The sequence below is a fragment of the Sturnus vulgaris genome, chromosome 11 (genome assembly GCF_052056855.1).
Source record: "Sturnus vulgaris isolate bStuVul1 chromosome 11, bStuVul1.hap1, whole genome shotgun sequence".
NCBI lineage: Eukaryota > Metazoa > Chordata > Aves > Passeriformes > Sturnidae > Sturnus > Sturnus vulgaris.
This window is the reverse complement of record NC_142253.1, coordinates 1,252,213-1,537,296: the sequence shown is the minus strand read 5'-3', so window position 1 is coordinate 1,537,296 and position 285,084 is coordinate 1,252,213. Positions and strand designations below refer to the sequence as shown.

Sequence of the window (285,084 nt, the reverse complement as noted above, 5' to 3'; positions counted from 1 at the left end):
CAGTTAACTGAGATTTATTCTGAGATCAGACTATTTTGTAATGGGTTAAACCAATGGAATGAAGCAAAATCAGTTATTCTGGAAATCACAGGATCCCAGACTGGTTTGGGATGACCCTAAAAAGCCCATCCTGTTCCACCCCTGCCCTGGGCAGGGACACCTTCCACTATCCCAGGTTGTTCCAAGCCCTGTCCAGCCTGGAATTTGACTTCAGCATCATCCTCAAGAAAGAGCAGCTGAAACAGTTGGAAATAGTTATTGGACCAGCATCCTTCACGTGGAGAAACCTGCAAATATTTTAGATTCTAACAAGTTACAGCTAATTTCAAGATGAAGAAATCATGGAAGAATCTGAAATATTTGTTATTGTTATAACAACGCAGTTAATGAAGCTGAGAAATAGAAGGTTACTTCAGATCAGAGAGGAGCTCTTGAATAAGCAGACAGAAAATATTCAAAGGGTGGAACAATGTGCCATTTCTAAATAAACACAAGTGCAATCCAAGTTTTACTACTGCCTCTCCTTTGTGACAATTAAAATGAGTCGTGGAGGAGCTGAACGGGCTCAGCATTGTACTGGCTGCTTTTATCTCGCTGAGAAGGCACCAAGATTTTATCACAAGCATTTTAATATTTTCATAATTTCAGTATTATCTGCATGAGCAGCCGCTCATGCTCTCCTTGGTGCTCCCTGGGGGCACCTGGAATAATTTCCCATCACACAGAGCTGAACACTGCTCTGTGCAGCAGCACCACAGCTCAGCTCAGTTCAGCTGCTGGCATCTGCCTGGGACTTCTCATTGCTCCACTCAATTGGACTATTAAATAATAACTATTAACTAATAACTATTGAGCTGTTTGTTAGTTACAAAATGTCAGGGGCTGAAAGCCAAATCAGTAGAACCTACAGCAAAAAATATCTTGACAGAGCTCAGTAAGGATTCCCTATGGATTCCCTTTTCATACCTTCCACAGTGTTACAGTGGAGAACTTTTTAAGGTTCATTAAGAATGATCAGAAACATAAACATGGACAAAATTTATTGTGTGATTATAAACTGATTAAAAATATTTTCAGTTCCTGTGTTTGCATTCTATCAATGCACCTTTTTTTTGTACTAGTGCAGATCAATATCCTACCAATCCATATTTTTATACTCAATAATGCATAAATTATATATCAAAATAAACAAAGGAATTCCTATGTCATCCATTTGTATTTTATATTCCACCAAAAGGAGAGGGTTTTACAGCATCTCCAGCACAGAGAAGAGCTAGAATGCCAGGACAGCTGTCTGTCCTCTCTGTTTCACACCACCCTTAAATAGTATTTTATTTGGATACCATATGCTTCAACCTCTCTGTCTGCCACCTTCAGATTTCCCTTTCTGAGCTACAGAAAATAATATGCTAAACAGCAAGAAGAGTGGTGGTAAAACCATGGCAGAATTCTCTTCCCTGGAGTGGAGAGATGTGGATTAAAAGCACACCTGAAAGAGCCCTCATTTTCCAGCCTATAAACCAAACCCTTCCCTCACAGGGGGAACACATCAAGCCTCATTACACTGATGTCCTTCAAAGCAAAACAAAAAAAAAATAAAAAAAGGTCTAAATGCAGCCTGAAAAATAATTACTGATCCTTGGATTTTTCGTGCTGCCAAACAGAGGGCTGGGAGTGTTATGGGAAACTTTATCATGTGGGAATTCATCACGGCAAGGATGGAATAGGCTGAAGTATGAAGTTCTAAAAGAGAAGGAAACGCTGGCTTGGCTCCATGGACATGCTGTGGATAAGCAGCACACCAAGAGCAGAGCAGTCAAACAGGATTTTGGGTTTGCCAGTGCCAGAGGGGAGGGATGGATGGGATATTGGGAAGGAATTGTTCCCTGGGAGGGCGATGAGCCTCTGGCACAGGGTGCCCAGAGAGGCTGTGGCTGCCCCGGATCCCAGTTTTTCCCTCCCCAGTGCTCCCAGAGCTGGGATACTGATCAGAGTCATTCCCTGCTGCTCTGGAGTGGCTGGGATGGCAGCAGCCCTGCCTGCAGGACAGGGAGCACAGCTCCATCACCAGAGCAGTGCCAGCTGCACCAGGGTCCTGCAGAGAGCAGAAATCAAGCAGTTTAAATTTCTGTGTAAGTGGGAAATCACGATTAAACCCAGCACTGCCTCTCCCTCAGCCACAGAGGATAAATCTCTCCACTAAAAGATAACTCCTTTCAAAAGCTTTATCGGAAGGAAAAGGAGTTACCTCGTGTCCAGCTCTCTTACAACTTATCTGCCTCTGGCAAGCACAGATGAGGGGGATGCATGTCCTACACCACATCCAGCTGCAGTGCAGCTGTTTTTGCAGGACTCAGGATCCCTGGGCTGTCACCACACTGCATTACCCCGGTGTAACTCTGCCCCTCAGCACAGTCAAACCCTGCCCCAGCTCAGGCTGGTTTCCCAGTTCTGCAGCCACCACACGCTGGAACCCAGCCAGGAATCCTCCACTCGTGGCATTCCTTGCTGCACCATTGCTGTCACAAACTCACCGAGGCTAGCACAAGGCTTTTGGCCTCATCACCAGAACTGGCACCGAGTTTGGGGCCACGTTCCACCCGCAGAAATAATTCCTGCAGCTCAGGCAGTTCCTTGCTCCCCAGGCTGTTTGGCAGGTGACCAAGTCCTGCTGCCTGATGGATGAGTCAGGAGCTGGTTAATTGGACAGGAAAGCCCTTGAAGCACCAGACTGCTTTGTCAGGCACTGGAAATCTGCAGTTTCACCTGGGATATTACAGGATGAGCTCAGCCCAGCTCCAAGGCACCACGGAGTGAGGGGCTCCCTTCTCCCATCCTTCCAGGACATCCTTCCCAGGGCCTGTGGGGAATCCTGAGCCCCTCTCTGCACTTTTCTTCTATAAAAACAGAGAAAACCTCAGCCTTCTGAGCTGTCTGCAATTTGTCATCCCCACAGTAATTCCCTGCATTTTCACAAGAGCCTGGGATATGAATAGCTTCTCCTTCATATTCCCTGCAAATGAGAAAGACTCTCTTTTTAAATTATTCATGACATTATTATTATTAAAAGTCAAAGCGCCATTTAATGAAATAACATTTTTAAAGTCTGATTGCACTAATGCCAGAATGCCACGGTTTGTAAAACATCAGTGTCCTTTAGCCTGTGCTGAATTACAAGAGAAATGAATCTGAAATCATGCTTGTAGCTCAAGAGAAAACTCTTCTCCAATACACAAATCGATACATGATTTAATTGTGTTTTATTGCTGCTTTTGCTTCGGTCCAGGGTCAGAAAAGAGCCTGAGAACATCTATTTGCTATTTTCCCAAGTTGTACTCCCTCAACGGCACCTGTTTTCTAATTCCTACCTTCAAGCCCTCTCCAGCTGCAGGGGAACAGGGAGACTGATGGAGGGAGTGGGCAATGAGAGCAAGGTCGATATTCCCCCTCTGGCCTGCAGCTCATGGAAAGGTTTTCCTCTAAGATTGGCTGCTGAAGGTGCCAAGGAAACCAGGACAGGAAAGGCAGAGCTAAACTCTTCACTGAGCACAAGACTCTATGAAATTGAGGTGCCTCTGGTACCAACCCATGGTGGTCCCCAAGCCCAACATTATCCTGCACTAGCCAGGGCTCTGGGGCAGCTCAGGAGCTCCTGGAGCATCTCCATACCCAGGAAAGGCTGAGGGAGCTGGGGCTGTGAGCCTGGAGAGGAGCCCTCAGCACTGGGACCCATCCTGGGATTCTGTGATTATTTTAAGGGAAAAACCAAACTCAACTATTTCATCACTACTACACTAATAATATATTGTTTGCCTTTTTAGATCTTCCTTACTCAGCCTTCTTTGAGCTTCATCAAACTTGGTTTCAAGGATCACCAATCATTTTTCTCATGGACCAATAACAGACCCATTTCAAAATACAAGATCCTGCCTGATGTCCAGAGCTGTGTGCACCAATCCCAGTGGATAAATCATGCAGTATCTGTGGATCCTTTTCACCCCACAGATTTTTTTAATAGTAAAAGAATTCCTGAAAATTCCTAGGCATGAGATAAAAATCCAGATTTATGTTCTCTCCATCTGATCCCTGTCTTCTACTCTGCCTTTTCAGCCTCTCTAATACCAACACACAGAGCTGATGGCTCTGTTTGGTAATAAAATAGTAATAATGTGATTAAAATCAGCAAGAATTCGAATCCTGAATCCAACTGAACTCCTGATTTTTACTCTCCACAGGTCTCTAATGAGATGCACAATTTTTAGAGTATTTACTTGAAACTGTCTTTTTTTTAAAGATGAAATGGATTTTTATCCTGGAGGATGGAAATGTACTTTAAAGCTTGACTGAAGGAAATAACAGAAAACCATGTTTTAGCTTGAGGCTATGCATTTATCCAGCCATCTTTTCCCCAAATCTTGTAGGCACAAAGCTGCAAACAGATCCTCACCTCACCACATCCATCTCTGCACCAACACACTGAATGTCTTCCAAGAAAAATCTGCCCAAGATGCACCCAGCTCCTCCTCCTGGGTCTGGAAAAAATAATCACTGATTTGCCATTTCTTCCCATTTTTCACTGCTGGTGATGCAACCCATTGCAGATGTTTACAGGATGCATTAAAAAAAAATATATTTTGGAAAATAGTTAATGATCTCAGAAGATCCCAAACATCTGAAAACAAGGGTTCCTGCAGAATTGTGTGCTGAGATAAATCTACCCAGGAGTGTTTGTTATTCCTTAGTAAACAGACAGCTGGAAGCAAAATTACTGCTTTGTGCAAACAGAGGGTTTGTTTAGCAAGCTCAAAGCAAAACAGACAAATTTGGGTTTTTGTGCAAGTTTACCTGAGTCCTTTGTGAATCCCACACCCTTCACTGCACAGCCAGGAGAACGGGGCTCCTGACAAAGGGCTGAGCTCCTGCAAACCCCATCTCTCCTTGAGCAGAACTGAAGAGCCATCCCCAAAGCACAAAGATTGCACTTGGCACTTTCTTTCCTTGTTTAATGGCCATTTAAAAAAAAAATTTTAAAAAATCCTGCATTTCAAGAAGCATTTTCCTCCATTATGCACTAAGAAAAGCACTAGTTAAAGATCAGATTTACAGCTGGAATTGAAAACCAGGATAAAGAACAATCACTCTGTTCAAGGCATTGCTGCAGAACGAGGAGTTGGATTTTTAGCAAAGCCCCAAATTCCAAAGATGAACTGGCCAGAGAAACTCCCCATTGTGTACATGCAAGGAATCCTGTTCTGAACTAGATGGACTCGAATGCACAGTCCTTGCTCACAGCACAGCCCCTCTGAAAGGCTCAGCTGCCAGTGCTGCACAAATGCCCCAAATAAAACCCACCCCGGGCTCCTGGGGCCCAGAGGAAAAGCAGGAAAGGAGCTCAGAGGCAGAGCTGCTTTCTGAGTTTGGGTTTTCCTTCTGCTGGCACCTGCCTTGCTCCAATTACCTCCCAGTTCCTCGTTTTCCGAGAAAATCTGGAGCTAGAATTTCACTTTGCACTTTCTATGCTCATCAACCGCTACAGATAAATCAAATCTATCCCCTTTTCCCAGCAATATGACAAGCCAAATCCCTCTGGAATCTAATTCTTGTTCCAATACCTATTGTTCCAATATAAATCACCTAGAACTACAATACAAAAAAAAGAATAATCTGTAGTACTGCTAATACTTGCCTTGCTCCATTTTCAACTTTGTGAGTAAGTCAAGGGTATGATAAATCTTTCCAGTGATACTCCTGAATTTATAACCCAGGTGGATCAATAGACTTCCTCTGCCATGCATCCCTGCAGGGACTCTGGACACGATTGCTGCATGATGGGAAGAGCACAGTGACAACCACATTAAGGTTTTCCTGTATCCAGCTCCCCACAAACAAAACCTCCTGCCCTCCTTGTCCTTGTGCTGCCTCCAGGGAAGCTCCTGCTGGATGCTGGGGTGCCCATCCTGCTCTTCAGCAGCATCCCTGGACTCCTGGCATGGGATAAATGAAACTCTCCTAGCAGAGCACTGCCAGGCTGATGACAAATTCCAGAGTGGGAAGCATTAGGAGAGTCCCACAGAGCTGGAGGCTACACAGCAACAGATGAGACAGAGAGAGAGAGAGAGGAAAGCACAGGGTGTAGAATGAGATGGAATGAGAGAATCACATCCAGTGGGCTCATCCATCATGGAATATCAGCAATCACTCCTCTCTGTGCCAGGACTGAGAGGAACGGGAGAAAACAGCAGCACAGCAGAGAGTTCCTGCAGAGCCACACTCCCTGATCCTGGATTCCCTCTCGGGCACTTCCCGAGCCAAAGCCCAGGTCAGGGACAGCAGCACCCCACACCAGCCTGAGCCCTCCCGGGAAAAGCCTTTTCCTGCTGGTTTTTCTTCCAGGGCAGTTGAAGTTCCCAGCCCGGGCACTGCCTACACAGCACAGCAGTGACTTCCCTGTGTGCAAACTCCTTCTGCAGCTCACTGATTCCACCCCAAAGGTCACAGCCCCCAACTCTCAGCACAGTTAACTGAAGAGAAAAGTGACACAGAGGCACCTGAACTGAGGCTGGGGTGGGGTTTGAAGCATCTCCAACTACCTGGATACTCCTCCATGCACAGAACTGCACAAAAAGCTGATTTCCAGTGAACAGAAGGTTTTAGTGCTGCACTTGACAGACATGAAGGGTGTTTTAATAGTTAGTTACTGAGCTCTTCAGCTGTGGTTACAATCTGCTGCCATATTAATCTCACCCCATAATTAGCTGCCTGGGGAAAACGTGTTATTATTCAGAGGAGCCAGGTGAATGGGAAAAACAGCTCCAGAGGTCTGAACCTCATGATTTATTTCCCTTTCAAAACAGAAAGGTGAAGTAAGGCATAACCCTTGCTCCATTATACACACTGGACAATTTTGCTGTGCACTTGGCAAAGTGCAGGAGTGAAAGATGAACAAAAATAGTCCTGCAGAAAATCAAAACTACTTATTTCTGATACAAGAGAACAGCAGGAAAACCCTGCACTTAAAGATCTCCACCAGAGAGCTCTAAAGAGGCTACAAGGTACTCTGCAATATTTATGAGTGCAAGATATATACTATAGATTAATTCATAAATTTTCCATGCATAATTTATAGTCTATTTACAGAGTAAAACAGTCATCACACAGCAACCACCACAAATGCATTTACTTAAACTTAAGGGCATCTGTAATGCCTGCTCAGAAATCAGAGCCCATAATAAACCAGTCACAGGCAATGAAAAGCTGACTAAAATGCCCAGGAAAAAAAGGAAATGCATTTTTAAGGCAGCTGATGTGCTATAAATATTTAATGCCCTATAAAATCTTTCATTTAGTTTTATTTATGTAGTATTAAGTACGTTGTTCCAGTTCAGAGTAAGAAATTAGTCTTAACTCAAGTTTTAGAGAGAACTTAGTTTTTCCTGCCTACAGTTTAACCTCACACTAAAAGCTACAAATTGGGGTTCAATTAATTCATACTAAAGCAACATAATGCCTTCATTTCCTCAAAAATCTTCCCTGAACAGAACTATTTTTTCTATTTAACAATGCAAAGCAATTGTGCATTCACAGAATCCCAGAATGGTTTGGGTTGGAAGGACCTCAAATCCCACCCAGTGCCACCCCTGCCATGGCAGGGACACCTCCCACTGTCCCAAACCCCAATGTCCAGCCTGGCCTTGGGCACTGCCAGGGATCCAGGGGCAGCCACAGCTTCTCTGGGCACCCTGTGCCAGCCCTGCCCACCTTCCCAGGGAGGAATTCCTTCAAATATTCCATCGAACCCTACTCTCTTTTTCAGTTGTCAAAGGCAATAAACGTGCTAAGTGAACACAGGCACAGGTGACACTTCCAGATCTAAGAGAAGACTAAAGTAAGTAACACACTCAGGTGTGTTTGCCACTCGGAAATAAAAGCAGATTTTGCTGCTCTAACAGCCAGGAAGAAGCTCACTGTGACTCCTGCAGTTCTCACACACTGGAGGGAGACAATTCTCTGGCTCCAGCTCAAGGCATCGCTGCTGCACAGCAATTAAAACAATCAGCCCTTGAGTTACACCTCAGTCCACTGGTTTCCCAATAAATTAGCTGTGAGATCACAGCTTTGAAATGCTATTCTATTTATTTACTGAATATATTCTAAATTTCCATCACAGGAATAGGGAGCATCTCAATGTGCATGATGAGCTCCCTCCTTCCATGGTTAATTTAAAAGCTGAAGGATGTTGTTAGGAGACAGCTTTGTTCCCCATTAGGGGAAAAGAAAAAAAAAAAGGCAGGTTAAAAAGCAGTGGTGTTCCCCTGAATCACAAGGCCCAAGATGCACTTTTTGGGTTTACAGTTGAATTTCTGCAGTAGAATGTGCTGCCTGCCTTGGCCCCAAGCCAGCAGATCCCACTCCTTAACCAAGCACTAACCTCCTCTGGATGAGATTTTTTGTTCTTTAAACGTCTTCACGATGTTCTTCTGCATCCATATAAAGATTTTTAATTGCTGTTTAATATTAATGCAGTTTTCAGAATCAGTGAAAAAGCTGGTTTTTAATTTATTTTTTTAAAGTCCACATCAGCTTCAAAGTTGCAGCTATAAATAGGAGTGTTGGAGACAGACATAGCCAGGAGCCATGGCAGGGTGCAGTTTATCCTCCTCACAAGACTGTAAATGACTGAACATCTGAGATGCCCCAGTTTCAGCAGAGACTCCTCAAAAATTGTGACCCCACAAACCCTGGAGAGCTGCTGAGGACACTGCACCTCCTGGGTGAGCTCCATCATTCACAGTTTGTGCTGAGGAATTACAGAGAATGGAGAGGCTAAAAAGTGATTTCACTCAGCTCTGCTTCAATCATCTCACCTGTCACTGTGGCCATGTTTGATAGCAGATCAAGTGCTTGTGTTTAATACAGCATTTGTTGGGATAATAAATCTTCCAGCCAGGCATTCTCCTTTGTCCTGGTGATGTTTTAATTGACTTCTAAGCACAAAGCTGATTTTATGTATTTCAGCTTTAATTGCTGCTCACTTTCCTGGATTTCTTTCACACAATCATATTGAAGCATTAGGTTATTTAAGGAGATTAGTGAGTCTTAGCATTGAGAACCACACTCCCAGTTACAATGGAAATACACTCAGTGGTAGAAATTGGTTGAGCAAACTTTGAAAACTCTTTTTGAACGAGTTCCCTGCATCTGTTTCACACAGTTCCATAGAAGGGAGCCTAAGGATTATGTGAAGGAGCAAATCTGACACTGCTTAATGTCTCCAAAGGACTCGCCTCCACCTCCAAAATCTGTAATTATGTGCGATTTGCATTAATCCTTCGAAAGAAATAGAAATCCCTACACGAAAGGGAAAAAGCAGATTACGAGTAATATTCTGTTGACAGTCCTGCAAATGATTTATGTCAATTAAGATAATTCCCGTGCTCTCATGAAACCACCTCTCAACTCCATCACTTCAGAAGAGGGGGATGCTAACCCAGAGCCACACAATTCCAATTCCCACAAAGGAACAACATGATTTGAAGTTTATCAAGTGAAAAGTGTATTACATTCAACACAAAAAAAAAAAAAAAAAAAAAAAAAAAAAAAAAAAAAAATTAAAAAAAAAAGGCAAAGCTGCAAAGCAATCAAGCAGCAACAAGAGAAAAGTCATTTTTCATCAGAGCCTGGGGATGTGCAGAGATGAAGCCACTGAAGTGCAGGTGTGATGTATGCACAGGGTGAGCTGCTCCCACACCCACCAAAGGTCACAGGTGACCACAGAGGCACAAACTGTGCTGCTTTCTGTTGAGAGAGATGCTGATACATCTCTCATCTAACAGGTGCCTCTTCGGGAATATTTCTGGCGATTGATGAATCATTTTGTAAGTCAAGGCAGAAAAGCCATCGTTAAAAGCACCTTGTTGTTCCTGCTACAAGGCACCTCGTTAAGAAACTCGCTGCAGCTCTCATTTTCCAATTCTTTGTTAGTGCCTCTGCAGATGAACATTTCCCACCTCTCAGAGGCTTTAATTTGCCCCCAGACAGCAGCAAAGGCTGATGCTGATCTACAAAACAGTCTGAGAAGGGATTGCTGTGCCATCCAGCAACAACCTGTGTCTGGGGATGTTGGGATAACTTCTCCAAAAGCAAGAACAGGCTCCCCAAGGCTCTCTGGAAAAACCCCAGCAGGTGAACCAAAGGCATCTCCAGCAGCTGTGGCAGCACTGATGGCAGGCAGGTCATTTACATATATGCAAATGAACACACAGGGTGATGTCTTGGGCCATTTGCAACTTCCTCCGGGAATTTCACCTTTCAAAAAAGGTGTTTCCACCAGCCACAGAATGGCTTGGGGTGGGAGGGACCCTAAATCCCACCCAGGGACACCTCCCACTGTCCCAGGCTGCTCCAAATCCCAGCCTGGCCTGGGACACTGCCAGGGATCCAGGGGCAGCCTCATCCCTGGGGACAAACCAGAAGTGCCCAAAAATGAACTGAGCAGGGTTACCTGGGTACATGTGAAAACTGCTCTGTAATGTTTATGTCAAGGAGAACTAAGAAATCGATAATGAAATGCAAGAATGTTTAATTGGCACATTGTTAGGAGAACATTAATTGTCGACTTTAAAACACTGAATAAATTAGCATATAGTCAACAAGCTGAGGACTTACATGCAATATCACATACCTCACAATGACTTTTAATTATTCAGAAAGCAAATAAATTATTTCCAAACTTGCATTTTCTTCTGTTTCATGTTGTCCTTGTGGCTTTTAAATGCATGTTAACATTTTTTTCCCTTTCTCAGTTCAAGTCTACCAAGCCCTGGTAATTCAGCTTTGTTTTCTCCTTCTATGGAAGTATGGGATGGGAACAGAAATCACTGTGTCACTTGTAAGAGCTGCAAGATTTTAGTCATACTTGTAAAACCTAAAACCCTAAGGCTTCAATGACACAAACAACACCTTTGCAGAGGAGGAAGAAGAACCTGCTGATGTCAGGTTTAGGCACATTGGTGGGTTTAAATATGGTATTTAAATATGATGTTTTTAAAGCTACACAAACAAGGTGTTAATCACATTTCAATCTAAGTACCCACAGTGTGGCTTGGACAAGTTTAAAATGGCCTTTTTTTTGAAAAATCAACATTTTAGACTAATCAGAAGAGGCAGCTTTGTTCTGACACAGGTATCTCCCCACTTCCCAAGCTCATAAATCTTCCTCTCTCCAGTTCCCCCTTTCAGTCCCAGTTACAAACACTATTTTTAGCCAAAGCAAATGTCAGTGTACAAATAAAATTAAAACCGTAATTAACATTACCAGATACAATGAGATGTTTAATTACCCTTGAAACTAGGCCTTGTGAAGAGCCAATAAACTTCCAAGTGCTTTTGTTACCAATCCAATTACCCATCATACAGAACATCACATTGTTGGTATTGCCCTCAAATGAGTGTCCAAAGGTTGGGACAGCAGAGCAAGGAAATTATTCTGACATTAATAGAGGAGAATGTTACAGAAATCTGTTATAAAAAAGCTCAGTCCAAACCCTAAGAAGAGACAAGAACAACTGTAGAATATCTGAAATAATTCTCTAGAGTCTCACGTGGCAAATCCCTGAACTAAAATCCTAAAAGTCCCAAGTGCAGCACAGCAGTGATGCCACCAGACCCAGGATCCATCATCCCCCAGAGCCAAAACCCCAGCTCCCAGCAAAGCTCTGCTGCCAACTGACAGTGGGGAAGAAAAATCTGCATTTCAAACACCCCTGGGCTGTACAGGGTTATCTTCAATGAAAAATCAAGATTTTTACAATAGTGCAAAATGCTTAAACAGTGGGAACTGCAGTTGCCAAATCCACCAAGAGATTTTTATGGATTTCATGTACATTTGGAAAAGAAGATTCAACAGGGGCTGAAGTCCAAATTGTCCTTAAGAAATAACAAAAACATCCACAAAAAAACAGCACCAAAAAAAGCCCAAAACAACCACACAGACGTTTTGCCCAAATACACTGGATGACTTCCCTACATAACAAGTTATTTATGTCATTATTACTTTTTTCTGGACAAAATCAACTCCTAGAAAATGTTGATTAATTTGCAGCTTGATGCATAAAAAGTGAGCTTGTGAAATTACCAGAAGAGGTAAATAAATGATTCATGTGGGTTGGTTTTGCATGAATAAATTATTTGTTCCTTCTCTGTGTTTCATCTGATAGAAGAATGCAAAATTAATGCTATTCTATGCAAATAGAAAGCCTTTTATAAAATTCTGACCTAATTATAGGTGTTTGCTAAGAAACTCACACTTGAGATTTCAGGGAAAAAAAATTCTTTGGTGTCACATTAGTGTCATGGAAGGAAAGATTCAAACAATACAACATGTCACTCAATGATTATGAATAGAAATAGATAATATTTTTGTTTTCTTTAACCATTTTCATCTTGTTGGAGAGGTGTTGGCACCCAAAATGCCCCATCCCTGCAGGTAATGTTGAACACAGCACAGGATTGCAAAGACATCACTGCAGATCATGCAAAGTTGTGTATCCCAGCAGATTTTCATTAATGCCAATAAAAGAGATGGCATTTCAATGATGTGGTAGCCAAGGAAACAGAAGCACCTGACAGATGTTATCCCCCAGCCTTCTCCAGATGAACACTTTGGGCCAATCCTGCAACAGCTGATGACCAAATGCATCATTAAATCATCCTCATTCCCAACACCATGGTGCTGCCTGGAAAGGAGCTTTTAATCAGAATTGTTCACTAAAAAAAAGTGATAAAAAAAGACAAGTTATTTCTTTCCAGCCACCACCTGAAACAACAAAAAACATCTTTCCCAGAGCAGCTGTGTCTGCCCTGGATCCCTGGAGTGTCCCAGGCCAGGTTGGACATTGGGATTTGGGACAGTGGGAGGTGTCCCTGCCATGGCAGGGGTGGCACTGGGTGGGATTTCAACCCAAACCATTCTGGGATTCTGTGATCTTCTTTTGGAGCTTGTATCTGGCAGAGATTTATTTTCTCCCAGATTTTACCATTTTCTGTCTTTAACTGCTAACCCTTAAATTCCATTAACAGGATTTCATCACAGTAACTGTCCAACAATTCTGGAAAAACTAGTCACAACACACCTCAAGGATTTAAACAGAAGTAAAAACCACTAAACTAAAGCCTATTCATCTGTAAATATGAAGATAAAAAAACCATTCAAAATCTAAAGATTACCTTTAAAGTGAGAGGAACCCACACCATTAAGCTGACAAGATGACAGGCAGGAACCAGAATAAGTAAAGAAAATTTGTGCTATCAACCACAATATTTTCTATGGTTCTATCACACACTGTAGTTTCAACATAAAAAGCCCTTCCAAGAATTCACCTAAAATCTTGTTCTATGTAAATCAGAATAAATGAAATTAATCTTTCCTGTCTGACCAGCACTACATTATTTTAGGGACATTGATGCAGTCACTTTGGCCTGCTTGCAGGTATTTTCCCCAAGGCCATTCCACTGCTCTCTCACTAACTCCAAGAAACCTTGTTTGTGTTTATAACAGAGACTGATGGAGTGATTGATTCAATCAGTCTGAGCATTCTAAGTGGGGTTTTGCAGCAGAATCACCCAAGAAGCTCCCATTGACTGACCTGGCTGCTCCTGCCTGGTTCTTGGCTCTGAACTCAGCAAGGCTTTCACTCCTTGCTGGTGACAACACTCAGCATTGGTGATCCTGTGTTTCCGGGTGGTTTAGCTCACTTTATATAATTAATATGTATGCAATAATTCCTCCATCAGTCTGTGGATGGCCAATTTGGCAGCAATAACTCAGCTCAATAGCAGGTGACTGAACCACCCAGACACCATTCCCAACAGAGAATCCTCATGGGCAATCCTCTACACTGAAGGGTGGAATTCCTTCTGAAATGCAAACTGAAGTCAGACTAACAGGAAATCCTTTTAGGAAAGGTCCACAAAGCAATGAGACACTGCTCAAGCTCAAGCCATTATTCCTCAGCAGCAATCCTGCACTTGGGAGCATCCTCAGAGCAACATGTCCCAGACATCTCATCCCTCAGGAGCCAACAGTTAAGGCAGAGCTGGCTTGTTTGGAGATAAATCTGGCAGATTTTCCAAGTACTGTGGATAATTAGTGGCTAGAGGTTAAACAGCCACAGAACCCTGGGACTGCATTCCAAGCCTGAATGCCCTTGATAGAAGTCAGCGAGGTGTCGATTCCAAACATTTCTGTTTCTGTACACAAAGTGGCTGCTCCGATTCAAAACAGACAATTTAGTGGGTGGATCTGTAATTAAATTATTATGGCTCATATCTAATTAAAACAGATTCCAAGGCACATTTCAAGCTGTGGTTGGATGTCAGTTTGAAGCTGCCTCGCACGGCTTGGCAAGCAATCGTGCTGAAGGAGGGCAGGAGCAGCATCCAAGAGTGAGAAAAGGAGGATCTAAAAATAAAAAAAAAAACGTTCTGGAATGCCTGCCTTGGGTTTTGAACCCAGCAGTTGAGTACTGGCACGGTACCACCCCACCCCATGGACATCTCAAAGGGCCTTGAGACTCAGAGAAAGGAGGAACAATTGGAAATGCACAGCCTGCAGTTGTTCCCGGGTTCTGCACAGAGCTGAACAAAAGCCAGCAGAACAGAATCCTTGCTGAGGTATGGGAAACAGGCTCAGAGGGAATATGGAATGACAAGCTGGCCAAGGCAGAAAGGTGCAGCCCAGTGACACACACTACACAGTTTGTTAAGCTGAACATACACCTCGGGCTCAGCACTGACTTCTGAGTGATGGAACAGGAACAGCAGTTCAAAGATCTCATTTCAGAAACCAACAGAAGGGTTTGAAAAAGCAAAGTTTAAAAATGCTGTGAGTTCTTTTTGCTCTTTAATTTTCCTCTGTTCACCCAGTGGGAGTTCATTTCTACATCAATTTAAATAAATGGATGTATTTTCACAAGACCTCAAGGTGCTGAAGTCACCATGGGACTGAAGCCATCAGAGGAAGAAGCAGGAGCTGAAACCCCAGCTCTGGGCTCCTCTGGGATCTCCCTCCCAGCACTCTCATCCTGTGCACTAATTACTTCCCCTCCCTCCTTTTTCCTCTACTTTTCCTTATGTACTTAAACACATTTCAAATGTAATTGCATAAAAGTTTGCCTGGTTCACACAGGAACTAATAAGTCCAAGTAACTGTTATTACAAAACTCAAATCAAAGGCACTGAATATTGCCATTGCAAAGTAATTAAGGCAGTAAAACCATCGGTGACTTGAAGGGCTCTTTCATTAGTAAAAAGAATGCAATTATTTTCCTGCCACGTCTCCTGATTCTATTAGGCTGACATGCAGGAACAGCCACACTAAGCAGGCTGATTTCTCTCCCAGCAGCCTGGAAATCCTCCTCCACACACAGCTGAGCCACTGATGGTCACCACAATCCCTGTGCTGTCAGGACTCAGCCTGGCTACCGAGCTTAAACATGAGCTGAGCAGAGCCTAAAGCCCTTCAGCTCTCACTGAAGAGCAAATATAAAAGTCCAGCAGGTTGAAAGGGAGCACACAGCATGGGAGCTGTCCTTGGTTCACGGCAGGGGAGTGGAATGAGGGGATCTCTAAGGTCCCTTCCAACCCAAACCATTCTGGGATTTTGGGGGGATAACTCAGATGTCCCAGACAACAAGGGATAGGACAAGAGGAAACGGCCTCAGGCTGTGCCTGGAGAGGCTCAGGTTGGACATCAGGAGGAATTTCCCCATGAAAAAGGTGGTGAGGCTTTGGGAAGGGCTGCCCAGGGAGCTCTGGAGTCCCCATCCCTGGAGGTGGCCAAGGATGGGACACTCAGTGCTCTGGGCTGGGGACAAGGTGCAAATTGAGCTTGGACTCCATGGTGTGGGAGGGCTTCTCCAACCTCAGTGATCCTGGTATTCCTTAACCTCAGATCAAAGCAAACTTCTGGAAACTTTTCACAAGTTTTGCTTTCAAAGGACAAGCATCAAGCAGGGTTTTCCTCTAACAAATTCCAGCCATGGTTTGCATTCTGTGTTACAACAGGCTTGATTGTTCCAACTGTTTGAAACCGAGTTAAAACAGCCAGAAGAATAGAGTTACATTAGAATCTGAGCAGGTTAAAAAATAGAAAACAAATATGCTCTGCAAGTACCAACCCTCGCTGTGCACACCAGGGCTCATGAGCATAGATTTATAAATGAGGAGTCACTGCCAAACTCCCAGTGCATCTTAATACCACCAAAATTCAGACTGAATACTGAAAGGGACACAGATCCCTTGAAATTCAGCTCAAGAATGCTCCTACCTGACACACCAAAGGAAAAAGGGCTTAATTTCAGTGGGTGGTACAGTTTTATGACAGAGGGAAATGAATTTGCCTCGGCTATGATTGGCACTTGTGGAAACCGAGTTCGCTTTGTTTCCAATCATCACGTCAAAATCGATTTGGGTGCTCCTATTCAGATCAGCACCATAATCAAAAGACTAGAAAACATCTCCTTCCCACCACACCATTTCAAGTTCTCTCTTCATTTTGCATTAGGGCTCTCCTCATCTTGAGACCCACAACACTGAATAAAATTTCTTTCAAAAGCCAGGGCCTGGTTTCTTCATCAGCTTTAGAATATTTCAGAGAATCAGAAATGGTTTGGGTTGGGAGGGACCTTAAAGCTCATCCCAACACCTTCCACTGAAAGGTCCCTGGGCCACTTGTCACATGATTTCAGATGTGACAAAACTTCTCTTTCCAAATACTGTATTATCTTACAACTATTTCTTATTAAAGAACTCTGTGCTCTCTCAAAAGAACATGCAATTGTTGAACTGATGACTTGCAGGAAGTCATTTCCCACCCTCACAGCCTGTGGAAGCACTGCTGGTTATACCCACACTGAAATCTGGAAAGGGACTGGGAAGGTGCACGAAGGTCACCAGCATGATTTGGCACTAATGTCACTGATTCCCAGGCTGCCAAACCTCTGAGGAAAATTCCCTGTCAAGTTTCAAACAGGTACAAGCAGAGAAGTTCTCTCCTCTCACAAGCACCAGGAAAAGATCCCTTCTTCCACCCTGCCTTAGCCTGAAATCACAATATCTGAGACACCAGTAACACACTGGTTTCTCCTTTTTTCCTTTCAGCAAACACAGTTCTGCTCAGAGGTGCTAACACTGACAAAAGCAGATTTGGAAGTCAAGTGAGGAGGCTGATCCCAGGGGGGAGGAAGGGCAGCAGGACAATATTTGATCCAGAAAGGGAAAGCTGCACCTGGCCAGGCACAGCATGCTGGGCTGGAACCTCATGCCTCAGACTTTGGGCACGATTTGATGTGAGCACACACAGTTCAGGAGCTGCTCAGAAGTTTCACCTCCCTGTTCCAAGGTTTTTGATGTTTATTGTCTATCCAGCTGGCCATTGATCAATATTGATGTGACCCAGCCCTCTGGTTCAAAGGTTTCATTATCAGCAGCAGATTTATGGCTTCTTCAAAACATCTTCAATAATCTGTCATCTAAACTACAATAGGGAATTAATTTCTTCAATCATTTTCCTGGGGTTTAATTAAGCATTCTGAAGATGGCTGCAGTGATTCAGCAGTGAGGGATCAGCTTGGCTGGCCAGCCTCCTGCATGCTCCTGCCCACTTACACTAACAAGACCACAATAAACACATTTTCCTGCCTGAAAGCCATTTATTAAAAAAAAATTTCTTCTAGGAGCCATGGCACAAGGTCAGCAGACAGAAGGTGAGTGACTGCTCATTCACTTTAGGTGGGATTGGTGCTAAACACTCAACTAGCTCACCCAATTAGTGGTTAACTCCAAATATTAAGATGTTTGAATTAAATGTCATTTACTGACAAGGAATAAAAGCAAGATGAGATTGAGGAAAAATGAGATTGAGTGGCACAGGGCCACTGCTGTGAGGGATATTCCTCAGGTGCCAGGAGCTCTGCTCCCCAGTCAGAACCTTCACACTCCACATCCAGGTTTGTCCTGCCAAGGATCATCTGATGGCACAACATGGCAACGTGTGTGCCCAAATCCCTCAGCTGCCAGCACAATTTATTACCTGTGCCTGAGAACCAGGTGCACCTGAGCTGCAATGACACCTGTTTGAGTCCTTTCTGCTACCATAAGTCAATGGCTCCAGTGTCATTTACTGGCAGGGCAGGACAATTCCTTTGTTCACAGCTTTAGGGAGCTGCTGGGACACTTCCAATGTCCTGACACTGCAGTGCCACAGCCATATTAATGTTCTGTGACATCATTTACAGAGGAAACATCCAAGGCCAAGGCCAGGGAAGGTGTTGGGAAGATAAGAGGCAGTCCCAGGAAAACCTGCTGAATTTATACAGTGCCATGGCACAGCCTCACTCCATCAGAACCCTGAGGGGCTGAGGATTTATGAGAACACAAGAGCAGTCAGGTCGAACAGCCCTTCCTGGGTGACACGATTTACAGGGCAGTGTTTGCTCTCCAGGACAGCAATAAAGCAGTTCCTGAGGAGCACAGATTTACAGCAGCTCCTCGAGCTGGGAGTTACTGGCAGGTTGTGGCTGTGCTTTCCAAGAGCTTCCACCGGACCAGCTGCTCAGAGCAAAATTCTCAGCTCCTGTCTGCAAGAATTAAAGTCAAAAACTGGGCTTAAAATTGAGCCAGTGTGTGCATTTCATCAGCTGGCCAGCAAAGGCAAAGAAAACCAGGCTGAGAGATGTGAAAAAACACTCAAGAACAGATTTGATGATGGTAACATATGAAACAGAAATAAATATTTCCTTCAGCCAATTACCACTCAATCCTCACAAGTCAAACAAAAACGTTCAATAAATATTATCTGGCATTTCCACATGGTTCTTTAATCCATCTCATAATCACAAAGAATTTTGAACTACACCATCACTGTGTCCATATGCATGACAAGAAGGTCACTGGAAAACATCTGATACATCCTCAAGCCACTGGAATGTTGGGAAAAGTCTCCCAAGGTGCTCTCCACGAGCCCTGGATTTGTTCTGAATTACATACTTCTAAGCAATAAATACTTTGTTTCTTAAGAAGCTGAGGACACAGTAGGATTTCTGAAGACATGAAATGATGTGCAACTGCAGCAGAATACTTTAAATTATATCAAGATTCAGGATATGTTTAAGAATAAAGGATAATGAGAATAAACGACAATTTTGCCTACACCTAACTGACCTGCTCTAAACGACTAAATAAATTGGGAATAAAGCCAAAAAAATCAGTAGAAATGCAGAAAATTAAAATAATTATTTGACACCATGGAACAACTTATTCTCATTCGAGTGAGAGCAGATGAGGTCATCATCTCCTTTTTGCAGTGGCAAACTGGAAGTGGCCTGAATATCAAAAATATAATTGCAATCAAACAGAGCAAAGCCTGGAATAGTGCAGAGAGCTGCTCCTGTTGTGCTGCATTCTGGAGCACAAGAGCTCCTATCAGCACAGGTTGGCACTAAAATCAGCCATTTCTCTCTGCTTGCTGTGAAAAATAATGATCTGTTGATCTTGGTTTGTCATTCAAACTGTGTAACCCACTAAGTCAGCATCTGTCTCTTGACTGGATCTTCTTCTGTGGTGTTTACCAACTGTCAGAGCTGAACAACAACAGGAACAAAACTTCTAGAAGCACTTGGAAAATAAGACTTGCAAAAGGGTCTGATAATAATGATGAGAGTTCAAAAAAACCTCATCTACTGTGAGTTTATGACCATGTTCTACATTATGAGCTAAGGATTGTGCCCATGTTCTACACACAAGAGAATGAATCCATCCCTTTCCCAAACATGAAAATCCTCCAAGTAATTCCCTGCCAGTGAATATTGTACCTTACCTGACCTAAAATCTTCATCAACACAGTGAACAACACATCTAAATGCTGAAGATGAGAGCCTGAGATTTTAAAGTCGAGCAAATCACTCTAAGATGCATTTTAAATGGAAGGAGCCAAGTTTCCACAGGCAAAGCTAGGGAAGACAAAGCAAAGAACCAAGTGCTGGTGGCTGTGGCTGGACAAGGCAAAAGCTTTGCCTGAGGATTTTACCTGAGCTGTGTGCTTAAATTATTGAAGAGCTCCCTGAAGAGAGGGCCTGAACGTGATTGATTTGTTTCTGGGGTTTCAGTTCTCCTAACTGCACAAAGGGGAATCTGTCAAGTGCCTCTGCACCTCCCAGACCCGTGAAGCCAAGAGGATACCACGTATCAGCAGGAACCAAGTTATCCCAATTTCCCAAAACCAGCCAAAAGGAAGGCTCTAAACTGCAAGATACTTGAAAGCAACAGTTCCTGCAGATTTAAAAGAAAATCCCCTGAATGCATCAGAAGAGAACACCAAAGCATTTCACCTAAGCTGCAAGATGTGCCTGTCAGTGATCTGAAAGGGGATTTTCCCCATTTTCCTGCCATGTGCCTGGGCTCTCTCTAGCAGTGTGATAACAAGTTTTCCACGCTCCAGCTGGAGGGTGGAAGGAGCTGTGCCAGCCCCTCCTGCCTGGCACAAAACACTGTGCACCACAGTAGAGGGCAAGGGTCCCTCTGTGGGCACCCCCAGCTTCCAGCACAGGAGCCCAGGCAGAGGCAGGGAATGGCAGGGCCCTGTGCATCCCCAAACCTGCCCCTGGCCACTGATGAACAGCCCAGGCATCTTCCAGTTAAAGTATCTTGCCTTTATATAAAAAATCTAATTATTGTTTGTCTTGATGTGGTTGTGTGCAATGGTGAAAACCATTCCAGAAAGCATAGACCATTTTGGAGTTAGTGCACAAAACCAAAATTATTCATTAGTATGGTCATCCTCATCCTTGCAGTAACTCTGGGAAGTTTCTCAAGCCCTCCCCTTCCCAATCAATCTCCATCAGATCCAGAGGGAGATGAGGCACGTGCTCATTGATCAGAAAGCCCAGGAGCATTGTTCCCAAGGTTCAGATGGCAAGCCCCAGAGGGCTCCCCAGGGAAAGCTCCCTAAAAGCATCAAAAGTGGGGCATTTGCTCTGTAATTCAACTCCCTAGAAAGATATTTCCAGGGCAGACCAAAAGGCTCCCACGGTGCAGGTGAAGGAGCAGAAAGATGAATTATCCAGCTGCAAACAAGCAGAGCCAGAGGTCTCTGTTCAATCAAAGTAGCAGGGGAGGTTTGGTGTGAGCAGAGGGAAAACCTTAATTTTTTTTTTTATTTCTGGATGGTCTGAAGTCAGGTTCTAGTCCGGAAATTTCCTTTTAAAGAACTCTGCAGTTGTAGGAGCTCAAACCGCGTTTGGGCAAAGACAAATGATGGAGGGGATGAGGCTGCTGCTGACATATCCTTGTGCAGAGCTTTTGGGTCCCCAGAAGAATAAAACAAAATATCTTTGTAGGTCTTATGAAAGATCACATCTCTACTTAGGAACTTCAGGGGAGGCAGTTTTAGGTGCTGAAGTGATGAAATTGGATTGTTTATGTCCCCTCCACACTGGGGGGGCAACCAGAGCAGAGTGGGAGGTGCCCATTTTGTTAGCGAGCTCTTCTCCACAAAGGAACATTTCCTTTTGTTCATCATACAAAAGGGATTGTGCTGGGACATGAGGCAATCCCCAGACCCCCAGCAGTGTCCCCACAAACCCTTCTTGGGGTGACACACCAGCAGTGCTGCACAGCTCAGAGATAAACTGGAGACTGGATGTATAAGCAGGCAGTCAATACCTGCACACTTAAGGTTTTGCAGATAAATTAGTGTATTTTATAGGAATCCTGATGACAGTATCAAGGAGCTTCAGATAGATCCTTAATAACAATTCAGCATCCTCAAAGAGGAGTTCAGGCCATTGGCTTATCAATTACTAAATAACTCAAACTAGCACTGATTGCCAAGAATTGCTTTTTGAAGCACCCAATTTGTTCCTCTCTCAATGTACTGCAGAAATGTGTTTGATGGGCTGCAGCTCTCCTGATCAATTTTATTCCATCTGACCACGGATGCTCAGATAGTTTCAGCAGCAGAGCCCACTCATTAGCAGATAATGCAAGGGGAAAAAAAAAAAAAAAAAAAAAAAAAAAAAAAAAAAAAAGAGATCATCAGCCACTTGGAAATTGTCTCCTTGTGTTTGGAGAGGCAAACAGGAGTGAGCAGACCCAGAGCAGTGGCAGGGGAAAGCACAAGGGTCTGACTTCATCCCTGTCACCACCTCTGGCTTGCCAGCAGCTGGATTAGAGAGCAATGGTGCAGGTGAACACCTGTAAGCACTCCAGAAGGGCACATCAATCATCTCACTACTTTTACTCCATCCAGAGTTCACAAAGAAAATAACCAACCCTTTTGGTAGTGTTCTCCACATTTAGAGAATGAAGTTCAGACCTCAGCGTTTTTAAAAAGCAGCACTACAAATATAACAGCACTGAAAGAGATGAGAGCTCAAAAACTCTGAAGGACACTGCAGGATTCCAAAGGAAAAAAAAAAAAAAAAAAAAAAAGATTTGCCAAGTAAATATGATTATTAGTGTCAAGACTTGGTAATTCACTAAAAGCTGCTGAAAAAAACTGATGTATTAATAATGCAAAGCAAACACACGTACAAACACTCATACAAGCAATATTTCCAAGCAGTGCCGTGTTTGTCAGGAGATGAATTGCCACGTTCCAATCACATAATGCCAGTAACAAAAGATTGTACATCCTTCTCAGAAGCAAAGAATTAGCTGCCAGTGACTGCAGTGGTTACTGATCCCAGAAATCATTATTAACTTGAACAGTATTTGCATACAGAAACAGTCCCTCTAACACTGCTGCAGCCCAGCTTCCAAGTGTTGGGAAGTAGACACTCAGAATTCCAGCTGCTCAAACCACAGACTCCTCCATCCTGCTCATCTGCAGGCAGGAGACTCTTCTCTATTTTCCTCCTAAAATGCTGCTCCATTGCTCCTCTCACTACAGAGAACAAAGGTTCTAGAGAAGCTTAAAAAAAAGGGAGGAGAAATAAAATCCACCCTCACTCCCATAGAAGGCATAACATGACATAAGGAAAAATTTATTTTATCATGTAATTGGTGCAGCTTGTGCACAGACACCAAGTGAGAGAAGCACAGGTGGTTTATTGGGAGTGAAGGGGAATCAGGATGAACATCCTGGAGCCCCTGCCCTCCGTGGCACAGGCAGGGTGCCCAGCAAGCTTTGGAGATGTGGCTTGGCCTGGGTGATGACTGATTTTGACATCCATGCCTTTGCCTCCTGCTCCCATTCCACAAAACACACTCTGCATTTGCAAACAATCCAGCAGCCTCTTGGAAGCCTGCAAGCCTGGCAGACAGCTCCTGCTGGTTTCTGCTCTTGTTTCAAGGGTACTGAAACTGCTTGTACCTCCTAAAAATGGCTAAACTTATTTTAGGTGGAAACACAAGCAATTCCTCAGAACACATGGGCTCCATTGGGAACATCATTATTGAGCTCTCAGATGGATCAGGCTCCTGCTGCCTGTGAACAGAGCACTGCACACCCATTCCTAAACCCACACCAAAAAAATCCCAAACCACATCATCAAGTACCCAGAGATTTTGCTGGTAATGGGAAACACTGAGAGCTCAGATTGTGTGCCCTAAGTGTAGAACACTGGTTAGATTTGACCTGCAAAAGCAGCTCATGCATGGTTTGTAAACCAGGATTCTGTATCAGCACCTCTCTCAAACACCAGTGGAAATTTCAGCTACTTAGTTTGTAACTGCCTGACTGAACCGGGTCTGAAGTTTCCTCACTGAGCAGACAGACATAGATGCAGCAGACTGACCCTGAACCCAAAAGTTGCAGTTCTATGAAGAACTAAAGCAAGTTTATTCACTACATAACACATTGTTCCTTTAATGACAGCACTTGGTGTAACAGGGTGCTGGCCCCCATCAGGATTCTGAGGTGCTACACTTGTAATTAAGTTGAGCTGATTAATACAAAAATCCCCAACAAAAAATCACACTGAAGAGGGGAAAAAAAAGTCTATTAAAGCCATGACTATGGTAGCAAGGAAGTTAATAAATCTGCCAATAAAAGTGGCAACCACACAGAACTCCAAGCCTGCTATTAATTAATTGAACAGAAAATAGTACACTGTTTCTATAGAATTTTAGAAGCTCAGTCTCTGATACAGTTACATATTTGCTCCATAATTAGGTTGGGAGGCCCTGGAGGAAGGGCTCTCTGTTGTCCCATATTCTATTATGTCCTTACAATGCTCTGCTATTGATTTGTCAGCCCCAGTTACCTCCCTCAGACTTTTCCAAAAGGTTATTCACAATCAGCTGCTCCCACGGGCATAAGAGCAGGGAGAGCAGCAGCAGGTTCAGAGTGATCCTGATCCCTGTGAGTGCAAATCATGGATTGGTTTGGGTTGGGAAGGGACCTTAAATCCACCCAGTGCCACCCCTGCCATGGCAGGGACACCTCCCACTGTCCCAAATCCCAATGTCCAACCTGGCCTTGGGCACTGCCAGGGATCCAGGGGCAGCCACAGCTGCTCTGGGAATTCCATCCCAGGGCATCCCCACCCTCCCAGGGGACAATTCCTGCCCAAAATCAGCTCTGACAGGTCCTACCCTTGTGCTCTGGTTCTCACAGAGGCAAAGCACAGCAGCTAAATTACATTCACCACAAATCTCCAAACAAGGAGTCAGCTTTTGTCACCAGCTTTTATTCCACACTGAACTTGCAATTTGTTGAAGTGTCAGTCTGGTGGCTTTGTTGGAAATCAATGAGGTGAGATTATTTGAGCAATTAAAGAACCAGAATGAATCGCTGTGTTTGAGAAACATGCAAGCAAAAAAAAATAACAAAATACAACCCTTCTCATTGTTCAGCGAAAGCTCTGGTTGCAAGTTTTAAACAGTAGTGACAGGTGATCCTTGAGACATGCAGGAAACACATGCAAAGCTTGGCTTAGAATATTTTAAATAGCCATGGAAGCAGTAAAAAGGTGAGGCTGAAGAAAGCAAACCAGGAGCTATGGAACAGACAGAGCTCAGGAAGGAGCACACCACAAACCTCTCTCACATTTCCACCAGCCCTGAAGTTGCTGAAGATGCTCCCAGGGCTCTGCCAGCTCTGGGATGGAAGCTACGAGCAAAAGTTCATCTGCTGGAATTTGGATTTGTGCTTCTTGCCAAGTGAGTGGCCAAGGTCAGCCAGAGTTTCTTTATTCATGAGATCCTGGCTCTCCTCAATGTTTTTCCAGCATCCTCATTCAAGTCCCCCCAAGGCACAGAATAAAATTCTTTAATTAGAGACGACTATTGCAAAAGTGTAGCCCTTGCACAGCCCTGCTCAAGGTCATGTGCTAAGTGGCTGGTGAACAAACAGATCTGCTCACTTTCAGCAGAGTGAGGAATTAAAATCCGATTTCACTTCAGCACCAACCCTGGTATTTGACACTGTCAAAACAATTTTCTGTTTGAAAGCAACAGCAGACTGTGAGTGAGGCAGCAAAAGAAAGCTGGCAGTGAAATTTAAAGTAATTTTGTTCTTAAAATTAGATGATTTTCAAAGAAAAAGGTTTATCAAGAATATTAATTAAGCACAGCAAAGTTCCAAATCCAGTATTTACTGTTCTGCTGGATTTCTAAATTCAAAATAATAATTGAATTTAAGGTTGTCCTTAGACATATTCTTTATATTAAACATACAGTGCCCAAAATTTTTTAAACACTCTAATTTTTTTCCTACTCATTGAACTTGGTCCATAGCAAGGTGCACAGAATATGAAGAGATCAAACAGCATCAGTATTTCTGTAATTTAATTCTTTGCAGCTACTGCTCAATAAAAATTATCACCTGTAACCAGCATCTTGTCCTAAAGATAATTAAGAAATTGTTCGAGGAAATTATTTTTCACATTAAATGATAATTGCTGTTAACACCTTAGTGCTGGTGTGGGAAATGCCGATTATTGGCAGGATTTGGGGTGGAACAGGAGCTCTGCAGCACCACTGCCTTGCCCAGCCTGGGACAGGGAACCCTCACTGCTCCCTTCCTCCAAAGGGCAGCTCTAAGGAACACGGGAAATGGCAGGAAAACAAAGAATTCCTAATTTCAGAAAGATGAAAAGGAGATTAAAGCCACTTTCTGAGCTGCTGCCCTTGTCCAAGGGCTCCTCTTCCAGAGGGACACCTGAATCCCAGCACCAGCTCCTGCTGACCCCTCAGAACATCCCCTGCTTTGAACGGAATTCAAATTATTCCGGTTATCACTTGAAAAATCCTGTTCCTGTAACTTTCTGTGACAGATAAAAATCGGGCAAGTCCTAACAAGGTCTGTGAGCCGATGCAGGTGGCGCTTGGGATAACAGGGGTCCTTTTCCCAGGATATTCTCCACTCCTGCCACAAGGGTGGGGCAGGTAACAGCGAACACAGGTGAGTGACACAGCCCTGGGGACAAATATCCTGTTTAAGGTTTGTGGGACCCCACAAGAGCAGTGCCACTGTTTCCTCCTGAGTGAATTCCCTGCTCTTGTTTTCTTGGCTGTCACAGATTCTCACGAGCCTCACACATTCTGACATGGTCTGAGTGTCCTGAATCCAAAAAAATGGTATTTTTTGTGTTTTGTTTCCTCTCAGAGTCACTTTATTCCCTTTGCCACCTTCCTTCTCCTGGGTTAAGGACAAAGCCATCCCACTCTGTGCACCATGCACAAAAACTTTTGGTGGATGCTCAAATGCAGATAAATGGAGAAAGAACACAACTCGAGGCAAGCAGCACATTCAAAACCCTGGAAATAGTAATTATATGTAATTTAAACCTTTCATTTTGGAGACTAACCACAAATATTAGAAGAGATTTCACAATTCCTCTTTTCCATTAACAACACCAATCCCTGACCTTTATTCAGTGAAGTTATGAGAGAATCTTCCTTCTCTACAGTGAGATGACTTTCTCCACTAAATCATTTACAGCAGGAACCCTTGTCAAAAAATGAAAAAATGACAGACTCCTTTTCAGCAAACTGCCAGGGGAAAAGGAAAATATTAAAACCAAAGGTATGGAGAAGAGTCAAAATAGTTAATATTCCCATGAAACCACTCCAAACCATCTGCATTATAGTTGGCTTAAACCTTCAGGGTTCCCTTTGAGGTTGGAAAAGTTAAAACAGGTGGAAATATGACATTTGTCAATTTTTATAGGCACTTTTGAATCAGTTCCTTAAGTTAGCCAGTTATTTCCATGAAACACGCTGGGGTTGGATGAGGAAACTTTTCAACATGAGAAACAGAAAAAAAAAAAAAAAAAAAAAAGAGTGTTTTTTCTTAAGTAGAGTACTTTGAAGAGAAATTGCACTTCCTTCTGACAAACTCCCCATCCCCAATGGACAATCCTATCACCCTCCATGCACACTCAGGGATCTTCTCTCTGTGTGCCCAGCAAAAGCAACAGAGCCAGAACATTTGAAATCATGGGAGGAGAGATAAAATAAGGCTGCAGTGGTGACAACCTTGTCAGGGAGCTGAAGGACTGCATTTTAAAGCAGGACACTCTCCTTAATGCTGTTTAACACAGAATGAGCTCCACCTTTTCAAAGCCATGTCAGGGAGAACACTGGGTTGTGTTTTTCCTAGAGGAACAAACACGTGAGGTGTTCTCTGCTGGGTTTTTTTTTGGGAACTGGTACAAAGCAAGTCTGTGCTTTGCTGGCTCAGAACAGGCAGGACCAAAGGTTACCACAGTGCTGACAACTCTGCAAACACCCAGAGGGGTGCGAGATCAGACACAGGGATGAGATGGAAAACCTGACACCACGAACAGCCTCCTGAGATCACTGTCCTCCCACTGGGGTAAGCTGGTGTGCCAAAACTCCTGCAGGGTCAGGACTCACAGGTCCTGCAGAAATTCCCATTTGCTGATGGTAAACCAGCAGCTCAGACTTGGCCTTCAAATCCACACCTCCTTTAGAGACTTCTGATAATTAAGCTCTCTAGTTTTTATCCTTCCACACTCTCCTCTCTTGTCTTTGAGTGAAACATGAGTCAAGTCTGTTCCTTTATTAATCATCCACAGAATTTCTCAGCTCTTCTGAACAGGATCTCTACAGACAGGAGAACATTTCCATTTCAGTGTATTAACAAGGGGCAATAAAAACACAGCCTAAAGGGATATGCCTGAACGTTTCCAAGAAATATTGGTCTTGGACTTGTCTTTTGCAAGGAACTTTTCAGACCAAGACACCAAACAGGTAAAGGCAGGAGCATTATTATTATTATTAAGTATTCACAGAGCACTGATAAATCTCCAGTTTCACACAAATCCCAGTACAAACACTGCCAGGATATTGCAGTGATTTAAAAGGTAGAAAATGATGCTCAGCACGCTGCATTTTTAACAAAAACATCTCAACACCATCAGTCCTTCTCCCTGTACCCACAGAGAAGAGAACAGTTCACACCATGAGTAATTACAGCATTAATAACTACAAAACTGGATGTATTATTGAACCGTTGGTCCAGCTCCCTTTCAGCAGGCAGAATGATGAAGCTGCTTGTCACATTCTTCTCTAAATATTTCACATTTATGGTTCTTCCTATACATAAAATCCAGTGGAGCAATTTAAACCTCACTCCATGCCAGGCTGGGGATTTCTAAACCAACCTGGCTGCACTTACAAGTTGCCCTACAGAACATTGGCCTGGAAACGTGACCCAACTTCAGCTTCTCACACAGAACTTTCTGATCTTTCTCTCCTCATGGTTCCACAGGAATTAATTGCTGAATTTTATAATCATCAGTCCCAGCTGCTCACCGAGTTCAGACCCAGCTCTCCAACTTGTCTCTAACCCCTGTTAACAGACAAACCCTCAGGGACAGGGGTTTGTGAAATATTATATACACAGGTGGATGTTTGGAGGGGTTTTCCAATATCAGCCTTTAAATAACTTTGCACCCAGTACAGGCAGCAGCTGCCAATGTGCTGAGAATGCAACAGCAAGTCAACAAGGGGCATGAAAATTGTCATCTTGGTAATTAAATCCACAATGAAACCTCCAGTAACCCCTCAGTGCAAGGAACTGTCTTGATTTTGTATTGCAAAATAAATGTCTTGTTTGTATCTGAAATTATTCTGACAGTAATTCTGCACCTTAAAGTAATATCCCACACATACAATGGAGACATGTGAATTACTGGGAGAAAGGATTATTCCATCCCAGGAAAAAAAAAAAAAAAAATCAGTGCAAACTGATTGAACAAGTTGTTGATGATTGAACAAGTTGTTCCACATCTTGGTTACCCCATCTACCATCTTTTCTTTACAGAACATGAAAATTTAAAAGAGAAAATAACCAAGGATTTATGAATCCAATAGTTCTACTGGAAATATGATGCTATTTATCTGCAGGTTCAATCAGCCTCTGCAAACTTAAAGTAAGTAAATAGTCCCAGGAACAGGCACAGCCTCAGTTCCATTTCCATTTCCCAGGATCAATGAGCACCAAGGCAAACGTTTGCCCACAAGCAGCAGCCCTGCCTGCATTCCCCTGCTCCTGACTAATAGAGACCTGCCATGGGATGGATGGCAGGGAATGAAAACACTGCCACACAGCTCCAGCTCATTTGTTTCCATTTCCAACTAATAATACAAGATCAAATTCTCTATTAGCTTAGCTGCTAGAACAGGTGGCATGAGGAGAAAAACAATTTAAGATGTTATTTGTATGAATATTTGGTCACGTTGTGTAATATTCTTCACTTGGTACGGAGCAAGAGGAGAATTAACAGGTTCTGAACAAACCGTGCTGGGTGATGAGGATTTCCTGAGGCAGCCATGGCCCTGCAGGACACTCTGAGCACCTGGTCACCACAGGCCATGTGTCCCCAGGGCAAGGGGCACCCAGAGCCCTGAAGGTGCCTCATGGTGTCAATTCCTGGCTTGCCAACCCACCCCCCGAGGGCTTTTGCAGAAGCCCCAGCAGGGGCATTGGCAGAGGTGCCCCAACAGCACAACCCCCAGTGCCAGCTCAGGTGGGGCACAACTCGGATGAGCTGCTTTGGACAAAGATTAATTGGGGCAAATTGGGGCTTTTATGTAATTGTCACAGAATCATCAAGGAGACCTTCAGGACCATCCAATCCCACCATCACTGCCCCTAAATCGTGTCCCCAGTGCCACATCTACCTTACACACTCACAGACTCCAGCCCCTCCCCAGGCACCTTGTTCCAGTACCTGACCACTCAGCCCAAGGCTGCCAACAGACACTAATTCACATTCCCTTTTGTTTTCTTCTGTGGTCACAGCTTCTCTTTCCAATTCTAATATTCTGCTGCTTGCAATACAGAGTGAGAGCCCTTTTCTCTTGACCTTGAGTAGCACTGCTGAATTCCAGTTGTTCCATCTCCAACAAGCAGTTGTGGAAGCCACGAGAATTTGGAATGGCTCTGTGTCACAGCCTTGGGAACCAACCCAAACTTCAGGGCAGTGACACCTGGACACCCAGCAGACTGGTGTTTTACCTGATCTTGGTGCAACATAATGCAAAAAAAGAATTCAGGAGTTTGATCTCTGACCCTTTCTATCCCAGTGCCAGGGAAACTCCTTTCTTGCCTCTGAATAGCAGTGATAAGATTTGCAGCAGAGCAGCATGGATTAAACAAGAGAGAACCGAGAACAGGAACAACTTCTGAGCAGATAAGAAATTAAAGCACCTAATTGCTGCAAAGAAATACACAGAAGCAAACTAAGCTCTATAAAAAAATTACATTCTATTCCTAGTGCCACAGGGGACAAGCCAAAGGCTATAGAGATGCCAAACATAAAACAAATTGTGCTCCTAAAATGAGATGAGGGCCGATTCTGTGCATGCACACAGCAACTCAGCATTCAGATGAATTTATGACAAAGAACCCAACACATGCAATCTTTGTCACTGCTCCTCATTTCCTGCTCCCATCTGCTCAGAGGCAGCTGAAAGCTGCTGCTGTGCATCAGACAACCCCTCTGCTCTGGGGCTCTCTGATTCTGCCAGAGAAGGTGAGGAATGAAAAAGCTGATGTTAGATCTGGTGCCAGGATTTGCTACACAAAGAATTCGAGCCATTGTGGCAGGACTGCAGGGGTTGGAGATAAGAGAAATGCCCAAAACAAAACTGAAGCAGAAACCTCTGTTTTCCCAATGTGCTGCTGAGGCTGCTCCGTGCCAGCCTTCAGCAGCAAAACCCACGTGAAATTCACAATTAACTTCACCAGGAGAAATATGGAGCATCACAAGACAGAGGAATGGGCACAGAGTCTGCTGACTTGCTCTGCTTGTTGATAAATGGAAGGTGAATTAGGCTGGAATTTTAATAGCAGCTGCAATTCACCACAAATAATAATTACATCGTTTATTAAAGTGAGAATCCTCCATGTTATCTCTACTCCAAGGGCAGAAAGGATATGGATGAGGTTATCCTATTAGTTTCTTTAATGCTTTTGGATGACCCACACTCTGGAGAATTTCTGGATATTGCAGCCAGGTCTCCCTGTTACCCACATGGAGCTCAATAAAACCCAGCTCTCTAAGTCAGACTGACACTAAAACCTAACTGGGTACAAGAAGTTGTCAGTCACAATCAGAACTAAATTCAAGTTTAGTTTTCACTACTTCCTCTCAACATTGTCACAACCTACTTCTGTCTCCTAGAGTTTATGCTCTTGCCAATTGATTAATATTTTATTATCCAATTTGGCATTATGAAAGTCAACTATTCCATATATAATGACAGGAAACTCTAACCCAAAGTTTAAATAATGAATAACAGCTTACATTATCTAAATAGGTGTTTTCAAACTCTTGATTCTTCATTTCTTTAGTAATTTTTGATCCATACAACGTGGCAGTTTTCCAGTAGAACATAAGCAAAGCAATTATTTCAGCCAGTAAAAGGTAACAGCTTTTGTGACACACAGGTCACACACCATTACCACCACTGCTTTCTATGGTCTTAAAATCATAAATATTTCGTTTCATCAAGGAACAGGTCAGGCTAAAGAGGGGGAAGTTGGCAGCAATAGGACTAAGCTGCAATAGGAAAATTTCTATATACATTTGTGCTGGAGTGTTCTCACCAGAACAGGGATTCATCAACCTCACTGGGTAACAAGGAGACAACAAAAATGTAAATGACAATTCCATGGTAAAGATAATGAAAACTAAATACCAAGAAAATGGATAGAGAATAGCTGGGCTAATGAAAATTACATGATATTTAACTAATCACAAAATATTCTCCCAGCTCTCATCTGTAAGAGCTGTCAAGTCATGTAGCAGCCCTGAAGGTGATCCTGCTGGAATTCTTCCAAGAGATTCCTTAAGAACAAACCTGTTCATAGTAATGAGGGTCTGCAAAGTTACTAAAAATTCTGTACAGATGGCCTTGATCAATACCCAGCCACCTGCACGCAGCAATGGCACATCAATATCCCTGCAAGATTGATTATTAATGGGTTCTGCACCTCTGCCCACATCTGGCTCCATTTCTCCAGGTGCTACAAAAGCCCTGTAGTGCTCTCCAGCACTTCTGTGGCAGGAAAACAATTCCCAGGCCAGATGTTCTCCTGCAGTTTCCTCACTACAAAGTTAATTAGCAGCAAGATATTGGTAAGAAAAAATATTTTCTAAAATATTATGTGTTGTTGCAACACTTCAGAAAACAAGAGCTGGGTAAGAATTTTTGGGGCTGATACCTTTTTTATTATTAAACTTTCATCTGCAGGAATTCTGAATTCCATCACACCTCTCCTGCCCTCCCTGCCAGGCCACAGGCTTTTAAAACATTTCCAACACTGCAAGAGGGAATCTCTCACAACGAGAGTTTTAAGAGTTAAAAGCAGAAAATATCAAAATACCCAAGCCATTCTAGAAGAAACATTTACACATTCTCAGTATTGAAGAGGAACAATAAAATTTTATAAGGTTGCAATAAAAAGAGGTCAGTAGCTAATACTAAAAACTGGCATTTTACCAAGTGCCAAAAGCAGATCAATAAATAACCACCTTAAACTCAAGCAAAAAGGCTGAGTGCTGTGTGATCAGGAGCCTGGCAGCCAGGGGAAGCTCAGGGGGTGGTGGTGATGCTCTGGCAAAAAGAGGAGGATTCTCCACACCCAGGACAAGCAGGGATAAACACAACTGGGACAAGACTGTTCAAAGTGAACCTTAACCTTCACAAATGGGGCAAAACCAGCATGAGCTTCCTGTGCCTGAGAGCACAGAATTCACAAAGGAGAAAGGAAGCTGGAAGATCTGTTCTAGAACAAACCATCCCACAAGAGACGTGCATGGGAATTCTCATTTCAGGAAGCAGTTTGGAAGGATTTCTGATGCACAGGATGATCCCTAAGTTCACACAGCAGCAGGGACACAGACTTGGAGCAAGCTGGACTAGTGAGAGGTGTCCCTGCCATGGCAGGGAGTTGCAATAAATTTGTCTTTAAGATCCCTCCCAAGTCAAACCACTCTGGGATTCATTTCCCAAGCTTTTAACCAGCAGACTTGCAAGGGATTCAGCTAAAAACCAAATCCCAAAATTGGCACCAGCACAGTGCCAGGGAATGCCTGCAGAGCTCAAAACAAGATCCCTTCAGGCCAACACTGACAAACATCCCAAGGACCAAGACACAAAAAGATCCTGACACAAATCAGCCAAGAGCAGGGGAATGGAACAGATTGTGCTGATGGACCAGGTAAGAGCCTGACCACCAAACCTACTCTGTAAAAACTCAACTGTAAACTCAATTTTCCATTTGAATGGCAAAATACAGTAAGTTATGCTTCGAATGTTAATTTTCAAATTATTACTATGTGTTAATTAGAAATGAAAGTGTTTTCATTCCTAAATTGCACTGTCCTAGAAGTAGGAGCACCCCAAACCAAGGACTCAGTCTGGAACTGCCCTGTTGAACACCCAGGGAGGATCAGGAATGTTTCTGGAAGGATCAAAGCCATTGGGCCCAGCAGGGGATGATCCCTTTGCTCTCCTGCACTCCCTGCCAGGCTGACTAATTAGTTTCTTGAATGACCCAAGTGTTTTTGTCCCAGCCACCTAAACTATTCTACTTTTTTTTAAATTATCTGGAACAAAATGAAACAAAAATCAAGTGAATTACCCTGAAATGTACAGTGAAAACAGAATAAATCTGCATACCAAGAGAATAAAGTTGCATATTTTGTAGTTTCCACAAGGTCCTTTGAAAAGTCACCAGCCAGAAAGGAATAAAATGTTGATTAGAATAAGAAATTCTTTTCAACATTCAAAAAAAGGAGATGGATGCTAAGCAGAGAATAAAAAGACTTTAGCAAACAACCTGAGGAAAGGAGGTTTTAGAATAATTTCTTGCTGGAAGACAAAGGAGACCAATGCTGGCTCTGAACCTCTGAGCTCAGATTTCCAGGTGATGCCCCATTTCCCACGTTAGCAGAAGTTGGGACAGTCCCAAGTGTCAACTTCAGTCTCTAATTTCTAACATCACAACTCAAACCAGAAGCCTTGTGAAACTCAAGAGATCTCTAAATGTGACTTAGGGCTGTGTGACTTCAATACAGACAAGTGAAAGAAAGAAACCATCATCCTGTGTCAGAGAGAGGAAGGTCAATATTGCATAATTCATCAGCAAATTGACTCAGAACTGGAACTTGCTGTAATAGTGGCCTTGAAGTGGTTTAATCTTGAGTCCTTCTTTAAAATATAAATACAAAGCCCAGTTCCAAACCCCAGTCATGAACAGCAGACCAGGAGGGTAAAGCAAAGCAGCAATAAAATCTGAATTTTCCTCACACACTGTGTCAGCATCACACTAACGACCTGTCTTCACCAGAAAGTCAAATATCCTTGGCTGAAGCCCTCACAAAATATTCAAGTTGGACTTGGGCTGTAACAGTGTGAAGCAGAGGGAGAAGATGAGCTGACCATGCCCATGGCAGCTGCACCACTGGGCAGAGCAGATTTTAGTCCATGCACATTGTGACAGTCAAAGAGAAACAGGAAAAGCTCATAAAAGGTCACTTGTTCATTAAAAAAAAAAAGTCCCCAAAAGCCCCCACCAAGGGGCAGGAAGGGCCTCCTGTGACACAGCACAGTAAGAAAAGGACATTATAAAGATGGAGCACAAACCACCAACTTTAATTTCATTGCTTTGTGAGTTTTAGTTTAAGGCCCAATGTTATCTTAATGTGCTTCCTGGCTCCCATAATTAAATTCACTAATCCCCAGTCTTAAGGCATCAGCAAGTTAAGCTAATTTAAAGTTAGTACCTGAGCCTACATCCCTTGGTTGATTTCTTTCCCCTTTAGCAAAGCAACAAAATTATCAAACCCTTTCCATGGCAAGGAGGTATTTTTGTCTATGCAATTTTAATGGCTCCATCTCCACAGCCCTCATTCTGTACTTGAAGGGTTACAAACATTGGTATATTCACTCCTGAAGATTTAATATGTCTGGATATTTAACCAAGCACAGAAAATATCTCACACAATATCCCCACTGCAGTGCTGCTTGATTCTCTGAGTATTTGATACTCAGCTATCAGTGTTTGATAGTATTTGCAAACTCACCTGTTCCATCTCTCTCATTGCTTTATTTTGGGGAAGGGGAGTTCCTGAAAGCAACACCTAAAAAAAAAAAATCAGTATGTCAATCACACCTTGAACCTGCCAGAGCTCCCAGGAAAAGCAGGATCAGCTCCCCATCAATCAGCACACTGCAGACAAACACAATTACCAGATAAAAATCTCCTGGAAACATGACTAGCTGAGAAAATAAATTTACCTTGCTATCTGCAAAGAAATCACCCGAGTTTCTCCATCACTTCAAAAGAATGTACCTGGGTCATCTTTTTAATTACACAGAGAACATTTCTCAAGTATTTCCAACTATCCAATCTTCCTCAGGCCTTTTCCATCTGCAGCACTAACCATCCCATGGCCTGCTTTTACCTTTGGCAATTGTTTGTGCTCTACTTTAAATTCCTTTTTGCAGTTCCAATTAGCCCAGTATCATTTGCTTCCTGTCCCAAACTACAGCATCATTCCACATGATTTCCAGAGCCACCAGCTTTTAAATAATGTCCCACTTGCCACATGAATTTCTCCTTGTTAGATGCCACAGTTATCCTTGTCCTGTTCTTTCCCAGATGCTCTTCGACCAGTGCAAATCCAGAATCTATTCAAACAATAGTTACCAGCAATAAATAACATCAAAATATCTAAACTAGAACACCTTCAATGGCATTCCAAGTGAATATTGGAGATGATTAGCAGATCTAGATGAATAGAAAGACTTTCCCCATTTATCCTTGCTGGAAGAGCTCTGGCCCCAGACCAGCCCCTCCTGCTGGTTTTCCTTAGTGCCCAACCCAGAGCTCATGGATGTGTCCAGCTGAACCCAAAGTGATGGATGACAAATTGACACACGAATAGTGTGTGTATATTACAATCAGACCTTCAGTGTGATTTCTATCTTAATTAACATCTTATCTGAGCAGACCCAGTGTGCAGCACTAACTCCAGAGCTCTGCTCCCGTTTCCCTGGAGGAGTGGGAAGGTTGCTTTGGCCAGGATCTCTCCCTCCTTGCTCCATCAGTGTGTTCCTCCTCCAGTGAGGGGGACAAAGCACAGCAGGATCTAAAAGCAGGAACCCATTTTTCCCTGCCACAGCAAACAGCAGCTCAGGGCTGTGTGCAGGCAGTGCTCATCCATCACTCCAAAGGATGGCTCTGCTTGTTCAACTCTGGCTCAGCCCACCACTTCCTCCTTTTTTTTTTTCTTTAGCATTAATTAAGCTTTAAAAAAAGCAGTTAGGATAAGAAATTGCAGAAAAATTATGGCCATTTTATTGTTTGTTCCTTAATCGCACATATAATGAGGCAAATTTAAAGTAGTGCACCTCAGAAGTTGCATTTTAATGACACTGTTACTGTGGTCTGAGTGCTAATGCCCTCGTTTATATCACCAATTGCTGCTCCAGTGACTGCTCAGGAAAAGTCTTGTTAAGAAATGCTTAAAAGGCATCATCATCTATGGTTCCTATTCAGGTTACAGTTAAAGAAGCCAAGAGGATATTTTATGAAAATATACTTCTTGTGTATTACAGTATGCTGGTTACAGTCTCAGTGCTGCACAAGGCACAGAGTCTTGGCAGAACTCCTCGTGAACAAAAAAGCTATTCTGTTTGCCATTGCAATGACAAGTGCTAATTCAACAAAGAGGTGCTTGGCTGTTCTTCCAGCTTGAGATGCATCTGTCTGTCCTGAACACATCAAACACCAGCAGCACTCCTGTCTGTTCTCCAAGCAGGAAGAGCACAGAGTTGAATTCAATACAACTTCAGAATTAGGGCTTAATTACAGCTCTGTCTGCATTTCTAGTTTGGTTTCCACCAGCTGCCAACAGGAACAGGTTCCCAAATCCCCTCTCAGGTTTCCTCCGGGCACTGTGGGACAGTGGAAGGGGTCCCTGCCCATGGCATGGGGTGGGATTGGATGGGTTTTAAGGTTCCTTCCAACACTTAACATTCCACAATTCATTCTGTGATCCTGGAGCTCCTCTGGGCTGCCCCACACAAGAGGGATGTTGTCTTCCTCTGCACACAGGGATGTCTGGAAAAGCAGCACAGCACCAGCACACCCCCCTGAAACAAACACAGAGGCTCTGAGGATAAATAACTGGATTTTGAGATCTGCTTTCAGAGCAGAGAGGAGCCTTGACTGAATGACAGATTTATTAACTTAACAAGTGACAGTGGAAAAAATTAATGGTTCCAATTGAAATTATGAATAAAATTTTCCTTCTTGCATGAAAACTTCGAGTGTCACAAGTTATTTTTTTGAACATCCTTTTCTACCTAACTGCTTCTGCTGTGCTGGACAAATATACATTTAACTTACTAAAATCTATGGAAACTACTCCCATGAAATATTCCCAGAAGCCCTGAAACATTTATAACTAGAGAGAGACTGTAAAAAAAAAAAAATAAAGAGCCATTAATTGTAGGGGGATATTATTCCTGAAGCTGCATCCTGAGCTATTTCCTCAGGCCTCCAGGAACCCCTCATTGGCTCAGGCAGGCACAGATGCTCAGACACCCTCAAATTCTTGGCATTTTGTGTTCTTAGTCCAAACCTGCCTGCAAGGTTTCTCTGCTAAGGACGTTCAGTGGCTGCAAGGAAACGAGAATCCAGTGTTGAATTTGGGTGTTCCTCGAATTGAGCTCCTGCCCCATCCCTGAGCACCCAGGCAGCTCATGGACCATGCTCAGCTACCAAAGCTGAGAGCTCCAAGCAGGAAACCCTGAAATCATAAACAATCATTTACCTCTCCTTCATGCTAAACTTCACTGAGTTATAATTTGGTTTTTTCAATACAAGGTCTCAGCAGGAGACAGCTAATGATTTTTTTTTTCCACCTTAAAATAAGCTGTTCCACACTGTGCTCACTTAGTTTTGTGTGGGAAGCATGAAGTCAGGTAAAATAAGCCTCTTGTACCACAAAACTGGAAAAAAAAATTTCAAGAACTAAAATTAGTCATATGGGTTAACATCCAATTTTTAGCATGTACCATCAGGTTTTTTTTCCCTGCTTAGCCTGCACTGGGAGCATGGCTCCATGAACAAGGATATCAAATTTAGCCCTGAGCAAGCAAGGAAAATAACTCTAATAAAAAAGTGGAATACAAAACGCAACAGCTTGCAGTGATTGTACACAAAATCCATTGCTCCACAGAACACTGCCTTGGCTTTCACACTGCCGAGTTTCCCAAATTCCAAATTTAATTCTATGTATGTACAGAGCTACACTGCTTCAGAGCAGGGGGCCAGGAAATCTGAAAATATTACAGGATTAACTACCAAGTTTTTATTATAGAAAGAAAAGGCCAGATAACTTGCAAAGACCGGGCACATAACTTCAGCTAAAAAAAAAAATATATACTCTGTTTTCTAATTCTTTTAAAGGTGAAAAAGAGGGAAAAAGAAAAGGCATGGAGATCATTTATAACAATAAACTAGAACTGGATGGTAGGATTCAGGGGCTGAAGTGGTCAAGGACAAAAAATAAGTTTCTTTTAATTAAACCAAAGCATGTTTTGGTAACAAATATGAAGAAAGCTAAGGGATATTGCTGATAATCAAGTTTTCACGTTCCTGTTCAACATGCTGCTGAAAACCCAAGGACAAAGCCTGAAAGCCAGAAACCACATCTGTGTGTAGCACAATGAAGTCGTCATCTCCGAGGAGATTTAAACGTTCAAGGACAAACCTTGGACAGATTGCACGAGTTGGGCCAGAGTTACTTAAAGGGAACCGTGGTGATTTTCTGTCCCTGTGCACATTTGGCTGCCAGCCCTGCAGTGAAGCAGTGATTTCCTCCTCCTCCTGCACATTGCTGCTGCTCCATGGGCACAGGAGCTCAGCCCAGAGCATCCCTGACCTCCCAGCACAGCCTGGGAGCCTCCCCTGTGACAGGAGCACAGCCCAGAGCATCCCTGAGCACCCAGCACAGCCTGGGCTGAGGAGCTCCATGCCCACAAAATCCGAGGGAATCCACAGGAGCTCACTTCAGAGTTGTCAGATGTGGCATCCCTTAGGAATTAATTTCAGAATCCCAGGAAGGGACCTTAAAGAGCCACCCAGTGCCACCTCTGGCATGGCAGGGACATCTTCCACTGTCCCAGGCTGCTCCCAAGCCTTGTCCAGCCTGGCCTGGGACACTTCCAGGGATTCCAGAGCTTCTCTGAGAAGCTGTGCCAGGGCCTCCCCACCCTCCCAGGGAAGGATTCCTTCCCAACATCTCATCTCAACCTTCTGCCTTTCAGTTACGAATTCCCACAGCTCCAAACAAAGGTGCCTGAAACTTCCTGAGACAGGTACAGGTCTATTAATAGCACCACAATCCTTCTGTCAACCAGGCTGTTCATTAGAGTGTCAGAAAATATTTAGCCTGCCACACTCAAACGAGGTGTTTTATTCCAGGTGGAGAGCTAAAAATAACTTTTCACGCCTTAACACACAGTTTGTCACAACATTGCCATTTCCAGGGCCAGGAGGTGACAGCAGCACTGCTGATTTTGTGATGGTTACACAGTGCAGGCAGCAGAGCAGTGACCCAGGCAAGGAGCTGTGTATTCCATGTTTTACTGCCCAGCTCTGCTCTGACACCCCCGGTGCTGTTTGTGCAGAATTTTGGGAGAACCAGGTCACTGCTCAGATCTCAGCTGCAGCCTTGTAGCCCTGGCTGGCAGCAGGGACAGCATTGCCCCAGCCCAGAGAACACCCACCACTGTCAGCATGGCACTGCCACCCCTCCCTGCCCTGGGAGAGGGAAAGGGCACAAACAGCACAGCCAGAACCACCAGGTAATTCACTCCCTACTGTGTGAATCCTGGCCCTGAGCCCTGCTCAGTGTGTGTGCCACTCCGAGGTGAAGGAGAAAGCTGGAACAGGAGCAGCTGGGACATGCTTTGCTCCTGCAAAGTACACACTTTCCTTTAATAGAAGCAAATTTCTCATTTGTGTTCTTGCAGCACAGCTGAAAATACTTGGAGTGGTTTGGCTGCTTCAAATCCTTGGTGCTCAAATAAGAAAAATCTTTCTGGAGATGTCTCCACAGGCCAGTGACACTGCAGCAGGTGTGACCACATCTGTCTACTGCACAAATTAAACACACACTTGAGTGTGTTTTCACATTCACACCAGAAATCCAGAGCTGCTCATCCCCTGAAATAGTGGGAAGCAGTTGACCCTCTGCCCACAAACATAATTTTAAAATAGTTTTAAGTTGGCAACTCATTGTGACAGAAAATACACTTTGCCATTCACATCATCTCACCCAAAGACGTTTTCCAAGTATCATCACCATGTCTTAAAATGAACACCTGGGAACTGACAGAGCAGGTAAGGAAAGAAGCTGATCAAGCCACAAATAAAGTGACCAGCACAAATGTAAAAACTGATAGGTCTGACTCATGGAAACCTTCCTCAATTCAAATTCAGACTTTTATTCTTACCTTCCCTTTCCCATCTACTAGCAAGTTACTAATCCACTTGACACTACAAATAAAAGGCTTTTTTTTAAAAGGGATCTTGCTGAAAGTACTGTGAAAAATTAATGTACACATATTGACTAGACCACTCTTATCCACACATCCATTAACTCCTTCAGACAAATCTGATTTGCCAGGCATGAATCCCTTAGAAGATTTTCTTTTCCTACTATTTCATGCTTACATATGTGCCCAATAATCTTTATTCTCTCTCAGTGAGCCACACCTGTGGTTCCCACATCACCTCTCCCATTTCCCATAAAGGATGTCCTTTTTGTCTCTGTAGCACTGAGGCTGATTTAAGTGACAGCTTACTCCACAGTTAATAGCCCACATTTAAAGTTCCTTTTTCACCGAGGATGCTGCCATCTGTTCCCGTCATTTTGTTCCTTTATTGACTGCTTTGACCATCTCCTCCTGACACATCCATTTGTGACAGTTCCTGAGATGATTCCCACAGGAACAGGAGCTGACAGGGAGCCTCCCCAAGCTTCCCGAGGCAAATCCTGCCCTTTGCTTTTCCAGTCTCACGTTCCTTCCCTTGAATGTGACTTGGACGATTGTTTGGTACTTCACCACCCATTACCTGTTAAAGCAGGAGGGCCAGGCTGGTAAAGCCTTGTTTTCAGAGTGTTTTGCCTTTTTTCATTAAAGCTATCAATTCTTCATATTTTTTTCAGCTTTTCTTGTGGTTTTCAATTTAAATGAATCAAAAATGAGTGTTCTTTACATTTCCCTTCTCTTGCCATTCCTTTTCTAGGTATGCTGTTGGTGTCCTTTTCAAATCATTGTGCATGAAAGCATTAGACTCTCAGTTGTTCCTCTAAAATTATGTCTAAACAGCCTCTTAGGTGTTTTTTGAAGTTAAATGCTCCACCGTGCCGGATTTATTGCTTCTCCCAGGAGGTCACATTTGAATAAAATGATGACAAACCTCATTGCAGTATCTTGAATCATGTCCTGTTCGCTGTGCAGGATTAATAAAGATTTGCTTTGCCTTTTCAGATGATGTTATTTATTTTGCTGCAAATACCAGAGGTTTGTAAGATTTAAAATCTTATCTTGAGCCCCAAACCCTGCCAATATACCCATAATTGCAATCTAATTTCTGCTTTGGCAACTTGTCTAATCTCTCTTAGCCTTTCATGGACACTATCAGTATATCACGAGAACAGCTTCTGTCATTGTCTCATTATAATAATCATTGTACACAGATTTTTTTTAATTCATAAAATTTCACAGCTTTTGATGCAATTTAGTAATTTACCCTATTTGACTTATACAGATAGAACTGTCTTGAATGAATATATGTATCACAATTCCTCCATAATATGTCCTGCTCTACCAATTCCATCTAATTTTTACTCTAGAAGAAAAATACTGCTCTAAGTAACTCCCTTTAATTTGGAGAATAAATAGAATTTATTGCTTGATAAACGGGGAATTTCATTATATACAACAATTAATTCACAATTATCATGCACACAACAGTTCAGCCCTGAAAACCCACAGAGATCAGGATATTCCACTTACACATGCCCTGGGCACAGCTTCCAGACCTGGCTGTCTCAGGGGAATAACCAGCATCAAGAAGAGGAAGAAAGGCCCTTTCCTGATGTATTTTAAAATAATCACAGTTTTCATCAACCCCCACAGCTTCAGATGTCAGGAGAAGCAAAAAATGATGGGATCTATCAAGCTCCTGGATTACTGGGAAAACTGGGGAAGGATTTTTTTTCCTCCCTTGCAGCTTACAAGTATTCCACTGTTAAATCACACCAGGTTCCCTTGATTACACACATCAACACAGGGACCGTGGATGCTTGGAGACTATTTGGTATCTGCTGATGATAAAAAACTGCTCTTAAAACCAACTTGTGCTTTGTGAAATTCAGGCTGTGAAGGTCCTGTGAGCAGGACACCAGGCACCAGCCCAGGGAACAAACCCTGCCAGCTCTGGAGCCCCAGCTCCAGCAGGGAGGTGTTAACCTGGCTTGTCTGCAGCCAAATTCCAGCCAATTCCAGCCACAGAAATTCAAATGCACTCCGGCAACCTCATTAACTCCACAGCCAGAAATATGCTGCTGTAACTCTCAGCAGCACAAGGGTGCAAGTGTCTGTCAGGTGTAAAACTCCTCCAGACACTAAAATAAAATACTTCTTCAGCTGAAGTTTCTTTATATCCTCTGGGTCATTCTCTCCGAGTTAATGGTGTCCCGTAAATCTGATTTAACTACAGTGCATAAATCTAACGTTTCAGTGACAAAAGCTTATGTAAACTGATCTCCATTCCCCCACTGGGGGCTGAGGCTAAGTGAGGCACAGATTTAGGGTTTCAGACAAACTGAGAATACTTACAGGCTCTTCTAAATAAAGTCTGGGATTTAAAAAAAAAAAAAAAAAAAAAACCAACCCGTTGTTGCTTTCCCTCGGGCTGCCGTATTTCTGTCTCAGCACAGAAATACTCAGCCATGCTCTGTGCTCCTGCAAACGCTCCCCACACCTCCACAGGCACAGGATTTACAGCTCCTGCAGCTCTGCCTGCTGGGCTTCCCAAGGGGACAGGACACCCAGACAAACACCCAGGGGCATCCTGATCCCTACAGGCTGTGACCTCTGAGCTCAGGTCAGATGGACAAGGTTATTTCGGCTTGCCAAATGTTTTGAAACCTAAATTGAACGACTGCAGATTTTAAAAGGCGATTTGTGTTCCACTGGAATTGTCGTTTGGATGAAATGAGAATTCTTATGCCAAAACACCATTTTGTCCAGAAGCACCTTCACAGGACCACACTCCCATGGAATCGAGGAAACCTGGCTGTGCAGGGAAGCAATGGAGCCACCACTGCTAGAAATGCTCAATAAACCAAATACACGTGGAACTTCACCAGATGGGTGACTGAACAGAGCAGTATTGGGTTAAAAGCTGGACTAGATGATCCTGCAGGTCTTTTCCTAATGATTCTGTGATTCCCTGATCTAGGTGCCCAGGTAAAAACCTCAAAAACAATGCCTGGGGCAATTCTTTGGCCTCCAAAGCACAGCTGTGAGAGGAGACCCCTTCAGCTGGGACAACGATCTTGGGACACCCATCCCCATCCCGGGCTCCTCTTCCTCCTCTCGGGGCACCCATCCCCATCCCGGGCTCCTCCTCGGTTCCCTTGCCCGTTTTCTGCCCCAGGCTCAGCCCAGGGAGGTTTTTGTGCCACCCCTGCTCTCCGGTGTCACACACACAGTCCCTGCCTGGCCACACACCCCAGTGCTCACTCCACTGCTCCTCATTTGCCATCAGCTCAGCATCAAATATAAGCTCCAGAACACTTCAGAGGAAGACTTGGTCTGTTTCTAGTGAATATGTTCATTTTTTTTGCATAAATAAATATTCAGGAGACACACAATTAGAATGCAGGCTCTCTCCATCTCACTTTGTCCATCCCGGGAGTCCTCTACCCCACTGGCTATAATCACTCTTTTCCATCACTTCTCTCTCAAAGACCGAGTTTTCCCTAATAAGTAGAACAACTTCAGTAGAAAAGGTTGAGAATTCACTCTGTAAAATATCCTTTGCACGGTGCTTAGAATATTTATTGGCTATTATAAGAAAATAAAGAATCGAGCACAAATCCCATACTAGAAGAAATTAATGATGTGTATACAGGAATCTTAGCACTGAGCAAACTATTTGTACAAAGCAGTCCCAAAGATACACAGCAAAGGCACCATGCAGAGTGGAGGAGAAGAGGGATTTGTACCCACTACAGTTCCACACACAAATGTATCACTGACGTCTGCTCCCCAAAACACATTTTCCCAAATTCCTGACCATCCCCATGAGACAGAGCAGCACAGGAGGCTGAACCCCATCCCAAATTATTAAATCTTAGTAAATCCAGGCAGGGAGGCACTGCTGAGAGATGGAGCCCATTCGAGCACCTTCCCAATCTACAGCCAAAAAGATCCTGACTTGCCCTGAGAATTGTGACCATTGGCCCACAGCCAAGGGAGCTCAGCTGTGGGGGTCTGAATGCAGCCCCACCTCCCCACACACTCCTCTAGGAACTTCTCTCCTTCAGTGGAGGCAATTAAAGATGCTATCAAAACTACCAGCTACATCTTTTAATCGTCTAAAAGGGAATTATTAAGAGCTAATCGTGATCTCCAAAGGAGCTTCCAGGCAAAGAGAACATCACTGAACAACCCCTCCCTGTAAAACCATTAGGAGCTTCCCAGAACACTGCACCCATCAGTGATGAAGTGTGCTGTCATCCTCCAAACTGTCTGGGGGACTGATGTATTCCCTCCATTTCTGTTTCACTACCTTAGTAGATGGATACATTGATTTTTTTCCCCCTACCAGTTTGTCAGAAAAAAAGAATTCATTACACTGATAAACCTACAATTCTCTTCTGCCACCTTGGAGTTCCTCTTCCAATCCACAGTCCCAGCTAAAACATTTCCAAGTCTTCCTTGGGATATTGTGCTTCTGTCTGTCCTTTCTGGCATTATAACTTCACTAAGAGGTAAAAAGGAGCAGCAAATACTCAGCAGTTCCCAAAACATCACTTATTTTCTGCAATGCCTTAGGTAGCCTCTTGTGCTGAAACAGCATGAAGCCATTTACATTATTTCATGACTTAAAAGCAGAGACAAAGGCAAAAAAATCCAGATGTGCTCATTTATAACTGCTTTTCTTGGTATAGCTCTAAACTCCCCTGCATCTGAGGGCAGTAACAGTTTCCAGAAATCTGTACTGGATTTTCACTGAAGTGCCTCTTGAGGGGGCTGGATTCCTCAGTGAAAACAGAGTGAACCAGTGCTAAAAACACATGGACTTGGTTCAGCTGTGTCAAAGAGCAAGGCCAACAGTCACTGGTGTTTATTCCAAACTGGACCCCTTTGCTACAGCAACATGAAAAGATGACAACAAGGATTCTGTCAAGCACTTTTGTGATTTGCAGCTGGCAGCCCCTCGTGGCACAGCTGCCAGGCACACACAGCACCAAGGGCAGCAGCCAGGAGAAAAGCTGGAACAAACTCAGCAGGTCAGGGAGGGCTGAGCTTCCAACCCAAACCATGCCATGATGCTCTGGAGAGCTGGCACAAGTCAGGTGCCCACATCCCCTGACCTCATTGGCAGCTATTCACCTGTATCCAACACGAGTACACTTCCCCCAGGAACTCTGGCTGGAATGCAATTAGTTTATTAGTTAATTATCTAGAGGACTTGAAAACCCAGGAAGCAGCAACCACAAAATGAAGCTGAGCCTGGAGGAGAAAGCTTTGCATCAGACAGAAATGCAACCATAATAAATCACAGGGATTTCATCCTGGAGAATTATTGTTGTGTTCTGTTATTTGCAACAAGTACCCTCAACAACTCCAGCCAGAGTCACTGCCTTTCATTATTTCCCAGGTGGTCAGAGATAATGAGCCCCATCTGATTAATCCTCCTGCCTTTGGGGGCACCAAGCACAAACCAGCCCAACTTCAGGCCTGACAAAAAAACTGCTGCCCAGTCCCTCTGAGAAAGATGGAAAACAGAAATTTATAATTAGTCTCAGAGTTTGGATTAATAGTCTCCTTACCCAGCAGCAATTAGAACACCATATACCTCGAGAAAGTGCAAAGTGGCAAGGTGAGATTGCTGTGATTATTTTTCATTTGTTAAATGATGCAGTGCAGAAGCCAAGTTCACCCTTAACAGCACACTGTCAGAAGGGCAATAATGAGCCACCAGAAAGGACCTGTTTTTATAAAGACTCCTCCCCTGGCTCTGCCTTTCTTCTTGTGTGCTCAGCTGGAGCAATTAAGAGAATAATCTATAAGAAGCCTACCCCCAAAAGCCTCTCACAGCTTTCGCCAGCTGTTTGCTGCTTTTTGTTGCCAGCAAAGCCAAGCTCTGAAGAGATGATTCACCTCAGCACGACTCCAAACTCTGCATCTGCTCTGGGGGCATAATCTTTGCTGGCTACATGGAAGTGGTCTTTAAACTAATGGAGCCACCAGACTAAGCAAAAAAAATCCTCTTCTCTGAACCCACACATAAAGGGTTTATTTTCCATTTTATTTCTAGATGGGTGTTTTCAAGATTATAATCTTTTTTTAATCATCATAATGCTGCTTTGCAACACATAGTGCTCTTCTAAAAGGACCTTATTGCATTTTATAAATGCAAATTTCCATCATCTTTTCACAGATCCAGACTACCTACAGTGGCTTGTACAGCAACACAGAAAATCCCTGGAAGAAATGGAACTGGCTTTCAGTGACCATAAACTCTCCCAAACCATAATGCTGCCCCAAAAACAACACAGATGCAGAAATATGTTTTATAAACTGATTTGAGCTACCCATTCACCAAGAAAAGAGTGTTCCACCTTAAGGACAAGCAAGTGGTTGGGAAAAAGCTGTGTCTGGAATTCCTGTGAAGTATGGAGTGTCCCTAGCCCAGGGAGAAATCCATCGTGAAACTGAGATGAGGGGAGAAAGATTCCATGGGTGAGGAGGAGAATTCCAGAGCAGTGAAGCTCCTTTGGAGCAACACATGGAAAACCTTGGAGAGGTTTTTTGTGGCTTTCTTGGTGCCTCCATGTAGAAAACATTAAGTAAATTAATATTAAATTATTAACACAGGCTGAAGAAGGCAAAACAAATTACTTTCTCCTATTTATATAGAATGAGTACAGATATTTTCCTCCCATATGTGGAATTTTCTCCAATTCAGTACTTTACTGGGAAAAATAACTCCCAACATTGTCCAGAGAAGCTCCTCCAGTATAAAGCTAAAAGAAACCCACACTGAACTTGATAGTTGATAAATACAATTCTCCCTTTTTAAGAAAGAATACTTATTTTCTGTGAAGCCCAAAGCAGCATAAAGTAGTCATTTTCATCACTCAATGGTTTCCTGGCTAAAAGAATTTCCTATGGATAGCAGAAACTCATCTCACAGATGCTGAACAGGCCCATTTCCAGTCTCTGGAGACCAAAAACTCTCTTTTGAACTCTTGGGATTGGGAATTGTCACTCCTTCCACATTCATTACCCAGCTGCCATCTGCCAGGAACTAATGAAAACAACAGTTACCTCATGCTCCTAAGATAACTAATCTCATCACCTTTGGAGAAGCATTAACAAAGAAGAAATGCAAGCTTAATAATCCCTCCCTTGGGGTTTGGAGTGCTGGGCATGTATTAACATAAATGAAATTTATTTTTCTTGTATATTCCAGAACATGAATTTCCATGTAAGACAGAAAAACTAAAGACCAGGAAACAAAGCCTGGCAAAGTCATGCACTGTGCTTTGCTTGCCCAAGGAGGAGAGCACAAAACATGGCCCAAAGCTCAGGCTGAGGCTTAGCTGTGCACCAGCCTTACTGAAATAATTCAGCACAGAATGGGACACCAAAGCCCCAAAAAGAACATGAAAAGGACTCTGAGATGGTGGTTTTGCTTCTGAAGCATTACAACAGAGCCTGCTCATTGTCACAGCATAAAAAGTTTTTCTCTCAATAATGAATTTGCTGCTCCCACTCTGGTAGAGCACTGATACCAACAAAGAGCTCAGCAGCCTGTTCTCTGAAATCCTTACAACATCTGCTCTGTGCTGGTCATAAAAACATGGCACTAAACAGGCAGCTAAAAAAATCAAATCAGAACCTCCTGGCCAGGGGAGCTGCCAGCCCAGCCAGGCAGGGTCACCCTCCCAAAGCTCCCAACATTCAACCATGAAGTTGATTTTTTCACAGAAGAGACTTCTCAACCCAAACACTGACATAACAGCAACGGGTCACAAGGAGAAAAACTTTCAATCCCAAATTCTGGATGAAATTCACCCAGCTCCAATCCCAGTGCATCAAGGGCAGGCAGAGGAAAACTGTTCCAACAAATTCCACATTCTGTACTGCTAAGGTTATAACCTTGGCCCACAAATCTCACTTCTGCTATGGTCTCTGAATTATCTTTTTTATTAAAATCAACTGATAAAACTGTGGTGGGGTAAAAACCAAACTTGGAAGTGTCTAAACCCTGAAGAAACACCAACTGCTGTACCTGCACACCCAAGAGCTGCTTGGTTATTTGCATCCTTGCTGACAGCATTAATTAACAGTAGTTAGTGCATTGCCCTCATCAAACCAAACTCTACCTTTTGCTCAGTTCATGATCAGATTTGAGGCCCTGCTTGCAGCACAGAGTGAAGGGGAGGGACAGGGACACACAGGCTGGGACAGTGACAGGGACACACTGCAGGCTCTCAGCCCCCTGTGCCAGGGCTCTGCAGCCCCTCTCAGTTGCTCTCTGTGCCAAGTGTCCTTCTCAGGATCAGAATGGCCTCATTTACTGCTCTGTGTTGGCTATTTCTGTTCACATCACAGGGCTTAATTAGGCTCTTGCAACTAAAATTACTTCTTTGGACTAATTTGTATTAGAGAATGCTTTCAAAAAAAGTTACATCTGTTCCCTAATGCAATGTCTCAGCTATACTTGCTTCATATCAGCTGTTCTAGGGAAATCTCCTTAATTCCAAAACTCTTCTTGCCTTTCAGGCTCCATATTTCTTTTTGTCACATCCAGAAAGCTCTGGTCCAAATTATCAGCCAGCTGATAGATTCTTTCCAAATAATTTACATCATAGACTCATTGGTATTGGACAAAGCCACCAAGATCAAGTCCAATGTTGGAGTGAATCCCACCAGGTACATGAAACCACATCCCCAAGTGCCACATGGACTTGGTTTTTGGAATAGGGCATTAGTGAAATACCCACAGCATTTTTCATGCAGATATTGAAGTGAGTTCTCCCCTTTGTCCCCTGAAGTCTCACAGCTCTGGCTCTGCAGCCTTTCCTAACCTGAACTTCCTTTCCAGGTCTCCAACAAATTCCTACCTGAGGCAATCCCAGTTTTCCCAGGTTTTTTTGTCTCCTCCTCACCCTTCAGGCTCTGGCAGCACTCAGCCTTTACATCAGAGCTCAGGAAAAGCTGCCCACAGTGAGAGCCCATTCCAAGCCCCCCTAGTGCTTTGTGTTTCCCCTGTCCAGCTCCAGCAGCACCATCAGCAGAGTTCACTGTAGTTATTTCCATGTGTCTCATCCCACTGGAGCTGCAGGATGAGACATCTCCCTTTGCAGGAAAAGGCTGAGACTGCAATCAGCTACTGAGCCCATGGACTGATGAGGATCGACCCTTCATATTTGGGATTAAATTCAGTATTTTTGTTCCTGTTCAGCAATCTCAGTTCCCTGGAGGTCCCTGCACACCTTCAGTGCAGCAGCAGATCAAGTGTCTCATCCCACAGCAAACGTTTGTTCTTTATGACACCAAGCAGAATGTGAATTCTGAGCTAGAAAATCTTAGATTTTTCACTGAGTAGAAATTAAAGGCAGATGGGAAGCAGGAAGGGGAGTTAGAGAAAACTCATAATTACAGAATATGAATTATTCCCCACAAGTCTCTTAGGTCACCTCTGCTCTGCTGTGGAGCACACAGACTCCTTGCACAAGGCTTATTAAAATACAGACTATGTGACAGAATGGGGCTAGTTCTTACCCAGGCTCAACAAGACCCAGGCATGCTTCTCAGGCACTTAAACTCATCCTAGAAAGCACATTAGCAAAGCATTAAAATTAAGTGAAGCAGCCCAGAGTCCAGTTTTTACCCCATCATCTCCTTTCTGCTGTCCCCAGGGCCACTCTGGCCATCCCCACCATGGCCAAACCAGTGGGACACAGGAACCCCCACGAGAAAAGGCAATGCTTTGCTTTGTGTGCCACAAGGATTCCCGACAAAGAGGCCGGGAAAAGATGGATTTGGGATCTTCTCAGACGCTCCCGGCAGCTGCTCTGCAGGAAATATCAGGTGTGCTCCTGTTCTGTGGCATCAAGGGCTTGGAGCACCCTGGTGTGTGCAAGGTGTCCCTGCCCATGGCAGGGGGCGAATTTAGATGATTTTTAAGGTCCCTTCCAACCCAAACCACACTATGATTATCTGAGAATTTTTTTTTTTTTCAACTAAAAGATCTTTAGCAGATCACATTTAACCGCTGAGTTACAACTTGTGCCTTCCTTTATTTCATGTACATGAACTACTCTCCTCCCTTTCACACACAATCCTACTGAGAAGTGTTCACTTCTCACCTCCTTTTTATCTCCAGAGCCTCTTTCTTCCCCCGGGCATGTTTTTAATGGCCTTACTAACTGGCTGGTAATTAACTTTTACTCTGGTTTAGTTATTGACCGTTTCCCAGGATAAATTATGCAGAAAAAACTTTCACCCATAGCACAGCTCTAGCCAGAGGTAAAACACAATACCTAGAAACAGATAAGGTTTTTTTTCCCCCCCTTTTGGGAGAGTAAGTAACCATGGATGCACAAGAAACAATGCCTGCAGATAAAAAGAAAGCCTCTAGATAATAATGTTTGTCAGAAGAGACTTGCACATTTCTTTGAACTGATATATTTATATCCTGCTAATTATTTGAGAAAAATCTCAGACCTTATCACAAAGACAGTCAATGCCACGGTTATTGTTTTTCCCTTCAGGTCTAGATTTCTTTTAAATGTATCCCTCAAACTTTCAAGTTGGCTTTTCAGAGTTTCCAGTCATTTTAGTAACTCACACCTATAAAAACACCCTTACCCTAGAATGCACCTGTACAATTTATCAGGAAACACCTCCAGATGTGAAGTCCATGGCAATTTTTCCACAAGCAGCCCGGGTCACGTTTTGACTTTACTGTAAATATTCCCTCTCTTGTTCTTACCTCTGCTTTTCCATGAAAAGCACGGGACGCCGCTGTTCCTGCTGCACCAACACCACACAATAACTTGTACAAGCAGGAGCCAAACACAGAGAGGTCACCCGAGGGGTTTTTTTTCCTTTATAGCCTCTGGAATAGCAATTTAGGGAATGTTCTACTTTTCAGCTGCTTTTCCCTCGCTTCTTCAAGGCATAAAAGGGAGGCAGAATATCACAGGGAGGCTTTGAAGCAGCACCACACCCGGACTGGAGGAATGGCCAAGCTCGAGGTCACCTCCCTCCCAAGAGGAAAAGGAATAAAACAGGGTGCAGTCACCTGCAGACCCCCCATTTCACTGCTGCCATCACCTCCAGCAGTTCCCTGCAGCTCAGACATGCTCCATGGAAAACCCCAAACAGCCAGGGGATGGGAGATGGGAATTGGTGCTGGTACCAATTCCCAGCACTTGGAATTATAACAGCATTGCACAGGCTGCCCTCACTTCAGAGACAGAAGAACCTGTTAGAGACAGCAGTTGTCAGACTTGCAGCAGTTCTTACATTTCTCATTTTTTCAGCAGATGAGCTGATGCAAGTTGATTTGGCTTCAAGTTACATCAAACATCCCAATTCTGTACAAGCTGAACTTGTACAACTTGAACTTGGGGAAAAAAAAAAAAATCAGCTCCTCCTTAGTTCAGTACCAAGTGCTGGACGTTTTCTGTCATTTCTATCCCCAGCTCACCCACTGGCACCACAGGGAAATGATTCCATCTACAGAAGCAGCCCTTATTATAAGGATTTTAAAACATCCTAAAGCACAGCTGCTTCTGCAGCAGCAGGGCAGCATTGGCTCAGAGAACTTCAGCCTGCAAATCATGTCACAGGCAATGGCATTATGTTCTCCTGTGCCACTGGAAGCTGACATATTTCAAAAAGAATATGCTTAAAGATGTTCCACACCATCAAATATGCAGAGTAGGCAGAAACTCCAGATGTCTTCATGGAAGCAGATACCTCACACACACAGCAATTCCTTTTTGAAAGCTCAGTGTCTCACTAATTCAATTCCTATTTTGTTTAAATGCTTAACAGTGTTTTGCACATTACAGTACTGAGCACTAAGCTACAAATCTTACTTGATTAAGGTAAAACAGTACTTTATTATTTCACTCAAAATTAAGTGAAACAAAGCCAATGAGTCATGGGAAATCATTCATAAACAAGTTGATATGAACATACTTTAATTCCTGTAATTAAACAGCCAACCTGATGTCCCTTAGTGGCAAATTCTCTGCTGGTGTGAACTGTCACAATTCTCTTGATCTCAGTGAGAAATACTTGGATTATCTGAGATCCATTTCTTTCTACAGAGGCAAATCACAATCAGTGGTGATTAACCAATTAAACTGATCCAACAGCTATTTTCTCATTTGTGAAGAACCCAAGTGCTTGTTAGAAACCAGAAATATCTTACATTTATTATTAACTACAGCTCTTTTCCCCATGCTGTAACAAATAGATGCAGACACTGCCAGCCCAGCAGAGCCTGCCTGCAGTGGGACAGCTCCTGTGCTTCCCTGGGGGAGTCACTGGGAGCCCAGGGACAAAAGCAATCACTCGTCTCCAAACATAGCTGGGACCCATCAAAAAGCCACAGATCCATTTTACAGCTTCTAAGGCCAGAAAGTGCCATAGCTCCTGTGTTCTGGCCTCCCAAAAAACAGAGTTCATCCCATTCTACGTTTTCCTCCCTCAGGAGGAGCTGCATTTGTGACTGATGGTGAAGGATATTGGAACTGAACCTGTCCAAAACTGCTGGGTTTGCACTAAAGGATGTTGGAAATGCAAAACCTCAGGCTGCAGCTCCTGTGAGCAAGGCAGGTTTTATTTCCCTCTCTTTGTTATCTCTCTCCTGCATTAAAACAATTTGAGTGTTTTGTTTATATTGTCAATAGCACTGTGTGCCAATTGTGATAGAAAAATTTACTTATAATTTCATTATGTTTCAGAAGCCCCTGGGAAAACAATGGAAAGTGAGAGTGTGAGAAGACAGGGAAGAGTACAAAGTTCCACACTATTTAAATGTGAATTTTGGATATGAACTAATTAATCAAATTCCTTTACCACATGTACATCCTTCTCAGGTGACTGGAATGAAGAAAAAAAAAAACCACAAGAGCATTTCATGATCCCAAGCCTGGAGTCACTTGGCAATATCCCCTCAGCACAAACCAAGCCTGAACAGCAGCATCCTCCCTCAAAACACCAAGTCCCAAAGCCACTCATTTTCTGTTTGTGATGTGTTTAGTGAGGCAACCCCAGCAGCCAGGTCTCTACTCCAGCTGGTGGCCCAGTGAAACCCAGCACAAACCAGTCTGGCTGCTCTGCATTTACACTTCCACAATAAAGAGAAGGGAACAAACCTGATGGAGGGCAAGGGTAGGGAGAATAAATCCAGCATATAGCTCAAGGCACTGCTCAACTCATTTCCATAGTCAGGAAAGAAAAGGGATTTCAACTCTAACAGAAAACATCCTAATTCTCACTAAGATTATGCGACAGAACCACAGGAAACATGAAGTTCTGAAATGACATAGTGAAGGTAGAAGACAAGAGCAAACTCAGATAAAAGGCCACAAGAAAAAGTAGATCCTATGCAGAAAAAAAAAAGAAAATATTCAGGCTTTGTTACTTTCCATAAAAATCTTGTCAGAGTCTTTTCCCTGGAAGGAAAGCGTCTGTCAGAGCAAGAGGCAGATCTGAGTCAGGGGAACAAAAGCAGAGCAGCAGAGTAGAAAGAAGTCAGCAGCCAGTCCCCAGCAGTGTGGCACACAATAAAACACTCCAGCAATCACAGCTTCGCTGAGAGACAGTGCAGGAGCTGCAGAGGAGATGAACAGATGGAAAGACAAAGCCAATCAGGAATCAAAATGCACACTTCCAGCAAGGAGACTCCCCACCAGTGTACAGTTTGCAGGCTTTAGTTCCATAACTAGGTCAAGTGAATTTTTCTCTTTACCCCTCAACTGCTGCCTGAAGTAAAAAGTCCTGAAATGAGAACGGATCCTAAGAAACCCAAAAAATATTGTGAGCACAAAAAAAGCAATGGATGAATATACAACATAAACAAATCAGATTTTAGCATAAGATTTAACTGGTGTACAGAACAGGGCACTCCATGAAAACATATGGAAGGGGATAAAATAGAAATTGATTTTCAAAATTACTGGAGAGGCTGGGGATATTTTTATATATATGTATACATAATGCTGACAGATGGCAAAAACCCTTGGTAATTGCATTCAGTTTTCTTATCAATAGGAATCAATTTTCCCCCTTAATCTTAAGAGTCTCTCAATACTCAAACTAAATTTGTGATGGTAACAATAATATACTTCATTCATTAGAACTCCAGGACCACAGGTTTAGGAAGGGATCAACTAAAAACTCAGGAGCAACGCCGGGGGTTGTCCAGGAACACTAAATAATCCATCCCTGGCAGCAAACAGCACTGACACCCCCAACAAAAGGCTTTTCTCTCTCTGCCCCCCTGCACTGAAATCATTCAGGCACTGCCCCCCTGGCATATGTGCAGATAATCCCAAAAAAGAAGATTCCAAATGCTGAGCACATTTCATCTGGAACACAGATGGGCCATTGTGTCCCACGGGATGAGACACAGCACCCTCACACTGCCTGCCACAACGTGTGGCCCATCATCCCCAAAAAACAAGAATTTAGGGAATATTTGACCTGACACCCCCATAACAGCACAAAAATGACAAAGGTGTTGGATGCTGAAGATGATGCTCAGTCCTCTGTAAAACCAGGTCTAACCAGAAAGCTGCTGCTGTCAGGGAAAGGCTCCCAGAGCCTTGGCTGGACACAGAGGGGACAGGAAAGGAGAGCCATGGCTGGCTGGACACAGAGGGGACAGGAAAGGAGAGCCATGGCAGCAGCAGCAGCTCTGGGTGCTCCGCTCTGGCTGTGCCACTTTGGCAAGGAGCTCAGGATGCACTCAGAAGACCTGAATCCTCTGCCACATCCTGCTGGGGAATCTTTGATGAGTCATTTGTCCTCTGGCCCTCTCTCCTCCCGTCCTTCACTCATCTCCTTTCTGAAATCCCCCTGATGTGGGCATAAAAGTAAAAAAAGCACAGCACAGTGAGGCTGCACCAGCCTCTGCTGACACAGATCAAGGGCCAGGCCTCTCTGGACTCCTGCTCAGAGTTTGGCTTCCCACTTTTATGTCCTGTTGGCCAAGAACCAATGTTTGGTCTCCTGCCAGCCATCTGCACTAGAGCTGAACACAGACACAAACCCACTGAGAGCATGATTGCAGTCATGGCTTTGGAACACACACCAGGAAGGACACACAAGTTTAGGTTTAGTTCTCAAGTAGTTATACATTTTGTTCTTATTACATAGGTTATTGCTTCATTTTCCTCAAGTGAAGAATGTCTTCAGAATAACTGGAGTGTATATGAAAACTTTCAGAACAATTAAATTCAGGAGTAAATTAAAAAATAGACAAGAAGTCTATATCAGGTAAGAAACCTCACATTTACTCTGAATTAAAATTATGAAAAGCTAAAAAATTGGAATAAGAGCATGAAGTATTTATTATAGTAATGGAGACATTAGCTAACAGAATTGGGTCGTATTAAGACATAGAAAATTTAAACAGAACATGACAAAATTATCCTGATAACGTGCTATGATAAACATCCCATGTGAATGGAGGGAACAGTCTAGTGCCAGTGTTGTGGAAGCAGCCTCAGATTTTAGCTACAAATGGCACCAAGTGAAGAGTTTTTTTCTACTAGTACTTGTGTTCTTGGACAGTGTCCTTCCCCAAACATTTCCAGCCTGACCTGAATCCTTTCCCAAGCAGTAGCAGCCCAGGTGAGCCCCAGGGGACACACCTGGCACAGGGAGGCTCAGGGCAGGGGGTTCTCCTCATTCCTGGGGGGCTTCTCTCCCCAGCCAGCACTCGAGCAGCACATCACCCAGAAATCATAACCCACAGCCTGCCTCTGCCTGACAGCAGGAATTAATGACCCTGGGACATACAGGAAGGTACCAGCACTGCTGACAAACTCTGAGCCTTCACCCACACCTGTCCAACACAGGCACAGCCCCCCAGAAGAGAAGAAAACGTCCTGCAGACAGCCAGGGAAACACAGCAGGACCCCCCTCATCTCCCAGCCACCTCCTCCAACAAACACTTGGGTACTGAGCAGACAAAAAGGGAGTTTTTCAGCATTAACAGCTCTGTCGTGTGCCTGGAACACGGGGCTGTACAACAGCTCAGGAGAAAGGCTCGCACAGCAGACACCTCTAACTCTGACAGATGAGAGGGATTACCTGTCCAGCCTTGCCTCACCTGAGCCCATACAGCACCTCCCAGGAATACCAGGGCATTCACTTGGAGGGAATTATCCTTTTTAACAGAAATCACTGCAGCACCACGGCTGTCAGGGGATGGAAACGATGCCAGCCTCAGAATTGCTTTTGGGTTTGAGTGAAACACAGCACAGAAGCAGCTACCGAGACCAAAATTAACCCTACCCCAGCCAAAGCACACGTTAGAAGTGTATTGGGCATGCAGGATGGAAGTGAAACATCCCAGAGCTGACAGAGCACTGCAAAGCAGACAATCGCCTTAATTCTGGCTATTTTCTCAACCCGCAGCTTGTGGGATGTGAAGTGATAAGTGTTGGTCTGTTCTAGGAAAAGCCACCAAAAACCTGCGATTTTCCCAGGTCTCAGACCTTCCTTCAGCCAGCACATGGAGCAGCCTTGCACCGCCATCTCTTGGCAGATGTTTAGATCACACTGTAACCAGACACGAAATTAACATGAACAAAATATTAGAAGCTATAAACAGACATGTTTCTCTTACAAGCCAAACAAAAATAATTCAAAGTCTAACCGAGGAGTCCATATCCGCTTTACTTTCCTGAATCTCAATACTTGTACTTCATGTTAGACACTGAAAAAAAACAAACAACTGAAAATTTAAGTATCATCTAGCCCACTCCACCTTTAAAAAAAAAATTGTACAAAAGAGAAAAATTAATTTTTAAACCTAGCTTATATAAGCAGCACGTGACCACTATTCTGAATTCAAGATTTTACTTGATTAAAATAGAATCAAGTTACCATCTATTTATGGGCAAAAATATGGCTCAAGTTCTTGGTTCAAGTATATAAGGTGACAAATAACATATCCTCAATAGCAGGGAGTTGTGGGGTTTTTTTTTCTAAAACCTTTGGGAAAGGGATTCTTTATCCAGCTCAGAGCTGTAGAATCTAGTCTAAGAGCAAGTCCCTAAAACAATTTGGGTATTTAATCCTAGTGAAATCCTGTAGCACTTGGGGGGACTCCTACAAATTTTATTAATGATTTCCATCACTATGTGCAAGTCTTTAACTAAAATTTACAACAGAAAGCCTTGGCAGGCCCAACAAAGCTCACACCCCTAAACCAGAGGCTGCAAGCAGTGGTTTTTAGGGAGACAGCAGCCAGAAAAAAAAAAATATCAGTTAAACAACAGCTCCTACAGAGCACAAGCCCAGCACCAGGGTCATTTACCATTATTCCATCCGAGTGAACAGAAACAATTTGCAGCAGATCAACATCGAGCCCATCAAATGTTATAAAAGAACGACACCAGCAAGACCTGGGTGTAAAAAAACATCCAGAATTATGAAGTTGCAAACACTGGGAGATAAACAAGGTCACTGACTACCTCCTCGAGATGCAGCTATATGGATTTGACCTTTGTGTAAAAAGTGGTAATTTCAGTGAAAATAACCTTTCAGTTCCAAGGGAAAGGGGAGTAAGTCATGTCTCCTGCCCTGGCAGTGTATGATGAGACTCCCAGCCCTAATTTAAAGGTCACCAACAATCCTTTGAAAGCAAGATTGCTTTTCATTTTGTCCACGTTTCATGTAATGTGGTCAGAGCTGACGAGCCCATGAGAGGAAAAGCAGAGCTGCCTTCCCTCCCGTGTTCATCTCCCTGCAAAATGACACCAGGACCATCAGCAGGTCAGACTGCTGCCACAAAGGATTATTTTGCTCATCTGTATTACAGGAATTCTGTCACTGTTTTCACTCTGGTAACAGGGAGAGGAACTGAAGGCCTTGCTATGCAAACCTCTTGAAACCCAGCTCATCAGAAATGAGAGCTCCAAATGTTTTCCCAACAGGACCAGCACTCCCTCCCCTGCCTGCTCAGCACCTGGTGATGGGGGCTGGAAGCAAAGGACAGAGGTCAGAGCAGGACTAATGATCTCAGAGAGCTATTCCTAAACTTCCCACCTGGGCACTGCCCAGAAACCTCCCTGGGAGCCTCCCCTTGGTGGTTTCAGGTTTGATTTGGATGTTTAGGAATGGCTGCTGTGAGTGCTGGCACTGGATGAGCCTTGCACATGCCAGGGTACACAGAGCCCACTGCTCCTGGCTCCCACACACCTGCACTGGGAGCATTCCCAAGGCTCAGATCTCCATAGAATTCCAGAGAGGTTCCACCCCTGCCATGGCAGGGACACCTCCCACTGTCCCAAATCCCAGTGTCCAGCCTGGCCTTGGGCACTGCCAGGGATCCAGGGGCAGCCACAGCTGCTCTGGGCACCCTGTGCCAGAATTCCTTCCTAATATCTAACCTAAACCTACTCTCTGTCAGTTTAAAGCCAAACAAAAACAGTGTTGCATAGAACATTAAGATAAAAATTGAGGGGTTACATCAAAATTAATAGCTCTGAAGGGCAATTAACTTGGAAGAAACTGAAATACTACATAAGCTTACTTTGTTTCATTTTCTTCCTAAATTTTCTTTGAGAAGGAACATTTGGCATTTAAGCATCATGCCTTTGAAATAAATTGTTGTTTTGTGCTGTAACCTTTAAATACATCTCTCAGTCCTACACAAGATGGTTTATTAATTGCTCTGGATACACATACACTCATAAATTTGTTTGGGTAATTTGATGAGGGGAATTGATTTACTATCACAGTGAAATACTACATTAAACACACATAATTCATTCTTTATACTGCTCCTCCCCCCTTAAAAGCATCCTGCCTGACTGCAGGCCACACTGAATTATTATTCTGTAATCATTAAGGGATTTATTTAACCACAGCACACACAGTTAACATTAATCTATATTCCTATTCTAATGCCACCTTTATGTTTTCTGTTGTCCTACCAACAAGGAAAAATTATGGATTTCATTTAAACCAAATTACAGTTATGGAGCAGCAAGACAAGATAAAGGACATTTTTATTCTCAAAACTTATCTTTTTTTCAACAATGCAAATGAAAAAAAATGCAACGTGAAATCTTTGTGAAAGCATAAACAGTACAGAATCATCACAGTAAAAAATTCATAATATACTGAACAAATGTTGCTTGTGAGGAAAAAACCAAACTTGAACCCATTTTTATTACTGTTAAATCATTCAATAAAGGAAAGGCTCAGACCAAGATGCTACATGTGATGAGAATTAGAAGAACTTTTTCCATGATCCATCATTCGCTCGAGATAAAAGTGATTATTCCTGACTCCACCTCCTATTTATTCACTAAGCACTACAATTTTCCATCAGCCTTTGCTCCCGTGCTTTTTCAGATGACTTGCATTCCAGTATTTTTTGAGAGACATTAACCAGCAAGATTAAACTCTCACAACTGACAGCAGACCACCAAAAGGAACCACTCCAAGCAGAGCATTGACAGGCAGGAGGCCACACTAGTGATTAAAAAAAAAAAATCAAAACCAGGAAACTGATTTATTTTAAAAATAAGCTTAAAAAAAAGAAGAAATTTTCATTATACCTTGTTTTATGAGGTAGAGAGGTGAGACCTGGGGAAAGAAGAAAACATCTCGATTCTGATAAGACACCTTCAATCAATAGTCCTTTGGGGCAAATTGAGATGCAAACGCTGGATGAAATGTGTATATCCACACCCCAAGAGGGCACTGATACACACAGGAACCCCCAGGCCTTTTGTGTGACCTAATTACTTCCAGCACAGATAAAGTTGTGTCCCAAAGGCAAACAAGGGCTCTGGGGAATGCCCTGAATAATGGAGTGCACACCTTGACAAAACAAAGCAGAACTGCAAACCTCTCCTGCCAGGAATGTGCAGGGAATGTGCAGCGTGCAGGCTGAGGAACACCCCAAAAATCAACATCAACCCCCCCCAGGGCAGCTCTGAGAGCAGAGCACTCCCAGCCTGGCACATCTCACAGGGTGTCACTGTGTCACTGCCAGCTCACAGGGCACTGCAGCGTCACCTCCAGCAGCTGAGAGCCCTGTGCACACACACATTCACAGAGCTGGGGAATCACAGCTTGGGAATTCTCTCCAGGCCTGGATTTCTCCTGACTCTCAGCTCCATTCCCAGGCTGACAAGCTGACTGCAGGTTCAGTTAGGGAGGAGTCTCCCAGGGTGACAACATGGTGACAAACAGAGTGGAATTCATCACCAACATTAACCCCTGGTGTCTTTCCCGTGGGACACATCCTGAGGTGCTGTCCCAAGGATGTTTTTCCCAATTGTCCAAGGAGCTCCTGTCCTGCCCTGGCTGCACTGACACACTTTAAATCCGGGCTGGCTGTACAATAAATTGGCCTTTTTTCCCCAAAGAGCTCCGTGTGTGCTGCTGTCCTTTCTCTCTCTTTGCAGGGCAGTGACCACATTGTCCCACAGTGTCACCAACACAGACCCTGGCACAGCCACAGCCAAGGAAAGCCCTCTCTGGGTACCAACAGAGCTCCAGCTGCTGCAGTCATCACCTGGGGGGCTGAAGGCACTGGAAACACAGCCTTGTAAAAAGGCAAAAGCCACCATGTCACACTAACCACGACCCAGACCCTCCTACAACACATTCTGGGGACAGGCAGGACAGCAAATCCACGGGGATCCTCTCTCAGCTCCCTTTACTCGGGCAGAACGTGCAGTTCTGCCTCTGGCAAGCAGCAGCAGCAGCACAAGTCAAAACCACCAAGCACAGCTTGCAGCACAAGTTTGCTGAGCCTGCTCTATCACTGCTACAGCCACTTAAACACTGCCTGCAATCCCCTGGAACTGCCTGCTACATATGTAGCCCATGAAAGACTTGACTGGTGTGCAAATCCATCTCCCTCACCCGGAGGGAAATGCCAGAGGTCACCGATGTCAGATGAAGTTTGTTCATACAAGGCAGATGGGGAGCACAGAAGGAATTTGATGTGCACTTCAAAGGGAAGAAATTTGTCCAGTGTGGGAGGAAGCTGTGTGTCTCACTTGGTAATGAGTTTCTTTTGAGGAAATACTGTTACACAGAAGTCTGTTTAACTGAAAGGCTGTTCTGTGGCTTTCTCAATTAAGAATAGAATAATACACTCAGGAAAGATCGCCTGCAAAACATCAGCACAGTTTTAGCCAGGAGATGAGTGGTCCATCTAGTCTCTGTAAATGGCTCACTTGCTGCTGTCAGGCCAAAATAGGAGTGAATTTAATTACCTGAAACACATCAAGAAACACCAATTTTCACAAAAATACATTACTATTAATGAGGAATCCATTTGCATGGTGAGAGCTGAGTTGTTCTCGTTGCTCTAATTTTTTGCTTACATCCAGGGATGCGACAAAACATTGAGTTTTAAAACTTTTGCTACTCAGAGTCAAGACTTGGTGAGTGTCTGTGTATTGGCAAAGAGATTTATGGTTCCTATTACCCAATCGATGCTGCAAGAGCAGCACATGGGAAGGGATGAAATGCAGAGCCCTGTGATAACCAAGAGCTCAACCACTGCTTAACTTTTTTTTTTCATGTGCCCCTGCGTCAGTTTTCTTATCAGTACAAGAAAGGAAACAAAGTTCATCTCTCTCTCTGTACAAAAGCACTTGGAGATATTTTGATAAACTGCGTTATTCAAACGCAGCATTTTCCAAGGTCAGCCCTCTCCGCGCAGCTAAGGCACGCTTAAATAAACTGATCTTCAACTTCCCCTCCTCGGCATTTGCAAACATCATTACCAGAGCTCTCAGTGCAGCCTGCATTTCCTTGCGAATATTCCGGCAGCTCATTAGCACGCAGCAGGAGCCCGGGATGAAGGGATGACCCTGGCCAGGGCTGCGGCCACACAGCCCAAACCCCGGCCACAGGGCACTGCAGGGACCGCACAGCACAAAGGGATTGAGCTGTAAAGGGCCCAGCCACAGCCTCCCAGCTGAGCAATTAGCAGCAAGTGTTAATGTGTTTATTACGTTTTCATCAGGGGAGTTGCACCTGGGGTCGGTCAGGTGTTTGTGGCTGGCTCTGAAGCACAAGGAAAACACGGTAAAATATCTGCAGACTGCTCCGAGAGAGTTCAAAAGGGAGAAAGAGGATGTTGGAGTTCCCCATTCTCGGTAACAGACTGCAGTCATCACCTCTACGTGGAAGAGATCTCATACTGACAAAAAACAATGAAATCTCCATAGCTGGTGTCTCCACAATCCCCTCAGCACTTCAGAGCAGGCACTACTATAACACATCAGATCGCTCCTATCTGGCCTAAATGCTCTGCAGAACATTCATATTCTACTGTTTCATGGTAAAAAAAACCCAAACTGCAAGTGTTGTAATAAATCCGAGCAGCTGCTTGCATTAGAAGCACTTTTTAAGATGTGGCTGTTCGCCATGAACACACCTGACCAAAACCCTGCCAGGACATGGTTCTGCCTCACCTGCCCAGCCAGCCCCACCTCAATGTGGGGACACCAATCTGAACTTGTCCAGCCTTAGAACATTGTCACTTTACTCCACTTTACAGGATATTGACTTCCTACATTTCATTCTCTGCAAATCAATACTCGAATAGACACGAGAGAAACTGGCAGAAGGACCCAGAGTACCTGCCCACCAACCTGATGGAGATGATGACCCATAAATGAAGGTCAAATCAAAGGAAAAGTTAAACCTGACATAAAAAGAGCAGCACAAAGAGGAGAGTCTTGAAATAACAGTTGTTTTTTTTTTAAAGCATCTAAGATTAACTACAGGAAGAAGGAGACACAGATAAGACAGTTCAAACTCTCAGCCAGGGAACGACAGACTAAAGTCCTTTTGGAATGTCTGTGCTCAATGCCACGATTTAAGAAACCCTTCAGGTGTCTCCAGTACATCACACAGGAAATGTGCTGCCCTTTAAGGTAAAACAGCAACTCTCAATATCTGAATAGGCTATTCAGAACAAAGATAGAAAACGTGCAATGTAACACACAAGACTTAAAAGAGATTGACTCTTTCAGAGATTCGTTCCATAGGAAAACAGGAAGCCAAAGGGAACCTCCAAACAGGCTCCTGTAGCAAAAGGCTCCTGATCACTGTCCCTGGCAGAGCCCTGAAACCGAGACCCTTTGGGGCCAAAATCAGCCCAAAAAAGCCACAGCTGAGCTAAAGGAGAGCTGGCAACACTCCCAGCTGGAGAAAGGGTTACACCAGGTCCCCAAAAGCACTGATGATTACAGCACAAACACGTGGAATTCCCGTGTTTATCACTCGGGATGCTTCATCTTCCACCACACCCATGTTAGAAAGGGCTGCTTTGATTCCTGAGCCTTTTGCCTACCAGGAAGCCTGGAAGGTTTTCTCTCCCGTTTCCTCCAGCCCAGGATTGTACCGAGGTTTCCGAGCACATCTCCCTTAACTGCAGTTGCTGAGCCACAAGTTCACATTCCCCAGGCTCCACCACCCTGGTACAACACAGCCTCAGCCACCAAAATTCACTGGAGTGAGGTAAAGACACAAACTCACAGTTCAGGCAGAGCCAACCTTCCAAATTCCAATTTTCAGAAGAATAGTAAGTAATCCAAAGGAGTGCAGAAAGGAGTCACAAAATAATTTATAAGCAGAAAGTATTATTTATATGGGGAGAAATCCAACAGCTTAATATATGCAATGTAACAAAAGGGATTTGCAGTCTCATCCCAGAGACTGCAAAACAAATTCCCAGCTGCACCAGGTGCCTCAGATCAGCATCACAAAGCTCACCTCCAATTCACTCTTCCAGCTCCATTTTAAGCTCTCCTTCCACAACAATTTTACATAACAAATCAAAACGAGTTTTCACCCACCCCGACCCTCCCAACACTTGACCCCATTCATAGCTCAGCACAACAGAGCCCTGGTGAGATGAAGAGGAGGAAAGCACTGGCTTTTTCATGACCTTTTGCAGATTCCCAAACCCCTCTCCTGTACATACAAGCAATCTGTTTTTTCTACAACAGAGTAACAACTCGTTTCAAAATGGCAGAGAATTCCACCTGGCACTATGGATCAGCAGCCCAACTGCAGTGTCTTCATCTAAAGGTCGACTTGGCAATAACAGAAAGCCCTAAACTGAACATTTTAATATCACCAATCACTCAGCATTTCTCATAAAGCTGATTTGCCACCTTCCCCTCACTGCAAAGGGCTCCTGGGGTGAAAGCAGCCACCCCAAGGATGCAGGGTTGGAGACACCACGAGCAGTTGTGGCTGGACAAACCCAGAACAACAAGGCTGTGCTTAAACCCTTCCACCGTGCACATTCTGATCAGTAAAGAAGCACTCATGCCACAAGTTTAAATTGATGGAAGTCTTCCCCAAAATGAGACAGGCCAGACATTGGCAAGCACTGACCTGCAAAAGCACCTCTCCCGTACCTCCCCCTCTCTTACAGTGCCAGTGCAATAAACAACACTTGCATTATCCAACAAACAATACTTTTGCTGTCTTCACATCGACTCTGTATCCCCCATAAACACAGATTTCACTGTCCAAACTCACCAGCAACTCTCCCGTTGTTGCTCAGCTCCTTTCCCCAGGCAGGAAGAAGAGGAAGACAAAAAGGTGATGATTCTTTCCACGTCCTGAACGTTGCAGAAAGAGGGAACCAGAAGAGCCACACCAGTAACCATCCTAGGAAAAAGAAGCCACAAGCAAAGTCTTCCCGAAGGAGAACAAAGCACACTCCAAAAACTTCTAACAGCTAGCCCTGAGGGGGAGCTTATTTGTAGGTGTGCTAATTGAGTTGCAATTGGAAACACCTGGGTCAAGCAAAGGGAAAAGGCAGGTGAAACGATGTAAGGGCTTCTTAATCTCAAACTCAAAACACCTGAGCCAGGTAACTACCAAAGCTAACGGAACCCGCAGCATAGGAGCACAAGCCTGGCTTTGTTTTCTCAAGACTTGGGGCAGTTTCCAGCTCAGAAGGAGATCCTTTAGATGAACGCCATGGCACCAGCAGGACTTCCCTGAGCCACGTTCAGATGAGAGATTGAGAATAAATTTTTGTCTGTGAGGGTGGGCAGGGCTGGCCCAGGGTGCCCAGAGCAGCTGTGTCTGCCCCTGGATCCCTGGCAGTGCCCAAGGCCAGGCTGGACATTGGGGTTGGAGCAGCCTGGGACAGTGGGAGGCGTCCCTGCATGGGGTTGAACGTTCCTTCCAACTAAAACCACGACTTGTTTCCATGGATTCGTGTCTCCCATCATGCAGAACACTGATTTGGCCGGGTTATGTCCTGCCAAAAGCCGTGGCCGTGGCTTTTCCCACGCCCAGGACAGGAGCGTGTGGCGCTGCCTCCCCTGCACGAGGGCTCCGAGTCCCATCGCTCATCAGACACATTCACTTGTTCAAAAAAAAAAATAAAAAAAAAAAAAAAAAAATCAAACTCGAACACCGCCAGAATAAACAAGGATTGACAGGCACGTGGGGAATTAGAGTAACTCAGTGCTTTGCGATTAACACTGCCCATCAATCTGTCAATCAACGCCCCGCCCAATCAGCGAGCGGCGGCGGTCCCGCGCAGCCAATGGGCGCGGGGCTGTGGCGCGCGGGGGGCGGAGCGCGGCCATGGCGGAGCTGAGCGGCGGCAGCGAGGCCGTGGCGGTGGCGCTGTGGCCGCCCGGGGAGGCTCCGCCGGCCTTCCAGGTACCGGGGACACCGGGGAGGAGAGCGGGACAGGGACACCTTCCACTGCAGGGACACGTCCCTCTGCAGGGCCACCTTCCACTGCAGGGCCCTCCAGCCGGGCCTCGGACACCGCCAGCGATGCGGCAGCCACAGCTTCTCCGGCCAACCCGTGCCGAGGCCTCCCCATCCTCACAGGGAAGGATTTATTCCTAATATCTAGTCTAAATCTGCTGTCTTTTAGTTTGTATCGGTTCCTACTTGTTCTATCGCTCCAGGATGCCTAGGAATTTGCTTCAGTTGTATTAGAGAGTTTTTACAAACCAGGCTGGAGAAGCTTCTAATAAGCCTTAAGGTGTGATTGCTGTAGACCCAAATCTCCCTGAATTGTGTGGTGTGCTCGTATTTTACTGAAATGGAAAAGGTTGTGGTGGTTGAAGAACACTAAACTTGGTTTTGAGCAAAGCCGGGTGACTGAGAAGCTGATGCTGCTTTAAAAAATAAACTTGTAAATGCACTGTCATCTTTCACAACACGCAGAACTTGCCAGGTACAAGCTGTTGTGAAATGTACTATTTAGTGATAGCACATCCTCCAGGCTTCTAAATAAAGCTGAATGCTGAGAAGGGAGTGAAAATACAGTGGGTGTCCTTATCTCTTGGGTTCCAAACGTAGCAGTTTCTGTCAGGTTGTTTTGCAACATTCCGTGGTTCTATAACTGTTGACCTGCTGGGGGCATCAGTGTAATTTTGGCAACCTGATTTTCTACTGGAATTAGGAGGAAGTGTGAATGCAGAAAGGTGAAGAGAAAAATTGAAAGTATCTTTATTTTTAACATAGCTGTAGATTTAAAATTCTGTGACTTAGAAGAGCTATAGATTAACCTTAGAAGTAACTTACTGTCCATTTTGAAGTGTGGGGACAATTACTTTAACAATACCTTGATAATTCCACAAATAAATACATCCATAAATACCTTTGGTATCTCTAGAAATGAAAATAGTACGTAGTAGAGTAGATCTAATGAACTGATTAAGCATTTTTTGTGACCAGGGGACTGTTTTGAGAAATTCAGGCATTAACAAGACTAGCAGTTGGTTTGTATTATTTTAAACATTTCCGACAAGTTTGAGTTGGGAGTTTACAGCAAAGCGAAGCGTTCACGCTTTGAGTTCTGTGATCACTGACAGACACAAACTTTGTTAGGACTGTGTTTTCGGGCAATGCTGATGCCAAGGCTGTTCTCTCTGCAGTACAGCCCCGACAGCGTGGCCGGAGCAGACGGAGAGATCGACCCCAGCGAGGTGACCTTCCCGGGCTGCTCCTGCCGCAGCAGCTCCTGCGCGGCTCCCGAGTGTCCCTGCGTGTGCCGCGGCCACAGCTCCAGCGGTGTGTGCCTCGGGCTGCCAGAGCAGCAGGAGCAGCCCTTCTCCATCCCCGTGTTCGAGTGTAACAGCCTGTGCCTCTGCGGGGAGGGCTGCCAGAACAGGCTGGTGCAGCGGGGGCTGCAGCTGCGCCTGCAGGTGTTCCGCACGCAGCGCAAGGGCTGGGGAGTGCGGGCGCTGGAGCCCATCCCCAGGGGCAGCTTTGTCTGTGAGTATGCTGGGGAAGTGCTGGGCTTTGCTGAGGCTCAGAGGAGAATCCAGGCTCAGAGTCCACAGGAGCCAAACTACATCATAGCAGTGAGGGAGCACCTGTACGATGGGAGGGTCATGGAGACCTTCGTGGATCCCACCCGCATCGGGAATGTGGGCAGGTTCCTGAACCACTCCTGTGAGCCCAATCTGTTCATGGTGCCCGTGAGAGTTGACTCCATGGTGCCCAAACTCGCACTTTTTGCAGCCACTGATATTTCTGCTGGAGAGGAACTTTCCTATGATTACTCTGGAAGATTCCATAATGGACCAGGAGCTAGCAGAGAACACAAACCTCTGGAGGAAGAGAACAGCCTGAGAAAACCTTGCTACTGTGGTTCCCGCACCTGTGCCTCCTTTTTACCTTGGGACAGCTCCCTCTTCTCCACCCCAGCAAGTTCTACATAGCCTTAAACACACCTAAAAATACTATTTTCTCTAGGAGTTAAATAAAACTCTTTGTGTTCCAACAAGGAAGCTCATATGGGTTTGAGGAGCAGGAGAGAGACATGGTTTTGAGAATTAATTTTGTCCAAAACCCTTTTCAAGGGCTTCTCAAGGTGGATAGTACAAGGGATTACTGAAGCTTTGAGATGTTCCAAAATCAGTGACTAAGCCAGGCCTCGTATTTTTGTCTGCTTTTCCTCGGATAGTTTGATGTATATTAAAGCAGCTCTTTCAGTCTGTATCCTGCAGAAAGAATTTGTACCTTTGCATTTGTATATGGATAGGAAAAGGAATAACAGCACAAGACATCGAGAAATCATGACACTTGCAAGAAAGGCATTAGGTTTCTTCGAACCTATTAAATTATTGTTTTTTAATTACTTGCTGTGATTTTTTTTTTGTTCCACAAAGCATAGTAACTACAAATTATTGATGTAAAAGGAGAGAGTAGCTTTAGTACTTGGTGAGTGCCGTGTAGCTGCATGCCCAAAGCAGCTGTGACTGGCTGGCTGTTTCACTCCCATTTAGCTGTGTGGAAGTGGTGCAGGACAGCAGTCTCTGAGGAGCACAACATCCCATTTTTTTTCATCACCTCAGCCTCGAGGCAGTTCCCATCAGATCTCTGCAATCACAGCAAGCAGCACATCTGTTACTGCCCAGCGCTGTCAGTACATGCTCAGGAAGCAAATCCAGCCCCTGCAGCATGAACAGGATGATGCTGACAGCTGACTGAAAGCAGAAATATAGAAGTGCATCTGAACAAGAACAGATTTGTGTTTTTGTGCTGAACAGATGCACGAGGGTTCTTTCAGCTGCTAACTGATCCGTGTTTTCACTACTCCAGGACCAGGCAGCATTAAGCAAGGCCTGGCCTTTCCCAGCACAGGGAGAAGGTCATTCCATCCTTGTCCAGCTGTAACAGCTGTGCAGGGCTTTTCTAAACACCTCCTTCCACCAGGGATGCACTGCCAGATGGGCACATTCTGTAACTGCACTTTCCTTTCTTTCTGCTAAGAAAAAATTCAGGCAGCTTCACGTTGGCTGGTTTTGATATTTAAGATGGATAAACTGCAATGCAGTTTTTTATTCATGTCACACTGTGCCATCAGCAGCACGAACCCTCAGTTATTTGCTTTGGACAGTTTGATTTTTACCTGTTTCTACACTCTTTGACAGAACACACACAAGGGAGTACATCTCATGGGGATCAGCTGTTCTGCAGGCAATCAGTAACTTCATTTTTAAATTACAACTTTCATTTGGACCTGAAAGATTGGTGCCTCTGAAGGACTGAGCTGTCACTCCCAGCTCAGGGTGCTCTTTCACAAGGAATCCAGGCAAACAGCTAAAAACTGGGAGCTCTCTGTAATCCTGTCTATTCTTTAAGAGCACTAATGATAATATTTCAGTATTCATTGGGAGATTTACTTTCCTATTGGAATATGATCAGAATAATTCAAGGATGCAGCTCTGAACAAACTGAAGGTCCCCTGCTCTGGGGAGGGGGTGTGGAAAGATGAGCTTTAAGGTTCCTTTCAATGCAAACCACTGATTAATCTGATACTGACCTGGGATAAAGCACATTCTGCTATTTACTAAACAAAATCCTACTTGGTGTTTACCTTTGCTTCCTTGATAAGATGCAGTGTTAACCTCTCCCTTTTAAGTGCCTTCCTGTTGCTGTTGGGGTTTACACAAGGCTGTGGGTTTATATTTAGATAAACATTACCACATGATTTCTCTTAGGGTTAATCATTAAGCCTCATTTCTGTCACAGAAACCCCAAAGGATTTCTTTCAGCTGCTTGTCAGAAGTAGTTTACAGGCTGAGTGGATATTAACTTTACTCCTTGCCTCAATGAGTTCTTGCTGCTACAGCAGAGAAGCTCCCTGGATCCTGTACCTTGGAATTCACAGGATTCCAGAGCACAGCCTGGACTGCAAGGTCTCTTGTGTAGAGGAGAGTTTTATCTGGTTTTCTCCCTGAAAAGGCATCATGCCAGCCATGTTCAGACCACAGGGAGCAGATGATCCAATCCACTTCCTCTTTCCCTCCTGAGAAAAGTTTCAAGATTAGCATTATAGCATCTGCACTCTTCGTTTTCAGGATGACAGCACGGTTTGTTACCTTCCTGTTATGAATATGCACTTGGCATGATTTCGAGTAGTTAAGGAAGTGTAGATTAAAAAAAAAATCCAGCCACCTTTAGCAGTATCTGGTCCTTGATCAGAGCCTTAGAGCAGGAGCACAGCTGAGCCCTCAGTCCCTGCAATCCAAGCCCTCAGCCCACGCCAGTGCTGCAGCTCCTGGGAGTGACCTGATCCCAGTTATCTGCTGAGAGCAAACTTCCCAGCACACAACAGGAACAGTGGTGGACTGCTCAAAACAGCCTTGTAAAAAAAAACCAAAATCACTGTTAATAGAGTTCTAAACCATCCTGACAGTTGTTAATGGCTTTTTTCCATACAGCTCCTGCGCTATACTCCACCATGCCTTGGCACTGCAGCTGCCTGGGGGAGTAGACCAAAATCCTGCTAAAAACAAAAATCCCCTTCAAGAAACCAGAAAAGAAATCGTTGTATCCCTTTGTTGTATCTGCTGAATTTCTGTTCACCTTCCCCTTCAGGCTCCTTTGAGCTTCAGAGCCCCAGTCTGCCCTCACAGCTCAGTGTGATCTTCCACAATGAATCCAGTGAAAGAGCTCAAAAGGCTCTGAGCATCCTCCCTCCTCCTCCCTTCCCTGAGAGCAGTATTAATTATCAATATCTCAATATTGTGCCACATCATGCTGTGTCCTGGAATGGATTTCTCTGCTAGCTGGGCTTACCTGGACCCCACTGGAGGCTGGTGTTTGGTGAAAGACTCTCCAAGCATTCTCCTGTGTCATCTTTTCAACTTGAAACCAGTGCAGAAGGAGCTGGCAGGTGATGGATTTGAATTAAACTCAAACCAAATTTTTTACAGCAAAGACAACACTGGCAAGGACCAGCATCAGTGCCAAGGCTCTTGCTAATCCACTGTTACATTCAGATCCCAAAATGAGGTTGCTTTCAATTACTCCCATTTCCCTCCTCGCTTGCTAAAATTCCTCTCCTTTTCAGTGAGGAATTTTATTTTCAACAAAACAGTTTAAAAATTTACCCTATTAGGTCTTAGGACTCTCAGTTCCATCTACCATCACTTCCATGACTTATATTCAAGTGGAATCATTCATTAGCTTCAGTTCCTAATGAGGCCAGGATTGCATTTTCCAAGTCCCTAAAATAAGCCTACACCGCATCCAAGAAATTCGAAGGAAATTGTGTTTTTCCATCAATAAAAGTCTTTGGCATAAACAAATGCTTGATATTTTATTCAAATATATACAAGATTTCTAATCATCATCACCCTGAGGATCATCACCCTTGGCTGCAGAAGGCACTTCCTAACGAGCAGCCCCAGAGGAAGCCCATTTCTGGACATGATCTGTGGAATGTAACAAAGCTGCCTGAGGGGAGAGCTGTCATCTCCCAGCCCTCATTCTTGACTCCTTCATTCTCTCTCGAAGCTGCCTAGAATTTCCTAACTGCCTAGAATTTCTTTTAAAGCTGTCTAGAAGTTTATAAAGTCTTTGCTTATTGCATTTGAGTGTAGAAGCTCTACATAAATAAAATTAATTAATAAAGATCTTGGCTAAGGAGGAGCTGTTGTAGTTGTCACGGTGGTGATCAGTCAAGGATTGGACTCAATAATTCTGGAGGTCTTTTCCAGCCTAAGTAATTCTGGGATTAAGTAATCTTTAAAAACATGATTGGCATCTTTCTGCTCAGTTTTGTTCCTGCTGAATCCAAACCACTCTGGTCAGGATTTAAATCCAGGCCACGTTGCTCATGAACACAAAGGTTCTCCAAGCGCTGTTGAATCGTGCTGCTTTTTCTTCTCTCAGCAGGAACTTCAAGCAAGGTTTTTCCATTGTGTGTCACCAGCAAGGGACACTGCTCACATTTGTTCTCCCTGGGGTGGGATCCAGCCCTTGCTGTGCCCGAGGAACATCCATGTCCCTGTCAGTGTGGCCCTGGGGCAGTGGTGGCAGCGCAGCGGAAGCCCAGGTTGGACGCGGAGCTGTCGGGGGTGTTCTGGCTCCGAGCTGCACAGCGGTACCTGTAGCAGTAGGACTGCACAGCAACACAGAAAGGGAACTTTTTAGCACAGCTGGGGCTCCTCAGGCAACAGCTTGTTAGATTAACAGATTAATTAGTTAGATTAATACAGCAAAACATTGCCATCGCTGTGGGACAGATCAGTGAAGTGATACGGATGGGAATCGCTGCGTGAGAAATGAGGGAATCCTACACTGACACCAGCTGACACAAAAGCTAGACTGGATGGCAAAGTGGCTGATAAAGTGTCAGCCAATAATCCCTCCTGCTCTGGGAAAAAGCCAAAACAACCATTCAGTTTCCCCCCAGAGGCTGAGCTCTGTATCCATGTGCTAATGCCCCCCTGGAATGGACAGGGACTGGCACCTGTCTGGAAACATTTCCCTGAACGAGATGCCAGAATTTGGGATGGGATGTAAAAAGGTGCAACTTCAGCCTCTGCCAGTTCTGAGAGGGAGAAGAGCACCAGCACACAAAGATCAGTCAGAACAGACAGGCACCTCATAAAGAGCCCTTGTACTAACAGTAGTCAGTAATTTTTGTCTTGATACACAGCCTAGTTTTATCACCTACAAAAAAAGACTAGGGCAGACTAGAATCTTCACAAACCTTCAAAATGGGTCATGTTATTCATCACTGAAGAGCCTATTCCAGTGTTAATTTAATCAAAACTACTAATTAACATCTGACATTGATTTCACCTAAGAAGGAAATCAGTGTAGAAAATGGGATCTCACTGTAGAAAATTTAATCTAATTATGAGAGTGATTTGCCAGCCACAGACTTTCAAGAGAAGAAGAGCAGGACAGCTTTAATGAAACAGGAGATGTACAATGAGGGGTTTTAAGCACTGCATGAGCAGAGTTTAAAACACAATTTTGTGTCATGGACAGCCATCACTCTGGTGACATCCTGGCTGTTCTGAAGGATTTTCAGGTATGCCACCAACTCAGCTGAAACACTTCATTTCCCAGCCAGCTCTGCAAACACCTGATATCACTGAACCATGGAATTATAAAAGGATTTGGGACTGAAGGGCCCTTAAAGCTTACCCAGTCCCAACCCCCTGCCCTGGGCAGGAACACCTTTGACTACATCAGGTTACTCAGAACTCCATATCCTTCCTGGATCCAAAGCCATTCTAAAACTTAAAGTCATACTTTCTACTCAAGCTCTATCAGGAAATCAGCATTAGAAGCCTACATCAGTTTTAAGTCCTGCATCTAAAACCCATACTGATTGAAAAAACTTACTTGTTTTACTTCCAAGCTAAGCAAAAAGAGGTCCTTAGGAACATCAGGTGTTGCTCTTCATAAATGCCATGAAACCCCTTGACAAGCATCCAGGCTGCCAGGAAACTCTGTCAGAGGATCATGCTCAAGTGCTTTGAGAGGAAGAGGAAGATGAAAGCAGCACCACGTTACCTTATGGCACATGTAGGATCCACCCTTCTTCACTCTGTCCGTGCCCGAGGCTGGCCCTGTCTGGGGAGGGGAGGACACTGCTCAGTACTCAGGAATAACTGCTAATGCCAGGGACTAAGGACATGGAGAAGGAGCACTCATAAATATTCCAGACACAAATGTCACTGGTGTCTGAACCAGACAGCTTGAAATAATTCTGCCCTACAGGATTTGCAGGTTACAGTAACTGTGTTCCCTCCTCACTGCTGCAAATATTTAACATTATTAAATTTATATTAACACTTGCTGGCAACTGATAATGCCTGGTAACAGGCAGGTCCCTAAAGAGGATTTCAGCAGGAAGGAAATGAGCTCCAGCTTTCCCCAGTGACCAGTCTGGTCACACGTGGCATGGATCCCACTCTCCCACCCTGTCTCCCACCCAGGTCTGCATTACTGGGGTGATGTTCTAGAACAATCTACCCCAAAGGAACATTTGTAACTGAATATAAATCCCAGGGACTGTCAGAAAACCTTGGGAGTTGGTGTTGGTACTCCAGCAGCTCCTGCCTGCATCCCCTGAGTTTGACTGCTTTGGGTGAAAGGTCACCACACAAACTGCAGGAGCTTCATGTTTATTGCCAAAATTTATACATGTGAAATAGAATTTAGCCTTTCACTGCATTTTAATGGCACACAAATACTCAAGGAAAGCCACACCCTGAGGCAGCATCCGCTGGTTCCAAGCCTGGGTGCTCCTCCACAGCCCAGCCCAGCTCCCACTCCAAACCTCTGGAAATTGTCCTCACAACACCTGCAGTGGATGCACAGCCCCTGCTCTGAGATAAGCCTCTAACCAGCACAGCCATCACCCAGCCTGGGAAGCTCATTTTAAGGGAAGCCAGGAGAAAACTGACCTAAAAAAAGTTCCACAGGAACAAGACAAAGCAGAACAATGGGGCTGTGGAGCAGGATTTCCCTTAAATGCTGCAGTGCTGAGCAGCAATCTGTGCTAATGGCTCCAAAGACACTTTTATAAATGAAGAAAACATTTTTGGTTAGGGTTAGAAAGCTCTAAATCTATCATGTGGCAGCAATTTCAAAGGGCTGACCTGTACTGAGCAGTGTATGAACCAAAGGCTCATAAGTGCATCTTTTTATTAACTACTAATCTCTTCCACCAGGCAAAAATTGAGCATCAAAGGTTATTTGGTAATAGCAAAAACAACTTAAACTGACCCCCAGAGCCTCTGAAGGAGGATTACAGCTCTGAAACACTTCACCATCAGCAGAAATCTACTGTAGTGTTCTCCATTAATATATTCTGTTACAAAACATCATTCTCTTAGTTAAAATCACTGAAGGTAAAGTGTTCATCATAAAACAGCTGGCAAAGATGTCAGGAAATCAGAAAACCAACAGACATCCTCAGCATTTGCAGTGTTAATATTTGCTTGTGCACATATCTCACTCAGAGATGAAGGAAACTGCCTTGGCTGTGCTTCCCCTCGCTAAAAGCTAATCACAGCCCAGCAATTAAGGTCACATTTGATTAAAACAAGCAGATCTCTGTTCTATCAAACACCATTGTTTTATGGCCTGAGCTGGAGAAGTGCACCAGCTGGTACTGCAGGGGAAGGACATTGGCTGCCTGGTGTCAAGGGCCAGAGCTGTCCAGACTTTGATCCCACATTTAAACCCCAGAGTTTAGTGTAAATTAGCAGGGTTATTCTGTACTAGAATTCTGCAACTAGTAATTAGCCATATTACAGTCTAATTACATAAGTGCTTGTGCATTCCATTAGCAAAGCTTATAAAAGTAGGATTGTTCTTTTAAAAGTTACTAAAAAAAAAAAACACATAAGCTTTTTTGTTAATGGAAATAAAATTGTATTTCTCTCACTATATCAATCAAATGCTTTCTGATGGTGCATGGTGATTTTCAGTGCACAGCCACATGATAACTCTGTTTTGAGAGAAATCAGTTTTCAAACAGAGAACTGCAGCTCATACAAAAAAAAATCAGAGCCACAAGTCACCATAAAATAACCCCTAAAGGAACTGTGGTTTGATTGACCTCACACACACACTTGGCTCTCTCTGCTAAAGGATCAGGTACATTTTTAGGGAAGGAATTGTTTCCTGGCAGGGTGGGCAGGGCTGGCCCAGGGTGCCCAGAGCAGCTGTGGCTGCCCCTGGATCCCTGGCAGTGCCCAAGGCCAGGCTGGACATTGGGATTTGGGACAGTGGGAGGTGTCCCTGCCATGGCAGGGGTGGCACTGGGTGGGATTTAAGGTCCCTTCCAACCCCAAACCATTCTGGGATTCCGTGACTGCAGTGAGACACCTTCATTACAATTCTTTTTTTGAGTGAGACACTTTGGTGTTGATGGTGCCAAAGCTGCAGCAATTCCCTGCTGGATTAAGGTGATGGTGGGGAACAATTGTCCTGTGAATTTTTTTGCTCTGTTAAACTCCAAGAGTTTGCTGAAGTTTTAAACGCAGACACTTCAGAAAGTATTTAAAAACTAGGTGTTAACAATGAGGATTTTAGGGGTTTTTCAGATGCAAACTGATTGTCAGAATCCAGTGTCTGAAGCAGAGCAGTTCAAAGTGAATTCCAAAGGGTTTTTCTGATTAAATGGGTAAGGAAACTGAATCTCCTCGTGTGAAAAGGTGTCCCAAAATAGCCAGGCTGCAGTTATCTTCTGAGACACTAGAACTGATTAGCACCAGATCTATCAGAGCTCAGCTCTTCAGTCTCTGCAGAGCACAAGGCAGTGTAACCTAAATATAGGATGTGTTCTCTGGGCTGAAAAGACTCTGAATTCTTCCAGAGGGTCAGAGCTCAGGCAAAGTTTTTTAACATATTGAGTTTAACACTCAAAATCTTCAAAGCAGCTTTCTAGCACTGGAGAGATCTGGGCTATGCTGGGGATTGGTTACAAGGAATGGATGGAATTCTGACACAGATTCTTGGGGGGGGTTTCATAATTAATTGTCTTGCCTTCATAAATAATTACCAGGAGTAAAAATAAACTTGCAAGTGCTTTTAAGCTGTCAGCAAATAAAAACCACTGTATTTGGTGGGATTTTGAGTGACAAACTATGTGGCCTTACTTGTCATATTCATAAATCATGGGATTTACTCATCCTGGATAACTGGGAGAGGAGCAGATCTAACACTGGAACTGGAATCTGCTGAGACAGAGCATCAGTGACCCCACACAATCTCACCCTGCAGGACCTGCCACAAAGGAAAAAAAAAAGATTCACCTCTCAGAGCCTGGTGACTTCTTCTAAACCTCAGTTTTACCACATGTTCAGTTTAAAATGAGCTACCAGAAGCCAGAAAAATTCATGGGAGGGGGAAAATAAGTACAGCTTGTAGCAATATAAATGAACTAAAAACCTTCCTTTTTTTTAAAGAAGTCATTCCATAAATTGTTGATTTCTGTAGTATGAGGCCAGTTTGGAAGTATTCAGTCTTAACTAACCAAACAACACAAAATTGCACCAGAGCACTGTAATTCCAGTGGGGATGAGCTGTGCTGGGATGCTCCCAATCCCCCAGCCCAGGAGCACAGAACAGGAAATTTCCAAGCAGCAATCCCAGTCACAGAGGGGATCCTGTACTCCACGTGGAGCCAGCAAACACTTACAGGGTTGTGAAGGTCCTGGGGGGAGTGGTGCACAGCCCACCAGTCTGATGTCCACTCCCAGGCATTGCCCACCATGTTGTAGAGACCAAAACCATTGGGGGGAAAGGCAGAGACCTGCACAGGACAGGGAACACAGCTCTGTCACCACACAAAACAGGGTTTGGATCCTCACACCAGGCTGCTGGAGGTGCACTTTGAGGAGCCCCAAAAGCAGACAGCAGATCAGCAGTGCAGAGCTGGAACATTTGCACATCTTGCATTTAAATCAAGCAGGATGGAAAGCTGTGATCACCTCTGTGTCCCCAGCACCCTATTCCAGTGTGACACAGCATGTCCTTGCTGGTTTTGGAGACTGACCCTCTTCAGAGAGGCACTGTTTGACCAGCAGACACACCTGGCATCAGTGACCTGACCCCACTCACAGATTCCCCTCCCACCAAGGAAAAGCCAGGGTGGCTGCCACCTCCTGCCTGTGCAGATTCCTGTTCTGATGAAACTTTTGGACTTACTTAACTACCATTAAATAATTCATTCACATTCTTGATTGCCTTTAAAATTCCACTCTGGTTGTTATACTAGACAGGCTCAACCTTTCCCCAAAAGGAAAGTTTAATTGCTTTTAAACTGTTGTGTGATTTTTGAGTTCCCAAAACTATGAGGCCAGAAGTGCAGGCAGAAAGTGTTTCAGCTTCTGACTACAAACTGAGTGGGAAGGGGGGAAAAGAGGTCAGTTTGAGAGGAACTAGAAGTTAAAATGAAAGTAATCTTTACTTTTCAATTAGCTTGTAAAAGAGTCCCTTGATAATGCTCAAGCCTGCAGTGAAATTTAATGTAACTTAAAATCTAAAATGAAAGAACATGGACATGGAAAACAGCCATGGCACATCCTCCTGAAGCCAGACCTTAATTTTAGGAAGATTAAGATTATTTTCACATGCTGGATTGTCTTTGAGACACACTTACAGGTGCAGTCCCCTTGTACCCATCCTCTGCTGTGTTATTGGTGGGGAATTCTCCCTGCCAGATATTGGCATAGTGCTTCCCTTTGGGCTGCAATTTGTTGCCCCATGGGAAAAGCCTGGGAAAACACAAACAGAGAGGCTGTCAAACACTTTTAATTAAAAGTCAGTGTTATACAGAATCCCAGAATGGTTTGGGTTGGAAGGATCTTAAATCCCACCCAGTGCCACCCCTGCCATGGCAGGGACACCTCCCACTGTCCCAAATCCCAGTGTCCAGCCTGGCCTTGGGCACTGCCAGGGATCCAGGGGCAGCCACAGCTGCTCTGGGCACCCTGTGCCAGGGCCTCCCCTCCCCTGCAATAAATACCTTTGTCCTAATACTCAATCTAAACCTTCCCTCCTTAAGTTTAAAGCCATTCTCTGTGTCCTGTCCCTCCATCCTTTGTCCCCAGTCCCTCTCCAGCTCTCCTGGAGCCCCTTTAGGCCCTGGAAAGGGCTCTGAGCTCTCCTTGAAGCTTCTCCTCTCCAGGTGAGCACGCCCAGCTCTCCCAGCCTGGCTGCAGAGCAGTTCTGAGGGTAAGAAACCCCTCACAACCCCTGCTGATGTTCCAAACTCCAGCTCCAGCCCCTGGCCAGGGACATTTTGGGTCAGGTACCTGTTCTCAAGGCCCCCTCGACAGCTGTACTCCCACTCAGCCTCGGTTGGCAAACGCTTCCCTGCCCACGTGCAGAAGGCCAGGGCATCATTCCAGGACACATGAAGGACTGGATGGTCCATCCTGGAAACAAAATGAACAGGACAAGCTCCTCAGGGCACCAGGCACACTCACACAGCACAGCACAATGTGACACCCACACAGGACTGAGTTACAGCTGGAGCAGGCACCAGGTGACTTTTACAGCAAGGGCAGCAAAATGCTGCAAGGGAAATGCAGCCATCAGAGGGAAACAAGGAAGAGAAAATAATTAACTTCTGTTGGTCTCATCATGTTCCTACATCCAGCTCTAGACTTCAAGATATTTATGGCTCAGTTAAAGATGTTTATGGTTTGTCCTTTCTCATGTGCAGCACCCAGGAGGCAGCAGAGCCCTGTCCACACCCTGCCCTCTGTGGGAGCCTGGGTGCTGGCAGACCCAAAGGAAAGCACTGAAAACCTGCAGCATCACCAGCCAGAAGCCAGGATTCTCAACAGGAAAATCCACATTGCAATTTCATGGTGATTGTTCTTCAATCCCCTGTGGCTCTTCTCCTGCTCTGGGTCCTGTCCTTGCTGTCAGTTGTGGAGTTTTGAAGAAGTGACATGAGGAAGAGTCTTAGCAACATCAGCTTTAGCAGCACCCTGGCCAGCAAACTGAACTGCAGAAATTTAGCTGAGAAGTGATTTTCCTTGGATGAGCTCCCATCTTTAACGGGGTTTGGTTCCAGGACTGGCATTAAAATCCTTGTCTCCTTTTCCAGAAAAAGACAGAAAGAATGCCCAGGCATTCTTGCAGAAGGATCCTCCACATCCAAGCCTCCAATAGACCAAGATGCTTCCAGAGCTGAAGGTACTGGTCCAGGAGAAGTTTATAGGAAGTTCTTCTTTCTCTTTCCTGCCCCATTTAAGAATCCAACATATCCTTATTAATCCATGGGGCCACTTCCACGTGCCAGGCTCCCAGCAGCTGTGCCAGGCCAGGTCTGCACCACCCTTGCACAAGCCCAGAATTTCATGGCAGGTTTCCAGCTCCTGTCTGCTGGCTCTGACCTCAATTCCTGGCTCCCCCTAACAATGCCTCCAGCTATTATCTCTATTTTTGCCTCAGATAATTCTTTCCTTGCCCTTGGAGAGCAGACAACTCGTTACTGAGTGCTTCAGCCATCAGATGATGGTGCACTAACAAAGTCCTGTCCTTAGAGGACTCAAAAACCTACTAGATCTAGGCTAGAGTCTGATTTGATTTCAAAATGCTGTTAGAAACTTTCACTAGTTGATGAAGTGCCAATTTCCTTGACACCTGCCTAGAGAAGGAGCAGTTGCAATGCAAGAGGTCCCAAATGAAGACAGTAATTTGATTTTCTAGGCCTAAAATTCATCCCACTTCAGAATGGAAAGCAATTGCTTGAAAAAAAGGATCAGCAAGTTTCAGGGTTGGTGCAGGCAAAGCGTGGCACTAACTGTAAGAAAAAGTAGAGTTTTCCAAAGCATTCAGAGGGTCTAGATAGTCACAACTGATTTTCCACAGTCAGAATACAGTAAAAAAAGCTCTTCATTCTGTTGCCAAAGAGGCTTCCAAATCCCATATGGAAGAGTTGACCCCACCCAGACTCCTGGAGTGTGCACACAGTGAGGATTTGTTCCTTCTCTCCAAACCCAGGTGTGCACTGGAGTTTGTGACCTTTGGAAGATCTGCAGGGTTTCACTGCTGGTACAAAAACGTGACCAGCAAACACTGAGGCTCAACCAGCACGGTCCTGACACACCTTTGTGCCCCACACCACTGACCACGGCCATGCAATGCTGCATGCAACACATCACAGGGTGGGAAAACAGCCCCAGAAACAGCAGCAGCAAACAGGTGAGTAAATAAAAGCCCTTTGCTGCAGCTCCAGCCGTGGTGGGAGGCACAGGGACAGGGACAGGCAGCAGCAGTGTGGGTTAGGATGGAATGGGTGCTCATGGCTCACCTGCTGGAGATGCTGGAGCCAGGACCCTCAGGGTGCCTCCAGCTGGCTCCTTTCACAGGCAACCACCAGGGAGCAGCTGCCACCTGAAAAAGGACAAGAGCAGCAGGGAAGGACACTTAAATTCCCAGCCAAGGGATTTTCTGAAAAACCACCAGATCCCTTCCAACCCAAACCAGTCTGTGCCTGTGTGAATTCCACCTCCTGGCTTACTTCAGTTTGATACAATCTGCAGAGAGGAAAAAAAAATTACGATTTTGGCCTAAAGAGCATTTTCACTCTAATTATTTGCTGCCTGGACTCAGTGTTTTGAGATCACTGGAGCAACCCCCTGATGATGCCCTTTAGCTGCAGGTCAAACACACTTCTTGCCACACATTTCCTTTCCAGGTCATTAACCCACTAAGCTGATTTTAAATTATTTGCTCTCAGCTTCCAGAAGGTGGAGACAGAAGAACCACACAAGGGAAGTGAAGCATGAAGCCTTTTTTTTTTTTTTTTTTTTTTCCCCCCAGCTGGTTTGCTGGGAAACATGACCCAGCCAGAATCCTCTGTAGCAGTGCAGATATTGAGTAGCTCTCTTAAACCAGAAGTCCCAAATTTGGTGCTTCAGTACCAAGGAGTTTTTCCTGGAAGACATTCTTTAAGGATTTCTTCTGTAATGCTTACTTCAGAGCAGAGGAGGTCATGTTTAACTGTTCTGTTCTGATTCATGCTCACTTAGTAATACTTATTTTAATAATGGGGCCTTCACTGAGGCAAAAAAAGGAACATTTATGCCACCCATCAACAGTGGGTTTATTCCAGCAGCTGCCAAAATACTCCTGTTACAGAGATAATGTCTATAAAGAACAAAAATCAAAGGAAATAAGCCTAGAATACTTTAGGAGGTAAACCTAGGCTGGTTAGTCCTAGGCCAACTTTGTCAAGTGTTATTCAGAGAGGTAGGAAAGGTGCCAAGAGTGTGACCCTTTAACTCAGCAAACCTTCAGAGCAAAGCCCAAAAAGTCACTGCAAGGTGGTATTGGGGAGACCCAGAATCAATCTCCTCAAACAATTTTAACAGCAGCTTCTAGGGGGAAGCTGCATCCTTCAGCAGAACATGTAATTACACGTGTGTGGGAGAAAAGATTATCTATGTCACATGTAAATAATTGAAAAAACACTGGTCCAAGCTACACATCAAATCACTCACTTGGATATTTCAGTAGGAACAAAGATGCTCCCAGAAACCTGCTGGTGACCCAGACATTCTGTGCTCTCTCTGCCCCCTCCCAGGCAATTCCAGTTTTTACAGACCCTCTCTGACCTCCCCAGCACCACAAGCACATCAAACAATGCCAACCCCAGTTCTGGCTCAGTGTCTAACGACATTCTCACCCTAAGCAGAGCCACTACCCTTGGCAAAAAGCATGAGAAATATCTGATGTCTCATGGGGAATTACAGCTCTGTTACTGAGCATTCAAACCCCAAAATGAGACCTTTCTGCAGATATTCTGCTCAATTCTCACAGCACTGAAGCTTCAGAGTGATGGAGCTGTTAAACTGATCCAACAGTCAGGAGATTTAAAACTAGTCTGATTTAACCAATTCCTTGCCCATATTGAGGTTTGACCTTTAAACTATACTGAAAATAGGACAGAAATCCAAAATTAGCATTTTACAGCTATTTAAGGAAAATAAAAGAGCAGCAGAACCATTTGCTAAAGCTAAAAATCTGAAAGATCACAGGAAAGATTTCGACAGTTTCTAAGCACAACATATTTTTGTAAATTAAACTGCTGGGTTTTAGATAAAAACATCTCTGCAGGAGGCTGCAAAGATTTACACTTTCGACGACTTTAATTTGGGAAAACATTTTTGTGATGCAAAAGAAAAAGCAGATGCTTTCAATCAGGCTGGTTTATTTTAACCCAAGAAAAATGTCTCTCCACAGGAGAGCACTGAGTGTGCTCAGCTCATGGTTGTGGCTCTGCTGAGCACCAAATGCCTGCCAGGTTCTGCAGAGTTCCAGAGCTGTCCCACATCCAGTGCTGGGACAGGGATAACAGGGAGGGAGCAGGGAGAGCCCCCAGGAATTACCTGGAGACTCATCTAAGGCAGCTCCTGGCTCCAGTGAACACACCCCGAGCTGCTCCTTCCAGAAATCTCCTACCTGAAACCTACAGTTCTCTCACAGAACTTCTCACAAGGCTTTAAAGCTTTTAATTGCTCTAAATCTAATTAGCAGAAGAGCTAATTAGACAGAGCTATTACAACATCACAGTTAATACAGCCAAGTCCTCCCTTGCCAATAATGAGCTTAGTTACTTTCATAACACTTCACGTTCTGCTTCCCTCCAAAACGTGTTCTGTGCACTGCAACAGATTGCTGCTGCCAAAATAGCAGCAGATGCTGCTGAAGTGATCTTGGATCAGAGGACAATCCCCTTCCTTTGGGTTAATTCTTGCAGCATGTCACCTGTCCCAGGGTACCCACACCTGCCCTGCAATCCTGACACCGTGGTGCTCAGGGAAACACCTCCCAAAGGCTGGTTTTGGTCTGATGCAGCTGGAAACGGGGATTATCCAGCTCTCCCCTCCAGGATTAAACCTTAAGGACTCTTTGTTCTGCTTCTCACACACTCAGAGCAGAGTGAAAAGAGAGCCCAGTGAATAACACAGGCAAGAGCTCCAACAATTAATTCCGACCCACGAGCTCTGCGCTGGGCGGGGCAATTTGCAGAGCTGCACTCCCACTAAGAGCCTGCAGAAAACTCCTCCAAATATTCCATTTTCCTTTCCAAGTAGGCTGGGACAGCCTAACTTTAATTGTTCCATTACCTCACGATGTCAAGATTTTAAAACTACTTCACAACTGCCTTGAGGAAAATTCCTTCCTAAATCTATGTAGAAAAGAAAATGAGAGTGGGGACCATCACCAAGTGAGTTTCATTGTCAGCATTACCCTGTTGCTGCTACTGCAGTAACACCCCCAAAAACCACCCCAAAGCCACCCAGCCCATGGCCATAAAAACATTTATTAGTCTTGTACTAACATGAAACAGGCCACGTTGGAGAAAAACAACCTCCACTTGAGGAGCAAATCTCAAATTCAAATCAGATTTATGTATTCGAAAAATTACTAAAAATAAACTCCACAGAGGAGCTCATCTTGGCTCAGACTCCAACATTTCCATCAAGTAGCAAGTCCCCTGAAATAACAAAGCTGTACATTTGAACCTTAAGTCAGGCCCTCAAGTTGATGACAAATTCATGCTGCTGTCCAGACACAAGGCACCAAAAATATATATATTTTTTTTTTTGCTACAGCATTCTAATGCTATTTTAATGCAGCAAAGCCTTATATCAGGTCAGGATAAACAGCTGGAAAAAACCAAAAATGACTGCAAAGTAAGAACTTCAGAATTAACTGTGTGAAAAGAGATTTTGAGTGAAAAGTAGCCCAAGTCTAGAAATCACTTGAAGAATCATTTATTAAGTGGTGGGTTCATAAAAACACTGCAGTTCAGAAGCTGACTGAATAGGTTACCACTTCTTGGAATCAGATGGTGTTGAGCTCTGTACATCTTTAATATGCAGAAGAATTTGCTAGCATTGGTAGAACGTGAGAAACTATTTGTTACTCAGTCAAGAACATAATTTTTGGCTGAAGTTTTATTTTATCCATGTAAGGCAGATACACATAAATCTCTGACAGTTTTTCCTCCTCTAAGCCAGATCCTAAACCTTGAGCACTGATTGATGAACTACTGAAAAATGAGGCAGACAGAAAATGGAACATTATTAGTAGGGTGAGAAGTTGAAGAAATAAAAATAATTACTGTGCAATGGATCTACTTCATTGTCCCTGCAGAGAACAAACCTGCTGTAATTATGGACAAGGACTGAGGAGAAATCCTGTCACACACAGACCCAAACTCACAGTTAGCAGAGTATTTGTAACTCACACCTGCATTAGGGGTGGGATCTCCAGAGGTCCCTTCCAATCCCAGCCATCCTGGGATTCTGTAAATACCTGATTTTGCCAGCTCCTGCAATTCCCATGCTATTTATTCTATCAATTAAAAGTCTCAGCTCCCACGAAGCTCTAATTACAGAAGAATCTGTTCTCACTCTTAATTTCTAATGTTAATGGTCTCCCTCATGAGCTCAGAAACAAAGGGGGTTTGTTTAATATTGAATATTGATATTATCTGCCTTCAAATCCAGTATTTTACAGCAGTTTGAAACTGCACATCAAGGAAAGGCAGCAGCTTAAAATATATTTAATTTTACTTTGTAAGTCATCAGCTACAAAAAATATTTCAGACTTGACTGGGAGCAAGCACTTTTATGAAGAGATCTTTTCTTTGCATAAGGAAAGGACATTGAACTTCAGTTCAGACAGTGTAAAACTTCACAGCCCTGTCAATCCTCCAAGAAAAATAACCACAAATATGTGATGCTAAAATCCACTCAGATTCATTAAGTGCAAGTTTTGGAATCAGAAGAAGCTTCTTTTGAGGAATTGATACTTCTGATGAAGGCAGACACCTCTGAAAATCTCATTTCCAGCCAACATTGAAATCTGCACTCCAACTGGGCATTTTTTCCACTAACCAAGTGCACATGAGCTGTAAGGAAATGAGATGTGCAGGGATTTATCCCCAGCCTGAGGCACAAACCCTGCCCTGCTTTAATGCTGCAGTTCTGATAAACACAGGCTAATATTCCTGGCAATTCCCAGGGAGAATTCCTGCACATCCTTCTTTATCCCAGCAGTGGGAGTAGAGCACAAAAACCCACAGATGAACAGTTCAATAGCTCCATCTTCCAGCTCCTTGCAGGGAATAGCTGAAGCACTGGGGGCTGCAAGGAACAGCTCACCCAGCCCACACTGGCTCTGCTGTCCTACCTGCAACCAGGGCTCCTCTCAGCAGCAGTTGGAGATGTTCAGCTGAAATGCAGAATGTTTCAATCTGGGATAATTCTGAAATAGGCAAATTGCACAGCTCCAGGCCACTGCAGAGACTTCCATGCAAACAGGGATGAAAGCAGCATCCCATAGTTCTGGTTTGGCCAGAACTTCGTGTTTGCTTGAGCTGCCAGTGAGCCAATTCCATTGCATTCCAGACCCAAAATTCCATACCCTTACAGACAAAGGCAGCACACACATTTGTATGCTCTCATGCTCTTCAGTGCAGAATTTATCTGGCCTTGAAACAAAAATTATTTTTTCTGCTTTCACGAGCCAAGATGAACAATGTCCCACCACTCTCCAGAGAGCAGAGACTGAGGCTGCACTCCTGTTGTGCCATCCTGGTTCCCTTTCCCGTGGTACCTGGACAGCAAGGAAAACTCCTGCAGGGATTGGCAAGAGCTCTCAAATCCCTTCAGAATAAAATGGAATTACAGAATGGTTTGGGGTTGGAAGGGACCCTAAATCCCACCCAGTGCCACCCCTGTCATGGACAGGGACACCTCCCACTGTCCCAAATCCCAGTGTCCAACCTGGCCTGGGACATTCCAGGGATCCAGGGGCAGCCACAGCTGCTCTGGGCACCCTGTGCCAGCCCTGCCCACCCTCACAGGGAACAATTCCTGCCCAAAATCCCATCTAGCCCTGGCAGTGGGAAGCCATTCCCCTTGTCCTTTCTCTCCAGCCCTCTCCAAAGTTCTCCTCCATCTCTTCTGGAGCCCCTTTAGGCCCTGGAAAGGGCTGCAAGTTCTCCCCAGGGCCTTCTCCTCTCCAGGCTGCAAGTGAAGAATTTAAGATGTGAAGCTCCCACATTTCATCTTCAAAGGACCTTCCTCCCTCACCCTACAAAATCCTTTTCCATTTGAAGGAGCCCAGCCCAATTCCATCAGTAACACCCTCATCTGGCACAGCACTAAATCCCCCCTCTGCCATGTGACCACCACAAACTTGGAGGCCAAAACTAAAACTTGAGCTCCCAGAAATCTGCAACAATTCCATCATTGGCTGCTACACCCCTTTTTACTGCTTCCCTTCCAGAGGCTGAGGCCAGCCCACATTCCTGGCTATCTGAGAGCCCACCTCACCTCCAGGAAAGGCACACCCAGAGCTCCAACAATCACCCTACGTGCTCAGCTGGGTCACTCCTGCAGCAGCTGCCACCAGCACCAGCTCTGCCCTCAGCCAGTGGCTTTGAGGCTCTGAGAAATCTGCTTTGAGAACTGGAGAAGAAAAAGTGGCCAAATAGAGCAAAAATCTCCAACAGACACACACAGCTCATCGTTTCTGTTATCAACTATTTAGTTTGAAAACTCCACTTTCACCTTTCTCCAGTTATTTCACTGCATGGGAAATACTGCTTAAAAAATGTACATTCCTGTTGTCCTCCCCTATATTCACATTTCCATTTCACACCCCTGTGCTTCACCTGGAGAAAACTTTGCCAAAACACTCCTGGGCCACTGAGGCAAAGGAAAACCACAATACTTTCTCCCATTGGTTGGTTGGAGGGATTTTTAGTGCCAGTAACACATCAATATTTATATTTTATTTCTGCTTTTCATCTGATAGTTATGATTGAAGAAGGTGACTTTGAACAGCAAGTTTACTTTTAACAGCTCCAGAAAACCTTCATAAAGCAGCAGCCAAAAAAGACCAGTTGGGCTCCATTCCAGGCCTCTGGCATAACACTTGTCCTGTGAGCACTGCAGCCAACACTTGGAAATTTGGCTGACACACTCAGGAAAGTGGCTCCCAACAAAATTGTGTTTCCAAAATTGCCAAGGCTGAGCTTACAGCAACATTCTTGGGGTTTGTTTGTTTATTTGTTTTAAAACAGAGAACCTGATTTAGGGATTTCTGCTTCACAGGAAAAGGAATTTCTCCAATATTGACTGCTGGGAAAATGAGATGAGCCATTCATTTTTTTTATTTGTATTTTTTATTATTTTTATGAAGGCAGAACAAATCCATGGATGGATTTAGCATCAGTTATGCTGGTGGTGGGAACTGCAATTTAGCCTTATCTCTCACAGTGCACAAATGTTAGCCCTGAATTCAAAGATTACAAACTGCACTTGTAATCTTCCTTCCCTAGCAGGAAGAACCCAAATCCCACGTTCTTTGCCAGTCCCTCACAGCACACACTCACACAGGGCTTCCTGAAACCTCCCATCTCTTGGGCTGTCCCTTGAAAACAAAAATCAAACTGTGCCACATCAGAGCTGAGGAGAATTCTGACAGGAGGTGATTTTGTCCAAACCTGTGCTCAGAGCAGATCATGTCACCCAGGAGATGACAGGACACAATCTGCTTATCTGCCAAGAGCTGCAAAGGGGGCCTGACCTCTTAAGGAGGAGTAAATGAAGCCTGAGGAAGGCTCAGCAACACATTCACAACAGAAAAAGAGCAAAGGGAGGGCAGGGAAGATTTACTACAGAACTTGCTTTTTAAACCAGTATTCACTTCCAGCCAACAGGAAAATTGGATCAGCTCCAGAAAAGTCAGCACTGCCCCTCCCAGGATCACTGTGGTGCCCAGGGGGCTGAGGGGAGCTGGAAAAGCAGCAATTGGACACAGGATCTTCTACCATAAACTCCAGCCATTCACAACATAAAAAAATCTTACAGACACAGCCTGAACTTCTCAGGGAGGGGGCAAAAAGAGACAGCAAGGGGTTGATATTAACTTTTGCCAATCAGGAATAGATGTTTTTATTTGTTTTCTAAAGAAAAAGGACAGAGAACAGATTGCAAATCCTCCCCACTTCAGTCCATGATTCCAGGCCAAACACCTCTCCATAATCCCCATTTTTGCACCTGGCTTTGGGGACATCACAGAGTTGAGTTTTCCCTGCTGTGACTGCCAAGAGAACCCAGGGATTGCTCAGGGAGTTTCCCCCTGCTGTGCTACTCACTGCTTGGTGGATGTCAGCCTTCACTGCTTCACTCAGCATCCCCTCAAACACAAAGGAGTCACCAAACTTCTCTGCCTGTGCAAAGAACAAAAGATTCAACCATTATCATTCATTATTATTCATCAAAGGAATGCTATTCTTAGAACAGCTCAACATTTACAGCTTTGCTTTATCAAGGATAAGAAAATTCAGAGAATCATTAAGGTAGGAAAAGATCTCTAAGACCATCAAGTCTAATCTTTGACTCAATTCTAATATCTAATTCTAAATTGTAACAGTGATTTTGAGCTCTCTTGCAAGGAAGCTGAACAGAAAATAAGGGATTTTTTTCTCTGGATGCTGTTTTTGTTCAGCAGCCACTGGGCAGATGGCAGCTCACTGAGCTTCTGCACATGTTTTTACTTTTATTAATTAAAAATGCAGTTCTGATTGTCCCAACTGCTTTCAAATGCTATAATCATCACTCTAATATGAAAGGGCACATTTCATTCCTCTTATTTTTCCTTTGGGAATCACAATAGAAGATTGAACCTTGTCACTTACTGCTCCACCATCACTAGTACCAGGTTTTAAAGTGCTGCTACAACAACAAAGAGTTAAAAGTAACTCAATCGTTATATCTAGCATTATATAAATCCAAAAGAACAAGACCTACCAATAATTTTGATCAATGACAATACATTCTGCCAAGAAAAAAAAGAAGGGAGGAGGTGTAAGTGGAGCACTCAGCTACACCAGCTGAGCCATGGAGTCTGAAACAGAGCCCACGTGATGCAGCTCTACCTGAGAGCTCCAGGAATATTTGGACAACACTCTCAGGAACAGGGTGGGATTGCTGGGGTGTCTGTGCAGAGCCAGAGGTTGGACTTGATGATCCTTGTGGTCCCTTCCAGCTGAGCATATTCTGTGATTCCACATTGAACCCCATCACACACGTGCTCATCTCAGCAGCTGTTTGCAACAAGCAAGCTTTGTTCCACTCCAAATAGTTAAATTGCCTTTTTTTTTCATAATTATCCAGCTAAGAAACAGAAAGAGCAGACAAAAGAAGCTCTTCATCCAACCAGAAGGGTCCTGTCTTCCAAATGAGAACCAGTTCATCACATGAATTCAGCAAAGTGCCTCCTTTGGGATCTGCTCATTACCGAGGCTTTCATTTGCCTCAAAGGCCTGTCAGGGTTTTGTCAAAGTTGCTTAGGAACAGTCACCTGTCAGGAGGGATCTGAGCCTCAGGCACAGGTGGCTCCTTTCTGGGAGGAACCTCAACATATTCTTAGTCCATTGTTCCCAGGAACACGCACACAATTATCACTGCAGTTGCTATTGTCTCCTCCTTAGGCACAGGGCTCTCTGTCACCAGCAAGGAGCTGTGCTGCAGAGTCCTTGGCCATCTCAGTTTGTTAAACCCCTGCTCCAGGTTTCTCTAAAGCAAGGAAAATCTAACCTGGTTGTACTGTACAAAGAGCTTTAGGACCCAAATGTCAAAAAACCCCAAGCAAAGCACCCCAAAACCCCTGTAGAGACCTGCTAGCATCACCCAGGCTGCAGGGTAGACATGAGTTCAGGTGACAATTAGTAAACACAGCAACAAACACCTGACTGTCCTTTCAGCCCAGGACAGCAAGGCCAGACAATTCCTTCTCCCCACTACTTCCATCAGAAATACTGGAGCATGCAAATCTCAACCAAGTATTTTGATTTTCCTCAAAAATAAAAGCCTGGATTTCCAGCTGGGATTTTCTGAGGCTGAGAGGAGCCTGGATGCCCTTGTGCCTTACCTCGGTGATGTAGCCTGTGGAATTCACAAATCTCTCAAAGTCCTGGTTGCTGACCTCGTACTGGTCCATGTAGAAGCTGTCAACGTGGACTCTCCGGGCTGGGCCCTCCCCATCCTGCTGGATTTTGGGCTCGTGGGTGCCCATGGTGAACACCCCTCCTGGAATTGCCACCATCTGCAAACACCACCCAAAAGGTTGGCAAAGGGAAGGACTGAGAAGCCCCACGCTGGTTTTACTCCACCTGCACCTCATCTTTGCAGGTGGTTTTGAAACAGCATTTTGACCAGCCCATTTGGGGAAACAGCAAACAGAACAGAAATTGGGAACAAATCCCCATTTGCAGCTTTTTTACATGAAGTCTGGGTCACGCTTGTGCTGCATGAGGAGAAACATGTTCTGTTTCCTGTGTAACACCTCGCTGTTATTTCTGCAGTTGCACCACTGCCAGGGTAATGAGATCACAGCAGCTCCCCAGCACCTCTCCTGGCTCTCCAGGGCAGCTGGAGTGAGTATTTGGCATCACCTTACTCATCCCATTTCAGTGTTTCTTCTCCTGCTTGGGTCTCTCCCAGCAACACCTGAAATTCACACAACTTGAATTGGCCCATAAAAAATGCTACAAACAACTTCTTTTTTTCCACATCGGAAGCTGGCTGTGTCCTTGTAACTTTCTCCACTGAAGGGAATCTGAGCTCTTACAGACAGTCTGAAACTGACTCCATAAAAGGGCTTCAGGATAAACTTGCTTACATTTTTTAGGACTTAGGAAATGACAACATGATGCACAGTTGCACCACTTCCTCCCTTCCAACCTCTCTTCAAACCTGTAGCTGAAACAACTCCCTGAAGATGTTTCCAAGCCAAGCTCAGTACTCACTGGAACAAAACCATGTGCAAAATTAACTTTTGTTGGCTCCCCAGTCCTAAAAAAAAATGGTGGAAATAAACAATCCTGTTTGTGGGTGATGCAGAGGCCAATTCTTCTCTCACATCTCTGCTAGTAAAGATGTTTTCTAGCTGAGCAGTCATGTTGTGAGCACAATTTAAACCAGCAGTAATTAGCTGTCATTACCTATTGCTAGAGCTGCCAGCTGCAAAAAGAGACAAAGGATTTTGTCATCCTCCAGACCCGCAGTGAACTGCTCAGGTTTGTCACACAAAACATCCATCGGTGATGTGGATGCCAAGCACAACGGGGATTATTTAATTCACAATGTCTAAACATCCTCCAGTTGAAGGGCAGCCTGCAGTACCCGAGTCACCCTTGCTGCTGCTCTTCTTTCACTCAGTGAGTTCCCTCACTGCCTGTTGGACACAGCTCTGTCCAAGCTGCTGCAGCCTCCAGCATCTCAGCAGAGGCAGCTGCAGAGGAAGCCCCTCATGTTTTCCTGTGCACATTTAGAGAGCTGGGGAATCACAGCTTGGAAATTCTTTCCAGGCCTGGATTTCTCCTGACTCTCAGCTCCATTCCCAGGCTGACAAGCTGACTGCAGCTTCAGTTAGGGAGGAGTCTCCCAGAGTGAGAACATGGTGACAAACAGAGTGGAATTCATCATCAACATTAACCCCTGGTGTCTTTCCCGTGGGACACATCCTGAGGTGCTGTCCCAAGGATGTTTTTCCCAATTGTCCAATGAGCTCCTGTCCTGTCCTAGCTGCACTAACACACTTTAAACACGGGCTGTCCGTACATTAAATTGGCCTTTTTTCCCAAAAGAGCTCCGTGTGTGTTGCTGTCCTTTCTCTCTCTTTGCAGCGCAGTGACCACATTTTCCTGTTCTCTCCGCGAGGCAAGAGTGAGATGGGGCCAGAAACAGCACCCGTGCCCAAACCCAACTTCCCAGGGGTTCCGCCCACCCGCCTGTAATTTAATTGAAGTTTCTCCACAGCAGCTCCCCGGCTGCTCGTTTATCCCAGGGGAGGCCGCGCTCCGCCGGGGCCGCCCCATGGCCCCCGCCCGGCCCGGCCTGTCCCGGCCCCGCCGCTCACCGGCCCGCGCCCGCTGCTCCTCCCGCTGCCCGCCGCCGCTGCCGCCGAGTAGCGCCAGGCCGCCGCCTCCCGCCCATCCCCGGCAGCCCGGCCGGCGCTGCAGCCGCAGTCCCCGCTGCCGGGGGTCCCGGCGGCCGCCGCCATTCCCATTCCCAGCAGCAGCGGGAAGAGGCAGCGGCGCAGCCGAGTGGGCGCCGCCATCTTGGCGGCGGGGCCACGTGCCGCGCGCGTCACGTGACCGAGCGTGTCTTAAAGGGGCCGCGCCGCGCCCTGAGCGGATCGTGAGGGGCGGGACCGGGGCTGTCCCCTCGTGTCCCCTCCCTGTCCCCTGTGTCCCCTCCCTGTCCTTCCTTGTTCCCTCCTTGTCCCCTTCTTGTCCCCTCGCCTCCCTCCTTGTTCCCTGTGTCCCCTCCCTGTCCACACCGGTACCTGCCGAGCTTTTGCGGATGATGAGGAGAGACTCTTCAGGGCCTCTCTTCTCCAGAGAAGATTGCGAGGGTAACTCAGCAATCCACAGAAATATCTCAAATACCCACGGGAGTCTCACCGGTCCGTATAAACATCCCAAATATCCATACAATATCTCCTAAGGGGTGCTAAGAGCCACGTTCCAGACCCTTTCCAGGAAAAGTGCTTTGGTTTTCCCCCTCTACATCAGGGAACTCGCAGTTCCTGTGTTCTCTTTCATTTTTCCCGCAGTTCACTGTAGCTGTTGAATATTCTGTAAAATCTTTACTTTGTTGTGGGAGCTTTTGTTCAGAGCTGTCAACGGAATGGATCTTCTGCATCATCCCCTATGCCGAAATAAATCTTGACTCATCTTGCGGTATATTAATTCAAAATACTCCATATAATTTTTGCTTATACTTGCAGCAAAGACAAGCATGGCAAGAGTTGAAGGAGGTATTTTATTGTTTGAATGCTGAAAGGAGCTGCACTCCAATGTGTTTGCTCTGTGAAGTTTCACTGTGTGTAAAATGGCAGTGCTGGGAGGCCTCGCAGGGATGAATTCCAATTATCCATCATTAATCCCTTCTGCCCTGTGACATGCTCCAGAAAAGCATCAGAGTGCAGGAAAACAAATGAGTGCAAACTTAATTATACACCCAACCCTTGCTGCTTTGGGGTCAGAAAATGGAAATATTCCTTTTGCGTTGACACAATGATCTTTGCCCTTTGTTAAGGAATGAATGTCTGTGAAAATGAGAATTAAATCCAACTTATTTTTTCCTCCTAAATTTTTCCCAACACAATCCAGTGAAGCGAGAGCAAAATGTAGGCACGCAAATTCTACAGACTTCTAGAACTGAACACAGTCTGCCAGCATAGCCTCCCCTTATGAAAGCCATGGGATTGTGCCTGTGTGGTGATGGAATTCAGGAAAATCAGCTGATTTCCAATGAGCTGGGACAGCTCTCTAGTGTATCCTGCCCACTCGTTCTCATGGCTCGTTTTCCTGGAATTCTTGTGTGCATCATTTGTGTAGTTCCATCAGGAGGGTTCATATTCCTTCCTCTCCCTAGAGAACAGATGAAATAATTACAGTTTGCTTCTAAACAACATCCAGCTTCCAGGCTGAGATCCTGAGGACTTTGGAGAACTTTTGCTGGTGTGGATCATTTTGTGCTCAGCCATGAAGGCTTTAGTTTTCCCTCACAGTGAGTCCCCATGCTTCTGATCTTGCTGTTATTAAAATGTGATGGGAATGAGAGATTTTCCAGCACTTCTCTGAGAGGCTGAGGTGTTCTAGCGTTTGTCAGGAGTGCTTTTCACCCCTGAGTGCATGGATCTCCCTAAGGACAGGGAACTTCTGGGATCATCTTCCCCATTGTGAAGACCAGCCATGAGCAAGAGGAGACAGACTGATCCTCAGAGTCCTGGAATATCTTCTGCTCTCATTTTTCTTCCAGGGCTGTTGAGCTGCAGCTGAGCCAAGAGCAGAGACAAAACCTGTGCAAAGCCACCCCACAGGCTGGAGGTGCAGTGTTTCCAAAACAGCCCAGGGAAGCCAATGGTTGGTTGCAAATTTGTCAGCATAAAACAAGACAATAGAAATAAAAAGCAAATAAAAGACTTCAAACTTCATTTTAACATCTTTCATCAGTGCTGAATTTGCACGATTGCTAAAAATAAAGTAGGAGTGGAGCAGAAAAATATTTGAAAAGGAGAAAAAAAGAACAAAGTACTTCAGTAGCAAAAAATAAAAATCCCTCTCAAGTTGTTTTCCTGTGACCTGTGACTGAAACCACATGTGAAATTGGGCCAAACATTCATAGTACAGCTCCCAGGGCTGAAGTGATACCTACCAAGTCATGTTTTTTCACTATTTCCTCTCTGAATTCTTGAGCTCATTCCCTCGACCCTCTGGGGGTGTGTGGGCTCCAAGCCCAGCCCTCATTTGCTACTGAGTGAACAGGACTCTGTTCCCATCTCAGGGCTGCCTCCTGTAGTTCCCATTGTCAGGGAAAATTCCTTTAAGGGAATAGCTCTGGTCCTTCCCAAGGTGACGTTTTCCTCTCCCACACTGCCCTACAATTTTACCTCTTTTCAATGCTGGAAGATTATAGAAACCCCATGAACTCACTGTGCCTGCAACAACATCCCAGAGCAAGTTCTTAAAACAAAAAAAAAAGAAACATTTTCTCCCATTGGAAATGTTCATTTTTATCTTGTCTTTACCAGCATCCCTTCAAATCTAGCAAGTTCTTCACAGAGCTTGGTCAGTATTTTTGGCTGAAGGCCCAAAAATTGCTGAGGAGGCATCAGTAGCGAGTGCATGGAATGCCAGGACTAGGGGGAATGGATTCCAGCTGACAGAGAATAGCTTTAGATGGGATATTGGGAAGAAATTGTTCCCTGTGAGAGTGGGGAGGCCCTGGCACAGGGTGGGCAGAGAGAGCAGCTGTGGCTGCCCCATTCCTGAAAGTGTCCAAGACCAGGTTGGACAGGGCTTGGAGCAACTCAAACCATTCTGGGCTTCTATGAGCTCCTGAGCTTTGAAGAACTGACCAAGACCCAGAATCAAACATAGTCCATAAGAGAAAATGCAGCCTTTGTTGTTTGGTATTTGGGAGAGGAATGTCTCCAGAGGGGCAGACTCCATTCCCTCCCTGTTCCCGTGCTGGATTTATCCCCAGTGCTGGAGCTATTTCAAGGCACACTGTTTGCAGAGCTGCTCAAGGTGCTCAGCAGGCAAAGCTCTGCCCCTGGCTCTGGTGACAGCCCTTCTGTCACTGCCTGGGAGCTGCTGCAGCCACTCACAGCCTCTGCCTGCTGAACCCATCCAGAGATTAGATTTGATTACACAAGAATTCATTAGGATTATCTAATGATATTAGGCACCACTACTCTGCCAAATTCCTGATGAGTAATGGCTTGTAGTATTGCAGCCATGTAGGAAACCCATAAAACTCTGTTCTCTGACCTTCGCTTCAGTTCCTGAGTCATGGGCTTCAGCTTCTGCATATCCTTGCTCCAGAGCCACAACTCCAACTCCTCTGGAGCTATTTTTAATGAAGATCTAGTACAGGGGGAGGTTATGTTGATTAAAAACTGGCTGATCTGGGCTTGTTCCCATTCATCAGCGTTATGCTACTGCTGTAGAGAGGGAAACAAGCAAGGAGCCGGGCACCATTGCTACCTGTTACCCACGGCAGCAGGTGGGTGTGGGTGAGAGTGAGCGGAGGAAAATGTTTCCTTCACCTAAATCGCAGTTAAAGCGATACAGTTGTTCTGCAGGCAAACATTGTACCCACCCCTGCACAGCTCTGGGTGCTGCCAGCCAGGCACAGAGGGCAGGAAAATCAGGGTGTAACGGTAGGAAATAATCTTCGCTAATATTTAAGGACAAATAATTGCATAGTACAGTAAATAAATGAAATATTACTATTTTTTTATTTGCTGCTGGTCATTCTGACTGATGTGATGTCTCGTTAGTTGATACCCCCGTGCCGTGATTTTAGTGAAGAGGAATCCCAGAGACACTCGCTATTCCCAGAGTTTGGAGCCGTTTCCTGCAGAACAGCAGTGACTCTGCTCAGCCAAGGGCTCGCACCTGAGACAGAGCAGAGGTGACAGCACCTGTGCAGGCAGGTGCCCTCCCGGCTATTCTGCGCTCCCCAAGTCGCGCTGACACCTGGTTTACTCAGTGTTTACTCAGCGTTTACTCTCCCTGGCCGGCTTCACTGCAGCCTCTGTGTCCGGTACCCCCGCACGCTCCGGGGCTCTGTGCGGAGCGCCCCGAAACAAAACACATCCGCGTCCCCAGCCGGGGGCTGTTCACCCCCACCACTGGCCGCACGGACCCAGGGGTCCATCCCCATCACTGACCGCACGGACCCGGGGGATCCATCCCCATCACTGACCGCACTAACCCGGGGGTCCATCCCCACCACTGGCCGCACGGACCCGGGAGTCCATCCCCACCACTGACCGCACAGACCCGGGGGGGTCCATCCCCATCACTGACCGCACTAACCCGGGGGTCCATTCCCATCACTGACCGCACGGACCCGGGGGTCCATTCCCATCACTGACCGCACGGACCCGGGGGGTCCATTCCCATCACTGACCGCACGGACCCGGGGGGGTCCATCCCCACCACAGACCGCACTAACCCGGAGGGTCTCCGCTGCCCCCCGCCCGGAGCGTGGCGCGGGGCACGCTGGGAGCTGTAGTCCTGCGGGACGCCCTCCCGGGGCGGCGCGGCGGCGGCAGGACTCGGTTACCCAGCGTGCCCCATGCGGTATTTAAGGCGCGGCGGCGGGCGCGGAGCGCAGTGACCATGTGGACGCGCAGCTGAGGCGGCGGCGGGCGCAGTCTCCGGGAGCAGGACCGGGAGCGCCGCCGGAATGGGGCTGCCGAGCCGTCTATAGCCCGCCCCGCCGCCTCCACAGCCAGGTACGGCCGGGAGAGAGTGGGCACGGCTGGGCAGGGAGGGAGGCGGTGAGTGGCCACCCGGGCAGCCCCGTCCCGCAGCCCTAGGGATGCAGCCGGGTGCTGGGCGGGGATGCCCAGGGATGCAGCCCGTTGCTAGGCGGGGATACCCGGGAACGCAGCCTGCTGCTGTGCAGGGATGCGTTCCCGTGCTCGGCGGGGGTGCCCGGCCGCCGCAGCCCTCGCAGGACCGGGCAGAGCCCCCCGGTCCTCCCGGCGGGTCCCGCAGCGCTGCCGGACCGGGGTCCCGTCCCCCGCATCCCCGCGGGTTCGCCAGTGGAGCTGCGCGTCCGCTCCAACTTTTCCCGTGTTTTTGCCCCCGTGCTCGGGGCTCAGCTGCGAGGGATGTTTCGCGTTATGTAAACACTCGTGAGCGCCGATGGGGACTTGGCTATGGGTGATCTTCCTCTTAAATGGTCAAAAAGCGGGCAGCTGTGGGTGGATGTTTCGGAGGGTCCCGGTGACTGGCCTGACAGGCCAAATATTTGGCTGTTTCCTGGACTACAATAACTGGACTTCGGCGGGGGAAGGGGTGGGGGCACATGTGCATTCCCCATGCATGTACGTGGGATGTGCCATAATCCTGGGCAGTTTCACGGCTCCATCCCCGAGTCCTGCGGGATGTTTGGAGCCGACTCTGTCCCGGCTCTGCTCGGGCTCCCTGTGCCTGTTGCTGTCCGGGGCTCCAGGCGTTTTTCCCCGGAGGGAAAATGTTCCGTGCAGCGGGACCAGCTGGGGCTGGCTTTGCTTTTCCCCTCCCTGCCCCAGGTGGGATCGCTCTGGCTCCCAGGAGTTTGTCTGAAAAGACTCCAACAGGTGAAAAGGTTTGAGTTGAATTTATTGCCGTGCAGCGGTTCTGTGCCTGCTCAGCCACGGATGGGTCGGGCTGCGGTCGTGCTGCTCACAGATCAGCAAGGGAGAACGTGGCTAATACAATCCAGATCTTTGCCTGATGAGGATTTAGTGGCCGCAGGTCATGTGGAGAGTAGAGTGTGTGGGAGCCTTTGGTTTTATTTATTAGTGAAGGTCGGTACCTGTGCACGTGTTTTATTTCTTAAAGCGTGTTTAGTTATTTGCCTTTGAGGTTTTCCTGAACTTAGGAATTTGCCTGGTATCCCAGGATTTCCAGACCTGTTGAGCCAGAGCACTGGCTGACTCTCAGCCCAGGCCAGAGGCCCATGGTGGAGCTGTTTTCTTTCCCTTCCTTTCACAGGGCTCAGCTGTGTGAGTGTGGGATGCCATGTGAGGCCAATATCCCTTCCTTTCCCTCAGTGGTTCCCCTGTGGCCAAGTTAATGGGCTACCCGGCACTGGATTTCTCGTTGGTTTCTTTTCTGTGCCTTGATTTACGCCAATTTCCTCACACAGCAGCTATTCCATGGTCGAAGTGCCTGGTGGTTTTGCTGGTGTAAGTGCCTGAAGCAATAACAGCGTTGCAGGGTGTTGTGGCTGGAGCTGAGCTTTGCCTGCCCAGCACTGGCTGTTCAGTGAATGGACGAAGCTGGTGGCATTGCTAAGGCAAAATATTCAGTGTTAACAGGACACCTGGTGAAATAAACGTGGAAACTGACCATTATGGGATGCAGCAGCTTGTATTGAAGCTGTAGTGCTGAGTGTGCCTAAACCAAAACAAGGAATCACTGTGCAAATAAAACCACAGTTCTAGTGTGTTTCAAAACAAGCTGATGCTGAGCTGATTATTTCTAATGTTTTCTTTAAGCCGCCTCTTGTTTGTCAATAGTAGGGGTTTTTCTTGTTAAAATACCTTATTTCCCCAAGATTAGAATGTTTGCTTAGATGAGTGTTTTTTTCCCCATCTGTTTGTTTTGCAGTGTGGATTAAGCCTTCAGAATTGTTTCCTCGTACAGAGTTTCATAAATTAGGAAGTAAACAAACAAGAGTAACTTCGGTTTGCCTTTGCAATCATGGGGTGGAGCTTAGCTCGGGGAAATGGTTTTTATGAGATGTGCTAATCCAACACCATCGTTGGAGGGTGGAGGAGGCCTCAGTGAAGAGCACAGGAAGGGACATTTGGTGTGTTTCTCTGAGGGTTGGTGGACCTGTAGGTGTGCATGAATGGAGCTGTCCTGGCACTGATGAACAGGGTGGGGGGGATGTAAGGGACAGTTGTGATCTCTGGTTATAAATGAGAAGTGTAATTTTGGGAGGAATTCATCGCTGAAAGGGCTGTCAGGCTTTGGAACCGTCCAAGGAGGTCGTGGAATCCCCATCCTTGGAGGTGTCCAAGGAATACTTGAAGTACTCAGTGCTCTGGGCTGGGGACAAGGTGGGGATTGGGCACAGCTGGGACTCGATGATCCTGGAGGTCTTTTCCATCCTCAGTGGGTCTGTAACATGATCTTATCCACAGCACCATCAATCCTCTCATGTTCCCTCAACAAACCTGTTTTGGTGTGGTGTAGTCTAGAAAGTGCACAAATGGAGTTAAAGGGAAGAAATAATCTCAGGTCCTGGCAGCTCACAAGTGAGGCCATTGCAGCTTAGAGTGAGAGCTGCAAACCACGGTGTCCTGCTGTTGTGTGGTGTAAGGTCCTGCTCTGATTTTGTAGTAACTCCTCTGGTAAAGACAGCACTGAATGTCCCTGACAACACAACAAGCACGAGAACAGGGCACCTCCAGGAGTGGCAGGTTTGGGGTGAATTTTGGGGATCCAGCTCTTCCAGTACTGTGTGTGTGCCAGAGAAAAGGGAATGGTCCCAGGGACTGGTCAAACTGGAGTGGTCCAGAAGTCTGTTCTGGAAGCAAAAGCTGCTTTTGGCTGCTTCTCGTCAGATGAGCTGGTCTCTTCTGGTAAATTGCTGAAATGGACAGCACAGAGGTGGAACTTCTTGTTCAGTGCTGTCAGGCAGGATTAAAACAGATCCCAGAAATCCTGAGCCCTTGCCTGGTACCTGCCCTCGAATTGGAGCCATCAGAAGAGCAGGTGTTGCTTGTTCAGATGAGCTCCTGGAGCAGGTGTAGCTGCCCTTGGCCACCTGGGCTCGTTTGTGCCTAGGTGGGCAAGAGACCAGTGGCACCTGAGCTGTCCCAGCACTGGGGTGCCATCAGGAGCAGGGCAGTGCCTGTCCCTGTACTGGGCTCTGCTGGGGCAGCTCAGTGCAAGAAAAACACTGAGGGGCTGGAGCATGTCCAGAGATGGGAATGGAGCTGGGGAAGGGTCCAGGAGCAGCTGGGGGGGCTCAGCCTGGAGAAAAGGAGGCTCGGGGGGAACTTGTGCCTCTGCACAACTCCCTGACAGGAGGGGACAGCCAGGGGGGGAATTTAGGCTCTGCTCCCAGGGAACAGGGACAGGAGGAGAGGGAGCAGTCTCAGGCTGGGCCAGGAGAAGCTCAGGTTAAATATTAGGAAAAATAACTTTGCTTGAAAGAATAATCAAGCACTGCAATGGGCTGCCCAGGGAAGCTGTAGGGTTCCTGTCCCTGGAGGTGTTCAGAGATTGAGCAGATGTGGCTCTTCCTGATATGGCTCAGTGGACACAGTGCTGTCAGTTTAACCTGATATCTGAGAGGTCTCTTCCAGCTTCCATGATCCTGTGATCCTGGTTTGACTGTAGTGATTCCTCAGTGCACAGCAAACTCCTTTGGAATATCTGATGTGTCAACTTGCAGAATGTACTGGCAGTCTTTGAGACATTATTACCCCATGAATACAAGATAGTCGTAGTTGTAGGATTGTCTTAAAGCCAGGAGCAATCTGAGGCTCCCGTGGGAGGTGGGATGAGGGTAGTGGCTCTGTAGTAGCTGGTAGACGAGCTGCTGGCTCGCCCGTGGGTGAGTGTGAGCGAAGGCGGCCTCACCAAAGCAGCTTAGAGAGACCAAAGGCTTTAGAGGCAGAAAATCATGTGCTGCTAGAAGGTTATGTAAATGTAACATCACAATGAGACCGTGCTGTAAATCCTGATTCCTAAAAGTCTGCATTATTGCCTGTCCCAAATTAGTTTCTTCTGCTAAGACAGCAACAGAAACCGAAGGTGCTTCGGGTGGCCTGGAGCCTTTTTTTGTGCTGTTCGTGTGTGATAATGCACAGGGGAAGTCAAAAGCTGCCCAGTTGCATGCAGTGGCCTGTGCTGGGTGGGGCCAGGTGCTGCTTTACAGACTGGGAGAGCAGGGGACAGTGTCCCTGTGCTGCAGGGCTGGATGCTGGCTGTGTCCATGGCTGTTCCAAGTGATTCCTGTGCTTTTCCGCCCAGCCTCTCCTGGAGGCTGCTGCAGGAGGCAGGATGCCAAAACTGCACGAGCTTTGATCTGGCTCGATATTCCTGTCTAATTTCTGCTCCCCACGGACACTACAAAAGCATTACAGCAATTATTGCCTCGTTCTGTGTCTTGGCAAGGGTGGGCAGTGGCTGGGGAAGGAGGCAGATCTCCCTTTCCAGGGTGCTGCAACTGCTTGTTAGATTGGCAGAGGCATCCAGAGGCTCCTTGAGGAGCTCTTGCTTGTGCTGTACCTGTTGAGAAAGTGCATTTCCAGGTCTTCAGGGTAGCTGTGGATTATGGGATCAAATTTGCTCAGAGAAGCTGTGGCTGCTTCATCCCTGGAAGTGTCCAAGGCCAGGGTGGGCAGGGCTTGGAGCAGCCTGGGGTAGTGGAAGGGACCCTGCCCATGGCAGAGGGTGCAATGAGATGATCTTTGAGATTCCTTCCAACCCAAACCATTCTGGGATTCTATTCCCTGAAAAAGACGAAGATGAAATGGAAACTACAGGAACAGTAATTCCAGCAAGAAAAGCTGCAACATTCATCTGAGGATTCTGAACTCAGAGGAGTTTCATTTTCATGCTTGTGGTTTGGGTTAAGCTTGTCAAAACTTGGATCAGAACTTCCTAGCAGCATTCTATGGTGAATAAAATGTCAGTTGATATCTGAGTAAGTTAACCCTCTGGAGCGAAAAGTGGGTTGGAAATGTGTATGGAAGTCTGTGTTATTTGGGGATTTGTGGCTTGTGGCAAGGTAATTGCATCTTCACGTGCCAGAACGCCAGCATGAAGAGTGCTGCAGGAAGCTGAGGGCTCATATCTCACTGATAATCTTCCTAGAAGTGCCCGAGGCCAGGCTGGACAGGGATTGGAGCAGTGGAAGGTTTGGCCTAGTGGAAGGGAGAGGAGTGAGATGATCTTTCAGGTCCCTTTCAAGCCAAACCAGTCTGTGACTCTCTGATCATTTGGCTGCAGAGGTGATCAAAGGAGGGGGAATAGCTCTGAGAAATGCAAATACCAGATGTTTCTGGGTTAGGATGTTAGGTAATGCCTCTGCTTTTGGAGCAATGTGATGCTGAGCTCTGAGGGAAGAGGCTTGGCTGGCTGAACCCAGTGTCACGATGGACACAGGCAGTTCATCCTCTCCTCACCCTGTGCATGATGTCTGTGGTCAGAAGATGATCTCTGAGCATGCACGTGGAAGAGATTTCTGATCAAAAATGGTTGTTGCCCAAAGGCTGTACTTTGTTTTTTATTTTATGGAATTGTTTAGTAGCGGTTTGCATGAAACTTTTATAAACATTTCTTTTGTGCCTTGGCCCATCCTATCCACTTCTTCAGAAATTCAGAAATCTGCCAAGAAGTTGTGAAGAAGAAAGCTTTGTTTGCAGTCCAGCTCTGTCCCATCTGCATCCCACTCCAAGGATAAACACATGGCCACAGATGCAGACACCGACCTCAGCTGGCTGATGGTGCTTCATCTGAAGGGTTAATTGAAAACCTCTGATGAAAATAACTCTGCAATCCTTGGCTGCTCCTCTGTTAAGAGTTCAGCAGATTCAGATGCTAATGCTCGTGGGTGGTTCAGCATTTTGAACCTTTGCCTTCTAGAAAATTACAGTTGCGAGGCCAACAGGTACAAGCCAGCCTGGGAACTGGAGCCTTCATCTGTAAAGCAGCCCGGCCCATTTGGGCTTTTGAGCTCAAAGTAGGTCCCCTGGCCACCAGTGGCCCTCCACACGTGCTCATCATGTGCTGGCAGTGGCTCCTCCTCTTGGGCTGAGGTTTTATCCGGGGAGCAGAGCCAGCGCAGGTGTCCGGGAGGGACGAGCGGCGCTCAGGAAGGTCCAGCCTTGGGGACACCAGCAGCCCTCGGTAGCCTGCAGGAGCAGGGGCTGGCCAGAGGGACAGAAGCCTTGGCTTCACTGCCAGAGGGGACCCAAACGTGCTGGGGGGACACCCTGCCAAGCCCAGCCCTGGAGACCGACAGTGGACCCACCATGGAGGAGAGGGAGCCCCCGCCCAGGTGCGGTACCGGAGAGGGGACAGGGGACAGAGGAGGGAGCACTGCAGGGCATGGAGGCTGCTGGGAGCTGCACTGCTGGTTCAGGGACTGTGGGGGGTTGATGTGGGCAGTGGGGTGCAGGAACCAGCCCCTCAGCAGATCCCTGGCCGCGCCAAGTGACATTGGGACTGCTCTGTGCCCTCTTCTTCCCTGGCCATCTTTGTTCCTTGGCCAAACTCCAGTTGGTGTAATAAACCCAGCTTGCTCTCTTTCCCCATGACATTGCTTGTCCTGGTCCTTTTGGCATGTTCCAGCTCTCTCCTGATAGAAATATGCTGGAAAACATTGTGTGCTCATAGGGGCCTCGTCCAGAGGCTGACGTCCAGGCTGCCTCCTCCCAGCAGGGCTGCAGCCAGCAAGGATGGACTTCAGGAAGTATCAGCTTCTCTGAGTGCTCCTTACTTTTAATGGGTTTAAGGAGATGCTGTCAGGTCGTGCTTGGTTTGGAACAAAAGATGATCTTTTTCCCTTGACAGTGTGTCTCTAATAGATTTTCTTTTTCCAGCTGTCTGCAGATGCCTGTCAATAGGACCTGTCAGTTGTGTTTCTTACCTCAGTCAGTGGCTGCTGTGCAAAGGGATTGCTGTCAGAGTGTCATCCCCATGCTTTTGACCTGAATTTTCTGTAACTAGCTTGTCTGGTTGCACTGGGCAAATAATTTCAAGAAAAAAAAAAAAAAGGCAGGTGCCCTTTCTAAGGAGAAAAGGGCATTGTGCACGTTTGCTTTCCTGTACTGAGGTTTTATTGAGGTTCAAGTTACCGAAATGAGTTGCTTTATCTGTTTTCTTAAACTGCTGTTGCACCTATGAAGTAGTAACTTCTGAATAACTTTGTCACCGATACGATAAAAAAAATCTATTTATCTGTGGAGTGGCAAATAGTATGAATAGAACGTAATTAACTCGGCCCTCATCTTGCCGTGTGAATTTCCACTCCTCTTCCTACTTTATTTTTAGAGGAAGGGGAAGTGTGTGCTTGATGAGATGTGCAGTGAGACTGATTCCCCCTCCTGGGAGCAGAGGGGAGTGTGAGCTGGTGGATGGGGATTTGGGAGACCTGGATTCAAATCTGGGCTCTGAGTCTGACCTGCTGCATGTCCTTGAGAAAGTCACAGTGCTGTGCTTCTCCCTCCTTCCCCTGCCTCCATCTTGCCTGCTCAGCCTGGAAATTGGAGGAAAAAAATTCTGCTGCCTTCTAAACGTCGGGAGGAAAAATACTTGGTCTGAGAAAAGTGCATTTCTCCTCCTTAATCTAACGGTTCATCAGCCCATGTGTGGCAGATAGCAACCTCCTGGACATGAAAGGTTGCAGCTGAAGGGAAAACAAGATCCTGTGGTAGATAAATGTACTGCACTGATAGGTGGTTTGGTTGTTTTTTTTTTAATTTTTTTTATTTAACGTGTAATCTGTGAAATGGAACTCCATGTGCATAAAACGAGCAGTGCTGAGCCCTGCCAGCACCCAGAGCTGTCCCCGAGCTGGGTCCCACTGCAGGTGTGTGAGGATCCCAGTGTTCAGGACATGGCCTGCTCCACATCCCAAAAATCCCTTTATTTGCCTTTTTCTGGCGAGTGCAAAGAGCTCCTTTTAGATTTGCTAAGTCAGAAGCTTTGCAGATGACAGAGCTCTGTCCTCAGCCCCAGCACGGTGATTATTCACTGGGTGAGCTTTTAAATAAAGCACTTCCTCCCTTCTTTGGCTGTTTTAATGGGATTCTTAGGAATTTTTCTTCGTATCCTCAGGCAGGAAACCTTCCTTTTTTTCTTTTTTTTTTTTTTTTTCTGATATAAGGATGAGAAACATCAGATTTGGGTTCAGATTTTCAAGTTAGCTGCACCTGTGAAAATACAGAATGTTCTGTGGGTGTTATCCAAAAAAACCCACAAGAAATCTTGATTAGTGTGTGGGGTCAAATGTGCAGCCAAGTAATCTTGTAAAATTTGGATTTACCAGATTATCTACGCACTGGATTTTCAGTATAATACAGGGTTTGGCTGCATTTAAAAAATGTTAACTTGCTTGGCCTAATTTACCAGTATTAATGACCCGATTCCATTTAATTTGAGCACAGAGTTACCTGGTCTTGGGGGTTCTCAGATCTGTTAATTGTTGGATGATTCTGCTCATGCCATTAAGCAGTTCTTTGTGTTTGCTTCTTTGTTGTCTCTCTACCCTTAAACTCTGGTCTTGTTTCTGTCAAAAACTGAAACAGAATTAAACTTTCACTCTGGAATTTCCTGTCGGCAGTAATGAAGCTGGAGCTCTGAAGTACAGTTTGAGATTCTATTCTTAAACAACCAAGATAGTGAAAAAGACTTTGATAAAGTGCTGCTCCACTTTTGGTACCAGTACATAGAAAATTGCCAGTATTTATTGAATTGAGCACTAAACCACAGTGAAAATCTGAGTGAGACCTGAGTGCATCCTGGGACTGCAGGGCACAGCAAAGAGGGGTGTTTTTTTTGTTTTTGTTTTTTTTTGTTTACTCCAAACAAGCATCATTGGAAGCTTCTTAGAAAGACACAGTAATTTGTATCCCAGTTGCTGGGAGTCAAGCAGTCGGCAATAAGACACATTCGGGCTGGTTTATTTTACAAACAGGATTTGCAGTCGCAGGGTAAAGAATTAAAATCCCACACAAAGCAGACGTGTGAGACACGAAATCAGGGAAGCGCTTCGGGTTCTTTGAAAAATCCTTTTCACAAATGCTGGAGAGGAGGGGTGACAGTGCAGGGATGTTGTCACAAACAGTCCCCGTGAGCAGGGACTTCAAACGGGGCCTTGACTCAGCTCTTCAAGGAAAGCAAACTCCCAGCCCTGCTCTTGAAACCTTTTTTCTAACTCAGAATTGGGAGTGAGATGAGTGATGGGACGAATTAGTGTGAAATGTTTACGGAGCAGTTGCATTTCCCACTCTGAGAGTTTGAAAAGGCAGCTGTCTCCTTGAGGTATTCGATATTGAGCAGTCAGTTTGATTTCTCAGTGTTTTCCCTGTTAATCTTGCTTTAACTGCTGCTATGAAATGTGTTTTCATGAGAAAAGGGATTGAATTTCAGGGACTATATTAAGCTTATCCTGGCTTATTCAAGGCCATTAGGCTGAGCTTGTGCCCTAAAATACAACAGAGTCCTGAGAGCTGGTGGGAACTGTTCAGGATCTGCTGAGCTTGGCTTTGGGGACAGACCTCAGAACTGCTTCTGTTCAGTCCTTTTTGCTGCAGGAAAAGCAGCTTGTTTTGAAGATACACACAAGATAATTAGTAGGAAATAATCAGAACTGAACCCCGGAGCTGTGTCACTTTGTGTTGAGTCAGAAGATCAAACTCCTGATGGTGTGGTGCAGATTTGTGCTCACTAGAGCAGGAGGGGAAAGCCCTGAAACTCCTGGGCTGAATAGCAGCTTTTCCTGGATTTAATTTACCTAATGCATCTTCAGATCCAGCCCCATAGAGCAGAGCTGGCAGAAAAACTTGTAGGTCAGTTTCTTGAAATGCACATGAAATTCATCAGATTTCTATGTTTGTTTATTTGTTTTATTCAGTTTCCTAAACAGAAACTTGATTTTGTTTTCCCTTGCAGATAAACTGTACATAAGACATACCTGAACTTTGATATAGACGTGAGGAAACAGTCACCCACATAATTATAAAAATTCAGGCTTTTAGTGCTTAAAAAAATGTTTCTATCTCAGGAGTTTTTTAATGTCTATAGGCAGATATAGTTAACTTCTCAATGCAGAGTCCACTTTTAGTTCATGTTTCTTTCATAGCAAGTCCTCCTGTATGTTAAAATTAGAACCTTATCTTAGTGGGAAAAGAGCATTATTTTTAAAGTTTAGGTTGCTGCTGTTGACATTGCTGCCACCCGAGTTAAACTGCTTGGAGAAAACTGATTTCATTTTTGCTGGATAATGCCATGCTTATCAGTGCTTCATCTTCGATTTTTTTTTAAAGTGAGTTTACCTAGAGAGAATCTTGTTTTCCTGCAGTGTTTAAGGGGAAGAGGAGGACAATACTCCCTGGGTAGTACTGCTGTGTTTCAGCACAGGATGAATTTCCTGCAGGACTCCCCTCCTGCAAGGCTGTGAGAGTTCCATTAAAACTGAGATTATTGCACAGAATAGCTGCAAATGTTCTCTTAGGGCCATCCCCTCCTCTAGTATAAATCAGTTGCTCTTGGCACTGGCATATCTAAAACAAATAAATAGTGGGGTAATGGTTGTGTTTGTCCATGGAGCACAATTGCCTTTGGAGCAGCGTGATTGTGCTGTACCCATGAGAGCCGGGTGCTGGGACGTGTGAAAATCCTCCAGTCCTGCACTTGCAGGGAATTCTGATGGTCATCCCTGTCTGTGTCAGTGCCCTGGGGAGGGAAGTGTCCCCTCCAAAGCCAGGGGGACACACATGGATGCTCTGACTGTTCTCCTCAGTCCCTCTGCTCTCCCTGTGCTGTGAACTTGGGATAAATGTGCCAAGGCTGACAGATTTTTATTGCCTCCGCTTCTGGCTTGTCCTGCTGAAGAAAATATTCAGAGATGACCCCCACAGAGGTCTGATTTTGGGAGGATTGGTGTTGGCAGCTGTTGTTGACAGCATCTTTTAGAAGAAGGTTTTCAAACTGGCTACCTGGGAACTTTGCTCTTGAAAACTTTGCGGTTTTACTTTTTGCTTCACATTTCCCAGTTGTCAGAGGTAGAAAATGCTCCATTTGAGGTGGCTGATTTAGTGCTTGGTGCCAATAACTGGAGTGATTTTGTTAGTCCCTTGTGAGGAGACTGTAAAAAGCTTTGCAGCTGAACCAGTGTAGCAATAATTCAGTTTTCTCCAGTGTGGGGAGCTCTGTGGGGTCCCTGATTCCCTTCCCCATCTGCCAGTCCAGTGTGTTGTGAGCACTGGCCAGGCTGAGCAGCAGCTTTTTTAGGGAGGAATGTCAGGGGCGCTGATTTTGGCTATTAAAGAATAGATGGAGTGCTCATTTTGACTGTGGGGAAGCCTGAGGATAAATCAGTATTTTATAATAGACTCACCCCAGTGGGAATTGGCTCCTTGCTTCCCAAGGTGGTGTGTGTTCTAACATCACACTGCTGGGTGTTAGAACAGCGTTCAGAAATGCAAGAGAAGGGGGAGTGAGGACTTAGGCAGTGATTAATCCTTGCCTAAGCCTTGGCAAGCGAGGTTATTGCAGCCAGATGAGCCCTTTGTAAAGCCTGACCCCAGCAGAGCTGAGCTGTGAGGAGCACAGGACTGCAGGCTGCACCCAAACCCAGCTCTGCAGGGATGGCTTTGCAAGCTCAGCCAGAAATTCTGAGGATGATGTGGTGAAGAGCCCAGCAGTTCAATTCACTGAACTCAACACCCACCTTTCTGTTACCCAGAACTCTGTGATGGTTATGGGTAATGTCGATAAACATTTTATTTTAAAAATAAGATTATTAAAAATTATTATAATGATTTTATTTTTATTTCTTTTTAGTGCAATTGTCAGTAAATTGCAGAAGAGCTTTTTTTTTAGGGGTTTGCACTATCACGATATGTCAGGTACAATATCATGGTTCTTCCTCAGGGAAGAAAATGTAAGAAAATTGAGGCTGTGTCCTGGAAAGTGATGCAGGAGTTTGCTTGTCCACCCCTGAGCCTGGTTTTGGGCAATGGTCTGAGATTTTTTTTTTTTTTTTTTTTTTTTTTTTTGCCAAGGAAAAATCTCTAATGAAAGTCAATAATTTTGACCTTCACATTCCTCTGGGAACAGCTGTGGTGAACATCTGCCTCTTGTGAGGAAAAAGTAATCCCCCTCACAGCCTGGAAGGGAAACCTGAATGCCATTGTAGAAAGGGTTAATTTGGAAATATTTGTCGTTTGTGTTGGCTTAGACAACTTTTGCTTTGGTCTGTATTAATTCAGGGCTCATTTTGAGGAATGCAGAGTTTTTTGGTCTGAAGTTGGTAGTTTAACATCCAAGTCAGGAAATGGGGAAAGTTGTGTTTCCAGTGCTGCTAATTCAGTCACTCTGCATATTTCTGTATGTTTCGTGGCATGTATCTTAAAATAGGTAGCAGTGTTTTTCTGTCCACTTATCAAGAAAGAATGGGAACAGACTGTGTAACATGCAGTGGCTGAAGGATTTGGCATTTAACTAGCAACCTGGAACCCAAAGGGTTTGGGTTTTTTTTCTGCACCCAGATTTGATTCCAGAGGAGCTGAGATCCCTTTACCTGTGTATCAGCCTGTCCTGTTATCTCTTGGATTTCCTGGATTTGTTTTTTCAGTGTAGCAGTGGCACAGATTTACAGGGCTAGAATGTCTATGGTGTGCTTTGATTTAATAATAATGAAAGTTGTTATTGTTAGTCCCAGCAGCACAGATCCTTTGGGAGTGAGGAGGGAGAGCTGCTTGGAGCTTTTCAGAAGAAAAGTGTAACTGTAGGTTTTTATTGCCCTTTCATAGCAAACATCACCTTTTAGATCTCCATGAACTTGTCCTTGTTGAGCTCCATCCTTGCCTAACGAGCTGATCCTTATGCCTTTGGTAAACAAGATAATGTCCAGGGAAGGGGAATATTTACCCTGCACAGTCAGGAATAAGCAGAATTTCCTGCTCTTAGACCATTCAGACCCTCTTTGGGTGTGATGGAGAGAGAGGCTGGAAGTGTTTAGAGTTGTTTTTCCCTCTCCTGTGGTGGCTGGCAGGGCTCACAGCCTGCCAGGAGGAGCAGTTTGGAAGAGCCTCGGTGCTCCTGCTGCTTCAAACCTCAAGCCCAGGAGCTGGTTGGGCCTTTTGAACTCAGTGATCAAAAAGCAGGGCTTGGGAGGATCTCCAGGAAACCAGTAAAGGGGCTTGGAAAAGATGGCTTTGAAAATATGTTCTGTTGGGGTTTTTTATCCAGCCTTATGCTGTCTCTTTGTTCCTGTGACAGATTGAAACTCACTTTTTTTTTTCCTATATTTATTGAAATGACAGGTGGGTCCTGTGTTGTTTGGACTTGGGGCTTTAGAGAAAATAAAATTCTTAATACAGTGGACTCATTACTGTCTCCTCAGTGTTACATTTAAGCCATCTATTTTAAACCCAGGATTGAAGTAATTCTGATTTCACAGGGATTTGGTTTCCTGATAAAGCATTTGACTTTGAAAAATCTTTGTTTTTACATGCAAAATCTGTTGTCAGGCACGCTGAATGAGTCTTCACCTAATTCTGCTTTTGAGCCTGCTGGTGTCATGTCAAAATTTTGACGTGACCAAAAAATGTTGCCATGAATCAGGTCAATATTTTGAATTTCTCATATGCATCATTCCAGCACAAAGGACAGCCTTTAAAGGATGCTTAAACCTACCTTTAATTCCAGCAAAGAAATGTGATTTAGATACAAATATGCTTTAAACTGGAGCAATCCCCTCTCCCCCTTTGCCTCTGGCAGGTGGGATGGAATGGGTTGGTACAGCTGCACTGAAATTCAGCATCCTCTGGGATGAATGCCTGCCTGTGAAACAGTCCCACGTGCAATGGGATGCCAGTAGCTGCTTGTTTTTCCCTGGTTTATTTTTCCAAGCAAGCGCTCTGGCATGCTGGGTTTTCTTTGATACCTGAAATTCCACTGCGAGGACTTGTGCTGGTTTTTTTTTTTTTTCAAACAAACCAACAATCAAAAGCAAAAAGGGCCCTGTTGCTGTAACCTCTGGTAGCTGCACCAAGGAATTCTGCCTGATTCATGTTGTGCTTTTATTCTTCTTTCTTCCTTCCAGGGGCAATAAGCCAGAGATGACTGACAAGATGTCGAGCTTCCTTCATATTGGAGATATTTGTTCTCTCTATGCAGAGGGCTCAACAAATGGATTTATTAGCACTTTGGGGTAAGAACAGCTGTTCTTTTGTATTAAAAAACACCATAAGAAGGACTAGCAGAGCTCAGCTTTCCTGAGCCTGATCCCAGGGAATACTGGTTAAAGCAAGGGAGCTTGATGGATAGATTTGGCCCTAAATGTAAAAATGGCCTAAAGTGAATATGACAAGATTTTGGGAGGCTGGAGAGTGTATCAATGGCTGTGGTGCAGTTTTATGTCCTTGGTGGGGAGGAAGAACCTTGTCAGGTGAAGGGGTAGAGGGGGAATGAATGCAATCCAATGATTTTCATGTTGTTGTCTGTCCCGTGTCCATCCGTGTGTCCCGTCCTGTCCCTCCCTGCCCCTTCCCCCAGTCAGGGATGAACAGACCCCAGTGCACTCTGCTGACTGCACTAAGGATGTAAAATAGGCAATGCAAGTAGTTTAAAAAATATATATGTTTAAAAAAAAAATCAAATCCCCGAGCCAAGTGGTTGAAATACCAGTAACTCACCACTACAGCTAGTTTGGTCTTGAAATTGAGGTTTAATTGGAGGTTTCTCCTACAAACAAAATTGTTTTCCTGCTATCAAAGGAGCACAGGTTTTTGACCCTTGTGCTTTGCCAGAGCTCTGGAGCTGCAGTGGGAGCTGTGTTGTGCCAGCTCCTGCCCCACAGAGCCCCTTTGTGCTGCCTTCCACTCCTGAGGACACGGAGCAGGTGCTCTGCAGCAGGGAGCACCCAATGCTACTCCATTAACCAAAAAAGTAGCTTGAAACGTGGGAGAGGGGCGAGCTGGCAGAGCAGAGCCATGGAATTGGAACACAGCTCTGAGGAGGGCCAGGCAATGTTTGATCCTGCTGAGGAGGAGCCTCTGCGAGCATCAGGAGCTGGGTGCTGCCTGGGGAGGAGCCCTGGCAGGGTGAGAAGCTCCAGGAGCACCTCTGGCCCCTGTTCCCACAGGTGGGAGCAGCGTGTGGCACACGGGGGTGTGCCCAGCCAGGGGCACACACACAACCTGCTCTTTCTCATTTCCAGTAGCCCTAAGGGCCTCAGGGTGGGTACAGTCACAGCACATTTTTTGATGCCTACAGTCCAGATGCATCTGATAAACGGAGCTCCCAAGCAGGGTACAGAGACAGCATCCTGGTAAGTGCCTCGGCAGGAAACAATGGGCTGGAATCTCACCTGAGTGACTCCAAACTAACTTGTAGGTTTAGTCCTCTAGCTATTAGGATTCTGGAAAATAAGGGGGCAGAGAAGGAAGCAGACACTGAAGATGCACCATGATCTATTATAGGAAAGAGAAGAAAATATGGGATGCTGCCAGAAAGGAAAGAAGGTATGATAAAAGCAGGGGATGTAGTAAGTAGGGTTGGTCGAATAGTATTTGGCAAATGTATTTGACACATTTCCCAGGTCCTCGTCAAATATGACACGTGCACTCTGCAGTCCTGGATCAGCTGTGTAACGGGCCAAATACTATCTGCTGAACACTGGCAACGTGAATTATCCTCTACATCTGCCTATTGTTTCTCTTCCCAGCCCTGAAGCGAGTTTGGCAGTCAATAATTCCAGACCAAGTAGAAAGTTGTTCTGCCATGTGGAATCCCACGCGGTGCATGATGATCAGTATGCAGTGGCTGTGGCTTCTGATGGCATTGCTGAGCAGATATTTTTTTCACCATGGGTAGTCCTTTTGGACATGACAGGCCCCAAGCACGTGTATTTCCTAGGCTTGATGAGATGTTCTCATGGCAGGCCTAAAAACCCCCTCAGTGTTCAAGTTGGTTAGTGCTGTTTTAAGGTAACTGCATTATATAATGGCCACATATCTCTGAGCCTGATTGAAGCCAGAAATCCCAATTGCTACGTGAAACATGAAATGCATTATCATCTTAATAAGCCTTCGTAATCAAATTAGTTTTGTCCCATATTTAATTTAGTCTTTGTCCTGGAGAAAATGAAAGCAGCAAAGGCAAGATTTGGTGTAATTGTCCTCCAGCCCATGTGGAGTTTTGACAGTCTGATGTCATAACGATGTGTAATGACTTGTTATGTGGTTACTGAAGGTTGAGCAGCAGATACCACTCTACATTCTAATGCTGTCCTAAATCTCTGAAGAGTGTTCCTACTTAATATTCCTATGACATGTTGCTTAATCAGAACTTTACTCTTGCTGTTTCCCAAACTCAGTGCTGTCATCTTGATGATTACTGGTGTACAATATATCCTCTTCCGTGTTTCTCACCCTGTCAAATTTTCCTCTTACTGCTTTGGGAAGTTCCTCTTTACTTTCAACTTAATCTCAGATGAGAGGGATATGTTGCACTGAGATGATCTGTATGGGATGATCAGAGTAACCTATTTCCTTGATACTTTTGGCCTTTTGTTCACCACAGGCAGGTGCTTCAGCTCAAATGTTAATACCATTCACATTGGAGCACCTATATATATCTATATCTGTAGTACTGAGTAGGGAGAAAATCCATGGGGAAAAAGCAATTTACTCTGAATGTTTGCATATGCAAATTTTAGATGCATAACACTGTTGAGCCCTCTTAGTTTCTCTGATCTCTTAATTTTCATGCACTTCCTTATTTTCCCTAATTGTTGTCTCAAGATGCTCCCTGCATGTGAACCAGCCTCTGCAAGGAACAACTCTCATATTCTAGGTCTCAGTCTTTCTCAAGTTGATTCTGCATGAGAATGGACCTCTCAAGCCTTTGACCTTGGAGTTTGACTTTCTACGTTTGTGTAGAAAGCCTCTTTGACAGATTGGTTGTAAGGGGCCAAATTGAGTCATTTAGGATCAAATCAAACCCCCAAGTGTTTGGGTACAGGGGCAATTTTCCAGTTTGGAATCAGTGTTTGGGAAAAGCCCAATTCCACCTGGATCCAAAGCTGCTCTGGCAGAGCAATGGGAGCAGCTGCTTCTTAACAATTCTCTTTATTCTGTGGGATTTCAGCTGACCCTGTGGGGGTGGTTCAGGGACAGACAGCTCTGTCCTGGCATTCCCCCTGGCAATCTTTGCTTGTCCAGCTCCCCCCCTTCCTGGCAGAACAGGAGGAGGTTGGCTCAGTCCCTCAGCTCACCTTGTGTTTGGCTGATGAGCAGGAGGGTCCATTTGTGCCTTCCTTTCTCTCAGGAGTCAATTTTATTGTGGCAGTGACTGTTCCTGCCATTTCTTAATACCTGAGGGGTCACAGGGTCAGTGTCCAGTTTGCATAGCTGTCATATTTCCCTGTTCTCTATTAATATAAATACATTTGCAGCATGACTCAAATCTGTCCAAGAGGCAGGAACTGTCCTGAGGCTGTCTGTCACCTCCCTAGAATATGGGCTGTTCTGTCTGCACCTCGAGCAGGGGACATAAAGATGATGCAGAACACAGGAGCAATGACTTTTATTTATTGTCCCACCTACCAGGAGCATAGCTCTGGGCAACAGTAAAAATTAGCTGCATGCTTCTTAGAAAGATCTGGCATAAGTTGGCATTTGGGGAATGTCTTCTGCTGAAGTGGCCACTCGGATGAAATAGTGCAAGTGAACGACTTTGGTTTTGTTGAGGAGGATGGAAGGGGCTGCAGGGGGATGGATTCTCACTTCACTGCTCATTTCTTTGCAGCCTTGTGGATGATCGGTGTGTTGTACAGCCAGAAGCAGGTGATCTTAACAACCCACCCAAAAAATTCAGAGGTAAGTTGGTCAGACAGCTCCTTACCCTCCTGCTTAGAAATGATTCTTGGTTTTGTGCAGTGATGTGGAACAATTCTGCCCTCTGTGCTTTCTGTAGCATATTTTAGTGTCATCTTCTTCCTTGAGTGACAGCTCATGAGGAAAAACGTGTGTGTTGAATGGCTGTGGGACTGTGGTGGTTTAACCTGAGTCATCCCCACCCAGTGGGATGGGGGAGAGAGAGCTGGGAGAGGAAGAGTGTTCAGATAAATCACTTTAGTAGAGAAAGGAAAAGCTTCCCACACCAGCAAAGCAAAACAATGACTCGATTCCCCATTTGCCAAGGGCAGGCAGGTGTTGGTCCAGCACCAGTCTCCACAGGCACTCCCAGCTCTGTGTCCCCATGGTCTGGGATATCCCTGGGGTTGGCTGTGCCCCCCAGCTCCTGAGATGTGCTCAGCAGTAACTGCAACATCCCTGTGTTACCAACAGCTGCCAGCACAAATCCAAAGTGTGGCTCTGCCAGCTGCTGCAAAGAAAATGAACTCTGTCCCAGCCAAAGCCAGCAATGAAGAAAGCTGCCTGAGGGGATGGGGTTCAGCTTGTTTGTTCAGTTGTTTGCTTTTCAGATCTCTCCAAACTTTCAGGATCTCTGGGAACTTCATTTCTTTTCCTCCATTATATCACATATTCTTTCTAATTACCCAATACCAAATCTCAGGGAGTGGGAAAATAAGAAGGAGCAAGTGTTTGCCACCACTATTGTTGTCTGACCTAATTTGATATGAGCTACCTTGGGCTTTGCTTTCCTTCTGCCAGGAAATTTTTACTCAGTGATAAGAAATTAGTGCTCTGCTTTGCACAGTTGGGCAAGGGCTGACTCAAGAAAGGCCTCAGACAGGAAGAGAAGCACTAACTGGGATTTTGTTTGCATAGACCTTGAATTCTTTTTCTCACCCCTGGGTTGCATCTTTTACCCAGAGGATAATTCAGCCAAATATTCTACAATTTTGGTCTGGATTTTATTGTTTCAGATGTAGCAGCAACCGTGTCTCTCGATTTTTTTGATGAATCTTATTTCCTTGGTTGTGCTTTGCCTTCATCAGGGCCTCAGCATCACCATAATTTTATTCAGGTTTGGCCAGACCTGCAAATGATTGCCTTGAAAATCATGTACAATCTGTACTGCTGGTTTTGCTTGCTGTTTCTTAGGTGGTTTGGTTGTTTGTTTTTTTAGCATGACATGATGTTGATAATGAAACTCTCCTTTTAAAATATTGCTGAAGTCTGTGAGTTCTTGCTGGTTTTTTCTCCCTTTTTTCCTGGAAAACTGAAGAGCTGATAATTGAAACACTAAAGAGGCAACCTGGGGAAGTTTCAGCATTCAGTGGTAAGCTCTCCAAGAAAGAACAATGTTGTTATGTGGAGCAGAGCCTTGACTTGAGGCATTCTTGATGTTAAAATCGTGTGGAAGAATAAAACCAGATTTGACTGAGACTGCTGGGTGCAGAAGGAGGCGGAGGGAGAGACAGGGAGAGAGAAAAGAATGAGAAAAAGGCAATTCTTGCTTGCACAGTTTAGGAACTGCAAGTACAGAGAGACATTTGTCTGACATAAAACACCGTGGTTAGACATTGTAAATGTTCTCATATTACTTATAATTTATACAGGGAGAGAAAGAATGGTGTGAACCTTTTCCAACCTTTGTAGTTACTTCAGTGAAGCTTTCATGGGGAAGTTTATGCTTAATGGTAAATGGCAACAAAAGTCATAAAATTTTAGCAGGCTTTTCTCTTATTTATACACATACTTTGTAAGTGTAGTCTGAGATAAAATGCTTTTTGTGATAAATATGTTCAGAAGAAGTAATAGTGGAGTTTATCACCCCATCTTCACCAGAAGGGGAAAATATTCCATTTTTATGCAGAAGCTGTGTGGGGTTTGGAGCAGTCTGGGATAGGGGGAGGTGTCCCATGGCAGGGGGTGGAATGGGATGAGTTTTGAGGTTTTTTTCCAACCCAAACCATCCTGTGAATCATACTGGTCACCACAGCAGCTGCAGGCCTGAGAAGTGGGGTCAGGCATTGGTAATTATGAAGGGATGTTCCAAAATCGTCTTGGAGCAAGAAGAAAATGAATTAAATGGAAGTGACTGGCATAATACCCTCACAGAGGACTGGAAAAACACTTCTGTGTGACCTGTTTCATGTCCCTGTGCTCCTGGGTGTCCCCATGCAGGTCAGTTCCCTCTGAAGTCCCCTCCTGGGAGGGACACTGAGCCTGTCACCTTTGGCCAGGCTTGGCAATCTTCTGTTTGGTATCATTTTTTTTTTTTGAGAGGTGTCATTCTGAGCTGCTTACAGCAGATCTGTCTTCTGTGGGCAGATGCAAAACAGTTGTAAATACAAATTTCATGCTTAATCAACGTGAGGAGAGATCTCTAGAAGCAAGATTGGCTGCTTAGATATGCACAGATGACTCCAAGAAAATTGAGTGTGAAGCTCAAGCCTGTCTATCCAGTGGCAGAATGAATCCATCCTGCTTTTCTCCCTAACCACAGGTGCTTCAGGTTGTAAAAAGTCGTGTTGCCAAGGCTACATTTAATCACTTGGATCTAGTGACAGCAGCAAGACCCTGGTGTGGAGGGTGGGGGATTTTCTTTCTGCTTCAGACCCTTGAAATGGAGCAGAGCTGCTGTGCACAAAGTGGGGGCTGTGTGCCCTGTGCCTGGAGAGAGGGATTGGGCAGCAGTGCTTAAATGTGAGTGCTTAAAAGTGCTTTAATTGTGAGTGTTTCGTGTCACTAAACTCTGGTAACCTGCTCGTGGTGTGAAAACAGCCCTGCCCGAGGAATGTGTGCCTGAGAACAGCCCCTTGCCACCTGAAACAGGCTCTGTGTGCTGGGAAATCACTGCTGGGACAAGGATTGGCTTTGTGGCAGAGAGGAATTGGGGATGTGCTTGGTGGGACAGGAGGATGTGCAGCAGCAGGGCTGCAGCTGGGAGGGAACAGGACACAGGGATCCTGGGGACACCAGGACTGCCTTTGGTGACAAAAGTTGTGGGAAAAGTTGGGTGACAGATGGAGCTGGTGGTGGGGGAGCCCTGCAAAGGGTGAAGTGTCAGAGGGGGCGGTGCACGGAGTAAAAGTGTAAATGAGATGGTTAAAAAAAAAAAAAAGAATTGGAGCGTTATTAGATGGAAAAAAGAGAAGTGCTGGAGTTGGAAGGAACTCCAGAGGAAGTTTGTGCAGCACATTCAAGTTCCTGTGAGTGTTTACCTGCAGTTTTTTTCACATGTTAAATGCTGTGGTGATTCTAGGTCATTAAAATATTCATTTCATTGAAGGTGTGAAGGATGATTCTTTTTCTTACTCTTTTCCATCCCAAGCAGAATCACTTAGCACCTGAGGTCAGTGGTTTGAGGTTGGATGGTAATTATAGTCTAAGATTTCAGTGGATTTTTTTTTTTTATTCTGGCTTTCTGTGTCCACTTTAAACGCAGTGGTTTGGGTGTGTTTGGTTTTTTTTTTTTTCAAGTACAGCATTTCTGTGGCCCTTCATGCCTCCAGCTCCAAACAATTCAAAAGTTCTTTAAAACTGCTTTTTCAAAATGTGAAGACTGAAGAATACAGTCATTAGGGTGTTTCTTTTTAAGAATGTTAATATGCAAAAGAGGGAATTTTTTTTTTCTTAACTGTTGTAAATGTACTGTGTACAGATGAGGTTCCTGGAAGAAATTGTACTTGTACGAATGTCCAAAAAAAGAAAAAATGTGACATTCCCTTAGTTATCTGCACTTCTTTAAACAGAAGAGACGTTTAATGTTTTTATTAAGCTCTAATTGCCATCTTTGAGTGTGACTGTACAGCTCAAGAGTGGCTATAAATGAATTTCCCTGTAACGTGCATGGATTAATGTGGGAAGTGTGAACTGGAGCTGACCCTCAGCTGGGCTAAAGCCCCGTGTTTGACTGGAAATCATTCCTGCTGGAATACACACACACACACACACATCTCTGCTCTGCAAATGAAAAGCAGAGGTGCTGAGGTGCTGCAGCAGAGCCCGGGGCTGGTGATTTTTTTATTTTTTATTTTTTTTTTTTTGTGCTGTGGCTGTGAGCTGGACTTGCAGAAGTTTATTTGTGTTCATTTGTACTGGAGCGCAGCCCTGCACGAAGCCAAATGTGTTTGTTTAATGCAAGACACTGCTACTACAGCAAAACAGTCTGTCTGACAGGCTTCTCAGGAAATTCCTTACAGCTCTTTATTTGGGATGCAGAGCTGCCTGCCAGGCTTTCCAGCAGCTCTGCAAGAGATGCTTGGAGCTCTGGCAAAAAGGGCACTCACTGGGTTAATTTGTCCAGCAGCTCCCTCCTTCCAGAACATTGTTTTAGTAGTTGCTGGGCAACACTCTTTTTTTGGCAAGATGTTCAAGGAATGAACCCATATCTTAGACTTAAAATACCCTCATGGCAAAGCAGAAGAGGAGTAGTTCAAATTCTGTTTGTTCTTTTGATCCTAATCCACTGTGTGCTGCTGTGGCTGGTGCCTGTGCAGGTGTTGGGGGCCAGCCCTGGGGGGCTCAGCCTTGGAGCTGCAGCTGCATCTGCAGCAGCAGGAACTCCCCAGGCAGCTTTAATTTATCATGAGATGGGTAGAAAAGCTGTATTTGGTAAGAATCATGGAGTGGCTCGGGTTGGGAATGGCTTTTATTTCATCCAGTGCCACCCCTGCCATGGCAGGGACACCTCCAATGTCCCAAATCCCAATGTCCAACCCGACCTTGGGCACTGCCAGGGATCCAGGGGCAGCCACAGCTGCTCTGGGCACCCTGTGCCAGCCCTGCCCACCTTCCCAGGGAACAATTCCTGCCCAAAATCCACAGTTTTGATGGATCTTCCTGAGTTATCCCTGTGCTCAGCACTGATGAAGTCAATGTGCTTCTCCCTGGCAGAAATGTTTTATATTTTATCCTTCATAGCTTTGCCATCACTGACCTGAAGCCTCCCCACTCCTGCGTTGTGTTACATGAAGGAAACTCCATATGAAGGAAAAATATGAAGGAAATCTGTGATTCATGGAGGTCTGCTGGAGGCTCTGGAATTCTGTTGCACACATACACATTATTTACCCTTATTTAGCCAGGCCAAGCTTGTTTATAGTTTGGCATCAGGGCTGAGATTAGGGATCCTTTCAGTTGAAGGGTCACATACATAATTTCCCCCAACACTTCTGAAAATTAAAAAACAAGCTGAGACAAATAACCAGGTCCCTCTGCCTGGTAGTTTTGGAGGAATATGAGCAGCAGATGAGTGCCCTTTGTAGGCTCTGGGGGGGTTCAGTGCCACCCCCTGTGTTTGTCACGAATTTTCTATTGGGATCAGCCTGAGGTTCCTTGTTCAGCTTCCAGTAAGTGGGCAGCCTTGGATCCTGGTGCTCTCCATGCACACTTTTCCTGGTGTGCTGTGGTGAAAGGGATGATATCAGCTTTTCCAACTTTGATGTGAAATAGCCTGAGCTGCTTGACTCCCTCAGCTGAGTTGGAGTGGGTGTTCTGCAGAGGTTTGAGCTGGAATGATGAAGAGGATGGGATAGACCTGAGCTGCACAGCCAAGTTTGGGCTTCTTTTCCCTCTGAACGTGGGGTTTCTAATGCTGCTGAAATGCTTGGATTCATTAATTATTAAGGTGCCTGGATTCCTTTAAGGAGAATTTAAACTAGAGTCTAAATATGGCTTTTTTTTCCCCCTCTGATATTAGCAGTTCAAATAGCAGGATTTGTTTTTCATGCAGGAAGCAGAACTTTGGGGAGTGCCTGAGTGCTGAGGCCAAAATCTTCTTGCAGGCATCCATCACTTGCAATAGAAACTCCTTTCCAATTTTGAGATGTCCAAGTCAGATTAAAATGCCTGTGCTGAATATCAGAAGTAGAAAGTGGAGCATAATAGTGAATATCCACTTACCAACTTCTGTTTTACAGCCAAACACTATAAAAAGAAAAAAACCCTTTTCAAAAAGAGTAAAAATCAAAAGAAGTTTAAAATCAAAATAAACTTTTAGGTTGTTTGATGGGAGAGAGAAATGATAAAAATACAGTCTGTTGTTGTGCCTGTAATTTTTTTTTTATTCGTAATTGAAGCACTGAGCATTTTGAGTAAAAAAAAAAACCATCTTTCAGTCTTGCTGAATTAGGATATAGTTAAATCTAAAATACATTTCTCTGCCTTGATGAGGAATCTTTCAGTATTTATAGAGCTGCACTAGAAAACTGCCAACTGCTCGTATGCATTTGAATTTGCTGCCCTTTATAAGATGAAGAAATCCTGAATCCTGCCTCTGAGTTATGAAACTTGAGCCCACTGCAGCCCACGTGCAAGCAGATGTTGGGGACAATTGTCACTGCAGCATTTCAGTATTTAAAAAAAGTTGAGAAGTTGGAAGTGTTGCTTTTTCATGGAGACAAGTTTGTTTTATATCTGCTAAGGCTTGGGACACCCTGATCAGGGGGGTGCAGGAATCCAAGGGAAGGTTGGTTGGGTTTTTTATCGTGCAGAGTGAGTTGGAAAGCTGTTTTTCTTTCATTTCCTTTCAGTTCCTTTAGTGGCCTGTGAAGCCAGACAAGTCAGAAATGATTTGTGATGGAGTACCAGGATATCCCAAAGGCATCCTGAAGTGTCTGTGCTGCTTTGTTACCCAGAGCAGCTGTGGCTGGAAACATCCCAGGCCAGCTTGGAGCAGCCTGGGACAGTGGAAAGTGTCCCTGCCATGGCAGGGTGGGAATGAGATGAACCTGAAGGTCCCTTCCAACCCAAACCCTTCAGGGATTCTGTGCTGATGTGCTTAGCAGAGATAAATGACTGAGATAAAGGAATTATTTATAATTCCTGGCTTCCTTGAGGTGGTTAGGGTTTTTCCTGTGTGCCCCTGGTGGGGTACTGGGATCAGGGGGAAGGGTCTGTCCAGCTGGGGACAGTGAGGAGGAGCTGGGCTGTGCCCCAACAGCTGTCTGCCAAATTCTGGCCTTCAAGGGCTTTCATTTGGGATGGAGATGAAGGCAGAGCCAAGCCCCTTTGGAACAGAAAGTGCCATTAATATTCATAACTGGAACTCTGTGTGAAACCCCATCTGTTGGTTCAGGTACAGCAGAGGAAGGCGAGGGGATTTATTCGAACTCCTGGGAGAAGTTTGATCTGTGCACTTGGTGCCTCTGCAAATGGGGGCAGCTCTGTTCTGATGAGTTCTCTGTGGGACAAGGGGGGTTGGCAGTGCCCTAAAATTGAAGAAACGAGCAAAATGCTCTTTTGAACACTTATTCTTTCTCACTCCTGCAGGTTTGAGCCTTTTCCCTGTGGAAAGCTGAGGGTATTTCAGGTAGGATCGAGGAAGGGATTGCCAGAAAGCAGTGCTGAGCTATTAAGTAGAGCAGTTCTGTTAATAAACCTGGTCCCAACCTTGTAGACAAAAGAATACTGTGGCTTTGTTGCCATAGTTTCAGTGCAAAATCTGACCTTAGCTACAATAACATTCGGTTAGAAAGAACTAGCTAATCAGTTTTCTAAAATTAGTGTGTTCCCTAGTACATAAGCCAGTATGAACAGGATATTTAATGAAATATTATACTTAGTCACAAGAGCCCAAGGGAGTGAAATGCCTTGATGAATTGTGGGGGTGGGGTGACATTGGTGCCTATCTTTTAATATAGCAAAGTTATTAAAATTTGGGGCTTGCTTAATATTTAGAGTAGCTAAGTGTGTTCTTCTGTGCACCCCAGCTGTTTTGCTCTGTTCCTTTTGAAAGGCTCTCAGAGTCTGTTCTGTGAGCTGGCAAGATTGAGATGCTGGACTCTCCTCAATCCCAAGAGCTTCCAGAGGACCTTCAGGTAAACTTGAGGGTGGGTGCTGTGTGTTGTGCCAGCACAGCCTGAGTTCTCTGTCTCACTCCTTTAGAAGGATGCAGGCAGATGGATAATGTCATAAATTGTGTGGAAAAAGCCCTGTGTGTGAGGACAGATGTCTCCCAGGTCCTGGGAACATCTTGAGCTGTACATTCATTATCTAAAGTGCTGAGAGACTGAAGGGAGAGCCTCAGGTAAGGTCTGGGGTGTAAAATCCTGCTGGCAGTCCAGAACACCTCACTGAGAGTGCATTTATTGTGCCCAGGCTCACTGACCTGGCCCTTGGTGAGATTTTATCCAACTGTGGTAACCTAGAGCCACAGATTTGTTTCTTTGCAGTACAGGAGCTGTGATGAATTACTGTTTTCTTAGGTGCAAGTTGGTTATTTTGGTATAAATATAAAAAATACAGAATAGGCAAGGCTGGGGTGGGAGGCAGAGTGGGCTGTCTGTTCCTCACTTGTGTTTGGAGTTCTTTGGAGCTGTATTCACCTGCTCTTGGGTGTTTGAGACAGCCAAATACACGGGGAAAGATTTTTTTAGACAAGGATCATCTAAATGATGCTTCCCAATTTGGTGGGAGCTTTTGGAATTTGGTAGCCAGTGAGTTCGAGTTTGCAGTGGATCATCACCTCTTGTGGCAGGGCTTTGCAGCTGAGGTTCCAAGTGCTTTTATTCAGTCAAAAGCAGCTGTAGTTCCTTTCAAGCCATTCCCAGGATTTAGCTGTGGGCTGTGCTGGATGTGTGGAAGCACAAACATTTGCTGCCAAACTCGCTCAGGTTTGGTTCAGAAAAGCATTTCCAGTTTGGAAGTGCTGACACTTGCAGGGCTGAGCCTCAGGCACAGCCTCTTGGCTGCCCTTGGCTTGGTGATTGCTGCTGAGCACACAGGGAAGGTGTGATCCCTGCTCCTGCATCCTCCAGTTCACTTCTAGATTTGCATGTTGATGCTTCAGGAGTTCTGCTTTTAGGTCTGCCTTCCCCAGGAAGCTTTAGGGAAACTTAGGGAACCAAACGTGGCCTCTCAAGCTTTTTCCCCTGGACATTTCTGTGTGGGCAGGTTTGATTTCCTCTCATCCCTTGATGTGTTTGGTTGTCCAGAGGGAGCAGGTGGATGTTCTGTGACACCCCTGGGGAGCTCATCTGTGTCCAACTCTGCAGTCTGTTCTGTAACATCTCCCTTCTCTTGTTTTTAGGACTCAGTGAAGTTTTGTGCTACTTGCAGTAGCAAAGTTATACAAAAAACTTCAATTGTTTCACTTTAAAAAGCCTTTATACTTTGAAATGAATTACAGCTCAAAAATATTTTCAGTTTAGGTTATTTACTGAAGAAGACAAGAGATAAGTGTGCTAAGTACCTGTATCAAGGAGGCCTTACAGGTGCTGTGCCCAAATGCCACATGGAAGTCATTAGCCCAAGAGGAACCCAACCCAGAAGTTAAATAATTTCACTTCTGATTTTCTGGGCAGCCTGTTGTTCACTGAGCAGGAGTGCTGACTGCAGTGGTGGTGTCTCAGGGAGGTGAAGCTGTGTTTGAGAGCAGTCAGAAGGAAAGTGGAGAGGCTGCCAGCAGAGCCAGCCATAAAAATGTGCTGTGAGGGAAGGCAGACCTTGCCAGGTGTCTTCAGCAAACGCTCTGTGCCACTCACACCTTCCTCCCTTCCCACACTGCAGGAGATGGAAAGTTCTGCCCTTGTTGCAGGATCTGGACTCACCCTTCAGGATGAAGTGTGGTACTTGATGTGTCAGCACCTGAGTGTGATCCCTCTCCAATTCCTGCTGCAGTTCCAGCACCTCCAGCTGCATTCTTCACTTGGCTAGTTGGACATGGAGGTGCCAGTGCTGATCTGTCAAGCTCCTGGTGATTTGGGGCCTGAGTGGATAAAAACCTCCAGTCTTTCCTGCCTGACTTGAGAGTTTGTGATCCAAACTCCGGGAAACAAGTGAGCTGTTGCTGAAGGTTCTTGTCTCTGAAAACTGCTTTGCATTTTTTTTGCCATCCAGAGAGGAATTTGCTGCTTTGAGGTCAGTCTTGAAAAGCACCTGACTGGATCTTTAGGAATAAACTGTTTGTTTCCTTGCTTGGCAGCTGGCTGGCTGGCTGGGGGTAGAGAGTTGCAAAAATCCTGGATTAGCTTTAGTGGCCCCCTGATAAATGTGTAAAAGAAGCCTTATGTCTCACATGAGTGTGGAAATACCAGAATAGCCATTAGAGATGGACACTGAGTGCAGTGTTTCTTGACAATTTTATTCTAATGAAGAACTGTTCAGTCAGAGAGGGACTCGAGGGGCTTTGTGTGTTAGGGCTAACACTTCTTCATTCCCAGCTTGTGAAAACAGTCAGCACTGAGCCCTCAGTGTTGGCAATTATCATCTGTTTTGATTATGTCATGTATAGAAGTTCAGTGAAAACATAACTCCTTGTGTTGTGGTTGAAGAGCCTTTCTGTAGCTCTCAGTGAGATGTTCAGAGTAAGAAATCTCCTGACAGCAGAGAAACCATGAGAGTGCTGAAAGCACTGCTACAGGATCCTCCCCTGCCTGAACCACAGCTAATTGTGCCTGAGCTGGGTTTTACTGAGGATACAGAGAGCTGTGCTATGCAGAAGCAATCTGGTAGCACTTAGACCTCACATTTAGTGAATGTCAACCCTTTTATTTGTCGAGGTTAAAAATTATACAAGGAAAAAAAAATAAACACAGAACTTGCAGGCATGAGGAAGTGAGGCAGCAACCATCCTGAAAAGGAAAAAATCTGAGCTAGAGCTGCAAAAATGCTTTCCCTCTCCTTTGGAGCAGCACGTGGTCTCCAGCCAGCAGCAGTTGGCTTTGGCCAGCCCCAGGGGCAGAGCTTTGGGCTGGTGGTGGCCCAGCACTGGTGGTGGCACCCAGTGCAAAGGGGCTGGTTTGGGTTGGGGATTCCAGCCCACAGCTGCTCCTGCTGCCCTAAAGCTGTGTTTTATTGTCAGAGAAAGGGGAATAAATTCTCAGAGTGCAACCAGCACCAGTGTGGAAAGAGAAAGAGCTCAGTCCCCTCTGGAGGGGAGGGCTGAGCTGGGTGTTGACTTTGGTGCTTTCCCAAACTCCTCCCAAAAGCAGGAATTGCAGTGCTGATCTGGCACATGCTCCAGACTCCCAGCTTTGAGTTACCAGCACCAAGTGGTGGATCTGTGATGTTGCCTGGTCACAAATGTCTTCAGCACAGAGCCTTTCCCAAGCACAGCATTTTCATGTACATTGAGGTGGATTTTTATGGCAAATGCATCCAGGTGCCTTTGACTTCTTGTTCATGTCTTAACACCAGGGTTGAGCAAAGAGGTTTTTTTGGAGCAGCCACTTCAGTGCAGCTTTGCTGGGGTTAATGTTGACTTTCCTTGCTCTGACCTTCAGAGGTGCATTTTCCTGGCTGATTGAAAAGCAAATAATGTCCCATACTCAGGTGATTGGCACAAAAACCGACCAGAAATTGAGGTCCTGTAAGAGTGACTCAATCACCACATTTTCCTGGGCAATAAAAATTGTGTGTTTGCTGTAGGAGCATTTGGCAGTGTTTATGGGATGGTGGCTCTGTAGGGAGAATAATCTTTCCCTGCTGCAAAGTGCACCCTCAATAAATAGGGATGGCAGCACCCTGAGCTCCAGCCTTGGGGATTGGAGGTAAATCTGAAGGCAATATAGATTTTACAAATAACCTTCTTGCTTGGCATTGACAAGCTTTAAAATAAGTGAAGAATTTCTTTCCTCCCACTCCCTGTCAGGCAGATGGCCTTGGTCATGAAGAATGACAATGAGGAGAAGATCCTTCAAATATTATCTATAAGATTTAATCCCAAATATAATTTTTTTCCATATGCAGCCTATCATGTGCTGCAAGTTTTTGTGTTCTGTTAAGATTTGGGCAACTTGACAGATGATAATTCTGTGTTGGGATCAAAATTTGCCTGCAGAGAACTCTGGGCTTTAACAGCTTATCTGCAGTCTCCTTACAGGTTCATGTATATATTTCTATATGTGTATATAAACAAATAAACATTGTAGGAGAAAGGAGTACAGCATATAGAAATGATTTTATATTTAATTGTAGTAGCTTATGCTCTGAATATCGACTAATAGTTCACAGCACCCCTTTTAATCTTAATATCATGGTTGACATTTAACTTGTAGTTTTTATCTGATACAGAAATAACTGAGAAGGATGTGTTTTCATGTTTGTTTTTTAGAGTTTAGGTGCAGTTACCTTGAAAGATCAGAAGGCATCACCACAGCTGCTCAGTGTTCCCATGCTCAGTGCTCAGCAGTGTTGGGAGGACCTTGAAGGCAGAGGAGCAGCAGGGAGAGCTGTAAAGGGGAGAAATGTGAATTATTCTTTGCCTCTCTGGAGTGTTTGATTGAGGGAAAGCCCTGCTGAGGCTGAGCTGTTTCAGGATGTGTTTCCAGAGGGGTGTCACAATTCCCTGGGCTGCCTCTGCACCCACCAAATGGGGAGAGGGATGTAAGGATGGGAGGAAAAACCTCCAAGGTTTTGAGATGTGAACTCCACATGGAGTTGTTAAGCCTCCCACTATGAGTAAAGCAATGTTCAGAGTTGAACAGGAGAAAATACTCTGTTCTTCCAACTTCTCCATGAATCCCTTAGTGAGAGAGAATATGAAAATATCCAGGTTTTTCTGTTTTCTGAAATTCAGCAGATAAAAGAAGCACAATTCAAAACCTCAGACAAAAAGTTCCTTGGGGGGAAAAAAAAAGCCATAAAAATCGGTTCTTGTTCTCAGGCCCTTTCCAGGGGATTTTTCTGAGCAAAATTTCCATTCTTTGAGCTCTCAGTGTTATTTTCATACCTGATGGCTGCATACATTTGTTCTGTACGAGGATCTTTGTGATCCTTCACTGAGGTTTGTTCCTGCCTAAATCCAGTGAGGGATTGAGGGGAGCTGTCTGCATCTCACACTGAATTAATTCCATCTTTCTGTACCTCGTGTTCCCTGCAGGTGTTTCCAATGTTTACATTTGCTGTTCTCTTTCTTGTGCCTTTTCTGTGCAGAAATGCTGGATTGGCCTGTCTGCTCTGGCTTTTTAGAAGTCTGCTGAGCCTGCTCCTTGCTCTGATGTTTAATGCAGGATTGAAGTTAAACATTGTGTTGGGAGCTGGATATCAAAGTATTCAAAAACCAAAAATAAAAGGGGGGAAAAAGTGTGAAGTAAAGAAACTGCAGCCTTAGACTGAAAAACTCAGGAACTTTAAAAGAAAAACTTTTCTCTGTCAGAGATTTTGAAGTGCCTGTCACTTCATGTTCCTTCCTTCAAGTCCTGTTTGGGGGCTCATTTCAAAAAACCACAGTGACTCAGCTACTTTGAATATCTGTTCTGTGGTGTGTGTTGGAAGCTCCCAGAGTTTCTCCCACCTCCAAATGTGGTTTTTATTGGTGGATAATTCACTGGCAGGATCTTGTGCACTGTGCTAATTTAAACCACACTTCCAATATTTAGATTTTGAAAGTGTAAAGGTATAGTGCCCTGATATTGGTGAGTAGAAAGGAGAATGTTTGTTTATAAATATTTATTATTTTGTCATTGTAAAGGTAAGCTTATCTAGATTTTTGTTCCAGATAAATGCTGAGTTCCTCTGTACAGCACTAAATGTTCTCGAGGGTGAGATTTGCCTTGTGCTGTTTTATGTCCTCAAACTCTTTGGGAATGGTGTGGAGAGAGTTGGTTTGGGCAGAGCTTTTGCTGAAGCAGTCAGGTGACCTAGTGAGAGTTCCTGAATTATATCAGAGGGAATTTTTGAGCAAAAAATTCCAAATTTGTGTGTCAGTACACACAAACCAGAACGAGTGGACTGTACAGGAGGGAACCACGTTTTTATCTCTGTTTGACACTCAGAATGCTGAGGATGCTGGGAATAGATGATAGGGACTGGATATTTGTGATGGTTGGGATAGGAAGGTGTCCAGTGGAATAACCTTTTCCTGAGACATGGATCTTCATGGTTCTTCATGAAGAATTGACAGGAATTCTTCCCCCATCTGTGATGGAGCTGTGACACAGCATCCTGTGAGGGTTTGCTGAGCTGGGTGCCACTGCCAGCTCCCAGCTGGCACTTTTGGGGTTCACATGGAGCCAGCCCAACCTGTGGCTGGAATTCCTGCAAGGGCTGGGGTGCTGCCCTGGCTCTGCAGCAGTTCCTGGTGCCTGTGCTGTGCGAGGGCTGAGCTCTCAGCCATCATCAGCTCGTGTTCCCTCCCCGAATTCCCCGGTGTGCGTGGAGGGGTTGCCATGGAGGAGAGCGTGGGGTGGGAGTAGGCAGGAGCTGCCTGGGGCACTGGGGGAGGATGCTCCTGCAAGGCTGCTCTTGCAGGCAGTGCTGGGAACAACTTCTGGCCAGAGCTCTGCACGTTCCCTGGGGAGAGCTCAGGTGGTTTGTGAGCAGCTTTTCTGGGAGCAGAGGGGCTTTTCCTGCTCTGCTCTGGAGGGTGACACCTCATGGGCATGGTGGCCTTCATGGACCTTTGGGTTAGCCAAGTTCCTTGCCCATCCTGTGTGCATTTCTGCACTGTTTAAACCCATTGAAATAAAGACTGGACTTGGCACTCAGTGCCATGGTTTAGTTGATGAGGAGATGTCTGGTCATAGGTTGGACTTGATCTCAAAGGTCTTTTCCAACCTAGTTCATCCTGTGATTCTTCCCCTTCGTGGTGTGCCCCTTCAAGGATGTGCAGAACAACTCTTATTACTTCTTTGAAAGTCCTCTGCAAATTTTTCAATCTAGCAAAAAGGTTCTGATTCTGGACTGACACATCCATCTGCTCCATCACAGTGGGTTTATCAACAGTTTCAGTTTAAATATTTTTAGTGAAAAAAAAGTTGATTTGTGTATGTAACAGGCATATGGCTTGAGGCTTGTACTCAGCAGCTGTTTGGGTGTATTTATTAGGAAAAGTACCAGGCAGGGATGTTTGGTAAGAATCTTTTTCTCTGGGGTGAGGATGGGGTGTTGGAAGTCACTCAGCATCCTCGAGCAGCTCTGCAGTGAAGGCTGGCAGCTTTCTCAGTTCAGCGGTCATTTGTGTCCCCAAACGTGGGACACAGTGTCTGAGAGTGTGGGCAAGCTGATGACAACTTTCCAGACATGTTACATCAAAGAAATGGAGATAATGTGCATGAAAACGATACCACTTGGCAGTGTCTGTAGTAGTGCAGCTCAGGGCTGGAATAGCAGATCTGTTCTGTCCCTGCTCTCACTTTCTGTCACACTTCCAGCTCAATATTGCCTTGTAAAAAACACAATATTATTCTCACAGTGTCATGGAAGTGATTTGGCTCAGGAGCTGCCCTGCATTGCACGTGGTTCTCCAGCAGCTCATCTGGTTCTCCTCAAAGACAGAGGTTTTGTCACGTTTTTAACCACACTTGCAATGGCTTCACCTCGTAAAAAAAAAAAAAAAAAAGCTTTCAAAGCTTTTTGAATGAGCAAGAGGGGAAATGTGCACGATGGAAGTGCTGCCACAGGGCACCAGTGACACTTCTGTTCATTGATGGTTCTGTTTCTGCAAGGGCTGGAGATTGTGGAAATGGAATTCAGTGAGTTTGTGCCAGCCAATGGCTTTTATTCAGACCCATAATCCTTTCTTGAAGTTTTTCATTTCATTTACATCTAGTATCATAAGTACTCTTTAATAAAAAGCAATGGATTCATTCTGCAAATACCTAACAAGCAGTTTGTGTGTGAGCAGAGTTCTGGAATGTTTTCAATGGGCAAAGGGAAGGCGTGGTTGGTATCGTGAAGTTCATCTTTTAAAAGTCCAGAGACTTGGCAGACAAATTAACCTCATTGCTCCAGTGGTGTCCTCCTCACAACACCTCATTAAAATGAGAAATACACATGCACAGTGCCAAGTGCTCATCCAGATGGAAAAGCTCAGGAAACTGCAGATAATGAGCTTTTCACATCTTTTTCATGTAGGTTTTTTTGATTTTTAAACATGATTTCCATATCCTCAGATGTTTTGAGGGGAGTTTTTGTTCTGTTTGTACCATTTACCTTGGAATAAGGGTCAGATATTTCATCAGGACAGTTGGCACTTTCCATGACTGAGCCTTTGGCTAACATCATTTTGCTGGGTTTCATTTGAGATTTGCTCAGTTGTTATTTCTGAATCTACTTTTTTGAGCATCTCTAATACCAAGGACACTTGCAATCCAGATTTCATAATTTGTGTCTGGTTTATCACGTGGGAGTTGCCTGTTGGATTGAGAGGTTGAGAATTTTGCTTTTTCCAAAGGCTGGAATTATTGTGGGTGAGAATTATTCCTGTGGTCTGCAGGTGAGTGCCATGGTCTGGTGCTACCTCCTGCTGCTGCAATGTTCCTCTGGAGTCATAAATCTGGGGAGCATTGTTTGAAACCTCCTCTGTGGGAGAGCTGGCAGGGGCATTGAGCCCTCTTAGAGCTGAGGGTGCCAAGGGCTGGGTTTTAGGGGCTTGTCACCATTTCAGGCTGTCCCAGCATGTCCCCACCTGAGGGTTTCACCTCCTGCTCTTGGGCTCTGCTCTGCAGACCCACAGTTGTAAATTGATATTATCAAAGCTGTGGGATGGAATCAGATTTTTTTTTTTTTTTTGGTCGTTTCTGCTGTTTCTGAATGCCAGGATTTTCTGCAAAAAAGGAAAGTTCAGCTGAGACGTGATTAAATTAATTTGAAACTTGAAATCCTGCAGATCAAGGCACAAAACTGGTGTAGATCTGGAAGTGGAAACTGGACAACCTGACACAACCAGAAAGCAGTTCTAATGCAATTATGATGGAATTAATAATTGGAAATCAAGACAGTGATTGAAACAAATGAAGGAAGAGAACGGAAAGGAGCAGACAGTGTTAAAAGAAGATTTCAGTTCATTTTTCTCAACTTGGAAGGTTTTTTCTGCTGTGAGGCTACTGACAGAGGTGGTGTTTGTGAGCCAAGATGATTGTCTTTGCTGACTCTGGGTGGATGTGAGTGTAGGATGCCTTCAGTGGTGCAGCTGGTGTTATTTAATAATTCTCTCAGCCCATCCATCACTTCTGAATCCAGCATTCTCCCTCACTGATTCATGTGTTATCATTGTGTCAGTAAGGCAGCTTGAAAGATGGCTGAAAACAGTGAAAATACCTAATTATTGTTCTTTGTGGAAAAGGAAGTTTTTAAATAGCTGTAGCATAAAACAGCTTGAATACATTTATTTTCTGCAGTTCTCAGGCACGCACACAGGATATTCTTTTTACTGCTTGTTTTTATCTCCAGGATTTCAGGGCAATGAGGGAGGCATTGTCAGCACCTAAACCCAGACTTCTCTGCTTTGTAGTTGACATGAAGTTAAAGAAGGTTTTCTTTGCAGGTGTGTTTTAACTCCTTGGCTTATCCCATGAAGTTTTGGTGCTCCTGTGGGCTCTTACATCCTGTACTCCAGGGACATAATCAGCTGTGATAAACCAAGGAGCCAGAGAAGCTGCTCTGTGTGTTGGAAAATAGACAGCAAGTTAACAGAGTGTTTATTTCTGCAGCAGGCTCACACTGGGAGCGTGTATGAAACATCCCTGAGATGGATGAGCGAGTGTTCCGCTGCTTTTGCTGGAAGACAATGAGCTAGTAGAGCAGGCAGAAATAAATTGAATTATGTTCATGCGTTTAAAAGAGAGAGAAGAAAACAAGGGCTCAGTTGAGGTTGAAAAAGGAGCAGGTTGTGTTTGGCAGCTCAGTTTGTGGTGGAAGCACGTGGGCAGCTCTGTGCAGCAGGTGAATCGCATCCATGTGGGACACAGGAGCATCCCTGGGAGCTGGGATTGGCTTGGCCTTAAGGGAACATGGGGGAAATCTGGGTTAGATGTTAGAAAAAAGTTTTTTTACTGGAAGTGATGAAGTACTGGAATGGTTTGCCCGGGGAGGTGGTGGAGTCACCATCCCTGGATGTGTTTAAAAAAAAAAAAACTGGATGAGGCACTCGGTGCCGTGGTTTAGTTGAGGTGTTAGGGCTGGGTTGGGCTCGATCTTGAAGGGCTCTTCCACCCCGGCGATTCTGTGGCTCTCAGGTGCTTCAGGACACGGCAGGTGCCCCCTGGGTGTGTCTCTCACAGTCTCTGTGGCTTTACCTGTTGGCAGTGGCTGCCCTGCATCTCCAGCCCCCCGGACCCCCCTGAGGATGTGCTGCCAGAGGGGGTGAGCGCTGCAGGCCCATCCTGGCAGGCTCTGCTTCCTCCCAGGGCTGCAGAACATTTGTTCTTGCCATGTGCAGTGCAGCCCAGCGGGGCTGGCTGCTCCCCATCGTGCTGGGATCCAGCTGTCTGCCGTCCCGGGTCCAGCGTGGCTCCTCTGCCTTGGCTCCCACCGCTCGCTTCCCTTATTTGGTCACGCACAGCTCCTCAGCTCTGCCCCTTCTGCTGCTTTAGGGACGATTTTCCACTTTCATTTTTGATCTCTAAAGCCACGGATTGTGTTTCAGCAGCGGTGCTGGCACAGCTTAACTCTTAAGTGCAGTCAGACTGGAATATTGTGATTTTTAGAAGTGCTTGGCTGTTTCACTCTGTGCTGTAACGCTCTGCCTTGCTGCTGCAGAGGCAATATCCAGCAGCACTTGTGTTTACGGGGTATATACACCTTGTCAGCACAACCTGCTTATTAAATGACTTCCAGAGTGCAGCCTTCAGTGCTAAGATGACGTTCTGGAGGCCAGATTTTAATTAGCTGCATGATTTGTTGGCGTTTTCCGTGCCGTGTTCCTGGGAGGGGAAGCGGCTCCCGAGCGAGCTCGGACAGATTGAGCTGCATCACTTGCTGGGCCTCAGCACAGCATCTCTGGGCCCCTGCCAAAAAGGATGGGGACTGTTTAAAGTGGAGAGAAGGGAGAGGCCTTTGGGAGGTGAAAGGCTCAAGCTCAGCGAGAGAAAGCAAGGAATGAAACTTCAGACCTGGAACAGATGTGGGCAGATGTGCTGGGTTTGCAGCACAGCTGGGCAGCAGGACCCTGCTCTCTTCAGCTCCAGGGTGTTGTTTCCCATAGTTAAGCCTGGCCTGGGTTTTTTTTTTTTTTGCATTGATCTTTGCTTTACTAAGCCAGTTTCTGGCCAGGCTGGACACCTGTGGCAGCTCAGACCTCCTGGGTGCTGCCCATGCCTGCCCACAGTGTTGGTCACAGCTGGCTGTGCTCTGTGAGCCCTGCAGAGGAGACACCAGCTCGGGAATTCACTCAGGATCTGTCAAAACCTGCTCTCAGTTGGCTCATGCAGGGAGGAGGAGGGTGGGCACGTGGCAATGTGATAGGGAAGCATCCATGGTGTGGGAACTGTGGTTAGAAAAGGAGTTGTCAATGCTGTGCTGTGACAAAAAGTGCAGTTGCTGCCTTGGAAAATACAGAAAAAGAAACATTGCTAAAAACCAGTAATTATTTTTTTTCCAGTTTTGCTTTCTGGCAGAGCCTCAAGAGAAGTTTCTTGTACTTCCAGAAGGGTAGGAGAGAAAATCCAGGAGGGAAATGGGCAGGAACACCACTGACCAGTCTTGGATCTTGGTAGCTGTGGGACCTGCAGATATTGCTGGGAGAGGGAGAAATTCTCTTCTGCCATGCTCATGTGGAGAGGGAAGAAAATCGTGGCATGAAACTGTGAAAATGAATAGGTTAGAAACAGAAATAGTGGAGTGCTGGATGGGATCACTTCAGGTGTTACGCCAGGAATGGAGCAAATTCTGCCCTTGGAAGGGAGGGTGAGCTGAGGGAGCTCTCCAAGGGGCTGCCAGCCCTGTGAACCTGCTTGTGGAATTCTGCAGGGGGCAGTGGGCTGGGAGTTGAGCAGGGCAGCACCTGGTGCAGAAGGAAAGAAACAAACAAGTAATTCGGGCAAAGGGTCCCAAGTACTTCATTAGTCTAAGAAAAATTGAAGCACTAAATTCAATTTTATTATTTCTTCCATTCTTCCAACCAAGGCCTCAATAATATTATCAAATATTTATTTCATCTCCCTACATCTTTTTTTGGCAATGCAGTTTTTCTTTAAGCCAAATGCATTTAAGAGCTGAAAATGGAGCTGCTTTATTGAACAGCTGAAAAATTTGCCTTTTCTCTTGCACGATGCTGTGTTGCTTCATTCCTTGTGACACGCACACGAGACATTTTTAAACAGAAGTGACTTTTATTATGCTGTTCAGTCAGCTCTGTCTAATAGCACAACAGTATTCTTTCCATGCTGGTCAACACTGGTGCTTCCAGAGGGGATTTGAAATTTGATCTTCCCTTGTTCTTCCTGTGCTCAGAGCTTCCAAGCTTTCCCTGCCTCCTGCCCCCACTTCCTGCCCTGTTTGCAGCAGGAACTTTAATCCGGAAAAGCAGGAGCAAGTGAAGAAGCAAATGTGAGAATGAAATCCAAGGGGTGAGCGGCCAAAATTAAATGAAATATGGCCAGAAAATAAATATGCTTTGGTTTACTGCCAGGGTGAAATGGAGGCTGAAAAGGCCCAAAGATTTTGAGGAGGGAACGTTGGAGGGTTCCTGTCCTGAGAATTGTGTTGGTGTCTCACAGGGAGATTTGTCATGGAAACTATTAAAATGGAGATTGGGAATGGCTTCCTGGGTCAAGGATCCAGCTCCCAGGCTGGGACAAAGGCTAGAGCCACAACAATTTACTTAAAAATGCTTCTGCAGCTCATATGACATCAGTTTGCTGAATTCCTTGCACATAAAGTACGAATCCTTCTTTTTGTGTGTAAAAAGTGATTTTCAGAGCTTGTGAAGGAGAGAAAGGGGTGGCCTTTCAATCCCTTGTTCAGGGTTTCTTTTCATGCTGCACCAGAGATGGAGCTGAGCTAAGACACAAACACTCACTGGCACCAGCAGCTTCCTTGGGACCCTGGGTTAACTCCCATTTTGTGCAGTTCTGAACCCCTCACTTGAGGTTTTTTCCTTTTTCCCCTCTCCTCAACATGAAGAGGCTTTTTTTTTTATTCCAGACTTGTATCTGTTATTAGCCAGGAGCCATCAAAGTGCTTTGATGATTTATAAAGAGATTATTCTTAAGTAGCTTCTCCTGGTTGAAATTATCCCTTGTGTCCATAAATGAGGCTGTACCTTTAATGCTTCCAGGGGTATTTACAGCTTTCTCTGGGGGAACCTGCTCTGTTTTGTCATCTCAGATCTCTTGTAGCCAGTGTTGTCCATCCAGGGACACATTACCCATCGTGATGGCAAGAAGAGGAATGGTTTTCTTGCTTTTTTAGCCTGAATGGATGTCAGATGGGGTATGTTGTAGTTAAATCAGTGGGGTTGAGGGTTTTTTCCTTTCTACTTGTGCTGCTCTCTCTTCTGGCTCTGTGTTTTCACGCAGCATCTTCCCTCAGTACCAGAGATAGAAAAAAGCATCTGGTCTTTCCTGCAAATGTTTCCTTTTGGAACTGCCTGTATATCCAGTGTCTAAATATTTCTCTCTTTTCGAGTAGCAGTTTTCTTTTTGAAGGAGACCAAAGAGGTTACGTGTAGAAATAAAACAAACACTGGTGTGTTCTGAGCTCTTTGGAACACAAGGTGTTTACTTAAAGGTGCATTTCTCAGGTCAGCTTTAGTTTTAGCAGACATTGATATTCAGTGTCCAGCTCTCAGGTAGATAATTTTTCTCTCTCTGGAATCTCTGTTCAGTCCTCTCCCTTTGCTTTGATAGCTCAGCTCCAAGTTAATAACAATTACATTATTTCCTGTGTTGTTACAGCTTGAACAAATGAAGCAGCAATTCCCATTGGTAGGGTTTTGCATAAATGAATATAATAGCAAGAGGGTGGTTACCCTTGTGTCTTGCAGATAGGAGTTGAGGGTGGTTATTTTAACATAAAAATTAAAATATATTTAGATCACAAATGGTGCACGCTCTCAATTTAAATGTTGGTTGCAAGGGTGATTTTTCCCCCCTTTATTCTGCTTTAAAAAGCAAGGCATTGAAAGCCCTTGAAACACAAGATGCAGCAGCACAAAGCAGGGAGGTAACAGACGTCACCACAGCAGAAACCACTAATAAATTTTGTCATGTAATTAGTTCAGGGTTGGGATCCTGAGTGATTGGGCTGCTTTGCAGAGGGATGGGATTGCCACGAGATCTCGGGGCTTGGAAGAGAATCCTAGAATGGATTGGGAGGGGACCTTAAAGCCCACCCAGTGCCACCCCTGCCATGGCAGGGACACCTCCCAATGTCCCAGGGAGCTCCAACCCCAATGTCCAACCTGGCCTTGGGCACTGCCAGGGATCCAGGGGCAGATTTCCCTGTTCTTCACCTGTGCTTCAGTTTCCCCACTCGTGGAATGGCAGAGCTCTTGGCAGCCTGAGGCTGGAATTCAGCTGAGTTCTTCCACCAGGCTAAATGTGCAGGCTGCAGGTTTGGATTCTTGCTGGGATGGAGCTCCTTGGGGACCACAAAAACTCTGATCTGAGCTGCTGTGCTCCCAGCAAAGCTTGGTCACTGCAAATTGAAAATGAAAGGATGTCTTCTCCTCACAAAGAGTCATTCCAGTAGGATCAGGTTCTTTTTTTCTCCCTCTTCGTGGAAATGCAGGAATGATTAATAATCAACACATTTCTGTGGCTGCTTTTGTTCTATATTCTTTGAACCTCTTAGGCTGTCATCTGTTAATTTTAAATCTCAGAAGGAACAAGTATAGAAATAGATGATGGAGTAATCCAAGGGTTTCTGAAAAGGTGAAACTTGTCTGTGATTGAATACGTGCATTTTGTATTATTCTCCTGTGTGAAAATAGTGCATTTGAGCCCAAGAGAGGTCTTCATTTTGTCTTCAAATAAACTCCTCATCTTGTGGAGTGTTCCCATCCTTGTGAGTGTATTAAAGCTGTGCAATTTTGTAAATACAAAGTCAACAACTTCTATTTACATCATTGCCAGCGATGTTACTTCTTCCTTGCTGCTATTCTTTTGTATTTAAAATAAAAAGATACTTTCTGTGTGTTTATTCTCTCCTGTGAGCAGGCCTTGGGCCTTGTGAAAATATCAGGTATCTATGTATAGAAAAGTCTGAAGAGAAAATGCTAAATTTCGGCAGGGAATTGCTGGTTTTCTTTTAATTTTAGTTTTGCTGTGCAAAAATGTGTTTGGTTTTTTCCAAGTAATGAAGAAACAGCTGTGTTGGTGTTAAATATTCAGTGGATTTGTAAGTGACTTATTTAAAGAGCTTCATCTTTATAAGATTTCCCTCATTTGAAAGCACCCTAAAGTATGTTTTTTGTGAGGGGGAGTAATTTCTCTTGGTTCTTACCTTTCTCCAGTTGACATTTTGGAGAGTCTGGGTTTAAAACCCGAAATAACACGGCACACCTTTTTGTTGCCAACGAAGTATTTGATTCCTGCTCTCTCCAACTGCAGAAAAGTTGGTGAGGACCTTCTAAGTGCTTAAAATAGGCAGTGGAGACTTGGAAAAAATGAGTGGTGGATTGCACAACCAGCCTGGCTGGAGCTGAAGCTGCTTCCAGATCTTTCTGGAATGAGTGTGCTGGAGAAGGGGCTGAGATCCCCAAAACTGAGCTGAGTCTGGCAGCAGCCACGATGGCACCTGAAGGAGCTACAAAAAATAATAGGGGAGAGATTACCAGGGTCTGGAGGGGCAGGACAAGGGGAAAGGGTTGCCAGTGCCAGAGGGCAGGGCTGGATGGGATTTTGGGAAGGAATTCCTGGCTTTGATGGGTGCCCAGAGCAGCTGTGGCTGCCCCTGGATCCCTGGCAGTGCCCAAGGCCAGGTTGGACATTGGGGTTTGGGACAGTGGGAGGTGTCCCTGCCATGGCTGGGGTGACACTGGGTGGCTTTAAGGTCTCTTCCAGTCCAGAACATTCCATGATTCCATTGATCTTTGCCATTCTCTGGAAGGTGTTTGACGTTGTCTGCTGGAGCTTTGGGTGTCAGCAGTGCCTGTTCAGGAGCTTTCTGAGCTGTCCTCATAAAATTGACAATAATGGCAACAGTTAATGCCCAAAACAGTGGGAAAAGCCTCTGAAGGGCAGTCTGGAATTGCATGGGAATGTTGGACTTGAATATTTCTAGAGAGTTTTGTATGAAAGAAGGTGGTGATTTCTTGGGTGGCTTCTGAAATACTCAACTCTCTTCTCCATATCATTTCAGCCTTTCTAATCTTGTTATTTGCAATTTTGGGCAAATCTTGCATTTTATTTTCAAATAATCTTATTAACGTACTACCTAAACGTGATTTAAATTCCCACATGGTGGAGTCTGTTGTAAGAAAAAGTCTTTGTCTGGTTTGCCATTGTGCTTTGAGAGCAAAAATTGGGCACTTGAGGTGTGGCTGCTTGGGCTTGGACTGGAGGGAAGGGTTGGAAGTTTGGAATCTGTGCTGGGTTGGGATGGAGCACAGCCTAGTCAAGAAGGGAAAGTAGAAGGAGAAGAGCAAATGGAGGAGAAGGAATTGGCAGCTGGCATAATGCTGCTGGCAAGTTTCCCTCTTCCTTGAGCCCCAAAATACTTTGGAACACGGGGGTTTTCAGCCTTCCCAGGATCCTTGCCTTTGCTGGTGCATGCAGAGGGTATCCAATCCTGGCTGGGATATTTTGGGGAGCTGCAGGAGGCAGAGGCCCATGTGGGCTGTCAATGTCCCACCAGTGAGAGCATTCATCTCTCACGTGGTGCAGGTGCAGCCTCCCTTCATTCCATGCAGAGAAATCTCTGATGGAAGAACAGGATTTAGCTGGGGAGCACAGAAATGTACATTTGATATGTGCACATGTAGCATTCATCATCCTGGTGGGGTAGTGTAGGATTATGCAATCCCTTGTTCCTGCAGGACCTTCGTTGGGTGTTCAGGCTTGATGTGTCATCATTTCATCACCAGTGACGTTGTATTTTATTTTTATACTTCTTCATTGTGCAATTCTGCCATTTTTCACTGTATATCATGAGGATCTGAAAGGAAAATGCATTCCTTCCTGGTTAATATGCAACAAACAGTCTATAAAAAGATGTCGTTACTGTGCAGTAATTGCTTTATTTATCACCTTTCCTATGTGGCTGAAGCTGCTCGAATCACTGAGTGGAGCAGGGAGCTGATGGTTGCCTTCACTTTTAATTTTTGGCTTTGGATTTTTGGCTCCTGTTGCAGAAAGAGGCCTAAATTCCATCAGGATGGTGTCTGACAAGCATGGGCTTATCTTGCACAGTCATCAGGACTGTGGGTTACAGATCAATGACCACGATGGTACTCAGCCAGCACATCCTTGACTTTGTAAACATCCAAGGCAGTGGGGGTCTGCAGATCTGAAAGTCATCTGGCCATAAAGTTCATGTAGTTTGACCTGTGGTGAAATGCATTTGGTGGCCATATGAAGGTGAATAAGGCAAAGTTGAATTTCTCAACCACTTCAGAAATAGATTTCGTAGAACAAATACTAGAAAAAAAACATATTGGGTGCTTTTCATTGTTTGTTTTAGATCTGTAGCTTCGTTACTAGGGAGAAAACCTAAGGAAAACATGTTCTGCTTTGCCTTCTTGCACTGGACAAGGTCAGACTCTTGTAGCCCTCTCTGGGTGCTCCAGGCAGGAAGAGGGGGTTACTTGCAGTTAACAATTTGGAAGTTAAGCCTAACTTGACAACTTTCTTTACTGAAAAGGATGGAAAGAGGCACACTGTGACTAAATCTAGCCTACAATTAATTCTTCTCTGCAGTTCTGTGTGTTAATTGCTGTCATTGTGTGAACTGATGGTTTAAGCAAAAATAGCAAATTTTATAACTGGTGTGTTGCTTACAATGCAGAGTCTTAGCTCGGAGTGCCAGCCCGCAGTGGCTCTTTGAATCTCTGCTGTGCTGTCAATCTCTGTGAATCATCCCGATGGAAATGAAAAAAGTGGTGAAGAGTACAAACCTGGGAAGTGTGGTTTGCACTTTTCCTGGAGGTTCAGCAGTCCCAGGCTGGCAGGGAGAGTGAAAGTGGAGCTGAGTTCCTGCAGAGATGCAGCTCAGCCTCCCTCTGAACTGTGTCCCTGAGCTCTGTCCTTCCCCAGTGTCACTGCCCAAGGGCCCCAGTGCCATACCCAGCTCCTGCCGTGGCATCTGCTCTGGGGGTCCTGGGCTGCTCAGCCAGGATGGAATGGGATCATCTCTGAGCTCCTTTCCACCCAAACCATCCTGGGATTCTTTGCCCTTCTGTGAACACCTTCAGGGCGTTGCCTGGTGTGCTCTGGGGCTGGATTGGAGGAAAGGCATGAGAAGAGTGATGCTGTCCATCTCAAACAGCATCCAGAGGTGAAATCACCAAGCTCTGTCTCAGCACCTTCGGCAACTTCATCCTCTGGCAGAGCTGCCATGAGCTGTCTCCAGCATGGGGTTTCTCCCTTTCTGGTTGATGTGTCTCCATGAACAAGCAGCTCTGCTTTTCAGGCACTGAGGATCGACCCCAGGTGGGTTTCTCCTCACCTTGCTGCTTCCCAAATCACGGTGCTTGGCCGTAGGGATGCACCAGGAGCCTGGAGAAAGGCTGTGTGAACCAGGAGCCTGCAACCTTCCATCCCCTGTGCTGCCAGAGAGGCTGGAACAGCCTCCTGCCTCTTCTGGCACTTTGTTTGAACTTCTGAGCTGCTACTTTAGGCGCTGCCTTTGAATAGCTGAATTTATTTTTTTGCGTGTTCTGTTGCTTAGCGACGACAGGAGGAAAAACAGTCACTGCAGCTCGTGTGGGTTTATTACTGATAAGTTAGCATCTCTAATACAGAAATGTATTTCTAATAAGACTAATGAGCTGTGATTCCTGACTTTTGCCAGGCAGAATGTTAAATAAACTGTGTTGCTGCACTGGGTATAGAACCTGACACCCTGAGGGGTTTGATGTTACCTCAAGCCATGCCTTGAATGTCTGTGCCTGTGCAAGCTCTTGTTTGAGAGTATTTTGTGCTGTTGTCACTTCATTAGGTGAGGAGTTTATTTTTTTTGCCCAGTTTTCCCTAGCAATAGAAGGGATTTGATTTAAAAACTAAACTGACAACAGCAGCAGTGAAAAAATCCAAAGCAAACCCCCCCCCCCCCAGCCTGACAGAGTTTACCTGCTGAAGTACAAAAACTTCAAGCTGAAAGTGCAGAAACCAAGTCTGTGCCTGGGAAAGCACTGGAATGTGTTCCCATTTTAGTCTGGTACTGTTTTTGACTGGGACAAGTTATAAATTTTCTGGTCTTGCATCAGATGTTGGCAGCAGCAGTTAGTTTTTATCATTCATTGGGGCAGCATTCCTGTTGCTCAGAAAAGCATTTGTCTGATCAAGAGCTTTTTGGAATTTGTTTATAAAGCTTTCCTTGCCGCTGGAATACTTGGAGAGCGTTAGCAGCAAGGATCCAGCTAATTCTGAGTGCCTGTAGCCATGCCTGTGTTTGTTCCATGCTTTTCTAGATTGCCTGTTCAAGCTGTGTCCCATGAACCGCTACTCGGCGCAGAAGCAATTCTGGAAGGCAGCAAAGCCAGGAGCCAACAGCACCACGGATGCAGTGCTGCTCAATAAACTGCACGTGAGTATCCCCCTCCTCACCCTCAGCATCACACCCAGCAGCTGCTTGAAATGAGGATTTCCTTGGCACAGTTGACGAGGAGACCCCGAGTGGACAGAGAAATAAATCAGCGTGCAAGATTCCTTCGGAGACGTTCGCTCCAAGTCTTCAATCCTCTGGTTTATGACAAAATCACGGAATAAGCTGAGTTGGAGGGGACCCACAGGGATCATCCCAGCTGCCAGCCCTGCACAGACACCCCAACAATCCCACCCTGTCCCCAGGAGTGTTGTCCAATGCTCTGGCAGCCTCTGTGCCCATTCCCTGGGGAGCCTGGGCAGTGCCCAGCACCCTCTGGGGGAAGAACCTTTCCCTAAAATCCAGCCCCAACCTCCCCTGGCCCAGCTCCAGCCATTCCCTGGGTGCTGTCTGTGTCACAGAAAATGGACAGAACCCCCTCCTGTTCCTGCTCAAGCTCTGTGCCCCCCTGCACTGTGTCCATGACACTGCAGCTCTTGTCTTTAACCTGTAGAAGAGATAATGGTGCTCCAGGGGAGCATTTTGGGCATTAAAAGCATAAAAAAGGGACGCTTGAAACAATTGCACAGAGCAGTCTCAGACACTGCATCTCAGTGTGGGAAATCAGGAGCTGCTGCTCTGATCCATCTATTGGGACTGCTCAAACAAACATCACTGCAGTTGATACATGGGAAGGTTGATGGGTAATTATGAGTAATTATGAGGCCAGACAGCCTCTCCTTCCGTATTAGCGTGCAGTATTTAATATTTTCTGGGTAAAATGTTGACATTCAGCAGCTGAAAACTCAGTAAAGCAGTTGATTGCTGTTTTTAGAGCTCCTATATAAAAAAAAGCCAACTTAACTTAAATACCATCTGTTGACTTTAGAGTTAAATAAACTCAGTGTTTATGTTAAAATTACATAGCTGGAGTACTTCATGTCAAAATTACAATTCTGAATATTTTTAGGTTCTTTAAGCCTATATTAAGCTCATTGTAGCCTGGAATATGAAATGGCCCCGTAGGAGAGTGTCACTTGCTGATTGCCATATGGCTGCCTCGCTCCTGCACTTCACAAAGACCCACTGGTGGACTCCTTCTGCTTCAAGAAATGTATTTATAACCCAAAAGTATCAGCTTGGCAGGGACAAAGCTATTTTGGTAGCACAAAGCTGCCTCACCTGGGCCGTGTTTCTCATGTTGATGAGGGGAGTAGGCTGTGGCAGCAAGTTTGGAGTGATGGGGGTGCTGGGGTTGGTGCTTGGGTGTATCAGGAACAGGGAGAGTTGATGGGTTTTAACAGAAAATAGTCTAAATACTGCAACGTGTAAAAGAAAAAGCCTTTGGAATTGCCCTGGATTACATTCTCATGTGGAGTACATCCCAGTGCAGGTGTTTGGGACCTGTCCCTACTCATCTGACACTTTTGTGTCAGGGTCCTGGAAATGCAGCATGAGATTCTTGCAGGATGAGATTTTTCCAGGATTAGCCTGAGCCCAGTTACGTTTGCACAGAAATGTCCCACCAAGACCTGCTTGATTTGGAGAAAGGATTTGAGTGCTTTGTAATTTTATTGGGGATTATTTAATCTGCATCACTTGGACATGGAATCTGATGGGACCAGTCAGGTCTGCAGTGACAAAATAATCGTGTCCCATGGACATCACTGATCTCAGAACTTCTTCCTGCCACTCCTGAGTGTCCATGGGTCACCTTTGCCACTTGCTCCACACCCTGTGCCTGTGCTCCCAGCTCTGAGCTCTGCCCAGCACGAGGTTTCTTTATCAGAGCATTTCCAACGCAGCTGATGATGCAAGATGTGTTCATCATCATCACTTGCCTTTTTTGGCTTCTGTTTGTCTGCTGGTGGAATTTATTGTCTGCCACGGAGCGCTCCGTGCTGAGGTCAGGTTATTTTAAGTTAATGCCATTTAAGGGATTTAAAATCTGGGACACTTGTCTCTCTGTGGTCACAGCATCCGAGCTGCTTGAGGAGCTGACATCTAGTGGCCAGAAAAGTGGTTCTCCTGGAGTGCCTGTCAGGTCCTAAATCTTAAATCCTAAATCTTAGTTGTACTTTCACAGGAAAAAAAGTTTTCTATGTTTATAATAAATGTAGCACCTAGTGTGGCAGGGCAGTCCTGGCTGTGTTTGCTGTAATTTGGGAGGACTCTGGTGTCTTGAAGAAACCTTTTCTTGACAAAGTAATTGGAAATCAAGCAAAAAAGTTGTATTTCACTAATACACAAAAAATTGTGTTGCATTGCATGACTGAATAAAATTTTGAATTTGAAAGAGCAACTGTTTCTCAGATTCTCCTGCAGTAAGAAGCCAGTTTTCATACCTAGCACAGCATCTAAGAATAGCACATTTTGAGTGAGCTGGAGCTGGTTAAATTTTCTAACAGTGTGCAAGTAGCTGCTGGAACTTCACCTCACTGTATTGAGGAGCTCTGGGCACTTTTCTTCTCCAAGGGAAACCTGGACCCACCACAGTCCTTGAGACCTGAGAACCAAACCATAATCCTCCTAAAAAGTTCAATTTTAAATTGCTCTCCACCTCCAGATAGCAGTTAAAGCAAATACAGATTTATGTTTTTAATTCAGAATATCATCTTTCCTGTAAAGTGAAGGAGAATTTCTTCACCAAATGAAGTTGTTTCAAAGCAGCCTGGGCCAAATAGCTCACTTTTAAAGCAAGAATGGCAAGAGGCTCATTGTTAATTATTAATTAGGTCTTTGTGTCCTTATAATAATTCAGTTTTGCAGGGTTTCCCCTTTTTCCCTGTCATGGTGGTGCAGGAATGCTCAGCTGTGGCACAGAGGATCCATCACCTCAGGGAGCATGAGCCCAGATGTAGAGAGTGGGAACTCTCAAATCCAGGGCTGCAGTGGGCATTGGTGCATTGGAGTCTCCAGAAAAACACAGCCAGGAGGGCGGCTGGAGCCTGTACTGGCAAAGGAAAATAAAGAAATAAAGTTGAGGTTCTTTCATTCAGTTTGTGTAGAAGTCAGTAAAAAGGAAAATAAAATAAATTCCTGGCTGGAATTGTTACCCATCCCTTTTTCACCTTTCCCCCCCAGGTATCTCCCTTCTGTCTTGTCTGAGCTTTTCAGCTCATGTTGTATGCCAGAATTTTGTCCAATTGTACCCAAATTACAGGGTCTATCTCCCTAAACAGTTGAAAAAGGGAATTGGAAATTATGCTCTTGGAAACTGGAGAAAGAGGAAATTAGGCTCTTTCAGATTGCTCACTGTTTTTCCAGTCCTTTGAAATAATCTCGAGGAAAAGAGACTTTCACAAAACCTCGTTTTGTAAACCACTCAGCAATTGAAACGTTCTCCTTTGATTTCAGCATGCAGCGGATTTGGAAAAGAAACAGAACGAAACAGAAAACAGAAAACTGCTGGGAACAGTCATCCAGTATGGGAATGTCATCCAGGTGAGGCTGTGAACATCTGGGCAAGCTGCACAGGATTTAGTTGGAAATTCCCTGCTCAGTGGGACTTTAGATTTCTGGAGTTCATGGGCAGGACTCTGTAGTTTTGCCAGGTTTCCCCATCTCTGAAGGGGGATCCTGAGAAGCAGGGCCTGGGTGTTGTATCTGTGATGAGGTCAGTTTGTTATTATGGGTTAATTGTGCTTGGTTTTGAGGTCACCATTGATTGTTTTCTTCAGAAATACTTGTTAGAGCCCTCATTAGAGTTGTTGGAAGGTGGCACATGTACAACACCAAATATCTCACAGTGGAATGCTGGCACTTAAATCATAAACTGACACAGAGAAGGAGAATCAATATAAATAGTTAAATTTTCTGTTAGATGAGACCAAGCAAAGCAAGAGGAGAGAAGCTTTGCCTCTTAAAAAGCCACTTAGTCCCCAGCATTTCACAAGTTTTGGTCCTGGGTTTTTTTTTTAACAGATTGTTCTAAGTGATGAGGGCATCTCCATGTGTTTGTCCTAGCTGGGCAAGGGACAGTTGGATAAACTGAAGGTGTTTTGTTCTGTGTCTCTGAGTGTGAGTGGGATTGTGCCTGAATCCATCAGTATTTGTACACAATTCACAATTTGTACACAATTTGTACACAAGTTTGCAGTCCTGTGTAGCATTGCAGTTGTCTCATGCACGCTCGGGTTATTGAGGGGAGGAAGAGGAGCATTCTTAGAACTGAACTCTGATTCTTATTCTAGCTGCTTCACTTAAAAAGTAACAAATACTTAACAGTAAATAAGAGGCTTCCAGCTCTGCTAGAGAAGAATGCAATGAGGGTGACGTTGGATGAAGCTGGAAATGAAGGCTCCTGGTTCTACATCCAGCCCTTCTACAAACTGCGCTCCATCGGGGACAGTGTAAGTGCTGGGAGCAGCGTCCTCACACATCCCTTTGGGATGCATTTGGGAGCCCTGTCTTGCATTGAATGCAATGCACACATCTCCCAGTGCGTGATGATGATGCAGGAACAACCTTTTTTGCTATGCTGTCATGAGGGGGAGGAGAATTGCTATGGTAACTTGTATTTTGGAAACGGGGAATGATCTAACATTGGAGGGAATAAGGGACCTAATTAGGCTGGCCTTGCACAATTCCTGCTCAATTCAAAATGGTAGGAAGTGTTGAGCTCCTTCAGGAGGTTTGGAAGGAATAATTAGCATCTTGGTTTTCAGTGTTGTCAGCTTAGAATCAAAATTCGTCATCACTTGGGATATGAGGAGTGAGGTAATGAGGAAGTGAAATGCTCCTGTTGATGGGAAATCTTTAAATGCCACTTTAATCCCCTCTTTTGCAACATCTGAGTCACTTGGATATAGAATCTTCCTGAAACTAGGGGGTCATAAGCTTCAGTGTGCTCTGGGGTTCAGGCCAGGTGTATTTGGCACCTAAACACAGTGAATTTATCAATCAGCCATCATTTATCCTGTAGCCCCAGGATAAATGTTCTGTACCAGAGCTCAGTCTGCTGCTTCTGCAAGGCTCTGAGTGCAGTAGCATAGGGGGTTTTTGCCTCAGTGACTGAGTTTGGTAAACTAAATTCTGAAGCAAACAGAATTCTGGTGGAATACTCATACTGGTATCCCTCCAGACTGCAAAAAGGTGATTTCCTCCCGTTGCTCCCATTAAAAAAAAAAAGAAAAAAGGAAGAGGAAGTTTTCTCAGGGTGCAAATTTGTCTGATGCTGCACTTCTCTGCAGGTTGTCATTGGAGACAAAGTAGTCCTGAATCCTGTCAATGCTGGCCAGCCTCTCCATGCCAGTAGCCATCAGCTTGTGGATAACCCGGGATGCAATGAGGTAAGGGGGCTTTGGCACAGCTGTACAAACCTCTCTGTGCTTCAGCTTAGCTATTTGGACATGGTTTAGAATTCTGCAAGTTGGTTGGTACCCATGGCTTAGGATTGGTTATCCTGGTAATCAGTGACTTAAAAGTCTTGGAGCTCTGCTTTCTCTTGGGTGCTGGCAGAGGTTTGAGTTTCATCTCTTTTGCATGACTGGCTAAAAACAAGTTATTCCTTCAAAACCAGGGGTTTGTGGCACAGTGATGTTCCCCATACTAGTCATGGTGAAGGAAATTAAATCTACCAGCAGAGATGTGTAACAAGTGGCTTCCAAGCGAGTCAGCTCTGAAATTCCTTGTTCTGGAGCAGATACTGAAAGGACTTTGCTTCTCCAGAGCAATGCAGCCAGGCCTGCAGTGTTCTGCTGAAGATGGTCTAAAAAAATAAGAGAGTGGCTCATGGCAGGACCTTGTGCAGGGACAGGACAGTGGGACTGATGGTCTCAATTCTCCTCCTAGGTCAACTCAGTGAACTGCAACACCAGCTGGAAAATCGTGCTCTTCATGAAATGGAGCGACAACAAGGACGACATCCTCAAAGGGGTGAGAGGCAGAGCTGTGCCTGTGTGCAGCTGGGGCTCTGCTGTCCCCTGTCCCTGCTGTCCCCTGTCCCTGCTGACCCTGCTGCCTGTCTTTGGCAGGGGGACGTGGTGAGGCTGTTCCACGCAGAGCAGGAGAAGTTCCTGACGTGTGATGAGCACAGGAAGAAGCAGCACGTGTTCCTCAGGACCACGGGCAGGCAGTCAGCCACGTCTGCCACCAGCTCCAAAGCCCTGTGGGAGGTGGAGGTAAGGGCTGAGCCCTGGGCTTGGCTTGTAGGAACAATTGCTCCTTCTGTTTATAAACACTCTAGCTGCATTTCTCGTTTTAAGTAAAATTTTCCTGGTGTTGCAAGTTGAAATGAAAATTCCTCCCCTTGCTGTGCTTTCTGAGCACAGTCACAGTGGAGCTCTGCTCCTTGGTGGTGCAGCACACAGCTCTTCACTTCAGGTGCTTTACAGTTCAGGAAAAGGGCACAGAGAAACATCAATGAAGTCATTTTCTTACCAGTCACTGAAGTTTAACAACAGCTTATAATTTCCACTGTCCTGCTGAGTGTACTGAAGGCTCTATTTTTGGTGTGGAATAATGTGATTATGTATATCCTCATTTGATAGGAGGCTGCAACCCCTTCAGTCTGCCTGAACTGGCTTTTTTAATTCACTTGGCTTTTAAACAGAGTGACTAACACCTTGGCCATCACTGGCTTCTGAAAATAGCCTCAGTCCGTTGGTATTATTAGCATTGGTTTATGATCTTAAATATGATTAAATTATGAACTGCATATAAGAATCAAAAAATAAATTGTAATGATGGATAGGTGTTTTTATATTCCTTTTCCAGAAGTATCTGCTGTGACATTCAGCTTCTGTATTTCAAATGAAAATCTGCCTGTAATTAGCATTACTTTGGCACATTATCAGTCTGTGGTAACTGTCCATGTGTGTGCAGTTACCTGGCACAGGTGAGGGAGCTTCCCTGAAAGGTACAGGTCAGCTGTGTTGAGTTTTCTTTAGGAATCAAGTGGTGTGCCCACAGAGCAGCCAGTATGGGGTTACAGGTGTTGGAGGCTCTGCTTGCCCCACTTTATCAGTAAATATAAATATTAATTTCTTCATACAGCATTGTTGCATTTGAAATATTTCCAAGTGTCTTCCCTCATTCATGTTAAACAGTCAAAAATATAATTACAGCCATAGGGTAATGGATTTGTTGCCTTTGTTTCAAGACCTGGCAACACATGCCCATAGAGAGCACCTTCTTCAATTCATTCATTCATAAACTGCAGTGAACTATTCCCAGCCAGCTCAGAGCATTCCTTGCACACTCCTGGTCACAGAGAAAAGCTGGCTTTGTCTTTTCTCAGCCCCTGGTTGTGTTTGCTCTTCCCTGCCCATGAGCTGAGGCAGATCCTGCTGGTCTGGGGGGGTCTGTGCTGCATTCCAGGTGTGTTCCTGTCCTTGCAGGTGGTGCAGCATGATCCCTGCCGGGGGGGAGCTGGCTACTGGAACAGCCTCTTCAGGTTCAAGCACCTGGCCACGGGGCACTACCTGGCAGCAGAGGTACGTGGGGCTGGGCTGGCACCTCTGCCTGCCTTGCACTGTGTTCTCCTCCTTTGGCACCTTCTCAAAATCTGTCATTTCCCACCCTAAAACTGGACACGGGGAGGGGAGGAGAGTGGTCATTTGGATTAATACAGAAATAGATGCTAAACGTAGGGAATGAGATGAAGGAGCTGAAAGAACACCGTGGTTTGGGGTAGTCATGAGCTGATTACACTTTTTGTATGAATTCTAGAGTCGAGAACTTCTGCTGCAAAGAATAGGCACTAAATAGTATCCTGTCATGTGGGCACTGGAATCAATGTGACTTTATTAACTGCTGAATAAATGGTAAATGACTGAAAGCCTTTGGGGGAAAATGAATTCAAGTGTTGGTAATTCCTCTTGAATCACTGATTTTTGAGCAGAATCGTAGAACTGAGTATAAAATGAAAACACTGACTTCAGACCAGTCTGTAAGAACTGCAGATAGAGAAAAGTCCAGATTAAATACCCCATTTTATATTCCTCTGATAAGTAGATTGGAAAACCAGAAGCATTTTGTCACGTGCACACTGCAAATCCTTTTCAGTAGTGATCCAGTGTAGAGCTTTTCTAGTAAATCTTGGGTTTTCTAATCAGCCAAAACAAAAACATTCTCTTTGATCATGCAAGAATATCCCAGAGGAGATTGCTCACCTGATCCCTGGTTAAAATCATGTTTGTTCCAAAAGATTTCTCCAAGCCAGTAATTTCTAGTTGGACATTCCACTTGGAATTTAAACAACAAAAAGAAAACATAAACGGGTTAAGTCTCTACTCTTGCTCCTGTAGTGATTCTCCTGAATGAGATCAATCTCCCTGCATGTTTGCAGGTTATTTATTTGGTTATTTACCTGGTGAGCCATGCTGGGTGTGGGCAGTGTGCTCTGCATGCCTGGTGGTGCTGGAGCAGTGCAGGGCCCTGCTGACCACCAGAGCTTTGGTGCTGCTCAGGCTGTTTCCCACTTGCAGCTGTGCTGGAGTTTTGACTGCCTGTGATTCTGTTCCATCAGGTAAACCCTGACTATGAGGAAGATGACCTGGAGTGTCAATCCTCAGTAAGTATAGGCAAGGGTCTGGTCCTGCCCTGGATTGAGGAGGGCTTGGCACACGCCCAGGGCTGACCTGGCCAGTGCTCAGCTGGTCCAGGCTTCCTTGCTAGTGAAGAAACTAAAAACCTGAAAATGCTCTGGAGGCTTTTAAAGCCTATCCAAGGAGTGGGTGTTGACACCTTAGTGAAGAACAACCCACTTGGAACTGAATGAATACATTACCTGAACCCCCCTCAACTCCTCCCTTTGTGGCATCTTTTTCTGTCTTCCTGTTTCCTCAACCTTTGCTTCCTTGGAGCACTGTCCTGCCAAGGGCTGGAAATGAAGTTGCTCAAGGTGACACCAGATTGTCCCTGAGGGAATGTCCCCCAGTGCTGTGCCTGTCTGACCTCTGTGCTTAAGCAACAAAGTCACTGTCATTGTACCTTGTCTGAGGAGGGCAGGAATGGCAGGGGGAGGGGGATTCCAGTGCCATTCCTCTGATTTTCCTGTGGGAGCCAGTCTGTGTTGTCAGTAAATGTTGTTGTGTCAGAGACTGAGTGTGTGGTGCTTTGTATTGACAGAGGCTTCTCTTTGGTGTCAGAGGGAACCAGCAGTAGTGGAAAAACAGAGAAAACTGGAACAGCACTTTGCATTGTGGGTTTTATTTATTTAGTTGGATTTGATGATAGGCTTATGCAGCTTTCTTGGTCATTTATCCTGTATTATGGAGGATTTGCACCATTTAGATATGACAAAAAGCTGTTCCTTCCGTTCTGCAGAGATGGATGTGATGCTTGGAAATCCTGCAGGGTGCATTTTTCCTACTAAAAGGGTTTTTCATTATAGCCTGGCCATTAAAATGCTTCTCTTGCCCTCAGATATTGAGCTGTTTTCCTGATTAGTTTTTGGTGGCATTTGGCAGCTTGACTGCAGTAAACATGGTAAAAATCTGAACAAACCCCACCCATAGCTATTGTCCGGGGGGAAATCCAATACTGAGACGTTTTGTTGGGTTAATTTTTTGAAAGTTAATCAACGCTGAGGGCCTTTGGGCAGACAGCCCTGCTCCTGTGGTGTGTCCTGCTGACATGTGCATGGATAACATTCATGCACTGTCTCAGCTCTCTGGTTTTTCCCTACTCTCTCTTTACCACTAGATGGCAAAAATAGACCAGCAAGAACAGGACCAGGAGCACATAATTCAGCTTTGACAGGAAATTGCCACATCGTTTATCATTCACTGGTGACAGCAGGGTGTAGGCTGCCTTATCCAACTTTATCCAAACTCCAACTTAAATCAAGTGTGAGCTGTCTGCAGGGTTTCTGTGCACAGCCCGGTGCTTTTATTGTTGCTTTCTCCTTGTTCCTCAGAGGGCTGTGCAGAAAGGGTTTCCATGGGCATGGGTGAGGTGCCAGCTCCACCCTCCAGCAGCAAAGGACGCTGCTCTTGTCACCTTTGGGGTTGAATTTCAGTCTTCCCTGAATTGCCCCAGTTGCTGCTTTCTGCTTTACTGCTCATGTTCAGCTTTGCCACAGTTTGAAGAAGTGACCAGTCGTCTCCTGAAGGACGAGCTGTGAATGCAGAGCAGCTGTATCCATCTCTGAATTCCCTCCCCTTGCTGGGGGGGGGATGAAGGAGACAGCTGAAATTCAGAGAATTCATTCCAAGTGAGTGAATTTCTCCCAGAATTTCTCTCCAGATGGACTCTGAGTGTAGAGTTGCTCCTTCCCTTGAAGGCACACTCCCAAAGTGTAATTCTGTTCCATACAGACAACTGCCTGTTCCCATGTACAAAATCAGACTTTAAATGTCACTGCTTTGCAGCCAAGTTCATTGACTGCGAATGTGTTAACTTGGGAGTATCCTGAGGCACCAGCAGCACTGGATACCTTTTCCATCTGCTCCAGGGTGGCAGTGCCTTACAGCAGGGCTGTGACAGGCAGCTCCCTGAGTGCTGACTCCCTTGGGTGCCACCATCACAGAGAAGATGAGAAATTGGTTTCTTGGTCACCTTGAAAATTGCAGCCAGGATTTAGGTGGTTGTACATGGGCAGCTGGTTCCTGTGTGCCAGGACAGGCAGTGACTTCTTTAAGGACTTGTGATGGCTGGGAGTTCCCAAAAAAGGATTTGGAGAAAGTTGTTGTTCCGTTTTCTCAGTTCATCTTTGTTTTTTCCTACCCTTTTGTCCTTTCATCGGGGGTTTTATCCAATTGATGTATCTTTACTTTGCTGAAGGAGGCTGGGGATTTGCTGGCACCTTGGGAACAAAGATCCTTCTGGTGCCATGGCCTTTGGAACACGTTTTTGTGCTTGAGAGCAGCACAAAACGTGTGTGAACAGCAAGACTTCCAACTCCTTGATTGGCTTTTTGTTTCTCTTGCTGGGATTGATGGATGTGGATCCCATTTTTGCTGCTGAAGCTGATTATTTCCCAGCAAGGTTGTTGGTACATGGCGTGGCTGGGTTTTTATATTTTCAACTCATTAATTATGTAGTTAGAGGGATAATTGCAATGTGTGGGATATGTTTGGAGAGCTGGTAGTGTCAGGATTAGGGATCTCAGCTGATGTGTGCTATCAGAAAGCAGTCAGAGCTCAGTGTGTGTGTGAGGTGAATGGCTGGGAGGGTTTTGTCTCTCCTGGTGCTGTCTGTGAGACATCAGTTCTGTGTGGAGCTGCAGTTCCTGTGTTAGTACTGAGGAGTCACACCAGGGTGAGCAGGGTTGGCCAGAGCAGCTGCTGTCAGTGTTGCTGGTGTCCTGCAGTGTGCTGGTCCAGAGCTCTGTCTGCACCCCACGTGTGCCTGGGGCTGTGTGGGGGCTCTGCAGGGCTCTCCTGGTGCCATGGGGCTCTCCTGGTTCCATGGGGCTCTGCAGGGCTCTCCTGGTGCCATGGGGCTCTCCTGGTTCCATGGGACTGTGCAGGGCACTCCTGGTTCCATGGGGCTCTCCTGGTGCCCTGGGGCTCTGCAGGGCGCTCTCCTGGTTCCATGGGGCTCAGCAGGGCTCTCCTGGTTCCATGGGGCTCTGCAGGGCTCTCCTGGTTCCATGGGGCTCTCCTGGTGCCATGGGGCTCTGCAGGGCTCTCCTGGTTCCATGGGGCTCTCCTGGTGCCATGGGGCTCAGCAGGGCTCTCCTGGTTCCATGGGGCTCTGCAGGGCTCTCCTGGTTCCATGGGGCTCTCCTGGTGCCATGGGGCTCTGCAGGGCTCTCCTGGTTCCATCGGGCTCTCCTGGTGCCATGGGGCTCTGCAGGGCTCTCCTGGTTCCGTGGGGCTCTCCTGGTGCCATGGGGCTCTGCAGGGCTCTCCTGGTGCCATGGGGCTCTCCTGGTTCCATGGGGCTGTATTGGTTCCATGGGGCTGTGCAGGGCTCTCCTGGTTCCATGGGGCTCTGCAGGGCTCTCCTGGTGCCATGGGGCTCTCCTGGTTCCCTGGGGCTCTGCAGGGCTCTCCTGGTTCCATGGGGCTGTGCAGGGCTCTCCTGGTTCCCTGGGGCTCTGCAGGGCTCTCCTGGTGCCATGGGGCTCAGCAGGGCTCTCCTGGTTCCATGGGGCTCTGCAGGGCTCTCCTGGTTCCATGGGGCTCTCCTGGTGCCATGGGGCTCTGCAGGGCTCTCCTGGTTCCATCGGGCTCTCCTGGTGCCATGGGGCTCTGCAGGGCTCTCCTGGTTCCGTGGGGCTCTCCTGGTGCCATGGGGCTCTGCAGGGCTCTCCTGGTGCCATGGGGCTCTCCTGGTTCCATGGGGCTGTATTGGTTCCATGGGGCTGTGCAGGGCTCTCCTGGTTCCATGGGGCTCTGCAGGGCTCTCCTGGTGCCATGGGGCTCTCCTGGTTCCCTGGGGCTCTGCAGGGCTCTCCTGGTTCCATGGGGCTCTGCAGGGCTCTCCTGGTTCCCTGGGGCTCTGCAGGGCTCTCCTGGTTCCATGGGGCTCTGCAGGGCTCTCCTGGTTCCATGGGGCTCTGCAGGGCTCTCCTGGTTCCATGGGGCTCTCCTGGTGCCCCGGGGCTGTGCAGGGCTCTGCTCACACCGTGGGGTCTCTCTGCAGCTGGACCCCGAGCAGGAGGCGGCGCGCCGGGGCCGCGGTGCCCAGGAGAAGATGGCTTATTCCCTGGTGTCCGTGCCCGAGGGCAACGACATCTCCTCCATCTTCGAGCTGGACCCCACCACGCTGCGAGGGGGAGACAGCCTCGTGCCCAGGTACAGTCACTGTCTGCCACAGCTCAGCCATTCTTGTGGGTTTTTAAAGTAAAGCTGCCCCAGACTATTTTCCTTTTGTCCTTTTGGAATTGAGTTACTCCTCAAATGAGTGTAGAAATAATCAGGAAATGCCCGAAGCTTCGCTTGAGTGCTTTGTAATTGAGGTATAAGTAAGAGAACACCATTTTACAGATGGGAAAATTGAGATTAAGTGACTTCCTAAGTGACTTCCTTGCCAGGAATGACCTGAGACTAAAAGCCTTGGGTGTCCTATCAAGGCATTCATTCCTGTGACCTGTCTGCATTGTGTTAGGATGTAACACCAGTTATTTAGCACTGGATTTTGTATGGTTTATGTGTTCTTTACTGTTCATGTGGCACCTCTTGCTGTTGAAAAGCTGCTGCACCCTTCCAAGTCACACACTCTGCACATTGAGAAAGCACAGCAAGTTTGTTTCATCTATTCAGCAACTCCCTGAATCATCAGATATTTTGGAGTATCAGGGAGTTCTGGGCTGAAAACCCCAGAGGTAAGGGGAGAAGTTGGCAGCTCACAGCAGTGGAAAAGTGAGGATGGGAGAGGTTTTAGATTGTTGCTGTGCAGCAGCAGCTCAGAGTGGCTGTGGTTCTGTTTTAGAGCAGAATCTCTTTGATTCTAGGAGAAACCTTCCTCAGGTGAATTCACAGAATGAGCTAAGGCAGTAAGAATGTTGTTGCAGTTGTGGACAGAGATGACACTTCTTTTCCACTTGTTCCTGCCAGCATCTCAAAATCCCAACAGTGCAAAGATTCCCCAGCTGGGGAGCTGAGTCATGCTGGGGCACTCCTGCCTTTCTTTCAGGAACTCCTATGTGAGGCTCAGACACCTCTGCACCAACACCTGGGTTCACAGCACCAACATCCCTATTGATAAAGAGGAGGAGAAACCCGTGATGCTCAAAGTAAGTTCTGCTACTTGGTGTGAGCCCATCCTTTGATTCCTGTACTTCCACAGAAGTGGTGTTGGCAGGAGTTTCACTCCTTGAGCCTGTCACACACACTGAGCATGTGACAGTAATGAATGGTGCCTGTGCAAAATATTTGCTCTTAATGGCTCAGTTTGATGGTAGTTTTGTAGTTACACTGTTCAACTTCTACTCCACAACAGTCAGCAGGAGGAGGATATTTTTTCCGCTGGCTACAGCAACATTTTGCCATCTCTCCTGCTGCTCCTTTGGATTTAGGAACATCTCTGAGCTTGCACAGAATGTTCTCAGGTTTTTGGGGTCAGCAGTGGTCCCGTGCTGCCTAAGCACAGTGTGGCTTTTCTGTCTCATTATCTCTGAGTGGGTGAGCCACTGCTTTGTTCCTGCCTTGGGGTTTGCTGATAAAGCTTCTCTGGGTTTCAGATTGGGACCTCTCCAGTGAAGGAGGACAAAGAAGCTTTTGCTATCGTGCCAGTCTCACCTGCAGAGGTTCGGGACTTGGATTTTGCAAATGATGCAAGTAAAGTTTTAGGTTCCATTGCTGGCAAGCTGGAAAAGGGAACAATAACCCAGAATGAAAGAAGGTAAGGAAACCATAACTGGGATCAGATAATGTTGTTTCCTTTAGTCAGTAACTGTTTCTTTGAAAATTTGATCAGACTAAGCTATAGAAGAGGGATTTGGTTTCCTCCTTGATGAGATTTGATATTGTTGTGTCCACAGTGGAGGTTCTCAGGCCTGGTCTGTCCAGCCCTCCTTGTCCTCTGTGAAGTGAGAGCATGAGAAATGTTGTGAGCCTGGGGGACTAATCCCCAGCATAGCTCTGCAAATGGAGTGTGGGAATTCCTAATCCATCTTGTGAGCACTGAACATGTGACTTGCTGCAAATCCTCTGACCGTGTCTGTGAAAATGTGGCCACACAAAAAGAGCACAGAGGTGGCTGTGTCACACCAGGGCCCCCATAGCCAGTGCCTTTTATTTGGCCTTGGAGAGATTATCACCTGATTTATTGTTTGTGGCAATTGGAAGAAGTGCCAAATAGAACTTGGCAAGTATAGAGTTGTCCTAAAGTGATTTTCTTGTCTTGCTGCTGCTCTGGTTTAGCTGTTGGACAGTGAGGCTGCAGCAATGGAGGAGCATTAATTCCTAATTTTAAGTTCTGTGCAAACCTCTGAGCTTTATCCAGTCTCTAATTGCTGTTAGTTTTTCACTTAGCATTTGGAAATCTGTGTAAACTTAACCTGGCACTGCTCTTTTAGCTCAGGGAATTTGTATTCTCATGTTAACAACTTCTGGCTCTTCTGTAGATCTGTTACCAAACTGTTGGAGGATTTGGTCTACTTTGTTACTGGTGGAACTAATTCTGGCCAGGATGTCCTTGAGGTGGTGTTTTCTAAACCTAACAGAGAACGGCAAAAGCTGATGAGAGAGCAGAATATTCTGAAGCAGGTAGGCTGTGGTTTTCTTTGAGCTCTGCCTGTGAGAAGAATTATTGGAAAAAAAGAACCTGATAACAGAGAACCTGGCCAGGTTGGACAGGGCTTGGAGCAACCTGGAGTGGTGTGAAGTGTCCCTGCCCATGGCAGAGGATTGGAATGAGATCATCTTCATGGTCCCTTCCAACCCAAGCCATTCTGTGGCTCTGTGAAACTGATCTCAAATTATTGGGACCTTTGAGTTTCCAGCTTTCAGCAGGCTCTGGGCAGTGGATTGCAGGCTCACCATTGCTGGAACTAAAAAATTCCAGCAGATGGTGTTGAATAAAGGTGATCAGCATCTTCTGTCCGAGAACCTTGGTGCCTGCAGCACATTCCTGATGCTCCTTTTGAAACACAGAGCTTTGACGCTCGTGCTGAGCAGAAGAAGGCAGTGCCTGATGGGGTCGTGTGTGTGGTTTTTTTTTTACTGAATCTGTAGATTTTCAAGCTGTTGCAAGCCCCCTTCACGGACAGCGGGGACGGGCCGATGCTGCGGCTGGAGGAGCTGGGGGACCAGCGCCACGCGCCCTTCAGGCACATCTGCAGGCTCTGCTACAGGGTGCTCAGGCACTCCCAGCAGGACTACAGGAAAAATCAGGTTGGAAATGGCGTCTGGCATGATCAGAGCCACCGGCACAGGGTTTCTGTGCTCAAAAAAAAAAAAAAGCTTGAAAAAAAAGTGAAGTAAATAAGAGCAGGGTTTGCTTTACTTAAATGAAGTAAACCCTGCACTGATGTGGTTGCACAGTCAGCAAGAGGTTTTGGGATGGCTCAGTTTCGTTCTGTTGTTCATTTTTCATCTCTGTCAGAGGCTATAAGGTAATTAGCACTGGTTCCAAGTGGGATTTAAGAAAACAACAGAATTTCTAACTGTCCCACACAGGTGAATTACAAGACTCTGTTCACTCTTGCTGACTACAGGCTCCATTGAAAGTTGCCCTGTAAATTGAGGCTGTTCAGTTTTTGTTGCCATGTATTAAAAACAAGGTCCTGTCAGATAAGTATAGGTGCCTTGCTGGTGTCTAGCCCAGAAGAGAGGGGAGGGATGGAGGTATTTATTAAGGCTGGCTCTCATTGTTTGCTTTCTTCCACACAAGCGATTTGGATCTAACCCAGTTTGCTCCTTGGCATGTTGATATTGACAAACATCCACCTGTTTTCTGTTATTATTTCAAATTCTGAGGGTTAATTACACCCCCACTTCCCTCTTGCCCGTGTGTTTTGAAGGAATACATTGCCAAGCAGTTTGGCTTCATGCAGAAGCAGATTGGCTACGACGTGTTGGCCGAGGACACCATCACAGCCCTGCTCCACAACAACCGCAAGCTCCTGGAGAAGCACATCACAGCTGCCGAGATTGACACCTTTGTGAGTCTCGTGAGGAAAAATAGGGAGCCCAGGTGAGAGCTGCATTTTTGAATATGTGATTACCCTTCTCCTCCTGGGAAAAGTCAGTACCTGCCAGCTAGCTCAGGAGGAAGCACAGGCAGTGCAGGGCGTTCTGGCACTCGCCCTGCCGTCCCCTCGGGCTGCAAGTCTTGCTCTGAACACAAGTGGAGTTCTGAATGTTTGCCTCTTGAAACGTCGATTGCTTCAGTCTAGATCTCAGCAGTGATTGATACCCTTTTGGCTCGTGTTTTCCAACAGGTTTTTGGATTACCTCTCGGATCTGTGCGTTTCCATGAACAAGTCTATTCCCGTGACACAGGAGCTGATTTGTAAAGCTGTGCTGAACCCAGCCAATGCAGACATTCTCATTGAAACCAAGTGAGTTCCTGCCTTTCAAGATGGTTCTCCTGGTGTGAAGCAGAAGGAAGGTGGTTCAAAGCTGAGCAGGCTGCTGGCACGTCCCAGGGAAGCAGGGAATGAATTGTGTGGGGTCCTTTTCAAGCTCAGGGAACGGGGCTGGGGACAGCAGGTGTCTGCCAGGTGCATCCTCAGCCCCGCAGGCAGAAATCCATCACACGTCTCCTGTTTGATCCCCAGCACACAGGCTTTGCAGGGAGCTGTGCAGGCTCCTGCTCTGTCCTCCCCCAGCAATGAGGGAGCTCGGCTGGCAGCAGAGCAGGAGCTGGCCCAGCTCTGCTCACCTTTCCTCCCACTGAGCTGGGTTTGGGTCCCCAGCTCTCCTCTGCCATTGCTGAGGCCTCATAGCAGGCACCAAATCCTGGTTGTCTTTGATAAAGACAGCTTAATTCAGTATATATATAGGGAATAGATAACCATTATCAAAATACTGCAAAAGGAAAGCAGTATTTAGTATTTAGATGTAGTATTTAAAACACAAATGGCTGCGAGTATACTTGCACATTTAATTCTTGTCATGAAATGATAAAGGCTGTATTTATTTACAAGAGTACTTCATGCTGGTGCATCACTTATTTCTCCTTGAGTATTTAATTTGGATTTTTTTTCAGATGTTAATATTTTCTTTACTGGAACCCTTTTTAGTATCACCAGCTGATTTATTTCTAGTTATTTCATCACTTAAACAGAAAGAAGTTCTGATCCATTTGGCATTTATGGGATACAGAATGAATCAATTTCTTCTTTCCCATATCTTTTCCTGGTCTGTTGAATCATCTTTGAATTGGTTCTCCTGTAAAGAAGGTTTTGAAAGTCTATTATTACGTGCCTTAACTTCCTTGTTTCTTCATCTTTTTCACTTGAAAGGAGCTGAAATGTTCATCTTTCTAAAGTTGAATGGAAAGCTTATAATCTAATGCTTTTAATAATGCACCCCAGTGATTTGGTGTAGTAAAATGCTGCTGGTGAGCGGGTAAGATACATTTTAGCAAATGTCTTAATGTGAAGGATGTATGTGGGTCTGGAATGTAACCTCCCCTCCTCCTGGCAGGTTGGTGCTCTCCCGGTTTGAATTTGAGGAAGTGGCGAGTGGAGAAAATGCCTTGGAAGTTGGAGAGGACGAGGAAGAAGTGTGGCTGTTCTGGAGGGACAGCAACAAGGAAATCCGCAGCAAGAGCATCCGAGAGCTGGCCCAGGACGCCAAGGAGGGGCAGAAGGAGGATCGGGACGTGCTCAGCTACTACAGGTGAGCACACACCTGTCTAGTGTGAGGCCAGAGCTCAGCAGGGCTGTCTGGGGAGCTCTGGGAGCAAAGCTTCTGTTCCATGCACAAAACACCTTAGAGAGGGAGGGTGAGGTCTCTGAGCAGTGAGAGCTGAAAGCACAGAGTTATTCATAGTGAGGAATCCAAGTATTGACATGAGCCAGTTTAAACTAACTTTTAAAAATTAGTTCAGGCTTCGAGTATGTCGAATTTCCCAAGCACTTGGTGCTTGGTTTCCTGCTGTGGGTGTTGGAAGAGCCCCTGCAGGTGACCACTGGGCTCCCTGTGTTCAGGGGCCACTTGGGGACTGCAGGATTTGGGTGTGTAGGTGGCTTTGCTTTTGGTTTGCAAGAAGCCACAGCTCTCCTCTGTGCCTGCTGCTTTCTCTGCAGGCTCTTAGTGGTCCTGAGTTGGCAGCAGCACAAGCAGGAGGTGGTGCTGGTGGCCCAGGCTGGGTGTGGAGGGAGTGCAGGGCTGTTTGCACAGCCCAGCCGTGCTCTGGGCAGCTCTGACACCAGCCGTGTTTCCAGATGACTTGACAAGACACCGAGTTCTTGGCACAGTGGAAGGTCAGGTTGCAGCCCAGACCAAATTCCTGTGTCTGGGTTATAAACCCCTGAGAGTCATTTGACAGACTCAGTTGTGGCAGTGCAGAAAGCACAACTAGATTGTTTGTTTAAATAACCATTTTATTTTGGATTCTCTCTTCCATTGAAATGATTCTTGCAGGAGAATTCCTAATACCTGATTTTATTTGAGCCTGTGGGAGCTCAAAAGGAGGCCTCTTAGATAAAAGTTTTTTTAAACATATTTGCTTTCAAAGTAGGTATATTGCTGGTTTTAAATAGAATTGATAATTTTTGGTGTGTATATATATATTGGTATAACAGTGGTAGTATTATTTTTTAGTTTACATTGTGCAGACTATGTACATGCTTAAGCATTTTTAAGCATAAACACGCCTCAAAGAATGGCTTGGGATCTGGTTTGGTAAAATTCCCTGAGGACTACTGAAAGTGAAAGGAATCTGCCTTCAATTCAATCTTTTCTTTAGGAAGCCTCCCCCTTGAGAGTGCTGAGCAGCAGCCTGTGGGCACTGCTGAGTGCTCTGGGGCTGAAGGTGAATGATCAGCCTGTGCTTGGGCACTAGTGAGGGGCCAGGGATCAGTTCATGGGCTGAAGAGCTCAGGACTGGAGCTGAGTTTTTCCCTATCAGTTATCTCCCTGAAGGGAGCAGAGCTCAGCAGTTGTTTGATCAGGTTCCTGATTTCTGATCAATCTGTGCTGTTACCTCAGGGCCAAGTGTGGCTTCAGCATCTGTGAGAAGCATTTGGCCTTACACAGCTTTGAGTTGCCTTAAGTGTTGTTTGCATTCTGCTGTAGCTTTTATAAAATACATGATTTATTATTTATTATTTCCTCTGAGGGTGCCCAGCGCAGCTGTGGCTGCCCCTGGATCCCTGGCAGTGCCCAAGGCCAGGCTGGACATTGGGGCTGGGACATTGGAAGTGTCCCTGCCATGGCAGGGGAGGCACTGGGGCATCTTTCAAGTGCCTTCCAACCCAATCCAAACCATTCTGTGATTTTATGATATTTATGTTATTTATTCTATGCTAACTTATTTTATTGTTCCACTGTTTGCTAGTGTTTGATGAGTGCTTTATTCTTTCCACAGTAAGGCAGGAGCTGTATTACTAGACAATATAATATTATTTCTATTAATACATTAGTATATCAGTATACTTTATATATATTTATATCTTCTTTTTATGTCTTTATGGTTTATATTTATTTATGGTTTATATATCTTTTTATGTATATAAAGTATACTTTACATGTACCTATATGCTTTGTATCTAATACATAAAGCACATTGTATATATTTATATGTTTTATATGTATCTATGCTTTATATAGATATTTTTATGTACATAAAGTATACTTTATATGCTTCATATACTAATATACATATATACTATACGCTTCATATCTAATATATAATGTATATTATAATATATTATCATATAATAATATATTATAATATATTATATACTATTATTATTTTATTACAGTATATATTATTATATTATAATATATGTTATTCTATTATAATATATTTTTCTATTATGATATATATTATCATATTATGATATACATTATTCTATTATGATATATATTATTCTATTACAATATATTATTCTATTGTGATATATATTATGATATATGTTATTCTATTACAATATATGTAGTATAAAGTACATTATATATATTTATCTATACTTTACAGCACACAAAAAATCCAACCACAAGCTTCAATCCCCCATCAACTAAACCATTTAACATCCTCCTTATTTTGTTTTTTTCCCCCTCCCTGCAGGTACCAGCTGAACCTCTTTGCCCGCATGTGCCTGGACTGCCAGTACTTGGCCATCAATGAGATCTTGTTATTATATATTATTATGTATTGTTATATTATAATATATTATTCTATTAGTATATATATGTTATTCTATGACAATATCTGTCATATAAAGTACATTATATATATATATTTATATATAGTTTACAGCGCACAGAAAATCCAACCACAAGCTTCAATCCCCCATCAACTAAACCATTTAACATCCTCCTTATTTTGTTTTTTTCCCCCTCCCTGCAGGTACCAGCTGAACCTCTTTGCCCGCATGTGCCTGGACCGCCAGTACCTGGCCATCAACGAGATCTCGGGGCAGCTGGACGTGGACCTGATCCTGCGCTGCATGGCCGATGAGAACCTGCCCTACGAGCTGCGAGCCTCCTTCTGCCGCCTCATGCTGCACATGCACGTGGACAGGGACCCCCAGGAGCAGGTGACTGCAGGGGGCTGCCAGCAGCCTCTGTGCATTGTGACACTCTGCTGCATCTCAGCCATCTGGAGTTTCGGAGCTTTCCGGGCACACATCGCCCTGGAGCTGCTCTGGAGCTGAAGCTGTAGAGAAATAGGAATGAGAAGTTAAATGTCGGAGTTGCTGCTTTGGGATGGTCGGGACAAACTCAGCCTCTCTCTTTATTCTGGTCTTAAAGTTTGCAGTTTATTTCATAGGGCCCTGCTGGGAACTGCAGCCACAGCTCAGAACAGGGCAGAGAGAGGGATAGAGTGAGAGTAAGAGAAGAAGCTTAAGAAAGTAAAAACAAAGAGAACAAGAGCATAAGAGAGAGATTTTCCCCTTTACAATCCATTAAATCTTCTTCTATATTGAATATTCTAATTTCCACTAACCAATCTAATACAAGATACAAATTCTTTAACGTTTGCATGCAACCTATAGGAATCACTACATTACCATGTTTTACTGCTTTTCTTATCTCTAAATTTTACCTGGGACCCTTCCTGCCATGCCTAGGGAGGATGTCTGTTTGTTTTTTTGGTATTGGCAGCAATCTAACATTATCTAAACAAAGGGGCCTTCAGGCATTCAGTTGCTTTCAGCCACACAGTCAAAAATTGCTATCATTTCTATTTCACCTATATTTTCCATATTCTCAAAGTCTTTTGCTAGGCACTCGTATTTATAAGGTTTCCCTAATTCATCCTTCCCAACAGTTAAAATGTCTCAAATGTCTCATAGGTTAAACGTGTGTATTTTCACTGGGTGATGAGTTTGGGACTTGTTCTACACTGGAAATTTGTGAGATCTTTTCTTTGCTTGCAACATTGGCTCTCTTGTTTGCCTGTGAAAATCCTTTTGTTTGGTAAAAACATCTTTTGTTTGAGGTGGATTTATCCTTTGCTCTCTTCCAACTCACTTTGCTCTTTGCTTTTTAGTTACTCAGACTGGCTCAGCAACTCTTTTCTTCTATATCAAAACCTGCTTTCATTCCTATAGAACCTTCTGTATATCTGCAAAACTCCTCTGTTAAATTCTCATCCTTCCCAACAGGTGACCCCTGTCAAATACGCCCGGCTCTGGTCTGAGATCCCCTCTGAGATCGCCATCGACGAGTGAGTGCAGCCCTGCCTCTGCTGGGGGGTTGGAACAATCCTCACACAGCAGCCCTGAGGTTGTTTGTACAAAAATCCAACACCCCACCTCGTGTTGCTGAGAATTAACTGGGGGTCGGTGTCTTTCTTCAGGCAGCACTGACAGAACGAGAGGGCACAGCCTTAAGTACCAAAGAAAAATAGGTTGGATGTTAGGGACAAGGTTTTTACAGAAAGGGTGATGCACTACTGGAATGGTCTGCCCGAGGAGGTGGTGGAGTCACCATCCCTGGGTGTGTTAAAACACTGGATGTGGCACTCACTGCCATGGTTTAGTTGATGTTTAAAAAAAAAAAAAGACTGGATGTGGCACTGGGTGCCATGGTTTAGTTGAGGTGTTGGGATGGGTTGGGCTTGGTGATCCTGAAGGTCTCTTCCAGCCCAGTAGTTCTGGTTCTGTGAATAAGCTCCCTGTGTCTGGGTGATGTGACCTGGGCTGGGGAGAGAGGGTTCATCTCTTCTCCTGCTTCATTTGGTTGGAGGAGAACCTCAGAATTATTAAGCTTGGAAAAGCCCAAGTCCAGCATTCTCCACTGAGCCACGTCCCCAAGTGCCACATCCACACATCTTTGGAACATTCAGGGATGGAGTTTCCACCACTGCCCTGGGCCCCCTGCTCCAGGGCTTCACCACTGTTACACTAAAGACATTTTCACTAAAATCTCTCTGAACCTCCCCAGTTTGAGGCCGTTTCCTCTGGGTGTGGTCCCCTCTCGTTTGTCCTTATGGGAGCTCACCACCAGCAGCAGAAACAGTGGGGGAGTGGATGCTCAAACAAGGACACATTCCTGAGCTTCCAGTGGAAATCCTCTGGCACAAAGCTCAAAAACCTACACAGAACCACAGCTGGAGCAGGCACATGGCTCCTTGACCACTTGTATTAACTCTGTAATTAATAATTCCAAATTTATAGTACTCAGCTGTTCGTTTTGAGCTCATTTTTTTCAGTTGAAGAAAATGAACACCTAAAATTGGTGTTACATGTTAGGAATTTAAGTCTTGTCGATGTCAATACTGGTATTTGGTGGTTTCTTGTATTTCCCTCCTTGCCAGCCTGATTTTCTCTGCTGAGAGATGCAGGAGATAAGAAATCAAATGTAAAAGCTGAGATATAAAACCGAATGGCTTTAGCTCTGGCAGAAGCTCACCAGTGACAAGTGATCAAACAGGAAGCAAAAGTCTATTGTGGGAGGTGCTGGGATTGTCCTTCTCAAAGTCACTCTGCACATACTGAGAAAAAAAACCCTAGAATTTAGATTAAAAATTAATACCTGCTTTGCATATATATTGGATTTATTTGGAGGAAAAATGCCATCCCCACTCAGCCTGTCTTGGCCACCCGTTCTGCTCAGTGCTGCACATCATTTGTCATTGTTTCCACTCAAATAATGAGGGTTGCCTTTTCTGGGTTTTTTTTTTTTTTGGGACAAAATTATCTTTCTTTTGATTTCCTCAGATATTTTAAAATAGTACCTAATGAGCATATGGGATAATCCAACAAAAGCCAGGAAATTCTGGTGTCAGTGTCCTGTCTCCCTCGTTTGGATAAATTATTTACCAGCCTTTAGCTTTTCTTAGGTTTTGACAAACCAATGAAAAATTGTACTGGGGGGAAAAGAGCCCTGTGTGTTTGCATGCTAAGTTTTGTTTTGTTTTCTTTTATGTTTTATTCTTTTTTTCCCCTCTTCAGCTATGATAGCAGTGGAACTTCCAAAGATGAAATTAAGGAGAGATTTGCACAAACAATGGAATTTGTAGAGGAATATTTAAGAGATGTGGTGTGTCAGAGGTTCCCTTTCTCTGATAAAGAGAAAAATAAGCTCACTTTTGAGGTAGTTATCCAGTTCTGATTTTATCCTATTCTTTTTTTTTTTTTGTTTTGTGGAATGTTGGTTATTTTTTCAGCACCAGGTAGTTTAGTAAATAATGAGTGTAATTAGTGAGTGCTGTGCCTCAGTTGGCTCCCTTCTCTTTGTGCAAGTAACCCCACTGAAATTTGTGAGTTTGCAGTGATGGTTCTTGAAATACAATTAATGAATGTGAGTTTATGTCTGAGGTTTGCAGCAGCCTTGTTTACTCTCCGTGCTCTCAGTGTTATTGCAAAGCCAGGCTTTACTGGAATAAATATCTCAAAAATTAAACACTGTCTGCATGCACAGAGAGTCTCCAGGGCTTATAGTCATGTTCACCAAGAGGAAAAAGTGTCCTGTGACTTACTGACCTGTTAAAATAGTCTCTGCAAATAAAATGTGGCAAATCTGTGCAGCAAACAATCGTTAATTTAGGAAAAGCTGTGCTATTCTGTAAAAAATAACAGTTGATGTAATCTACTTCTGATAATGGGGCTACATTAAATATTTGCCCTGTATGTGATATTTTTATGTGGATCTTTAGGGGGTGGACTTGTGGGGAAATTTTATAACTTGGAAGGTACAAAGCTCAGCTTTATGGCTGCAATACCTTTTTTTGTAAGACAATGATAAAAATTATCTGTACCTTACCTCTAGTCTTACCCTGTTTTATAATGAGACAAATAATCTGATTTTGTAGCTCTAGAATCTCAGTTGCAGATTCAGACATTAACTGCAAGCACTGCAGTATTTGTAGGCAAGTAGAAAACTTTCTGATGTGATGTAGAACCAGAGAATCTTGCAGAATTCCCAGATATTATCAAATATGACCCTCAGCCAGGTTCTTGATCTTGTCACTGTGTTAAGACAACTTGACTGTGATAGCAAAATGTTTAGTATTAATCAGGCTTTTTATTGTTATTTTGGTAGGTTGTTAACTTAGCCAGAAATCTGATATATTTTGGTTTCTACAACTTCTGTGACCTCCTCAGACTAACCAAAATCCTCCTTGCTATATTAGACTGTGTGCACATCACTACCATCTTCCCTATTACCAAGATGGCAAAAGGCGAGGAAAGTAAAGGTAAGGCTGGAGAGTAGGACAGCGAGTTCCTGGGTGGCTCTGGTTCATCTCAGAACGGCACTGTGGGGTGCAATGATCAAACACAACATCCTGAGCTGGAAAGGACCCACCAGGATCATCCAGCCCAGCTCCTTCCCTGCACAGACACCCCAAAATCGCACCCTGGGCATCCCTGGAGCTGTGGCAGCCTCGGGGCTGTGCCCATTCCCTGGGGAGTTTGGGCAGTGCCCAGCACCCTCTGGGGGAAGAACCTTTCCCTAAAATCCAGCCTGTCCCAGCTCCAGCCACTCGCTGGGTGCTGTCCCTGTCCCAGAGCAGAGCTGGGAGCTGCAGCCCCCGGTGAGGTCTGACCTCAGGGTGCTCTGCCCCATCTGAACACACCAGGTGATCTCAGCTGCTCCTCATATCACTTCTCCTCTACTCCCTTCCCCATCTCTTTGAGTGCTCTCTAGCATCTTTAGATCTTGCATTTTGGCCCCCAAAACTGCCTCCAGGACTGGAGGTGAGGCTGCCCCAGTGCAGAGCAGAGCAGGACAATCCCCTCCCTCCCTGGCCAGCAATGCTGTGCTTGGAAATCTCCTTTCTGTCCGTGGCTTGGCTGTAAAGCTGAGTGGTGCCTGTGATGGGAGAGGGCAGGGGGCTTCTCCAAGTACTGCAGTGCTTCTGTTGGCTTCCCCTGTCCCCAGGGTGTGGATGTGTAATGTTGAGACAATTTCTCTTTGTAGGATGTGGCTGGTCCTTGCCCTGTTCGTGCAGTCCCATTAACCACGCTAACCCTCGCTCTTTCCTGTCTGAAGGGAGCAATGTGATGAGGTCAATCCACGGCGTGGGGGAGCTGATGACCCAGGTGGTGCTCAGGGGTGGGGGGTTCCTGCCCATGACTCCTCTGGCAGCTGCCCCCGAGGGGAATGTCAAGCAGAGTGAGCCAGAGAAGGAGGACATCCTGGTCATGGACACCAAGCTCAAGATCATCGAGATACTGCAGGTACCACATTGCTGCAGCTTCTCGTGCATTAATTGTGTCCTGCTGCCTCTTGGTGTGTTTCTGACTCTCCAGCTGGGCAAGTCTTGCAAGGGTGACCTTGTCAGGCACAGGGCTCTCAACTTGCTTGTGACCATATTGTGCCATTACTGAAATAATTTGTTACAAGAGAGTTTGCAGTAGATATTTGTGTATTTAGCAATGATTTGTGAGTATCTGACTTGAGGCAGAGCTGTTCTTTTCCACCCTATTGTCTTCCCAATTTCTCTGAGTCTGCAGGGCCATCTGAAGTGCCCTGAGGAATGGGGAGATCTCCAGACTCCCCTTGGCAGAGCCATCAGCCTGGCATGTATTTGCAGCATGCACAGCCAGCCTCTCTCCCTTCCATCTCTGCTTTTCTCGCTTGCTCACCCTTGTCTTTGGGACACACACGTTTTTTCATTATTGACTCAGAATTGCTGTGCTGAAATGCATGTAGGAGTCCTTTTTGTGCTCAGTAGCTCCATCAGTGAGGTCCTGGGGGTCAGAATGCTGCCAGAGCCCGGTGGGTGAAGGCAGGAGAGCAGCAGGAGAGCCGTGGTGTTCCTTCCCCATGCCCCACGGGAGGCTCTGCCCTTCCCTCAGCAGCAGATGCAGCACAGGGGAGGCTCCATTCCATCCTTGCACCATTGCTAATTTTGGCTGGAGCCAGAGCTTCTCTCGTGGCCTGGCATGTGCAGGGGAATATTTCAGTGTGCCAGGGTTCCCTGTTACCAGGGGCTCTTCAAACTGGCATTGAACATTTTCCCTGAAGGCTCCAAGAACTCGGAGTTTTCTTGGCTTTGGAGCTCCTTCCTCGAGAGGAAGACCATGGAGAAGATGCTCTCTGCTAGGCTGGAGGTTTCTCTGGCACCAGCTGGTGCAGCCCAGCTGAAGTGGTGACTTGTATGGCACAGGCTGGCTCCTGGCAGCTCCTGTGCTGCCCCTGTGTCCCAGCACCCCGGGAGAATTGCAGCACGTGTTGGGGATGGAGATGGAAATGCTGCTTTCCTTTCCTGGGGGACAGGGGGAGGATGCCAGCATCACACAGGAATGAGGCACCAAAACTCTGCCAAAAGTGTTTTACTCATCAGTATTTATTGTGTGTGTAGCGTGCTCGTTGAAATCTCTGGAAAATATTACTGAATTCTGAGGGTTTTTAAGGCAATATTTGCATATCTTAGAAAGATGGAATCCCAGAATGGTTTGGGTTGAAAAGGACCTTGAAGTTCATCCAGTTCCACTCTCTGCCATGGCAGGGACACCTTCCACTACCCCAGGCTGCTCCAAGCTCTGTCCAGGCTGGCCTGGGACACTTCCATGGATCCAGGGGCACCCACAGCTTCTCTGGACACCCTGTGCCAGGCCCTCACCACCCTGGGTAACTTTTCCAGGATAAAACCACATCTCTGCTCAGTTGATGTTGCACGTTGGTAGCTCTGCTTTGTGTGTGAGTTAGAAATGCACAGATAATTTCAACGTTTTTCCTCCTTCTGTATCATCAGTTTATTCTGAACGTGCGGTTGGACTACAGGATCTCCTGCCTGCTTTGTATATTTAAACATGAATTTGATGAAAGCAATGCCCAGATGTCTGAATCCCCCACTGGAAGCAGTAGCCAAGAAATGCCAGCTAATGTACCAGGTGGGTTTTTTGGCAAGGAATGAGGTGGTGTGGCTTAGGGAAGACTCTGGAATCTTCAGGATGCTAATGTGTGATTGTTTCAGGTCTCCACTTGCCATTTGAAATGTTTTTAAGCTGGAGAAACATCTCTGCTGCCACTCTGACCTCATGTATTTGTGTGGTTTATGTTTTCAGGAGCCCTGGACTTTGAACACATTGAAGAACAAGCTGAGGGCATCTTTGGTGGGAGGAAAGTATCTCTTCACAGGTGCTAATCGAGGGGGAGTCCCCAGGCTGGGGGGCTCCCAAGGAGTGGGGACTGGGACAATGGCTGCCACAGCTCCCCAGGCTTCATTTCCCTAAAATGGCTTTGGTGCAGCTCAGAGCGGGGTCCATTTGGATCAAAAACCAGAAATAAGGAGCAGGGGTTCTTCAGCCAGAAGCATCATCAGGGCAGGGCTCTGTGGTGTGGGTGAAAGCCAAGGTGCAGGATTAGTGCATCTCAGCTCGATGCTGCAATAAAATCTCAGTACAATTGCCCCCCTTAATTAAGAGTAAGAAAAAAAAGGTTTTCTGCCACTGCTAAGAGGGCTTAGAACCTGCTGGGACCCTCAGTCTAATGTGCTGCTTAACTCCTGCTGTGTTTCCAGTGAGGAGAACACCCCTCTGGATTTGGATGATCACGGGGGCAGGACTTTCCTCCGGGTGCTGCTGCATTTAACAATGCATGATTACCCTCCCCTGGTGTCTGGTGCACTGCAGCTGCTCTTCAGGCACTTCAGCCAGAGACAAGAAGTCCTTCAGGCTTTCAAGCAGGTACCTGTGTGTTTGGAGAGAGTTGTTCCTCATCTGGATGTATTTATGGCAGCTGAACCCAGCCCTTTTTGTGCAATTAATGGCTTTGCCTCCCTGTAAGGTTCAACTGCTCGTTACCAGCCAAGATGTTGACAACTACAAGCAGATCAAACAAGATTTGGACCAGCTAAGGTCAATAGTGGAGAAATCTGAGCTCTGGGTGTACAAAGGCCAAGGTCCTGATGAGGCCATGGACAGTGTGCCAGGTGAAAACGAGCACAAGAAGAAAGAGGTAATTAGGTCGTGTTTGTGGGAATTTGGGTGGGTATTTGGGCGGGTGTAGCTGCTTTCAGAACTGTGACAAGGCCCATCTTCCCAGCACACTGCCTAGGTGAGGTTCTCTCTACTGCTTTCAGCTTGAGGCAGGAGTGAGAGGGGAACTTGAGCCAGGTGATGCCCAGTAGCAGCCACTGAGGTGTCACCTTTAGGCTCTAACAGGGCTGGTTTGGGTTTGCTCTGGCTCCCCAGCTGGGTCCTTTCAGCACTGAACGATGGCACGGGATTTGTGCAGTCCAAAGTACCTCCAGTAAGGTAAGGGCAGAGCTGTGAGCTGCTCAGGTGATGCATTTGGAGTCATTAAATGACAGCAGACAACTGTGCTTTATGTCTACCTGATAACACAAGATTTCCCCACTGTACTCATCTGGCTTAGAACTCTTTGAACATCTTTTGCTTCCATGTAATTTGCAATCAAATAGGAGAGATTGGATGAGGGGATCCAAGAAGCAGTCCCCGGTTTAGGAACATTTATTGTTGGAAGTAAAAGCAAGTAATCCACTTGTTGCTTTTCTTGTACACTTTGCTGTGAGGAATCTCTTGGTATTTGTGCAGTGACAGTTTAATAACAATAGAGAGGGAGAGAGAGGAAGGGGTTTTTTTCTGAGGGGAGACTTGATTAGAGACAGAATGCGACAGGCAAAGGACAGGAGGTTGCTGCTTCTGAAATCATCCCTCCCTCACCTTATTTTGTGTCCTAGAGGTCAATGTGACTTGACAGGATAATTGTGTGTGTTTCTCTGAGGCTGTCAGAGAGCTGGAGGATGACAGTCCTTCCCAGGAGGAGAACGGGCTCTATCCTAGAACGGTAATTTTAGCCTTCATGTAGACAGTAGTATAAGCTACTAATAAATTGTCTGATTTTATCCTCAGGAAGGTCACAGCAAGTCTCAAAAGCCTGAAAGTACTAGCAGCTACAACTACCGGGTAGTAAAAGAGGTAAAACTTTGCTTCTTGATAGTTCACTGGAAGTGTAAATGAGTAACAGAGCTCTGGAGAGCTGCAGTCAGAGGGAGGCACCCAGGAAAGTCTGAGTCACTCTGCCATTGTGGAAACTATTTGCTGAGTAATAACAAATCCCAACTTGAATGAGAAGCCAGGATAGAATAAGCACGACGTGTGTATTCTTTCCTTAAGAATGGATTAGTGAGAAGCGACGTTCGCTGCTGTTTCAATGGTAACACAATATTTTTATTGTTAAGGACTGCAAAGGCAGTAAGCAAGGGGAGAAGCCATTTAATTTGCCCTGTCCTGAGTACCTTGCACTCAAAGCCACTGTGCTGTTGAAATTTAATGTAGAAAATACCAGCTCAAGAACGTGCTGTGGTGCTGGTGTGGTGTGAGCTGAAGGTGTGTCTGTGGTATTGGGTTCACTCGACATGGCTGAGTTGTGCAGGAGCATAGAATCTCAGAACTGTAGAGTGTCCTGAGGTGGAAGGGACCCACAAGGATCAAGGAGTCCAGCAGCCCTAGTCAGATGCCACGGATGGAGCCTGGGCCACGAGGGGCTGCCTGGAGCCGCCCTGCTCCGTGCAGATGAGTTGGTCCCTGTTGGTGCTCTCTGGGACCTGGCGTTCTCTGGAAGAAAAGCCAGAGTTGGGGCTCTAAGGCCAGTGTCTCCTGCAGATCCTGCTGCGGCTCAGCAAGCTCTGCGTGCAGGAAGGGGCCTCGGTGAGGAAGAGCAGAAAGCAGCAGCAGCGACTCCTGAGGAACATGGGAGCTCACGCCGTGGTGCTGGAGCTGCTGCAGATCCCTTACGAGAAGGTGGGGCTTTGTGTGGTGCTGACAGCCTTTTCATACCTTCTCTGAATCTTCCTGAGCCTCCTCCCTGTAGACTGGATGCACAGAAGCTGGTTTGTGTAGCCCCATAGTCTATAAAATACCCGTGCTCAGAAATAACGAGCTCAGACAAACTCTGTTTATTTTATTTATTGAATATACACATATGTACTATTGCCTGAAGAAACACCATGCATCATACTTCAGAATTAAGGCTCAACTCTGAGCTTTTCGTGTGAGGCAGGTGTTGCCTTGAGGTTAAGCTGTGTTGATGGGAGCAAGCCCCTCATTGTGAGGCTGCTGTGTGAGCATCATCCCGGGAGCAGGGAGGGAAGGGAGGGTGCCTGGTCCCCCAGGGGTTTTATGAGCAGCAGATACAGACCCTCCCCCAGCTGTAGAGTGCTGAACTCCCCCTTAGAGGTGAATAAATACCCACTGGCTCTCCAGGTGAGGTGTGCTGCTCCCAGTTAGCCATGTCAGGGCTAACACTTGCCAGATGTGCAGGTTGGAGCCCGCTGGGCCTGGGTTGTGCCTGTGAGCCTGCAGAGAACCAGGCTGTGCTGACACAGCACACCCCAAGGTCCTCACATTGGCTGCTCATTAATCACAGGTGACAGGTATTTATCAGTACATTTTTCCTGGTCACTCTGCTGTCCTTTGTTCCAAACTCATCAAGTTTCTGAGAACCAGTAATTCTGCACAGGAGCTGTGATTAATGTTAATTCTCGCGGTTTCTTGCATCATATTTTGCTAAGAAATCGGCAGCAAAAACACCCTTCAACACCTTTCTGTCCCCTTCATGTGAATGTGCATTGGACAGGCAGTGTGGAAAGGGGTTTCACCCTTGGAAATATATGAAATTCCTTACAAATAAACACAGGCAGTAATTTTTCCAAAGCGCGGCTTCTGCCATCAGTGGGCTGGGAATCCACGCTGACATCAGAGGAAGGGCCCTGGTTCCTCAGTGGTGCTTGGAAGGCTGCAAGGAGTGTGGAGGTTCCAGTAAAGATAAATGGGGCTGAGCTGGTGCAATAGCAACTTTCCATCTCTGCTTTGCCCCGAGCTCCCCGACCGTGGCTGCAGTGGAACGTGGCAGCTCTCCTGGGCAGCCCCGAGGTGATGATGTGTGGTTTGGCCAAGGGGCTGGGATGTTCAGCAGTGCAGAAGTGACTAAAGCACGTTGCTGGCAGGCCTGGCTGTGGAATAGGCACTTTTAGAGAATGAACTACTGTAATTTCTATTATGGGCTTGATTTTTGACGCTCTCTGGAAGCGTGGAGCTGGCCCAGCTCATCCCAAATGTCTGTGAACTGGGTGGAGGTTTGTTTTCCTTCGGGGTGTGAGAGACGTGACAGTTCCCTTGCTGGAGCTGTGGCTCATCTTGTGCTCACCTCAAGGTGAACCTTTGGATTCTTTTTAACCCCCTTTTCTTTGTCATGCAATCCCAGGCTGAAGACACGAGGATGCAGGAGATAATGAAGCTTGCACACGAGTTCCTGCAGAACTTCTGTGCTGGGAACCAACAGAACCAGGCTTTGCTGCACAAGCACATAAACCTGTTCCTTAACCCAGGGGTAAGAATAACCTCAGACTGTGATTTATTATTTTGTTCTAGCAAGAGAAGGGACTGGATTGTCCTTGGTGATACTTCTGGGGCTGTTCTGTTGCAAGATTGGTTGAAGAGGTCACATTTTGTTTCCATTCTAAAGTCTCAAAAGTTGGCAAGATGTTTGTTTAGGGCAGTTTCGGTGTAGAAAGTTCAAGAGGCTGAAGTGGAGTGAAAAATAGGCTGAGATAGGAGCAGTGGTGTTGAAAGCTGAGCTCCTGAGCAGAGTTCCCTTCAGCCCTGCGCCTGCAGCAGTGCTGGCTTTACCCTAACCTCAGCGGGGATGTGGTGGGTTGTTGATTTTCTGATTTTTTTTTTTTTTTTTTTTTGCTCCCTTTCATCCCCTCCATCAGATCCTGGAAGCAGTGACAATGCAGCACATTTTCATGAACAACTTCCAGCTCTGCAGCGAGATCAACGAGCGCGTGGTTCAGCACTTCGTCCACTGCATCGAGACTCACGGCAGGAACGTTCAGTACATCAAGTTCCTGCAGACCATCGTCAAGGCAGAGGGGAAATTCATTAAGAAATGCCAAGATATGGTAATGGCTGAGGTGAGAGCTGCAGAGATTTGCAGGGTCTGAACAGAAGTTTGCACATAGCAGTTGGTGAACATGACAAATTGATCCTCTCGCTTCGGGGACTGCCAAGAAGCTGACAGCTCTCACCGTGCAAAAAGAGCATTGCAGCTCCCAGGCAGCTCAGGCTTTTTGTGACCAAAAGCTCTCTGAGTTCTCTTGACTCACAGGTGTAACAAGGGGTTGGCTATTAATGGCAGGAGTTACTTCCCAGGCCTCTACACGGCAGCATGTAGGTGGGATTATGAAGCAAGTGTGCCTTTGCCTAGGAAAATTGGCTTGGAGAAAAGTAGTTTAATTTCAAGATCACTGCAACAGAAGGAGAATTTCACCACGATAGCGTTTTGATGGGAATTTTTTATGAGATCGTAGAACCACCATGGAATCACCTTCCACTATCCCAGGGTGCTCTAAGCCCGATCCAACCTGGCCTTGGGAACTTCAGGGATCCAGGGGCAGCCTCAGCTGCTCTGGGAAACTGTGCCAGGTCCTCACCACCCATATTTTTCCTGCTGTCTGAACCCACTCTCAATTGGAAGCCATCCCCTTTGTGCTGTCTGTCCAAGCCCTTGCAGATACTCTTAGCAAGATGTACTTAATCATCTGTTCAAAGGCTGAAGGGGGAGACATGAGGATTGGCTTTAGGTGTGTGGGGAACTGGAAACTGGGGCATCAGGATAAAAGGGAGAGGTAAGAGAAGGGTGAATGAATGCCTTTAAGTGGGATACTGGATGGGATCTGTTTGGCAGATCTGCACATCTGATGGAATGTTTTGGCCTCCTCAGCAGGGGGAGCCCCAGGATCAGATTTGTCATATCTGGCTTTTCAGCATCAATCCTGATAGGTGGATCAAAAATCTTTCATATTTTCATATCAAAACCAACTCCATGAGCTTCTCAACACTTAGTTGAGTGTGAGATGCTCAGCATGGAGATTCCCCGGGGTCAGCAGCTGCCCTGGGGGTTTTCCTCTACATTTTATCCTGCTGGTTTTCCCAAACCCTGTGGGAGGACAGCCCTGGATCCCTCCAGCTGTGTGTTCTGCAGTGGCCAGCCTGGAGCAGGGCTCAGTTTGCTCCATCTCCTTCCCTTCCTGGAGCTCCAGGAGGTCGGAGCTGCTCTGAAATCGTGGCCAGCCAGGTGTCAAATGTGAAGCTGATGGAAATCTTCAGCGTGTGATTTAAGGTGTCACTCCCTGGCCTTGGAAAAGGGCTGGTGTGTGTTGGGAAGGGTGGAAGGAGTGAGCCCTGCAGTCCTCCCATCCCCTGTGCCCTGGGCAGCTCTCCAGCAGCACAGAGCTGGCCACAGCTGCCTTGGAGTCACCCGGGGTGACAGACGGGAAATGGAAAGGCACAATGGAAAGTCACAAACTTCTTGGCACAGCTTCTGGCTAAGCAGGCAGCTGGACTGGCTTTGGATTTCTTCAGTGCTCCAGAAGTGGGCATTTAAATGGGAAATGTGCCCTGGAGCCCTGTGTCCCTGGGGACGTGCAGTGGGGACAGCCCTGATGAAGGGGGTTCTGGGGGGATCCCAGGCTTTGCTGTGCTGATGGAATGTTTTCCTTGCCCCTCATGCAGCTGGTGAATGCAGGGGAAGATGTGCTGGTGTTCTACAATGACAGAGCCTCCTTCCAGACCCTGGTGCAGATGATGAGGTCGGAGAGGGACCGCATGGATGAGAACAGCCCCCTGATGTACCACATCCACCTGGTGGAGCTGCTGGCCGTGTGCACAGAGGGCAAAAACGTCTACACAGAAATCAAATGCAACTCCCTCCTCCCTCTGGATGACATTGTCAGGGTGGTGACCCACGAGGATTGCATACCCGAGGTGAGGGCTGACAGGAGAGCTGGGCAGTTTGTGTTTGAAATGTGCTGGGTTTGGTGAGAGAGGGTTGACACTGCTGAGTCTGGCCTGGCAAGGGGGTGGGTACAGGTGGGCAGCGAGCTGGGAACCTAAAATCCTTCCCTGCTGCTGCTGTTGACACCCCCAGCCAACCTGGATAGTCAACTTAAATCCTTTTATACTTCCTCCTTACCCTGAAAGTGGGAATGTGATGCTGTACTTGGTTGTTTTATAGGGTTCTTGAGGCAGAGAGGTTTATGGATGTGCTGCTAACCTTGAACAGATGGTTCTGCAGAACTGGAAATTATTATTATGCTGACGTTTTGTCTGCAGTAATCCTGGTGGTTTTTTATTGGATGGTGTCTTGCTATTCATGGCATTAAATTTCACCAGTGTTTAAGTAAAAGGAAGAAGTAGAATTCCAAATGATCTATGTAGCAGTTTTAATGTGCCGTTATATTCATTCATGCCACCATTCAGGTTTTTATTTCTTTATGAAGTATTTTCTCTACTTTTAGGTCAAAATAGCATACATCAACTTCTTGAATCACTGCTATGTGGACACAGAAGTAGAAATGAAAGAGATTTACACCAGTAATCACATGTGGAAGCTGTTTGAGAACTTCCTGGTTGACATCTGTCGGGTAATGTATCTGCACCAAGGAACTGAATTCACAAAGCTTAAAAACCTCTTTAATCCAGAGCAGTCAGGATAAGACATCCCAGTGCATCAAGGCAATAAGTACCCTGAATACTCTGTTCCTGCAAATATGTGCCTCCTTCTCCTTGTGCCTGTGGATTTCATTAGTCATATTCCATGGAACACATTCATATTTTCCTTTTTAAAAGAAAAAAAAATCCAAGCCCAAACCAAAGCTCAGTGAAGCTCCACACCCTGCTCCTTTGTCCAGTGCCTTTTCTGTCCTGCCACCTGGCCTGCTTATTCTGGCCAGGATTGCTGAGCTCCTTCCTGAGCAGCACTCAGCGTTTTTTGGCAGGTCAGGACAGCTTGTTTTCCAGGCTTGGTGTTTATTTGGCCATATGGCTTTTTGCCTGGGATTCCAAGTATTTCCCCATACGAAAGCATTACACCTCAGTCCTCCCCATCCTGCTCTTGCTTCCCTCCAAGGCACTGTGGTTTTTTTTTTTCCCTCCCCCCAGCCCTGCTCTGTCAAACCAGGAGCAGCTCTGGCTTTGCTCTGGCGTGGGCTGGAAATGCAGAGCCCCAGTGGTGTCACTGAACTGCTGGGACCAGGACAATGTGAAACGGGGCAATTCCAGTCTCAGCTGCCTTGCTGAGCTGCTCTGGTTTGTGCTGCAGGCCTGCAACAACACCAGTGACAGGAAGCACGCAGACTCCATCCTGGAGAAGTACGTGACCGAGATCGTCATGAGCATCGTCACCACCTTCTTCAGCTCCCCCTTCTCTGACCAGAGCACCACCCTGCAGGTGGGGAAACACTCAGACACACACAGGGAGAGCCCTGCCAAGGCTCCCGTGTCCATTCCACTTCAGTGCCATTTACCAGTGCTAAAGAAACACAGGGCAGCAGTGGTGGTGTAATTGGGGAGCAAATATGTCACTGTGCTTGGTGGCCAGATGGGGGAAAAATACGTTAGGTCACACTACAAATGTTCTTCTAGAAAAGCTCAAGTGTCACATTAATTCATCAGTGCATTCAACTCTGTGCTACCTCCAAGGTCTTTGGTAGAGATTTGTTGTGTGTCATTGAATCCCAGAATGGTTTGGAAATGTTGGAAGGGACCTTAAAGCACATCTCATCCAACTCCTTGCCATAGATATCACAGAGGGAGCAAGGGTGGGTGATTTAGGACAGCATATTTTACAAAAAATCCTAATTTCCCTTTGAAAAACAAAAAAGGATTCAGAACAAAAATCCAGAAGCTCTTGCTGTATCTCACTGAGTAGATTTTTGCCTAGTTCAAAAGTTGGGGAGATGTGAAGGAGGAGCTTGGCACACTTGTGAAGGGCAGAAGGCAGAGATTTGTACAGCAGAGCAGCAGTGTCAGGATGTTGCCCTAATATTTCTATTTGCACAGAGATAACAATGTTGGTTTTTTTAATCCATAAATAACTTTCTGGGAGGGTGTGGGTGGAGTGGTCAGGTGTCTGGCAGCTCTGGCAGGAGGTTGAGAGGGGCAGTTGTTGAAACTTGATGCAACCTGGTAGTGCCAAAGGCAGATGTTTGCAGTGCAATCTCCAGGTCTCAAGGCTCATCCAGTCCTGCCCCTGCCAGGTCTGTGCCCTCAGCTGAGTCTGAGCAGTGCAGCAGCTGCTTTACCCTCTCAGGTGGCTTCAGTTGCTGTTGCCCATCAAAGAAGTGAGAAATGGAGACTGTGGCCTTGTCCCCGGGCTCTGCCCTTCCCTCTGTGCATGTACCTGAGCTGCCCTGCTCTCACTTGTCATCTCTGAGATGCAGAATTTGAATACACATCTTGCCATGCTATTTTAGCCATCTGTTAATGTTATATCAGCAGTTTTTCTTTAGTTTCTCAATCTCCCCCTCTGTCTAGCAGGATGAAGTCACTTGGTTCACCTCTTTTCCCATCTCAGTTGATAGATCTGCCTTGTCCTAGATTCATCTTTCCTCTACATCTCCAAGTTAAAAGCAGTTTCTCTCCCTTTTCCTGCCTGTCAATACTCTTGTCTATACCCAGAGATTCTCCCTCTCAGGAGCACAGTCTGTTGTCCCACCTGCCAGGTGTCCATCCCTGCTCCAGGTGGGATTTCCTCCCCCTGAGGTGCTGCAGGTGAGCTGATCTCTGTAGCCAAGGGATGTGGCCACTCTGCTCTGGGTTCAGTCCCTCCCTGCCCTTCCTGCTGCACCTTCTCATCCCTTCCAGCCTTCTCTTGCCTCCTGCTCCTTCATGTCAGGGCTTGTTTGGCTGAAATTCTTCCTGCCCTGAGTCAGCCTTGCTGGTTCAGGGAACACCTTGTCCATCCATCATGTGGTTCAAATCATAGAAAATGAGGAGAACACAAATCTCCTGGCACAGGACAGCTGCCCACAGCTTCTCTTTAACAAACACTGTTCAGCCTATTTGCCTCCCAAGGCTGCTGCTGCCCCAGGTTTCCCTTCCCAAATGCAGTTGGAGACATGAGGGACATGGAGTAAATTTCCTATTTGATTTATTGACCTTATTTAAGCAAATGAGACGTCTTAAAGGCTTTTTAAGGCCAAAAAGTCTTGAACTGAAAGGAATATGTGGGTGGTTTAAATCCAAACATGCAGGTTATTTCCAGGGCCCTGGGTGAATGCTGCTGTTTGCCATGGTTTTTGGTGTGTGGCTTATTTCCAGAAAGGATAATGGATATTTGCCTCTTAGCAATTTTGGGGGCTTGAATTTTGGTTCTCCTCTTGTACATTGTGTAATGGTGTTGGATTTAATTCATCAAATAGATTTAATTAGCTAATAGATTTGGCTTTTTACTCTAACTCCGCTTTTTTTTTGCAAACAGGCTTTACTGTTGGCCAGAATAAATGAGGTATTTTTTTCCCTGGCTCCTCAGTCCTGTGGTGTTTGCACTGTGGTGTAGTTCCTTTAGCTGATAGAAGCATTCCATAGCTAGTGGGCACAGGGTATTCCCTCTCAGATGGAAATATTTAAAATGCTCTTTTCTCTACAGGTAAAATGTTTTCTACTAAGTAATCACTGTACAAAACCAAATGGAGTTTTGGTCACTGTTGTTGGGCAGCTGCAAAGGTGAAAGAGCAGAGCTCGTGGGCTGGGGTGTGTTGGAGCAGCTCACCTGTCTGTAGTGGAAGATCACCTTGTGAAATTCGGGGGTGAAAACCACACCTTGATTTTGGCTGATCCATAGCAGCTGCAGCGTTTGCCACTAACCACTGCCTGTGTTCCACATGACACACAGCTGGTTTCTTTGTCAATTGGATACCAGCTAATAATGCTTGGAATGAGGAGTTTCCAACTCTGGAGCTGTGCTGTCACACAGCCAAGTCCCATTTACCTGTGGCCTCTTGAGTCAGCTGCTGGTCAACACTAAAAGAGGAATCTGTGTGCCAGGGTTGCTGATAGCTCTGATAAAACAGATGAAGGTGACTGCTCATTTCCTTTGCTTAGTCAGGCCTCAATTACCAGGGCTTTCTGCTGCAGAAGCTCCTGTTTCATGTTTCCCTTCCAGCCTTGGTTCCCACCCTTCCCATCCAGTTGCCGATCCCGTGCTAGATACCCTGCTGCCACAGGAGTTGCCCAACGAGTGGTGCAGAGCAGTTAGGAGGGCCTGGAGAGTGCCAGCTGAGCTGGGCTGAGCTGAGCCCAGCTCAGGGCGAGGCTGTGACCGTGCTGTGCTTGCTTTGCAGACACGGCAGCCCGTGTTCGTGCAGCTGCTGCAGGGCGTGTTCAGGGTGTACCACTGCACCTGGCTCCTGCCCAGCCAGAAGGCCTCTGTGGAGAGCTGCATCCGGGTGCTCTCTGATGTAGGTAAGGACTGGGGGTGAGCAGAGCTGCCTGCTGGGACGTGGCCAGCAGGGCTTGCTGCTGGTGTGCCATCCTGGCCCAGGGACAGTGCTGTTCCTGTCCTGCAGGTGCCACCTGGGCTAACTCCTGGTCCAGCCTTATGCTGGTAGGTCATCAGTGGGTGTTGGCACTGTCACCTGAAGTGCTTTCTCTGTCTAACCTCAAAAGTCCCTGCAGCAGGGAGATGTTTTCATGCAGTCACTGAGGATGGAAAAGCCCTCCAGGATCATCGAGTCCCAGCTGTGCCCCATCCCCACCTTGTTCCACGTCCAGGAATTCCTTGGACAACCCAGAGATGGGGATCCAAACCTCCCTGGGCAGTTCCAAAGCCTGACCACTCTTTCCATGAAGGAATTCCTCCTGATGTCCAGCCTGACCCTCCCCTGGTGCATCTGGGAGTGCCCATAAATTTGCCATTGTCCACAAGAGCAGCTTGTACTGGGTATGAGGTCAGGTTCTGCTGCTGTGTGTCCACGTGTTCCAGAACGAGTTTTTGGGGGTGTGTGTTTAGGGACAGATTCCTACTCCCACACTTGAAACAACAGTAACAGCTCTGAGGTGTGGAAGCCTCTAAACAATCCTGCACAGAGATTGAGAACTGCCCTGTTTAAAATGCACCCAAAGAGCCATGGAATGGTTAAGGTTGGAAAAGATCCCTTCCAAAAGGTTGTGAGGTCCGGGTGCCAGCCCAGCACCACCACTGTGGTCCCCAGTAAAACATGAACTCAAGTGCCACGTACAGATATTTTTTGACCACCTCCCTGGGCAGCCCTTTCTAATGCTTTGCAACCCTTTCTGTGAAAATAAAATTTCAGTTGTCCTAGTTTCCTAATGTCTAATCTAAACCTTCCCTGGTGCATCTTGAGGCTGTTTCCTCTTAGCCTGGGAAGGAGAGTTTGTAGAAGGAAGGAATCGCACAGACCTTTGTCCTGGTTTTGTGTTGGTTCATGGGCTCAGGCTCTCAGTCCCCACTGATTTTTGCCTGTTGCAGCCAAAAGCCGAGCTATTGCAATTCCTGTGGACTTGGACAGTCAGGTGAACAACCTGTTCCTGAAATCCCACAACCTGGTGCAGAAAACTGCCATGAACTGGAGGATGAGCGCCAGGAACGCCGCCCGCAGGGACTCGGTGCTGGCTGCCTCCAGGGACTACAGGAACATCATCGAGAGGTTACAGGTGAGTGCTCAGCTCCCCTACCTCCTGCAGGGCCACAGCATCACTGAAAATCTCTCCTGACCAAACCCTGAGATGTTTTAATTTATCCACACAGGACAGACCTTAGTAAAATCGTTAGTAAAATTAATTCACCCATAAATGTGTGTCAATGTTTGTTTCAAGCTGGCTGTGGTTGTTTCCTAGGACATAGTGTCAGCCTTGGAGGATCGCCTGCGCCCTCTGGTCCAGGCAGAGCTCTCAGTGCTGGTGGATGTGCTCCACAGGCCTGAGCTGCTCTTCCCAGAGAACACAGATGCCAGGAGGAAATGTGAAAGTGGAGGTTTCATTTGCAAGTAAGTTGTCTCAAAAGTCTGGCTTTTTTGGCTTTTTTTTTTCCAATATTCCCATTCCTTGTGGAATAAGGCCCTCTTGCCCAGCTTGGTAAATACTTGATATTCTCTGAAATACCTGTAAAAATCAGTATTTTGTGATATGGTCAAGGCAATTTCTTCTTGGAGAAGAGAAAAACTGCCTGTGGGAATGGGGAAGGACTGGTTGATGTGTTCTCCCAGTTAATGCTTAAAAATATCTGTTTGCTGCAGGATGCAAATATCATGAGCAGTTGTAGAAATGAGTTAAATTTGGAGCTGGTCCAGTTACTGATACCTGCCTTCACCCCAGGAATGTTTGTGAGGTGCTGGGTGAATACATCAGGGTCAGTTGTTGTCATGGGCATCAGCACAGCTAGAGGGAAGGAAAGGGGAGGATGGCAAGGTCATTTACAGGGCAATTCAGAGCAGATCCTGCTTCTCCTGTCACCTCCTGGAGGAGTGGGCTCTGAACAGAGGCTGTGGAAGCTGGGCACTGAGTTAATCCCAAGTGCTGAGTGGGATGGATTTGGGATTGCAGCCTCCAGAGCTCTCAGTCTGTTTTTTAACCAAGTGGAATAGATTTCTTCCTGTTAACTGGGTTGTTCTGGAGGTCCTGGATCCCACTGATTCCTTGCTGCCTGCAGCCAGAGGGATTTTTTGGCTCTTTTCCTGCCCAGGTTCCTCCACAGCTTTCCCTGGTAGCTGTCAAGTGTTGCTCTAGAGAAAACACTCCAAACTGGTTGTGTAACAGGATGATGATAAACCTTATGTTTGCAGCATAAACCAGTTAAGATAAGCACATATATCTCACCTCATTTTTAGAGTAGTTGCACTAACCTGATTGATGGCTTTTTTTCAGGTTAATTAAGCACACAAAGCAGCTGCTGGAGGAGAATGAGGAGAAACTGTGTATTAAGGTATTACAGACGCTCAGGGAAATGATGACCAAAGATAGAGGCTATGGAGAAAAGGTAAGGTACAGTCCATCATTCTCTTAAACACTGCATTTATTCAGTAAGGGAAAACAGAACTCCTTTTCCAAGCTGTTTTGTGTGTGTAAGCACTTCTAGACTGGAGCAGGGACAAAACATTTTTAGTGAACTAATACCTTTCAAATCATATTAGAAGTTAAGCTTGTTTCTGTTGCTTTTCTACTTGAGACTGGCAAGTTTAAGTCTAATCCCTGCAGTTGCAGGCACTCTAAAATACCAATTTTGTTACCTTTTTCTGAAGGCTGTAACCTCTTTATCTGCTTCCTGGGTATAGGTGACTCTTCAGGTCATGTAACCTTGCAACAAGAGGGTGTTTTGTAGTTAATTTGAATTTGTGTACAACTGAGTAATCTTGTTGTGATTTATAGATGGAAACTCTCTGTACACCCACCCATGTTTCTTCTTTCCCTTTCCTACACACGACTCTTGACTGGTTGAGAGGAACATTTTTCTGTAGGTACAGAGACCTACTCTTTATTTCCAGCAGGAGAGTGTGCATGCACCCATATGTTTGTGTTTCTAGAAGTGGTTACAGTCAGCTGAGGCTGGGATTTGGAGATTCTCCTGGAATTCTGATCAGCTGAGGTTCTTCCCGTGGCACCCAGTGGGTTCAGAGGAGCACACCCTGCAGTGGAAGTGTTAGGAGCAGCTGGGACTGGGGGAAGCAGTGATGTGGAAGAGCTCTCACTGCCCCTGACAGGCTGTGCCCAGGAGCAGATGGTGCCTCAGCCCAGTTCTTCCCCCACTGGTGGGTTTGGAGCTGTTGCCTTGTGCTCAATTCACAGCAAAAAGGGCAAAAAACTTCAGAGATCAGAGTTTCATAACAGCAGGAATCGTTTGTGGCAGCTGCCAGGGAGGGAGAGGCTCCACAGGCAGAGGAACCTGGAGCATCCTGGCCAGCTGGGAATGTCAGCAGGAGCAGGACGTGGTGCCAGGGCTCTGGGCAGGGAGCAGAGCAGCCTGGCACACATGGGTGTGCACGTGTGGGCTGCTCCCAGCACAGGCAGCAGGAGACTCCCAGGAAAATGCCCCAAGGGTAGGGATGGCCAGGGCTGTGCTCCCTGCCCTGCCAGGGAGGCTCTTCCCACGTGCTGCCAGGTGCCAGCCCAGCTGCAGCTGCTGCTCTGCTGCCTGGGCACTGCCTCACTGTGCAGCAGCAATGGTTCTGGGGCAATTCCCTCAGCTGCAGGAAAGCAGCACATCCCTGTGGGATTGATAGGGAAGGGCACAGCTGCAGGTGCCAGCTTGGAGCACATTGTCCTTCTCTGCCCATGTGGCCAAATTCTGTGCTGGGACATCACCTTCTGTCCCCTCCTCAAGGTCCCTGCTCTGAGACATCCCAGCTGGCAGGGGCTGGCTTGGCCTGCAGAAGTCAATCCCTGCTCCTGGGAAAGGAGTGGCACTGGTGATCCTCTAATGAGTGCTGCTATCTCCTGATGATCAGCACTGGGGGTGAAACACGTTCAGGGTACCCAGAGATCACATTTTACATTTCTCCAGCAGATCAGTGTATCCTCTCCTGTTAAAACAGCCAGGAGCCACTGTCCCAGGTCACCCTGAGTAATAAAAGCAGTGTGTGATACACATTGTATATACTATACACCAGTGAAACCCCAGTCAGAGCTTTGAGAGTTTTCCTTATGTGTAATCTGCCACTGAGAGATTTTCCAAAGTGGAAATGAATTTCTAGGAGTTTCTTAGACTTTATTCTGCTCACTTGGATGAAGCAGTATTTCTGGAAGCTGCAGTTAACATATCTTGCACCATTCAGACCACGGAGAACCCCACAAGATGCTAAAAAATCTTCCAAGTGTGGCAAAAGCATTAATTTCTGAAGCAGTGGCTCAGTTACATAAGGAGTCAGGATATGCCTGCCTGTGAAGTGATTTCTGAGTCGGAAGAAGCAGCTGATTGCTCACAGTAGACTGTCAGTAGTAGTAGAACAGCTTTTGCTGTCTGGCTGTGAGCAGTGCAGCCACATTTATTCTCCCTTGTGACTCAGAGAACTGAATTTAGTCACCACCTAAAAGGCAGCACCTTTTGTTTTTAAAATCATCCTGTAGTATAACCAAAAAAAATAATTTAAAAAAAAGGGAAAAAATCCCTCTTACATTGTAAAAACCCCACTGCAAATCCTGGAGTCCCTACCTAGAAGTGAGTTGCATACATTGAGGTGGCAGAACTCGCCCCTGTGAGCAGCTCGTTGACCTCACAAGCACAGAACCATGGGAAAGCTTAAAGATGACCCAGTTCCATCCCTGCCACACCCCAAGGTGCTCCACCCTGACCTTGAACCCTTCCAGGGATGGGGCAGCCACAGCTTCTCTATCTGGGCAACCTGTGCCAGAGCCTCCCCACCTTCACAGGGAATAATTCCTCCCTGACATCCCATCTAACCCTTGTCTCCCGTGCAGAGCTGTCAGTCCCTGCCCTGTCCCTGTGCCAGGGCTCTCAGCTGTCCCTCCATGCCTGTGTGCAGCCCCAGAGCTCTGGGGAGGTTCTGGCAGTGCCCGTGGTGCTCACTGGGCATAAGGACGCTGACATAAGGATGGGGCTCCTCCTGTCCTGCTGACTGTCCCACATCACCTCACCCTGCTGGCCCTGAGCAAGGTGGGCAGTGCAGGAGGACCCAGGTGTGCTCCTGTCACCCAGCACCTCAGTCCCACAGCTGGGGCTCCTCAGCAGCGAGCAAAACCCGTGGGGAGAGCACAGATGTAGAGCAGCCTGTGGGAAGGCTCAAATTTTTCCATATTGCTGAAGACTCCTCGCTTGGCACGCGCTCAGGATGGCTCAGTGACGGGGAGCATACTGTGCAGTATTTAATAGGCACAAAACTGCTCTACATTGACAGTGTAGGCTAGACCCAAGCTTTTCACTGTGCTGAAACATGTCATTCATGCACGTCTCTAGCAGCTGACTCGCCTCAGCTCTGCAGGACTTGCATTGGGAAGCTCCATTTTTCCTCCCCGGAGTGGAAATGCAGCCCCTGCACCGCTGCTGCTGGTGACACTGCCGTGCCCAAGGGTGAAGTGCTTGGCTCTGGGTCAGCCAGCCCCCGTGGTTTGTCCCTGGCACAGGAACAAAGGCAGGGTACAGCCTGCCTCCCAAGCTGCCTGGCACAGCATTCCCAGCCGTGTCTCTTCCCTAACCCCTCACTGGCAGATGTTCCTCATGCCCACTGCAAAAATACTGTTGGTTTGCAGCATTAAAGTGTTAAATGATTTATAAGATCCTTACGTGAAATTTATGTTTCATTTCTCTTACTAATCCTTGCTTTCAATTCTTCCCCTTCTCTCTTTCCCGGCAGATTACCATTGAATTGGATAATGCTGAGGTTTTAATTTTATTTCTTTTCTCCAGTGTTGTTTCTATGGTGTTTGTTTTACCAGTAGCCCTGTGATCTGTCCTGTCTCTGCAGCACTGAGCGTTCTGATCTGTGTGCCTGTGTCAGTGAATTAGTGGAGTTTTCAGTCTGCTGTGTGTCTGTCCTGGGAATGGTTACCATAACTAATTCCATGTGTCATTACTTGGAATTTTAATGCAAATGGAGTTATTTTTGGTGGTCTGCAATCAGGTGCTGCCGTGGTAGATCCCGTGCAGTTTAGGATCACACCTGGAGGATGAACTGCTCTAAGCAGCCAGCATTTAGCACTTGGCCACCATTCCTGTGCTGTATGTGAAGGGGTTATTTCCTTTTGTTTGGAAAGCTAAATAGTGAAGTTTAATTGTGTTTAATAGTGAGGAGCTGGAAGAAGGTGGGTGCAGGGGAGAGGGGGCAGGTCCTTGTGCAGAGGTTGTGCTGCTGCTTTTCCCAAAAAAGGTGACAGTCCTGCAGCTCTGGAGCATTGCTGTGCCTCAGTGGGGTCTGGGTGTGAAGCCACAGGCAGTGGGATGGGTGGTGTGGAACCCTGAGGAATGGCTGGCTTGGGAAGCTGTTTCTGGGTGAAAAGCCCTCTGTGAGGGAGAACTTGGAGTTGAAGTGAAGTGGAGCTTTCCAAGGACTGTGAGAAGCTGAGTGTCTGGTCGGGGCAGCAGCTCAGGGCGGAGGGAGCTGAGCTGCCTGTGCTGTGCAACTTCCTCATCAGCTCAAAAAAACCCTGGTGTGGGTGTGGAATTTGCATAAATGTATAATACTGAGAAAGTGATTGACTGGCACCTTATTTTACTGAAATACCACGGAAAAAAGAAATATTTTCCTCTCAGTGCTTTGTTTCCTGTGTTCTCTCCCAAGCCAGCCTTTTATTTGGAACAAAGCTCAACCACTTAAAATGTCTACAGCATTTCTGACCTTTATTTAGTGGAGTAGGTAATGAAATCTACAGAAAGCAATTTACAGTGTGACTTGTTAATTTTGATGTTAATCACCTGAATTCACTGGGTAAACTTCATTCTGAAAATGAAATATTTGGAGACCTTGCCTGTTGAAATGGGTTTGAAAGCCAAACTATTTGCCACTGAAGAAGACAAACACTGTGCACATCACCCACAGTTGGCCTGGAGAGTGTTTTCTGTTCAGGGGGGGCTTTTAGGGCTGGAGTTGAAGGTCCCTTCCCTAAGAAATGGGTTTCCCATCACTCCTTTGAGCCCAGAGTCTGATTTTGACCTGAAAAAAAAAAAAAAATTCTTGTTGCACAAGTTCATTTACTGCCCTGCCCATCACCTCTGAGCTGTGCTGGAATGAGCTCTCAGGTGTCTCCAAGCTCCACACACACACACTTCTGGCATTACAGAATTTCTCTGCTGTCTTTCTCTGGGTTTTTTTTGTTAATAAACCCAGGTTTTTTTCCCCCCTCTTACCTGAGACATACACACAGCAGCCTGCTCTGGTTTCCAGAAGTTAACCTGTAGCAGAGAAACATTTCCATCAGGCCAGGTCCTTTGGATGATGTGCTGCTGCAGCTTCCCAGAGCAGCACGTGTGTATGGGTATAATTTGAGCTTGGAGAAACTTCAGAGAGAAAGTTGAATTGTTTAATTGCAAATTAAGTCATAATGTGAAACTTTCCCCTTTGGTTTCTGGCTGTGATGTGCTGTCTTTGCCTGCAGTAAATCAGCCAGAGCGTGCAGAGCAATTTAGGATTTGGTCTGGAGGCTGCAAAGGAGGAATTTTATTGCTCCTTAAATGGAGCAAGTGCATGGAAGGAGCAGGTGTGTGTCTAACCATCAGCACCGAGCACTGGATGCATAGGAAAAGGGATCCAGGTGGAGTTGGAACCACTGGCAAGCCTCAGAAATCCTGGGGTTTTCTGTTTTCCTTTTTTTTGCCCTTGTCGGCTCTGGAAACTGTAAACATTTTGGGCAAAAAAATATAGAAATCTCCATTATTAGTTAACTTGCTGTTCTGCCAAAACCGTGCACCATTTATTTGTTTTGATCAGTTGAAATGTTCCTTATTCCTTCGGAGGAAACTCCACTGAAGTAACTGTTGGTGGCACGATTTGATGGTGGCTTTTTAATGTAGGTTGAGTTATCCTGGTTGTGTCCTGCAAGGTAATCCCAGCGAGCAGTGGGTCCAAAAAACCAAGGATATTAAAAATGCCAGGAGATCCATGTGCTTGTTAGTGAAAGTTGTGATGGAAAGTTATGACAGACCCTCTTTAACATTGTTGTGAGTGAAGAAGGGAGTGTGCTTTGGGTGAATAATGCTGGATTTCACCCAATGGTAGGAAATCCCCTGAGCGTGAGGTTGGCACCAGCCCTGCACAATTTTGGGCTGAGCTGAGGGATTTTGGGTGCTGGAGGAGCAGAGTGGAAGGGAACATCAGAGATGATGCTGCTGTCCTAACTCACACTTCTGTTGAGGGTTTTTGTGTAATTCCCTTGGGGTTGGAAAGGAGGGATGGGGAGGAGCTGCAGTTTTGCAGAAGTGATGCAGCATTGATAGAAAACCCGAACCATGGAGAGCTGGGAGCTGTGTCACAGCACCATGGTTGTGTTGGATCTCTCCTGGTCCTGGGGAGCTGTGTGCTCAGAGCTTGGCCTTGGGCTGTGCTGGGGCTGCTCTCTGCCTCTCCTGCAGCAGGGGTGGGAGCAGGAGCTGGAGATCTCAGCAGGGTGTGTTTGACATTGGCTCTGTGCAGGTGTCTCAGGTGATAAAGCCAAAACCCCGAGGTGGGGCAGTGTCCTTAAAAGCCCTTGGGCTGAGTCTCTGTTGGTGATCTCCTTCCTAGGCTGGAGCTGCTCTAATCCTGTTCCTGATGGAGCTGCTGTCTCAGGGAAGAGCTTCAGGGCCGAGGTGAATTCTTCCCGAGTGCCACCAAGTGTGAATCTTCACACAACAGCGAGAGCTAAACCCTGCTTGTAATTAGACACAACAGCTTAATGTGCTGTTAATTCAATCCTCAACCCACTGAGAGGTGCAGGCGTGATGCAAATGCAGATTTCCTGGTGCTGCATGCTGAGCTGCACCGTGGGCTCCCTGTGCTCCAGCCCGGCTCCCTCCCTCCCTCCCTCCCTGCTGGGACACTGGCAAAGGACATTCCTGTCCATCCTCCCAGCCAGAGCTGGCATTTGGGGACACCATGGCCCAGTTTCCACCTGCAGTGCGAGTCCTGGGTGTTAAAACACACCAATCCTGGAGACACCACGGATGTTTGATGGGCTGCCAGGCAGGGCTCCGGTGGTGCTGACCTGCAGGTGGCACGCTCAGGATGCCGATGGCGCTGGGAGATGGCCTACTTTGCCTCTTTTTTATTTTTTTATATTCCTTTTTCCCCTCCCAGCCACATTGCAGTGAGCTGTTCCGCTGGGCACCTGCCAACATTCAGGCAGCAGTTACATAAGAAGAGCTTTTTTTCCTGGAATTTAGGCCCTGCTGCTGATGTGTGACCTTCAGCAGTAATTGCCAATAAAGGCGGTGGGGATGTTTACAGCACCGGGGCTGGCCCGCAGCCTGTGCCGGTAGCCAGGGCTGGGCTGCTGCTTCCCCAGGCTCATCCCACACCACTGCAGCTTGATTTCATTTTCCAGGGTGAAATGGGGGTGCTCTGCTTCCCCCCAACCTTGATTCCACACCACTGCAGCTCTGTTTAGTGAAATGTGTGAAATCGGGGTGCTCTGCTTCCCCAGGCTCATCCCACACCACTGCAGCTTTATTTCATTTTCCAGTATGAAATGGGGGTGCTCTGCTTCCCCCCAAGTCTGATCCCACACCACTGCAGCTTTATTTCATTTCCAGGGTGAAATCGGGGTGCTCTGGTTCCCCAGGCTCATCCCATACCACTGCAGCTTTATTTTACTTTCCAGTATGAAATGGGGGTGCTCTGCTTCCCCCCAAGTTTGATCCCACACCATTGCAGCATTATTTCATTCCCAAGGTGAAATGGGGGTGCTCTGCTTCCCCCCAAGTTTGATCCCACACCACTGCACCTTTATTTCATTTCCAGGGTGAAATCGGGGTGCTCTTCTCCTTCCCCCCAACCCTCAGGGCTCGGGTATGGCACCCAACCAAACCCAGCACGGAGTTTCCACTGTAGTTATTTAGGTATTTTTTAGGATTGTGTTGGTGTTTTATCTGTTTTTTCGGTAGTGACACTTCTGTATACATCTGATACATCTACAGGCAGCTCTATCCAGTAAAATGCACTTGCAGACCCACTCAGTAGAGTTTAGGTCTGGGTTTTTTTCACCTCTTTGTATTAGTCTTGAGGTTTCCAGTAGGTGAAAAGGGAAGTGAAAATCCTGGTTCAAAGGGGTTGCCTGAATTAACCTTCTCACTGCTCTTTATCTATGATAAACTAAAATTCCAATGGCTAAGGTGCAAAATGCATGCTGTTTTATGCATTTTTGATGGGAGTTAGGAAATGTATTAACCTCTTCAGAGCTGGAAAGCTGCACTTGGGAATTATTTTCCTTGCAGAAAGCTTACTCTGCAGTCATTTCTCTTGTGTATTTTGCACTTAGACAGTGCTTCACTTGTTATGTCTCTAGCAGAGGAAATGCAGGCGCTCATAAATTTTTGTGGGCTGCCTTATTTTTTTTTCCCCTTGAGAAATCCTGCAATCTTTGGACTGGTTTTTTGGGGTTTTTTTTTTTTGTTTCTTTCTTTTTTTTTTTTTTAACACAGACTGGAATTGGTGAGCTCCTTGGAAAAGGAGACTGGAATATTTCTTACAGCTACTTGTCACAAAAAAAATAGTTATACTATCTTACTGGTTAATTAAAACTGCTGCTGTAAAATGTGTTGGGAAGGTGGTTCTTGTTGTATTCAGTCCTGCAAGATTGAGGATTTAAAGAGGAGGAAGTGGTTGCACTCCCACTGAAGGGCAGAGACTGAGGTCTCCAGCTCCTGGAAAGTCCCTGCCCAAGTTAAAACATGATTTCTCCACTGAGAACTCTGGAAAGGGAGGGAAGGCATTCCCCATGGCAGATCCTGGTGACCTTTGAGTGCAGGCACTGGCAGCCCCTGTGCCAGGTGTGTCACCTCCTTGGCTGGCCCTGCACATTCCCTGAGTGAGGGAGGGTGTTCAGCCCTGTCCCTGCCCTGGCTGTGTGACAAAGCCAGGGCTGGGAGCTGCCCCCAAAATCCCACCAGTGCCTTCTGGGGGAGCTGTGCCCTCCTGCTGCTGCCTGATTTAGGCAGGTCTGAGATCCTCCATCCCTGAAAATGTCTCTACAGGGGGGATGTAACGTGGGAAGTTTGTCAAAGCAGTTCAGTGCTCCTGGGTCCCAGTTATTCCCCCCTGCCCTGAAACTTCTCCATAACAAGTCAAATGCTTGTTTGACAAACACCTACAGATCATCTGCAGGGGCTAGAAATTTCCTATCCAAATTTCTCCTCAGCTCCACAAGGTAACAGTGTTGGCTTTACAAAGGGGACTTGGCAAGGAAGCTGCACAGAGTTTTGTGGTATTTTTAAAGAGTTATGAAGGACAGCAACATAATTTGTGCTCTAGTCTGTTGCTGTGAATCAGACAAGGTGATGCTTTTGCTGTGTGCCTTTCAAGGAAGAGCTGATGGTATTTCAGAGGGAAAAGCAGAGGAGTTCAGAGAAGGGAGGAAAAAGTGGAAAGGGAGTTACAGAACTCCATCTGAACAGCCATTCCCACTGGAATTCCAGCTGCTACTGGACATGGCAATGCAGGAGCTGAGGCAGAGGCTTCAGAGTAACATTTATCTGAGATCTTCACTCCAGTTCCTCACATCTAGCTGTACAACCTGGCTATCAAAAGCTTAATGTGCTATTTGGCTGACTCTGCAGTTGCGTTTTTCCCTTTTTATTTCCTCCTCTCTGCCAAATGTCTCCCCTTGCCACCCCAGTAATGAGATGCCATATGCATGGAGTTGGGTCAGTTCCTGAATTCACAGATTTTGGGAGCAGAAGGGACCTCAGAGTGATTGAACCTGACTTCCTGCACAGCCCAGGGCATCCTGCTCCTCACCATTGTGTGTCCACAGAGCCAAATCCATGGAGTTTGGCTCAGCTTCCTCAGAGTGCTCAGTGCAGAGCTCGAGGACCTCCCAGGACAGCAGAGAGAGATGTTTGGAGAAGGAGCTGAAGGAATTGTGTGGAGGTTTGGGAAATGTCATCAGTTCAGCAGGCTGAGGTTTGTCACCTCTCAGTCCTTTGAACTCCAGGGCAGCCTGAAGTGTAGATTTGTGATTGGAATTGTGCTGGTTTGTCTGTTGATTTGTCAAAATTCCAAAGTCTGGTGAGGCTGAAGAGAAAAGGACCAGTTTTTTCAGTGTGTGTTTGTGTGGTTCACACAAATGTGAGTTTTCTGATCAGATTATTTCCCTCTCATTTATTTACAATGTGAGATGTTTTCCAGCCTGTTTTGTTGAAGCCACTCTCTGGAGCAGCCCCAGTCTGAACTGGAATCTCCACCAGCCTTTTAAATGCGTTTCAAACCTTTTCACTGCTCAGTGATCTGGGTGTTCACTGCATAGTTGGGTAAAAAAAAGTGGAGAAAAGCAATTCCGATGCTTCAAACTTGAATGAAAATATTTCTACTTTTCCACTCTATCACAGCAGTAGTTTGAGTTTTCTGTAAGGAAGGATTAGACAACTTTCATTGGGATTGTTATTTTGAAAGGAAATGAGAATATAACTTTGAAGAATTCCTCCAAAACATAAAGGACAAGGATGGAAAAGCTCGTCTGTATCTCAGAATTGAGATGTAATGAATTCCCCCTGGAGCTGTGACGTGCTCTGGTGGTTTCTGGGGGGGATAGATCCACTCTGGAGTCAGACAGTCCCTTCTGGGAAGCACACGTGGCCTGTGCTGGGGAAATGGATGCTGGAGACACTCTGGTCACCAGAGGGTCAGGGATTGTGCATCTCCAGTCATGGCTCACGGGGAGTGGTTTATTGGCCAGCCTGGGGGGAGTGCAAACTTCAAAGGAACAGAAGGTTTTGCTCAGCAAGTTGAAAGGAGCTTTCCTTAGTGCTTGTAAAAAGCACAGATGTTGGACTCTGACCCGGCCACCCGCTGGGTTCCAGTTTGGAAGCTGTGTCCTGCCAATCAGCCGGCTGTGTTTGGTGTTCCACAAACCTCCCCTGCCCCCCAGACCATCCCTTTCTTACAGCTGGAGAGCTGCAATAGATGGAGGCACAAGAAATCATGGAAAATTCCTCCTTTGGGCTGCTCTCCCACCCTGTTCAATCCTGGTGAAGCATAAGGTGATACTTTGCTGTTGCAGCACACAGGAGAGTGCAAAGTGTAGCACAGCAGCAAGAGCTCAATAATTCTTTGCTATTTGAACCCATCTTGAGCCAAAGAATAACAATTTCAGCATTGGGAGTTTCTATTCTTGCTGGAACATTGCTGAGGGCTGTGCTGCTGTGGATGATGCACGTGGGCATTGCCCAGGGCAGTGGTTTTGCTCCCAGGTCAGTGTGTGGGCCTGGCTCTGATGTGCTGTCTGTGCCACAGAGGGAAAGTGCAAGAATTTGGGAGCTGGAATTTGTAATTTTAACTTGGGAAAGGGCAAACTAATTTTATGCTGATTCTTCATCTGTGCTGCCAAATGTAAATGTATGTTTGGTTGAAATGGGGTCAAGGTATCAGCCCAGGAATCCCAGGATGGTTTGGGATGGGAGGGACCTTAAAGCCCATCCAGTGCCACCCCTGCCATGGCAGGGACACCTCCCACTGTCCCAGGCTGCTCAGAGCTCCATCCAGCACAGCCTTGGGCACTTGAAGGGATGGAAAATCATCCCGTTTCTCTGGGAAACCTCTACCAGTGCCTAGAAGGAATCTTTTGTTTGGAACCCTGAGTGCAGCAGTCATGTCCACTTGACCTGTCAGCTCCAGCCTCCCCTCCCCAGGAGGAAGGGACCTCATTTCCCCTGCAGGGGAACAGGCTCAGTTTCCTTGCTGCTGTTGGCTCCTGGGGAAGGCAGGGATGTTTCCTGTGCCCCAGGCAGGTTGTGCAGGCAGGACAATGTGCCCAGCCTGCCGTGACCTGTCCCAGGTCCAGCCTGGAGCAGGGCAGGGACGCTGTGTTCCTCTGCTTCCTGTGCACTTGTGCTGCTCTGGGTTCCATCCTCCCTGCTTCCATTTGGCCAGACAAGGGGCTCGCATGCTTGAGACGTGTCCAGGAGCCCTGACAATGCAAGGAAGCCACTTCCAAAGGCCGTGGGAGCTGGCCAGGAGCAAAGTCCCTGAGGAGGAGAATGGAGAAGTGTCTTTTTCCTGGCCAAGGAGCACCACAGGGGAAGCACTCGCTCCTGGGAATTGGAGTTTTGTTATTCCTGCTGCTGATCTCTGGCCTCCCTCTCCCTTTGCTGGGCACTCCTCAGGCTGCAGCAGCTCCTGGGTTGTTCTCCCAGTCTGTGCTCTGTCTGTCCCAGTGGCCTCTGGACTGACAATGCCTGGCTCAGGTTGGGGTTACAGAAATGTGAGAGTGTTATTTCCTGCTGTCTGCTCCTGAGAGGTTACAGAAATTTCCCCACAATTAAGTCAGTAGTTGAGTTTGAATGTTCAACTCTCTGTTGTGTGTCTGTGGTTGACTAGATAAAAGTTACTTGTCTTCATCTGTATCAGTTTAAGACGTGCATTTTAAATTTGAAAAGCTGACACCATTCAGGCCCTTATTTCATTGCTCCTGTTTGGTGCTGTGTTATGTATCTTTTATCTTGAGAAAAGCACGTTTATAGATGAGAATCCACAGAATACATTTTTTTCAGCTAACATTACAAGGCTGCTAACTTTGTGATGTGTAGCCCTGGCTTCTTCCTCCTCCCCACTGGGATGGATGTGCAGCATTCCAGTGACAGATCCTGGGGAGGTGTGGTCCCCAAAAGTGCTCTGCAACTACATTTTTTTTTTTTTTTTTGCTTGTGCCTCCGAGCTCATGCAAAGCAGTTTGGGATGTTCAAAGGATACCTGTGAAATTTGCCAAACGTGGCCCTTTCAGGAGCAGGGTGGGAGGGCATAGACAATAATTACAGCTATAATTCCTTTGTGATGATTCAGCTGAAGTCAAGTGCTTTGCCAGCTCCCTTCCCCTCACTGTTGACCACTGGATTGCTGTTGGGATGAAAGATTCTGGAGGAATAACTAATTTTTCTGCATTTTACTTTCAACTAGCTGCCGCAAGCCCCAGAAACGGAGAGCCCTGTAGAGGTGTGTCAGCCACCTATATTTGTACAGCACACAAATATTGGTGTTTTCAGTAGTCCTAGTGGAGTGTCTTGTTGGTAAAAACCCCTGTGAAATGTGTGTTCCTGCCTGGTGTTAGACAGTGGAAATAAGTAGATTTGTTAAAGTGCCTTAATCCAATAGAGCATCAGTGTAGTAGTCTGAAAATATATTAAAAAATTGTAAACTAATCCTAAGCTGTTCCTTTCAGCCATTTCTTTTATTCTTTAAGGGTGGCAATGGGAAAAGTCTCCTCTCAAATTTTCCTGCATTGGCACAATGAGATTTCATTTTGGCTCCTAATGCAGAATTTGGTTTTCCCTTTGCCTCACATACTTAAAAAACTTCAATACTTTAAGGAAAGGGAGGTGTCTGAAGTTCTTAGTGGAAGGTTCATAACTCCAGAGCAATTGGTGTCCCATTTAAAATGCCCCAGTGGACAAGCTCAGGGTCACTGCACACTGTCAAGGTCACTGGTTCTGTGGGAATTGGATATGTGGAAACGTGTCCTTTATGTGCATAAAGCAGATTATTTGCCAAAAAAAGAAGGCAGGAAAATTTGTCAAATCTTAAATTCCATTAAAATTCATGGGACATCCAGACATGACATTGGTAGATTGTAGAACAGGGTGCCAAATCAGTGCAAATCTAAATGAAGCAACATGGAAGTCTAAATCTGGGAGAGTGTTGATTCTCTGAGCTGTGAAATTTATAAATGTGAGATCATGTAGAAAAAGAAATGTTTGTGATGGTTTAGGCGTTTGTATTTGTAACTTTTGTGGAATAATGTTTAAATGTAACCTGAAACTCTGAGTGGCCATCAAATGGATTTGAGATGCCTGGGAGATGGCTCCTGGTTTCTGATGGGTCCCCGTGTAGAGCCATTATTCTACACCTTCTCAGATGCTTTGAAGCAGCAAAACCCCAATGTGCTTCAGCTTTGCAAAGTGCAAGCTGCATTCCTGGAAACGAATATCTAAAGTGAGAGATGTGATTTGGAAACGTGCCCGTGCCAAGGGGCTCTGTTCAGTGACTCCCCTGTGCCACCCTGGCCACTGAAGGGAGCCCCCCAGGCTGCTCCAGAAGCCCTCCCCAGTCTCAAAGGAGTTTCAGCGATGTGTTGGAGTCCCTCACCCCCAGAGTGTGTGTCCAGTGGGCTGGGGGGCTGTTCCTGTGTGTCTGTGCATGGGCATGCGTGGGCTGAGCCCCCCAAAAACCCCGTGTGTGTGACCCCAGACAGATGTTGTGTTTGCTGGAAGGCCAGCCCTGCTGGCACCACCACTGCATGCCAGGGGGGTGTGGGAGGGTGGCAGAGCAGAGGGGCCAGGGCTGGCAGAGGGCAGGGCTCCTGTTCTGATGGCTTGTCAGTCCATCTCCCTCATCCAGCTGTGGCTTCCCCAGTATTCCCCACGAGTGCCCAGATGTTGGTCTCTCTTGAGTGTTGTTCTGCTTTAAAATGAACTTTCTGCACGCACAGCAGGAGCTTGATCAAACTCTACCACAGAGGCAACTGGAGGATCATAGAAGGGTATGTACAGCAGTCAAGCACGTTCAGAACTCATCTCCCCCTTTCCCTTTTGAACAGTGAAGCTGAAGTCATGTAAGAAACTTCTGTGGTTAAATGCTGGCTGTTGGGCTCTTGGAAAATGTGAAAAATGAGCCATCTTTACAGAGTGAGGTGATGGAACCCCTTCTCTGGGGTTACATGGAAGGGACGAGTGCTTGGCTGCTCTGAATTCGTCTCAGGTCCTGCTCTGGTCCATTCTCAGTGTCCAAAAACTCCCCGTGGGTGCTGGTCCCTCCCTTGTGAAGTGACATTCAGCTAGAGGAGCTGGCTGCTCTGGCCACACCTCCCCTCTGTAACAGCCAAGCTGCAAAATCAGCATCATTGCTCCTTCCATTTCTTGTGCCCTTGCAGCTGGGAACACAACAGCAGCAACTTAAAAAGCTTCACTCTAAAATATTAAAGAGGCTCTGTTTTAAATCTTCTAACAGGTTTCTGGTATCACTCAGAGTTGTGTGTTGTACCTGCATTGCTGACACATGTAGAGTGATGTTTGTGTGACTTACTCTTACTTTACCTGGTGTGAATGCAGATGAAACTGGACGCTGTTGGGTTTTTTCCTAGGTACCATATTTGATTTTTCTGGTTACTGCCAAACATCTGATATTTGTTTGCACACTGCCCTCGTCCAAGTGGTGCACACTACTAACAGGATGGTTAAAGAACTGTTCTGGAGCCAAGCATTGCAGCTGAATTAATTAGAACATGTCTTAAATACCACTTATTTCTTCTCCCTTCTGCTTTGATCACATACTCAGATTTTGTTAGCTGGTACCAGGATCTGGGTTTGGATAAATTTGTAGGAACCCAAGCTTTTCTTCCCAGTTAGAGTTTGAAATGCTGGAGACTGTGCATTGCCAGACCTGGATCAGCACACTCTGACTAGAAACAACTGCTTGATACTTGTTCCTGCTGTATTTTCTGGTGATTTGTCTTGTTTTGGATACACAACACCTACAGACACCACAGGTGCCTGTCCTTGTCAGGTTTCCACTCACCCCAACTCTTTTGACCATAGAGTAGAAGTCACCTCCTGCTCCTCAAGGGGCCAGAAGGAGAATTTGGGGGCAGCTCCAAGAGCTTTAGTTGCCCTCCTGAATTCAGGCAATGCGGAGTTTTCTGAGCACTGTTCTCAAGGCTGGATGTGTGTTATCTTTGTAGTAAGTATAAAAATCTCTGGTTTAAATGCCAGTGGACACTGTGGCTGCCAGTTGGTCCAACAGAGGAGGAAAAAGGTGATGTGAGAGCTCCCTTGTAGCCATTTTGTGTCCTAGGGTCCACCTGGGTGTCAGGTTGCCTTTCTAATCAGTGTACACGTACAAGGAAGATGTAGTTCAGGGTTTTTTTGTCTGGCTTGGCCTTGTTCTGTCATGTAGCCTCCTTTACCTGCCAGACTGGGAGCAGGGAGGTGGGTAAAGCACTGCCTCATGCACTAAACACTCTGATGTCCCTGTCAGTCCCAGGAGCTCCTCCAGGACAGGATTTACTGGAGCTCCTGAGCTGTCTCTTGCCTCTCCCACGTGTTCACTCTTTGGCCCAAGCAGTGATGAGGAGCATATGCCCCTTGGAGAAGTGCTCATCTCCTTCTACTGTTGCTTGCACAGGAGTTTTCCTTTTTTCCCTGTTGTTTGGGGGCTTTTGGAAGCAGCTGGTTGGAACACTGACTTAGTGTTTATTTTACATCCTGTTCCCTGACATTTGCTCCCTCCCCATCTGATCCCATAAAATGCAGCTCCCGTGCTGCAGCTTTCACTCTGGTAATCCACAGGAGCCATTTCTAAGCTGCAGGATTGTGGTGACAGGGTGGCAGTGGGAGGGAGCCCTGACTTGAGCCCCAGCCCTGTGGGGAGGGCAGGGATCCCTCACCAGCTCAGGCATGTGTTGGGCTTCTCCCTGTGGAAGGGATTTCTGAAATTTGCTACAGAACTTGATTATATTTTTTGTCTTTTTTCTTTTGGGGTATAAGGATCTCTTGAAGTGACCTTTGTGAGTGCTAGCTGTGTATAAAATCAGTGGGACTGAAGCAGGGCTGGAATTATGTACAAACCAATTAATGCACGTTTATGTTGCTCCATTTACTCACTTGTGTTTTAAAGGACTCCCGTGAAAGTTTAAAAAGTGAGACTTCACTTTTGTGGCAGCTAATGTATTAAATGACATCTTGACTCTATAGTCAGACAAGCAATTTCATTTGAAATACAACTGAAAATCAGTGGCTCACTGACCAGCACATGTTTTGTGAATGGATTTGAAGAGAAGATGCTTTCTTTCATTGGACATATTTTTAATGTAAAATTATGTTTGGCTAGATCGTTTTTTTTTTAAAATACTGTTATTTATTTTCTGAATCCCCAGAAAACCCTCCCCTCTGCAGCACTGTCCTGGGATGGTGCTGCTGTAACCACGCTGCCATTAACAGGGCAGGAGCTCCCGGTGACAATAATCCCCAGTTCTCCTTTGTGCACAAAGACCTGACAAAAATCCCTTAATCCCCGTGCTGTGCTCATGTGCTGGCAGAGCCGCCAGCTTTGTCCAGCTCCCCAAATTCCTGGGAATTCCTGTGAAGGCTGAGGTGGCAGCAGTGGGGTGAGGTTCCCCCTGGAGGTTTTGGTCTCTGCTGGCTCACGCTGGAGCTCCAGGATTTGGGGTTATGTGAGGACCTGCCCTGTGCAGTGCCCTGAGCTGGCATGGCAGGGCTGGCATGACTGGGGCAGCTGCCAGCAGGGAACAGAGAGCTGGGATCCAGCGGGATCACTCAGCTTTCATCTGCAACAGGGAACAGAGAGCTGGGATCCAGTGGGATCACTCAGCTTTCATCTGTAACAGGGAACAGAGAGCTGGGATCCAGTGGGATCACTCAGCTTTCATCTGCAACAGGGAGCAAAGAGCTGGGATCCAGCGGGATCACTCAGCTTTCATCTGCAACAGGGAGCAAAGAGCTGGGATCCAGCGGGATCACTCGGATTTCATCTGCAACAGGGAACAGAGAGCTGGGATCCAGCAGGATCACTCAGCTTTCATCTGCAACAGGGAACAGAGAGCTGGGATCCAGTGGGATCACTCGGCTTTCATCTGCAACAGGGAGCAAAGAGCTGGGATCCAGTGGGATCACTCAGCTTTCATCTACAATAGGGAGCAAAGAGCTGGGATCCAGTGGGATCACTCGGATTTTGGCTGCAGCAGGGAACAGAGACAGGATCACTTGGCTTTCAGCTGCTTTCCCTTGGCAGCCAGTGGATCCCATTAGCTGCTGGTGGAGGGACAGCAGAGCCCAGCCCTGCATGGTTGGTGGCATGGTAAAATAGGTGAGATGTCATGAGATTAAATTGTTCTTTAAAACCATTTCTTATGTTTCTCTAATCCACCTCTTGCTTTTGTGTTGGTGCTGTACAGATGCAACTCCTTTGCCTTTAAGACCAAGACAATAGAACTTAATTAAAACAAAACTCTCAGAAAACTAAATCTGTCTAGAAAGCTTTACACAAAACCTGACCTGCAGCTGTCTCTGTGCTGCATGGAGGAACCCATAACCTCATTGAGCCCCATGAGACCCCTCCAGTGTCCCAGCCTGCCCCAGCACACCAGGAGCTGCTCGGTGGATTTTCCCAACTCTCCAGGGTTTTTCATTCCCCCGTCCCTCACCACAAGAAGGGCACTGGCCCTGCTGCCAGTGAACACGTGTGTTTGGCTCGTTCACGGAGCTCCCATCACGGTTTCCTTGTCTTTGCATGCAGGGCGAGGCCCTGAGGCAGGTTCTGGTGAGCCGCTACTACGGGACGGTGCGCGCGGCCGGGCGGCGCGAGAGCCTCACCGCCTTCGGCAACGGGCCCCTGTCCACGGGCAGCTCCAGCAAGGCTGGCCCTGCAGGTACGACAGCTCTGCTCATCACAAACCACACCTGAAATCGGCCTCTGTTCCCTCACTGCTTTGGCTGTGAACTCCCCCCCCCAAAATTTAAGGTGTCCTCGTGGGTGACTGCAGGTGAGAGCAAAACTTGCTCTCGGTGCTTTTCAGTGAGTGCCTCGATGTTTGTGGCGTTGCTTTGTCGCAATAAATAAATGGATACATGTACTTAGAATAAATGTACTTGGAAATCCTGATCAATTTAATATTTGCAGTAATAGCTAGGAAATGTGCCCATAAGGATGTCAGGTTATTAACCATTTCTGAAAGAAAACCATTTCGTGGTACTGCAGAGATTGTGGATGGGCAAAAATTCCATTTGAAGGCAGTTATCCAGTGAAGTTTATTTAATTTGAGGCCATTGCTAAAAAAGTCACTAATGGAATGGCAGAATGGGTTGGGTTGAAAGGGACCTTAAAATTCATCCTGTTCCACCCCCTGCCATGAGCACAGACACCTTCCACTGCCTCAGGTTGCTCCAAGCCCTGTCCAGCCTGGCCTTGCCCTCCCCATGGGACCAATGCCAACCTGTTTCTCATGGTCACCTTTACAGGAGGAAGCTCTGGGTCGAGCTCCATGAGCAGAGGGGAGATGAGCCTGGCAGATGTCCAGTGCCACCTGGATAAAGAAGGTGCTTCCAACCTGGTCATAGATCTCATCATGAATGCCACCAGTGACAGAGTCTTCCACGAGAGCATCCTGCTGGCCATTGCCCTGCTGGAAGGTGGGAACACCACGATACAGGTAGGGAAATGGAAAACTCCATCTTGAGACTGAGTGTGTTGGGAAGGGAAATGTTTTTATGAAATCCAGGAAATTGGAGAGGCTTAAGGAGGCGGGAGGGGAAATGATCTGAGTGATCTTTGACCTGTAATGAAGGGAAATATTAGTGTCTGCCATGCAAAAGTGAACTGATTAAATGTTTTTATGGGCGCTGGATACTTGAGGTGTTTTCCCAGGGCACTACAGAGGAATGTGTAATAAAAGAGCTTTGTAGGTAAGTTACTGACTGCTCTTACAAATAACTTAAGCAACTGCAGTGTGCTCAGAGACTTTTACAATGAGCTGTTAAATTTCAGATTGGAATTTGAAATAAGTGTATGGTAAACTCCAGACCACCACCATTCTCCAGCAATCTTACTGTTCTTCCTATCTGTGTTTTCCATAAGGATTAGAGTCCCCTGAAAGAAATTTGTCCCTGGTGAGGATTAATGAGCACACACCAGTGAGCTCTTACATTCTTCTAAATGGAAAGTAAAACCTTATTCCAGCAAAACTTGCTTACAAAGATGATTGAATCTGTGATAGCCTTCTTTGTTTGGCTCTGCACGTGTTGTGTTTGCAGTCTGTCTGTAGGGCTGAGTCCTGACCAGATCTAACTGATTGTTGTGGTTAAAACACACACAACATCCCTGCAGCAGCACCTCCTGTGTCCCTGCAAACTTCCCTTGAGAGAGCAGGGAATGTCTCTGGGCTCCTTCAGTCTGTCTCTGTAATCAGTACCCTCATTAATCCCCTGTGTATAAGCTCTGGAATGAAACTTCTTTGCAAAGGATAAAATGGGAATTGAGTGTTGAAAATCCTGTGTCACCTTAAACTGCAATGACAGGATTAACGTTCCTGGGGGACAGTCACTCCTTTAAATTTCCTGCTCTTCTCTAATGTAAAGGAAGCTGAGCTTTCATCTTTACAGCTCTCAGGGAGCCTCAGGTAACCTCACACTGTCATGCTTGAAGGAAAAACAAACTGCACCAGGCCGATGTGGAGAGATCCTTTGCTTGTGCTGGACCTCAGTGCTAAAAGATTGAGCAAAGTCACTTCCCACTGTGCACAAATCCGTGTTGGAAGCAGATTCCTTAGCTCACCCACTGAAAACCAACAGGAAAATCTGCAGTCCATCTCTAAAGACACCTTTTTGCCCAGAAGGGAGGTAGTTTAGTTTGCATTCGCTGTCTGTAACCGGGAGGCTGTGGAATAACCCTGCAGTCAGGAATGATGGATGGCTCTCAGGGCTCTCTTCTGCCCCACACCGTGCACTGCTGCCGGCCCCTGCAGCACTCCAGCCTCTCCAGATGTGCTTCCACAACCCAGAGTGGCTCTTTTCCATCCTTTCCCACTTAGGAAAACACCTTGGCAGGTGTTTATAGGACGTGCTCCGGGCAGGCAGCAGTGCCTGGGTGCGGGATGGGCTGGGAGGGGGCTCTGCTGCAGTGTGGGCTGCTTTTGAGTACACAATGTTTTAGGAACCAAATGACTTGTGATGCCTACAGCTAACGCTGGGAGCTCTGAGGGCTCGGACACACCCAGCAGCTCTTACTCATGCATGCAAAGCACGAAGGGATGTTATTGAAAATATCCCGTGGAGCTGTTGGGATGTGGATATTCCGTCCTACAGCACTCCATGCACTTTGTAGCAAAAAGCAAAAAAGGAGCATAATCAGTGCATTGATGTGTTCTGTGGCTTTTTGGTTAAACTCCTGGTGGTAGGGGGAGAGTTTTCTGGTGCCTTGCAGTGGCTCCAGCACGTGGGGGCCTGTGGGGCAGTGGCAGTGGGGAGCAGCACATCCTCAGCACTCCGAGCTCTCAGCAGGGCTTTAGAGAGCCAAGCCAGGAGAGCTCCAGTGGGGAAAACACCAACCACAAAGCTGAACTTCTGAGAGAACAGCTGGCTCCACGCTGGGAATCAAAGTGAAGGTGGAGGCTTGCTCTTCAGTAAAATCATTAATTCAGGACTGTATCTCCCAGGGTAATTGCTGAGTGATGTGATGGCCAAGTTAAACTGGTATCCTGAGACAGTGAACTCGTGTAATCAAGCTTTGCTGTCTCCACGTAGGAAGAATGGCTCACAGTGCAGAGGGCCCTGGGTGCAGCCCAGCTGTTCAGGAGAGCTGTGTGGGTACTTGCTAATCTGCAAAGCTGATGGGTTTTGTACTGCAGCCTTTGGCTATGACACAGTGAAGATTTACTGAGTGCACCAAAGTGGGGGTCTCCCCTTAGCAGGAATTCATTTTTACAAAACACCCTGCAAAATTTGGCTGCTTATGGAAATAAGGCACACTTGGGAAAATTAACCTGATACTTTCCTTGTGTTTTATCCCAGTCTTTCTCTAATGTTCTTTGGTGAGTTTTGCAGACTGGGTAGGTAGGGCTTGGCAGCCTCTGCAACCTGCAGAGTGGATTTTCTGCAGTTCTTCTGCAGTTTCCAGTAAGTGCCAGTGGAAGAGTCAGCCTCAGGACTAATAACTGTATTCATTTTGCATTAGATGCATTTGTCATTGGGAAAGTTAACCTAGCCAAACCAGCCAGCTTTGTCTTTGAGGTTCAACACAGTTTATCTTCATTTCACAATTTTTTTTTGTTTATTATTCACAGCTTTTGGTTGATAGTGTTCCAAACAAGTTTGTTCTGTGCTCAGTTTGAATAATTTCTGCTGAACTTCAATTGCCTCCATCTACAGGCCTTTGAGAATAGGAAAGTGGTGGGATTAGGGACAGGTTATGTAAAAAAGACTCTTTGGCAGCAAAGCCAGCAATGTGTCACCCCTGCATGGCATTTTCCTAACTCCAGGTTTTCACACGGGAAATTGATTCCGCCTGGAGTGCAGCAGAAGGTTTGTACCAACACACGGGAACTTGCACATGATGATTGTAATATGGTTAATAATGGGAGTTCCCGGGTAACTCCCATGAGCTTCAGTGGGAGAACAGATCCCCATGATGCTGGGAAGGGATAACTGCAATAGGTGTTGCTGTTTCATTAGGTACACACTGGGCCAGTATTCAGGGTAGGCAAAGTAGGTGGTTGCCAACTCCAGCAGAAAAGCAAATCTCAAAACGTTCCTTGTTGTAATTGGTAGGAGGGATTTTTGTTGCATTGTTAAGAAAATGAGTGTGGGGGAGAAGCAGGACAAGAGAAAAGGCTCCTGGTTCACCTCGGGAAGGAGGCTGGGCTGGTGCTGTGTGGCACCCTGAATCCCACGCTGCTCCGTGTTTTGCTGCAGGGGTGAATGTCAATGTGGCAAATGAGCTCTTCTGGGAAGGTCTTTGCCTGCTTCCAGCTCGCTGGGTGGAAATTTTCTGGGCTCTAGCTTCTGGAATTAACTTAGAAACAGTGTCAGGTTCTTAGGGAGCAGGATGGTGGTGACCTTGTGGTGGCTGTGCCTGGTGAGCTCGTCGCTCCGGCTCAGCAGGAGCCCTGGGTTTCAGTGGGAAGCCTGCCCTCATTTGCACAGACACAGAGCAGAGGTGGAAACACGGGGTCAGCACCAGACAACAAATTAACTTGACAAATGCTGCAACTCACTGAGCTGCAAATTACATCAACCCCTTTATTAATTTCTGTAACCCTGAGCATCCCCCTGGGGAGCGCTGGCTCAGCGGTTCTGAGCAGCCCTGGGGGTGCCCCACGCTCTGCTCCAGAGGGTGAGGGCTGAGCCTGCCCTGCTCCTGGGTGCCAGGGCCTGGCTGCTGTCCTGGGGCTGCCCTGGGCTCCCTTCTCCAGAGCAGGGAATGCTCTGCTGGGTGCTGATGCTCGGAGCTGCATCTCCTTGGGAAGGGATGAACACTCAGTCCCTTCCCACACTCCTGGCAGCATGGCCAGGCTTTCCTCTGGTACAGCCAGTGAGTGACAGTGCAGGAGATGGCTGAGGACTTGTCCTGCACTGCTCATCTCTCCTCTGCTAAATAAAAATTCCACGTGCAGTTACTCTGCCTCACCTCTGCTGAGTTTCGGGTTTCCTTGGTCGGTGGAAGTTAATGGCAAGTAAAGTCCCTTACATAACACCTCTCCATGGAGACTCTGCTCCTTTAATTAGGGATCTTCTCAAAAGTCAGCTTCCGTGACAAATTACCCACACGCACACGTTGGTGCTTTCAGCAGGGGAAGGTGAAGTGAGGTTGATGACACTGGTTGTTTCAGGCAGTTTTTAGGTGCTGCCCCGAGGTGACACAATGCACGTCTGCCACTTCAGAGAGTGGTGCCTCTGTTCCCTTTGTGCACTGCTGTCCCCTGGGTGGGCTGCAGTCACAGAGGATGGGGTGATGGGAGTTGGCACACAAGGAAAAGGTGGTGGTTTGTCAGGAAAGAAGTGGGATTTGTTCCTGGCTTTAAGGCACCTGAGCAGAGTTGCTGTTCTTGCACAGAGGATGATGATGGGATGTGCTGCACAGCCCCCTGCCCCAGCACCTGAGGACGAGGTGAGCACCAGGGGCCAGCCTGACTCGAGGCAGCACCGATGGACTGCAGAGCTGTGCCCCCATCACAGCATGGCAGGAGTGAATCAGTGCTGGATGGAATGTTGGCTTGGCACCCACGGGGTGTGTGAGGCTCCTTTGAGATGTGACAGTGCAAAAACCTTGTGCCTTTGAGCTGTTTGACCTTCCAGAGCTGTTGGTTGAGCATCCCCAGAGGATCCCTGTGCCCTCCCTTGAGTGCACCCTGGGGCTGGGGGCTGGCTGTGCTTTCCCTGGAGCAGGTACCATGGACACAGAAATTTCAGCAGCCAGCTTTTCATCAGTCAGGTTTGGTAGGAAATTCTGCCCTGAACTCACACAGCTCTCCCATCCCAACCCAGTCTGGCTCCATACTTGCACTCAGGTGACATTTCTCAGCATTTCCCCTCATGCATTGCCACCAGTGAGGGAACTCCACCAGGATGAGCTGTGGTCTCCTTTGGTGTGCCTCTGACTGTCCAGAGATGCTTGACAGCTGTCACATCATTGCAGGATTGATGCACAAAAGGAATTGAATCCAGAGCTATCCAGTTCTTTGTGTTTCTGGCACTTGGGGGACCCAGGGAAGCCCAGAGCTGGGGGCTACCAGCCATTGGTGCTGGTCAGCCACAGCCCTTGGGATTGAGAGAGCAGAGACTTCAAGATAAATTTATGTCCTTGAGCTCATTGTAGCATTGACTGTGAAATACTGTGACCAGAATGTCCTGTTTGGTTGCAGGAACACTTTGTTTCTTTCTTTATGTGGCTGCAACTGCCTTGCAAAATGAGGGGAAAACTCTGCAAAGCGTTACAGGAGTACTGATGGGGTAAAATGTAGGCTTAGTAATTCAATAGTGCTTTAATTTGCGGTTTGGACTTTTAAAATCAGATTTATTTCTTGCAAGATTTGCAGCAGTCCTAGATATCAGTGAGCACAGACAATTGTATGTAATGGCAAAGGCTGCAGAGGCAAGAATGTCTTTGGGTCAGGAAACTTCTGTAAATAGCACTTGAAAACTTTTGATCATTGATAATACAAGTCTTAAATTTTCTGTTTGTTTTTAACAGACAGAATTCTGTGATACAGGATGTTATATCTTTTTTTTACTTTGTTTTAATGATACCTGTTTAGGAAACCAATGCACAGCCAGCAAGCTCTTGGCACGTGTTAAACAATCACCTGCCTGTGTCTTTCACTGTTTTAATGTGTTTTTCCTCAAGGTGAAATACATCATATTTTCTTTGAAATCGAGTATGTTATGAACATGACATTTAAAAAAAGTTGGTAAGGACCTCCATCATTAACTGTGGGGAGAGATTTTGTCGTTTTCTGAAAGAGCCTTCTCCAAAAGGAAACCTTGTGCAAATCCTGACTCCTTGACAGTGCAGTTGGCTTCCAGAGAAGGCACAGGACCTGCAGCAGCCACGAGGAGCCTCTGTCCTGGTGCTCTGCTGCTCCACAGCTCATAAGGACACGGGGCTGCCAAGCCTGTAGGAGCACACCCCTCTTCTCCTCGTGTATTTTAATGTGTTTAGCACGGTGAAGTCTCAGTTGTTGGACACCACCATGTTCAAAACAAGCCAGCCCCTCTGATAATGCAGTGTGAGGAATCCTTCCTGCAGGGGAGATTCCATTTTCATCCAGGGCACTGGGATGCACAGGTGAGACTGGGGGTGGATGAGGTGAGATGGGAACGATACCACCTCGTCTTTCCCCCTGAGCTGCAGCTCCTGCTGCTTCCTGAGGTGTGTTTGGGCCATCAGTATTCCTGGAGCAGAACATCTTCCAGTCTTTTTTCCCAAAGGGAAATTTTCTGCTGGGTTCTGAGGTGCCCATCTGTGCAGTTGAGCAGTGTAGGTGGAAAAGGAGGAGAAGAGGCATTACCTCAGGGTTCAGCTGTGTCTTGGTGGCCTTGTGTTGTTCATGCTTGGGTGCCACCTCCTGTGTGGCAATCCCACTGGGATCCTGTTCCTGCAAGGAGCAGGGAGGTAAATCAGTAATTCCCCCAGTTCCTCTCCATGGGATGCAGGTCCAACATAAACTTTCAAGATGATCCCTAGCAGGATTAAAGTCCTCCCCGAGCAGGCAGAGGCAAAGCTATTCAGCAAAACAAGGTCATGCTGGCTTTTTTTTTTTTTTTTGGTAAGCACAGGAATCAACAAAGCTCTGTTATATAACTTCTATTTATATCCCACTTGCTCACTAGCTGCAGGCACACAAGAGTAGCTGAGAAGGGAATTTAATGAGCTCTCAGGGCTTGCTCACCTTCCAGAGCGGGTAGGAGCCAGCTTGTTTTTGAAGTGCGTCAGCAAATGAAACTGGTGGTGGGTGGGTGGTTTGGGTAGGTGGACTGACTTGTTGCTATGGTTTTCTTTAATTCCTCTGTCTCTCAAGGAGATCTTACACTTTTTTTTTTTTTTTTTTCTTTTGGGGAGTCTGCAGACTTCCTTGTTTCTCACACCTACACAGCACTTGTTGGTTTGGTAGGGAATGGGATCCATGCTCCTGCCATGGGATCCATGTTCCCATGATGGGATATGGGATCCATGCTCCTGCCCTGGGATATGGGATCCATGTTCCCATGATGGGATATGGGATCCATGTTCCCATGATGGGATATGGGATCCATGCTTCTGCCATGGGATCCATGTTCCCATGATGGGATATGGGATCCATGTTCCTGCCCTGGGCTATGGGATCCATGCTCCTGCCATGGCTGAGCTGAGTGACCCAGCACTGTGTGTTCCCACAGGGATGCAGGAGGATCCCAAATCAGCTCCGTGCTGGCAGCAGGGCAGACCCTGAGTCTCCAAGCTCCTGAGGCTGGCTGTGAGCCCAGACCCCACAGTGATGTTTGTGCCTGTTGTTCCCCCACTGTGCCTTCCACCAGTGTCACCTCATCCTTTCAGGGGCTCCTGCTGGCTCTGGAAGGGTGTGAGGGGCTCTGGATGAGATTTGTTCTTGATTGTTTCTGTGAAATGACTCGAAGTTGCATCCAGGTTCTGGGTGTTGCAGTAGAAGAACGTGTAGGATATGAGGGCTCTTCCTGGTCTGGTTGTGCTGCTGGCTGGGACAGGCAAGCAGTTCCACAGGTCAGGCCCTGTACACTCATCAGCCCCAAAAAACATTCCCCATAAGGTGGGCAGAACCCCCAGCAAAGAGCAGAGCTGTGCAGGGTGGAGAGTGGATGCCCATAGCAGGGAGAGTTTGTCTTATTTGTGGAAAACAGAGCTGGGAAGTCCTCCTTCTGCTTTCAGGACGAAGTTTATTTTACAGTTTGCAAAAAACACAGGCAATTGAGGTGTTCTGGCAGATTTTCCTTATGGGTTTATTTCAAACTGTGAAGTATGTTCAGTGTGAAATATTTCAGCTGCCATTTCCTTAAGCTATGCAAGACTAATGATATCCATCACTCATGCCCAAAGTGATGGATCTCCAGCGAGCCAGGACTTAAGAGAGATTTCAAGAGAGAGAGATTAGTGATATTTAAAATAAATAAACGAGGAGGGACCGAAAGCAGAGTTAGGTTGGAATTTTCTGCAGTGGAAACCCTCGCAATATGTTTAGGCAGAATGTAGAGGGCTGGCACTTGTGCTTAATTCAGTGCTTGTGTTAGTGCAGTTCCCCTTAAAATGTGGCTTGTTTGAAGTAGTCCAGCTCTAAGAACTCGTCTGGGGGTGGCAAACTCTTCCTGCAGAGATGAAGTAGCACACAAGTTTTGCATTAGTTCGTGCTGGCAGCCTGGCCGGATAACCCGAGCGAGCTGAGGTCCCTGCAGTGATTTCTCTCCAGTGTGGGAATAAAATGTCCTGAGTTGAAGCCAGATCACTGAGCTTTCTCCTCTTTCTGGAGGGACCTTCCTCTGCAATCTCTGGCTCGCCAGGGTCTCAGGGTATTTCTGTTCACTGGCATTAGAGAAATGGGGAGGGAGACGACAGCAGTTTGCTTTAATTAGTGAGGTGTTTGCTGAGACTTTGCTTCCCCTGATTCCTTGGTCATCAAGAGCTTGTTTTGCTGGGGAGTTCTAATTCTTGGGGATGTGCTGGAAGGTGTGGCAGGGCTGGGTGGCTGATGAAACAGCTCCATGGGCTGATGGCAACCTCGGAGTGGCTCCTGCAGCCAAGGCCAGCCCTCGTGGGGAGCAAACACAGCTGAGCAGAGCTGCTCAAACCCAGGGCTCGCTGCTGGGTTTTGCTGCTGCCTCTCAGTCAGACAGCCCAGCCTGGAACGAGTCTGGGATGGAAAACGGAGCTGTGAGAAACAATCCAACTGCTGTTCCTTTCCTTGGCTGGCAGAGCAGTTGTGACTTGTGGGCACAGCCAGGTGACAGGGCAGGGAAAGGTGTTCCCAGTGAAGGGGACAGCACACACAGCCCAAACTGGCAAGGCTTCCAGAGGCAGGAGGTAGAATTCAGCTGCCTTCAGCTGCTGCCTGGCTTTTTTTTCCCCATTTAACAGTCCTACACTGGGCACAAGCTCACTCATCATTAAATTTACTGTGGATTAGTTCCATTTCTAGTGGATTAGTAACCTGGGTCTGTCCTCTGTACACCTTACACAAAGGTACCAGACTGCTGTGCTGTATGGTTTCACTCTCCACAGGACAGATGTCAGTTCTGCTGGCTAAAATCCAATTTGTTACTGACTCCTGGTATGAGAGACTTGTTAAGGAGCATTTGTCCCTAACCCTGTGGTTATCCTGCCTCCATAATCCCAGCCCCCTGAACTGCTGGGGAGTTAGCTGAGCTTCTCTTCCACTCCTCATTAGAAATTTCATATATTGCATATGTCAAAGGTCTTAGAATTAAATGCTAATGCCAGGAAATGTGCCTGTTCATTGCTGATTTATTTTCTTTTAATGTGGTTCTACGATCCAGCTTGTTAATGATTTGCAATATTTAAGAACATGCCAAAAAATACCCACCACAGAAAATTATATTAATGCTGAATGAAAAGTCAGCAAGCAAAAATGGTATTTTCAGTTTAGCACAAAACGTTAGGTAAACATTTCACAGAGTATGTAAATAGTCAGAAGGGAAAAGGAGACCAAGTTCCTGGGAATAACTACAGAAGAAACACCAACTTAAAAAAATATCAGTGACTGGAAATTAGTGGCATAAAAAAGACCTTAACCACATGTTTCTAACAGTTGTTAACCACTGGAACAGACCATAGACAGAGGTAGTTTATCATCTCTGACACTTGCTCAAGAAAGACAGGATTGTTTTCTCAGGAAAAACACATTAAAGACAGGCTGAGTCAGTGAGGGAGCTCGAGGGGCTGCTGGGGGTGCAGGGCTGTGTCTGGTCAAGGTGCTGCAACCAAAACTTGGCCTTGGGTTTCTTTTCCAGAGAAATCCATCTCTGGATTTGCAGCTCTGCCTGTGTGTGGTGTGAGCCAGGAGATGAAGTCATAGGTGATGATGGGATTTGCTTACTGACCTCCCTTGGCCCAGAGGGGATACCCTGGAGGGGCAGAGGTGGAAGGGGTTTGTCCTGCTGTGCACGAGGATTCAGGCTGGAATTCCTTAGGAACAGAGTTGTGTGATGGAGAGGAAAGGAAGTTACTCCCCAGCTTTCCTGGTGGCTGGTGTTGATCTGCTCTGTGGTGCTTTAATCTGGATACCAGGAGCAGTGCTGGGCTCTCCTTCCATCCCCTTGAAACAATCAGTGTGTGCAGGAGGTGGTTGCTCCCTCCTTAAAAAATGCTGCAGAGCTCTGTGGTGATGTCCTTGCTCACAGTATCAGTCCTGCCAGCCACTCGTGCTTGTCAGGTGGGGTGGGTCTGGGTTTCCTTCTGTGGCTGTGTAATTAATTAATTACATCCCATTATCTCGGCGTGGTTCGTTTGCTCAGGAGCCTGCTGTGCTCTGGAGATCTGCTGGCCTTCCCTCAGCTCTGGGCACTTGTCAAACTCTTTGCTGAGCCTGAGTCCATGGGGCAAAGCTCACAGGCTGCTGTGGCCCTCCCTGCCATGGCTCCCGTCCATGTTAATGACATAACAGACATTAACAACACAATGTTGAAATGAGTTTAGCACTCTAAGAATGCCAGAATGCTTTGGGTTGGAAGGGACCTTAAATATCATCTAATTCCAACTCCCTGCCATGAGCAGGGACACCTTCCACTAGCCCAGAGTGCTCCAGCCTGGCCTTGGGCACTGCCAGGGATCCAGGGGCAGCCACAGCTGCTCTGGGCACCCTGTGCTGGAGCTTCCCCACCTTCCCAGGGAAGAATTTCTTCCCAAAATCCCATCTAGCCCTGCCCTCTGGCAGTGGGAAGCCGTTCCCCTTTGTCCTGTCCCTCCATCACGAATCCCTCTCTGCCCGTGTCTCCAGTACCTCCCAGGCAGCTTTTCCATACTGGGACAGTACTGGTTCCTCATGGGACACAGCTCCCTGCCTGCAGTAGGATTTTAGGAGCTCCCAGACCCCAGTGTGATGGTGATGGATCCTCAGGGATGGCTGGTGTCAGATGCTGCAGTGTCAGGGCTATGTTTAAAGCTCTGTTCCTCAGAATCCCACGGGAGTGTGGAGGTTGGCTGTTCCTCCACACTTGCTCTTTCAGCAGCCTGTGGTTCCATGGTGTCTGTACACAAGCCAGGACCCCAGCAGACGGTGCTCTAAAATGGCCACTCGGTTTCCGTTTTAAAAAGGGAGATTTCTCCACTTTCTGCTTTGAGGCTATATCTGTAAATAAGATTTTTAGGATTTCTGTCATAATTATCACCACCCGTTACCTGCTCGAGCGCAACTTGCAAGATCACACCTCTTAAAATACAGTATCTCTGGGAGCTGGCATGTGGTTGATTCATATGTGTGAAGGTGTTAGGCATCCTGACCTAAACTGAAACAATCATTTAGTGACACCCCTTCAGTGTATGCACAGCATGCACAAAAAGCTTTACTGGAAATGCTCCTTTCATTTGGGTTTTTTTCTCTGAAGTGCAGTGGAAACTTAGTTAAAAAGCTTGAAAAGACAAAAATCAAGTCTGTCAGCAAGTAGTAATTACTCTCATAAAAGGTATTTCTTGAGTGTGGTTCATTTTAAAAAAAGGCTTTTCCTTCAGCACATCTTCATCACAGGGGAACTCCTCCTGTCTGGGCTCTGCAGGTGTGACAGCCAGGTCATGGCCATCACTGCCTCACAACCAGATCTTTCAGAAAGTGCTTGGCCTTTCTAGAGCCTGTGTTTTCTGCTGGTCTTTCTGTAAATTGTTGTTGTTGTTGTTTGTAACCTTGGTAGAGTGAAATTTCCAAGATACAAAGTCTTCCTCTCTCTGTCCTTGTAGCCATCAAGGCACAGAGTTAGTTCAGGCTTGGCTGCCTCAACCACCCAGTTATTGAGGGGCTGTTTGTCAGCCTCAGCCCCTTCACAGGGAAGAATTTTGTGAATATATCTCATCTAAGTCAGCCCTCTTTCAGCTTAAAGCCATGGGAAAACGTTATGAGAAAATATCCAAATTGTTAATAGAAATTCTTGGATTAGATGTTTTATTTTTACTGTACCAATACTAATAAATGAATTTGGCACCCAGAGGCACATCCCAGGTCCAGCAGTGTTTGGGCAGAGGGCATGTCCTGCAGTGCTCTGACACCTCTGCTTTACTGGGCTCTGGGTGGTGCCAGGAGGGGTTACTGGTGTGACTGGATTTGGGATGCCTGTCCTGGGTCATTCTCCTCTCCCTCCTCTCCATTAACCACTAGAAATAAACACAATCTTCAGAGTTTACCTGAGGTGCCAAGGGCAGGTGGGAGGTGTTGCAATGTTGGGAGGGACATCCCGTGAATATTGACCACGTTCTTTAAATAGCCACACTCCTGCTCTGCCTGCAATCAAAGCCACAACTCTGGGAGTGTTCAAAGTCACTGTGTGCAGCTGCTGGGGAGTGATCAAAGGCAGCAGCAGCCGTGGCCCCGTGTGCTCCACAGCAGAGCGGGCAGGAGATATTGCTGTTCCCATTTTAATTTGTTTTTTCAATAAATCAGGCTTCATTCCTATTCATCATGTAAAGCTGTTGGATGGTGAGCCGCTGCAGAATGCTAACTAATTTCATAATGCTCTGCATAAGGTGACCCACTTACAAGTTCATCCTTCAGTCGTGTTTAAGCTCTGGTCCTGATTTATGTAACAGCATATTGGTTTCATCAAGAGTTGTCTGATCACTCACTGTGTTGGCTCCTTCTTGACCTGTACATGATTTGTATTCTCCTCGATTTTAGGGAGAACTTTCTGTCTCCGTGCACATATGTGCAGAAGGAGAGTAATAAACCTTCTTGAAAGTAGTCAGTGCTTTGAGTTTTTCTGTCACTTAAAGATATATTGGAGTGGGAACTAAAAGGAGTTGTAAGGAGCCTGCTGCAGGCAGGGCAGGGGAGACTCAGCACGGGATGTCCCTCGTGGCATCACAAATGTTTGTATATTTTTGGACATTTTTGTGATTAACCTTGGCTTTTGTGTCTTGTGAGTCACAATCCCTTGGATTTGAGGGTGGGAAGGCAGGAAAGTTTTTCTTCCTCTATATTTTGCTCATAAACTTTTGTTTCTGAACTGAGAATCAAATTTAAGGGAATTCCCTTCTCCTTACCTTAATTCCTTATCTCCCTTGTTGAGAGTGAGGTGTGCTGCCCAAATGTGTAAGGCTGATGTAATTTATTACCCTCACTTCTCTTTAAATCTGTATTTAAAGTTGTTAATGAGGGACTTAACAAAGCTGAGACACTGGGGCTGCCTCACAATAAACTACAAGTTTCCATTGCTGTGAATTTCAGTTCACTGGCAACTAACGAAGCTCCCGGTCCTGCAGGATACCACCCAGTGCAGAAAGGTGGAATTGTCTGGATTCAGACGTGTGTGTGGAGCTACAGATGCTGTTCCTTTTCTCTTGTAGCATTCCTTCTTCTGCCGACTGACAGAAGATAAGAAATCGGAGAAATTCTTTAAGGTTTTTTATGATCGCATGAAAGTGGCACAGCAAGAAATCAAGGCAACTGTCACAGTCAACACCAGCGACTTAGGAAACAAAAAGAAAGATGAAGACTCAGACAGAGATGTCCCCAACAGGAAAAGAGGTAATCCCCAGTCACTCCCTTCGGAAGTATCAGGGAGTGTGTTTGGAACTCATTTCAGTAGATGCAATAATGCTCTGATCTCTGGTTCCACAGAGCAAAGTTCAGAGACCAGTGGTGCCCTGGCTCGGGATTTCGAGAGCTTCATCCCCTCCTCATCCATTTGTGAGGTTGTGCTATTGAAATGAGGAAAAGTCCTTCTGCTGCCTTGTCTCGTGACAAGCTGCCCAAACCTGATCCGTAGGAACAACCCCAGACTGTGGGTTGTGGTCAGTGCCTTCTCTAACGATAAATGAAGAAACCCTAATTCTGTTCTCAAGCAGGTCCTATTACCATAACTCCTGCTAGTGCTGGATTAATCAGTTAACCCCCAAATTTCTAACCCTGCTGTGGTTGGTGCTGAGTGCGCCCCTACACCAAACATCCTCACCAAAGAGCTGCTGCCCAACAGCTGGGCCTGGCATTGTGCCCCCATGCCCTGGCCCTCTCCATGCAGCTCCCTGAGGAGATGTGTGTGCCCGTGTGTTGCAGTGAGGGAGCCCATGACCCAGATCACAGAGGAGGTGCGGGAGCAGCTGCTGGAGGCGTCGGCGGCCACGCGCAAGGCGTACAACACGTACAGGAGAGAGGCCGACCCCGAGGAGCACTACTCGGCAGGAGAGGGAGCCCAGGCTGCAGCAGACAAGGGCAAGGATGAGCTGGAGATGAGCGCTGTCATCTCCATCATGCAGCCCATCCTGCGCTTCCTGCAGCTGCTCTGTGAGAACCACAACCGGGATTTGCAGGTACTGCCTGTGCTCAGGGTGCCTTGTGCACTCGCTGCTGCCACGCCGTTATCCCTAATCCCAGGCCTTTTAAAATGGATTATGTGAACAATTATTCTCTTCGGTTTTGACGTTAATCCGGGAAAAAAAGAGTACTTATACCTTGCTGGGCTGATATGAGCAAATCCAGTTATCCTGTGGTCTTTGAAAGGTACATAAAAGGTGGTGGGATCAACACTTCCTGGGATTTTTTTAAAAGTATATGTTGAAAGCAAGCAAATGCTGTGCTGTGAAGTTACTGATTTGCTTTTGAGAGGAGAGGGAAAGAAAAATCATCTAGGAAAATGAAGAAGGCTTTGAGACTTTGGTTCCAGCAGCCCTCAAGCTTAACTTATCAATAACCAGGTTCTCCTGGATTCTCTTGGATCTGTTCATGTGCCTGGAGTTGAACACGTGGTGAGGGAGTCAGGAAAGCCTCAGCTGGAGGTGAATCTGCTGAGGGACATGGAGGGCAGTGAGAAGGGTTTCTAGGTTGTATCTCACAGGAGGATTTAGGCAGAGGTGGCTTTGCTGTGGGATGGGCACAGCCCATGGTGACAGAGGACACAGAGAAGGTCAGGGAGCTCAGTGCCACCTTCACCGTGTCCCTTTCTGGTAGGACTGGCCTTCAGCCACCCTACATCCCTGAGACCCTGGTGAGGTCTGGAGCAAGGGAGTTTTACCTTGGGTGGAGAATTGGGATGGGAAACACCTGAGCAAGGTGGATTCCCCAGGCTCCGTGTGGAATTCTGGCTCCAGTCCTGGGCTCCCGAGTCCAGCAGGCAGTCTCAGAGATGACCAAGGGGACTGCAGCATCTGATGGGCAAAGGAGAGGCAGGAGGAGCTGGGAGAGGTCAGGCTGGGGAGGAGAAGGCTCAGCATCTGTCACCATGTGTGCAAACACCTGTGGGGATGTGCAGAGGATGGGCCAGGGGCTGGAGCTGGCAGAGTCCAAAGGTCCTGGCACAGCCTCTGTATCCTGTGCTGCCCTGGGACGTGTTTGCAGAATTCCAGGGAGCCCAGAGCAGCTTCCCCCTTGCAAAGGGGCTGCAATTCAGACGATTTTTCAGCCGCTGCTGCCGGGCTGGGATGGAGGAGCTGGTGAGGCGCTGTACAATGTGCTAAATGCCCTCATAAAGAGCAATAATTGCCTTGATTGCCCATTGTTCCCTGGCCGGCAGGAGCGTGGGACCCTGTGAGAGCTTTGCCGAGCTGCCAAATCTCTTCCCCAAGCGGGAATGCCCCGGCAGCGCTGGGATCACAGCATGGAAACCTTCTGGGAGCATCCCTGAGTGCCCAGGTTCCATCCCTCAGCCTTCCTCTCGCTTTAAAGAAAAGCAGCCCTTTGATGTGTGTTTTGTCAGAGGATTTTCCTGCCGCTGGCAGTGTCGGTTCCCGTGGCACAATTCCAAGCCACACACGCTCAGGATCCGCTGCTGCCTTTGGCGACGCACCCGCAGCTATAGGAGCACACTTGAACTCCAGCCAGAGCACAGACTTGGCCTCAGCTCTTCCCCGGCCTGAACAATTAGATTTCCCAAACAGCAGGTAGTTGTAGTCAGCTCTGAGAGGAAAAGGCATTTATTTTTTTAACAACAACCAAAAAAAAAAAAAAGATAGAACGATTTTTTTCCGGTGTAATCCTCTTGCTGCCTGCCTGCCTCGAGGTTTGTCCTTCTCTCTCAGCCACAAAGGGAAGGCACAAGTGTCTGATCCTCCAAAATCTCGGTGTCTGCAGCTGGAACATGAGCTCCCTGCAGCAGTGCCAGAGGACTCTGCAGGGAGCTGAGTGTCTCCCAGAGCTGCACATTGGATTTGAGTGGGGAGTGAGCAGGGGTCACCTGCCTGCTGCAGGTGTGGGCTGGGCACACCGAGCCTCTCCAGGCTGTTGACAGCTGATGTGAAAACACAGGGAAGTGCTGGAGGAGCTGCTGTGCCTCAGAGGACGAGGAGGAGGAGGAGGAAGTCTCTGGGATGCTCAGGCAGCTGCAGTGCTGTCCCCTCTGCACCACTCAGCCCTTCCCTTCCCAGATACAGCCCCAGTTTGCTCCGTGTGGATGCTGTTCCAGAGCCCTCCACGGGGCTGGAGGAGCTGCAGTGCCTTCTCCAAATGACTGCAAGGATGGGATGAAGGGGTGGGTGCACACTTCCCCCATGTCCTAGCAGCTGTGGCTGCTGACTCCGGGTGCAGGGTCTGGCAGAGGGTGCACAGCTCGGGCTCATTCCCACTGAGAGCAGTGGGGTGGCACACTCAGCACTTAAGAGTTAATTCCCACTCTGTAGCCTGTGAGATATTCTGGGTGACTGAAAATGAGGAGTTCACTGTGTCCTGGCTGAGACAGCAGCAGACACTCCCCGGGGCAGTTTCTCACAGTGCAGCAGGAGTTTGTTTTCTACAATTTTTTCCTTCCTCTTGTTTTAGCTTAACAATGTTCTGCCTCTAGTACCTCATCCCTCTTCTCTCCTTACTGACTGAGGATCAGGCAGCTCAGGTACAAGCTTATCTGTAATCAGAATAAATGTTATGCTGCAGACAGGGAGAATTTTGCTTCCTCACTTTGGGTGTTATCCTTTCATTTTGCGTTTTTTCCTGGAGGGAAGGCACGAGCTCCAATTTCTGTAGGATCAACCTTTTTTACATTCTGACAAGTTAATCAGAAGTCAGGATACTAAATGAGCAATCAGCTGAAATGTGCTGAATCACTGTCACCTTTAGTCTGCATTCATAGACAGCGTTTTCCTTTTTTAGCTTTGCCTTCCATTGAATCTGCAATTTCTCTCTGTGTTTGCCTTAAAAGACTCATTAGTGTGACTCAGGCAGAGACAGCCAGGGACCAGTGCTGCTCTCAGGAAGGACCCTGCTGGTTCCATACTCCCATGGCTCCTGTTCCTTTGAGGGCTTTTTCACCCTGGAATTGTTGTTACCTGCTAGAATTAAGCAAAATAAGAGTTTTGCTGCTGAAACTTGAAGGAAAAGCAAGTGGTAGTGGCTGCTAATCTTTGCAGCACTGCTGGGAATGCACTGGCAAACAGCGTCTGAGTCACTGGGAAATTGGTTTTCATTAGCTGTCCTTCAGTTTTGGGTGGTTTTGGTGCTCCTTTTAATTTGGAATATAGGAGAGCACAAGGCTGTTAAATCTACAATGGCAAATCTGATTTTCATTAGAGAAGCTGCTCCTAATCAGCAGCTTCAAGCAGGAATCACAGTAATTAATGTGGAAAGAAATGCAGTGGAGAGAATTCCATTTTAAGGCACTTTCTTTCAAGGTGTGCACTCAGGTCCCTCTTGTTCCCTGCTGTGAGACCCCAGCTAGGGAATTGCTGCTCCCTCCTTGGAGAGAGGTCTGGGAGGAGGGAGTGATCACCTGGAGTGATGCTGGGCAGGGAGGTGCAGCAGGTGGAGTGGAGCTCCAGGCTCCAGAGAGCTTCCCAGAGTGCCTGTTGTGTGCTGGGTGTGTCAGGCTCTAATGGATCTCTCTGTTTATGGGATGCACTCTGTTTATTGCTGTACAACACGAAGCCAACAGGCTGCTCAGGAGAGCAAATAAGCCCTGGAAAGAGGCTAAAACTGCTTGTACAGTGAACCAGAGCAATCCACCATGCAGTGGAATTGGGGATGGATGAACTTTATAAATACTGTCAGCCAAACAGCATTTGGTATGGTTTTTCCCCCTCTCTCATGGCTTTGACATTGTCCTCACAGAATTTCCTACGCTGCCAGAACAACAAGACAAACTACAACCTGGTGTGTGAGACCCTGCAGTTCCTGGACTGCATCTGTGGGAGCACAACTGGGGGCCTTGGACTTCTGGGTCTGTATATAAACGAGAAGAACGTGGCCCTGATCAACCAGACGCTGGAAAGTTTGACTGAGTACTGTCAGGGGCCCTGCCATGAGAACCAGGTAATGAATCCAGAGCTGGAAATGCATCCCCCTTTCTCCCTGCTCTGCTGGACTGCTCTTGTCTTATAACATTGCCCACTTTGCTTGCCCCACAAGTTTATAAATTCCTCATAATCAACTTGTCTTTCTCAGGGCCCCCTCTGAGGAGTTGAACCACTCAAAGCAGTGGAAATATTTTTGCTTTACTAAGTTCTGTTCCATTAGACTGGACAGGGAGAATTTCTGTACTTCATATAATCCCAGAATGGGTTGGGAGAGACCTTAAAATATCACCCAGTGCCACCCCTGCCATGGCAGGGACACCTCCCACTGTCCCAGGCTGCTCCAAGCCCCATCCAGCACTTCCAAGGATGGGGCAGCCACAGCTTCTCTGGGCACCCTGTGCCAGTTTCTGCTTATTCTCTCTATTTCCTTATTAATTGAGCCATAATATTGTCCTGAAAGACTGAGATGTGACTTTCCTGTCCTCCTTGTTTCTGCAAGAGGATGTGTGAGGCTGTGCCTGCCAGGGAGAATTGTCAGTGTCCCTCTGCTCTCTGGATCAGGTGGAATTGAACCCTTGAGGTGTTCCAGGTGTGGAGTTCAATGACAGAGCTGGGCTCTCTCTGGATTTTGAAGGCAGCAAGCTGCTGTTTGTACATTTTAGTTCCAGCCCATTCCAAAAGCAGGGCTGAAGGTTATGGAAATTCCCATTCTTTGTGTAGACAGCACTGAAGTAGGTGTTGATTGGCACGTTTATAATAAAGAAAAGTCTCCCTAATCTCAGTAAAACACTGTTCCTCCAGCCTGCACACTTTGGCATGGAAATGCTTCATTTATCAGCTGTGCTTCTCTGTGCTTCCTGAGGCCGGGGGCTCCAGTAGGACCATGGCTGAGGAGAGGAAAAGCTTGGAACAAAATGCCTTAATCTTTTATTGTTGCACTGCCTGGAGCTCTCTGTGCACTTCTCCATCTCGGGCAGCCCACGAGGTGATGACAGAGGAGACTCTGCTGCTCTGGCAGGGTCACCAGCCCGGGCTGTGTTTGTTGTGCAGGCAATTAGTGAGGGCTGATGACTTTTCTTTGGACAGAACTGCATTGCTACTCACGAGTCCAACGGCATTGACATCATCACAGCATTAATCCTCAATGACATCAACCCTCTGGGAAAGAAGAGGATGGACCTCGTGCTGGAGCTGAAGGCAAGTGAATGTTCCGTGTGAGGCACATTAACAGTGAGATAAAGCAGAATTTTATTGTTGGAATTACGTGGGTGTTTATTAAATCCCAATATTCATAAGTGCCCAAAAATTATATACATCAGTGAGCTGCAGGCAGTGCCCAACGGTTGTTTGTCACAGGTATTTCATCTTTTAAATGATGACGTGGAGCCACCAGTTCTCAGATGGGGAATGCAGGCAGTCAGAATATGCTGAGGAATCCTAAAACGACTTCCTGTAAAAAATTTAAAGCTGCTGAGAACTGTTCTGCTGTTGCTGAGCTTTTGCGTGGACAACAGAAGTGAAATTTCTTGTGTTGCAACCACTTTCCTAACGCTTTATTGGTGTTGTTTAATCGGTTGACATTAAATCATCCACAATTCTTTAGGGTTGTCCATATTAATGCTGAAATAATTAGCCCTGGTGCTGGTTTCAAAACACAAAAACACAGGAGCAGGTTCCCCTCGAGCAACAGCAGTCCCAGAGCTCTCTTGCTTCAGCCTGTGCTTGAGAAATATTTCCTTTCTGACTTATTGCCCTGACTGACACTGCAGTGTCTCCTTGTTTTCCGTTGCCGACTCACACCATTATTATGGGTAATGTGGGTTTTTTATTATTGTAAATAAAAAATGCTTTTAGACTCGATTAGCATTATACTTCAAAATTAAATACTTTTATTGGGTTTTATTGTCAGGCATGATGGATTTTAATCTTAATTGTTCGTATTAAAGTAGTCTGGTGCCTTGTGGTAGTTTCCCATTTCCTCCCTGTGTTCCTCGGCGTGAGCAGACTGCAGAGTGATTTCAGTTAAAAGCAGCAAAGCACGTCTGTCTTCAGCCCTGGCTGTCCCTTGATTTAATCAGCAGCATCTTCAGCAGAGCTGAGCTGCTCCATTTGGGAGCTCAGAGCTTGTGGTGATGCTGCAGTATCTTGAAACCAAACCGAAACAACACGAGCATGAAACAGCAGCATTTCTAGAAATTTCAACCTTGGCTGGGGTTAATTTGATGGCTCTCAATGAGTAGGATTTGGGGAATAAACTGCTAAAAAAATTTGTTGAGTTGTGCAGGTCATTAATTAGAGGAGAGGGAGGGCTTGGTGAAGGGAGGCTGTGAGAGCCCTGGTCAGGCTGGCACAATCTGCCTGCAGGGGCTGCTGCCTGTGGGACCCATGTCCCTGAAGCCCTTCAAGCTGGCTACCCTCATTTTTTGGCTCCTGGCAGTGATTCCATTGCTTTTCCCTCCCCTCAGAACAATGCTTCCAAGCTGCTCTTGGCCATCATGGAGAGCAGGCACGACAGTGAGAATGCTGAGAGGATCCTCTACAACATGAGACCCAAAGAGCTGGTGAGTCCTGGGATCATTCCTGAGCTCCTGGCTCTTTATCTGCACAGGAGACAGAGAAATGAAAATTCCTTGTGTCCCAAGAGCTGCCCAGTAAGCCATGGCAGGGTTTTGGGGCTGGTTAATGTATGAAGGGGTGAAAACACAAGCAGGAGATCCCAGGTACAGCTGAAGCACCACTGACTTGTCCCAGTGCTCAGGGCTGCATTGGAGCTGGGGTCAGAACATGGCACAGATGCAGAGGGGGTGGCCTGGAATTTGTTACCTTCAGGGAAAGGTGAGGCTCAGTTTGTTGTGCCCAGTGAGCTGGGCTGAAGCTGAGTTCAGTTCATCCTGGATTTTGGGAACCCCACTGCCCTCCCTTTGAATGTCCCTGTTCCTCTACCATTGCCATCCCTGGGAGTGCCCTCAGCAGCTTCCACCCTTCCTGAGCCTCCTCTCCTTGCCTCTGTGTCCTTCTGCAGGTGGAAGTGATCAAGAAGGCTTATCTGCAGGGAGAAGTGGAGTTTGAGGATGGAGAGAACGGGGAGGATGTGGCGGCATCTCCGCGGAACGTGGGACACAACATTTATATCTTGGCTCATCAGGTAGAGTTTCACAAGTCACAGACTGGGAAAAGCCAGAGTCTGCTTCTCCCTGGAACTGTTTTCATGGCTCATCTCTGAGACTGAATCACTGCACGTTCCCTTGTTATCAGAGCAAATCCTAATTTGAATCAGAAACAAAAATAGTATAATGCAAGAAAATTTTGGAAATTTTCTTTTATAGTGGGAAGCAGGCAGGCTCTGGACTGAGTTCCTGAGGACACGTGGCTCAATGCTTGGCAGCACTGAGCAGCACTGTATTATTTTTCAGCTGTATCAAAGGTTACTTTATACTCCCAGAGAAATTCTACTCACAGATCAATTACAGTGTAATCAGAAATCTCAGTCCTTGCCACATTCTCTCTCTGCTGGGGCCAAGCAGAGCCATTGTATTGATAACAATATGTGTTTGAAAGGTAAAAAACAAAGGGGAGAAAAACGTGTCTAAATCTATTTAATAATATATTGGTGCTACACCACTCACTGCATTGGAGACTTTTTGTTCCTCCAGCATCTGAGCACACAGACCCTCATGTGCTGCAGGATGAATTTGGGAGCATCCAGCAGCATTTTTGGAGCAGTGCTCTGTGCATCTGCTGCTCAGTTGATGCAGATTTTCTCTTTGTCCCTGCCTGGATCCTTGGGTGATGAGCACACCTTTGAGTTAGGGTGGTGTAGAAGGACAGACCGAATGTGAATTTCTGTGTGATCAGAAAGATTCCAGGCAGAGGGTGGGAGAGGATGGGGAAAAGAGGAGTACAACACTGGCATTAAAGAAATACATATTTGAATCATTCTGACTTGCTCCCAAAATAGAGCTGCAGGGTGTCTGGTTGGAACAGAACAAGCCTTCTGTCAACTTTGCCCTTTCCTAGCAGCTGACTGCGTACTATTTCTTTTTTTATGCCAAAAATCAGGAATTTAATATCACAGAGAGACATCTGGTGTCTCCCACTCCCTGTGCATTCCTTTATTTTAGTTGGCTCGTCACAACAAAGAGCTGCAGAACATGCTGAAGCCAGGGGGTCAGATCGAGGGGGACGAGGCGCTGGAGTTCTACGCCAAGCACACGGCACAGATCGAGGTAGGGGAGCTGCTGGACAGCCCAGGGAGAGCAGCCCCAAGGGAGAGAATCCCCAGGGAGAGCAGCCCCAAGGGAGAGAATCCCCAAGGAGAGCAGCCCCAAGGGAGAGCAGCCCCAAGGGAGAGAATCCCCAGGGAGAGCAGCCCCAGGGGAGTGCAGCCCCAAGGGAGAGCAGCCCCAAGGGAGAGCATCCCCAGGGAGAGCAGCCCCAAGGGAGAGAATCCCCAGGGAGAGCAGCCCCAAGGGAGAGCAGCCCCACAGAGTGCAGCCCCTGTGCTCTATTCATGGTGCTCTCCTGGCTCTGCCTGCCTGTGTGTGTGGACTGTTGTCTCTGATACACAGCATACAGAGAGAGTTATTTATTTAATTCCCTGGCAGTGGTGGGGGGAGCTATTCCTGAGCTGTCATGTGTGGGCTCGGGGATGGAGCTGAGCAGAGCTCTCTTGGCAGGAGGAAGTGTGGCTTCGCTTCTGTTACATTTTGGCCGGTGCTGTTGCTGAATCCAGAAAGTTTGTGATAGCTTTTGCCACTCTTTCTGGATTCAAATGACAGTTTGGCCTCCTGTGCCATCTAAGAGCTTTATAAAAGTAAAATGTTCACAAATATGGAGATTTCCTGGAGAAGCTGTGGCTACCCCATCCCTAGAAGTGTCCCAGACCAGGTTGGACAAGACTTGGAACAGCTTGGGACAGTGGAAGATGTCCCTGCCATGGCAGGGGTGGCACTAGATGGGATTTAAGGTCCTTCCAACCCCAACCAGCCCACGGTTCTATGACTTCACAAAACTCTCTAATAAGCAATACAGATATAACTGTTACTCCTTGCACTTGCCCATAGCTCAAATTTGCCAACATTCTTGAATTGGGCCACCATATTGCTCTGAACCCAGCTTTGGTGCAGGCTTCTCTGGGCCCCTTGGAAATCCCAGCTAAGCCCAGTATTGTCCAGAATAAGACCACAGCAAAGAAATTACAATTCTGGAGCTAAATATAGACCTGCTCTAAAAGGTAAATTAAATGAAATTTGCGTAGAGCTGTTCTTTGGAAATACCTCCATGGAGCTGGTTTGAAAGGGAGAGCAGAACAGTGAGAAAAAGCAAGAAATGAGAGCATTTAAGAACTGTGGAGGGCTGAGGAGGCTGCTGTGCAGATTGTCAGGTCGGACCGCACCATGGAGCAGATCGTGTTCCCCGTGCCCAGCATCTGTGAGTTCCTCACCAAGGAGTCCAAGCTGCGCATCTACTACACCACGGAGAGGGACGAGCAGGGCAGCAAGATCAACGACTTCTTCCTCAAGTCTGAGGATCTCTTCAATGAGATGAACTGGCAGAAGAAACTGCGAGGTGGGTCAGTGCTGCTCCACGTGGGGCTGAGCGCGGGGTTTGGGGATTTTGGGGTGTGAAGAGTTGGCTGAGCAGCAGGTGGTTCCCCTGTGGGACATATCTTGAGAAAGGAAGAAAATTACAGCTTGAAAAATATTCCAGGTTGGAGCTTCTCAGCTCTGTTCCCGGCCAATAAGCTGGTCCAACTCAAGGCTAGGGAGAATTTCTGCCAAGGTGATAATTTGGTCAAAGTAAAAAGAAATTAATAACAAAAATAAAACACCTGTTAAGGTACGTGACCAGGCCCTAAAAATAAAGTATCTTCTCTCTGAACCAATCACCTCTTCTCTACTCTTGAAATTGCAAGAAATGCTATAAAACCAAGTGTATTTCTAAATAAACTTATCTCTTTATTCCTATCATAAAAAACAACCATGTAACTGTACATCCTATTTCCACTGCACTTAAAGGGTTAAAACCCTTTTCCACAGCTACATTCCCCAGTGTGGAACCTCGAACAACCTGAGAATTATTTGCAAGGGCTGCTGCTCTGCACGGGGCAGGATGCTGGGATAAAGGCAGGCTGGATGCTGGAGCAGTAGGGACCCTCTGGAGGGGATCCAGGGCAGAGCAGGAAGGAGCAGCACAGGTCATCCTGTCTGAGATCCAGCAGGGAGGGACAAATGTGTGGAGGAGTAGCTGAAATGAGAAGGAAAGGGGGGATAGACCCAGCTGAAGAGAGCAGTGGTCTGTGCTGAATGCAGCAAGAATAAAACTCTTACCTTATTCTTGTAGGGGAGTAAGGTTGGGGAATGCAGCAAGGTTGGACTTGCTGATTGTAAAGGTCTTTTCCAACCACAAAGATTCTGTGGCATCTCTAGGAATGGACATGTCTAAGGACAAATTAAAGATGGATTTCTCAGTAATGGTAAAGTAGAATTCATCCTTTCTTGACAAGTAGCAGGTTGAGAAGTCCCTTCCATCTATGATGCTAAAATGTCTCAACACCGGTGTTTTCAAGCACTGATTTTCCCTCTGAGGTTCCCACTGGCAGCTGGGAAATGCCTTAAAATGATATTTAAATTCACACAGTGCCACCATGTCCCCCAGTAAACCTTGTAGCTCATTTGCTTCATATTTTTGTTCCTGTTTTGCTGAAGGCCAAATGAGGCTCATGCTGAGAAGTGACCAGCAGTGACCCTGTGAAATGGGAGATAAGGCAGGTCCTTGCTGCTCCCCTCCCCTGCATCAGCTCCACTCCAGTTTGCAGTGCAAGAGCAGGACTGGTCTGGGACCCCCTCTTGGAGCAGATGTGGGACTGCTTCCAAAAATCTCTGCAAGAAATCTGGGAGTGTGACATCCTAAACAAATTGCAACTTCAACAGCGTCCATATATTCTGTTAGATTTTCTTGTTTGAGTCACTTTGTCTTTGAGGCTGTCTCCAAGCAAGCTGTGAAGGCATCCATCATTAACAACAAACCACAAATTAGCCAAGATCCACCTGCAGAGATGGAGAATATTTCTTCTTTTTTCTTTAAAAATGGGGATAATTTATCCTGTCTCTAATATTCGGGTCTTGTCTGGTCTCTGAGTGATTTTTTTTACATTCCTACAATTGTTTCTCACGTTTTCAGTAGAGTTTGTGTTGGAGCTGTGACCTCTGGCAGTGCTGTGTGTGCTCATGTGATGCCACTTAAGAGTTTATTCAACCCTTAAAAAGACTTCTAAAATAAAGACCCATGTACTTCTCCCTTCAGATCATGGTGCTGGCCCATCATCTGAGCACCAGAAGCCTCTTAATTGTTAATTAAGAATGGAAATGAGCTGCTAAAGCCAGACAGAAGCACTGCACAGAGAGTCAGTGTCCACCCCCAAAGGAAGGTGTTAAGTTAAACCTGGAGCTTTATAATCACTCTTATATATTTCACATAAATTAGTTAAACCTGCTTACAAATTCTTCCAGTTGAAAGGAAACTGAGAACACTGAGATACTGTGGAATTCTTTGCCCCTTTGTTAGCTGGGGGTGTTAGAGCAGGGGATTTGCTGGAGAGAGGTGGTGGCTGCTGTGAGGCTCAGAACTGCTGCATGTAATAATTTACCCTTCAGCCCCAAATCTGCATTTTCAGCTTGTTCCTAAATTTTACTGAGAGCTTTTCCTTTGCTATCTGATATCTAAGCACGCTGCCTCCTTCCACCAGGGCAAAACAGTTCTTTTCCCTTCTTTGAGAGCATTTTTAATGGATGATTTTTTTCACTGCTCTAGATTTCAGGAGGACACAATTTGCTGTGCAGTAAGCCTGCAGGAGCTAAAATCAGAGGGATTTTGCCTGGATGCAGAGGGAATTACTGCAAGGCAGCTCCCTGGCTTCCTTGTTGACCTCGGGTTCACGACCACTTCAGCAAAGGAATCTTTCTGCTTTCTGCCTCTTGGTTCTGGCTGCAGGGATTATTTAAATTAGGAGTCTTTTTGAGCAGTATTTCTGTGTAACATGAAGGATTTAGATGTGCTGGTGGATTGTACATGGAGCTCTGTGCAGATGAGCTGAGTCCTTTGCCCCTGGGGCAGAGGGAAGGCCAGGGAGCTTCACCCCCAGGTTATTCTGGGGCTGTTTTGGGCTGTTCTCAGCAGAAAATGAATTTGCAGGTGGCACTGTCTGCTGCAGGTGAGCTGCTGGCAGCAGAGGCGTGGGGCTGGAGCTCACTGCTCATTTTCCTCCTCCAAATTGCTCTTGGTGTGACTCCTGAGTACAAAGTATGTTATTAGGGGAAGCCTCAAGTGCTTGATCTCTGCAGTTTCTCAGCTTGTTCTCTTGCTGCTGCTAAACCATGTTTGAATCAGGGATCCTTTGCCTTAAAACACCAGCTAGGAAACTTGAAGGGCCCCCAAAATGAAGGATAATTAAATAAACTTCAGAATAAGCCACGATTATTATTACTTTTGATGCTGTGCTTTTGGGCAAATTGAAAACAAGCTTGTTTTGGTGGTGATGTGTTTTGGTTTTTTTTATAGAGGCTTCTTATTTTTACTAAGCTCTCCATTAAAAAGAAATCATTTTGTCTGTTGCAGCTCAGCCCTTCCTGTACTGGTGTGCTCGGAACATGTCCTTCTGGAGCAGCATTTCCTTTAACCTGGCTGTCCTCATGAACCTGCTCGTGGCATTTTTCTACCCATTCAAAGGAATTCGAGGAGGTACTGATAATTAACCTAAAAAAAAAAAATATGTCAACAAATGAGGTGTAACGAGCCAAATTCTGCTGTTTACATCAGTGGGGGTAGGAGAACAGAATCTGGCTTTTTAAATGGCTTTGGTTTAAATTGTGCTGTTCTCTTTCTTGAGGCATTTTTAAGGAAAATGTAGAGCCATGCTTTTTCCTAGGGGAAAAAAATTACCCAAGACAAACATCCACCTTTAATTGCTTGACTGTTCTACTTCGATTTAAAGCCCTGTAATTAAGGATTGAGCTAAAAATAGGCGAAATGTTGATTGTGTTGTTTTCCTTGAGCTTGCAGTTTATTAATGGCATTTTCCACACACTTTTCCTGGTGCTGGGGGTGGATCCAGCTGCAGCCCAGGGTAGGGCAGGGCTGGAGTCCTGTCAGCAGCACTTGGGAAATCCAAGGGGTTTTCTCAGCAATGTCACTGCAATCACTTGCAGAATGATGTGAATGTCTAGGTAGGAGCTTTTTCCTTGTCTGTGGGGGGGGTTTGCATCCTGAAAAAGCCTGTCAGAGGGATATTTTAGACCAAATCCCAGTGTTCCTGAGAGGGGGAAGAGAACAGTTTTACCTTCTGCCATCAGGTCCACCAGGCTGTGGCTGCTGTCCCTCGTGTCACACCCAGTGTCAGCAGAGTGGGGACAGCCCAGGTCCTGGCTGGAAGGTTCTAACAAGCCCAAAGAGCAGCTGAATTTCTCTCTCTGGTTTCAAAATTCCAAGTTAAAAGCTCTGAATTTATGGCTGCCAGGAAAGCTGCTGGTTAAATGAGTTCCCTGAGATTACAAACTGCAGCACTGGGGAGGGATTGTTTGGCATTTTGAAGATGCCCTACCCTGCATGTTTGAAATTCTTGATTTATCAGGTAACGTTTTGATGAAAGCTCTTCCTCTCCTAGAGGAATCCAAAAAGTAAAATAAATAAATAAATACATGTGTATCTTATATTTAGCTTAAAAAAAAAAAAGACTCTTCCAAACAGACTGTTTGGGGGAAGTTGTCAGTGTCTTGAATTGCTCAGACACGGTGAACTGAGCAGCTGATGAGCATCTGACAGTAGCAGAAGCTGTAAAACTTCTGACTTGAGGAGCAGAAACAAAACTGGATGCCTGGAATTCGGTACTGGAGAGGTGAGAATTCCAGAGACAGGGAGAACTTGCTGCTGGTTGCACCTTCCTGCTGCCTGTGGTTGTGCAGGGACTCCCAGCAAGGCTTTGGGGTCAGGCTGGTGCAGAAGTCGATGAGTGACCACCTTGGCTCCGTGTGCCAGGACAAGGATGCTGCTCCCAGCCTCTCTCTGTCCCTGAGAAGGAGAGGGGAGCCTGTGGCCCAAGCCCTGCTCTGCCCTGAGGGGACACTGCTGGGTCCCATGGGGTCCTGGCACTGCCCTCCTGGTGCTGCTGAGCTTCTGCCTGGAACCAGGTGGGTGTTCCAGGACCTCAGTCACTCCAGGTGTTTCCTTGGAGCTGCTGCAACTCCTGAAAGCAAATATATTCCCAATAAATCTTATATAGATTTTAGAGAAGTCATTCCTAAAGAGGCTGCTGCACATTTCCTGTGTCCCCTCCCCATGCTGTTGCTTGTTCCCACTCAGTGGCTCCATTCCCAGCTCTGCACCTTGTGCTGTGTGACAGCTCCAGGAGCCCCAGCTCCCCCCAGGCAGCCCAAACAGCTGTTCAACTTTATGCTTATTAACTTTTAATTTCCATCCATCCTCTGCTGTCTTTATTAATCTGCAGTGATTTGGAACAAGATTAAATGGCTGCTCGTGGTAGTCAGATGAGAGTAATATTTCCTAAGCTGCCTGAATTTGGGAGCAGGGGAAAAAAAGCCCTGAGTGAGGATCTTGCCAGTCACACACAAGTTTGGGAGAATGTGCTTGCAGAAGGGCTGCAGAGTACTGTGAAATTTGGGGGAACCTTGCTTTTTTTGTCCGTTGAGGAACCAGTTGCTTAAAGACAAAAATTTTTAAGTCAGCTTTGAGAAAGAGGTGTCTCACATTCTGCATAAACCTGAGGTAAATGGTGTTTTGGTCTGAATCTCTTATGGCTCTTTCAGGGAAGTGTATTTTTAGCTACACGGGCTCGGTGTTGTGTAAGCAGCCAGTCTCAAAAGACAGTCTAAATAGACCCAGAAATAGCAAGAGATGCCAAAAATGGGTACCAGGGTTTGACCAAAAGCCCATCAGGGGGCTCTGGGGGAGTGTCCTCACCTGCCCAGGCACTGCCTCTGCCCAGCACAGCCCTCAGCACTCAGGTGTGCAAGCAGTGAACACCCAAATGAAGATCCTGTAGTACTTACCATTTGTGTAATGATTTAGTAACAAGTTTGTGATTCAAACCTGCTGAAGGCTTTGGGCTCAGATGTTGCTGCTGTGCAGTCAGGGGTGGCTGAAGGCAGGGCTGGGTGATGTTCCCCCAAAGACAGAACAAATGGCAGTGGTCAGGTCAGTTTGGTTATACTGATGCCTTGAGAGGCTGAGCTGGAGCAGAGGCTGGACAGAGTTAAAGGAATAAAGCAGGGATTTATTACAAACCCTTCAAAGGATTCACCGTGGGCAGCACAAGAGCCTGGCCATGGCTACACCCAAGATGGACCCTGGGTCAGGAGTTTTCACACTTTTATCAGTTTGGGTCCATTTCCATCTTGGGTTCATTGTCCAATCCCAGCTCCAGGTTCTGCAGTCCCATCCTCCCAGATTCTCTCCTCCATTCGCTGCTGTTTGCACTTTTTGGGGCTGGAGCTGCAGCGTGTCCTTGGTTGTGGGGCTGGAAAAGGATTGTTCTGTGTGCCTGAGCTGGGAGGAGAACTTGGAACACTTGGTATGGAGTTCAGAGTTATATCCTAATGCAGTGCAGAATCTGGGAAATATCAAAGCTAAACCTGAAGGCATCAATGCAGGGTGTTGGGATTTGTTTTTCCTCTGCCCAGGCACGCTGGAGCCCCACTTGTCTGGCCTGCTGTGGACAGCCATGCTCATCTCCCTGGCCATCGTCATCGCCCTGCCCAAGCCCCACGGCATCCGCGCCCTCATCGCCTCCACCATCCTGCGCCTCATCTTCTCCGTGGGCCTGCAGCCCACCCTGTTCCTCCTGGGAGCATTCAATGTAAGAACTGAGAGGGATTTTCTGACCTTCTCCTGCCCCTTCTGTAAGGGTTCCTTACCTGTGTGTGGGGGTGTGGAATAGCCTGGACATGGTGGTGGGACTGGTGGGAGGAGTGGTTCCCTCCTCGGGCTGGTCCTCACACAAGGCTCTGTGTTCTTCATTTAATCCTGGCTCCCCAGGCTGCAGACACAGCTCGGAGGTTTTGCTCAGCTTCAGACAGACACAGGGAGGAGTCTCTGTGACCTAAAGCTCGTGGTTATCATCCAAACTGCCTCTGTGTGTATGGGGCTGTGTGAGGCTCACTGAATGATGCATTGTGAGGCTGAGGGAGCTGGGAAGGGGCTCAGCCTGGAGAAAAGGAGGCTCAGGGGGGACCCTGTGGCTCTGCACAACTCCCTGACAGGAGGGGACAGCCAGGGGGGTCGGGCTCTGCTCCCAGGGAACAGGGACAAGACAAGGAATGGCCTCAAACTGTGCTAGGAGAGGCTTAGGTTGGACATCAAGAGGAATTTCTTCATGGAAACAGTGGTCAGGCATTGGAAGGGATTGCCCAGCAAATTGCTGAGTTACCTCCAGCTTGAAAAAACAGCCTATTTTCCCTGATATTGTAATTTATGGTTGATCTTTCCTTAGGTTTGTAATAAAATCATTTTCCTGATGAGTTTTGTGGGTAACTGCGGGACCTTCACACGAGGATACAAGGCCATGATCATGGATGTGGAGTTCCTCTATCACCTGCTGTACCTGCTCATCTGTGCCCTGGGGCTCTTCGTGCACGAGTTCTTTTACAGCCTCCTGGTGGGTGTTTGCTTGGCCCTCAGAACATCTCCTGGTCTGGTTGTGAAGTCCCATCTTGGGCATATCCAGGAAAATTTCTGCTTTTCTGCTGGGAAACTGTTGAACAGACACTGGGAAGAGCCACAGACTGGAGGTTTTCTTTAGAAGTTAGTCCTGCCACATCCCTTTTGTTGATGTGAGACTTCCTGCACAGACAGACAGGGAGAGGGCATGGGGGGGTGGTTTTAAACCAAAAGAGGAGAGGTTTAGATGAGATATGAGGAAGGAATTGTTCCCTGTGAGGGTGGGCAGGGCTGGCACAGGGTGCCCAGAGCAGCTGTGGCTGCCCCTGGATCCCTGGCAGTGCCCAAGGCCAGGTTGGACATTGGGGTTGGAGCAGCCTGGGATGTGGAAGGTGTTCCTGCCTTTGGGGTAGAATGAGATGGGCTGTGATGCTTTGCTGTGTTTTTATCAATGACTGTAACACAGTGGCCGTGCTCTCTGAGCAGCTGGATGACTTTGGAGTCTCCATGGCTGTGTCCAGGCTCCAGCCCTCATGGGATGGACACAGATCCTGGCACACGTGTTCCTTCTGCCTGGGGTGGGATTCACCTTGCACAGCACAATGCTTCCAAGAATAACACTGAAGGAGGGGATCTCGTGTTGGTGGAGAAAATGTGTCACTGTTGAAGCAAAGCTGAAATCCCATTCAGAACAGGCTATTTTTGTCCCTTTGCTTGGTGTTTGCCACATCCTCTTGTACCTGAGCTGGTTAGTTGCTGTGTTCATAGAGGTCCAATTTAATATAAAATACCTGTCCTGTGATCCACCAGCATAGCGACAACCTGCCTGGGCTCTGCTCTCAGTTGTCCCAGACCCAGTGAAAAATGAAGGAAACATCAGCAGAGAAATCTAAACACAGAATTCGGGAAAAACTACCCCTTCTTTCATGAAATGCTCAGTAAATCAAAACCTAAAGAAAACAGCAAGTTGCAATTTTGAAGTGAGCCGTTTGGAGGCTGTGAGGGGGTAGATAATGCTATAAAAACCAGCCAGCAGTCTGTGCTGGCAGCTGGGTGTGTGTCTGTCACTGGGGCAGCGGGCACGGGCTGCTGGCCAGGCTGCTGCAGAGGAGGCCACAGCTGCCTGGGCTCCTGCTGCTGCCAAGTGCATGGCCCAGGACACGATGCCACCAGTGGTGCTGGTGCTCCACGTGGTGGTGTTGTCTGTCCCCAGCTCTTTGACCTGGTGTACCGGGAGGAGACGCTGCTCAACGTCATCAAGAGCGTGACGCGCAACGGGCGCTCCATCATCCTCACGGCCGTGCTGGCCCTCATCCTGGTCTACCTGTTCTCCATCGTGGGCTACCTCTTCTTCAAGGATGACTTCATCCTGGAAGTGGACAAGCTGCCTAACGAGACCCTGCTGCCAGGTCAGTAGCAGCAGCTCGTTCCCGGTGGGATCTTGTTCCCCAGGGCAAAGGGAGCGGCCTCGGGGTGGCCAGGCTGGACAGCAGCAGGAATTTCTCCGTGGAAAGGATGGTCAGGCATTGGAAGGGGCTCCCCAGGGGGGTTTGGAGTTCCCATCCGTGGAGGTGTCCAAGGCAGGGCTGGAGGTGGCACTCGGTGCTCTGGGTTGGTGACAAGGTGGGCATAACCCACTCAATAAAGAATCTTGGAGGTCTTTTCCAACCTCGGTGAATCTGGGATTCTGTGAAATAAAAATGGTTTTGTGGTTGACTTTAAAGCCACACTTTACACGTGGAATGTGTAAATCAGAAAGCACTGTGCCCTTCTAAACTCTAGGGTAAGACACTGCTCTAAATGCCTTGCAACCACCCACTGAGTGTGATGGGGAACCCTAATTCCTGAGGAGTCACCTTGCAAGGTGTTCAAGCATCCTTTGATGCCGCATTTTGTGGTTTCAGATCGCACAGAGCCAGGTGAGACCATGACTGGAGAGTTCCTGTACTCAGATGTGTGCAAGGCAGGGAGCAGTGAGAACTGCTCCTCCATCATCCCCTCCGACCGTAAGTACCACTCTGCAACCCCTAACTCACACCCTGAGCTCTCACTCTGTTTTAAGTTAATCACCTTCAATTATAATCATTTCTTTAGAAAATGATATACAATAAATTCGGGAACAAAACTATCACGAGATTAACTTGAGATAGGATTAATTTAGGCCAGCAGCATAAATAATATTTGCTGCATGAAGTGACTAAAGCAGAGAAACTTAGAACTTAACCAGACTTCATAAAACACTGCCAGACTCTTTCATTCTCTGCATCAATTGGAGAAGGAAGAGATGCAGTTAGCCTCTTTGCAAAGTTTATTATTTTAAAACATGAAGCTATTAAATGTGATCTCAGAGGATAATGCCCTGTGAAATACGGTTTATTGGCAGCATTGTTCCATCTCAAACTAAGAAAACCATTTTAATATCATGGCAGGAAGTACTGGATGGATTAAGTAGACAAGAGTGGGTTTGGAGATCAAGAAAGTGAGATATTACCTGGGTATTGAAATATTTCAGTTTTATTTCTAGAAAAATCTAATTTCCTTGTGGGAGATTTATGGTGCTGGCTGGGAGGGGCAGACAGAAGATCCCAGTTTCTCTGGGAAGGGCAGCTCTTGCATGGCCATCAAAGGTCAGTGATGGCCACCAGCCCCTGCTCATGGGAGGAGAGGGCTCTGCTTTGCCCAGGGGTCCTCTCTGAGAAAGTCAAATTCAGCCTTGCTACAGGAAAAGCTGCTTCTTTCACCTTCACTCTGGCTGCAGGAAGGAAAACTCGGGGATGTTTTTGCATCACAAATAACGAGCACAGTGCCAGGGTCTTGTGTGGTCAGGGATGTTCATGATGCCCCAGATTTGGGCATTGCCCTGGGGTTTTGGTTATTTCAGGGTTGCACAGGGACTGGGGCCTTTCCAGGGCTGTGGGAAGGTGGGATCTGCTCATGAGCATTTTTTTTGTGATGAAATGAAAGCAGTGAGATTTTTGAATGAGGTATGAGGTAAGGGAATGGATTTTAGCAGCTCTGCAAGTGAAACAGTGAAGCTGGAGCCCTGAGCTGAGCGAGGGGAAGGTCAGAAGTGTGCTGCTTTTCCAGCAGAATGCTGTTTCCACAAGAAGTGATCTTTTAGCCATTTGAAAGCTCCGAGTGGAAGTTGCCATTTTGAGTGCAGCCCAAAGGCTGTGCAATCTGTCAGGCACCAGGGGAGAGTGGAAGAGGCAACACTTTGTCCTCTGAGCTGTCAAAAAGCTCGGATTCTGTATAAACAGGCATCTGGTGATCTGAGCTGTGCATGCAAGCAGGGATGGAAGGAGATTGCAGCGACTCCCAGGCAGCAGTTCAGGCACAAGAGAAAACTGGTGCTGGGGAGAGAGGGCAGGGGGGAGATCTGCTCCCAGGGTGGCTCTGGAGAGGGTCCAGGGGAGCCCACAGGTGATGAGGGGTCTGGAGCATCTCCCGTTTGGGGAGAGGCTGTTCAGGGTCTGTTCAGTCCAGGGAAGGCTGAGAGGGGATCCCATCAGTCCATGCAGTATCCCCAAGGGGTGTCAGAGAGTGGTTTCAGACCATTCCCAGGGGTCCCCAGTGACAGGACAAGGAGCATAAACTAAAACAGGTTTTGGCTCTTTCCATGGAGGGGGCAGAGCCCTGAAGCAGCTGCCAGGGAATCCTGGAGTTTTCCTTTCTGGAGACATCCCAAACCCACCTGGACGTGTTCCTGTGTCACTGCTGCAGGTGGCCCTACCTGGGCAGGGGTTGGAGGGATGATCTGCACAGGTGCCCCCAACCCACAACTGTTCTGTCATTATTTGGGGAATGAACCTTCAGAGATTTGCAACACAGGCTGGCAGTCAGAGGGGGGAGAGAGCATACCCAGCAAAGAATGGAGAGGAGGATTTAGAGCTAATCTTGGCTGTGAAACGTGTCTTTGCTTGCTGTGTTCCCAGAGCTGATCACTGAGGAGATGGAGGAAGAGAACAAGGAGCATACGTGCGAGACGCTGCTGATGTGCATTGTTACTGTACTGAGTCACGGGCTCAGGAGCGGGGGTGGAGTAGGTGATGTGCTCAGGAAACCTTCCAAAGAGGTAAATTACCACTGATGGGGGTGGAGGAGTGCTGCTGAGTCGGGCTGGGATCTGCTTTGCTGGGGAGAGTGTGTGAGCACTGCTCCGTGCACACGGAGGAGCAGCCACAGAGGGACCCGCTGCTCCTGGGCTCTGTGGTGACATCTCCGGGGTCACACTGAGCACCAGGCACTTCACACAAGCTTCTTTCTACCCGGGATTTTACAGCTTGGGGGATGTCCAGAGCCAGCAGTCTGAGCTGGGAGTTGAGGAGCTGGAGGAAGGAGAAGAGTACAAATCAGTGAGGCAGGAGTGTGAGGTGGCACAGGAAGATGCTGAGGTAGCTGCTGGATGATGCCAGTGGCAGGAGATTTTGTGGGAGCATCCCTAGGGACAGCTAACGTGTCAGATGGGAGGGATGAGAGGACAGGGACCAGGCTGGGTTGGTGGGAGAGGAAGGATGGATGTGGTTTGGAGCCATCATCAGAGTGAGGACCAGGCTAAGCTGCAGGAATTTTCCATGGCACCTTCTTGCCCCCACTCTGACTGTTGTTCAAGCTGTTTGTGTCCATCATTTAGGAAGAAATTGTTCCCTGGGAGGGTGGGCAGGGCTGGCACAGGGTGCCCAGAGCAGCTGTGGCTGCCCCTGGATCCCTGGCAGTGCCCAAGGCCAGGCTGGACATTGGGATTTGGGACAGTGGGAGGTGTCCCTGCCATGACAGGGGTGGCACTGGGTGGGATTTAAGGTCCCTTCCCACTCATTCTACAATTCTGTCATGATTCTGTGATCTGAGGCTCAGACTCAAAGCCACACTGGGGGCAAGGCTTTTTTGTTTTATCTGACACTTCAAAGTCTTTTTCTAAAACTTAGCCTTCACAGTTACTTAATTCTTAATAATAAGTTTGGCACTTGACTGGCAGGATGATTGTGAAAATGAGGGTTGGATGTTTTGGGTATTCAGGCCTGCAATAAATGTGAAATGTGTACTGAAAAGTCCAGCTTAGTGTTCATTTACATGGTTGTTAAATGCAGTTAATGGTATTAAATTCCAGTAAAAGAATTTATGGTCCACACTGATCATCTGTTGATATATTGCAGACAAATATAAGGATATAATTTGGAAGGGCTTCAGGGAGGGGTGAGAACAAATCTCAGTGTGTGAGAGAAGAGTTTTTTCTCTTGTGAAAGTGAGAGAAGTCCCAAATCTTGGACCCAGGAAGAGCAGCTCTGCAGAGATCCCACACTGGCAGTGACTAACTTGGCTTTTCTTTCAGTGATTTTTGCGTTTTAGTTTTACATTTTAGGCTCATTTAATGTTTGGAGTTGTGAGTTCCCCTTGGAGAGCATCAGCAGTGGGCACTGTCAGGGAAAGGGGAGTGGGGCAGGGTGGTAATTAGGGTGAGATGTGTACCTAATTGGGCTGTTAATAATTCAAAAATGTCTCTTTCAGGAACCTCTCTTTGCTGCTAGAGTGATCTATGATCTGTTGTTCTTCTTCATGGTCATCATTATTGTCCTGAACCTGATTTTTGGGGTGATCATTGACACTTTTGCTGATTTAAGGAGCGAAAAACAGAAGAAAGAAGAAATTTTAAAAACAACTTGCTTTATTTGTGGTAAGTATGGAGACACATTTAACAAGAAGGGGTTACTCTGGGTGAGCCAGGGAGAGCTGCAAACTCACAGGAAAAAAAGCCTTGAATTACTGGCTGTTCCTCCTTGCATTCCTCAGCCAGTTCATGTTCCTGGGTACCACGTGCACTGGAGCTTGGCAGCAGGAGCAGATGGGGAATGCTCAGGATACCATTTTTCCTCAAGACTTCAATTCTTGCTTCTCCTCTGCCTCGAAGAACAGTTTCCTATTGGAACAGGAGAGGTTTTTATGAGCAGTGATTTTTTTTTTTTTTCCAAGCATGCAGAGTGCTGCCTGTGGAAGCTTTTCCCAGCAGGAGCTTGGGAATGGAGGTGCTGTGGTTCACTGCCATGGTCCTGCCATGTTACATAACACACAGCCTGACAGGGTAACCTTTGGATGTTTGCTGCAAAGCAAACGTTGCTTTTGCTATCAGTTTGCCCAAAAATAGGAGATGTGTTATGAAATCCAACAAACTGCTTGCTACAGAGTTGTTGCCTTTTTTAACCAATTTTTTTTTCTGTTATGTATAATAAATATAAGCAGTACTTGTTAACAGGTTAGTTTTCCTTCTCTTTCTTCTTCTTTCTCTTCTTCTTCTTTCTCTTCTTCTTCTTTCTCTTCTTCTTTCTCTTCTTCTTTCTCTCCTTCTTTCTCCTTCTCCTTCTTTCTCTTCTCCTCTTCCTGGGTATTTGTCAGATTTTATCCTGATATTCAGTGTCCATTCCAGAATGACTGTGACTTCCAGAAGTGCAGCAGACTTTAGGAATCAGTTTTGTTCTAGAGCTGATTTTCCTGGTCCCCAGCTGGCAAACACTCAGGGTTCTCCCTGTGTCCCTCTCACAGGTTTGGAGAGAGATAAGTTTGACAACAAGACTGTCACCTTTGAAGAGCACATTAAGGAAGAGCACAACATGTGGCACTATTTGTGCTTTATTGTCTTAGTGAAAGTCAAAGATTCCACAGAATACACAGGACCAGAGAGTTACGTGGCAGAAATGATCAAGGTGAGTTTGGAGTTCTGCTTTTTTTTTTTTTTCCCTAGATTAGACCAGTCCAGTGGAATATTGGGTGCAGTGCTCTGTATTGTATTTTATTTATTTAGTGAGTGTACCTGTGACTTCCCAGCCTCCAGAGCACTCTGTGTGTGTGCTGGAGTAGGTGACAGCGAGTGGTGACAGCCAGGTGCTCCCTGTGGCTTGGATCAGGGGAAGAGAACCTGTTCTGCCTTAAATTCACTTTTATTTTCAAGTGGAAGTGTCTGAAGCACAACCAACAGGTTATAACCTGTCCTGGTATAAATATCTCCAACTGACTTGCAGGATTTGTTGTCATATGATTTGAGCTTATTATCGTGAAAAACTACAATTAATGTCTACTCAATTGGAAGGGCTTTTAATGAGAGAATTAAAAGCCTCATCTCTGCCAAGCTGCAGGTTCAGAGCTCCTGGAATTAGACTCGAAGCCCAGTCACTAATCTGTGTCTGCTGGCTGGGGAGCAAAAGCAGTTTGATTTATACCATATGAGTGTGATTTCTTTAGGGCAGAGCACTTTGCTGCCTCCCCTCCCAGCTCCTCTTGGCTGTCAGGTGCCACCTCCCTTGGCTGGGTCTGGCAGTGCCCCCGAGCCCTCTCCGAGGTCAGACGTGTTATTTTGGGGTCACCAAAGTGTCCGTCCTGCTTCTGCATTTCTGCCTCAGTAATGAGGGCTTAAAGAAATCTTGTGAGCAGTCACCTGATGGAGGATTAGCACAGTGAGATAACCAAGTGCATCCCTGCTGCCTTCCAGTCTGGCTGATTATTGCTCCCTTCCTTTATCCCCCCCGCAGCACGCATGGCTTCAGGGGGAAGCACTGCACTTCTGAAGGGTTTTTGCTTCTAAAAGACAGTTCTGTGTTGTGCTTTTGCTTCTAAAAGATGAATTTGTGCTGCGTTTTTGTTGTTGTTAAAACCAGTTTAAAGAAAGTTTCGGTTGGCAACCCAATTCATTATTTCAGATGAACGGTTTGAATTAGATAAGAACCAAGAATTAGTCACTGAATATGTTTGCATGAAGCACAAAAACTGGAGAACTTTTATGAGAATTCCCATTCATTAAGTGTCAGCAAGGGCTAATTACTGTGTGTGGATGGGAGTAGGGATAAATTATGCATAGCCAGAGTGTCTCATGCAGATGCAATTTTATGTAACCATGTGCTCTAGGTAGAGGTTTGGAGTGTGTCTGCAGTTGGGGTTTTGCATTTCATGAGCCAGTTTTAAATGAAGAACTAAGAGCAGGTCTCAGTGAGGGCTGATGGGTGTGGAATAGGCAGGAAATCTGGATTTCACCTCAGTGCTCTGTCACCATCCTGCCCCAGGCTCAGGCTGCTGTGCCCTGCCTCTGGATCCTCTGTGTATTCCTGAGGAGCCATTTGGCAAAGCTGACTCTGAAAATCAATTCTTTCCCATTGTCCTTTAACATTAAAACTTCCTTTTCTGCCCTAGAATCTGGGTGTAAAACATGGTGAATCTGTTTCTCCTCTGTTATAAATGCTGCTGTAGGAGCCAGAAGTTCTTTTTTCTCCTGTTTAAGGTGTTTTTGGGGATAACTTGTGTGAGGCCTGGTTCATCTGTTCTCCAAGCTTTGTGTTCATAGAATCCCAGATTGGTTTGGGTTGGAAGGGACCCTAAAGCCCATCCAGGGACACCTTCCCGGGTCCCAGGCTGCTTTAAACCCCAATGTCCAACCTGGCCTTGGACACCTCCAGGGATCCAGGGGACTCCCCAGCCTCAGCCTCTCTGGGCACAATCCCATGAGTGCAGAAAGACAGAGCAAAGGAATCTTTAGAGATGTCCATGAGACGTTCACAGTGGATTCCTGTGGAGGTGCTGCTTTCCCAAGGGCTGCTTCAGGTCTCTCCAGCCTCTCCTGGGAAGCCTCCTTGGGGCATGGCTGCTTTTTAAAGGGATTTTCCTCCCGTATTTCAGACTGAAGGTGGCACTGTAACATCTTGGATAGTGACAGAGATGGGGCACGTCTTCCCCGGGCTGTGTGTGGGACCAGCGTTCAGCTGCTGTCCATTTTTAGGAGATGGGGTAGGAAGCATCATATGCTCCAAGTCCCACTGTGGTGGCAGAACCCACCTCAAATGTTTCACCTGTGCTCTGACTCCCAACAAAATACCTTCAGAAAACTCTTGGATTTCTGCCCCTCGGTAAATAAAAGAAAAAAAAAATTCAGAAAATACAATTTTAAAAATTGCCTTTGCCAAAAAAAAATGAATTTAGGACACTTAAATTATATCCACTGTCAGTTTGTGAGTTGTTTCCAGTGCTGCTTGTACAGTGCTTTAAAGATATTTTAAGCATTGTGGTATCAAAAGAATCCTGGACAATTTCATTTATGCAGTTATTGAATATTCAGGCGCCTTTTAAGAGTGATCTTGAATTTTGATGTTTTCTTGTCTAAAAATAACGTGTGTAGAAAGGCAGTTTTGAGGATTCCCACTGTACTGGATATGGCAGAGCTGGATCTGGCCCATAGCATTCATCCTGCACCCTTCACAGTTCTGACCCCACATTAAAAGAAATTTTAGCCTTGAAAATCAATGATTAACCGCAATTCCTTAGTGAATTTTATATTTCTTCACAGACAGAAGCTCATTAAGTTCAAACACATCACGAGGAAAGAAGTCATCAGGTACATTTGGAAACAGAGTTGAGTTTAGGGCACTGAAGACTGATCAAAAAATCAAAATTTAAAAAAAAACCAGCAGTGATCTGACCTGAGCAGCCTGGGCTAGTTGGAGGTGTCCCTGCCCATGAGGCTGCAGCAAGATGAGCTTTAAGGTCCCTTCCAACCCAAACCCAAGTCTGGGATTCTGGGATTCTATAAAATAAAATCCACTAACTGTTCTGACAGTGCTGCTGTGACTCTCCCTCCCATAACCCTGTGCTGGGACCAGTTTGGGGCTGTTGGTGGCTCTGGGATCTGGACTGATGTGGTTGAGTCCTGTGCAGGGCCAGGCTGCCCTGGGCTTGTATCTGCAGGTCCAGGCTGCTGATAGAAGCTGGAATTCCTGCCCCTGTAAACAGGGATAATGTTCCCTTTCATCCGGAGGGGAGCTGTGCCTGCTGTGACAGATGATGTCAAACTCGGGGTATCTCTGGAATCTCTGCTGGGAATCGCTGGAGATGCTCAGGGAATGGGGCTGCAGGGGTTGGGGTGGGGCAAGCTGAGCCTGTGCACACCCCAGTGCTGCCCTGCCCCATCCCTGCCCTGGCATCCTGATGGGAGTCAGGACACGGCAAATGGATTCCAGCAGCTTGGCTTGGAGCAGCTCCCCTTGGCAATGCATCCCTGAGCCACCTCCTTAATGTCGATTTAATGGCACAGACAGTGCTGCAGGATGTGAGAAAACATCTCTTGGTAGCAGAGATGATCTCCAGCTCCTGGTGTTTGTCCAGTTGTCCTGGCTGGAGCAGGGATTGCCTGGCTCCATCCCTGGAGAGATGGTCCAGTTTGGAGCAGGGTTTATTGGGGAGCAGGGATTGCCTGGCTCCATCCCTGGAGGTCCAGTTTGGAGCAGGGTTTATTGGGGAGCAGGGATTGCCTGGCTCCATCCCTGGAGGTCCAGTTTGGAGCAGGGTTTATTGGGGAGCAGGGATTGCCTGGCTCCATCCCTGGAGGTCCAGTTTGGAGCAGGGTTTATTGGGGAGCAGGGATTGCCTGGCTCCATCCCTGGAGGTCCAGTTTGGAGCAGGGTTTATTGGGGAGCAGGGATTGCCTGGCTCCATCCCTGGAGGGATGGTCCAGTTTGGGGAGGATGCTGAGGCTGTGCAGAGCTGGCAGCCCGGTGCCTCCCGTGATTCCCAGGAACAAAGGCCCCGGTTCTGGAGGCTGTGCAGTCACCAGGAAGATCAGGTGATGTCTGAATAACACCCTGTGTGTGGGAGGTGGGGGGATCCACTTATCGCCTTGGCCAGACATTGACATCCACACCCAAGTGACTCATGTGAACTCAGTGCAACTCCCTGCAGATCAGTTCCCTTCCACGTCTTATCTTCCCATCCTGGCTGCAGAATTCCTCCTGGAGTTCTGTGCCTTTGCCTGCAGTTGCTGTGGCAGCACAGCAGCCCTGCCAGCTCAGCTGTCACCGGGCCCTTGGCAGGGCTGTGCCACAGCCAGCTGTGTGCAGGCATTTCGAATATGTCAAATCTCTCACTCTGCAGCTCGGCACGGAGAAAACCACACAGGCACCCGGGGGTTGTGTGCATTCCTAAGCTGTCTGCAGGCAGCTGCATGGGCTGTCACAGCACAGACAAATATTTGCATGCCCAGCTCCTGCATGCCCTGCTCTGCACCTTGAGCAGCGTGGGTACGAGCCATGGGGTTGTGCATGCAGATGTGCTCATTAAAAAATGAAGGCTGCTTTGGAAAAGTTTTTAGCACAGAGCTTCCTAGCTAGCTGCTGCAGTTCCCACATGTTTTTAATCCAAGCAGGAACTGTGTCATTAACAACCTTTATTACAGAAATGAGGCAGAGCTGTCATGGTTGCCCAAGATCCCATGTGGGTTTCGAGGGCACTGAGTTCCAAACCTGGATTGTGTTGTCATTGAAAAGGAACCATTTACAAATGGGAGTGATGGCAGAGATAGCCTTAAAGGAATTTGGAATAGAAATGAAGGCTGCAGATTTCCCTTTGTACCTTAGTTAGCCTCTGTGTACAAACCTGGGGATTCAAGTACATTATTGGGCTTTTTCCTTGGTGTCCTGAGCTCTGTCCTGTAATGGGAAGTGTTTCTGATTCTGAGTTTGAGTGACTGCTGCCTGGTGAGCAAAGACAAGGTTCCATCAGTGTCAGGCTTTTAAATTGCATCCTTTCAGAAGTGCAAGTGTGACTAGAAGCCTTCCCCAGGGATTCTGGAAGCACAGTCACTGTGCTCTGAAACACAGCAGGAAGGTGGGATCCACCAGTGGGGATGGCTTTGAGGAGTGGCTGTGTGTCCCAGGCTCTCCATGAAACCCCGTTCAGCTGGAGGTGGCCAGGACTGGCTTTGCTCCCACGGGAATGACAAGGGCAGACCATGAGACTTCCAACCCAAAGCATTCCAAAAGGCCCTTAATGATTCCAGCACTGGTGAAAGACATATGTATGTGAAATTACAGTCTGAGAAAGTGTTGGAAACCCAGTCATGTTCATCTGTCATTTGTGCCTGGAAATCCTGTACTTCAGGCAGAGTCAAATAGGAGAGATTTGTCATATCAATATTGAGCAAAGCAGCTGCAGACACAGGAGTGAGCAGCATGTGCAAATGACTGGGTTACAGATGAGGAAATTGGGGTTTTGGGGCTGCCAGTCACAGTGATACTGGTGCAAGCTGGCAGAGGAGGAGGAGGAGGAAGACCAAGGAGGTCAGGATGTGACCTGGAGCTGACAGTGCTTAGTTTGGTGGTAACTTCCCAACAAGCTGCATCTTGAGATAGCTGGCTAGAGTCAGCCAATATAATTACAGGGTTAAACAAGAAATCATGGCAGAGGCTTGGAAGAGCCAAGAGCGTTTGGCAGCAGGCCCTGGGCTGCTGGAAACACTGTGTCATAGGCACGGGCTGAGCTCTGTGCTCACACAGGGAGGAACTTGTTCCACCCTTGGTGCAAACCAGGAGCTGCACTGGGAGAAAGGAATGGTCAACCTCATCTTCCTCAGCTCTAGTGCCCAGAGCAGCTGTGGCTGCCCCTGGATCCCTGGAAGTGTCCCAGGCCAGGTTGGACAGAGCCTGGAGCAGCCTGGGGCAGTGGAAGGTGTCCCTGCCATAGCAGGGGGTGGAACAAGATGAGCTTTAAGATCCCTTCCAAGCTAAACAATTCTGGGATTCTCTGGAGTATCTGAGCTGGCTGCCCCATGGTGAGCTGCAGGAAACCCTCCTGCTGCTGGCAGGAACCCCACATAGCCCAGTGCTTGGTTTTCTCTGATAAACCCCTTGGTATCCATGCTGGGAATCTCGGGTTGGCATCCCAGCTGGCCAGGCAGAGATTTCCCTTAGGCTGAGAGTGAGTATGGAAATGGCCTGGGTGGATGGAAGCAGAAGGAAAGGCTTGGGGCCAGCTGTGGGCCATGGGATGTTTGCATAACGTGCTGGGTTTGGGTGGATCCCAAACAGCTGCCAGGGTGGGTGCCCTGTCCTGCTGCTGGAGCAGCGCCAGCGCCCCGGGAGAGGGGGAAGGTTCCTGCCAGGAAACCATGGGGTGACGCACTGGGAACACAAAACCACTGGGAGCACAGAGCCCCGTGGGGCCCAGTGTGCCCAGGAGCTGCCCAGGGCTAGGGCTGGGCTGGCCCTGAGTCATGGCCATGACCCTGCTTGTGCAAGAGGACGTGGGTGACAGCAGCACTGCCACCAGCTGTGGGCTCAGCCTGTGCTGGGGAATTGCTTGTCCTGCCCAGCTGTGGAGGTGTAAGGTGCCCTACTTCAGTGGGGATGCAAACAGCCTGGAGGGGCTTGGTGTGCAGAGCTGGCCTTGTCCTTTTGGGAGGCAGGACAGGCCCTTCAGGAATCCCATCCCTGCAGTCCCTCATGCTTGGGTGGTGCCTGGCTGGGCTTCAGTGGGTCACCCACAGCACAGCTGTCCCTGGGCTGTGGGGCCATGGGCATCCTCCACCTTTGGGAGTGGTGGCTGCGTTCCAGGTTCCCTGCTCTGCACCTGCCCAAGTGCCACTGGGGTATTTAACAGAGAAAAGGAGGTTATTGCACCCTAAACCTTGTGCCCTCAGCCTCCTGTGTGACAACACGGGCATGTGAGGAGTTGAGAATGTTCTGAGTATGGAGGGGGGACACTGCCAAGTGCTGGTTTTTATAGAGGAAAGAAGTGCAGCTTGGTGTGGAAGAAGTGATGGTGAGCCCTTTGCAGCAGAGAGAGAACTTGATGTGGGGATTTTTCCAGGAAGCTCAAGAAAGACCCAAGAGGAGTCCCATCTCACCACAAACAAACAGATGAATTTTCAGAGTGCTTCACAGAGCTCTTTGGTAGCTGTCTGGGTCTGATTTTTAACTTCCCATGACAGAAACTGAAATTAGCTGCTGCCACCTTTCCTTGCTTGTGTTCAAGAAACAACTGGATGTGGCACTCAGTGCTCTGGGCTGAGTGACAAGGTGACAATGGGGCACAGCTTGGACTTGGTGATCTTGGAGTTTTTTTCCAAGGAAAATAACTCTGTAAGTGATGCTGCTGGGCAGCCCTTTGATGGCAGCTGTAGGGATTTATTTTGGATAGGGTTAAATTAGCCCTTCAGCACAGGGGTAGCTGGATACATGGAGACCCTGGGGAGGAGTGGAGAGTCCTTGGGGCGAGGAGAGCCCCACTCCCTGCCATGCCTTGGCCAGGAGGAGCAGAGCTGATGCCTGTCCTGGCACACAGCTCGTGCTGAGGTCGCCTCTGAGCCTTTCTCAGAACCAACTCTTCGGCAGAAGCCGGGAGGAGCCGGCGCTTCTCAGAATGAATCGCGCGTGCATCACCCGGCACCGCTTCCTCTTCCTCTTCCTCACATTTCCAAGCGGGGATGGTCAGCACCGTCACCCCCGTGGCTGAGATCCGGTGATGCTCGCCTTGCCTGACAACGGGGACTTTTCCAACTTTACCTGGAAAAGAGGTGCAACCTGAAACCTGAAACCAGCCCTTGCGGTCAGGCAGCTTCGTCAGCGCTGCTGCAGCACAGGAGCTGTGCCCGTGCTGGGAATGGGGAGAGGAGGACACCCAGGATGGTGGGAATGGGGAGAGGACACCCAGGATGGTGGGAATGGGGAGAGGAGGACATCCAGGATGGTGGGAATGGGGAGAGGAGGACATCCAGGATGGTGGGAATGGGGAGAGGACACCCAGGATACTGGGAATGGGGAGAGGACACCCAGGATGGTGGGAATGGGGAGAGGAGGACACCCAGGATGCTGGGAATGGGGAGCTGAGTGTACCCCAGGATTCTGGGAATGGGGAACTGAGTGTACCCCAGGATCCTGGGAACAGAGAGCTGAGGGTACCCCAGCATCCTTGGAACAGAGAGCTGGGTATACCCCAGGATCCTGGGGCAGAGGGAGCACAGGGCATCAGTTTGTGGTGCCAGCAGCTGCACAGGAGCACGGGCAGCCTCCCCTCTCTGGGCTCTCAGTGCCTCTAAAACACCTCCAAAGCCCCCAGAGGGATGTGAGGCCGTGTCTTTAAAGGCACTCCAGGGCTGTGCTGAAGCTCAGCAGAAACTGGATCATGGAGATATAAATCTTTTATTGCCCCCTGAGTGGCAGTGCTGGGAGCCAAGCTGGCCCAGCAGGATCACCATCCCCTGACCTTTCAGCATTCCTGCTCCATTCCGCTGGTGCTGGCTCTGCTTAAATATTTATTTATTTGAAAGAAAACACCCCCACACTCGCAGCAGGGCCAGGGATGGGCTGTGTGTCAGCAGCCTGGTCACATCCAGCTCCTCTCTGCGGGGCTGGGGGAGGCTGGAGAGCAGGCTCAAGGTTTCCAGTGAAATCCAGGGTGAAGAGTGTGTGCAGAAGGCAGAGCTGTGTCCTGCCGTGCTGGCAGCTTCCCCCTGTCCTCTCTGCAGAGTCCCAGCACCAGCCTGGGCCAGGGAGCATTACCTGGTACCTGCATCCTCAGGGATTTTTCTGCACCTCTCCCCCGGTGCTTTCCCAGCCTGTGTGGGTGGACACCCCCTTCTTTCTTGCTGGGTGGCAGTTGGACATGTCCAGGTAAATTCTGGGTTTGGGCACCAGTGAAGGGGAGGCAGATCATGGCAGCCCAGTCAGGGATGTCCAGGTCCTTCCCCAAGGCTGTCCCTGCACAGGGAATTCCCAGGTGCCCATTAACCCTTTCCCAGGTGGGTCAGCTCTTAGCAGGGCATTGCCAGTTCCAGCTGAGCTGTGAGCCCTGTCCCCCAGCTCAGAGACACCCAGAGGGCTGTGTCCTTGTCCTCAGCCTTCCCCTTCCTCAGCCTGTGGAGTTCACGTGGAGCATGGTTTGGTTTTAATCTTTCAACCTTGGCATGAGGAACTAGAGGTGCTTTATTGTTTATTCCAAATCAAAACCAAGATTTACCAACTTTGAGGGCTGGGGCTTTCAGAAACTCAGCAAGAGGGGAAGCTGTGAGGAGGCTGCAGAAGCTGTGGGTGCTGTTTGATTTCACCTTCTGGCCAGGAATGATCAAGTCACAGCCCCTGCAGCAGCTGCAGCTTTGGCTTAAATTGCAGAGTAATGTTGGAAAGTGCTTGGGGTATTTGTTATGAAACACTGCAGGTAGGGAAAGTTGGTGCTTCCCTCATCCCTTTGATCCTTCTCGAGGATGGGGCCTGGGAATGCTCTGGGGATGGCCTTAGAAACGTTTTTGGGAACAAGGAAAATATTTCTAGAGCAAGAAAGGGTCAGGCAGGAGCTTCAGGGCTCTTGTGTCTGCCTAGAAACCTCAGAACGTGGGCCTGAGGGTCCAGGCAAACCTGCAAATATAAATTGCATTTTAGTCTAATTGCCCTCATCCTCTGTCCTTGTTTCTTCCCTGGAGGAACAGGGGGAAGTGCAGTTGATGTAGTTGGTTTTCCCTGGGTGGGAGATGCTGGACCTGAGCACAAATGTTGAGCTGCCCCCTCCTCCCTAATGAGTAGGAGCTGGAAGAACACAGTTGCCTGTTCCTACTATTAAACCTTAATTGTGGGACTGGTGTTTCCTAAAGTCCAAAATATTTTGGCACTTGTCTGGCTAAAGGCTTTTTTTTTTTTTGTACATAGATTTTTTTTTCCCTTTTATTAGCAGAAACCATCTGCCCTGTAAACAGAGATCAGGAGCAAACAGCCTTCCTGGCAGTTCTGCATCACGTGGGGATGCTGTGGTGCCTGCATGGGAAAGGGCCTGCCTGCTTTCTGCCTTCTCATCCTGGCAAAAGGAAACTCCAGGCAGATCAGAAGCAGCTAATTTAAGCTGATGAGTCTTGGCACCACATCTGAATTGCAGAGAGGATGTGACTGGAGCTCTCTGTAGAGGTGCACAGCCCTGATTAAGCAGGATGGATGCTCCTGGGAATGAAGGGGAGCATGGAGGGGATGCAGGTTGGAGCTGGAGATTTAGGCAGGGAGTGACAAAAACCCAGGAGTTTGCAGTGCTGCAAAAAGAAGCTGAGAGGCCAGAGAAGAGCCTGGCCAGCACGGTGTGGGGTGAGCTTTGGTCGCTGCTAATCAGCAGTGTTGATTGATTTTTGATGAGCAGCATCCCTTGGTGTTAATGCAGTCACCCATCACCTGGCCAGCTGTGTCACCTGGGAGAGCACACACACCCTTATCTCAGCCAGCCCGAGTTCAGCTTCCATTTCAGAGCACATCTCCAGCGTGGGAGGAGAACCAGACTGGATGGGAAACCAGTTTGATGTTGAACTGTAAGGTGTCAGGACATGGGGTGCACCCCTCCTCTCTTGTGGCTTTCTGTTCCGCTCCTGCCTTTATTTTTAACATCTCTGGCATGTACCCGAGTGCCTGTGTGACTCTGTGCAGGCTCCTCAGCCTGACTGTGTGTCCAGTGACATTCCTGACTGCAACTTAGACAATGGAACATTAGAGAATTTGTATGGCTGAAGGAAAACTTTACAGGCAGTGCATTGTAACGTATCTGTCCCACACTAGACAGTCAAAATAGGATTTTCTTTTTCATTAAAAAGGAAGTATTTCAGTTATGGAAGAATTTCCAGGTAGATCTTGGTTTCTTTTATCAGAGAGCACAGCCAAGCTTTGCTTGACCAAAAAAGCAGAAAATCTTCCTCAAACACAAATTAAAAGATTGTAAGATGGCAGTGGATTTCTAGCACTGGGAAATGCTTGTCCAGACATGAGATCTGGGCTGGTTTAGTGTCCAGTGGGTTTAACCTGAGGTGTGTGTGAGGGAGCAGGGGCTGGGGCAGTGAGTGGCTGGAGAGAAAACCCCAGCCCTGAGCAGCCCCAATTCCCAGCAGTGCCTCGGGCTGGCACTTTGCAAACTTTCCAGTGAGATGCAAATGCAGATAACTGCAGATAAGTAGGGAGCTGCATCCCAGGAATGTCCCGTGGCTTTAGAGCTCTGTCTGTACTGTGCTCTTGGGCAGGTTTCCATGTGGCTAACGCTAATTGTGCCCTGTGTGATCCTCAGGAGAGAAACCTGGACTGGTTCCCCCGCATGAGAGCCATGTCACTGGTCAGCAGCGACTCCGAGGGAGAGCAGAACGAGCTGAGGAACCTGCAGGAGAAGTTGGAGTCCACCATGAAGCTCGTGACCAACCTCTCTGGGCAGCTCTCAGAGCTCAAGGATCAGGTAAGGAGCAGCACACGGCTCCTGGCAGCCCCTGGGACCAGCTGGGGTTCTCCAAACCCCGGGGAGGCTTTCCCAGAGTCATTCATGGTTAGGAAAGAGGTGAACAAACCAGATGTCCCTCCAGAGCCCCAGCTGACCTGCCTGGTGCTGACCCAACTGGAGAGTTCCAAAGTGGCCACATCAGCAAGGGAAAGCCTGTGTTAAAAAAATCACCAGAGTTAACTTCAATCAGTCCTGCCTGGTGCAGGAAGCCTGTGTGTGGTGATGTTGTTGTTGTTTGGGGTTTTAACACAAAGATCTGAGCCCAGTCCTGTCAGCCAGAGGCTGTGACACTGACACAAGGGCTGTGTCACTGTGGGGACCTCAAAACCCACCGAGAAACTGGAGAAGCACTCGAGTGGCTGCTGGTGGTGCAGGTCCCTGTGTGCTGTGGCTGTGCTGCTGTGCAGGTGTGGCTGCTGCCACCCTCATCCTGCAGCACACACGTCCCCAGGAGAGGCTTGCACTGCACCAGGCGCTGCTGCTGCGGGTGCTCCACACACCTCGGGGTGTTCTTCTGGTGCAGCAGCTTCTCTGCAGCAAGAGCTGCTTGGCTTCTGCCTTGGCTGGGCTCGAGGGCACCGTGGGGCTGGTTCCCAGCCCAGGCTTTGTGAAACACGGAGGCAGCAGGGCTTTAGCTCGAGGTGTTCACAGGGATTCCAGCCTGACTGGAGGGAGCAGAGAAAGCACTGCTGCCTGTGCTGGTGGGAGCTGTTTGTGGTGGCTGCTGGTCTCTGTGCATTAATAATCTGAGCCAGATGGTTCAATTAGTGCGTTTATGTAGGTATTGGCACTGAGTAAGATGAATTGCTGAGTTGTACCCAGGTGGTGGATGGAGCTGCCCGCGGCAGGAGTGGCCCAGCAGCTCTGGGTCAGTTCCTCTCCCAACACCAGCCCCATCCCTGCTGGGCTGGCTGGGTGTCTCCATGGAGCCCTCCTCTGTCAGGAGCACACAGCACTGCCTGGCATCTGGCTCCTGCCTTCTGATCACGCTCTGCACTTGGGCTGGGGCTGGGCCCTGTCCCCAGCACCCTGTGGAGCACAAGGAAGGGATTAATGTGGGGCACTGGGAGCTGACAGCCTCGCTGCCCCGGGCTGTAATTAGTTCTCAGTGCCACAGAGCCCCTTGCTCCAGTTGGTCTGAGGATGGAGGGCACAGGCAGTTGCTCTTTTTGTCTGGGCTTTCATTCTTGCCAGGCAGTGGTTTGGCTGTTCTGCCTGGAAACAATTATCCTGCCCCATGTGTCCTGTGTCTCCCTGCTGAAGGCTCTGACTCCAAGTGCTCTGCAGGCACAGGAGCCTCCCCACCTCAGCAGCCTCACACACATTTCTTCCTGAAGCTTGCAGCCCTCTTGGCTGACCAAGCACTAAAACCCCTCCTCTCTCTTTGTGAAAATAAGAATGAAGGGTTTAGCTTTTAGAGAGCTATTTGACTGTAAAAGCAAGAGAGGAAACCAGCTTCATTAATGTGGTGATAGCTTTTAGGAATTCCCCTAAGTACCATTATTGAGAGCCCTGCTGAAGATGCAGGATGCTCCAATTATGTGACAAAGCCAGTATATCCCTCCTCCTGATCAGGAGCTGTCTCCAGGAAAGGAACTAACTCAGGGAATTTTTATTTGTATTTATTTTCTTGTAATTAAATAAAGGGAAAACCTCTCATTCATTTGCTCTTCAAGCTCGTTAGGTTTCTGGAGACTCTAATTATTAGAAGCCGAGTTCCAGCCCGCCTGCTTCCCCAAAGTGCACCAAGAGCCATTAAAATCCTGATCTCTTTAATTCTGTGCGAAAAGATTACACCATAATTGTGTGCAGCAGCAGGGGATTAGATGTAATCACCCAGAAATCCTTCCCTGCCCCTCCTCTGGTGTCACTGAGTGTGAACATCGCTGCTGGGGACAGGTGGGGACAGGGACAGCTCCAGGTGTGGCTCAGGGTGACTCAGCTGCCAGCAGCCCCACGGGCATGGCCGTGGCCAGTGGGGATCCTACTCCTGGAGGTGACTCCAACTCACCCTAACCTTTGGAGCCAGGCATTATCAGGGAGCCCTGGCTCAGCTGAACCCCTTGGGCAGTGTTTGGGTCCTGTCAGCACAATTCCAGGGCCTGGCAGCTCCCTGGGGATTCGCTGTGCCTGGCTTTTATGGCCTGTTAGCCCAGGTGTGCTGTCACTGGAAAGCTTCTGCTGGAGATTTACTCTCCAGTAAATGGGATGGCACCAAGTTGCTCCCTCCTGCAGCCCTGTGCCCTCCACACAAGCATGAAGCATTGTGCAGGATTAATAATGTTCTGCATCAACACTAAAATTGCATTTCTCCCTCTTATTTATGGTTAGTTGCTTTATTCTTCCCTTTTTTAAAGCCACATCTTCTACAAACACCTGCACCAGGGTGCACCATCCCTTTTCTACACAGCCTAAAAAATATCTCCTACAGTCCCTTTTCATTATTCCTATTTTATTTTTATTCCATGCATCCTCTAAATCAGTTTATTGGCAGTGTGAAATTGTGACTCTTGTTTTGCTCAGTGAAGATAATTAATGTAAAGGGGTGTTTTTAATCCAAGTCCTTGTGGTCTCTCTGCATTTCCACTTGTGAGTTATCTTAGAAGCAGTTTAACATTCAGGTTCAGCAGGGAGTCATGTGTGTGTTCAGAGAGCTCTGGGAAGATCCCTCTCCTGCTGTTCCCATTCCCTGTGAAGCATTAGAAGCTTTTTGTGGAGAGAATTCCAGCAGCTGTGCAGAGGAGCAGGAGGTGTGCCCTGGCCCCGTGTGGCTGCAGGCAGCCCTGGGGAAAGGGAAAACAGCAGCTCTGCCTCCCCTTGGGGCAGGCAGTGAGCAAAGTGCTGGGCTGAGGTCATTAATTATGGTTTCAGGAATAATGATGGTGTTTCAGCCCTTTTCCTGCTGCTTAAAGGAGTGCCACTGGACACTTGTGGAGGCTGTCCAGCATTGCCTGTTTGGAGCAATCCCATTCCCCACAGAGAGCTCCAGACCCTGGGTGAGACATGGCTGTCCACCAGGAGACCCTGCACCAGCATCAGTGCTGATACTGGGGTTTAAACACATGAACTCAAGTGGTTTAGTGGTGACCATGGTGGTGGGGCTGGGTTGATTGTTGGATTTGATCTTGGAGATCTTTCCCAGTTTTAACAATTCCATGATCCCAAGTGTGTCTCAAATGAACCAAAGGTACACCTCCCTTCTCCTGGAGTTGCTGCCACAAGCAGTGACACTGGCTGGCATTTGTCATTAAACAGCAAAATCTGGAGGAGTTAACGGTGGATGTAGCTGGAAGGAGCAGCAGGAGCAGGATGGGAGTGTGGCTCGTGTGCCATGGTGTGCTGAGCCCAGGGGGTGTGGGGGCACTTGGGGGAGCCCAGGTGCCCTTGGTGCAGGGCTGGGGCTGTCCTGGCCTTCCCTGTGAGCCATCCCACGTGTTGGCTCATCCACAGCCATGACACGGTGGGAGCTGTGGGATCCAGCTGTGGGATCCAGCTGTTCAGTCCTGAGACCCTGCCCAGCCAGAGCCATCCCTTACATGGCTTATGTAACTTGTCAGAAACCTCCCAAAGTTCTAAAAAACCAGAGTGGAGCCATTGGATTGTGGCCATTTCTCGATATCAGAAATAACAAACAGTGATCCGTTTTCCACAGCTCACCAACCAGGAGAACATTATTTAATTTCTGGGAAGCAGGTGGGGAGTGCCCAAGTTTGGGGTGTGTGGCAGTGAGGTGGTTAAGTCCTGCCTTGGCAGGTGGGAGGGCTGTTGGCTCACTGCACATGAGAGCAGGGAGTGTTCAGTCTTTTCCAGCAAAGGCAAGGGTATTCCCAGCCTGACTGCAGGGCTCGCCCCTTTTTCCGCCCCCTCCGTCTGGTCTGCTGGCCGGGTTACAGAGAATTCCTGACAGGGGAGGTTTCTGCAGGCTGCTCCCTGCATGGATTCCCAATTCCCACTGCCCAGCAGGCTCTGCCCAGCTGTCCCTGGCACATGTCCCTGTCCCATGTCTGGGCACACATGGGCTTGTGGCCATACGGGGCTGGAGTCCCCCCCTGCCCCGGGAGCAGGCACTGCTTGTAGCCAGTGCTTCAGAGAAAATGCCGAGCACACCAGGCCCTTGGGCGAGCTGACGCACAGGAAGCACCGAGGCCTAATGAGCAAACTTGTTAATTTTCCAGATGACAGAGCAGAGGAAGCAGAAGCAGCGCATCGGTCTCCTTGGACACCCCCCGCCCATGAATGTGAACCTGCAGCAGCAGCCAGCCTGAGCTGGGAGGGTCACGGCCCCTCCGGGACACCCCAACCATCCCCAGCCCGGAGGCTGCTCCCTGCACCTTCTGTGCATCCTGTAAATACCCTGGTTTTATACTTAGATGTATATGACTGCTACTCTATCAAGCTGAGGGCACGTGGATTGTGATTAGAACTGTTGGCACGGGACGGAGGTTAAACTTTGTGCCAAAACTATCAAAATTGCCTTTTCCTTGGAAGGACTAAAGAGAGCACCTGAATTGCACTTGAAAAGATTATTTGACTATGTGACATGTATTTTGTATTTAAAAAAAAAAATAATAGAATAGCTAGTATTTATGTTTTTATACAATTGTGCAATATGAATTATGCAATCACAATATATTTGGAACTCCTGAATGTCCTAAAGGGAGTGCACATCTTTGGATCTGGTGTGTTAGTACAATGTAATAAATGGTATAAAATTACAGGTGTAAATGAGGCTGCTGCAAAATTGTGTAACTGGTGATTTTTTTCATACCCTTGGACATTTTTGTACCATGTGTGTAAATATCTTGCAATGCCATATTTGTTGCCTCTTCCTCCCAGGGATGACGCTGGGACTCCGTGAGCTGTTCAATTGGTATCGATTAAAGCAAAACATTATTTTGAAGCTTCCGAGTGAGGAAAGCAGGAGGTATTTTTCAAGAGATTTCTTTAGAGTACTGAGGCTAGAAGAGCTCAGACACCGGGTTTTTTAAATGCTAAGATTTCTTAAAGGGAACTTTTTATGCAAAATGAAGTTTGGAATGAGGATGCACTACTGGCGAGTCGGTGCAGTCTCCCAGGACCGAGCTGAGGCTGTCCAGGCTTTGCATTCTCAGTGTGTAGGATCCTCTCCTTCTATTTTTTCATTAGAGACCTACGTGCCTGCTAAAGCTTTAGCAAACAGGCACTGCACCGACTGAAACGTGTCCTGTAGCTGAGCACTGATGTGTGTCATGCTTGTGTGAGAGCCACTGGTTTGAGGCTGCTCTGTCCCACCCCTTCCTCTCCCTGTCCCCTTTCATTCGGTCACTTTCTTTGGTTTCTGATTCTCCAGAGTGTGAAAGGAAACTTGTCGGGCTGTTGTTTGGTTGGTTTTTTTTTTCCCTCTGATCCGCTGCATAGTTTTATACATGGACCTCATTTTACAGAAGCTGACTTCTCTGCAATACTGTCTACAAAAGAAAAAAAAAAAAGAAAAAAAGCTACAGACAGAGTTATGAAAATTTGTAAATGCATAAATATAGGTATTTAAATAAATGATGCAAAATACTCTACAGTCAGAGGCTGGTGGTGGTTTGTGTCCCCTCCAAGGGGGTGTGTGGCAGTTCTGTGTTTGGGATGTGGTGTCACTTGGCAGGTGAGGATGGGGCTTTTCCCAGTGCCCAGAGGGGCAGAGGTTGATTTTTTTAAAAAACCAGAGCATGTCCCTCCTCCAGCGGTGAGAGGCACTGGCACCCAGGGAACTTCACCAGCGCTCACTCCGGGTTGGGATACCTCACACTCTCCCCACTGATAGTTTAGCTTTGTGGCTGTGAGAGTTAAAAACCCCTCCAGCTCCAAGTATCGTGTGCACAGGAGCATTGCTGATTATGTGTATTTGATTAAGATGCAGCAGGAACTACCTGGTACAATTAATCATCTTTAATCGGGTAAGTGCACACAAGTGTCTGAGGTGGGTGCGTGCCCCTGGCTCAGGTCACCAGGAAAGCTCAGCGGGAGGGAGGAACGAGGGCAGCCCGACCAGCAGTCTCCCAGCCAGATTTATCGGTGAGATTGTGACTCCTTAATCACATGTATTTCCATATATATCTCCTGGCAAATCTGTCTTCCCCTCTGCAGCAAGGTGTGTGCAGAGGGAGCGCTGCGGCTGCCGCCGGGCTGGCGCGGTGGAGGAGGAGCAGGATTTCGGTGGAGGAGCAGGATTCCGTTTTCCCTGAGCAGCAGAGCCACGGACCTGACTCACTCCTTCCCCTCCTGCCATCCAGGGATAAGCAGACACAAATTTGTCAGGCTTCCCGGAGCCTCTGCCAGTCAGGTGAGAGGGAGGCGGCTGAGCACAGCCTGAGAGGGCACCCCTGAGGATGTGCAGCGTTGCTTCATCTTTACCTTAAAAAGGCAGAAGCAGCGTGTGCCTGAGCAGTGGCCCAGCCCTGCCCTGCTCTGTGATCCGTGTGAAAGCAGCGGGGTGCAGCCTGGGCTGCGGCTGTGCCTTCCCAGGAGCTGTGGGGAGATGCACAGAGGGACGTTCTCCCCCGAGGCTGCAGCAAGAGAAGCAGAGCACAGCCACCGCCCCGGCAGCGGGGGATGCAGTGGTGCAGGGTGCGGGGGTGGGTGGTTCCAGGGCTGGCACAGATGGCTCAGGAGGTGACACTCTGTCCCCAGCCTGAGCAGAGGCTGTGTCAGCTGGTCAGCAGAGGAAGGTGACACTGTTCCTCCCCTCAGCCCACGAACGGGTCATTCACGTCTGCAGATTCATTTCTGCAGTGACATTTCATGCATGACCATTTTCCTTTTTTCTTCTTTCACTCTTGGGTTTTCTAAGCTTTTTATTTTTTTTTTGTCATTCTGGCTGAACTCCTCTGCCCATGACGGCTGTGCCAGCAGAGGCAGAGAGTGGTGAAAACCCTGCTGGGGCTGCTGGTGGTTCTGTCCCTGCAGCTTCCGAGGTCAAATCTGTGTTAGGACTTTCCCATTCTGGACTGAGATCTGGTGCCCCATGGCAACTTCCTGATCTCAAAGAAAAACTCTGCGAGGGATCTGTTTAATTTCCCCATTTGGGGCACTATTTTCCACAAAAGCTGAGTATCTCTGACATCATAAAAAGCTTTATTCACAATTGTTGGACTCTCAAGTGAAAAAAATTCTCCAAAACCTGACTGAGGCATCGGTAAGTTTAGGTCCTGTACAGGAGGGAGTTTTTTGGCTCTAAAAACACATCACTGACATCCAGTAAAATTAATGATTGGGTGACAGACAGACGGCTGTTGGTTTAAGGATTAGATTGAAACCATGGAGGTTCCACCTGCCCTGCACACACCTGGGTTTTCCTTTGGCATCAGCTTTCATTAAGCAGGACTGCTGGATGTTAAAGTTTGGGACCACGATTACTTTGGCTCTTAAATAAGAACTTCCATTTGGAGGTGGAAATCAAAAGTGACCTTCTGAAAGAGGAAGGAACAAACCGAATCTACCAATTTTTGCTAATAATGGAAAGTCCTAGAGGGGAAGGATCTCCGTGCATTCCTCAATTTGCATGACTGGCCAAGTGTGTGGAGGAGCCTTTTCTCCGCTAATGAAGCAGGTGACATGCTAATCAAGGCAATGCAAATAACTGCTCTCAAAGCCCAGCCACAGCCCCAGCGCTGCCACAATGGCAAATTCAAGCCTCATCCTCAATTTTGCAGCAAATTGGCGAAGGGCAGGACAAAGGAGCCGGGATTGCAGCCTCGGTGCTCGCGGCGGGGCTCACACTGGGGCGCGTGTGATGGAGACCTCGTTACATAATGGGGGCTTGATTGATATCGGGGAAGTCACAATACAGCTCCATAGCAATCCCCCTCGTCTCCCCGGATGGGAAATGCTGCTGCACACGCGCCTAATCGGGGTTTTAAATTGCCCATTGTATTTCCGAACAAGAGAAACTTATTTGGAGTACTTTGCAGTTTCCAACATAAGCAGCCGAAGACGCTGCCACGCGTGTTCTCTGTGCTCTGCACACCCACTGCCTGCATTTCCAGGCTCACACCTGATGCCGGGATGGGTCAGGTGGGGAGGGATCACCTGGTCCAACACCTCTGCTCCATCAGGGCCATCCCAGAGCACGTGGCAGGAGCACACGGGAGGTCCTGGGGGTGCCTGTGGAGCCACCCCGTGCCAGAACACCCAGAGCCAGTTCCACGTCAGTGCCTTCCCCACCAGGGGACACAAAGGGGCCGTAAGCTCGTGCAGATGGACTGGGGTGGCTCCATTTCCACGGGACACTCCCTGGCTGTGGGCCAGCGTGCCCAGGTTCTCACATGCCACGCTGGAATTCCGTGCCAAGCTGCGAATTTCCTGGGGCTAGCACAGAGTGTAACCTTTACTCTGAGCACGATGCATTTACTTCTACAAACACACTGACCAGGCTTTCAGCTCGCTCTGGATGAGTTGTGGATACTTGGAATAAAATCAGGAAAATATTCCTTCTAAGTGAAACTGGCATTGTCACTGCGACATAAGGAGTAACTTCTGGAGAGATGCTGTATTTCTCCCTCCAATTTTTTATTTACTACCTTTCCAACCTTCTTTCAGACTAAACATGTTAATGAGCTGAATGTCAAAACCACCCACGAGTAAACTGAGCTGTCCCATCCAGTAGGCTGATGTTGGTTTGTTTTTAGTAACTAGCAAGGATGCTGGAAAACCCCTATAAAGATTTCATTTTTAACAAAAAGTACCAAAAACTCCACCAGTTTTGCATCACAAAGTTGTGGTTAAAGTCAAGATTTGAGTCAAGCAGCATGTCTGTGGTTTTTGTGGGTGGATGCATCTCGGAATGACTATCAATCTGTCAGAGGGAGATCTGCATGTCATCTCTGCATATGACAAGCAGAATCTGCAGTGACAAATATCTTTCCAGTACTCGCTGCGCTGAGCTCGTACACCTCCTGCCATCCAAAATCGCCAAGTCTTGTCAGCACATAGCTTGGACTCGCTTTTTTTTTTTCTTCTAAACCGACACAAACAGAGGAAGGAAAGACAAATATAGAGCAGTGCTCTAGAGATGCCACTGAACACCGCTGCCAATGTGCTTAGTCACCCCCAAATTGTGACGTGCACACGGGAGATGCCATGCTGGACACTTGGATCAGAGCAGCCTGCCCGATCTCTGCAGTGTGTGTGTGAGGGGGACACTTGGAATTGAAACTGTGTAAGGAAAAAAATGAAAGAATAACTCTGGACCGAATCAGAGTAACAGGAGATGCAGCTGGAATTGCACAGAGGAGTTCACAGGGGGAAAAAAAGTAAAACAAACACAAAAAAACACCCAGAAAATCTGATTGATTTAGAGCTTGACTGCTGGTGTGGAAGTGCCCAAATTTCCCTTTTTACAGGTCTCCATGGGAGAAATAGGAGCAGTTTGAGCCACTGCAACACAGGAAAAAAAGCCTGAAATTCAACAATAACCAGGAGGTAGGAAAAGCACCCTGTGCACAGCCGAACTCCCAGTGCTGGGCTGCATCCAGAGTCTGTGTGAGAACACGCTGACAGCTGGATAAATTGCCTCGAGGCAGGTGCTTCCCCAGGAGCCCCACGGAGCAGGAACAGCCAGACCCATTTCCAGGCAGCCTTTCCCTCCAGAAGCACTATCATCCCTCAGACCTGTCTCTCAGCTTTCTTACCCATTAGTGCTCCTCAGCTGGCTCTTCTCACCCTGACTCTCAGCCCTTTTTTTCCCCTTTCTTGTCTCATCTCAGGAATGACTTTGCAGCTCTGGCTTGCCCAGAGGCCTTCCACTGCCTGGAAATGGTGCCTGGTCCCAAGGGAACGGGCAGAAGCAAAGCCATTCCTGGGCTTTATTGAGGCAATGGGTTTGTTTTCACTTCCCTTTTCTAGCGCTAAGTAAATACACAGAACACCAAATCCGAAGGCAGTGAGGAGTGGAATTCCATCTCTGTTCCATGTGTTCCAATATGACTCTTAAAATAGTGGAGATGCTGTGTTATGATTTCCATTTCGCTTGTGTCCATAACACTGTTTTACGCAGCAGAGATGGAAACACAATCTGTTAAGTCTGTAAGAAACTTTTCCTTATGAATGATGGGTGCAAACATCATGTACAATCACATTCCAGGAAGAAAATTCTATCCCCTCGGTGTTAGCAACCCCAAAAGGAGCTAAAAACTGCAGCTTGCCTCTATTTACACACCACAGGAGTTTTCACTTCAATTTAATCACGGGATGATTCATTATTCACAAACTAAAGAATCATTATAATCAAGTAGAATCATAGAATTGTTAAGGTTAGAAAAGACCTTTAAGATCACCAAGTCAATGGTCAACCCAGCCCTGCCACCATGTTCACCACTAAGCCATGTCCTCAATGCCACTTCCACAGGTTTTTTGGGACACTTACAGGCATGGTGACTCCTCCACTTCCTGGGGCAGCATGTTCTAATGCTTTACAACCCTTTCTGTGAAAAAATTTCCCTAACATCTATTCTAAACCTCCTCTGGTGCAACTTTTGGTTGTGCAGTAGCACAGCTACCTGCAGGATCCAAATCAGAGAGTATCTCCCAGTGTCCAACCCCAAAGTGGTGGGAAAACTGCCCCACATCTTTAAGAACATCTCCACGTGATGCTAAATTTGGTGTAGATCTTTGCAATGTGGCCCTGTGACTGACTGTCTTTACTGATAAATGTTCTTATTGCCTTTCATTTGAATTTTTTGCTGCCAGTGAATCTCATTCTGGCACAAAAGGTCACCTCAATAGCCAACAGAGTTCTGCAGAGAGCAACCCAGGTTGTGTCCACTTAGATCTAGAGCTGATGAGAGAATTCAGCTATTTAAACCCTAAATGCAGGGAAATCCAGATTCACCCTGGAGACACCCCCAGACTTACAGCTGCTCCAAGTCTGGAAGAAGCCAGGACTAGGGCTAGGGAAAACCTCAAACAGGCAGGGCTGGCCGGGCAGGATGAGTCATCCACAGGGAAATGCTGCTGATGGCTCCTCCTGAACGTGCTCTGCTCGCAGACATCCTGCTCTGCTGCGTCAGGAGCCTCTCTCCCAAAGGTGTGTGCTTGTGGTTGGCAACCAGAGCTTGTTCCCTTTTTTCCCTAAAATTAGGAAGTGGGAGGAATAGAAGGGAATGGTGGCCTCCAAAACCTGCTCAATGTAAATGTTGGGAAGAGATGGAAAGGCAGGTTCCTCGCAGCCCTTTGATGTCAGTGCCATCACGGCCACTCCTAAGTTTCTTCCTGGCCCTGTGAAAATTTCCTGCACAGAGCCAAGGGCAGCAGTGCAAAGGATGTCTGGGATGAATGGATGGCTCTGAAGGAGCCACCTTGTACCAGCCCAAACAGAGCAATCTATTTATTAAGGGAATGCTCTACCAACAACTATTCCTCAACATTGGCAAAGATGCACAGGGCAGGGGTGGAGTGAATAAAAATCCTTGGCTGTTGCCTGGAGCAGGCATGGACAGCAAGGCTGTGGGCTGCAGGATCCCCTCACCCGGGGAGGGGTTTGAAGGGGTAAGTATCCAAGAAGGAGTGAAGCAGCTCCTGTCTCAGGGACATCTTGCTAGTTAAAGCTTTTACCTGGCTCTTCCAGGCTGCTGCCCAGTGCACACTGAGTGCCCAGTTCCCACCTCGCCCTGGGCAGGGCTTCTAGCTGTGATTCCAGCATGGAGAAAAGCAGCTGGAAGTGTGTTCCATGCTGACCACAAGCTACATCCCTGTGCCAGAGGCTCTCCTGCCTCCTGTATACACCCACCCTTCTCTGCCCATCGCCTGTCTAAAACTGACCCCAAACTCAGGGCCTGACTTGGTGCCTACAAGGTAAGAACATAAACTCTCGGATTTTTGCTTTTCAGATCTTTTCTAAGCCTCACTCCTGGTCTTTCAGTGGGTCTAGCACTCAGTCTGACGTGGCTGTAGGAGAAAATCTTGCTCCTTACCCACACACTCACCCTAATTCTTATCAACTGAAATTGTAAAGCAAGAGGGAAGATTACATGCTTGTACAGTACCTACAGTGCTGCCCCCTCCCCTCTCTCCCAGTTTGTCTCTCTGGGAAACCAGGGTTACCTCAGCCTGTGCCCAACCCCGCATTTTATACAGTGAAAAAATAAATAGGCAGAACATTCAATTTTCCTGGACCAAAAGCCCAGAGGTAGTGCATGAACTCGTGCAGGAGCAGGCCGGGCAGACAGCGTGAATCAGAGGTTGGGGTGACTCCAGGGAGCAGGAAAGCCCTGGTGGCAGGCGGCCAGGCTGAGGCACAGCCCCTGCGGCGCATTCCCGCAGCATCCTGCCCACCTCTGACAAATCCTTGCAGGCACCAGTGAGTAACAGTGGGGAGCTGTGACCAGCATCCCTTCGTCAGTGCCTCCTCTGGAGTGACTGTTTAAGGTGCTCTCTGAAAGTGAATGGCCTTTAAATTCACGGTTGGGGTTTGGCTTGTGATTCTAGCCTGTCACCCACAGACAGGAGCTGCGTGTGACGAACAACTGTCCGTGAACAGAGCAGAAATATCAGGGTGCCACCTCCAGAGAGGAAAAGCACCTGGTTTCAGTTCTAAATGCCCTTGAGCCCAGGCTCAGCTGCTGGTGGGCAGCAGTGGGTAGAGCCCTTTGCTGCTCCCCGGTGCTGTTGTCATTGTCTCCAGGTGCAGGTTAAATTGGGCTGGTGGGGCTGGGCACGGCTGCTGACCTGGCTGCTCACCTTTGTACACCGTGTTTAGGGTAAGCATGGGCTGGCTGATGTCGATGAATTATTGCTGTTGTGTTACACTCAGTCCTTTCTACACCTTTTTGGAGACGAACTTAATTTTTAACTCCAAATCCAGACCGATATAAATCATTAAGCCGTCCATCCTGCCTAAATTAATATATTGCCGTCTTTTAACATATACGGGGAGGAGCGTGTGTGAGCTGCCTGGGAGGGGTCTGGGGAGGAAAGGGCATTTCTGCTCTGGCTATTCCGATGCTGTCCCCCGCAGCAGCGGTGACCGTAAAGGTTAAGCCTGTCACAGACTATTGTACCCAGCGGCACTGCTTGGCTGGGCTTTGCAGTCTAATTGCCACTGACCCCGTGACAATGAGGTAATGTCTCTGCCTCCCGGGTCAGATAAATACTGCTCATTTTATAACCACCAGACACGTTACTGAAAAACAGATAGGAAACGACCCAAAGCCCCATGATCACTGGAATATAAACTCTACTACAGCTGGTGCTCTTGTCCTTCATTTGAATGCTCAGGGGTTTTTCTTGTAACACCCACTCAGGGGCAGAGCTCTTGCCCAAGCTCCGGCCGGGGATCTCCTCAGGTGCCCTCACCCGAACTAAGAGGGCAAGGTAGGAAAATGCCAGAGCGAAGGATGTGATGGGTAGGAAACAACGGGGATAAAATTATCTTCTCACAGATTTCTAAACCTCAGCCACCAGAACACCAGGGATGGGAATTCAAATGAAGAGCTGTGCCGGGGACCGAGAGCCAGCAGCCTCACACAGTTCAAGGGAGCTGGCAAAGCCCCCTTGAACACCCCAAGTTCAACGCTGCGGGCTGCAATCCTGCCGGTAGTGCAGCCACGGTTCGGCCCAAAGTCCTCATTCCCACCTCTCTGCCTGTGCCCCAGTGCAGCTCCCTAACGACGGGGCCTTTGAAGATAAATGCCCGAATGACGCCAGAGTGACGAGGAGGACTTTGCCCCCCTCCTGCGGGTACCAGCGGGACAGGACAGCGATAACCCTCACTCCAAACCCATCCCCTGGCCTGAACCCTGCGCTCAGCCAGCCCCAGCCTCCCTTCCCGGAAAGCGGCGGGCATGGGAATGGCACGGAATGCTGGAGTTGTTTTGCTGGAGTTGCAAAGCAGCTTTTCTCCCTCCAGCACCGCCCTGCATCCTCTGTGCTGGGGAAAACGGGGTTACAATAAACCCTGCGGTCTTAAACCAGAACGATCCCCAAAATATTTACAGACATTGACTCAGAATGACTAAGAAAATCATGCAATTTTCATTGATACATTCTTATTTTATATAAAATACCCCCAAAGCTGAGAGGTGGTTTTGCTGCTATTCAGAATTTTACCCATCTACTCTGCTGACTTGAAGAAGTTGAGGGCTTTTTTTTTTAAGCTGTTGAAAAATGCTGAGATGAAAAATACTTTTGTAGTTCCTTACCTGATGTTTACAATAATTTGGGCTTTATAAATGTTTAAGTTGTTTTAAGCATACTTATCTTGGTATACTGTCCCGTAATTGTACGCTGTGACTATCGTGAAGGAGGGGTTCAAATTCCAAACTCAAAAGCTGCAGGATGATTTTTTTTCTTTCCCTCATGATAGTTTTTTGGGTCACACTTTAAATTACCTTTTTTTCCCCCATGCTGGCCATGACTCAGCAGTGTTGATTTGCTGGCACTTTGCATACAAGCTACAGAGAAGTGATTTAAATACAAAACGGTCAAATATTTCATAGACCTTCTTTGACCTTCTCCATTCCTGTGCTGCCAATTTCTCTTCACACGTTTTGATGGGGAGGGTGATTCCTGGCATGGGATGCTAGACATTGTTCCAGGTTTCTCCACATCACCATCACCTCTCTGCACAACCTCGCTGGGATTTGGATTTGCCATCTCTTGCACTAGGGAAAAAGCTTCCTGCTCATTCTGAAGATACATACGTGCGTTACATACGTAACCACTGAGTAGAAAAATTGGTACAATGAAACCAAAACGCGTTTGGGAAAGTCACTGGTACTTGGGAAAGTCACTGGTACTTGCAGTAACCATTTGTTGATGCACTTTAAAATTTTCTTTTAATGTAAGAAGCTCTGCGTTATAGTCAACTTACTTTTTAAAGGTGTGTATATATATATCTATATATATATATATAGATATATATCCCAGACCCCTCTGTGTCAGGGCGAGGCAGCAGCAGCTTCTCCAACCCCCTGGACGTCATGTGAAAATACAGCAGAAAACATTTTCCCTCTTGGCTTGCCACAACCTCTGTTTGACTTAAAAAATGACTGTGCTGGGGGTTTTTCTCTTGGTTCTTGTTAACCATCACCACCTTTCCCTCTTTACTGGAACAAACACTAACACATTTGGACTGCATTTCAAACTGTTTTAAAAGTGAGATTATGTCTCTCTGTGCCCTGTCAGGGCTCAAGGTATACTTAAGGCATCACTTATATATTAAGCATATTTTATTTAAGAACAACTGCTTTTTTACAGGTTTATATTGGGGAAATACGATACCTCCAGCAGATTAGGAGACATTGAATTAAAAACTCTGAAAGGTTTCTTTCTTCAAGGAAGCAAGACATTGATTGTGCTAAATTACCAGTTTCTGCTGAACCACAGCAATGCATTGACTGGGGCAGATGAAGCATTTAAGACCAGCCCAGAATGCCACTAATGGCACTGGCACATAAGACGTGACATTGAAGCCGTAAATTACCCACTTGGTTCCAGATATACAAGTCCCAACACAATAAAATCTGGAAAATCACATTGTCCTTGCAAGCCCGAGTCAAGTGGATCAGTCAGATCCCACATAACTGCAGTTCTGCACTGATAAATAATAAACTGCAAGGTAACAGCCTGAGAAACAGTGTTTTTATTTTAAGTAAAATATTATCTATAAAATGTTAAAAAGCGGACATATCAGTTTCTGCAAACTGAAGTTCTGACTGCACTTTTTTTTAACATATATTGTGAAAAGTAAAACTGAATGTAATTACAGGCATAACACTTGACAATTATGCAAGTGCATGCTTAGGCCTTTTGGAAAGAACAAGGTCTCACATGTTCTTCTATTTTAAATGCCTGCTTCACCTCCCGAAATCCCCGGGGAATGTGCTTAGCAAAAGGTGAGCTCAACATTTCCAAAGGCACAGAGCCGCTCCGCCGGGCCGGGAATTCGGGAATTTGGGAATTCGGGCATTGGCGCTGTGCGGGATCGGCACAGCGGGCGCGTCCAAGGCTACGCGGGAGCCCTGGGGGCTGCGGGTGACATTCCTGCCCATGAGGCAGCCCCGGAGTTTAGCTTATAAAACTCCAGCAGTGCTGTATTTTTATTTTATCTCAGAATGGCTGAGAACAGCCCTGCTGGAAGCGGGCTCAAGGGACGGGCGGTGACGCGCGGCAGCCGCTACCTGCACCCCGTCCATCCCCAGCCCCTGATGGGGCTGGGCCGAAGGGGGTCCTGGCCCCCGCGGCTGGCACCGCTCGCGGTTTTGGGGGCGTTTTCTGCCTTTTGGCCCCGCGGTGCAGCCCCCGTGCCGGGCGCGGCGGCGGCGCTGGAAAGCCCCGCGGGGCGGCTGCCAGGCGGCGGCGGGGGCGGCAGGAAGGCGGGCGGACACGGGCCGTGCCCGCGGGGGCCGGGCTGTTGGGAGGGAGGGAGGGAAACAGGACGGGAGCCGGCCGCCCGCCCGCCTGGTCGCGACACGCCTTGGCCACCTGCCCGTCCCCGTGCGGGGCCGGGGCTCGGCCGGGCAGGGCCGGGCTGGAGGCGGCGCTTCCCCCGCTCCCCCGGCGGCGCGGCCCCGTCACGTTCCGCTCCGCATGGCCCGGGCGGGCCCGCCCCGCATGGCCCGGCCCGCCCTCAGGGGCCGCCGCGGGGGCGGCTCGGGGCCGCACAGCGCCCGCCCCTCACGGGCCGCGCCGCGGGGAGCGCGGCCTCACAGCGGGTCAGGCTCCTGGGGCAGTCACACAGGGATGAGCCCTCACGGGCCGTGCCTTCGCAATCAGGTCCCGGGGAGCCGCACACCGCTCATCCCTCACGGGCCGTGCCCTCACAGCCGGCCCGGTCCCGGGGAGCCGCACACCGCCCACCCCTCACTTCATCCCTCCTCAGCTTCCCGTAGAAACGGTGTGAATTCCGCTCCCCGGCGACACAGTGGATGTCCCGGCCGGGCAGCGATGCTGCTGATGGAAGAGCGTGGGAAACGGTGTAAAGTGAACGCGACATTTCCTCCTTCGCACCTACGCGTGTGTGTGAGCGTCCTCAGCGCTGCCTCACTGCGTGTGCTGCGCCCAAGGGACACTCACTGTCCTTTCCAAATTCATGGAATCACTGAATGTTAAAGGGTTGGAAGGGACCTTAAATCACATCCATCCCCACCCCTGCCATGGGCAGGGACACCTCCCACTATCCCAGGGTGCTCCAAGCCCCATCCAAGCTTCCCTTGGACACTTTCAGAGATGGGACAGCCACAGCTGCTCTGGGTAACCTGTGCCGGGGCCTCCCCACCCTAACAGGGAAGAAGTACTTTGTAATAGCTAAACAAAATTTCCCCTCTTTTGATTTGTACACGTTATTCCTTGTCCTGTCACGACAAGTCATGGTAGAGTCCCTCTCCAGCTTATCTGTGGCCCCCTTCAGATACTGGAAGGTTGCTATGGGGTCTCCATGCAATCTCTAAATCGCCTCCATTTGTCATTAGTGACCATCCCTCACCCATCTGTGGTACCTCAGTGTCCTCCTGCCACTCGTACCCACCTGCATCTTTTTTTTTTAACTACACAGAAGTGCTTCCTGGGTCTATTTTGCCACACAAATGTCTCCTTGGTCATTATTGTCCCCACTTGTACCACAACTGGCACAGAGAAGCCCCAAATGATTAAAGCACAGACACGAAACATTCCTCAAAGGCCAGTTCTGTGGCTGCCAAATCCGGGACTGAAAAGAGATGCCTGTGCAAAATTAATTTGGCTTATCTCTGGGCATGGATTAGAAGCCTTATTAGATATTCATCTCCTGCTTTTTGCACGGAGCCCTGTCTAGCCGGTGAGCAGAGCAGAGGGTGTTTCTTAACGAGCAAGGACTCGGTGTTCTGCTTTACCTTTGTCACTCGGGGTGTTGCCTGTGGCTGAGAGACCCACACGCCCCAAGCCAGCTGTGGGGCAGTCAGCCATGCTCTCACAGCTTTTTGCACGGGGCCAGAAGGTTTCATGGACACTTTCAGATGGTGGAAGTGCAATGGGAGTTAGATGATTTAGGATCTGGTTGAAGCTCTAAAAGGGGTTTGGGCCCATCAGGACTCTGTCCTTCAGCCTGTTCCTCTGCCTTCCACTCTCATGGCTGCTTGTGCTTACATCCTTGCCTGGCCCCCAATCTCCCTTCCAGCCCTGCTGCTCTCTACCAGTTCCTGGAAAAAAATTAGTTTGAGCTAAAGCAAACTGCAGTTTCTCAAACACAAGTGCAGGTGTTACTCTCTTAGTGCTTGAGTGGGGCACCTTCCACCCCCAAAGATCCCTAGGAAAACAAGGAAGTTAAATATCCCATCTTCAGTCTGAGTGCCCAGGCTGAGCTCAGAGCATCTGCAGCTGCAGAGGAGAGCCCTCGGGGCCTCTCATGGATGAGATCCTCGGGGAATTCAGCTGGGAGCATCTACCAAACCTCTGCTGAAAGTGCAACAACTGCAGCTTCTCAGAAGTTTATCATTTATTAGCTTATCAGGTCAATGGCCTCAGCGTTAAGATGGCAGAACTCACCCTTCCCTCCACGGCCAGGTTTTGGGTGCAAGCCCAAGGCACGTTGGCATCAGACCTTTCCACAAAAAAACATACTTAGAATTATTTTAGCATGGATAAAATATCCCTGCCCTCTTGCTTCCTTGGCAGAGAGAGACAGTGAATCTTTTCAAAACTGTAATCAACTTAAGACAGGGGTTTTATGGTGAAGAGTGTTGGACAACCTTTGTGATCAGTGTACTGCTCTCGTCTGGAATATTCATGGAACAAACAAGAACAGGGCGGCGTGCTAAGGATGTGAGTGGGTTATTAAGATAAATGTCTGGAAGGAAAGTTCAATCACGGTGCTCTCTGCAACCTAGGAAATGTTTGTGCCGGGCACCTTGCGGGCAATGACAGGGGTGGTGTGGCAGTGAGGAGAGGCCAGAGTCCACTGGGAACACGTCTGCCAGGGAGGCAGCGCTGCCCTGACCTCTGCAAGCACTCACTGGGCACGTCCACGCTGGACCAGGCAAACAGAGAAGGGTTGTGGGGATGAAGTTTGGTGGAACAGGTACAGACAGATGCAGCTGTCCCAGCCGGAAAAGAAGCAACGTGACAGTGTTTGAGCACATAAATCTGTGTCTGTCAATGATTTATGTGCTGGGGGTGGCTGTGTGTTGTGACTCCCCTCACCTGGGTAGGGAGCTGAGCCCCAGGCTCACCCAAAGGTCCATCAAGCAGGTCTGCAAATGCATTAGAGTCAGAGTGGGATGGAGGAAATAAATCTTCATACAACCGCTGTTTTCATATAGCAAGATGCAGCCACCTCTTCTGTGTCCTCAGCAATGATAAATGTGCTTGTTTGGGTAAAGTTGTGCCCTTCAAAAATCTGTCTTGTGGTGACAATTACAAGTTTGATTAAAAATCTCATGCTCTTTCTGACAAGCAAGGCCTGCATAACAAAATAAATGTGACAGACAATTGGCTTGCTAATAAGTGCAATTAAGCAGTATGGGGGCTTGGTTTAATCACAGTTTGTTGGGAAAGCCACAGAATTTTTTATGCAGCTGGTTTCACGGAAATGAAATCATTGATAGATTTGTGCGGGAATGCCACGGAAATCCTTTTGTTTCCTGGCTCAGAAGACACACACCATTTTTCAGAGTGAAGGAATTCATTTGGCTCCTCTTTGTTACTCACAATTACTTTCTGAACCCCTCACCCAAGGAACCTTTGTGGGGTGGTCTCACTTGAAGAGCCTCACCCCTGGGTCAGATAAAATTTACATCAAAGCTGGTCAGAATACAGCTGTTTGTTAATAATGCCGTGAGGGATCAGCCAGGATCCAAGAAAAATTATCCAGCTTGCTTAACCTGTGGAGTCTGAAAATGCTGTAGCCTTATGCTGGCATTGTCCCCAGTGCCATGGAAAAATTGTAGGAGGTATTCTAATTCCAAAGAGAGGTTTTCTTTTATTTCTGTGTGGCTGGTGGGCTCCTCATCAGAAACAGGGATTGAGCATGGACCTGAGCCCCATCCAGCCATCTTCAGAGCACTTTGTGTTAATGAACTTATACAGGAACTCCAGCATGCCATTTTTAGGGCACATTTTCTATTAAAAGGAAATATTTTCTGGAAATAAAATACTTGTACATTAATTGGAAGATAATCTGAAGAGAAGGTGTTGTGCTACAGAAGTGTAATGTAAGAAATGGAAGTAATTGGTGAAATAAAGCATAGACCACCCCTCTAAAAAACTGTTCTGTGATCTACCAATCACAGAAAGGGCAGCAAGCAAGAAATCAGGATGGTTTGCAGGTCGTGGATTCATTGGAGGCCACAGCACAGAGACAGCTGTTAGCACAAAACTGCTGCTGGAATGATCAGATCACAAATGATTTGGGTGGAAAAGGGAAAGGAGAGGGAGACAACCTTCCCGTGAATGCAAGCACAAACAGCAGGGAAGGGGAGCACACAGCTGGTTGGGTTGGGGCTGGGTTGTTCTTCAGGAAAAGAAAACCTCATTTACTGAGAATCATAAAAGGTTGCAAAATCAAAGAGCCAAGGACTGGAAGGGCTTTGGTAAATATTAACAAATAAAGACCTGCATGCTTTGAAAGACTGAATTAAAGGCAGTAGGAGTCTTTATAGCGATTTGGATGGCTGGGGGTCAGTTCTTAGTGAGGTTACACAGGGCTCACGGCCAAGGGGTGTCCAGGTGGGAGCTGGGATCCTTCCTTAGGGCGTGTCAGTGGCTGCTCCAAGGAAAGGGCTGTGCCAGCAGCACATCTGTGCTGCTGGAGGCACCCGGGAGATACCTCGGAATGAATCTTCCTGCAAGGGACAACATGGGAGCAAAAAGAGACTGGAGAGGAGTCAGGAGCTCAGAAAGGGCTGAGGCACACCTGGGTGGAGGAGCCCATTCACAAAGGCTGGCAAAAGCATCTCCCACCTCTATAAATGAAGGATTGTCAGTTCCATTTTTGAACTTTGCCCTCCCTTGATGATTTGGCATTTGCACGGTGGCTGTTCCTGCTTGTCTTCACCTCAGCAGTTATCTACCAGCAGGGTCTGATTATCTCAGGGCAGCACTCTGTGCCTGTGACATCCCTTAATTAAACTCTGACAGTTGCTAACTATGGAAAAGAAAAATACTGGAGGGAAAAAAACCCTGCCTGCATTCTCATTAGACCACAGTATTTGAGAGAATTTGGGTGCCACATAGGAGGGCGGTACAAAGAATATTTTTAATGAGCTTCAGTAAAGGTGCCCTTGATTTGGGTTTGTCTCTAATTGTGCAAGCTTTGATCTTGATTTCTTCAAGAGATATTTTACTGTGCACTTAGATGGCACTGAGAGACCTGAACAATTTTTCTTTGTCCGGTTTCTAAGAGAGGAAGAAAGTTTCCACTGGAAAATGGTTCCAGGGAAAGTTTCATCAGGGAAAGCAGCATCTTCAGGATCTGTCCCTATAATTGTCTCCAAATAAGTTCTGCAGAAGGAAGTGTGCTCAAGTGATATGGAACACATGCACTGGGACATGTGAAGTCAAATGCTGACTCCAGGGATGTGTTTCATGCTTGGCTGTCATGGGCAGGGAGAGGAAAGCTTTAGGAAGGCAGGAAAGCAGCTGAGGAATATTGCAAGGCTGTGTAGCTGCACAAACCCAGCTCGTGGCCTGGGACTTCTTGGCCCATTCCCTCTCCCTCACATTATGGCTCCAGTTAAGACTGGAAGCCTCGTGGGAGGGAATTTCTGCACTTATCACTTGGCGTGAGCGCCTGGCCTCCCTGAGAAGACTGTTGAAATCTCTTTTCTAATATGAATCATTTAGTATTTTGCTTATTAGTAAAGCAAGAAACAAGATGCAAGCTTGAGGTAATTGTAAAGCTGTTTTTAAATTAATCTTGGCATTTTGCAGCTTGACAAATCTGAAGCCTCTGAAATCATTGCACAGCTGTAACAGATGAAGTTTTTATTCAGGAGAAATCAAGTCTGGAGGTTTTTGTGTTTCTAGCCATGGCTTTACAGCTAAGGCTGGCAGGAATTAAGCTTTCTAGAACTAGACTGAGCTTACTGAGGGAAGAGCCTTCACTTCAGAAGGAGCTCAGGCTCCCTCAAATTAATACTTGATTCAGGGGAGCCTCAGAATTGAGTTTAGGGGTTGCTGGCATAAAGGCAGTGCTGGAGAATATCTGTGGTGTGAGAACAGCTGCACTCAGGCTCTGAACCCTCCTCTTCCCAGCAAGAGCACAGGATAAAACCTGCTGAGACATCCTTGGTACCCTGCCACGAGCTCCCTTCTTCGGTGCCTTTTCATCTCTTCCCCTTGCATGAATATTAACAGCAGTTATTTCCCCCTGAAGAGCTGCAATGCTAAAATCCAGGCAGGGCGGGCTCGGCTTTGCAGAGAGGAGCTCGCTCAGACCCCGACAGCCGCTGTTCTGCAGCGGAGCCATGGACATGTAGGACACTCGAGCAATCAAACACGCTGGTGACTTCTTGCCATTATTGAATTAGGCTGGATTTAATCAACAGCCGTGGCGAGCGCAGCATTTCCAGCGCTGCGCCCTCAGCGTCGGGTGCTTGGAGGTCACCGGTGGGAGGGAATGCCAGCCTGGAATCCGGGGCTTCCCTGCTGACAGGCTCTCAAAAGGCAGGGGGAAAAGAGTTCATCTGAAGCATCACATGTTCCCTGGAATAAAGTTCCAGCGTAGTGAAAGTTTAGCTGCAGTGTCTGCAGCTCCTTCGTCATGACTCAGGGGAAAACCTCCTTTTTATTGGTGTGAGTGAGTGCTTTACGGGGCAGGTCGGCAGCTGAGGGAACATCCAGGTACTACACTAACCTTTCGAGGTGCTGTGAAAGCACTTTTGGCCCGTTGTCTCCTGGATGTCTCTTTGCTTCTTTTTTATTTTTTTTTTTTTTGCTTTAGCTATCTGCAGATTCCTCCGACGAAATTACTCGGGGAGTAAATCACTGCCCCGTGAAAAGCACCTAATCAAAGAGATAAGTCTTGCGTTTCACCCTTGTCTCTCTCACTCCCACACATGACTTTGCATGTGAATCTTTAAGACCTGTATGCCCTATATTTTTTTCACTCTAATGCTGCAATTAATCACATTACATAACCAGCCTACTGCTGTTTCTAATTAAATTTTTCGGGGAGGGTGGGGAGGGAAGAAAGAACCCTGCATTTAAATACCGTGAAGGGTCTGTCTTGAAATGACAATGCCAGGAAGCGGCGAGGGAAGGCTCCCTCCATCCTCCTCCTCTCACCCCCGTGCGCCGGGAGCTGCGGCGCAGGCCCGGCTTATGCAACATCCCACGCCGGCGTCTGACTCACGCGCACTTACCTCACCCAGGACAGGCTAAAAATAGGGATTCATTCTTAACTCTGCACAGCCGGGCTCTGCCTCGCTCCCCAGAAGACCCTTGAAGGGATTAAAATAGAGCGCGTTGTGCGCTGCGTTTCCTGCCGGGGATGCGCGCCCCGCTGCCGTGCGCCGGGCTCGTCCCGGCTCGGGGAGCACGGCAAACACCTTCCTCCGGTACCGGGGCTCCCCACACTGCTCCGGACACGGAGCCAACGACGAGGGACTGCCCAGCGCCGGCCAGACATCGGCAAGCAGCGCTGTAGTAACTGCGTGCCAGCGCTTGCCGCAGCTTTGGGGAAGATCGCCGGGCTGGAGGATGTGAAATCAGCCCTGGGCTGGCTGCGACGAGGCTGCTGGTCCAGGAGTGGGGATGCACCGGGGATCCAGAGCTGCAGAACTCTCTCTGCAGCTGCAGCTGAGACCGGAGCTCTGCCCCATGTGCCCCATGTCCCCCTCTCGCTCCGGGGTGCAACCAGCCCTGTCCCCCACACGCTCCCATCGCTTTTTTGGGAATGGTCCAGCACAGCACAGGGCTGACACAGCTCATCGCCCCCAGGACGGGCAGTGACGGCACGTCCTTGGCACAGGGATGTTCCCACCTTTTTGAGAGGCTCACGGCATGTCCAGAGCCCCCACGCCTGCTGGGGGATGTCTCAAGAGCTCTCAGTTTAAAACAAAGCAGTTTTCGACCTGTCCTGGCGGCTGCAGAAGGATCTAAAGCTCAGATGAGCTTCTCAATACTCAGAGCAAGTAAACTCCCAGATGAATTAGAAAATTTTAAAAATATTCAGGCAATTGATTCATCACTCCAATACATTTTCTGACTGTCCTGGAGCCTCAGGTTGGTGTAATTGGCACCAGGCTGCTTCCCTTCCCCTCTGCTTTCTCAGCACATGAATCTTTGGCTGAGAGCCATTTAGAGGGGCTGGAGATGTTTTTCTCTAAAAATTCTACCTTAAATTGTTTAAGAGTGAAAAGGTGATGTGAAAACCCATACTCATTTTGCTTCCATTGGCTTTTTTGAAAACATCTGTTTCTAGGTTGCCTTATTTTCCCTGGAGTTTCAGTCTCAGCCCATCTTTAACCTGGCAGTCGGGATGAACAGTGAACCAGAGGCTCTTGTGGCAGAGCTAACCCAGCTGGACACATTCTTCATAGCTTTACCACAACAATAGAATTTCTTAAACACAAATCTTGGGCTTGAGGAGATCCACGACCATTCCCTGATTCCGGAGCTAACTTTAAAGTGTATTTGTAAGGAATTTTAATCAGATTATAAGGAACATATCTAATTCCTAAAGGCCATGTAAACACTTGTCTTCTTTAGCTTTCTGCTCCTCCCCGCGGGCACGGGCAGTAGAAGGGCAAGGTAGCTGTGTCCCGGTTATTTTGCCTCGAGCATCCGATCCCTCTGAGCCCTAAGCTCAGCTCAGCCCTCCCCCTGTGGCAGTCAGCATCATTCCCTTCATTTTTTACGTCACAGGAGCAGCAGAGCTGCCCTTGGTGGCCTGAAGAGATGCACAGGAGGATGTGGCTTTGGTCAGCCAGGCCAAAGGTCAGGGGCACAGCAGTGCCTCACACATTCTGTCACCTCGGTGCCATGTGAACCTGAGCTCCTGTTCACGGGGCCAGGGTTCAGTGGGATCTGGGGAACGGAGGTGGCAGGAGGCTTTGATGCCATGCGGATCTCTGAGGTGTTTTCCTGATTGCTGCTAAATTGAAATCTCCTGTTTGATGTGATTGAGAAAGAATGCAAATAGCCTTGCAGGAAAGCCCAGGGAAGAGGAAGGATAACTGTGAGAAAGAGAAGACGATAAGGGAAGGGAGGAAGGAATAAGACACAGAGAGAGAGAGAGAACTATTTAAGGAAGCAGGCACTTGGAGCAGATAAAACAAAAAAAGAATGGGACCAGAGTAAGGGACAGCAACAAGAAGCAAAAGGTTTAAACAAGCAGAGAGCAAAGTTTATAGACCAGAGCACAGAGTGAAGGAGGAGAATTAAAAGCAGGGAGCTGATTTATTTACAGATAAAGAAAAACAGCCTTGTGCAACCTGGGTTTTCATGGCAAGGCATGGGACATGCCCTACATCAGTGGAGCAGCCAGGAAAGGGTGTAGCTGAGGGATGCTGCTTTGGAGTGCTGGAGCCTAATTACTGCCTCCTGTTATTTGGGACAAGTGTTTTAAATTTGCATTCTGCCCTGAGAGGCATCACTCCCTCTAATAATTTCAAGTCTTGGTTTGGAGCTGGGAGAAGGAGATTTCGGAATAGCATCAAAGTAAGTCGTGGGCCTTGGAGGTGGGAGCAGACCTGGTATGAGTGTGGCAGGAGCCAGGTGCTTGGGTTTGGCATTTCTTCAGTGCTGGCTGCTGGCCAGAGGAGAAACCTCTTGTGCCTGCCTGGCCTCCACCTGAATCCAGAGCAGGGAAGGTTGGTGGAGACCTTGTTTCATGTGAATTTTCATGGTTGTGGGCCAGGTTCTGTCATTTTCTGTGTTGAGTGTGCTGCTCTGTGTTGTGTAAAGCAAAGCTAACCCAAACAGAGAGTCCCAGAACAAAAGTTTTTGTTTATATAAAACTAAGAGAAGTATCCTCAATGCTTCCTGCAGTGTCCAGACAATTTGCTGGGACATAAAGGATGGAAAGTGGAGGAGCAGGGCTGTCAGTGCCTGTGAGTTGGATGTGACAAAGTATGGACTGGTTACAAAGGCTGGAGATGTGGGACTAGAATCCTTGATGGTTTAGAGTAAGTGTTGGGAAGAAATTCTTTATTCAGAGACTGGTGAGGCCCTGACACCTTGCTTAGAGAAGCTGTGGCTGCCCCATCCCTGGAAGTGTCCAAGGGAAGCTTGGATGGGGCTTGGAGCAACCTGGGTAGTGGAAGGTGTCCCTGCCCATGGCAAGAGTAAATTCTTCTGTGATTCCACAATTCTGTGGCACAGTTTTCTTAGCAGTGAGGCAGGAATTGAGGAGGCAAAGGCTGTTCCTGTGGGCTGAGGCCCATGGCATGCCAGCCCATGGAGAACCCAGGGCTGGGAACCATTGGCTGCTAGTGGCCCAAGGCCAGGTGCTGGTTGCCCAGCCCTGCTGAAATGGGTGATTTCTCTCAGAGAAGAGCAGTGATATTCTCCTGTTTTCCTTGTCAATGCAGCTTGGCCTGACAGTGCACTAATTTGGAATCCAGAGATTTCCCAGGTGCTTGCAGCAGGTCTTGCTGAGATCCCTGTGTATCCCAAGCACAGATCCCACTCTGAGTTTCCTAACTGGGCCATTAAACAAACAGACACAGCATAAATCCAGTGTGGGCAGTGAACTCCTCAAGCTGGAGAGCCCAGAGACATTGCATTGCTGCGGGGTTCTTCTCAGGGCAAGGGAGGGAGTTTGAAGTTAATGCAGGAGAGGAGGAAAAAGCTGATGCAAGGCTGGAAAGGAGGAGGGAGACAAAAGCAGGGAAATATCATGCATTTCTTTATTATGCATTGGATGCCATAATGCAACTCAGCTGTATTCCATCAGGCACAACCCAGAGGGACGTGGCTGGGTGGGAGCAGGCACGGAGCACCCTCAGGGTGTGGAATCCCCAGCACTGCTTTGGGCAGTGGGGCAGCCTCCTGCCAGGGAATGTGGGCAGCAGTGGGGCACAGAGCTCCCCTGGCAGGAGGACACCAGGGCACAATGCCAGGGATCCCTTCAACAAACAAGCACAGAACCAGAGCTTTTCAGCCTTTCTGTGCTGCAGGGCCTCTGTCACCAGTGCTGGTGCTGCTCCTGTGGGTGAGGTGATTCCCTGCATGGGCAAACCAGACAGGAAGGGCAGAGCAGCTGTCAAAGCCTTTGTGTGCCCGTGGGCTGGTGTTTGGCCCTGTCCTGTCCCACTCTAAGGGCTGTGCTGGAGGCTTTGGGACTGTCAGCTGATGGCTTTGTTGCCTGTGCTCTGGTTGAGCAATGTGCTTGGGGCTGGCTAAGGGAGTTTGTGGCATTACTGTGAATAGAGGTCTTGTTATAAGCACCAGGAGGGAAAAATAGACTGCAACTCCCCAGAAAAATAGTGGCTAGTTCCCCAAAACTCTGTTCATGACCTGAAGGGAAGGAGGATATGTTGGGAATACCTTATAGGCATAAAATCCACCTCTGGCTCCAGCGTGGTGCTGCTCACCCTGCTGCTGTCACACACAGAGCTCCACAGGTCATTCTGCCATCAGCAGAACAGAGCAAGCCACCCCGGAGCAGCTTTTGCTCAAACCACATATTCCCAAGGAGTGTTCATTCATTTCTGAGAAGGGCATTCAGGGAGGGTTTGCTGCTATTTCTTTGCAGAGCAGCCCCTGTTTCCCCTTTTGCAGTACCCAGTCACTGCTCAGCCCGTGAAGGTGTTTGTCCTCACAGGAGCTGAGGTCTGACCATGCTGGCCATGATGTGCAGCTGTGTCACCTGGCCCATCCCAGGATGGGCTGCCCAAAATCCCAAAGCCTGATGGATTGGCCTTTTCACTTGAGGATTCCTGTCCTGACTTATGGGCACAAGTCAAGCCATTTGGAAGTGCAGGAAGGTGCTGCTGATTGGTTCTGATTTATCTGGGACTGGCACTTAGTCTGAGAATATTGCTGGATGGAATTTGGAGAAGAACCCACAAATGTTGCTGCTAGCAATGGAATATTATGGATATATGGCTAGTGGGGGAAAACTCTCCATTGAGAGTTGAGATGAGGCAACTACAATTATCAGTCTTGGGAAATTTGAGCCACCCCATCCTTCTGTGATAATTGTAATATTTATGAACTTTTTAGGGGAAGTTATTTTGGGGTGAGAAGCTGGAAAAGTCCTTGGCTCAATGTAAACACTGCTCAGCAACAACTAAACCATCAGAGCATTATCAGCATTACTCTTATCCTAAATCCAAAGCACAGCCCTTTATCAGCTATTGGGAAAAAAAGTTAACTCCACCCCAGCCAAAACCAGGACATATGATGCTGAAAGCTTCTTCAGGCAACATACCTTGCTCATTTAAGATCACATGCAAATGTAGAAACCTGAATTGGAACCTCAGAAAACCCTCAGAGAAGTATTTCTCTGTCTTATCCTCAAGAGGGTGAATTGGAAGCTCTGGCTGAGGGAGGGAGGGGTGTGTAGAGATTGTAAATTAACTTATGCACTCTTCTGATAAGCGCAAAATTCAGTCCACATTTCCAAGATTTCATGTGTTGAAGAGCCTGTTCTCCCACTTCCCTGACTTTTGTCCCTTGAATGAGGAGGTTTGTTCTGCATCAATTTGCACGGATGAGGCTCAGAGTGTTTTACTCCCAGTAGCAAACAGGGGGTCCACGGGCATTTCTCTCCTGGCCCTGCCATGGGACTGTGGCTGGGTGGATTTGGCAGTGCAGGTGCTGGAGCCTTGAGCATTCCTGCCTGGTCTCACCTGCTCCCCTGGGGCTCCCCAGGCACCAGCACTGTCTGGCACTGCTTGCTTGCTCAGCCGTTGTGATTCAGCTGTTGATGCTGTAGTTAAACCATCATTTAATATCTTCCTTCAGAACTCTGATTAAAGAGGAATCTATCTGATGTGCTGCACCGGCAGAGGAGGCAGCTGGGTGGTCCCAGCCCGGTGTCTCAGGTGGCAGCAGCTGGCCTGGGGCAGCCACCACGGCTCCAGCTGTGGCAGCAGGGCTGGCGTGACTCTCGGAAGTCATCTGGGGAGGGTGCAGACATGAATCAGTCTGGATTTCTCTGATGGTGTCCTAGCCAGAGTCTTCAGGCAAATATGTACTTTTGCATCATAACAGCTGCTGCCCTTTCTGCCAGTTTCTAACACTTGCGGTCGCCGGCTTGGCTCTGGCTCGTCCTTCCACCCAGTGTAAACAAATCCCACCCATGTTATGTTTGGGAGATGAAAGCAGAGATCAGTGTGTGAAGCGAGGAGCAGCGATGGGAAGTGTGGGATGTGTGCTGCTCACTCATGTGGTCAAGCGTGGTTATCAGGGAGCACATGAGCTCCTCACTGCACCAGCCCTGCTCCCAAACCAAGGGTTAAAGGTTGGGCTCCGTGACCATGGAGGTCTTTTCCGACCTAAATTGATTCTGTGAAATCCAAACTCGAGGTCTTTATTGTTAATGTAAAGTCATCCCTGTTTAAAGGAAGGAATTGAGACATCTTCATGGTTTAAACATCAGAGCTATGGTTTGCCTTAAATTTCCTGGGAAAAGGCATCTGTTGTCTCCGTACTTCAGGGCCTTGGAGAAACTGTTCTTAGATGTCTTCTGATGTCTTGTGTTTGTGACTTGAGGGAGCACTAAGCAATTACATCTGTGAGTAATAACTGCTCCAGAGTGTCTGCAGAGAAAAGTATATGGCAGTGACAGATGAGATATGAGAGGGGATTGGGAAAGGGTCAGGATGGTGACAGAGCAGATGAGACAAGGATGCTGTTGCTCTGATCCAGAAACCAGGACAGGAGCTGTTGGGAGCAGGAACTTCCCAGGATCACCACAGCTTCTCCCTGCCCTAAGAGGAGTAGGATATTGGAGAATAATGGAGCTCCTTCTCCTTCCCACATGTGTATGAGTTGATCCTGTTTTAATGATGCTCAGTATTTGCACATCATTTTTCTCTCCAGTAATGTTTTGTTTTGGTTTTTTTGCTGTATGAAGCCTTTAAGTGGATTAAGAGAAAAAAAGTGACGATCTCCTATATTTTGATTGTGCTGCACAGTGATTTCTGCATCTGCACTGGGGGTTTCACTGATGTTTGTAGCCTGGTGGAGCCAGCCCGGAGGTGCCGGCTGGCTCCAGCCGTGTTGGCAGCTCCCTGCCAGGACATGAAAGAAAATGTTTGAGGAATGACAGTCAAAGCTTTCCTGTGCTGGTCCCTGTCCCTTTATCCAAAGGGAATTCCCTGCATTTGGAAAGATTGTTCAGGCTCAGGAATTGCAGCCAAGATCCTGAGACAGGCAGCAGAGGTCCCGGTAGCTGTGATGGTAATGAAGGAGCAATAGGGACATTCTTTCCCTGGCAGCAATCCCGAATGCACTGCCAGATCAATTCCCGGAGAAAAAAAAACGCTTTATACCTCAAACAAATGGCCTTGGGAGGCAGTTAATGCTGGAAAGTTGGCCAAGGCAAAGCTTGCTGATGGGAGGTTGGTGTTGCCAGTGTCTGGTCCCAACCTCAGGAGCAGTGGGAATCAAAATTGGGGAGCAAGGGAAAGATGGGAAAGGAAATGTGAGAAAATTAATGGCAGTTCTGTGTAGTGTTTTACATAGTCAAAGGGGTAATTTTGAGCCTTTTTGCATTTTACTTTGGGTTTTTATGTCCCTCGACTCTCCTGTGAGATGCACACCCACTGTGTTTCTGCAGCCCATAGTCAGAAGGAAGTTCCACTGAAACCATGGCTTGTGCAATCCCTTTGCCATGGCTCTGACCCATTCTGATTCCAAAGAATTATAGAATGGTTTGGGTTGGAAATGAATCATAGAATGGTTTCATTTTGAAACTTATCCCACTCTCTGACCCTGGACACCTCCTGGGATGGGGCAGCCACAGCTTCTCTAAGCAGCATGTGCCAAAGCCTCACTTCCCTCACAGCCAAGCTTTTTCCCCATAGCCAGTGAAGCCCTGCTCTCAGTCATCTTAAGGCCATTCCCCCTTGTCCTGTCACTTCAGGCCATGGTCCAATGTCCCTTTTAGGCCCTTTCACCAAGGCTGATGGGAGCCTCCAGAGACACATCCCAAATTCAGCAGAGGTTTTCCAATGATTTGAAAAATTTTTCCCAGAAAGTGTTCACTGGTAGAGAAACAGTGCCTGGCCACCATTAGCAGCATTTCAGAGTCAGCTACAGCCATTACCTCACCCTGAATATGTGCACAAAACACTTAGAGAGAGACTGGCAAAAGCAAAGAAAAAGCTTTTTAAAATTATCTGGACTTTTGGTTGGTTGTGGCCCCTCTCCTGGTTCAAGAAGAGCAGCAGCAGCAGCCGGCCACGGTGCTGTTAAATGTCAGCATGACTCAACCTGTGTTGGGATCTGCTGGGTCAGGAGGGGACGGGGTCATGCCCAGTGCACGAGGCTGCTGGAGGTGATGTCCTGGCCAGGAGACAATCCCCTGACCACCCTCCTGCCCGCCCTGCTCGCTGCCCACCTGGCAGCTGCACCACCCTTGAGGCTTTTGGAGGGACACTGGGGTTACCTGGGCACCCCAGAGTTGTGCTCACCCTCCCCAAAGCCACCTTTTGTACCCAGATGTTTGTGTCGGCTTGGTGAGGCTTCCAGCTCTTGTTCCCTCTTGCTCTGTCTCTTTAATTTAATGCCTTTTTAATTGAATTTTATTTAAACTTAAATCCTGTAACAGTTGCCCACTAAAATTCTTTGCTGTCCTCTGGATATCCAAGGGTCGGTGGGACCAGGCTTTGCTGGAGTGAGGGTGAGGAGGAGCTTTGAAAGCAGAGCTATTGATTAAATAATTAAATGGATACAAATGAGCTTTTCTTGGGATTTTGTTTAGCTGGTTCTTGGGTGTTAAAAAAAAAGTAGATGGCCTGAGAAGACCAGTATTCTGCCACATCTCATTCCTATTTGCAAAGGGTCTTTGGAGTTTCTCACTGCAGGAGATTGCATTGCCATCAATAATTTATTTCTCTTTAGCAAAGAGACCTTTCCTATAGTGATGCCTGTGTCAGAAGCCTGTCCTGCAGCACACCCAGCTCCCTTCTGGTTCCAGGCTGGGATTTCTGTGATTCCCACTGCAAACAGTAGTGGGGAGGAAGTTGTGGGTCTGGTGGCTTTTCTCCCAGTGCAAGTGAACACCCTGCTGAGCCCTGCACTGCTCTTCATGGCAGCCTCATCCCCCTGAGCTCTGGGCTCTGTGGGACTCTGGTTTTCTGTGCAATGATGCAATGATCAGTGATAGAAGGATGGATTTGTGCAGCTTTT

The 285,084-nt window shown here is 46.9% G+C and overlaps 3 protein-coding genes across 11 annotated transcripts; 2 read left to right on the top strand and 1 right to left on the bottom strand.

The window, feature by feature from the left end:
- Positions 1-66,647: 66,647 nt before the first annotated feature.
- On the top strand, positions 66,648-69,184 carry LOC106851691 (histone-lysine N-methyltransferase SETMAR). Its single transcript, XM_014873826.2, has 2 exons — positions 66,648-66,744; positions 67,977-69,184. The coding sequence occupies exons 1-2, from the start codon at positions 66,667-66,669 to the stop codon at positions 68,763-68,765; spliced, it is 867 nt and encodes a 288-aa protein (XP_014729312.2). The 5' UTR covers positions 66,648-66,666; the 3' UTR covers positions 68,766-69,184.
- A 2,951-nt stretch (positions 69,185-72,135) lies between these two features.
- On the bottom strand, positions 72,136-97,916 carry SUMF1 (sulfatase modifying factor 1). Of its 5 annotated transcripts, XM_088171233.1 has the most exons (10): positions 97,813-97,916; positions 93,706-97,289; positions 91,288-91,461; positions 89,510-89,584; positions 81,638-81,720; positions 79,626-79,748; positions 78,971-79,085; positions 78,008-78,121; positions 74,368-74,427; positions 72,136-72,958 (listed from the first exon to the last, which is right to left on the bottom strand). In XM_088171233.1, exons 3-10 carry the CDS (start codon positions 91,459-91,461, stop codon positions 72,848-72,850), a joined length of 855 nt encoding a protein of 284 aa, XP_088027359.1. In that variant the 5' UTR covers positions 93,706-97,289; positions 97,813-97,916; the 3' UTR covers positions 72,136-72,847. The 5 variants fall into 5 exon arrangements, 4 of the variants coding, with proteins under 4 accessions (XP_088027359.1, XP_088027357.1, XP_088027355.1 ...); XR_015805953.1 differs by lacking the exons at positions 74,368-74,427; positions 93,706-97,289; positions 97,813-97,916 and adding exons at positions 74,197-74,327; positions 93,277-93,490; XM_088171231.1 differs by lacking the exon at positions 97,813-97,916 and having other exon boundaries at positions 93,706-97,558.
- A 136-nt stretch (positions 97,917-98,052) lies between these two features.
- ITPR1 (inositol 1,4,5-trisphosphate receptor type 1) lies at positions 98,053-258,394 on the top strand. Of its 5 annotated transcripts, none has more exons than XM_088171225.1 (62): positions 98,053-98,175; positions 112,230-112,337; positions 115,937-116,007; positions 143,279-143,394; positions 146,749-146,835; positions 147,585-147,743; positions 148,584-148,682; positions 149,185-149,268; positions 149,367-149,513; positions 150,732-150,827; positions 151,862-151,906; positions 155,929-156,080; positions 156,922-157,021; positions 157,469-157,629; positions 158,354-158,495; positions 158,964-159,122; positions 159,752-159,924; positions 160,172-160,291; positions 161,382-161,576; positions 164,254-164,443; positions 165,515-165,576; positions 167,306-167,447; positions 168,396-168,549; positions 169,347-169,534; positions 171,055-171,193; positions 171,368-171,422; positions 171,823-171,988; positions 172,089-172,259; positions 173,177-173,242; positions 173,930-174,067; positions 175,530-175,655; positions 176,041-176,241; positions 177,842-178,093; positions 178,627-178,752; positions 179,430-179,558; positions 182,452-182,572; positions 183,600-183,784; positions 183,968-184,116; positions 184,994-185,105; positions 188,434-188,460; positions 197,659-197,694; positions 199,190-199,237; positions 203,008-203,140; positions 203,730-203,920; positions 217,276-217,456; positions 217,985-218,238; positions 221,960-222,160; positions 223,231-223,341; positions 224,610-224,705; positions 225,167-225,289; positions 226,266-226,370; positions 227,520-227,712; positions 230,761-230,883; positions 233,838-234,013; positions 234,647-234,811; positions 236,027-236,222; positions 236,718-236,819; positions 238,749-238,888; positions 240,319-240,484; positions 241,348-241,508; positions 252,640-252,801; positions 257,019-258,394. In XM_088171225.1, the coding sequence occupies exons 2-62, from the start codon at positions 112,246-112,248 to the stop codon at positions 257,106-257,108; spliced, it is 8,250 nt and encodes a 2,749-aa protein (XP_088027351.1). In that variant the 5' UTR covers positions 98,053-98,175; positions 112,230-112,245; the 3' UTR covers positions 257,109-258,394. The 5 variants fall into 5 exon arrangements, with proteins under 5 accessions (XP_088027351.1, XP_088027350.1, XP_088027352.1 ...); XM_088171224.1 differs by having other exon boundaries at positions 199,187-199,237; XM_088171226.1 differs by lacking the exon at positions 173,177-173,242 and having other exon boundaries at positions 199,187-199,237.
- The last annotated feature ends 26,690 nt before the right edge of the window (positions 258,395-285,084 follow it).

What these genes read in the sequence shown, in the direction of transcription:
- LOC106851691 (XM_014873826.2), top strand. Translation starts at nt 66,667, where the DNA reads ATGGCGGAGCTGAGCGGCGGCAGCGAGGCCGTGGCGGTGGCGCTGTGG. An exon ending in AGGCTCCGCCGGCCTTCCAG is followed by an intron (nt 66,745 to 67,976) that starts GTACCGGGGACA and finishes TTCTCTCTGCAG; the next exon opens with TACAGCCCCGACAGCGTGGC.
- SUMF1 (XM_088171229.1), bottom strand. Translation starts at nt 93,477, where the DNA reads ATGGCGGCGCCCACTCGGCTGCGCCGCTGCCTCTTCCCGCTGCTGCTG. An exon ending in GGAGCAGCGGGCGCGGGCCG is followed by an intron (nt 91,462 to 93,276) that starts GTGAGCGGCGGG and finishes TGGTGTTTGCAG; the next exon opens with ATGGTGGCAATTCCAGGAGG. An exon ending in CCCAGGACCTTCACAACCCT is followed by an intron (nt 74,428 to 78,007) that starts GTAAGTGTTTGC and finishes TCCCCTCCCCAG; the next exon opens with ACAGGGCCAGCCTCGGGCAC.
- ITPR1 (XM_088171224.1), top strand. Translation starts at nt 112,246, where the DNA reads ATGACTGACAAGATGTCGAGCTTCCTTCATATTGGAGATATTTGTTCT. An exon ending in GACATTCTCATTGAAACCAA is followed by an intron (nt 160,292 to 161,381) that starts GTGAGTTCCTGC and finishes TCCTCCTGGCAG; the next exon opens with GTTGGTGCTCTCCCGGTTTG. An exon ending in TTTATATCTTGGCTCATCAG is followed by an intron (nt 225,290 to 226,265) that starts GTAGAGTTTCAC and finishes CCTTTATTTTAG; the next exon opens with TTGGCTCGTCACAACAAAGA.